At 42.2% G+C, this 280,624-nt stretch overlaps 22 protein-coding genes and 1 long non-coding RNA gene across 34 annotated transcripts; 12 read left to right on the forward strand and 11 right to left on the reverse strand.

The window, feature by feature from the left end:
• Positions 1-204: 204 nt before the first annotated feature.
• Positions 205-43,967, forward strand: ptpn13 (protein tyrosine phosphatase non-receptor type 13). Of its 4 annotated transcripts, XM_058052261.2 has the most exons (51): positions 206-269; positions 369-527; positions 603-824; positions 5,714-5,833; positions 9,676-9,842; positions 11,536-11,601; positions 11,682-11,867; positions 12,089-12,176; positions 13,494-14,114; positions 20,866-20,958; positions 21,407-21,506; positions 23,399-23,615; positions 24,124-24,198; positions 24,275-24,443; positions 24,524-24,659; positions 24,739-24,877; positions 24,961-25,113; positions 26,154-26,336; positions 26,426-26,588; positions 27,142-27,532; positions 27,943-28,022; positions 28,149-28,202; positions 28,343-28,432; positions 28,511-28,618; positions 28,705-28,836; positions 29,133-29,602; positions 31,327-31,458; positions 34,179-34,272; positions 34,422-34,507; positions 34,581-34,734; positions 35,716-35,930; positions 36,016-36,114; positions 37,094-37,533; positions 37,598-37,718; positions 38,262-38,417; positions 38,497-38,668; positions 38,746-38,956; positions 39,043-39,128; positions 39,297-39,358; positions 39,437-39,592; positions 39,685-39,850; positions 40,803-40,892; positions 40,970-41,070; positions 41,160-41,215; positions 41,307-41,401; positions 41,823-41,971; positions 42,046-42,136; positions 42,439-42,773; positions 42,846-43,061; positions 43,265-43,327; positions 43,400-43,967. In XM_058052261.2, exons 4-51 carry the CDS (start codon positions 5,719-5,721, stop codon positions 43,475-43,477), a joined length of 7,620 nt encoding a protein of 2,539 aa, XP_057908244.2. In that variant the 5' UTR covers positions 206-269; positions 369-527; positions 603-824; positions 5,714-5,718; the 3' UTR covers positions 43,478-43,967. The 4 variants fall into 4 exon arrangements, with proteins under 4 accessions (XP_057908252.2, XP_057908244.2, XP_057908260.2 ...); XM_058052269.2 differs by having other exon boundaries at positions 205-269; positions 369-824; positions 24,278-24,443; XM_058052277.2 differs by having other exon boundaries at positions 369-824; positions 31,327-31,443.
• A 1,011-nt stretch (positions 43,968-44,978) lies between these two features.
• sdad1 (SDA1 domain containing 1) lies at positions 44,979-50,904 on the forward strand. The gene is made up of 22 exons (XM_058052298.2): positions 44,979-45,195; positions 45,302-45,406; positions 45,474-45,572; positions 45,804-45,914; positions 45,985-46,056; positions 46,133-46,233; positions 46,304-46,361; positions 46,459-46,533; positions 47,429-47,530; positions 47,608-47,677; positions 47,939-48,042; positions 48,129-48,186; positions 48,431-48,489; positions 48,585-48,661; positions 48,732-48,829; positions 48,910-48,986; positions 49,375-49,504; positions 49,580-49,671; positions 49,749-49,936; positions 50,302-50,386; positions 50,473-50,634; positions 50,718-50,904. Exons 1-22 carry the CDS (start codon positions 45,106-45,108, stop codon positions 50,763-50,765), a joined length of 2,061 nt encoding a protein of 686 aa, XP_057908281.2. The 5' UTR covers positions 44,979-45,105; the 3' UTR covers positions 50,766-50,904.
• Positions 50,905-51,119: 215 nt separating this feature from the next.
• klhl8 (kelch-like family member 8) lies at positions 51,120-59,456 on the forward strand. The gene is made up of 12 exons (XM_058052312.2): positions 51,120-51,245; positions 53,703-53,922; positions 54,014-54,075; positions 54,152-54,317; positions 54,383-54,703; positions 55,241-55,427; positions 55,507-55,650; positions 55,824-55,935; positions 56,980-57,148; positions 57,221-57,380; positions 57,523-57,724; positions 57,797-59,456. Exons 2-12 carry the CDS (start codon positions 53,725-53,727, stop codon positions 57,918-57,920), a joined length of 1,845 nt encoding a protein of 614 aa, XP_057908295.1. The 5' UTR covers positions 51,120-51,245; positions 53,703-53,724; the 3' UTR covers positions 57,921-59,456.
• Positions 59,457-60,382: 926 nt separating this feature from the next.
• On the forward strand, positions 60,383-80,151 carry LOC131104421 (uncharacterized). Its single transcript, XM_078794331.1, has 49 exons — positions 60,383-60,449; positions 63,257-63,402; positions 63,468-63,580; positions 63,676-63,815; positions 64,212-64,435; positions 64,505-64,611; positions 64,679-64,797; positions 64,873-65,008; positions 66,236-66,318; positions 67,111-67,230; positions 67,304-67,405; positions 67,473-67,631; positions 68,980-69,062; positions 69,176-69,320; positions 69,408-69,452; positions 69,530-69,697; positions 71,039-71,158; positions 71,237-71,347; positions 71,424-71,456; positions 71,512-71,643; positions 71,718-71,870; positions 71,940-72,074; positions 72,171-72,328; positions 72,418-72,562; positions 72,641-72,695; positions 72,774-72,840; positions 72,912-73,045; positions 73,115-73,158; positions 73,222-73,395; positions 73,477-73,745; positions 73,808-73,923; positions 74,050-74,204; positions 74,269-74,474; positions 74,540-74,717; positions 75,152-75,376; positions 75,441-75,610; positions 75,679-75,749; positions 75,824-75,924; positions 75,990-76,109; positions 76,370-76,507; positions 76,575-76,729; positions 76,802-76,901; positions 77,109-77,344; positions 77,413-77,596; positions 77,680-77,928; positions 78,000-78,182; positions 78,259-78,318; positions 79,752-79,897; positions 79,969-80,151. The coding sequence occupies exons 1-49, from the start codon at positions 60,383-60,385 to the stop codon at positions 80,011-80,013; spliced, it is 6,525 nt and encodes a 2,174-aa protein (XP_078650457.1). The 3' UTR covers positions 80,014-80,151.
• aff1 (AF4/FMR2 family, member 1) lies at positions 79,897-95,984 on the reverse strand. The gene is made up of 19 exons (XM_058064234.2): positions 95,939-95,984; positions 92,915-93,035; positions 91,938-92,777; positions 88,814-88,855; positions 88,657-88,728; positions 88,035-88,068; positions 86,610-86,667; positions 86,218-86,344; positions 84,465-85,394; positions 84,290-84,381; positions 83,331-83,538; positions 83,194-83,255; positions 83,073-83,136; positions 82,863-82,999; positions 82,713-82,784; positions 81,976-82,069; positions 81,685-81,719; positions 81,407-81,615; positions 79,897-81,317 (listed from the first exon to the last, which is right to left on the reverse strand). The coding sequence occupies exons 1-19, from the start codon at positions 95,953-95,955 to the stop codon at positions 81,196-81,198; spliced, it is 3,336 nt and encodes a 1,111-aa protein (XP_057920217.2). The 5' UTR covers positions 95,956-95,984; the 3' UTR covers positions 79,897-81,195.
• A 1,914-nt stretch (positions 95,985-97,898) lies between these two features.
• On the reverse strand, positions 97,899-100,121 carry LOC144901068 (uncharacterized). The gene is made up of 2 exons (XM_078793997.1): positions 99,690-100,121; positions 97,899-98,594 (listed from the first exon to the last, which is right to left on the reverse strand). The coding sequence occupies exons 1-2, from the start codon at positions 99,913-99,915 to the stop codon at positions 98,266-98,268; spliced, it is 555 nt and encodes a 184-aa protein (XP_078650123.1). The 5' UTR covers positions 99,916-100,121; the 3' UTR covers positions 97,899-98,265.
• A 151-nt stretch (positions 100,122-100,272) lies between these two features.
• LOC131111757 (uncharacterized) lies at positions 100,273-104,004 on the reverse strand. Its single transcript, XM_058064125.2, has 5 exons — positions 103,669-104,004; positions 102,922-103,055; positions 102,750-102,830; positions 102,555-102,676; positions 100,273-101,171 (listed from the first exon to the last, which is right to left on the reverse strand). Exons 1-5 carry the CDS (start codon positions 103,779-103,781, stop codon positions 101,013-101,015), a joined length of 609 nt encoding a protein of 202 aa, XP_057920108.2. The 5' UTR covers positions 103,782-104,004; the 3' UTR covers positions 100,273-101,012.
• A 3,846-nt stretch (positions 104,005-107,850) lies between these two features.
• ppef2b (protein phosphatase with EF-hand domain 2b) lies at positions 107,851-117,225 on the forward strand. Of its 2 annotated transcripts, XM_078793998.1 has the most exons (18): positions 107,851-107,982; positions 108,450-108,513; positions 108,586-108,603; positions 108,711-108,910; positions 109,740-109,794; positions 109,888-110,063; positions 110,147-110,261; positions 110,971-111,017; positions 111,086-111,252; positions 111,331-111,367; positions 111,833-111,982; positions 112,056-112,379; positions 112,447-112,632; positions 112,698-112,840; positions 113,780-113,886; positions 113,980-114,143; positions 114,207-114,294; positions 114,372-117,225. In XM_078793998.1, the coding sequence occupies exons 2-18, from the start codon at positions 108,468-108,470 to the stop codon at positions 114,554-114,556; spliced, it is 2,208 nt and encodes a 735-aa protein (XP_078650124.1). In that variant the 5' UTR covers positions 107,851-107,982; positions 108,450-108,467; the 3' UTR covers positions 114,557-117,225. The 2 variants fall into 2 exon arrangements, with proteins under 2 accessions (XP_078650124.1, XP_078650125.1); XM_078793999.1 differs by having other exon boundaries at positions 107,878-107,982; positions 108,450-108,719; positions 108,783-108,910.
• nup54 (nucleoporin 54) lies at positions 116,746-122,292 on the reverse strand. 2 transcript variants are annotated; one of them, XM_058064124.2, is made up of 15 exons: positions 122,141-122,292; positions 121,619-121,726; positions 121,254-121,337; positions 120,957-121,121; positions 120,534-120,617; positions 120,289-120,447; positions 119,618-119,838; positions 119,353-119,540; positions 118,767-118,963; positions 118,640-118,694; positions 118,292-118,385; positions 117,793-117,900; positions 117,576-117,695; positions 117,311-117,421; positions 116,746-117,224 (listed from the first exon to the last, which is right to left on the reverse strand). In XM_058064124.2, exons 1-15 carry the CDS (start codon positions 122,184-122,186, stop codon positions 117,096-117,098), a joined length of 1,869 nt encoding a protein of 622 aa, XP_057920107.2. In that variant the 5' UTR covers positions 122,187-122,292; the 3' UTR covers positions 116,746-117,095. The 2 variants fall into 2 exon arrangements, with proteins under 2 accessions (XP_057920107.2, XP_057920105.2); XM_058064122.2 differs by lacking the exon at positions 120,957-121,121.
• A 961-nt stretch (positions 122,293-123,253) lies between these two features.
• Positions 123,254-124,804, reverse strand: nxnl2 (nucleoredoxin like 2). The gene is made up of 2 exons (XM_058064161.2): positions 124,367-124,804; positions 123,254-123,755 (listed from the first exon to the last, which is right to left on the reverse strand). The coding sequence occupies exons 1-2, from the start codon at positions 124,666-124,668 to the stop codon at positions 123,587-123,589; spliced, it is 471 nt and encodes a 156-aa protein (XP_057920144.2). The 5' UTR covers positions 124,669-124,804; the 3' UTR covers positions 123,254-123,586.
• Positions 124,805-125,501: 697 nt separating this feature from the next.
• gng10 (guanine nucleotide binding protein (G protein), gamma 10) lies at positions 125,502-126,350 on the forward strand. Its single transcript, XM_058064164.2, has 2 exons — positions 125,502-125,864; positions 126,008-126,350. Exons 1-2 carry the CDS (start codon positions 125,784-125,786, stop codon positions 126,131-126,133), a joined length of 207 nt encoding a protein of 68 aa, XP_057920147.1. The 5' UTR covers positions 125,502-125,783; the 3' UTR covers positions 126,134-126,350.
• A 2,948-nt stretch (positions 126,351-129,298) lies between these two features.
• On the forward strand, positions 129,299-136,795 carry btc (betacellulin, epidermal growth factor family member). Its single transcript, XM_058064160.2, has 5 exons — positions 129,299-129,533; positions 130,669-130,776; positions 134,239-134,359; positions 134,423-134,569; positions 134,825-136,795. The coding sequence occupies exons 1-5, from the start codon at positions 129,494-129,496 to the stop codon at positions 134,964-134,966; spliced, it is 558 nt and encodes a 185-aa protein (XP_057920143.2). The 5' UTR covers positions 129,299-129,493; the 3' UTR covers positions 134,967-136,795.
• A 3,044-nt stretch (positions 136,796-139,839) lies between these two features.
• rxfp3 (relaxin family peptide receptor 3) lies at positions 139,840-141,291 on the forward strand. The gene has a single exon (XM_058064158.2). It carries the CDS (start codon positions 140,046-140,048, stop codon positions 141,210-141,212), a length of 1,167 nt encoding a protein of 388 aa, XP_057920141.2. The 5' UTR covers positions 139,840-140,045; the 3' UTR covers positions 141,213-141,291.
• Positions 141,292-144,923: 3,632 nt separating this feature from the next.
• slc45a2 (solute carrier family 45 member 2) lies at positions 144,924-160,505 on the reverse strand. The gene is made up of 7 exons (XM_058064157.2): positions 159,825-160,505; positions 157,998-158,174; positions 151,153-151,505; positions 150,321-150,464; positions 148,172-148,295; positions 146,741-146,946; positions 144,924-145,205 (listed from the first exon to the last, which is right to left on the reverse strand). Exons 1-7 carry the CDS (start codon positions 160,294-160,296, stop codon positions 144,984-144,986), a joined length of 1,698 nt encoding a protein of 565 aa, XP_057920140.2. The 5' UTR covers positions 160,297-160,505; the 3' UTR covers positions 144,924-144,983.
• Positions 160,506-171,175: 10,670 nt separating this feature from the next.
• On the reverse strand, positions 171,176-177,434 carry amacr (alpha-methylacyl-CoA racemase). 2 transcript variants are annotated; one of them, XM_058064990.2, is made up of 6 exons: positions 177,118-177,305; positions 176,477-176,733; positions 176,246-176,389; positions 174,145-174,305; positions 172,339-172,525; positions 171,176-172,228 (listed from the first exon to the last, which is right to left on the reverse strand). In XM_058064990.2, exons 2-6 carry the CDS (start codon positions 176,721-176,723, stop codon positions 171,819-171,821), a joined length of 1,149 nt encoding a protein of 382 aa, XP_057920973.2. In that variant the 5' UTR covers positions 176,724-176,733; positions 177,118-177,305; the 3' UTR covers positions 171,176-171,818. The 2 variants fall into 2 exon arrangements, with proteins under 2 accessions (XP_057920973.2, XP_078650126.1); XM_078794000.1 differs by lacking the exon at positions 177,118-177,305 and adding an exon at positions 177,383-177,434 and having other exon boundaries at positions 171,177-172,228.
• Positions 177,435-184,442: 7,008 nt separating this feature from the next.
• On the forward strand, positions 184,443-201,355 carry LOC131120018 (lysosome membrane protein 2-like). Of its 2 annotated transcripts, XM_058064987.2 has the most exons (13): positions 184,443-184,852; positions 189,714-189,871; positions 190,542-190,689; positions 190,765-190,956; positions 191,051-191,142; positions 191,345-191,464; positions 194,055-194,233; positions 197,553-197,671; positions 198,072-198,145; positions 198,224-198,275; positions 198,351-198,503; positions 198,626-198,667; positions 199,658-201,355. In XM_058064987.2, exons 1-13 carry the CDS (start codon positions 184,730-184,732, stop codon positions 199,766-199,768), a joined length of 1,563 nt encoding a protein of 520 aa, XP_057920970.2. In that variant the 5' UTR covers positions 184,443-184,729; the 3' UTR covers positions 199,769-201,355. The 2 variants fall into 2 exon arrangements, with proteins under 2 accessions (XP_057920970.2, XP_057920971.2); XM_058064988.2 differs by lacking the exon at positions 198,626-198,667.
• Positions 201,356-201,422: 67 nt separating this feature from the next.
• Positions 201,423-203,349, reverse strand: LOC144901050 (uncharacterized). Its single transcript, XR_013629230.1, has 2 exons — positions 203,123-203,349; positions 201,423-201,509 (listed from the first exon to the last, which is right to left on the reverse strand). It is a non-coding gene; the product is annotated as an uncharacterized LOC144901050 (long non-coding RNA).
• Positions 203,350-212,380: 9,031 nt separating this feature from the next.
• csgalnact1a (chondroitin sulfate N-acetylgalactosaminyltransferase 1a) lies at positions 212,381-225,684 on the forward strand. Its single transcript, XM_058064985.2, has 7 exons — positions 212,381-213,482; positions 214,975-215,191; positions 218,113-218,214; positions 222,280-222,458; positions 222,539-222,633; positions 222,754-222,835; positions 223,740-225,684. Exons 1-7 carry the CDS (start codon positions 212,717-212,719, stop codon positions 224,024-224,026), a joined length of 1,728 nt encoding a protein of 575 aa, XP_057920968.2. The 5' UTR covers positions 212,381-212,716; the 3' UTR covers positions 224,027-225,684.
• Positions 225,685-226,602: 918 nt separating this feature from the next.
• plpp1a (phospholipid phosphatase 1a) lies at positions 226,603-239,992 on the forward strand. Of its 2 annotated transcripts, none has more exons than XM_058064997.2 (6): positions 226,603-227,130; positions 231,044-231,195; positions 234,308-234,588; positions 237,371-237,428; positions 238,749-238,925; positions 239,207-239,992. In XM_058064997.2, exons 1-6 carry the CDS (start codon positions 227,073-227,075, stop codon positions 239,324-239,326), a joined length of 846 nt encoding a protein of 281 aa, XP_057920980.1. In that variant the 5' UTR covers positions 226,603-227,072; the 3' UTR covers positions 239,327-239,992. The 2 variants fall into 2 exon arrangements, with proteins under 2 accessions (XP_057920980.1, XP_057920979.1); XM_058064996.2 differs by lacking the exon at positions 231,044-231,195 and adding an exon at positions 229,711-229,865 and having other exon boundaries at positions 226,605-227,130.
• mtrex (Mtr4 exosome RNA helicase) lies at positions 239,859-248,832 on the reverse strand. Its single transcript, XM_078794001.1, has 27 exons — positions 248,680-248,832; positions 248,293-248,430; positions 248,125-248,191; positions 247,990-248,052; positions 247,489-247,601; positions 247,242-247,416; positions 247,006-247,096; positions 246,803-246,927; positions 246,596-246,694; positions 246,062-246,179; positions 245,867-245,998; positions 245,315-245,394; positions 245,110-245,220; positions 244,940-245,041; positions 243,342-243,467; positions 243,105-243,255; positions 242,867-243,039; positions 242,727-242,795; positions 242,536-242,661; positions 242,334-242,447; positions 242,070-242,255; positions 241,460-241,623; positions 241,276-241,381; positions 241,053-241,109; positions 240,759-240,921; positions 240,574-240,678; positions 239,859-240,246 (listed from the first exon to the last, which is right to left on the reverse strand). Exons 1-27 carry the CDS (start codon positions 248,778-248,780, stop codon positions 240,194-240,196), a joined length of 3,108 nt encoding a protein of 1,035 aa, XP_078650127.1. The 5' UTR covers positions 248,781-248,832; the 3' UTR covers positions 239,859-240,193.
• On the forward strand, positions 248,816-258,427 carry dhx29 (DEAH (Asp-Glu-Ala-His) box polypeptide 29). Its single transcript, XM_058064983.2, has 28 exons — positions 248,816-249,131; positions 249,416-249,489; positions 249,562-249,675; positions 249,743-249,872; positions 249,956-250,098; positions 250,174-250,317; positions 250,995-251,121; positions 251,189-251,350; positions 251,421-251,589; positions 251,661-251,781; positions 251,983-252,366; positions 252,436-252,705; positions 252,833-252,976; positions 253,049-253,225; positions 253,300-253,440; positions 253,512-253,656; positions 254,641-254,761; positions 254,840-254,924; positions 255,006-255,094; positions 255,708-255,836; positions 255,924-255,999; positions 256,531-256,755; positions 256,825-256,961; positions 257,034-257,124; positions 257,197-257,493; positions 257,569-257,700; positions 257,796-257,892; positions 257,973-258,427. The coding sequence occupies exons 1-28, from the start codon at positions 248,954-248,956 to the stop codon at positions 258,026-258,028; spliced, it is 4,158 nt and encodes a 1,385-aa protein (XP_057920966.2). The 5' UTR covers positions 248,816-248,953; the 3' UTR covers positions 258,029-258,427.
• Positions 257,765-263,485, reverse strand: pstpip2 (proline-serine-threonine phosphatase interacting protein 2). 4 transcript variants are annotated; one of them, XM_058064993.2, is made up of 14 exons: positions 263,395-263,485; positions 262,775-262,875; positions 262,355-262,429; positions 261,577-261,611; positions 261,398-261,504; positions 261,266-261,328; positions 259,527-259,622; positions 259,421-259,466; positions 259,276-259,355; positions 259,099-259,197; positions 258,927-259,023; positions 258,728-258,785; positions 258,621-258,655; positions 257,771-258,553 (listed from the first exon to the last, which is right to left on the reverse strand). In XM_058064993.2, exons 1-14 carry the CDS (start codon positions 263,425-263,427, stop codon positions 258,498-258,500), a joined length of 981 nt encoding a protein of 326 aa, XP_057920976.2. In that variant the 5' UTR covers positions 263,428-263,485; the 3' UTR covers positions 257,771-258,497. The 4 variants fall into 4 exon arrangements, with proteins under 4 accessions (XP_078650129.1, XP_078650130.1, XP_078650128.1 ...); XM_078794002.1 differs by having other exon boundaries at positions 257,770-258,655; XM_078794003.1 differs by lacking the exon at positions 261,577-261,611 and having other exon boundaries at positions 257,765-258,655; positions 261,398-261,472; positions 262,378-262,429.
• Positions 263,486-267,121: 3,636 nt separating this feature from the next.
• On the reverse strand, positions 267,122-272,456 carry LOC131119946 (Golgi phosphoprotein 3-like). The gene is made up of 5 exons (XM_058064841.2): positions 272,015-272,456; positions 271,524-271,655; positions 270,651-270,765; positions 270,395-270,555; positions 267,122-268,845 (listed from the first exon to the last, which is right to left on the reverse strand). Exons 1-5 carry the CDS (start codon positions 272,222-272,224, stop codon positions 268,582-268,584), a joined length of 882 nt encoding a protein of 293 aa, XP_057920824.1. The 5' UTR covers positions 272,225-272,456; the 3' UTR covers positions 267,122-268,581.
• Between the last annotated feature and the right edge of the window lie 8,168 nt (positions 272,457-280,624).

The following is a 280,624-nucleotide window of genomic DNA, read 5'->3' on the forward strand; positions in this document are numbered from 1 at the left end:
CTCAAATATCTTAATTTTTATTTACTACACAAAATAAGATGAAAAAATAAATTAATAAAAATAAATAAAATCAATCAATCAGTAATAAATAATAAACTAGTCATTTCTGGGTACATGATACCATATGGAGGCAGCATGTAATGTGGTCTACCGGCCGCAAGATGGCGATAGACGGCATCACTGCGTGTGAGGTGGCAAAATGGCACAAGCGAGGAAGGAAGTATTCAGCATTGTATTGCTTCCTGATTGCCAAGGTTGGCGACTTTGATGTGGGTTGTCAGTCCGTGGGAATTGGTCAAATTAATGAAATAAAAATTTAAATATAATCCAAATTCTGATGCCATGGTTAATTGTGTTTGTCGTTTTAGATGGAAAACCCGCAGTTACGGCTATGTTGCGTCGTCATGGAGACGCTTAAACAAGCGGGGAGCCAATGGAGGGCCGCGGTGAGGTGTCTGGTTACTGGCGTTCAACCCACGCTAGCTGGGAGGGGTTAGTTCGTCCGCTCTCGTCCCCCAGCAGTTATGGTAACTTGGCCGGGTGGAAGCGAGTAAGTAAACGTGAGTTGTTGAAAGTGGTGGAAAAAGAATATTTGTCGACAGGAGCACCACTCGGAGCGGATCAGTCTCACCGCGGAGAGAGCGACCTGTTGCCCGCCTGCTTTTGCCTGCCTCGCCGCCACTCACCAAGCCAAGCACCCCTGCTCAAGATGTTGCTTTGTGGATGGGATGGCGTCTCGTCCCGTTCTTCTGCTCACTCGTAGCCTCGCCGGAGAAGCAACTTTTGCCACCCGAGTGACTCAATTGTAGCCCTTCTCTGCATCGGTAAGCTTGATTTCGATCTTCCTTTTAACTTAGCCGGAGCGTCTGCTAGTTCCTTCGACGCGAATGACGCTACGGCGTGTTTACACTTTAATGGCATACACGGTGGACATACAGTAACTACATCTCGATGTGACAGCGATGTGACTTTACTTTCACGGCCATCATTTTGTCCTCTACAAGAAAAGCAACGTGAAGAGATTAAGACAGATTTTAACTTATTGGACTGAAAATGTGGTTAAAAGTATGTTTACCCTCCCAAAACAGTTTTCCTTAGGCGTGTTTTCAATCTCTGCAATTACAGTCTGGCTCATTTAACGGCTATATTTGGAAGGAAGCTTTCAAATATCCCCCTCCCCCCTCATTAACCATTCAGCAATTCATTGCCATTCAACAAATACAATTACCTGGGTCAAAGGTCACAAGTGTTTGGAGTTGTTGTCAGCCAAGCCAAGGGATGAGACTGATGATGTCCCCATCTTGAGTGTCACCATAAAGCAGGAGGAAATAAGGCCGACAGGGTTGTGGGGGTGTTTTTTTTTTTTTTTGAAAGGTGGATGGGGATGCACTGCATGTCATTGTATTTGTGGCAACCCCATGATCACCACAACTGAAATGGGTCAGATGCGGCCCCGGACTGGAAAGGAAGTTCTCAGTATGTGGAAAAACAAATCTCAAAAGTCACCGGAGATGATCCAGAACTAGAAGGAAACCAGTAGAAAATCAGACAATAGAGCTGCAATGAATAAAAACAGAAAAACCGCTAACTGATGACAACAATGATGTTACTTCTTGACACATGGCTGCCGATAAGAAGTCAAATTTGATCTGAGTGGAGATTGGAAGCAGCATTCCCAAACAAAATAACTAACCAACCTACAAACCGATCAAGTGACCAACTACAAATGGGCAAACTGGTTAACTAACTTATTAACCAACGTACTAATTATCAATGAAGTAAGTTGCTGAAACTAACTGATCATCAAGAAAGTGACTGACCAAGTGGACAACTGACTGATTGGCTAACGCACAAGCTAACTAATTAATCAACTACGAACTGATTGCTCCACCAACCAACCAAAATTCAAGACAAATAAGTGACAGACAGACAAATTACCGGTAAACAACTCACCAAATAACAAATGACTGATTATCTGACCGCTGAACAAGCTAGACCAAGTGCAAATTCCGTTTTTTTCAGATCAGCGAGAAATTGGAACACTGCAGTGGTTCATGTATTTTGATTCGCTTGGATTTCGAACAAGAAAAGAATGAAACCAGGCTAGAAATGGAGTCAATGTTCTATTGTGTCTATTGATTTGGACCCGAGAAAGAGAAGTGCAGGTTTTGAAAGGAGTGTCTTAGCAAAGCATGTCCAAGCAGGTGGGCTATGATTAGTGTGAGCCAGCTAGAGGGCTTTCCTTTTTTATTTCTGTGAGTCAGTATCTTTTTTTCATTCATTCCCGCTACTGTTTGCTCCGAAAGAGCTGACCTCATAAGACGCAGCTGTGGACGCTCTTAACAAAAAAAAAAAAAAGGACTTTTGTCAAAGTTTTGGAAGAAAGGACAGTTTATTCACAAAGAGGGCATTCTAAATCTGTGTGTCTTCATTCAGTGCTTTGGTGTGTACTATTAAAACGGTCCTTGCATCATCGGACATATTTAGAAGACGGCGGGTGCGTTGTGGGCCTCCGTCGTCATCGAAGTCTGCTACGTCTCGTCCGGTGTCATTCTTGGAAGAAGAGGTTCACTCACAGTTTTCCCTTGAATTATCCTCACCGCCTCCCTGTCCAAATGTCTTTGCCAGCTGAGACCACACTTCTAATGTTTGGAGGATGTGAACACATTTCCCTTCTGAGGAAGTTGTGTTTTGGGACGTGCAGTATGAGTGGAATTTCGTTTTGTTTGAGAATTCTACCGAATATACAGGAATAAACGCAGAATAATGAAATGACATCCCAAAACTGCTTCTAGTGATGCCTTTCAGATCCGACTGTGGGTTGTAGCTGTCACTGGCAGGAAGGTGGGAGGAAAGGAAAAGCTTCAGCAAAGTACTGAGTAAAAGGCGCTATCACTTTTCCAGGATTAGTTTCTTTTAAGTCCTTGTGACTGTGGCCAAGCATTTTGAAAGGCGGAGACTAAGGGGCCTTTTACGCAAGACACCTTTTTAACAACAACAATGTCACAAAATGTTTGCTTGCGTGACAGCAACATTTCTGGAGGCTGAAAACGCTCATCGCTGAAACCATTTCCATCTTGCATACTGTATGCAAACACCAATAAGGCAAATGCATATCAAAAAAGTTTGTCCTGTGTCGCTGTTCTGCAGGAATGGTACAACCCGGGAAAGGGGAGTGGGTCATTTTCCACCTGCGGAGAAGCTGTAACAGGTGCTGGGGATGCTGCCTGTGTGAAGGGTACTACCTTATCCTGCCCTGTTGTGTTGAAAGCAATTGCCGCTGTCCGACAAATATTTAGGCAAGACTTGCGAGACTTTGAGGCGGCTGCAAGCTAGTTAGCCTCTAAAATATTTCTAAACTTAAAAAGCCAAAAACGTACCACTTCCACTTGTGTTAAAAGCAATTGCTGCTGTCTGACAAATATTTACGCAAGACTTGTGGGATTGTAGATTCTGTGTAAAAGGCACCGGCACATAAATTAAGTAATTAGAATTTCCGTGTTAAATTATGCAATGTTGGAATATTTTTGTAGTTGGAGCATAGAAAACCTGTTTATGACTTTTTCTAAATATGGTTAACATTATTAGAGCCCTGTATACATGAAATAACACCCCTATAGTCCTTACTCCTAGACCGCTACACGTCCTATTATTGGTTGTTTACTCCACATAGCGCAACTCTTATGCTGCAGTAATTTGAGGCGGCTGCAAGCTAGTTAGCCTCTAATTAATATTTTTCTAAACTTAAAAAGCCAAAAACGTACCACTTCCACAAAGAATGTGAGTGGATCTTTTTCTTTTATAGCGAGGGAGCGATAATTGAACTGGTATGGGATGATATGTAAACAACACCCAACCCTAATGGTGGCCCCGCAGCCAAACTAGATGAGAGCATCAACTTGGACAAGATTGTCTTCTGTAGGCTTTTCTTTGTAGCTTCAGTGAGTGAAGGCACTAAAGAAAATTAAGCCTAGACGTGGTGGTGGTTGTCTGTTCAAGCTATTTAGGGCCACTGCCCCCGAACCCCCCCCCTTCAATAATGAGCAGGGCCGTAGTCCAATGAGAGAGGGACCGGCCTCCACCGCAGCCTCAGCACGGATAAAAACATTCCACTGTAGGTCTCTGTTGAAATAACAAGAGCCCGCAAAACAATCAGTCTTCACAGCGCTCTGCTCGCACCATTCTCACGGCTAATGAGCGAGATGGCGAGGAACCCCCTTTAGCCTCTCACTCGCGTCTCTTGCCTCCCGCGGAACTGAAGGGATAACCTGCATTCCTGCATAAACATGTCAGACCTCTTACATGCGTACTCATTAACTCTCTTCTGCAAACGGGGATTCGTAGAAAGAAGCTTGTTTCACATGTTGCCTGCAAGGATAAAGGCCACCTCTAATGAGGCGGCTGACCCAGTTTAAGGATTCCTGGGACGCTCAAAATTTTCTCATAATGCCAAACACCACTCAAAGATACAGTACATTAGTGCTTTGCAAATGTTTGCCTCATACTAGTCTCTTCAATAGCAGCAGAACATTTAAATCAGGTTTGAACTTTGTTAGCATGAGCAATGAGGGCCCGTGTTCAAAGACGTACTTTAGCTTGAATTGACATGTTTTGGGTATATTAATAGGTGATCCTGTGGGGATGCTAAGCTATGACTCTTGTCTGACGTCATAACAGAGAGGTATGCTTTTCACAAAAATCTTTTTTTTTCCCCTTTTTTGGTTGAGAATTGATATTTTGCTAAAACTCACCTACTGTATGTGTTCTAAAGCTGATTTTTTTTTCAAGTTGTGCTTGAACCAACAGCGCCAAACCCGCATTAAGGTTCTGAAGTAAAATTAGCGTCTGTGACGATGGACGTCATTCTTCTGCCTGTTGAGAAGCCCACGTTGTACCCATCTGTGCAATCGTGGGTGTGTGTTGCTCTTAAAAATTGGTGTGGTCAGGTGCCTTTCTATTTCGAGGCAGCAAAACGTGGTTTAAAGGAGGAAAAACCAAGTCTAAATTTAAACAGTGCAGTTCTTTAGATCTGCGTACTTTTTGGAGAGACGCTGTCTCACTTCAGCTGCTTAAAACCGAGTTTTTCCCCCCTGCGGATTTACTGTAAGGTTCTTTAAAATGGCAAATACAGTTGTGTACAGTAGATGTGGATTACCGAGAGCAGTATTACAAAATGACATTGGCATGTCTTCAGACCTGTTCTGGAGGATTTAAAACACGCACTGGCAGAGAAGTCGAAGAACAGAACAGGTCAGGTCAGTCTGACTACAATAGACTTAAACACATAAAAATACTTTATGTACAGTAAAACGGTAAAAAATGTGTTTGTTTTTTTTGCCAGACCCCCCTTCTCTTCCCCTCCCTCCCTGAGGTTATTTCCACTTCTTTGATATCGTTCAAGATTTTATGATAGGAGTCAAAGCGTGTTGTGGCATGTGCATTTGGACGGATCGTTTTAAGGTAGTGGTTAAACGTTTTCCAAGACGTCTCCACTATGAGCTGCCCTTATAGCGTGGAAGCCAGTAAGATACATAAAAGTGAGTATTTGTCTTAGATTGTTGCTCTTTTGCATATTTTGATATTTAATGATCCAACATCTGCATTTGGATATTCTATTTCCTGTACTGGAGGTGTGATTTCACCCCATGCTAGAGATTTCCTTCTTCCCCACTTACCGCACAGGAGACTAATCTGTGCATCTCTCCTTGCACAGGTAAGATGCATGTGTCTCTGGCAGAGGCCTTGGAGGTCCGAGGAGGTCCTCTCCAGGAGGAGGAGGTCTGGGCGGTGCTGAGCCAGAGCGCAGAGGGCCTCCAGGAGCTCTTTCACAAAGGTACGAATCATAACTTCTGACATCCGCGCTTCAGGATTCCTTATTATGATACAATATACTGGCATACTAGCTTAGTGTTCTGAAGTATATCAGTGAAGATACTGTGTGTAGTATGCACACTCCAATAAGCGTTGCTGTCTGGAGGGAAAGACCTGACTCAAGGGAAGTTTTCATTCTGGAGACGATACAAGATCTGAGTCAGCAGGCACCACCGGGCTCTCGTCTCGTCTTCTCTGGTCTCTCTCTGTGTTGTTAAACGTTTAGGTGGTGCCCTGTCTGCTATGAAAATCGCACTGCACCTGATTATGTTTGGCACACCAGCAGGCTTGATTTTGAAGCGGCGGCATAGATTCAGTTTCACTTACGTTTCTCTTGCCTGAAGATGCTGCGTATGTGGCCTGCTGGTTTTGACTGAGTATAGTGGAGTTTTTGCACTTCTTATCAGCATGGCCTCTTTTCTGCTGTGGTGGCATGTATGTCAACAGGAGTGTGCATAAGCACGCTCACATTTAGCTACTTTCATGAACAAACATTTTTTTGGGACAACATTGTTTGAAAGGCTGCACGGCGGTCGAGTGGTTAGCGCACAGACCTCACAGCTGGGAGACCCGAGTTCAATCCCACCATCTCTATGTGGAGTTTGCATGTTCTCCCCATGCATGTGTGGGTTTTCTCCGGGTACTCCGGTTTCCTCCCACATTCCAAAAACATGCTAGGTTAATTGGCCACTCCAAATTGTCCATAGGTATGAATGTGAGTGTGAATGGTTGTTTGTCTATATGTGCCCTGTGTTTGGCTGGCCACCAGTCCAGGGTGTACCCCGCCTCTCGCTCGAAGACAGCTGGCATAGGCTCCAGCACCCCCACAGCCCTCATGAGGATAAGCGGTAGAAAATAAATGAATGAATGAACATTGTTTGACGCAATCACACTTACTTTACTTACAATGTCCAATTTTCCCATGGAAAATGGAATGGATTTGAAATTAATCTGTTAATATAATTATATTTAATCCGCTAATCCAAGATCAAGATGTTGTCATTGTAATACCTTGTAAAAACTGCACAAGCATTTTTTTAATGCACAGTTAACAGCCACACAAGTGTTATAAAAATGTTAACATTTGAAACACTTTGTAAACACTTTCTTAACACCAAAGTTCTAACTATTTTTTTTTAAATCTACGAGGAGCATGGGTTTAGTCCAGTGGTTGGCAACCTTTACTATCAAAAGATCAATGTTTCCCATTAAACGAAAGAAAAATAGTTTCCAAACATAACACAATGTTAAATGTTATTGTTCTCATCTGTTAATGTGACTCTAACATGACCCGTGGGTACGGCACCCCTGGTCTCGCCCTAATGTTTGTGTATTGGTGACATGACTAAAATGTGAGGCCTTTTCAAAGGTCTTTTTATATTACTGAGTGCCATTGCAGGTATCACTGTAGGTGTACCTAACCTTGACGTGGTTGCCGAGTGATTGTGAACGCACCTTGTTTAGGTTACCATCACTGAGAGTCAACAGAAACTGATACTCACTCAACCATGGATGGATGTTTACATAGATGGAGTAGCAATAACAGCTTTTGCTCCTCTTCAGACGTCATACTTATGAAGAATACTTTATCGTCCTGATTGTAACACTCTTGGTGATAGAGCGGGAGTTTTAGGACAAAGGGAAGATAGCGTCCTGTATTTAAATAAGTGAAATGCCTCAATGGGCGGAGTTAATGCCAGGTTGTTTCCTTCCTGGTTGACTCAGTCAAGCGTTGCGCGACGTGACATGACATTTGCTCCAAACACCTTTCCAAGCCTTGTGAGCAGACTCGTCAAACAATGGGTGCTTTATTCCCTCCAAGTATATGAACAGCAGCCGTTAGTTACAATGTTTACTTAACAAGGACTTGTTTGGAGAATAAATCTGATTGCTTCTTGTGCTCCTGATTTTGCAGTTTCTTTGCTCGACTGTGTGTATAATTCACAAATGTGTGCCCCCCCTTTGTGTATATCAGGGGTCTCAAACTCAATTTACCTGGGGGCCACTGGAGCTAGGGTCTGGGCAAGGCTGGGCCGCATCAGGTTTTCCAAAAAAAACCAAAACGCATTTATTAAAAACAGAAAAATATACAAACAAATATACAAAGCTCTGATAAAACATTCCACTGTTCTCAAATATCTTAATTTTTATTTTTCTGCACAAAATAAGATGAAAATAAATAAACAAATCAAGAATAAAGAAAATCAATCAATCAGTAATAAATAATTATAATAATAATAAAAAGGCAAATAATAAAAACTTAAAAAACCACATATAGTTGGTGGGTAGACAAATTATTTTTTTCAGATTAAAATGAACAAAGCATCATTAGAGCCCTGTAGACATGACAAAACACGACTATAGTCACATTTATACTCTTTTTATTTACAACATATTGCGCAACTGCAGGGTCTTGAGACACATGCTAACTCGCAAACTAGAGAGCTAGCGACCTAAACGGTAGCCTTCAAGTTATTTCCTTTAAACTTAAATATCCAAAAACTTACCACTTCCACACGGATAGGGAGGATAACTATTAACAGTTATTTAACCTTAACAAACATTAATCAAACGTAATCATTTTTTCTGGGTACATTATACCATACAGCACATATGTCAGAGTCAAGGCCCGCGGCCACATCAGGCCCGCGAGAGGGTTTTACCTGGCCCGCGTGATGATATTAATCTATTATTAGATTCGGCCCGCAGATAAACTGTACTACATTTCCCACAATGCAACAGGGACGCGAAGCCCAGTCCAAAAAAAAACTCATAACATAAATTTTATGTTATGAGGTTTTTATATAAAGGACATTTGTATTTTGTGCTTGCTGAAATTAAAAATGACTGACAGAGTCATAAGAAAATATTGCTTTATTTATCCAATCATATTGTAATATATTTGTTATGTTTTCAGTAGGTTAAATCTTGGTTTTAATGAAGATTGGACAGTCCGGCCCTCGGCTTGTGGCCAAATGTTTTATTTGGCCCTCCGTCCATTTGACTTTGACACCCCTGCCATACAGCATCCATATCAAACTTGCGCGGGCCGCACTAACATTAAACTTTCATATCAAGGCGGGGGCCTCAAACTAGTGTCCTGCGGGCCACATTTGGCCCGCGAGCCGTGTGTTTGAGACCCTTGGTGTATATAGTGTAAATGTACTTGTTGTACGTATTAACAAATTGTAAATATGCACATCTTGTATTTATTCTATTTTATTTTATTGTGCAACCAAGCAATCTCCCTTGTGGATGAATAACGTAAGTGTAAGTATGCAGGGCAGGGAACAAGGCCCCCTGCCTTTATCAAATGTTGGCTATCATGTGCTTCCCGTGGCATTGGATATACTGTATGAGACAAGTGTCTGCTGGCCCTCACATTCTATCGCAATGATAGCGTATTGTTGGATGCCTTTTTGTGTGAAGAATGATCAGACATTTTAAACAGGAAACTCCCGTTTATTTACATAGCAAATTCCAGCTTTTGGGGAGTTTTTACGCACAAAGTCAAAGTCATCTGTGTGCTTGGGATTCTGTAGCACTCAAAGAAAAGAATTTTTCTGCACGGCTCAAACATTCCATTGTATATTTTTAAAGCGCTCCCTAACCATCTTGCTGGCTGTGGCTGGGTAGGAAAAAGGGGCATATCTCCCATAGGCCATTCCTTTCTGCCTCTTTGCTTTTATTCTCTGTGTTTTTGTTTACATCCACCATCTTGAGTGTGATTTACTTCAACGCTGTGTCTGTTTGGCTTCCTGATCTTATCTCCCATGTGTCAATTGTCCGTCTCTCCCTCCCCAGACCCCTCAGCAATGGGCTTCATCATCTCCCCTTGGTCCCTGCTGCTCATGCCCTCCGGCAACATCTCCTTCACAGACGAGTATGTCACCCAGCAGGACCTAAGAGCCTTCACTGCTCCCGAAGTCCTGGAAGGGAACACCCTGACGTCTGTCTCAGACATAGAGAAGGTAGAATATGTTGTTCATGTTTCATGTTAAAAGTATTTCTCCGGCCGCACAAAGAAACGGAATGATTGTTGGTATGTGTTGCCACTCAGCCCCAAAGTACGTAAAACTGTGTTTTGATTTTGGTGACAGTGGGATACTTTCTTGGTTAATGACTCATAACACCAGAATACATTATAAACCTTCTCATTGAGATCGGGAAATTCAATGTCTAAACCTTCGAAAATTTCATTGGGGCCTCCAAAGAGGGGCTGGTCCTGAAGAGGTACTGTGCCAGGCACATGACTCACCCTCTCTGGGCATAGTTTTAGACTTATGGCCGACCTCCAGCCGGTGATGGTCGGCCATGGGTCACCTTGCCTGGACACGGTGTTGACCTCTACCCAGGGACCTCCCCGGGTGTCATATTTGCCATTTATCCATGGACCTGACTAGGGGGTCGCATAATTTGAAGGGTCTCCAGCGAGCCATTGCCTGAGCTGTGGTCACCTTTCCTGGGCACTATATCAGGTTTTGGGGACTGCAGCCTGCATACCTTCTCCTTTCTTGGGCACAGGTTCAAATACTTTCAAGTGGCCAGGCATTTTTTGCGGGACGTGGCCATGACTCCCCTTGCCAAGGCAAAGTAGCGCCAGCTGGGTAGATCTGAAGGTCCATCAAAGGATACTATGCCTTGCAAGGGGCTGTTGCCATGGGACACCAAGCATAGTGTCAGACCTGTACCCGGGGACCTCCAGGCAGGACGTCCAAGGGGTGTCGGGTGTTTGTATTCTTAAAGCACTGCAGCTGGCCATTGCACACCTTGTCTGGACACAGTGTCAGACCTCCGGCCGGGGACCACCCAGGCAGGACCTCAAAGCTGCCTGTGGCTCACAATTCCGAGGCAGAATTTTAAATCTCTACCTGGCGAACTCCAAGGGGGGGGCCTGGCCTTGGGGCGGGACTATGGCTTACCTTTCCTGTGCGTCATTCTTGACACTGAGTACGTACAAATCCTTTTTTATACTAAATTTTATTACAATGGAGTAATTTATTTCTATTTTCTTATACTTCATGATATTTTTTTTCACTCTTCAAGGGGCGAATGATAGCTCATCACTGATCTTCAAAGCTTTTCCTTCTTTTTAAACCACACCCCCTCTATCAGAGTGTTTGCCTCGGGTAGAGAAGCTAAAAGCTTGTATGACTGCATTCCCGTCTCCAGCACAGTCCCACAGACCTCAACACACTTTTGTGCTGAGTCAGTTTTCCACCACCGGTCCCGTCTCTGCTGCCCCAGGAGGGTTTATTTCATGGCTTGCAAATCTAATCTTTTCCCCTCATTATCACATTCTGTGGGCAAGAGATCCAAGTTTACCTTTCATGTTTTCAACACGCTGTTTCATTTTGCGTTTGTTTTTTATCAAATGTTCTCTGAAAGTGTGCGTGCGTATTTGACATTTGTTGCCTGACCTCCTGCTTCTCGCAAGCCTTGAAAGTTATGTTGCATTTCTTGGCCATGCCAGAGTTATTCTTTCCTCCACCAAGACCAACATTTGGGGGAAGTAAATTTGCTTCCCAGCACTGAGTTACAAGGGGAAAACAAGTGGAAAAATGTCCTCCATTTCCGTTTTCAGGAAACCATAACACGGATTCAACATCTTATGACTTTATTTAGACTGATGGCTTTTTTGTTGTTACTGCTATTCTCCTGCAGATGCACATGTACTCTTTGGGAATGACCCTCTTCTGGGGTGCGGACTACGAGATCCCCCAAAGCCAGGTACCTTCTAGCAGTATTCCAATAACATGCGGTCTTTCATCTTGTCATTGGACATTGACCTTAACTGTGTTTGCATGAAGCCCATGAAGTTGGGGGAACACCTAAACAGCCTGCTCCTGAACATGTGCGACGATGTTACGTTGAGCCGAATGTCGATGCGCACGGTGCTGGACATCTGCAGCAAGCACATTCGAAACTCAAGTTGTGACCCCCCCTTCTCGTATGTCAGAAAGCTGGTCCGGTTGGTGCTGGGCAGCCTTTCCCAGGTACGTAGTGCAGTTTAGTTATTTTAAATAGCGGTCCCTCAATAGTGTATTGGAAATCTAGACAATTTAAAAGTGATTTTAAATTGAGAATGATGCCCAGTAGGGTAGGTTGTAGTCGTGAACGTTTGCAGTTCCCTTGTTTCTTGAAGGCCTCTTCAATTTCTCAGTCAAGCATAATTTTAGGATGGATTAAAAGAGTCTTTTCTCTCCCTCCACCTCAGCTGGACGGTCTGCTGACTGACAGGGAATCCCTTCCTGAGCGAAGTAAGGAAATTCGGGAGAGACTGAGAGGGAAAGGCTTACCTTCAGGTAAAAACGGCACACTCCACACTGATTCACATTAATCACGATAAACCACAGTAAATAGTAGCCTAAATATAACCAGGGCCAATCACTTTGGCTCTTCTTTGTGCCCGTCTAAGAAGGTTAGTAGTTAGAGTAATTGTGGATAGACACTTGGCTGCAATTCATCTAATTAAGTTGATTTTTTTCACCTCTGGTTTTCAGTCATGAAATTGCATGCTCTTTTTTTTTTTTCCTGAGCGCGTGTGAAAGCAGTGAAAGTCCTCGAGGAACGCTCACCCTCTGCAAACCCGAATCGCCTTAATTTCGGAAAATATGACCAAATCCTCCCAGTGGTTTTCTGAGAACACTCACTCATGTTTCCAGGCCCGCGGAGGAGCGCGCAAACACGGCCCAGTCGTCACGATTATGTAAGCGTGGCATGGTATTGATTAGAGATGCATATTTTGGAGCCTTGGAAGCTGCTGGTCTGCTGTCTCTGTCAGTGTTTTATTTCTGTGAATGAGCGGCCAGCAGCACATACAGTTCTCAAGTTCCGACCCCCACCACCCCCCCACCCCGACCCTGCCCGGTGAAATTAGTGAAGGCCTCTGTTTCTTCATTCTGTGTTTTGTAAGCTTCCTGTTGTTCCTAAAAAGACAAAATGTAAGCTTTCGAGACATCTGATATTTTCTTCCTTTATGCATTATTGGCTCATCGACACAGCAAGTACTAATTTTAATTCCATTGCAGTGGAGAAAAGCAGTTCCAAAACTATAATCAACTTTTCCAGACCATTTCCTCTTGCTTTCATTGATTTCAAACGTATTCACATGTTTAGATATTTGGTAAATACATGTCTTTACAACCATTTTCCCATAGGGAATAACTAATAATAGAATAATAAATACAGTAGTCTGCTGTCAGCCATTTAGTCACCCAAGATTATGGCTGGACCGCCATGTTTGTAAATCTACAAAACAAAGGGGTATGTAACTTTTATTAGCCAACATAATAAATGCTTTCGGGCTGCACGGTGGAAGAGTGGTTAGCACGCAGACCTCACAGCTTGGAGACCCGAGTTCAATCCCACCCTCGGCCTTCTCTGTGTGGAGTTTGCATGTTCTTCCCGTGCTAGGTTAATTGGCGACTCCAAATTGTCCATAGGTATGAATGTGAGTGTGAATGGTTGTTTGTCTATATGTGCCCTGTGATTGGCTGGCAACCAGTCCAGGGTGTACCCCGCCTCTCGCCCGAAGACAGCTGGGATAGGCTCCAGCACCCCCGTGATCCTTGTGAGGATAAGCGGTAGAAAATGAATGAATAAATGTTTTCTCCCCTCAGGGAGGAGTGCTGCCCCCAGGGTGCTGGAGCGCTACCGGGCCAGGACTCAAGAGCAGGCTTCTCTCAACCGGGGCCTCAGTCGTTCCATGGGATCCCTGTCAACGCACGACATCATGAGGGGGGACGAAGGAGCCGCCATGCACTATTCTCACTGTGACTCGGAATGCTCCGGCGAACACTGCCCCAAACCTGTCTCACTCCAGCACCAGCACTCATACCCCCACTTGCACCCGTTTCACCCCCAGCAAAAAGGCCGACCTGTGGAGCTGGATCGGAGATCTTTACAATTCCACGGTGCTGACCTACGGCCAGCTCAGACAAGGAACTCCTGGGCCTCCTCTGTGGACTTGGCCTGTATTGACCCAGAGGCTCTTCGCTTTGGCGCTTTGGAGGACGCACGCCGAGGCAGCAGCGCGCTAAGCACACAAACCATTGGCAGGATCAAATCACCTTTTAGTGTGTCCAGGGAGAGGGACTCTCGCTACTTTGAATTTGGCGGGATGAAGAACAAGAATGCCCATTACTTCTCTAGCCTATCTGTGGGCTCGGGCCTCCCTGGGGCCTACGACAGGATCAAAGAACGGCAGAGGAAACTCCAACTGTTACGACAAACGGTGGACGGTGAGTTGAACAAATGTAGCACCGTATTTATTGTCGTTGAGTTTTACCACAATAAAACTACAAAAATGGATAGCCAACAAGTGAGAAGTCACATCAACTAGTTCTACTTCTGTATCTATACTATAAAATATGACTTCATCCAGCTTGGAACACAGTGTCCAAGAATGTGTCCAAGTTCCATAGCTCCCCATTTCTGACAGCACTCATGTAGCCTCAGATCACGACCATACTGCTAAGATGGTTGACGGTAGGCAAGATACATTTATCATGGTCCTGAGTTGCGTTTGCAGAATGGGTTGTCACACAGTTCACAAGGTCAGACACTTTTTTATGTGACATACTTGATCATATACCGAAAAGCGAGTTCAAGGCCAGTCAGATTTTTTCAGTGTAAAATATTTTAGTTTTTTTCCCTCTCAGTAAGCAAAAAAAAAATGTGCTTGAAAAATGTGATTTGAATCCTCAGTTGTGACTGCAAGGCACATGAGAGGGTGTCGGAATTTGTGAAATGCATAACGTACATATGCTGTCAATCACACTTTGTAGATTACTTTAAGTAGAAGTACATGACTTTTTTCTGAAGCCTGTAGCAACACGCTTCCACTTCCACTCCTGTGCGTCTCACACATGTACACGTACAAAGGCGGAGATGTTGCTCACTTGGCAAAAACGCCCGTTGAGTGAAATCATCCATAATGTGGCACATTCAAGACTGATCATGCAATAATGGGTTTTACTGAAGGATGACGGAACATAGTATATTGTCACTTAGAGTACTCTGTGTTAATCTTAAGCCACCATTGGATTTCTTGTTGCAATGTCATGATGACTGTGTGAAACTACTGAAGACTCATTAAAGCACCGAACAAGATGCCATTGGAATTCTGGCAACAACTAGAAATGCACAGTTGTAGGAATAGTTTTTTAAAACTGTATTTACATACAGTAAAAATTATTTTTTGACAATTTAGCAATTTGTTGTCTCAAATGGAGTTCTAAAGCACTACAGACAGCGAGATCAAAATATGACAGACACCATAATAGCAGGCGACTATCCAGTATATCATACAGCAATACAGTAAACTCAATTAGTACCGTTTTATCCAGATCCTCACAAAATTTAAATTTGTCTAATCTCGTAACTTTTTTACTATGTTGAAGTGACGCAATTGAAAAAGGGCATTAAAACACAAAGCTATTGGCAGCCTTATATTTTGACACCGTACCTTTTTTTTTTATACTACCTACGTTTTTATATCTAGACATATCACATATAACAGAGGGGCAAACTATTTGGGTTGCACGAGTCCGCCCTCTCTGTGTGCACTCCCCGTCACAGAGCTGATGAAGAGCCCTCAATAAAAGAGAGCCATCCAGACAAATAGGAACGTCAGTGCGGGTCGTATATCACGTTGATCAGGCCATAAAAGTGCAGCCATTGCTGAAGAGACTGCGTGGCAGCACCGGGCCTTCGAGGTGAAAATTATACCAGAGGGAAGATGGCGCGTCCATCTTTAACTCCCACGTGTGCTTCAGGCTGGGCGCTGGCCCGAATTGAAGTATGATTGGTAGATGCGGCGTTGAGATGGAGTTTGTGTGAGTCACTCGCGTAGAGGTTTCCAAGTGGCTCGTTGTAATTACAGGCCAGCTTAATTCTAGCTTACTGCGCTCCGTCACGCATGTAGCGCGTCCTCGGCCTTCTCTACTTATGTTTCTTACATCAAGGCTGCATATTGTTGGGCTGTAAACACACCGGACACCATCTTTGTTACCAAGAATGAGGACACAAACAGCACGATTGATGAAGAGCTTTAGCGTCTTAGGGTCTTAAGGGCCTTTCTAAGGCTTCTGTGGGCCAGCTGGGCTGAGTCACATGTGGACAAAGAGGTCTGCTGCCCACTTGGAGTTGCAAGAGGGAGGTTTTTTTTTCTTTCATAAAACAAACGGCCTTCTTACTCCTCTTCCTTCTCCTCCTCTCTCCAAACATCAGCAGCCTCCCTGTTCTCTGGCAGCTATTTTAAGTGCGCTACAGCCACAAAGCTACGCAGTTCTTTTCTTCCCCGGCTGTGGCTTTTCATTCACCACAGGTCACACCTCCCACTTTCTCCTTCTATTTGTTTTTTAGGTCCCATATTATACTCATTTTTAACTATTTTAAATAAGTCCCAAATACTTTTTGGAGGGGTGTTGCCTCTTGCCTCAATTCTGTAATTTAAACAGTTGAAAAATGATTTTCGAAAGCCCTACAGGGAACATACTGTGTTGTGTGTCCGTACCTTTAATGGTTTGTCCACGCAGTGTGTGACTCCCACGGTCCTATTCGCTTTTATGTACACACGCTACATTACCCTGCACTTGTCCAATGTAATAGGTGCCATAGGTGCCATACATCACACACAACATTAAGAAGCTGGGGAGCACACAAACGCAACACGAGCATTGCTATGTGAACTGGCAGATAATTGACAGAGCGCTGGTGTTTATTTTAAGATGTGTAGCGAAGCCTTTGAACGCCGTGACTGGCAGGTAGTTGGCAGAGCATTAGTGTTTATTTTAAGATGTGTAGCGAAGCCTTGTTGGAGTCACTACAAAGTAGTCTATATGTTGCCATGCGTTCAATTAGTCAGATTACCGAAATAATCTGATTTCTTCATTCTCACAGCTCAGCATGACGCCCCAGCGAGATGGCGCTTACGGTTCTTTAGCGCGGATAAAGTTTGGCTTTTCCTCTTGTCTTGTTACGTCACATATACTACAGTATATTAATTTCTACATAATCGTGACTCACTTGGCCATAATTACATCCATTCCAGTACCACAAACATGCAAAATGGAGAACTAGTTTCCAATCACATTATGTATGTACAGACTGTTCAAAAGCCAAACACAAGTTAAGGTGTTTACATGCATGTTTAAGAGCTAGTTTTAAGCCAATTCAATTATTAGTTTTTTTGGGGGGGGTTATATACACACACTGATTGCAATTCCTTAATTGGCTGAGAGCGATTTCCTTGTTTCCATTGCATATTATTGGCTTGGCTCAACATGGCTTCACTCGTCCAGTTGTAAAAGCTGGTACTAGGAAGTACTGTTTTTTAATACCTGGTCAACCATGGTCCAAGTGTGCAGTAAATTCCAATCAATTGCTGTTCAGTGCTGATGTGTTAAACTTGCAAAAATAAATATGTTAACATTATTACTCTGCTATTCTACCTTGGCTCTGGACACGGCAGTATTATACTCCACACACTTTGATGCCCAAAGGAGAGCAATACAATTGGTAGGAGTAAATACAGGGGACCTTTGTTGTCTGACATTTCCATCCTTTGAAGGCTGCAATTGAAGGTCTGCTATGTCATAATGCTGACTGAAAGCAGTCCCCTTCAAATGTGGCCTTCATGGTTTTGCAGAATGCATAGCGACTATCCTTTGCGACCTCACACATCCCAATTCTTGGACAATGTGGCTTTCTGTGTCTTTGGCCCATGAAATGAAAGTTGAATGCCAAACATGTGGATTGACAGTGAAGGCCGTCGTGAAAAAATGTCATATTCCATCTCGAGTGTGGCGTTAATCGGGCTTAATTGGGCGCAGACCTTTTGCAGGGGATGTGTTCCTTGGCAGAGACGCTCTATTATTTTTTTTTCTCTTCTCCTCCTCTGACTCCTCTTATTCTTTCCTGCAGGAAAGTGATGGCGCAGCAGTGGTCAGTGCTCTCAGGTTTCACCCACATGCATGTCGTCTCTCTGTGAATGTGTGTGACTTTGCAAAGCATTCTCCACTCAATTTAACTGCAAAGTTATTTTGTGTGTGTGTGTGTGTGTGTGTGTGCGCGCGCATGTTTATACCCGGTCACTTTCATCTTACACCACGCCCCTCCTCCCTTCTGTCAACCTAAGGTGCTTCAATCAGTAGATATTTTCCTAGCAAATCTGCAGGCTGTAATTGGAGTCATGTGTTGCGGATGAGGGAATTCCAAACGTTATTGGACTTTTCCGGCACTTGGCAGTCGGTCATGTGGCTCAGAGCAGTGGCAGGCCCGGTTAGGACAGCAATACGGAACAGCGGTTGCTGGAATTTAACATTTGGCTGAAGGTACAAGCGCCAAATTGTCCTAAGTATCTTGGCGCTTTGGCTTATTGACTCCCAAGGTCTGCACCAGGAAAGATGAGAAAGTCTGGCCTTCATTTTCACTGTACTCGTGTTTTTTAAACCGATGCGACAAAGACCCATTGTATGTGTAACTGTTTGTGTTGGAAACCTTTTTTTTAATTTGTTCAGGGTGTAGGCTATAGAGGGCGGTGAAGTGATGCTTGCTGGGTTAGAGATATCTTTTAGCTTTTAACTGTTTGTGCTTTGTTTTGAGTGCCCTGTGTCAATTTCAATGAAATGCTGACTAATTAACAGCCCTCTTGACATAGTGTGAATTATATTACAGTGATGAGAAGTAGGAACTCTCCCAATGCTAAAATGTGAGTCTTCTATATGTTATTTATATATATTATGTTGATCTATATTGGGTAATATGAGTGTAAAGGTGACTATAGGGGTGTTATTTAGAGTCCAGAGGACTCTAATATGTTAAAAACGTATTTAGAAGGTTGTAAACTTCCACCGGGACCAGTTGATGCCAGGGCTTGCACCAGGGGGGCTACTATGTTTGCTTCATTTCAGTAATATCACTGTGGCTGTTGATAATACGTTGTCCTCTCCAATATGATCTTTTATAACCAGCATAGACATTTGCTGATGTAGTCCTGTTTACTTTTGTTGTTCTGTTATTGTTATTGCAATTGTTGGTATTCTTGTCTCTCTTAGTATTGTCCCTGCACTGCCCTCTTTGTTTTCTTTTTTTCTTTTCTATCCCCTCCTGCTCCAGTCTGGCCGCCACCTTTATACATAACAACAAAGCATTAAAAGGCCAAAAAAAACTCCATATAACAGGGATGGTGTAACTCACACTTTTCCCTGGCAGAGCAAATCTGTTTAGCATGTGAGGACATTTTGATCAATAATACTATCTGCCCCAATGGATTGACAGGACAAAAAAAAAGAAAGTATACCTCATCTGTTTTTCTGTCACGCATGTGACTCCTCTAATAAATCAAGAGGGAAGCTTCCTCGAATGCTACATTCAATTATTCGTGGAAGACAAAGTGCTGCAGAGCGATTAATCGGCAATTAATGCAAGACGTGAAGTAGTTTCAACAAGAACCAGCACAAGCTGAGCCTTTCAGTGCATGTCCTGTTTATCACTTCACGCTCACTCACTAGGAAAAATCAACATAATCAGCAAGATCTCACCCTTAAGTTGACTTTTTTTTCCTGTCACGCATTTAACTGGGACGCATTGGCTGTGTTCGGGCTGAGAGTTTGTTGGTTTTGCAAGTACAACTGTGATGGTTTAGCGCCATATGTCAACGTACATACGCCAACTAACTCGCAATCACATTCAAGGATTATTTCACTGAAAACTGACAGAAACAAAGTTGCTATTTTGGCCATTCATTCGCATGACTACAGTGTTTTTGAGCGTGAAAAAGTTATTTTTTAACTTTTGGAATTCACCAGAAACCACTATTTACTGCATTGCTAACAGAGTTGCATTAATTACATGCATAGGTCCTAACCCACACCATTATTATGTAGCATTTCAGTAGGTTTTGCATGCTAACGTGAACATGCATCCTTGTGACTCAGTGTTGGCGCCTGTATGTGAAACTTTCCAGTTTTTACTTGGTCAGTGTCCTGTAAACATAACTAAAGGTACATCCAAAATACCTTTACCATGTGCTAACTCCACGTGCGGCACCTCTTCATATAGCCCTCTGTGCACACGTGTCGACGTCCGTGCATGCGTGTGAATGTTTTGTGTTAAAGCCAAGCTAGTAAATCACAAGGCGAGGCGATTCCATGTCAATGTTCTGCAGCAATGACAGCGATGACCTTATCCAAAGCAGATAGAGAATGGTTGTTCTATGTGACAGTTTGACCAGGCCTCCTCTATTGCAAGATTAAAGATGCACCCAGTAAAGTTTAAAAAAGGCTGTGTAATGTCTTGGGAATGCTATCCATTTAAGCTATGCGGCCGAGAGTGATACTGAGGAGCAGGACTTTCAAGTTTTTGTCTCCGAAGCTGAGAAATGCATCACCCAGCAGGTTAAAAGTTCACTGTGTTTCAGGTGTATTTACATGATGCTATATCTATTCATGAAGCGCTAAAAAAAACCTGATAGGATACATTTATGCTTGTTTCACCCTCTCAGGAGCTGCATGTCAGCATGGTGACGCCTGTCCTACCATTTGTAATGTTTACCAACAGTATGACTAACAAACTGCTTTGTGTGTCTCGTGTTGACTGGTGGGAAGCTGCTGTCATTCGCCCAAGCGGCAGGAAGTCTTCCTTTGGCTTGTTTATAGTTTACTTGTTCAATTGGATATTTTCAATGTACTGCAGGTCAATAAAAAAAAATAGCTGTGGGCTGCAAATGACCCCCCTGGGCTGCACTTTGGACACCCCTAACTTAATGTGTTTACGTAATTTAACCCTGCTCCTCCTTTAGGTAGGAAGCAAAAAAAAGTTAATCCTTTGATGCTTGTTGAACTAAGGTCCTGGAGATGTACCACTATAAAAAGCCATGACACGTTATTATGTCACATGCGTGAAGGTTATGCTGAATTTCAGGCATTTGTTGTTGTGTGTTTATGACCTCAAAAGATGAGCTGATCTTGGGTTGTTCGTCTCCCTCAGAACCATCTCTCACTCACCACCGACACCACAGCGATTACAGTTCCTCCAGTGAAAGCCCCTCGGTCTCCTCCTCTGATCCCGACTACAGGCAAGGTAAAGAACCCGTTCCTGGGACTGATTCTGATTCTCAAAAGATAACACCATTATCTCACATTGCCTCAAAGCTCTTGGGCATGGAATTCACCAGAGCTGCACGTGTTGTTACTGGAAACCTCTTCCACTCCAGGATGAGTGGCAATTCATGTTTCCTTTAATGAACCGCAGCTCCCTCATGTCAGCAGCACTCATGCAGCCCCATACCACCACACGACCACCACCTTTCTTGTCATTTTGAGTCGTTTTCAGTGGATAGTAAATCGTATACTGCCACTTTAACTATGCACTGACGACTTTAAAGTATATCCAAGTTTCAGTAAGTCCTTGCTGTTTATAAGCTGACCTGCATCAACAGGGCAGCTTCACACCTCAGTGCGGGTGCCTGGAGAGCCATGCTTGATTATGGACATGTGACAACTAAAATGTGTGTGTGTGTGATTTGCAGCTAAGAAAACAGCCGAGGTGAGACGATTCGGCTCCCAGCTGGCACTTTCCTCGGAACACGACTCCCTGTCCCTGACCAGTCACAACACACAAAGGCACAGGTAAGACAAGCCCATACAGGACCACTTGACATACAGCCTCCTAAAGTCATCCTCAGAGTCCAAGTTGTGTGACGAATTGGTCCCCAACTGGTGGGTCGCAGGACTAAAATAAATGTAATGACTCAATGTCTGTGAATGCACCTCATGTGGTGTAGCAAGCAAAACCGTGGTGAGGTCCATGCCATCTTTCTGTGCAACTGTCAATCTTGAGTGGAGACTTAATGCGCCGCCCGTTCTACACACAGCTGCAGATAGCTGCCAGAGAAGAGCACGCCATAAAGAGACAGCATCTCAGCACTGTAGCTCATCCTGTGTTGAAAACATTCATTCATTTTCTACCGCTTATCCGCACGAGGGTCGCGGGGGTGCCGGAGCCTATCCCAGCTGTCTTTGGGCGAGAGGCGGGGTACACCCTGGACTGGTGGCCAGCCAATCACAGGGCACATATAGACAAACAACCATTCACACTCATGTTCATACCTATGGATAATTTGAAGTCGGCAATTAACCTAGCATGTTTTTGGAATGTGGGAGGAAACCGGAGTACACAGGGAAAACCCACGCATGCACGGGGAGAACATGCAAACTCTACACAGAGATGGCCGAGGGTGGAATTTAACTCAGTTCTCCTAGCTGTGAGGTCTGCGCGCTAACCACTCGCCCGCTGTGCAGCCCGTGTTGAAAACAGTCCCTTTTAAAATATATATAATATGTAAGACGTTTGAGTTGAAATATTGCAGCCATTTTTAGTAAACAATTGTAGCTCTGTACCACTTGTTGCCACTTTTGTTGCCAGTGGGGTCTTTTTTATGACTTTAACTGTAGAGACAAATTTTCTTGAATTGTGATTTATTTTCAACCGAAAGGGGTTGAACTTTGGAACTTCTACTGTTGTCCATAACACCCCCCCTACCCACTGTGTCACGATATCTACATTGTGTACATGTTAAAACAACACGTCTGCTCCCTTGTATGAGGATTTTACCACCTGCAGTCTCCCTGCGGGGAAGGGAACTTGGCAGATAAGAGGAAAAAGCTTTGGTCCCGTCAGCCACAAACAGGCACACATAGCTGGTGTCACACAGCAGGGTCGGCCCCCATGCTTGGCTAGTGAGGTCATCGGATGTACCAGCTACTTTCAGCAGCCTCTATCGCACTAATCTATGCTATTATAGAGCAGAGCTGCCAACCGATGTTGAAAGACGGATGTTTTCAATTTGTGCTCCACAGCACAGACCCCTTAAAAGTCTAGTGTATTATTTTACTGATTATTTATATGTAGCTAATGGTAATAATTTGTTTGTATACAAATTAGAAATATTAGTATTAGGCATTTTTATTGTAATTTTAATTGTATACATTATTAAGTGTTATTATATATTAATATTTTATTATTATATTAAAACTGAGATCACATTTAAAACAAAATTGCCACTTTTATTGAAGTACTATAAATGCTCATCTTTTTATTCAAATTGTATTCAATGAACTGCCAAACCTCCTATAGCTGTTGGGTGTGTCGTGTACTAAAGCAAATAAGCACTTGGGTCTCTAATTAGCAGAGGTGTGGACCTGAGTCATGCGACTTGGACTTGTCAGAGTCAGAATTCCAGTAAGTCATGGTTTTGATGACTTCGAAATTGACTTGACAGTATCAGGAAAAACTTGGACAATGCCTCGGGATTGGACTCGGACTGAAATGTGTACCCATTCCAAGTATTCAGCTAACATAGCCGTTCTTGTGACTCAAGACACAACGTTTTCCCGCAGAATCTGCCTCATTGAATGCATCTATTAATGTCCAATTAGGTTTAAGCACAAACGTTGTGAGTGTGGCTTATATTTTGTATCTGTCCTCCTATCCTCCTTCCACTCCCCTCCACTCCATGCAGGCAGTATGAGGGGGTGTCGGATGAAGGCCTGGCAGGAGCGGAGCTGCTCCTGCAGAAGCAGGAGGAGGAGGTACAGCGGCTGCAGGCTCACCTGGCTAACAGGTTGTCCCGGGCCAACGTCTACGCTTTGGATGACCCCCTAGCACCCACTCGCACATCCATGCTCGACCTTCAGGACCCGATGTACACTTCCTCCTTGCCGCTCCGTAAACCCAAGGTACGTCTTCATCTCTGTTTCTATTTTGTTCCTGGTGTTTCCCTGTGTTTCCCTGGAGTTGGTTTATTGCGCATGATTTAAGGAAGGATTGGCTCCCCAAAGTACAGCCAGTTGGGACCAGGGCTTTGTAGCCGCTGTTGTCTCTAAACAAACAGGAAGAGGGTTCGCTCTGTGCGTTGGCTTCAGCACCTTGGCGTGTTTATTCCATACGGAATAAACGGCATGAAGGGAGTGAGCCGTTTTGTCCTTCAGTTCGCCCCTTCCTTGTCTTGTTGGGTGGAGGCAGGGCCGGTAGCATACACACAGAAGATGCAGAAGAGTGTAACATAGTAGAAATTCAATTAGTAGATATGTGGGATTTAAAAAATAAGTAGAATAAAACTAAATATAGTTAATATTGGAATATATTATGATTATATTATATTAATTATAATTATATTTATTTGAGGAGAAAATAATTCAAAACTACATATTTGTAATAACTCTTTTTATTTTGTACCAATGGCAGCTGTTCCACGGGCCAGAGTTTGTGAAGATGGCTAGCGAGCCCCGCGTCATCCTCAATGTTCCCTCTTCCATAATGGTGAGAAAATACGCACGTCATAGGTAAAAAAGGATCCAATGTTCATGACTTTTTTCCCCTCCAATCGGCTCACAAGAAGCGTAAGGGAGAAGAAGTGCAGAGAAGGATCGGTATTGTGTTGCTGAACGGCCAAAAGCTCGAGCTCAACTGTGACATCAAGGCCTTGTGTAAAGACGCTCTCGACATGGTGATTGCACACGTCGGCCTGGTGGAGCGCCATCTCTTCGGTCTAGCTTACCTCCAAGGTAGCGTGTGCCCACTGTCGGCAAAGTGCCTTCCCTTCTCGACTTGAAGCTGAATCCTCCTTCCCCTCTCTCACACACAGATAATGAGTTTTTCTTCGTTAATCCTGACACCAAGCTGTCCAAAGTGGCCCCCGACGGCTGGAAGAAGAAATGTGACATGTCTTTTAACCTTTTTCTACGCATAAAATTTTTCCTTGATGATGTTAACCTTATTCAGTGAGTACACCTACAATAAAACTCTTTTTGGAGAACTCGAAGACCTGTAGAAGAATATTCAATGATACATTTCTTTCAGACATGCCATGACCAAACATCAGTACTATCTACAACTGAGGAAGGATATTGTGGAGGAGAGGATGCGCTGCGACATGGAAAACGCCATCTTGTTGGCCTCCATCGCTCTGCAGGCAGAGTTTGGCGACTACCAACCTGAGGTAGAGGATTGTGATGTACATGCATCTACGCCAAAGGAGAGACTACAGAATGAGGAATTAATTTGCTAATGTCCGGTCTGCAGCTTCACGGGAAGACGTACTTCCGTGTGGAGCACTACTTGCCCGTGGCCGTTTTGGATAAGATAGACCAGACGACCATCAAGGAGCAGTTGCCGAAACTTCACAGCAACTACTACGGCGCATCTGAGTCGGAGGCCGAATTTGAGTTCCTCAAGGTAAATAATACTACGAGTGCCCACTGGGTTTACATGTTTGGGTGGGTAGGTGGGTAGGCTGTCATTTTAAGGTTCTGCTGTACAGTAATCCCTCGTTTATTGCGGTTAATTGGTTCCAGACCCAACCATGATAGTTGAATTTCGACGGAGTAGGATTCCTTCATTCATTCATTTTCTACCGCTTATCCTCACGAGGGTCGCGGGGGTGCTGGAGCCTATCCCAGCTGTCTTTGGGCGAGAGGCGGGGTACACCCTGGACTGGTGGGCAGCCAATCACAGGGCACATATAGACAAACAACCATTCACTCACGGATTCCTTCATTATAAATAAAATATATATAATACTTAATATAATATATATATATATATATATATAATGCTTAATATAGTAATGTAATATATATATAAAATAATACTCTTTTTACCATTATTAGAGCCCTCAATATGTAAAATAACACCCCTATAGTCCCTTTTACACTGTTATTATCAATTACAGTGGACACACTAATAGAAGATATGACTTAAAGAAGATATAATACATACATGAGCATTGACTGGCTATTGTCTCATGTAAAGTTATTGACGCCTGGTGACCATTGTACAATACCATTTGTGGTTAAGGAGCAATTTACAACGCACTTTAATGGCTTTATTGATGAGCAGAGAACACACATGCAATGAAGATTCACACAGGCGCTGCTGTCAGCCACAAGTCACGCCAGTATCTGCTCTTTCCACACTGCTAACCAAAGACGTCGCTGCTAGCAATCAGCTGAACACAGCTGGCAACTGTGCAGGTCAATGCCCTTGCCTCGTTCCTTAAAGGCACAGACACATCACAGATATTACACTACATAGCTCGTCTTCTGAATGCTTGATATTTGTTTGTATTTTTGTTCCTTTAGCCTTTTTATGCTTCAAGATGCTTCATTTAGGCTGAGAATACAGGAAGTGGGTTCCCGTGGGTCAGAGTCAAGTTTTCGCTTTTGCTTTTATTTTAACAATTGTCATGTTGAGCTTTGGCTGATGTTATTCCAAAGGTGAGCCAGAGACTGACCGAGTACGGGGTCCATTTCCACCGGGTACACCCCGAGAAGAGGTCCCAGACAGGCATCATGCTTGGCGTCTACTCCAAAGGGGTCCTCATCTTTGAAGTCCTCAATGGAAACCGTTCACCGGTGCTGAGGTTCCCCTGGAGGGAGACCAAGAAGATTTCTTTCACAGTAAAGTCATTTTGTCAAATCACTTGAAACAAAACCATCATAGCGCAGCGGATTATCGACCTAATCTGATCCTTTCACTCCCGTTGCAGAAAAAGAAGGTTTTCCTTCAGAACACCTCAGATGGGATCAAGCATGTGTTTCAGACAGACAGCAGCAACACATGTCAGTATCTGCTGCAGCTCTGCTCTGACCATCACAAGTTCCACCAGCAGACCAGAGCCCACCAAAACAGCCAGGAGCTCCAAGATATTGGTAGGAAGATTATGTCATCCTATTTGACCAGAAATGCTCCAGTTGTAAACAATTCACCGCAGTCGCCTATTGTCTCCGGGTGCATGGTCTGCAAACCTGCCGGGTTCTCTAATTAGCTCTGCGTTAGAAAACACTAGCACTAATTAGCACTAATTAGTTGGGGCTGTAGGCTAAAAAATGCAGTTTTCTTCATTCATTCATTTTCTACCGCTTATCTTAACGAGGGTCGCGGGGGTGCTGGAGCCTATCCCAGCTGTCTTCGGGCGAGAGGCGGGGTACACCCTGGACTGGTCGCCAGCCAATCACAGGGCACATATAGACAAACAACCATTCACACTCACATTCATACCTATGGACAATTTGGAGTGGCCAATTAACCTAGCATGTTTTTGGAATGTGGGAGGAAACCGGAGTACCCTGAGAAAACCCACACATGCACGGGGAGAACATGCAAACTCCACACAGAGATGGCCGAGGGTGGGATTGAGCAGTTTTCGTTAAACATCTAAATTTTTTCAGGAAATGTAATCGGCAATTTTTCCTTGATTTATAGGGAACAGTCCGCTGAGCAATTTGCAGTATTCCACAGACCTTCAGGGCGTGGGTGCAGTGGGAAGGAGGTTGGGCACAGGCAACATGGCCCCCGCCCTGTCAACACAGTCCAACCCAGAGCCCCTGAAGAGGATCTCCTACTCCGAGGCGGCCCTTAACAAGGCTCCATCCAGCACCATTTTAGTCCAGGATGAGCTTCACTTTCCGGGTTTCCATCCGGCGAAAGTCAACCCCAATCCTCGGGCCATGAGTCGCTCCTTGCACAACCTCAGACAGATGCTGGAGACGTCAGAGCAGAGTGTTGTGGACCCGTATCATGTTGGAGCGGGTCGGGTGCAACCCGGCCAGCGGGCCAGTTCCGACACAGACTCACTGTCACAGCAGATAAGCAAGTGAGTGTACTTGGAAGGTCATCTGTGCATTTTCTGCACGCCACTTATCCTGTTCAGGGTTGATTGTGAATAGTTAGCTGTGTGACTGAGCTCAGTTTTTGAGCCATCTTATACTTAATAGAATGTGTGATAATGGTGTCAAACCACTAAGGTCACTATGCTCATAGTTAGTTCCAGCTTGGATAGTATAACAAAACCATGTTATTTATTGCAGGACTTAGTTTGTAAGATCCCATTTGCTTCAGCCTGATGGTTATTAGTCTCGTTAAAGTTACAGCTATTTTGCAACAATGTAGTATAACACAGTATAATATTTCATACAAGAATACCGTCCACATCATCGAGTCTATTGACCCCTAGTGGCAGAAAAGACACAGTGCATTTCATTGTCATGTGGTTTCTCATAACAGCCCAGCCTGGAGCCATTTGGAGTCCAAAAGAGAATCAGACTCTTCTTCCATAGAAGAAACGGGCCAGGCGTATGTGATGGGTAAATCTGTATACCTGTGTATATTTATGTATACCTGACATAATGGCACAGTATCGAAGTATAACTTTTGACTGGTACTGTACATATACTGCTAAGTTGTTGCTCATTATTCTGCTTTTTCTTTAGGAGTTAGTATGCACGGCTCCTCTGGACCGCCCTCCACCCCAACCTCTACTAATGGTAGATTTTTACATTCCACATATCAACAAAATTGGCTGTATCATGCATATCCTATACAAAACATAACACAAACTGTGTTTTTGTGTGTATCATGCATATCCTATACAAAACATAACACAAACTGTGTTTTTGTGTGATAGATTCCCTGAAGAAAAAAGTCAATGCTTTGCCATCCCCAGAGAGACAAATCACATCTGTAAGCTTGAAGAAAGATGTGAAATACGGCCTGGGTAAAGACATTTTTCTGGTTTTATTCTCCCCTCTGCTGCTGCTTCCCTTCTAATGTGTCGGGTTGCGTATATCTGTAGGGTTCCAGGTGGTGGGAGGAGAGAACTCGGGTCGTACAAACATGGGGACCATCATCAGCTCCATCACGCCAGGGGGTCCCGCTGACGCCAATGGCACTCTCACGCCCGGTAGATAGACCCCACGCACACTCCCTCTCTCTTTGTCCCTAAATGCTGAAAACTACATTGATCCTTTTCTCACACTTGTGTGGCAGGGGATCGCCTGATTGCAGTGAACGACCTTAACCTCGAAGGGCTCTCTCACGCCGCCACTATCGACGCGCTTCAGAACACGCCTGATGATGTCACTCTTGTGGTGTCACAGCCCCTAGAGAGGCTCTACAAAGGTAATGTTGCCATTTAGACAAGTAAATACCGTAGTCACCCGAATATCCGTCCATGCATTATCCTCCGTTTATCCGGGTCCGGGTTTTGGGGGCGCTTGTCTCAGTCTAGTCCGGCTGGGCATGCCTGGAACACCTCACCAGGGAGGCGTCCGGACTAGATGCCCGACTAATTTATGTCCAATGAGTCTGCTTTTCACCTCCAATTACAGGTTCTATTAGGTTGCAGGATTAAACAATCTTTATATGGACAAGGAAAAAAAAGATTGACATGCTTATTTATTTATTTATTTATCCAGAGTCTCCATCAGGTTATAGTCCAGCCACTACGCCTACACTAGCGGCATTAAAGCGACGAGACCTGGATGTTCCTACAGAGACGCACACGTCACCAGCAAGATCCAGTGCTACATCCCTCAGCACTCGCTCGCCATCACCCACCTTTCCCGCCACCGCTCATCAGCCTAACGACGGCCCCAGTTCTCAGCTCTCATCCCTAGACATCACAAGCCCTACCCCAACCATGATGCAACCCCCTACAAGTCAAGTCCAGCTCTACCTCAAAAGAACCAATAACACATTTGAGATCATCGCCCAAGATCCTAGACCGGAACTCTCCTTGGATCCTCCGCCGCCGGCATTGCCACCCAAAACCAGGAAGAGTAAACTCTTTGAGGCTCCTAAAATTTTGGAGCCTTCCGATGGTGGGGATTCAGACATGGATGAGGAGAGTCTTTCCAAAAGTCAGGAGACGCTAAAGGTCAAAAAGGTACTTTGCCTTCCATTGTTTGGTTTTTGGATGAACATAATAAATGATGGCTTCATCGTTAAGAATTAAGTGGAGTTGATTGTTGATGAATTACATTTTGAATCAACTGAGGCTAAATAGTGTGCACTACTTGACTGGGGTGCTGATGCAGTGGTTAGAACAGGGGTGTCAATACATTGTCCACCAAGGGCCACATACTGAGGAAGGCCATGTCAGTGTAGATATTCTAAGTAGTTACTGGAAATTTCGGACTACATGAATATAAGCTCCACCTGCCAAATGTAAAGGGAACATATTTTTTGTACATACTTTATATATGATGCAGGTGTCCACATTGTAACATGAGATATATATACATAGACATACATAGACATACATAAACCTTGCAATCCGACCCTCAATGTTCCCAGCGTCATCTGTTAGCTCCGGTGATGACGTTTTTTGTTGTTGTTTTTTACACAGGAGTCCAACAGCTTCCAGCAGAAGCTGTAGTAATTCAACACTTCATCAAAATTACCGTAAAACGGGGTTATAAGGGACAGCGGGGTGATAAGGGACAATTTTCGGGAAAATGTTTTTTGAACGATTTGTTCAAGAATACCGTATTTTCTGCACTATAAGTCGCACCAAAGGCCAAAAATGCATAATTAGGTAGAAAAAAACATACATAAGTCGCACTGGAGTATAAGGCGCATTTTTTGCGGGTAATTTATTTTACAAACTACTCGACCAAAACAGACATTACGTCATCTTGGAAGGCAAGTTCTAACAATAAAAGAATAGAGAACAGGCTGAATAGGTGTAAGATATGCTAACACAATGCTTATTCAGCTACACAAAAAATAAACATGAACAGAAAAGGTGTCCAGTGTTTATGGAACATAAACAGTTTTTTCATTTATAAGTCGCTCTGGAGGCCCAGGAACAGCCAACCTATGAAAAAACGTGCGACTTATAGTCCGGAAATTTATTTACGGTATATGCGTTTTTGAAAAAAACAACACAAAGCAGCTTCCTGTTTAACATGAAAAGGCACAATTACATTCAAAATATTTTCCCGAAAGTTGTCCCTTATTACCCCGCTGTCCCTTACAACCTCATTTTACGGTACTTAAGATTTGTCAAATGAAATCACGATCATTGCATAAGACTTCAAAACGTGTTATCAGAAAGTCACTACTTCCTGAAAAGAAAAAAAAACAACTTGTCGCCTGTGTGTTTTTTTTTTTTCACTTGCATAAGTTTATTTTTAGAAGGTGCCGTAGTCAAGTGTAGACACAAATGTCCCCCGGTCCACATTTTGGAGACCCCTCAGTTAGAACTGCATAAAATGAATTATGGCAATTTCCAGAACTATTCCTCTAAAAATGACAACTAATTTATTGAAAAACTGATTATGTTCATTCAAACTACTTCAGGCTGAATCAGCATCCCTCAGCCAAGTAGTGAACTCTATTTTGCCTCAGTTGCATCACAAGGCTATTAATCAACAATCACGAATAAGATGCCCATCGCTCATCCACATTCTTGTGCCACCTGCCTGCCACAACTAATTACCTGTTGTTTACAATCTGCGCCTCTCATTGCATTTCAAATGTCAATGCGAGGCTGTTTTATTATACACAACACTGCATGTCGGCCTCCTCCGCTACCACCACCCCCTCCACACTCTCTCTCTCTCTCTTTCTGCATGTCCCAGCTCATACCCTCTTCTCTCTTTGCAGGACCACAGCATGGAAATGTTAAATGGTAATGCCCCAGGGGTCAATAGTCTCCGCCCCGGAGAACTATTTGACATTGTGCTGTCGAAAAAAGACAGCAACCTGGGCATAAGTGTCACGGTACTGTTCGGCAAGGTTTTCACGCTCTCTTTCTTTACCCCGTTCCCCCTCACCTCCCTTATCTCCTGGCACTGACAGTGATTGGGATGATTGTGTTGTCTGTCTGCTGGGTCTGGCTTGCTTCCCGTACGGGTTAAATCAGGAAGGGCTTGTTGGTGACTTTCTTTTACTCACCTTTGCATGCTTTGTCTGCCTCTTATTATAGTATACTAATTTGAATTATTCAGTGTAATATCATAGGGAGAAGTACAACGAATTTAGCTCCAATCATATTAAGCTTTAACACCTTAATGACTAACATGGGCTCATTTATTTATATAACACCTAAAATTTAATATTTACATTTTAATTCTTAAATCATGAAATATTATCATAAAATATGCCATATTCTAATTAGTAAGAGTAGTACCATCACACTAGTATGCCATGTAATTCATATTTTTTTTTGTGTCCTGTCCAGCCATTGGGGCAGATAGTATTGTTGATCTAAATGCCCTTAATACTAAACAGATTTGCTCTGCCAGGAAAGGTGTGAGCTATACCTTCCCTGTACTATGAAATTTTATTTGTCATTCATCTTTACACTAAACTTGATATTTTTTAGACATAGTTTTAGACCAGGGGTCTGCAACCTGCGCTCTTTTATCCATCAGCAGGTTTATGCTAATGTGTAGCCACTGTAGACACCGTCACAAGCCTTTCTGTGTCTACTATTTAGCTTGTTGTAGCGTCCTTTGCCGCTAAGGAACAATGGCAACCGAAGAGAGTGGTACTGGGACACTTTCCAGCACTTTTATTGCAAATGTTGATCCAAAAAAAGGTGGAAACGACTGCACGGCCTCTGTGAATGCATCATATCAACACAGGAAATAATGTAGATTGCAACCATCACGGTACACATCAGTGAGGCAAGGGTAGAATTTCCTGGAGGTGTACGTCAAGCATAAACCAGCTGTGGACAGCATAGTGGAAAACCACTGAACTGTTGAAATTCTTGGTGAACAATGGCAGAGGAAGAGATGTGTTGCAACACAGCGGCTCAGGAGAGACTAAACTGGTGAAACGGGTGATCTTAGGAAACATGACTAATTGCTCGGTGGCGACATACGCAGCTGGTCATTTTGCATGAGGAACAGGAAGACAGAAAAGGAAAGTGACATCATGTTTAAGGCAGGGGTCTCAAACTCAATTTATCTGGGGGCCACTGGAGCTAAGGTCTGGGCAAGGCTGGGCCGCATCAGGTTTTCCAAAAAAAAACCAACGCATTTATTAAAAACAGAAAAATATACATACTTTTTCAGTGCTTTGGTTCCGATTTTCTACAATAAAAGCTCTGATAAAACATTCCACTGTTCTCAAATATCTTAATTTTTATTTTTCGACACAAAATAAGATGAAAAATAAATAAACAAATCAAGAATAAAGAAAATCAATCAATTAGTAATAAATAAATATAATAATAATAAAAAGGCAAATAATAAAAACTTACGAAACCACATATAGTTGGTGGGTAGACAAATTATTTTTTTCAGATTAAAATGAACAAAGCATTATTAGAGCCTTGTAGACATGACAAAACACGACTATAGTCACTTTTTTTATTTACAACATATTGCGCAACTGCAGGGTCTTGAGACACATGCTAACTCGCAAACTAGAGAGCTAGCGACCTAAACGGTAGCCTTCAAGTTATTTCCTTTAAACTTAAATAGCCAAAAACGTACCACTTCCACACGGATAGGGAGGATAACTATTAACAGTTATTTAACCTTTAACATGAACATTAATCAAACGTAATAATTTTTTCTGGGTATATGATACCATACAGCATCCATATCAAACTTGCGCGGGCCACACTAACATTAAACTTTCATATCAAGGCGGGGGCCTCAAACTAGGGCCGCGTGTTTGAGACCCCTGGTTCAAGAACCACATATGTAGCGTTAGCTTCAATTTAGCCGTCTATGGTCTGGTCTGGTCTTGCCGACCCCTGGTTTAGCAAATCACAAACATCGATGAAATGAATAGAAATGCATTAAAAGGCTATTCTAGTCTTCTAAAGTCGCATAGCGTCCAGTGTATCCTCAAATAGTGGCCTCTGCTCTTCCACTTCCACCAACAAAAACACCTCGGAGCTGTAATTACTTTTACGAGACGATGATGACTAGCTTTAAATAGCATGACTTTATAGCAGCACGACTGTATGTAACTCACAAGATTTTTTGAGTATCCGTCGTGTTTGAAGGGGGAAGAGCGAACCAGGCTGGCTTACCTGGACGTCTTTTTGTTGTTCTTTTCGGACATGTTGAATTGTAACCATGTGATGTTCCTTCTCCTTAAGCATAGAAAAAGCTGCACCCATTAACAAGCGTAAGTACAAATGTACATACTGTATGTACAGATGCCGAGTACCCTCTGTACTGAGAAACAGCACTGGCCACTATTTGAGGAAATAAAGACTTTTATTTTTTCATCATAGCGTGACAAATGATTTCACTCTTTGATTAAATATTGCATGCCATGAATCTCATTTGATGTTGAATCCAAGCATATACTATTGTAGTACTCAGAAAGCATCTAAAGCATATACTACTGTAGTACTCAGAAAGGATCTATTAGTTCTAGATTACATAAAATCCATACGCCCACCCATCCCCGTGCACATATATAACCACATTTGTCTTTGACTCGTTGCTATGTAAACTATGGCATATCTTTTGTGTTATTCCCAAAAGGGGGGGGCGAATACAGCTGTTCAGCACGGAGGCATCTACGTGAAGGCCATCATTCCGGAAGGTGCTGCAGAGCTTGATGGAAGGATACAGAAAGGTAAACACTGTTGCTAATAATAGCTTAGCAGTAAACGTGAGTTTACTTTATTTTTCTCAAGCTGCTGTGCCACATACCTAGACTGTTTGGATCTTTGGCCCAGTTAAGACGCAGTATCTAACCCTTCTGATTTTTCGTTCCCTTCTTAGGGGATCGCGTGGTGGCCGTCAATGGAAAGTCACTAGAGGGCGCCTCCCACCAACAGGCAGTCGACGTTCTCAGAGACACGGGCCAGGTCAGGTTTGAAGCTTGCAGGCGGAGAACTAGCATCTGGATGTGCTGAATCCCCCCCCCCTTCCACTTATCAGACAGTGCATTTGTTGTTGGAGAAGGGTCACCCGCCTACAGAACGAGTCCACGCTCCCGTCACGCCTCAGTGCACGCCGTTGAATGCGAGGACTGTCCGAGAACAGAGGATGGGCACAACTCTTGACAAGCCAGAGTACAGTTTTTTAACACCAGGTATGATTTCAACATCTTCCAAAAATACACTAGAATGCAGTAAAACCTGAAAGTTCACACAAGAGTTGAGCTGAGATGTTTTGGAGAATCTTCCTGCTCGAAAATAATATAAATAGTCATAAATAGCCATCATGAAACCTTTATTAATGGGCACCTATTATGCAAATTTTCAGCCCTTTGGATTGAGTTGTGGACTCCTATAGAGCAGCTACACACAATAACCCGCACAGAAAGCTTTCTTGATCTTCCAGAATCTGCACCTACATAGTCTGTATTTTAAAATTATCCATCTTTTTTTTAGTGCAACTATACATATCAATATATAGAGTCACATTTGCAGTCACTGGCTACAACGCATGCAGCATTTAACGGTGTGTAAACGTCTCCAGTCCAAAAGGACATGACTGAAAGTAATCAGGATGACGATAGTTTTTTTTTTTTCTCAGTAGCGTTCACAAAATGCCTTTTGTTTTCATAATTTCCTTTTGGTAATCTTATTTAGGAGGGAAAGAAGTGTGTGTGTGTGTGTTTGTGCAGCCTCCATTCGCTGCACATTGGTGCCTTTTATGTTTTATGTCGACATTGTGGTATCACAAGAGTTCCTTGCAATGCGGTTTTACACATATTGGAACAATCTAGCACTTCTGTAGTACATTGGAATTCTCAGTAGTCATAAATATAAGCCTTAAAAAAGCACACATTGACAAGGTTACTGTATCTTTAAGGCACAATAAACAAAACTATCAGTATGATTTTCACAGTAAAACATCACATTGCTCTTCCTTAAGGCATAACTCATTCTATACATCATACAGATACATCTAGTTATTTATTATTTCTACAAATGTTGGCATTTGTTGATAATTTTATTGTAATTCCAGCTCTGTTTGTAGTACAGAATGTCCGAATGTTCCTGAGTTGTGGAGTTCTGACAGAGTTTGCACCAAATGTAATCTGCATCACTCTCCATCCCACGAGCAGATAACGTATTTGAGGTGCTCCTCATGAAGAACGCATCAGGGCTGGGTTTCAGCTTCAGTCGAGAGGAGAACATCCCAGACGAGCCCGCAGGCTCCAGCATGGTGCGGGTTAAGAAGCTGTTTCCCGGCCAACCGGCTGCTGAGAGCGGGCGCATTAACGTGGGGGATGTGATCATGCGGGTCAATCAAACTCCCCTCAAAGGACTGTCACAGCATGTATGATTTTTTTTTCCTCCTTTCTTGGGCCATTGTTTGATGAGAGAAATCCAAATGAAGCCGTGTCACACGTCCATGTTTGCAGGAGGTGATATCAGCCTTGCGAGGAACAGGACAGGAAGTGACGTTGCTTCTCTGTCGGCCTGAACGTGGCGTTCTCCCCGAGTTGGACACCGCCACTTTGGTGAGAATGACCTACCTTCTACTGTGTTAGCAAAAATGATAAATGAGATGTCCTGATTGATAGTCATTAACACTAAAACCCTAGCTATTAAAAGTGCATTAGAAGCAAGTTGAAAAAAAAAACGACATACTAACCCCTTATGATTTTTGTCAAAAATCACCACCCTCAAACTCTTTTTTGGATTTTTGGATGCTTCTCAGGCCTCTGTTGAGTGTGAGGTTTCCCTGTTTTTTTTTTTTTTTTTACCAGAAAAATGCATTAGAAGCAAGTTGAAAAAAAAAAACAAAAAACGACATACTAACCCCTTACGTTTTTTGTAAAAAATCATCACCCTCAAACTCTGGCATTTGATGCTGTTTTTGGATGCTTCTGGGGCCCCTGTTGAGTGTGTGCCAGGTTTCCCTGTTTTTTTTGGACCAGAAAAGTGTATTAGGAGCAAGTTGAAAAAAAAAAAAAAAAAATGACATACCTCTAAGGAAGATTTTTTTGTGCTTCTGAGGCCCTGTTGAGTATGTGTGAATTTTCCCCGGTTTTGTGGACCAGAAAAGTGCATTAGAAGCAACCTGAAAAAACAAACGACATTCCCTTTTTTTTTTTTTTTTACCAGAAAAGTGCATTAAAAGGAAGTTGATAAAAACCCCAAAAATGACATACGATGATTTTATGCTGAGTGTGTGTGAGGTTTTCCTGTTTTGTTTTGTTTTGGCTTTTTTTTACCAAAAAAATGCATTAGAAGCAAGTTGAAAAACCCCCCAAAAATGACATACTAACCCCTTACGTTTTTTGTCAAAAATGACCGCCCTCAAAGTCTGGCATTTTATGCCGTTTTTGGGTGTTTTTGGGGGCCCCTGTTGAGTGTGTGTGAGGTTTCCCTGGTTTTGTGGACCCGAAAAGTGCATTAGTTAGTTGCATTAGTTGAAAAAAACACACAAAAAAAGACAAACAAGCTATTAAAAAGACAGTTTGAACTTCTTCCCAGACGCCATCACCTCGTAAAGAGCCATCAACCCCACCCAAGCCCCAGTTGAATCGGGGAAGGGCCGCATCTTTGGCTGAGGACAGAAGGAGTCAGGGCAGCGTGGAAGGTGCTCTGGAAAGGTTGCGGCTCAAATCCAACAACAGCGCGGAGGACCCCAATGAGAGGCCGCCTCTTAAAAACACCAGCAGTGTGGAGGACATCCTCGAAAGGCTGCAGGCCAAGACTCCGGGCCGGCGCAACAGCTACAGCGACAGCACGGATGGCGACGAGGAGGTGGAGGAGGCCTTCAGCCCGAGCGCCCTGGAGCACAGCAGACAGGCGTGGGAGCGGAGCGTCTACCAGACCCCCAGCAGCAGCCTGGGCGGTCATCTGGATGACAGCAGCCACTCTTCTTTCTACTCACCACATCAGGCGATGACCAGGCTGGAGGCTACCAAGAGGTAAGCAGGTTAAAGTGGTCTGTTTGGCTGTATATTTGCTGACCTGTTGCGGGTGTTTGGACAGGAGTCAAGAGTCTTGTCTCTTGGCTGGCCCGAGCCCTGACCCCCTGCCGCCTCCTCTCCCGCTGCCCTTAAACCTCTCAACGACTATACTAAATGGACCAGAGATGGACGAACTCGTCCCAGTAAGGACACCATGACGTTATTCTAAGGCTTGTCTTTTTTAACTAAACCTCAGTTTGTTGCTTTGAAGACACTCTAGAACAGTCAAACTGCGTCCCCTCATTTTAAAGGTTCCACATTATATCCTATTCCTCAGTAATGTTAAAGGAGTTGACCGAAATCGATGACAATCGGGTTATTGTTTCCCAGACGTGTGACCAGGAAGTGATGTCGGGGGTTCATATTAAATTTTTACCACAACAATAGCCCTTGTTTTTATTATTATGATCATTATGTTATTATTAATGGGCCTGTTGTGAGGTAATTAAACCTGCAATAAAAGCCTGTTGTTCCGGTGACAAGTCTGGTGCTTCTCACGCTGAATTATTACTGACATCTAGTGACCGATGTAGAATACTACATTTACAATGAGTAGTTTATAAATATGTAACATATTCTTCAATATGCATGTGTTTTGACCAATTAATTAATTATGTATGAAAAATTCGACTGCATGCTGTAAACTTTCATTTGTGGATACAGCACCAATCCTTCTCTGCTGACAGGAAGCGGAGCTGATGGTCTCTTTGATGAAGTCTGAAAAGGGCAGCCTCGGCTTCACGCTGACCAAAGGCAACGATCACGGTTGTTACATTCACGACATCGTCCAGGATCCAGCCAAAAGTGACGGAAGGCTCAGGCCTGGGGACCGAATGATCAAGGTGCGGGTTCATCACTGTTCTCCTCTCATCCTGTGAGCTTGATATACGGTATTCACCTCATGTGGCTCTTTATTTACAGGTGAACCAAACAGATGTGACCAATATGGGCCACACCGAGGTGGTGGACCTTGTGCGTGCCGCCCCTCGGGTGGTAGACTTGGTCGTAGGGAGGGCCCTGGATGCCCCCAGACCCTCTATCGACGCTCACCTGCTGCCAGATATCTGCTTCAAAGACACTCAGAAGCCACTTGGTAAGAAATCAAGAAGAATTCAAGAAGAAAACCATCCTCAAAGGTGACTTTGACGTTCCTCCTGCTTCTTCCTGCAGGCCTGGTGCTGGATGGCGGTAGGGATAGTATGTACGGGGTCTTATTCGTAAAAGACGTTTTAGTAGGATCAGCAGCCTTTGAAGAAGGCAGTCTGAGACCACTGGACCTCATCCACTATATCAATGGGGCTCCCACTCAGGACCTCACCCTCAGTGAGAGTAGCAGACTGCTGGATCTCTCCCGTGCCGACCTGACTCTTAAAGCAACGAGGTACCGTGACGTATCCTTGAAAGAATAACGCTGCTATTTCCCTCCTCTCATTGGCTGACCTGAGGTGTTCTTTCTGTCACTCAAAGGGATGGCAGGCCTGTTTACCCCGGGAAGAAAATCGTGTCTTCTCCCAACAACAACACGAGCACCAATGTGTCATCTGGCATCAATGGTATGGGCTGTAGGTTCTCTCCTATCCGCCTCAGATTGGTTTACTCTCTTTATGGGATCTTTGGGACCCCATCCCTCATCGTTTCTGCGGTTTAAATGAACCCCATGGCTATAATTATAGACGTAATGACTTGTCTAACAGTGTAAACATACTGTCCAATCATTCAAGGGTTCCTCACAGCAGAAGACCCAAGAGAGACAGAGTTTTTCACTGCACTGTCTTCTTTAGAGGTAAGATCAGTTTACTAATTTATTAGACTGTTTGAATGCAAAGCTAGATCAAGCAAGGTGATGTTTGTGATGTTGCAGGAGGAGCTCATCAAGCTGGAGCTGGACAAGCCACAGTCAGGAGGTCTGGGTTTCTCTGTGATTGGCGGTGAAAGAGGCATCTTCGTCAAGTCCATCACAGCAGGAGGTGTCGCCGACGCCTCTGGAAAGCTTCAAGTGGGAGACAGGCTGCTTAAAGTGAGACTACTTTTAAGCCATTCTTTTGGCTGATTGGGCTGCAGGGTCTTTATCTGAGGCGGCTTTTGTGTCTGTTCCGTCTTTTCCTGTAGGTAAATGATGAGCTGATGACAGGCGTATCGCACACCAAAGCCGTCACCACCATCCGCAAGGCTAAAGGCCTGGTGCGACTGATGGTGTCCAGGCCGCCGGACCAGAGCCCCAACACCTATCTGGCGTATCTGCCCATTAATGCTGATAAATGCAATGGAAACACAGGTACAAAGGCACATTTTCATTCCATTTCTTTACCTTTATACACCACCGCTATTGATTTTGAACAGACGTGAGACTTTTAGCTTTAATTTAAGAGCTAATTATGAGGGAGATAGTTCATACCTGCAATAAAAGCCTGTATCTGCGATCACGTCAGCCCTTTGTGTGTCTCACCAAACAGTACTGAGTTTACGTCACACATCTTCCGGAGCCCAACGCATCCCCGCATACAACAAAAGTTCCTCCTGCACTAAAAGTGCTGAATCAGAATCAACTTTATTGTCATTGTAAATTCGAAATCGAAATTTGAGTGCAACTTCACGGTGCATTTTGTAGAAAGTAAAAATAATATAAGGATAAAATATAAATAAGGATAAAAATAAAACAAGGAATAACAATATAAATATAAAAGTGGCAGGTGCTGTTCAAAATAAGTGTAAATATAGGTACATCAAAAACAATAACCTATACAGTAACAAAATGTAGAATTACAGTAACAAGATGTAGAATTGCAGTAATCAAAATGTGGAATTTCAGTAAACAAAATGTAGTATTGCACATATTGTACCTGAGTTTCACTTCAAACCATGTGATGACCTTTAATTAGCCGCTGCCTGACGGATGATCACATCGCCAGCCTCAAACTCACCACACCCTGCCAAAGTGCTCGCCCCCCAAATGTGGCACCAATCTAAAGCGCCACCCCAGTGAGACATTTTTGAGAGTGCTTATCAATCTCACAAAGACAGGAAGTCCCACACTCGGCAAATATGCTTGTTGTGGGGCTGCAGCAGGGGCGGAGCTGATCGGCAGTTGGTATCGGCGTTTTAAAGCAAGTATCGGCCAATATCGATACCATGCTTTTTCACTGATATCGGCCAATACCGATCTGTGGCCTAGTTTTTACTGACAAAGTCTATCAGTGGTTTGTTAAAATAGTCCACATTGTTTTCAGATCTTAGCGAGGACAGCGGTGTCAAGACAAAGTTGGGTAGTCTCCACGAAAGGCTAAAGTCTGGCAGCTTCCCAACGTTACCGCCAACAGGTGAATGAAAATGCTTGTCACCTGAAATCAGGTGAGTGTGGTGATCAGCTGTGTTTGACTATGTACACGTCTGACAGACTACGACGAAGAGCCGCCCCAACAGAGAAGGGTGCACAGCGCCGAGCTCTCCGAGGACACCGACTACGACGGCTCCTCCTTACCTGAAGACTCGCCCGAGGTGCGACTCAAAGCCAGAAGTGAAACAGTTGATTGACATTTCTTCCTGTTTTTCATTGCGTTTTTTTTTTAACTCCTTTCTTGATGCAGAGTTCTCGCAAAGCTGAATGGCTGGAGGAGAGCGTGGACGGCCCCAGCAATGAAAAGTAGGGTTTTATTTTTCATAAGTGGACACAACTGGGATTGGAAATAGAGTTGTTTTATCTCCTTTCTCTGTTATCTTTCCTCAATGGTCAGTTATCTGCAAATGAGCCAGCCAGAAGACGATGACGTCATCACATGGGGGAGCGACGAGCTGCCCATTGAAAACCTCAACTCCAAATTCAGACACGGTGAATTTCTCATTTGATCCAAAAACTAATGTTTAGTCATTTAGTTCTAGTTCTAGTTCTTCCTATTCAGCATGCCATTTAGGAACGCTAAATCATGGGGTGTTTTTTTTTTTATTATCAGTATAGCAACTCATTCAATCCCTGCCATTTTTCAAAAGACAACCCCTTCAGTAGCGGCCATTTTAGATGATTTTGACTGATCTTTCAAGGCACACAGAATATTGTGTTCTATGGCTATATAAACCTTTTTCCACTCACATGATCCCTGCCAAGATCTGCACTTCTGCCACGGAAAAAAAACTAAAAGACTCATAAATACGTAGTTGGGATCGGGCGTTCAGGATTATAAAACCGTATAAATACATCTTTGGTATTGAATGATTTAATCATATTGACTATGTGTAATTATGTCTTGATCCAGATGGACCAATCATCACAGAGGAGGAGCTGACCTCCTTACCCTTGGTCAAGGTGGTCCCCGACGGCCAGTATAGGGGTCCAAAGCTCAACTCTGTGGTCCGTATGATCAGGGGGCTTCTGGACCAGAATGTCCCTCAGCAGGAGTTTGAGGTTCGAATCTCTGATCGCAAGCCACCACGTTGACACCGTTCCACCGTTCCGCTCATCTTTACGCTTATTTGTAGAATCTTCAAAATCTCCAACCACTGGACGACTGTTTGATTGGCCAGACCAAGGAGAACAAGAAGAAGAACCGCTACAAGAATATTGTCCCTTGTGAGTACATTGAAAATTGCAGTGGTGTCTCGGAGTCCATGTTTAGTACTCCTACGGCTGGAGCTACTGTATTTATGAAGTTTAGAGATGCGGATTGTACCACAGAATTGTTTGGCAAACATGAAAAATGGTGACTCTAAAGGGGCAAAAATGCTAGATACTGGTCTAACAGAAGAGCCCCATGCTTCACAAATCGAGTGGCGCCTTTAAGTTTAAACACAACCCCTATTAGGCCTGCTGGAAGGCATAGGATACATACTGTATGTTCCTGTATCATATATCTACTTCCCGTTCCCTCCTAGTCGACGCCACTCGAGTGGTCCTGGGCAAAAACGGCTACATCAACGCCAACTTCATCAAGATGCCTGTGAAGGATGAGAACTTCCTCTACATCGCCTGCCAGGGACCCTTGCCCACCACCATGGGGGACTTCTGGCAGATGGTATGGGAGCAGAAGTCAAACGTGGTCGCCATGATGACGCAGGAAATTGAGGGGGGTAAAGTGAAGTGTCAGCGCTACTGGCCCGACTCGCCGGGCTCCACAGAGATGGTGGACGAACGCTTTCAGATCACCCTGATGAAAGACCAGTATCTGGACCACTTTGTCATACGACTCATCGAAGTCAAAGACATCCAGGTGAGGTTTTCCTCTTTAGTGATGAAGTCAGAATAAGCAGTGTGATCACGCCTGGCGTCTTGTCATGTCCAGACCAATGAAACCCAACACGTGACTCACCTGAACTACACGGGTTGGCCCGATCACGGGACGCCTTCGCAACCGGAGCAGCTGCTCACCTTCATCTCCTACATGAGGCACGCCCATCGCACGGGACCCATAGTCACTCACTGTAGTGCCGGGATCGGACGTTCCGGGACCCTCATTTGTATCGATGTGGTTCTGGGCCTCATCAGTAAAGACACTGACGTGAGTGTGCCGCTGGAGTTTATCTCATCTACATAACTTCGAGCACCCAGGTCTTCCAGATCTCCTGACTGTGTGGCCAACATGCTAACCACAGGGTTATTATAATGTGAAATATACCCAGTACAATAGCAGACCATAGAATATTTGCTGATGTATTTATGAAAATGTCATAACTGTGCTTTGATTAGTCCTTTTCTTGTTAGTTTGATATTTCAGATGTTGTCCGAAACATGAGACTTCAGCGAAAGGGAATGGTCCAGACTGAGGTAAGTTGGAATATTTAGTACTTCTTTTAAGAGGCTTTTCACATGACTCGCTAAACTGTTTTCTGTTTGCAGGACCAGTATATCTTCTGCTACCGGGTGATCCACTATGTCCTGGAATGCCTTCAAGATGAGAAGAACATCTCGGGATAGTTACTGGACGCCACATACCGCATCCACGTGGACGACAGCTAGCACCTGTAGAAATGGCCAAATCCTCTTTTTTTTTTTTTTTTTAAATACCGTAAAATATTACCCCACCCATGTGTGTCCATTCTTTTAAAGAAGTATATATTTTTATTTTGTGTTTGCTTTTCCCCCCTGTGTTCTCTTCCCTTGGCTGCTACTTTCCTCGTGCTATGATGAGAACTGATCATGGTGGTTCTTAAATCACCTGTAAGAGAACAGGAATATTTTATTTTCCAGATTTTTGGATGAAGGCTAAAATGATTAGTGGACCAATGACATATTATATGTGGAACAAATTTTTTTACTATTTTGCATCCCATTTTTGATGCTGGAACTTGCCTTGACAGAATACTATGTCAGTATTTGCTTTGCTCGCTGCCTTAAGGTAAATGATGAACTTTAATGTGTACATATTCATCTCCTGAAAATTAAACTGGATACATTTTAATTCTTATGAGAGTGTTTGTTTTTATTTGTGGATATTTGAGTCCATACTTTACCCAAATGTGTTGTATAAAATACTTACACATTAAGGCTCATCTTGTGTTGCTGTTACATAAAAAACTTTTGGCCTACAATGACATACAATTCTAGTAAAAGGTATAGATGTAATTTTTAAATATATATTTATGTATTAGACAGTTTATGTATTGCATACGCATGATCACCTTTACAAACAGCAGAGTACTCATAAACATGTTGGTTGTGTTTTAATGTATGACACATTTAATAAAGTAAAACTGAAAGTATGGCAGTAAATACAATATAGACCAGGGGTCGGCAACCTTTATTATGAAAAGAGCCATTTCACCCCCTTGGTCACTAAAGAAAAATAGCCTGGAGCCGTAAAACATAGTATGTTTAAAACAAAATTGGAGGGAATTTGGGGGTATCAAAATAGTTCAGATAAGAAAAAATGAGTTGGAGTACTCTTGCTAGTATTATATTATATATAAACTTACATAAATATGTGTAAATTACTGTAAACTTACTTGATACCTGAAGTTTTAATGCCGCTGTTTTTAGATGATCTCTAATTTATTTTTTAGAATTGTCAAATAGCTCTGGGAAAGTATGAAAAGTATTTATAAAGTATTTTCCTACATGTTTACCTCTGAGAGAGAGAACTGAATAGCATCCTGTCTGCTCACCCTCGTGAGTCAGAACTCAGTCAGGATGCATTCATGGACTGACACAAAGTTGGAATTTTTAAAACTTATTACAAAGACGTGCATTTTCTTCACTCGGGTGTTAAAAAAATATTCAAGCATTGCAAAGGGAGCCACAAGAAAGAGGCTGAAGAGCCACATGCGGCTCTGGAGCCGCGGGTTGCTGACCCCTGATATAGACAATATACTGTATATGAAACGCGAACAGTATCGCCTCTTAGCGTTATCAAAAGGTATTGTACTATGTCTTTAAATCGACAGCGCCAGTAAGGTCACGTGACTATCTGAGGCGGATGTTGCGTTGATGCCGGAAGTGAGGTGACCGCACTCTAATGGCAGCGTACACACTCGCCACGCTTACCTTGTGAAAACACATTGTGAAGTCATATTTTTTGTTACTTGTTATCAACAACAAGCTTAAAAATGTCCGGCCGACAAAGCAACAAACTTCCGAACAATTTGCCACAACTTCAGAATCTCATCAAGCGAGACCCGCAGTCCTACGTTGACGAGGTATGTGTTTATTAGCGAACAATGCTAACAACACTGCAAAACAGTAAAGCAACATGATGCAGTAATACTGTAAATGAGCAATGGCTGTGTTTGTACCTTTTGGCAGTTTTTACAGCAGTACCGACACTACCAGTCCAATATCCAGATCTTTAAACTCCAGCCGGATAAACCCAACAAGGAGCTGGCAGACCTTATCATGTTCCTGGCTCAGGTGGACAGAAGTTGATTCTTCAGTCTTTTATGTATTTGTCTTAAAATTGCGTTTTTTCCCGCCACAGGTTGGCCACTGTTACTTGCAACATCTGTCGACTTTCCCTCAAGAGCTGACTGAGATACTACTTAGCCATCATACAGTGGTGCAGCCTGACTTGAGAATGGTGAGAGAATATGTGTTAGAAAGATGTATATATTACTAATTAATGTCATTTTATATACATTAAATGTAACACAACAACGCCAAAAGACTTATTCTCGCACACTCTTGCGAGGTGCATTCAAGATTTTCTATGCTTTAACTACGAAAATATTTGATTTCTAAATAAGAATCCTACTTCACTGTAACTCATTTATTGTGGTTGCGTTTCTTGGTGTTGTTCTCCTCTGGTCAGACTTTCTGCAAGGCTTTAATTCTTCTAAGAAACAAGGACCTGATTGACCCCACTGGTCTCCTGGAGCTCTTCTTTGAGCTACTGCGATGTCACGACAAACTGCTCAGAAAGGTGTGAACACCGCAAAGGTAACATTTGCAAAAAATGTTCACTGTGTCATGCTGCTGTTTTGTTGCCGCAGACTTTGTACACGCACATCGTAACCGACATCAAAAACATCAACGCCAAGCACAAAAACAACAAAGTGAACACGGTAAGTGTTGTTTACGTTTTCAAATAAAACAACAAAACCCGCTTACTGATTTCCGGTGTGGTGGTGCATGTTGAAGGCGCTACAGAACTTCATGTACACCATGCTGAGGGACCGCAACCCCATCGCCGCCAAGATATCTCTGGATGTGATGGTGGAACTGTACACGAGAAACATTTGGTGGGTGCTCGTGCAGACCTACACGTGATTATTTTCCAAGTTTGTATTTATTGGTCTAATCTTTTTGCAGGAACAACGCCAAGACGGTGAACGTCATCACAACAGCGTGCTTCTCCAAGGAGACAAAGGTGACTTCTCTCTCTCTCTCCATATCGGATTGTTTTCCATTGTTTCTGTTACTGGGGAAAAAAACCTGCAGCTTCATCTGTCTTTGCGATCGTGCAGATCCTTGTGGCGGCTCTTAAGTTTTTCTTGGGAACAGATGACGATGAGAAGGATGGCAGTGATTCGGAACCAGAGGCAAGTACCAAAAATGCTGGAGACTGTGTTCTAGTTTATTATTAAGCAGTGGTTAACTTCTTTTTCCACTTATACAACACTTATGTTAGATGCATCTGCGACTCCATATTACACTTGTAAGTAAAAATGTCAGACAATGATCGTTACACATATGTCCTCCATAAGAACATGAGCATTACGCCTTTGTTATTTAAAAAATACCATGTTTTACTGTTTTTTGTTTGATTAATAATAGTGGTTGACTTCTTTTTTTGCTTGTATGAAGAGTGAGTAAGAGTGTTGGAAAACAAGCACTTCATTTGTGGTTCATTTGTCAGAAAATGAGCTTTATGCCTTTAGTCATTTGTTTGTCTTAAGACTTATGTGGAATCAGTACTATGTATGTGGAATCAAACTAACGATGAGCCAATTCAAGAAACAATACAAGCAGTTGATGTTTGCTAAATACAAGGATGAAGAGTCTTGAACCAGTCATGATGTGCTATATATATCACTATATTGACACTTACTATGGTACCCATTATGCCATTGTATGGTCATATCACCTCGTACTTCGGTATGTGCCAAAAAATAAAAAAAAATTTAAATAAAAAATATTTTTAAAAATAATATTAGGAAGGCAGGAAGTGAACAAATGTAACAGTTACTGATTGTAAAAATACCAGATGGAGGGGTAGGATTTAATAAGCTTTGCTTCTTCCTACTCCTTTTGGACATGTGGAACTGTGAACTGATTATGTGATGCATTCAATTGTAATCTGATGCATGTTCAAATGACATTAAACCATTACTTAAGTGTTATAGTTATTTCCACTGCATCCTAGGGGTTCCACTGTATGGTGTGTGGGGCGTTTTTTTTTTTTTTTTAATGGCCCCAGTTGTGCTTGTCTTCTAGAACGAGGGACCTACCACGCGTGACCTAAAGGTGAGATACTCCACAGGCAAGAAGACCACCAAAAACAAGAAGAAGCTAGAGAAAGCCATGAAAGTCCTCAAGGTAACCCAAAGTCATTGTTTGTTTGACGTCTAATGAACATCTGGTTAACTCAACTTCTATTTTTGTTCCATGGGCAGAAACACAAGAAGAAGCAGAAAGCAGAAGTGTTCAACTTCTCCGCCATTCACCTCATACATGATCCTCAAGGTGTGCACTTAATCGCTGCCAAACTGCACTTTTTTTGGGGGGGCTGCCTCATGCTTACAGTATTTTGGTCATTTGAAGCATGACAGGAACTTCTATCCATTTATTTCAGATGCATAGCAACTATCGCTAATTTTGTCAACAACAACAGCATAGACAGCGCGTATCCATGAGTCTGATTATACATAGGATTATATAAAAAGGTCTTCTTTTAAATCAACATTAGCAGCCACAATGTCTGCCTTAACTCGGACTGTGTCTCAGACTTCGCAGAGAAACTCCTAAAGCAGTTGGAAGACTCCAAAGAGCGCTTTGAGGTGAAGATGATGATGATGGAGGTCATATCCAGACTGGTGGGAATCCATGAGGTACGAGAAGCTGAGATCTTTGTGGATGGATTCCGACATGCGTCCGGGATGTTCCCGTCACTGACATGTCCTCATTTGTGCCACAGCTGTTCCTCTTCAATTTTTATCCATTCCTCCAGAGGTTTCTACAGCCCCATCAAAGAGGTAAGGCCAGTTTTTAAGTTTGTGGTGGAAATACTCATAGAAATATTTGTATTATGTGTGGATAGGTCTGTTTCATTATTTTTAAATCCTGTTTTATTTTATTATTAACACTCAAATTAGAATGGTGTGTCCATTTATTGAGGATTTAGGGGACCTCCAGCTCCAATCGGGCCCTGTATATGCCCTTACATAGGCAGTCCAATTCACCATAATAATAATGTGTGTGTTTCTGATTTCTCTGCAGAGGTGACAAAAATCCTCCTGTGCGCAGCCCAGGCTTCCCATCAGCTTGTCCCACCTGAGGTACGTTTCTGTTCCTGAAGCTAATGTACGTTTAAGTGGGAGACATATCAATATTCAAGAGATATCAATATAGATATCAATATTCACGTTTGCAGATTACCGAGTCGGTGATCAGGACCATCGCCAACAACTTTGTGACAGACAGAAACTCTGGCGAGGTCATGACTGTTGGGTGAGCCAATAACATTTCACCTCCTGCTTTGTCCTCCCAATACGATCTGTTTCATCACATTTTGTTCTAGGATCAACGCCATCAAAGAAGTGGTCGCCCGCTGTCCGCTCGCCATCAGCGAGGACCTGCTGCAGGATCTGGCCTTGTACAAGACCCACAAAGACAAGAGTGGGACTTCTTCTTCTTCTTGTGGCTTCTCTGCCATTCAGTGCTTGATTTTTGAGATATGGAATTTCATTTGCTTTTAGATGTGATGATGTCTGCCAGGGGTCTCATCCAGCTCTTTAGGAATATCAATCCACAGATGCTGCACAAGAAGGACAGGGTGAGCACATTGCAAGAGGCACACATGTGGTCAAAAGTAATGGGACACGCACTGATTGTATGGTATCGCACTTGAATGTAAAGTGTGCAACACAGTGAAAATAAGGATTCTGAAAGCCACCAAAAATCTGTCACTCATCCGGTCTGTTTTAGTGAACAAATACAGATTTATATGGGATGAAGTTGTGCATCCCATCCATTCAAATCTTTTTGGGAATGTTTACCAGTTTGTGGGTTTTTTTTTTATAGTTTCTCCTGAAGTTTGTTTGATAGGAAAATGAAGCATACAGTTGTACAAAATGTCATAGGAGAGGACTTGTGCGTCTCAATACTGTTTCCTTTCAAATATTTGTGCTTGTTTCTAAATCTGCTGTGTCTTTTTTGTGCAGGGGAAACCCACAGAGGCATCAGCAGATGCTAAAGTGAAGGACTACGGTGAGCTGGGATCTAAAGACTACATACCCGGAGCAGAGGTGCTGGAAGTGGAAGAGGAAGTCAAAGACGGGGAGGCGGAGGAAGGTGAGCAGTATGCGAATCATTAGGATGGATGTCCGTGGATAGATCAGGTTAATAAAAGTAGATATGTTACAACAGATGGCTGGGAGAGCGCCAGTATCAGCGATGATGACGGAGACGGGGAGTGGGTGGACGTTCACCACTCCTCTGATGAAGATACAGGAGAAGTGGTGCGTTTAAAGGCCATGGGAAAAAAAAAGGAATGTCTGGCGTTTGAGATGTTAACGTCTCTCTATGTTCACTTAAGGCGGAGAAGCTGAAGAGTGTGCCGGCTGAGGAACGAGAAGCCAAGGCGGCTGCGGTGAGCGGGAGCAGGCTCCTCACGCAGGACGACTTCAGGAAGATTCGACTGGCCCAGATGGCGAAGGAGATCGACGCCGCGCCAGGCAAAGCGACAAAGAGGAAAGCGGTGGACAGCGATGATGAAGAGTGCAGGTTGGAACTGTTGACTTTTCCTCTGTTCCTCTCCAGTCCTGTTTTGGTTAATGTTCATGTTGCCTTTAGATTCAGTTTTCCACAATATCTAAAAAATATATGTTTTCTCCAGATTCTGACTCAAATTTACTTCCATAATAACACAGACTTCTTGGCAACTTTTTTTATAATTAGGGCAGATTTTGCATTTCATTATTTACATTTATTATTATTTTATGCATTTTTATTATTTCGAATAATTTTTTGTTTTAACAATAGAGTAACTTATTTTATTAGACTTTATTTGCTTTCTTTTGGGTATTTTTATTTGTGTTTATTTTATTTATTTCCAATTTAAATGAATATAATTGTTTGTTATTATCCAGAGGAGAGCTGCTGACCTTGAGAGATATCGAGAAGCTCCATAAGAAACCAAAATCAGACAAGGAGACACGTTTGGCAACAGCAGCGGTAAAAACACATTTTTTTCATAATTTAATGATTTTTTTAAGCCACTTGACAAAATTTGAAGGTGTCTGTTTGAATTTGGATTTAAGGCTGGCCGAACGGACCGTAAGGAGTTTGTGAGGAAAAAGAGCAAATTGAACCCCCATGCCAGCACCAGCAACAAGGAGAAGAAGCGGACAAAGAATTTCATGATGATGAAACACAGTCAGAACGTCCGGACTAAAGGCAAACGCTCCTTTAGAGAGAAACAGGCGAGTGGGCGGACCTGGTCATTTTCTTCTAGAGGTGGTTTAATATTCCTATTGAAATTTTACTCTGTTTTTTGCCCATGCAGATTGCCCTACGGGATGCACTTCTCAAAAGGAGGAGGCAGTACAAGTAGGACTTGAGGATATATCTCAACCAACTCCATTAAATCATGTCTCCATCCCTCATATACTCTTTAATTGTCCCTTTTATTATTGTTATTTCCAACAAGTCAGCTGCATAACAGTTTTTTTCCAAATAAATACGTGATCATTAAAGAATGTATTTGTTATTCAAGTTGAAAGTGGTGATGTTTTAATGTAGCTACCATCCAAAGCTTTTCAAACAAGCCGAACAATACAGAATATGAAAAATATATAGTATTTGAGTTGTTTAATTATGCATCAGGGCCAGGAGTTAGACTTGAGCTCTCGCGAGTTAAAATGCATAAATTGTCGAAAGTGCCCGAGTGGTAACTCGAGACCTCTGTTGAGAGCGCTACGCCGAGTGATTGACTACAGTTCCCAAGATGCACCGCGAATCACAACAAACGTGCCAATGCCAACAAACATCACTTCAAAGAAGCCGGGCATTTTAATACTTCCTGCGTTATGAGGTACGGAAAATCGATTTTAACGAACAGATACTCACGCCTTTCTGTTCGCGTGTGGCGTTCTTCGTGTGGCTTTGTCGTCAAATGTAACATTGAGTCCTCTGCTTCACCTCCTGTCAAGACCAGCTTAGCTCTCGTGCCGATGCTAGTTGGTGTTAGCCAAAAGCGGCTAACGGTTCATGTTGCTAACAAGATGGTTTAATTGCTGTCTGTCGAATTTTCATATTTTCCCCCATATTGAGGCTTGCGTTTGTATAAAATACGGCGCGAGTATTTATGTGGTAACTGAGGGACGGTTTTGGGGGGGACGCGTTTTGACGTGCTCTATATGCCTCATTTAAAATATCCAATGAGATTTTAGTGGAGCATGTTTTTGTACTTATGTGTCAAATACATGTGGTTAATATGGCGGTATTTACATTGTTGGTCTGGTAAAACATACCAGTGTCTGGTTGGTTGGTTTGGTCAAGTGAAAACACAGTCCAGGACCAAAAGGACCGGACAACCTGAGATGGATCTCTGATTGCCACTGGACTCTAGTCCTCTATCCATCCATTGTCTATGCCGCTTATTCTCACCAGGGTCGTGGAGCCTATTGATAATCTTAAAATAAATCAGCATTCATTTTTAGATTAGGTTTAGATTAGTTTTAGGTCCAGAAAACCACCTCTCTGAATGACTGAATTTTTAAAATAATATCCCACAAAAATATGCTTTACATGTTGTGTTTTGATTCTGTGCCCTTGACTTTTAAGTGTGACTGATGATTTCAACAAAGGTTTTTTTAATGCAAATTCTTATTCAGTGCCATCGAATGCTGCTGCTATTCAATTATTCACCAGCAGCCTTATTCTTAGTAAATAATACAACACAGGCTGAGAGTGTTTTAATCTTTAAGGCTATGATAGAATCCCAACTGGTCTATTTTCTAGTGAAGTCAAGCCAGAGTAATATTTCTTTTCTTGTGTCTGGGCTTTGATGTTAAGTAAATCTGAGAGGACTGGTGATGAGGCTGCAGTAATACTCAAGTCTATTCAGCTCAGAGGGGAAGACAGTGCATCATCTATGTGGAAGGTGTGGGGGCAGAGCTTTGCCTCTAAGCTTCTCTTCGCTCACTTTATTAGTACTACTCACCCCTTGAGCCGACTGGTCAGATATGTGTTTCCCCCCCAACCCTGCAGGTAGGATTTGCTGGATTGTTGTGTTCTGATGTACTCCAGCGTGAGAAAATCTGCTTTTGTTTAGGTCTAGTCACTGTAGAGTTAGTAAAAGGGAAGTGGGGAAAAAAGACAGCAAAAGTGGGTGGGGGTGACACTGACCAAAACTTGACCAAACTTGCTCAGCTGGGAGGGAAGATCCCCAACCAAATATTCTACTTTTGTTTCCTCTGTTGACTCTCATGGGAGGATATATGCAGCAAGTGTCTGCTTTACATGCAGTACATGAAGTCTAACACAAGACATTGTGCCGATACAAGGATAATTGTGACAGAGTGGTATTATTTTAGCGATGGTACATTTTTGAAGCGTAGTTTTACTTAGACAGGGATTAGGTAAGTACTACATTAAAAAAAATGTATAGTAATGATTCATTGTTTGGAAAGATGTCAGTTTTTATTTGGACAATATTCATCTTTTTGTGTTGATAATATCATAAACATGTTTGACCAATTGAATATGCTATCAAACATCTTTTACAATAGCATGCGTATTGAGTTGGGTTTTGTTTGTTTTTGGGGTTTTTTGCTACCAATCATGAGGGGTAAAATTGATAAGCTAAAACTATTTTTTGCAAAGAATAAGACCATTCTAATGTCAGTAATCATGCAGGCATCGTGGTGCTATTTGTCTGGAAACCGGAGTAAAACTACAGTTAAGTAGGTTTCTTCTTCCTGAATATGCACAGCATAGCAGCATATCATGCGCTGTCCTGTTTTTTTTTTTGGTTTCAGTGACCCCGACATGGAGATCCAACTTTAATCCACTCCTTTCATTGTTTCCAGCTAATTTTCTTTGTCCTGAGTTAGTGGGGCAAGGCAGGTAGCGCTATCTTGAATATGGAGGCTGGCAGCTATCCACGCGTCAAGAATGCGATGTGAGCTAGCTTGACGTTTATTTACTATTTTAGTTTATGTGACACTAGCATAGTGCCAAAAGCAGTGAGCGACATACCATGTATTGTCTTAAATGGGGAAGCCGTGGGGAGCCAAGTTCATTTTTATCTACGACTATTGTACGATCATGTGACGCCGGCAGTGAGCAGCTTATCATGGGCTGTCTTGGATGATGAGACTTTCTACATGAAACTGTAATTTTCGCATTTATTTTTTTAAATACATTTTTCTCTTGGAATGGATGAAAAAAAAATCCAAAGATGTCTGATGGCATACATGTGTGATCTCCTTTCAAGAAGCATCCTATTCTTCTATGTGATGCCTAAAGCCTCCTCTCTTCTACCAAGGTGTTGGATCCTGTAGCCAGTCATGGCGCCTGGGGATGTGGTGCCGGACCATGCCAAGCAGCCCAAGCCCAAGGAGAAGCGGCTCACCAACAAGTCGTCGAAAGTAGACTGTGAGTCGGACGGCTCCTTCCTCTTCGAGGCCCACGAGGCTTGGAAGGACTTCCATAACTCGCTAAGACACTTCTACGAAGTCGGAGAGCTCTGTGACGTGACGCTGAAGGTGAGTTTAATAAGCGGGAAAGAACCTAGTGGTTTTGTCTGCGTGGGCAACTGTAGCGGTTTACGCTACCCTTGTGTGTCTGTGTGTGTAGGTGGGCAACAGGCTGATACCATGTCACAAGCTGGTGTTGGCCTGCGTAATCCCATACTTCAGGTGGGAACACTTCAACTCAATTTGGGCTTTTCTAGACAATTCTCCAGCCAATGTCAATGGTCTGCTTTTCTATCAGGGCCATGTTTCTGTCTGAAATGACCGAAGCCAAGCAGAAGCTCATTGAGATCAAGGACTTTGATGGAGATGCAATCCAGGATCTAGTCCATTTTGCATACTCCTCCAAGCTAACGCTGACCGTAGACAACGTCCAGCCTCTGCTTTACGCCGCCTGCATCCTCCAGGTAAGTGATGCAGGTATGTAGTCCTCACATGGAGTCACCGCGTCACCGCCTTTGGATCTCTCCAGGTGGAGCTGGTAGCCAGAGCGTGCTGCGAGTACATGAAGGCCCACTTCCATCCCACCAACTGCTTGGCCGTGCGCACCTTTGCAGAGAGCCACAACCGTGTGGACCTGATGGACATGGCCGACCGCTACGCCTGTGAGCACTTCACGGAGGTCGTGGAGTGTGAGGACTTCACCTGCGTGTCTCCACAGCACCTGCGAACACTGCTGTCATCCAGCGAGCTTAATATCCACTCTGAAACACAAGTGTACAAAGCAGCGGTGAAATGGCTCAAAGCAAATCCACAGCACCACCAGGTCTGGCTGGACCAGATCTTTTCTCAGGTTAGCCCACTCGGTGTGCCTCACTGTACCTTGTAGCTGCTTCTCAATTGATGTACAGTGAAAGTACTTGTTTAGGCATTTCATGTGATGTGTTGTATTTATGGGCACCATCGAAAAATTAAAAATGTTATCATAAAATAATAACAAGTTGTTTTACAAGTTGTAATAGATTTTAAGTAGTTAATATTATTTCCATTATTTTTACTTGGCAGATGCAGGAACATACAGTAGTTCAACATAAGTTGTTATTTTTTTGCCATACTTTCCTGTTGCTAGGTAGATTTGATTGCACTCAATAACTGCCCATAAACCAATGAAAGCATTTGAGCTATTGTAATATATTCCTGACGTATTACCTATTTTGTATTAAATAACCCACCCCAAGCGATATTTTTGACCTTTCACATAGCATTAAAACGTTATGTGTGAGCTACTGTCAGGGCTTTGCTTGGCTAAGGGCATGTGAAATGAGTGTTGTATAGGTGCTTTTACTACAATGACTCTCGTCACCACCGTTTTATTGCGTCTGCTCTCCAGGTGCGCCTCCCCCTGCTCCCTGTAGACTTCCTGACCGGAACAGTGGCCAAGGACGAGATGATCAAAGGTAACCTGAGCTGCCGTGACCTGATGGACGAGGCCAGGAACTACCACTTGCACCTCAGCAACAAAGCCGTGCCGGACTTTGAATACTCCGCCCGCACCGTACCACGAAAGCACACCGCAGGTTGTACACGGACTGCTTTGACTTTGCTTAAGCAGTATCGACTCTTCTAACTTCTCTTTTTTCACAACCGTTTCTTCAGGGGTTCTGTTCTGCGTGGGTGGCCGTGGGGGTTCTGGCGACCCGTTTCGCAGCATTGAGTGCTATTCCATCAGTAAGAATAGCTGGTTCCTGGGCCCTGAGATGAACAGCAGACGGCGGCACGTTGGCGTCATTTCTGTAGGAGGTAAGGGCGTGACATCCAATTCAGGAAAATATGATTTTTATTGTGGGAAAATAGTACTTGAATTTTGCATAAAGTATTTCAAGTGTGTATAACACATATTTCATACATACGTACATACGTATAAATATACATATATACATTGTTGTTAAACATCTTTTTTTTGAATTGTTTAGGAAAAGTTTATGCGGTGGGGGGCCATGACGGTAACGAGCACCTTGGCAACATGGAGGTGTTTGACCCGCTCACCAACAAGTGGATGATGAAAGCCTCCATGAACACCAAGCGGTATTATATGTTTATACTGTATATGCACACACATAGTGTATATATCATACAGCAGACCCTCGCATAGTTGCAGTTCAGCATATACGGCCCCACAAATCTGCTGATTTTTTATAATTTTTTAAATTTATGGTTAAAAAAAGGTGGCACGGCTGTCTAGTGGTTAGCGCGCAGACCTCACAGCTAGGAGACGAGGGTTCAGTTCCACCCTCGGCCATCTCTGTGTGGAGTTTGCATGTTCTCCTCGTGCATGCGTGGGTTTTCTCCGAGTATTCCGGTTTCCTCCCACATTCCAAAAACATGCTAGGTTAATTGACGACTCCAAATTGTCCATAGGTATGAATGTGAGTGTGAATGGTTGTTTGTCTATATGTGCCCTGTGATTGGCTGGCCACCAGTCCAGGGTGTACCCCGCCTCTCGCCCGAAGACAGCTGGGATAGGCTCCAGCACCCCCCGTGACCCTTGTGAGGAAAAAGCAGTAGAAAATGAATGAATGGTTAAAAATGTTTTTTTATTTATGGTTTAAAAAAAAACAGCGTGCCATTTATGTATCTAAACTCCATAATTAGTTTATTGGTGAAAAACAAACGCTATTTGCCCTGCACTGGTAAAGCTTGACTTGCACAGAAGGTAGTCTAAGGTAAATGTCAATTTCCTTGACATGACAAACTAACAGGTTAGTCATCCACATGCCTTCCTCACTCACGGTGCAACCAGAAATAGCACATGCAGAACCCACAATGTACTTGTTCCACACCGACTGTGCAGGTGTGGAAATAGAAACACTACACACTATCACACATGCAAAACAACACTGTTTTATGGGTATACAAATGTGTATAATATAACATTGGTTTGTGTGTACCATATATTAATGTGTAAGGTTTATTTTGATACCTAAATAGTCCATGTAGTTGAGTTACATTGTGTTGCACTTGTGCTTCCTGCTAGTTTGCCTTTGGCCCACCTATTATGAATAATAATAGCTTATTTTGTCATTTGCTGCCCTCTGGTGGTTTGTAGTTCAACATAACTGTTGCATCTAGGAGGGGTATCGCTCTGGCAGCGCTCGGTGGGCCCATTTACGCCATTGGCGGTCTGGACGACAACTCGTGCTTCAACGACGTGGAGCGATACGACATCGAGAGCGACTGCTGGAGCGCTGTGGCCCCGATGAACACGCCCAGAGGAGGGGTGGGCTCTGTGGCGCTGGGGGTAAGAAACGGCATTCGCCGCACACCCACACGCCACATCCATGACCGTTGTGCACCGTCCTCCTCCTGTCAGAGCTATGTCTACGCGGTGGGAGGCAACGACGGAATGGCGTCACTATCAAGTGTGGAGCGCTTTGACCCGCACCTCAACAAGTGGACAGAGGTCAACGAGATGGGTCAGCGGCGGGCCGGGAACGGAGTCAGCAAACTGAACGGCTGCCTCTACGTTGTCGGTAAATTACTTTTTTTTTGACGGTTTGATGAAGGTGTCATTCACCCACTTATCCACTAAGAGGCGCAACACTGCACTCTTTTGACCGTACTATAATCTATTCCAGGGTCAAACTGTGGTCATATCCCATTTCCTCCCTCCAGGTGGTTTTGACGACAACTCGCCACTGAGCTCCGTGGAGCGCTTTGACCCTCGAGTGCACCGCTGGGAGTACGTGTCGGAGCTGACCACCCCGCGGGGAGGTGTGGGCGTCGCCACGGTGATGGGCAGAGTGTTCGCGGTGGGCGGACACAACGGCAACATCTACCTGAACACGGTGGAGGCCTTTGAGCCTCGAATGAACAGGTGAGCACTGCTGCCCTTTTTCACGAGTTAGGTTTGTTTGCTTTGGTCTCACCTGCACGCCTACTCCGCCAGGTGGGAGCTGGTGGGATCCGTGTACCACTGCCGAGCCGGAGCGGGCGTGGCCGTGTGCTCGTCGCACGTGAGCCAGATCAGGGATGTAGGTCAAGGCTCTAGCAACGTGGTCAACTGTATGTGATTACTCACTATTTACTATCTTCAGCTGCACACCAGGTCAGGCTCACATGACTCCCTTGTGACTGAGGGCAGCGAACGCCACGACATTTTATTTAGTCTAATGTATACTGTATACACACAGATATACATGTTTGTACTTCCCGGTGTATAGTGTGTGTGTGCTGTGAAAGGATACACAGGTGCATCTTAATAAATTCAGTCATTTAAAAAGTGAAACTACAGATTTAGCGCACAGGGTGAAATAGTTCAAAATGTTATATTTTTTAAATCATTTTGATAATAAGAATAAAGACAGAATAAAGAAAAATAAGTGGAATATATTGTCAACTACTGGTTTGCACTTTAATCAGCAAATATACTGCAAAAGTATTTAATCGGTGTCTCTGTATGACTCGGACTTGTGAGATGCACCTGATGTAGGTTTAAGAAAGAAGTTGAGGAAGAAAAGCTAAATGCATGTCAACCTGCTGTATGTAACGTCATCACGCTTGAACAATCACTCACGCTTGACAAACGGCTCATCTTGTCGGGACCGCCTGTGCCAAAAAAGCCAACAAGAACTTTGGGACAGATAAGGCAAGGCCTGCTACTTTGATTTTGTTGATGTTGTTGTACATAAAAACCACGTCAGGGAACGCTTTATGTTTGATAGCTGGACTGTCAGGGAAGCTCATCATGTTAGTTTGCAGACGCTCCCTTATATTTTAATATATTATGGAGGTTTTGTATGTCAACAAATAGTTGTATCTTTGCTAGTAGTCTTCTACGCCATACTTTGCTGTGGGCACAAATGTATAGAATTTAGCTTGAAGTATATTTCATACAAAGCATTTCTGCTTGTTGTTTTTGTGTTTTGTAAAAGTGAGCACTGGTACAATATTTGTAGGTCAATTTTTTCATGTTTTTCCTCACCTAATGTACTTTTCAGTGTGCTTTTGTCGTAATTGATTGAATAAAAGTAGGAAATGTACCACTTTCTATTGTATTGGCTGGAGAATGCCAGCCAAAACGCTTTACACCGCCGCCTGGTGGTCACTAGAGAGAATGCACGTAATAAATTTTTTCATCCAAATATAAAACAGTTTAGAATTGCAGCTGTGTATTCATTGCTAGTTAACATCTCGTTACGTTAAAAAGTAACAAAGTTTATTGATGCTGACATGCTAAAACCAAGCCAATGTAGGTCATTACATATATGCTAAGCTAGCATAACAAAACATCCTGACTTTTTGTTATCTACCGCCAGGTTAATAGTGATTTTAGAATAGAATAGAATAGAATGCAATGTTTTTTTTATATGAAAACAATTTCTTGTACCTTGACTTGGTGGTACACACAGGTTGGTGACACATATATAAATATGCATTTTTTGTTTTAAACAACCCACTTGTGTAATGTACTGATGTATGGGTATATGTTGTATATGCACAGTATATTTGTGTGTGTATGCATTTTGTAGAAGGTTGTTGGTGTTTTGTACATTTTGACATTTTATTTGGTTTTTCACTTACCTAATATTGTAAAATTGCTACTTTTTCCACGTGTTAGTTTTTGACGAAAATGGTAAGGGGTTACCTGTACGTTTTTTTATTTTCTCACATTTTTTCAAGCTCAGTTTTGTGCTGAAGGAGGATGGAGAAATGTCGTTTTTTTTCCATTTTTTCAACTTGCTGAAAATGCACTTTTCTGGTCAAAAAAACAGCGGAAACCTCACACACACTCAACAGGGGCCCCAGAAGCACCCAAAAAGTGGATAAAATGCCAGTTTTAAATTATGTGATTTTTGAAAAAAACGTAAAAAAAACATTATTTTTGTTTTTTTTCATCTTGCTTCTAATGCACTTTTCTGGTAAAAAACAAAACAAAACAAAAGGGGGGAAACCTCACACACGCTCAACAGTGGCCTAAGAAGCATCCAAAAATGGCATAAAATGCCAGAGTCTGGGGGCGATGATTTTTGACAAAAAACGTAAGGCGTTGTTTTTTTTTTTTCAACTTGCTTCTAATGCACTTTTCTGGTAAAAAAAAAAACAACAAAACAAAACCAAAAAAACGGGTCTCTTTGCTGTCCTCAGTGGAAATATTGTGTTTCTGTGGCCATCTTGGTTGACACGGTGCATTAATTGAGCTTTTATTCAGGGGGCTCTAACACACTTCCCCAGATGGAATGTTTAATGGCACCCACGTAGTACTACACCTTATAGTATAGTCATTTTTGTATTTTCTGCTGCTGTTTATATCGTTATACAAGTTTAATTAGCTACCTGGAAGTTGGTGTGTGTATGTGTTTTACAACTTCCACTCTTTGGACCGTGGCTGGATGCTGAAAAGAGGTGAGTCAATGTCAAAAGATTTTACAAAGTCCACAGACGTCCCTGGAAGGAAGGAAAGAAGGAAGGAAGAATCGATGGGTAGAAGCCCGAATGTGTAGAAAGACGAGAGTGAAAATTGAAAACTAAAAGTATGAAGAGAAGACAAAGAAGAACACTGCTTGTGCAGCTGCTCAGCTTTGCCGCGCTCGTTGCTTGTGGTGAGTCTGCTTTCAGAACCAAAGAACCCAGATTATTAACCACAGATTAACAGTTCGGGGGCAGCACCAGTGTGCAAATTGGATCCAAATACAACACATTCAGTTTTGGACTCATTTGAATTTAGAACAAATATGTGAGAGCCCTGTCTTGATGACTCCATTGTCGTTAAAAATGGAATACAATTGGAGGTTGTCGGCATAAAAATGAAAGAAAAGGTTGTGCTTGTCAAGAATTTAACTGAGGGGCAACAAAACAGTACTGTTCCAAGAATGGATCATTGTGGCACACCATTGTGAACTTCCAGTGACAGCAAAATAAAACGTGAACCACTGAAAAACGGTCTGAGTCAAATGTCAATTTACAACTTTTTTTTTCCCTGAATTTACGACTTTTTCACTTAAATTTATTTTAATCCTAAATTGTACATGTACGTTTTTTTTTCTCATAAATGTACAACTTTTTTTCTTCTGAATTATGACTTTTATCTCAAATTTAGAATTTTTTCCTCATGCATTTACTACTTTTTGCTTATAAATGTATGGCTTTTTTTCTTTTTTTTTATTTTTATTCACATTAATTTATTTTAATACTAACTTGCACATGTAACATTTTTCCTCATAAAGCTATGACCTTTTCTTGTGAATGATCATGTTTTTCTCTTAAATTTATAACTTTTTTTCTCATACATTTACTAATTTTTTTTGTAAATTTGCAATTTTTTTGTCTGGTGTTTTAAGATTTTTTTTCTCATAAATGTACAACTTTTTTTCTTCTGAAATATGACACTTTTCTCTTAAATTTTGATTTTTTTTTTCTCATGCATTTACTACTTTTTGCTTATAAATGTATGGCTTTTTTTCTTTTATTTTTATTCACATTAATTTATTTTAATACTAACTTGCACATGTAACATTTTTTCTCATAAAGCTATGACCTTTTCTTGTGAATGATCATGTTTTTCTCTTAAATTTATAACTTTTTTTCTCATACATTTACTAATTTTTTTTTGTAAATTTGCAATTTTTGTCTGATGTTTTAAGATTTTTTTTCTCATAAATGTACAACTTTTTTTCTTCTGAAATATGACACTTTTCTCTTAAATTTAGAATTTTTTTTTCTCATGCATTTACTACTTTTTGCTTATAAATGTATGGCTTTTTTTCTTTTTTTATTTTTATTCACATTAATTTATTTTAATACTAACTTGCACATGTAACATTTTTTTCTCATAAAGTTATGACCTTTTCTTGTGAATGATGACGTTTTTTCTCTTAAATGTATAACTTTTTTTCTCATACATTTACTACATTTTTGTAAATTTGCGATTTTTCTCTGACGTTTTAAGATTTTTTTTCTCATAAATCAATTTTAATACGAAATAGTACATCTATGATTTTTTTTCACATAAATGTATTACTTTTTTTCTCATGTCTTTATTACTTTTTTCTTATAAACTTACATCTTTTTCCTCTTCTGAACATTTTAATGCACCAAGAAGAGAGATATACGGATGCGGGGACTTGTTTTCCAGACGGATGCACTTCAGGTCGATTTTAGCAAGTTATTGAACGATGGACATGTGATTCTAAAGTGTTTGGGTCAAACATTAACTAATATGTAAGGCCATTCAGTCCTTCCTCCAAGTTTTTGCTGGACTGAGGAAATGTCATGAGACTTTTATGGTTGGAAGATGCTTTTTTTTCTGTTGCGCAACTATTTTACCAACAAAAACTATGAAACTTTCACACATAGGATAACGCTTACAAAAGTGGGAGAAAGCTGTATTGCATGGGAAAGTGAGATACACGGTATTGTGTCTAGCAGGTAGGGGTGTCCAAAGGGTGTCAAAATATTAAGATATTTTTGTAACGTAATTTTACAACAATAATGACACAATATCACGAAGAAAAAAAGATGCATAGGGTTGAACTATTAAAGATTTTTTTTCCCCGGAATGTTATATTATTAAAAACAATCAAAGTTGTCATTTTTGGAAATTTAGTGTGCGGTAGTTATGTTAAAAGCATACAAAAAGTCCAAATGTTAAATAGTTAAATAGCACTGACCAAAGTTCATAGTCATAATACTTTTAAAAAGAATAGAATCCCTCTATTGCCATTACACCAGGCACAACAAGATTAAAAAAGGCTTTCCCAGTTTTAGTGCAAACACAGTAATAAAAAGTTCAAAGCTCAATGAGCCATAGCATTTCAGTATGTGGAATCAAACTATGGAATGGATTGAGTAAGACCCTCAAACAATGCACAACGATGAGCCAATTCAAGAAACAATACAAGCAGTTGATGTTTGCTAAATACAAGGATGAAGAGTCTTGAACCAGTCATGATGTGCTATATATATCACTATATTGACACTTACTATGGTACCCATTATGTCATTGGATGCTCATATCACCTCGTGCTTCGGTATGTGACAAAAAATAAAAAAAATAATAATAATAAAAATTAATTAAAAAAATTATTATATGAGGAAGACAATAAAATAAAATAAAATATACAAAAAAAATTAAAACTATATTAGGAAAGCAGGAAGTGAACAAATGTAACAGTTACTAATTGTAAAAGAACCAGATGGAGGGGTAGGATTTAATAAGCTTTGCTTCTTCCTACTCCTTTTGGACATGTGGAACTGTGAACTGATTATGTGATGCATTCAATTGTAATCTGATGCATGTTCAAATGAAATTAAACCATTACCATTACAAAAGTTTGTATGCAGTTCCTACAAACAACCACTAGGGTGATTTCTTTAAGCCTAACTGTGAATGATCGTGTTGTGCTCTCAGGACAGAGTCAGTGTCAGGCGGGCTGGAGGGAGAACGACCACAACTGTTATTTTTTTTCCGAGGACACAAAGTCGTGGTGGGATGCAAACGCGTATTGTTTGTCGCAGAACAGCAACCTGATGAGCATTCAGGACATCCACGAGAGGGTGAGGATAAGAAAGTGTTTTTATTCTCGAAATGTCATTTCAACATCACAGGACATTTCTTCTAGGTGTGGGTGAGGACGCAAATCGGCATGGAGATCTTCTGGATCGGCCTGACTGATGACATCACGGAGGGCGTGTGGGAGTGGACGGACGGGAGTCCTTTCATACAATACTTATCGTATGTTTGTTTGTTTTTGTAGTACTACTTCTAAGTTTGGCAGAAAAACATTCCAAGAATGAAAGAACGGAAAGACATAGACTGGATTGTTGCAGATACTGGATGCCAGGCCAGCCAGATAACTGGGGTGATGACCCAGGCGAGGACTGCGGTCAGGTGGTTGGATCCAGCTCAGGTCACTGGAACGACGAGAACTGTGACGTCCACAGGAAGTACATCTGCAAGCATCCTAATCGTAAGTCCGTATGACATTGTTTCTATCCGGCAGCTCTGATCCTAAGTGGAGTTACTCCTCGTCTCCGCTTATCGGAGGTTGGGTCACTTGGGAAACAGCCTGAGAAGAACCTCCCTATGCAAGGCTGGTTCGTCCGGCTCCTCCCAGCGGTTTTCTGGTCATTCCCAGGCCACTTGAGAGAGACTTAGGTCTTCCCTGAGGCCCCTTACTGGTTGGATTTACCCTGAACTCCTCCCCCAAGGAGGCGTCCAGGAGGCATCTGGACCAGCAGCAGCTCTCCAATGCTTCCTTATCTGAGTCCAAACAACGATCATTTCTGAAGTCTATCATTTGACACATGAGCCCCCAAGGTCACGTTAGATCCCGACGCTAGAAATTGTGTGCCCTCCTCTTCAGTCAATCCAGCCCCGCAGTGCGACTTGAGCAACGGGTGGAGGCAGTACGGTTCCAGCTGCTACAAACTGAAGGCCCAAACCACAAAAAGCTGGACGGCGGCCCGTCACGACTGCATCCAAGAAGGGGCGGACCTGGTCTCCATCACTTCAGAAGCGGAGGAGCAGTACATCACAGGGACACTGGATGCATCCCGGTTTGACCTCTGGATCGGACTCTCTAATTTGGTGCGATTACAGAAGAGCTCTGCTATTGCAAGGAACATTTGACTATTTTTACTATGTTTGTCTCCTCAGAAATGCAACAAGATCTCATGTCATGTTGAAGTGGGGAGCAGCCACATGAACTGGTCGGATGCTCTCCCAGTGGCTTACACAAACTGGGCGCCAAACCAACCCACAATGTAAGTAAGCCCAAAGTGGCGTCGCCGTGTGGCTGAAATAACGTTCAAATGTGCCTTCCCCCAACAGCGACACCCAGGTCGGCTCTTGTGCAGCCATCATCAAAGATCCATCTGACCAATTTGGCAAATGGAGGTCTCACATATGCCGATACGAGCGTCCCTACATGTGTAAACGGCCCGTGAACAGTAAGCTGGGCGGAATCGGGATGATCTTATGGGAAAACAGCAATGACGTGATTCCTTTGTGGTTCTCTTCGCAAGCCCTCTGCCCCCCCGGCTGGCTGACCTTCGCCGGCAGCTGCTACTGGCTGGTTAGCAACGCCAACCTTCTGACCACTTGGCACGAGGCCTTCATCCAGTGCTCCAATGTGGCGGCACACCTACTCATCATAAACAGGTAGGCCAGGGGTCGGCAACCTTTACTGTGAAAAGAGCCATTTTAGAAGAATTTTTTTTGAAGAAAAATAGTCTGAATCTGCAAAACATGTATGTATGTTTAAAACAACATTGGAGGGAATTTGGGGGTATCAAAGTAGTTCAGATAAGAAAAGACAAGTTGGAGTACTCTTGCTAGTATTGGAGATAAACTTACATAAATGGATGTGTAAACTACTGTAAACTTACCTGATTTGTTTACTCTGGCGCAAACAAGTTCCCATGCTGCTGTTTTTAAATGATCTCTAATTTATTTTTTAGAATTGTCAAATAGCTCTGGGAAAGTATTACTTATTTTCCTTCATGTTTACCATGAATAGCAACCAACTCAGTCAGGATGCATTCATGGTCTCACACAAAGTTGTATTTTTTAAAACTCATTACAAAAGACGTGCATTTTCCCCACTTGGGTGTAAGAAAATATTCAAGCATTGCAAAGGGAGCCACAACAAAAGAAGCTGAAGAGCCACATGCGGCTCTGGAGCCACGGGTTGCTGACCCCTGAGGTAGGCCGATTCCAAGCTATCCATATCAAGTTCTTATAACGATACCGCTATTTCGACACATTTAGGGAGCATGTGCTGAGTTTGCAGTTATAGCGTATGTTTATGTCAACATCGCAATCAAAACATGGAATGACACCCAAATAAAATCAATAATCGAGTCATCTTGTATTGCTCATACAGATTTATACATGCAAACCAACAGGTCGCAGTAAACTTCTCCCTAAGCAAGTCTGAGCTTTTCTTCCTGTCACTCACACACACACACACACACACACACACACACACACCTGGTGACACAGTCTTAGTGGATAAAAAATGTCTGGTACAACAACAGGTACATCAGGAAAACTGTTGAGCAGCTAAGAAATCTATTTTATTGCAATACCACTTATACCAATATACCACTTATACCAATATACCAATTATACCAATATACCACTTATACCAATATACCACTTATACCACTTATACCAATATACCACTTATACCAATATACCAATATACCACTTATACCAATTTACCACTTATACCAATATACCACTTATACCAATATACCACTTATACCACTTATACCAATATACCAATATAGCACTTATACCAATATACCACCACCATATTTTATGCGCTATAAGACACTGTTTTTCCACACAGTTGAACTAATGCTGATGTTCTGTTCACGGCAGCAAAGAGGAACAATTCTTCATCAATGGAAGACTTCCAGACTTTCACCAAGTGGACATTCCCGACATCTGGATCGGCTTATCGGGTAGGCTGTTGGCTTCGACCAAAATGAGGATCAGGAAACAGAGTTTGGGAGAAAAAAAAAAGTCGACTTTTTTGTGGCTGAAAAACAGAATAGTGGGCACGTCTGCCCTGTTGTGTTGAAACAATGGCTGGCGTCCAACAAGTACACGTGACATCGTCATACATTTCATTATCTGATTGCGGGATTGTGTTATTGTGCTATTTCAGGTTGAAATAGTAGGATATGACAAAAACAGATGTAATTTTATGACAATAAAGTCAAAATATTAGCAAAAAAAACCTAAAACCTAAAAAAATAATGTAATCGTTTCTGGAGCACGGAGTTCAAATATTACAGAACAATACAAAATTAAAAAAATATAAAAAAAAAAATATTTTTAGAAAAGTTTTAAAAAATCCGGTTGTGTAAAAAGTTATGGAATATGAGAACCAAGTAGAAATATATAAAAAATACATAAGTCACACTGGAGTATAAGTTGCATTTTTTGCGGGTAATTTATTTTCCAAACTACTTGACCAAAACAGACATTACGTCCTCTTGGAAGGCAAGTTCTAACAATAAAAGAATAGAGAACAGGCTGAATAGGTGTAAGATATGCTAACACAATGCTTATTCAGCTACACAAAAAATAAACATGAACAGAAAAGGTGTCCAGTGTTTATGTAACATAAACACTTTTTTCATTTATAAGTCGCTCTGGAGTATAAGTCGCAGGAACAGCCAACCTATGAAAAAAAGTGTGACTTATAGTCCAGAAAATACGGTAATATTTCAACACTATTGCCTTTCCAGATAAGGACCAGGATGGTACATTCCGATGGGTGGATAAAACGGAACTTAACTTTACAAACTATGGACCCGGCTGGCCCAGAAACACTGCAAACATGTGGGACTGTGGACAAATCTTCACAGGTAAGAAACTTAAAAAGCCAATCATGACACGTCATTGCATGATAACACAATGTATGTTTGATTTCCATATAAGGAAACTATGAGGGCAAATGGGAAACAAGCACCTGCTTCAAGAAGCTAGGTTATATTTGTGAGATGACAGGAGGACAAAACCCTAAACCCACTCCAGCGCCAAGTGAGTAGGCTAACGGAGGCTTAGTATCGTATGACAGAATAATAAAAAGGAGTCTTTCCTGTTTTAGCGTCCCACTGCGACCCTGGCTATTTGTTGTATGGGGATTTCTGCTATCATTTCGAGGGTGATCTGGTGAAAACGTGGCATGACGCTGAGGCTCACTGTGTTGCCGGGCAAGGTCACCTGGTCAGCTTCCACTCTGAGGACGAACTCAGCTTCTTAATTGGTGAGAGAAGACAAATTATTATTATTTTTTTAAAGCTTTTTACGTTTAACTAGTACAACAAGAAGTAACCTTCAAATGTATGTCAATATAAAGTACCGTATTTTCACGACTACAAGTCGCACTTTTTTTTCCATAGGTTGGCTGTTCCTGCGACTTATACTCCAGAGCGACTTATAAATGAAAAAAACTGTTTATGTTACATAAACACTGGACACCTTTTCTGTTCATGTTTATTTTTTGTGTAGCTGAATAAGCATTGTGTTAGCATATCTTACATCTATTCAGCCTGTTCTCTATTCTTTTATTAAAATAAATTACCTGCAAAAATTGCGACTTATACTCCAGTGCGACCTATGTATGTTTTTTTTCTACCGAATTATGCGTTTTTGACCTTGTGCGACAAATATACAACATAAGGTGGCCAGAAATATTTCAGTATTGAACAAAGCAAAATTTGTTCTCAATCAGAACTCACTCCACACTCTTTATTGCTCTCTGGTTCTACCATATCTTACTTATTGTGTGGAAATATGGGGTAATAACTATAAAAGTAATCTTCACTCGCTAATATGTACTGCAAAAAAGGTCAGTAAGGATAATTCATAATGCCGCCTACAGAGAACATACTAACCCCTTATTTCTAAAATCACAAATACTTCAACTTGCTGATATCGTTAATCTTCAAACAGCTAAAATAATGCATAAGGCTTAAAAATAACCAATTAGCTAAAAAAGTCATCCAATACTTCTTTACAAGAGAGGAGAAATATGATCTCAGGGAAGAACTACATTTGAAACACTTATATGCTAGGACTATGTTAAAAAGCCATAGCATTTCAGTATGTGGAATCAAACTATGGAATGGATTGAGTAAGACCCTCAAACAATGCACAACGATGAGCCAATTCAAGAAACAATACATTTACAATGACAAATGACAGTTATGGTACCCATTATGTACTCAGGTAACAGGTGCATTATTAAAAAAACAAAACCAAACAAAAAAAACCTTAAACTGTATTATGGAAAGCAGGAAGTGAACAAATGTAACAGTTACTGATTGTAAAAGTACCAGATGGAGGGGTAGGATTTAATAAGCTTTGCTTCTTCCTACTCCTTTTGGACATGTGGAACTGTGAACTGATTATGTGATGCATTCAATTGTAATATGATGCATGTTCAAATGAAATTAAACCATTACCATTACTCCGGAGTGACTTACAGTCCAGAAAATACGATATATATATATAAATAAAAACAAGGAGCTAGCTTTGCCATAATTAGCAATGTAACTCCAGCTATGTTCGATAACATTAATCAGCTAACACTTTTGTCCTTTTTCCTGAAGCTCACATGCCGGGACACGCTTGGGTGGGACTCAACGACATTAAAGTGGAAAGCCAGTTTGTTTACACCGACGGGACACCTCCAGTAAGTGAAGCAAAGGGTACATTTGGAGCAAGAAATCCAGCAATGCTGTTAAGCTATTATACACAAAGACAAAGGCTAGATAGGAACTAAAAACATTTCAATCCGACACCCAGGATCTCCTCCCATGGGCCCCAAATCAGCCGGACAACTGGCAGAACAACGAGGACTGCGCTCAACTGCGAGGGCCGACCCACTCAGAAGCTGGAAAACTCAATGATGACTTCTGCACTTCCACCAAGGAGTTCATCTGCAAGAAAGGTCCGAGGTCTTCATGATTGTATTTTATGTTGAATATTAAGGCATGCCTCTTCCAGTGTGCATTTCCGCCCTCCTGTATCCCTACAGCCAAGGGACAAGGACCTCCTCCACAGCCACCCACATCAGGACCAGGTGGACCTCACACTCTAGTAAACATCTCCTCGTATAGAATACCTGCAGCATACAGTAAACTGGTGTGTTCGCTGCAGGGTGGAATGAGAAATGTGGCTCGTGGATGGCCGACCCCTTTAACGACTTCTGCTACCTATTCAACTACCTGTCCATGAGGACCTGGGCCGAGGCGCGAGCCGACTGCGTCAACCAGGGTGGAGACCTCGTCAGCATCACCGATCCCTTTGAGCAAGCCTTCATCCAAGGTGCAGCTTTTGGTCCGAGTCTTGAAGAATTCTCACAAAGATCTTATTAGAAGAGAGTTCTTCAATTGTGCCAGATTGTTCACACACGCTCAACTCAACAGTACCAGCAACTAAAAAAATAATAAATAGACACATGCATGCATTTATGCATGAATTTCTATAAGAAGTTAATGGCAGGAACCAAGGTTCCATTGTAGTTCCATTAATTTTTTTTTTCAAATTTTTCATGCAAAACAATTATAAGTGATTGAATTAACATTATTTGTTATGAGAAAATGCATTCAATTTTCATCTGACGTTATGAATGGATGACCAAGGTTCATTCATTCATTCATTTTCTACCGCTTTGTCTGGAGCCTATCCCAGCTGTTAAGGGCGAGAGGCGGGGTACACCCTGGACTGTTGGCCAGCCAATCACAGGGCACATATGTATAGACAAACAACCATTCACACTCACATTCATACCTATGGACAATTTGGAGTCGCCAATTAACCTAGCATGTTTTTGGAATGTGGGAGGAAACCGGAGTACCCGGAGAAAACCCACCGCCGTGCAACCCCACACATAGGATAACGGTTACAAAAGTGGGAGAAAGCTGTATTGCATGGGAAAGTGTGATACACGGTATTGTGTCCAGCAGGTAAGGGTGTCCAAAGGGCGGCCTAGGGGCCATTTCTGGCAACAAATAAGACCCGTCCCTCCAAAACAACAGAAAAAAAGCAGTAATCTTCCAAGAATTAAGTCAAAATATTAATATATTTTTGTGATGTCATTTTACAACAATGACAAAATTATGAAGACAAAATATGCATAGGATTGAAATATTAAAAAAAATTAAAAATGTTATATTATTAAAAACAATCAAAGTTGTCATTTTTGGAAATTTAGTGTACGGAAAAAGTTATGATAAAAGTATACAAGAAGCCCAAATGTTAAATAGTTAAATAGCAACGACCAAAGTTCATAGTCATAATAATATTTTTCTCTTTTTTGGGAGGGCAAAATAAACAAATTTCACCTTGGAAAAAAAACCCAAAAACAAAAAAAAACAGTACCAGTAACATCTAATTTGCATAGGTTCCATGTAAGGAATTTTGCTGGTGTTTTACTGATATTGATACAAAATACTAAAGATACTAAAACATAACACTAGGTAGCACCAACGATGAATCAAGCACCAACCACCACAGCCCTAAGGAGCGCTAAGTGCTAACCAAATGCTAACCCTGTTGCCTGCCTTTTGCCTCAATCATCTCACTTTGAATGACGCCATTATAGTTTTTTTCCAATGCAGAATAGGAATCAGTTGACCTTAGTAACTCCTTTTAACTCCTTTCCAGGTGTGGTGCAGCTGACCCCGACTGGGATCTCCCTGTGGATGGGCGCCCATGACTCCATCACTGAAGGCGGCTGGGAGTGGACTGACGGATCCCCGTTCAGATACATACACTGGAATGCAGGTTCATCTCAAGCTTCTGTCGTGTTCTGAGGTTACATTGAAGAAACATTGAGATGTTTACGTTCTTATCGGCGCTTAGGTAACCCTGACGACTACTTTGGGGAAGACTGTCTGTCCATACTCGTTAACAACGGATACTGGAATGACGACAACTGCGAGCACAAAAGAGGGTATATCTGTGAGAGGAGAGGTGAGCTGTGGTCGTCTACTTCATTTGCCATATTTGCTCATAGCGCTTTGACGTCTGGTTCGATTCTGGGTTGCAGGAAAGACACCAGAACCTCCTCCACCTCATGATGGTGAGTCACCTTTAGATGGAGCTTGGACAAAATGAAAAGATACATTTTCTTGCAGGTTTCATGACGGCGATCGTGTGCCAGGAGTCGTCCGCTGTCCTTCACTGTCCGCAGGAAAGCGTCATCAACATCCAGTCAGCTTTCTTTGGACGCAAGAGTGGTGACATCTGTCCACATTTAGAAGGATCAGATGGTGTGGTCTTCTACTACCGATGGTTTGCTTATTTCATTGGCCCTTTGCTCATGGGACTCTTATTTACCGACCATCAGGGAGCTGCACGGTGGAAGGCATACTTCCTTATTTCAGGAAAGCATGTGACAACCGACCCTTCTGCTTTGCATATGCTCACATAGAGGAGGACCCATGTCCCTCCATCTCTAAGTACCTTGAGATAGTCTACAGCTGCGAACAGAAAGGTGTCTCCACAAGTTCCTTAGGAATAAATGTGGATGGACGGCCTTCACACGTCTTTTGTCTGTCATCAGTGTGTCTTCACGGATTGGGCGTTGAGGACAAGAACATCACAGACTCCCAGCTTTCAGCTTCTTCTTCTATGGGCAGTTACACCCCCGACAAAGCTCGACTGAATGGGAACTCCTGCTGGAGGCCTTTGGGAAATCGTATGAACAAGCTTGACTATCACTATCAGGCATCGTCTTCGATACGCCGTGACAGTTGATTGGTTCTTGACTGATGGAAATGTCTGCACTCTCCAGCCACCGGCAGCTGGATCCAGGTGAACCTCGGCCAGACAAAAAAAGTGACAGGGATCGTGATACAAGGGTGCCCCTTCAGTGACTATTGGGTCACCAAATTTAAGATGCAGCACAGTTTGGACGGGAGAACCTGGACCGACTACACCGCCGACGGGGAGGTAAGGAGACAAATGATCAGTGTTCTGGATTCCAACCTGAGAGAGGTCTACCTCACATACTCATATATCAGATTGTTGTTTATTTCTAGTTTTTGCCCGGGTCGACCGACAGCAACACCGCCGACACACAGCTGCTGGGTACGCCTGTATCCGCTCAGTACGTCCGCATCCTGCCGCTGGAGTTCAGCGGTCAGGCTGGTCTTCGTTTTGACGTCTTAGGATGCAAGCCTGACTGTAAGCAGAACTGACTTTTAGTTGGTCTAAATGCTAATATAAAAGGATTTGTTATTATTTGAAACTAATGTCCAACAGATGCGGTGACCTGTGCCAACAAGCCTAACTTCAACTTTGCCAATGATCAAATGACGTAAGTGAGACGAGACACAATGTTTCTAGTGACAATGTTTCTAGTACCGTCCACACTGACGCCACTCGTGATCTTTAGGGTCCACTGTCCGGCTGGTTGTGCAAAATCCAGCTACAGGGTCTACGGGACATCAGTGTATCGTGCGGTATGCAAATTTATCACCTGCCTCAGCACAGTTAAGTTCTTATAGGTGACTTTTCATTTGTCCTCGAACAGGACTCTAACATCTGTGCAGCTGCCATCCATGCCGGCGTCATTCTGAATGAGGTTGGAGGAGATTGTACTTTGCTGAAAGCTCCAGGACAGAACTTCTACGCTGGATCTACCAGGAATGGCATCACCTCAAGGCAGTGAGTGGCTGACTTTTCACTGCCAATTCATTTGAGAGGCTGGGATTCTAACCATTTTAATACGTGCAGATTTGATGGCGACTACGCTGTGTCTTACACATTTTCAGATGGAGGTGAGTATGTCTAAGAATCGTAACTATGGCAACGTTATCGCTGACATGGGATCTCTTCGACAGAGCTCAGATGCTCAGGACCTGACTGGTATGAGTTTGGGGAGTTCTGCTACAAACCTTTCGAAGACAAAAAGACATGGTTTGATGCTCAAGACACCTGCAGGAGCCTTGGTGCTGAACTTGTGTCCATTCGTTCTATGACAGAGCAGAGTTGGCTGGAAAGTTACCTGTACTACGGTATGACTCCCAACTATTACTACTATTACCACCATTAGTATCATCACATGTATTAACCGAGCCAGAGCTTTGTTCCCGCAGCTACCAATGACATGTGGACTGGATTAAATGATCTGGTCGTATCCGGCATGTTTGTATGGTCAGACCACCACATGGTCACCTTCACATACTGGGCTCCAGGAGAACCCAACAACCATGACGGTTTCAACGAGGACTGTGTGGAGATGTTACACCAGACTGGCAGATGGAACGACGTGTCCTGCACAGAACTCAATAGCTTCACATGTAAAACGCCCAAAGCGCATTACCCACTTCCGTCTGTGAAGCCCACCGTGTATGGATGTCCTCAGGTAGGACGGGAAAACCTGTCAATTCTGAGGAGGTTATGGCTCACCTGTTTGACGTGCGTTAGGGCTGGGATGCTTACGGCTACGCCTGCTACTGGATGGAGGAGACGGGCAGGAGCTGGTCGGACGCCAAGGCTTTCTGTACCGAGCAGGATGGCTTTTTGCTGCACATCGGAGACATGTGATTGGTTCAGTTTGAACAGGCATTTTTACTGCATGCTAAAAATGTCATAAAAAACAGACGGCCAGGTCTGATCTAGCGCCGTATATGTGTTATTGAAATAGAGTTTGCTGTGTATCATCGCAGATACGAACAAGCACATTTCACAGTGGTGCTGTCTGGGAAGACAGGTTTGTGGTGGATTGGCCTACGAGCAAAAGCAGGAACGGGTGGAGGGGTGAATTATATCTGGGACAACGGCTCCCCACTCACGTTCACTCACTGGGACAGAAACCAGCCAGGTAGAGTATCAATCCTTGTAGCATAAACACAGCCACATATCAGTTGACACTCAAATGTCTCCAGATAACAGGGACGGTACCTGCGTCGCTATGACAACGGGACAAGTTGGCGGCTTCTGGGATGACAAGGAGTGCTCAGAGAAATTTGCATTCATCTGCGAGAAACCCAGGCCTGACATCACGCCGCCCACCAAGCCTCCCACCCCTCCTCCTGCACAGGGCTGCGCTGAAAGCTGGACCTCCCTGCCTCAGCTGAGGAGCTGCTACAAGGTAGGATCTAGTTCCAGTTTGTTCACGGGCGTGAACCCTCAACTCCTGCGGCTGATATCTTGCAGCTCTTTCACAATGTGGAATGGCATCACAAGAAGAGCTGGGGGGCCGCACATGAAGACTGCGTGTCCAGAGGTGCCAACCTGGTCAGCATCCACAGTCAGGAGGAGGAGGAGTTCCTGTCCCTTTACAGCAAAGCTAGCAGCAAGTGGATTGGCCTCAGGCACAACCCCACACAAGGAGGTGAGCTGGGCACTCAGTGGGTGCACTCAGGGGCTAGGGGGGTCGGGGCCAGGTGGGTTGACTGGCGGGGTTTGTGGTGTGCTTCAGCAATGTCCTGGGGTTTTGCTGGGGTGTCCGATGTTCCCACTCTTCTTTTGTTGTTTTGTCTTATGTAAGATTCTGTGATTATATGTGTGGAAAAAAAATCACATATTGAAATGGTAACTGCTATGGCGTGGAGAAAGGGTAGGATTTAATAAGCTTTGCTTCTTCCTGCTCCTTTTCAGACATGTGTAGTAATGAGGTGTTGTGTGTGTGCATGTATATATATATATAGTAAGTGTATATGTGAGAAAGAATAATGTAACATAGTATGCATGTCAGAAATAAATTAAGAAAAGAAAGAAGGAGATCCTGTCTTTGGTTTGAATCCAGTTAACATCTCACACTGTTAGGCTATTCCTGGAGTGATGGTTCAGCGCTCTCGCACACCAACTGGGGTCCCGGCGAGCCCAACAACCACGAGGGCCGTGAGGAGTGCGTGGAGATGGTGAGCTCCACCAATGGGACTTACTCCTGGTGGAATGATCTCAACTGCGATGCTCACCAAGATTGGATATGCATGATTACCAAAGGAAAAAACCCCATTCTGCCTCCGGTGCCCCCACCGCCACTACCAGGTAAACGAATCCCGCACTTCCTGTTGAGAAACTTGGCTGTGGTCACTATTTCCTGTTTCTACAGCACCAGATTGTGGCAGTAACCCCGGCTGGAGGAAGAACAACAACATGTGCTACTACTACAATGACACAGACATTGTGGATGTCCACACAGCCATGCACCGCTGCTGGGCCGAGAAGGCCACGCTTGTCTCCATCCACAGCAAGGATGAGCAGGCTTATGTCAACAGCATGGTAGGACTTGTACTGGGTAGATATTCACCTAAATGTTCAGAGGGCCATAATGTGTTTGACTCCCCCAGGTGGGGACAGGTGAGGTTGCGGCAGCTTGGATTGGATTGATGATGTTGGGAATCACGGAAGGACAATATGCGTATGTAATCTCAAAATGTCAACTAATAACGCAAACTAAATAATGAGTGTAACGCTTGTGTCTTATCCACGCAGGTGGCAGGACCTCTCTCCTGTCTCGTATACTCACTGGAGTCCGGGTGAGCCCAACGATGCCAACGGGGAGGAACAGTGTGTCCAGATGAACAGACATCAAGGTGCTGTAGTGTTGTTGGCAGATTCATTCCAGGAGGAGATGTTTGCAAACTGTGCCATGTTCAAGGCGGATGGAACGACGTCAACTGCGGTCGAGCCGGAGCGGGTTATGTCTGCAAAAAGTTCCCCGGAGACGTCCACACTCCTCCGCCACCCACGCAACCCTGGGAGGGCAACTGCCCCGCAGGTAATGCAGAGCTTTTTGAAGAAACAAAAACATGCTAGGTTAATTGGCGACTCCAAATTGTCCATAGGTATGAATGTGAGTGTGAATGGTTGTTTGTCTATATGTGCCCTGTGATTGGCTGGCGACCAGTCCAGGGTGTACCCCGCCTCTCGCCCAAAGACAGCTGGGATAGGCTCCAGCAACCCCCGCGACCCTCGTGAGGAAAAAGCGGTAGAAAATGAATGAATGAATTTTGTCTGATGAATCTCCTGCCTGTCTAGGATGGCTACGCTTCAAAGACAAGTGTTTCCTGTTGAAAGGAAAGAAGAATGACATGAAGGCCAACTGGACATATGCACGTAGCTGGTGCAAAGACCAAGGAGGCGAACTGGCCGTTATCAACAACCAATACGAAAACGGTCAGCAGAGGAAAAGATCTTAGTGAGAATGAAATGTTCCATTCTTTCATAGAATCTTTCCATCTAGACTTTGTGTCCAGTTACCTGAGAGACCTGGAGCTTCCCACATGGATCGGCTTGTCCGATCTCCTGGTGGAGAACCAGTATGCTTGGAGTGACGGCGTTAGCCCAGTGCTATACACAAACTGGAACCACAAGGAGCCCAACAATGCGGGAGGGGCGGTGAGGATTGGCTGCCTGTCACTCATGTCACCGTGATGCTTCCCACTCATGAGATCCCGCTTCTCTCACCAGGAACACTGTGTGGCCATGACTCACAACGCCCTCGTGAGCGGCAAGTGGAACGACGACGCCTGTCATAAGGAGCACAGCTTCATCTGCTTCAGGAAGAAATGTCAGTAACCCGCCGACATAGACTTTTGATTTGTTACATATTTTCATACAAGAACTTAACCAAAACATCCACAGTAAGAACATTTACAAAAATCATTTAAATATGGGGTAGGGGTTCTCTACCCATTCTCTACCCAATACCAAATCATAATATTATTGGCAGCATGCAAAGACTTCTCTTTTGACTATTCTTCGGCTTCCACCACAGCGAGCAGTATTGCGCCCCCTCCCCCGACAAGCAGCCCCTGTCCCGCTGGCTACATATCCTGGTACCTGAACTGCTACAAGCTAGTGGAAGAGCCCAAGACCTGGGCTGCGGCCCAGACAGCCTGCCAGCAGCAAGGTGGAAACCTGGCCAGCATAGACATGAGCTACGACCAGGCTTTTGTGGCCGGGGTTGTCCTGCAGGGCCGAGGGGATGCCTGGATCGGACTTAGGCTAAAGGTGTCGGTTTGCTGGCAGTTTTTGGATGTAGGACAGACGGGTTACCTTCATGCAATCTGGTCTTGCAGGATGATGGCGCCTTTGCATGGATAGACGACTGGCCAGTATTCTTTACTCATTGGGGGCCCGGAGAACCCGATAACCTGAAGGATGAGGGTTGCGTCAGCATGCGAGGCTCACCGGTGTTTCACGGCACATGGAACGACACAAAGTGCGATGAAGCCAAACCCTACATCTGTAAAATCTCCTTCGGTATCAAAGCAGTTCTTCACCCATCAGGATTATTTCTTTACGTTGAGACAAAATCACAAATCTTCATAAAATTCTTCTTCCAGAGAAACCACCACCAACTCCCGCTCCTGGGGATGGGAAGTGTTTTCCATTCTGGATACCGTATGGACGCTACTGTTACTACGTGTACAACGAGCATCAGGGCTTCTCCTGGCTGGATTCGCGCCATTACTGCGAGACGTCCAAGACAGAGATGGTGTCTATCCACAGCAGGGCGGAGGTAGAGTTCATCAGGAGCCTCAATCATACCAAATATCACAACCTCTGGATCGGCCTCAGCAGGGACAGCAACTGTAAGCAAACTAACTTAACGAGTGGTCGGAGGTTGAACGTGCGCACTTACCTTTTCTGTGTGGTTGCACAGTCGGCTGGGCCTGGACGGACCAGACATCTGTGGGCTTCCTCAACTGGGCTGCCGGTGAGCCCAACGCAGCGTTGCACCCGGGGGAAGTGGCCGAGGAGAACTGCGTGGAGATGTACCCTGACGGCCGTTGGAACGACAACGACTGCCTGCAGAAGAGAGGCTTTGTGTGCCGCCATCGGCAGTGTAAGCGTTCTTTTCTAAAGCCCTTTGTGGCGTTACGTACATTCTGTCAAACACAAACTCTTTCTTTTTTTGACAGACTATACAACAGATGATGGCGGAAACCCCATTTTCCCCACCGACGGACCAGGTGCCGACAGTGAGTGGACATTTCACTCATTATTTACACCACCCTTGTTTCTTCACTTTGTTATTAATAATATTAAAGCGCTAGTAATGGTACACAAAATGGTATACTGTACATGATGACCTCAGCCTTTACCAGCAGGTTGACAAGCACATTGTGAGTGCACTGACAGCTTGTGATGTCTCCTGCCAAACAAAGAGCGACCCTTTTCTCACTGTTTTTGACACTGTGGCACAGTATTAAAACAATTAGTAGTAGTTGTGAAGTAAAGGAGACGTCACACGATTAGACTTAGTCATAAATTAGCTGCACCGTTGTCTAAGCCGCAGGGTTCAAAGTATAAGAAAAAAAAGCATCAGAATTTATGGTATCCAAAATCAAGGACAAAAATAATAGACCAGAAAAGTGCATTTGAAGCAAGTTGAAAAAAACAAACTGACATACTAACCCCTTACGTTTTTTTTCAAAAATCACTGCCCTCAAACTCTGGCATTTTATGCCATTTTTGGATGCTTCTTAGGCCCCTGTTGAGTGTGTGTGAGGATTCTCTGTTTTTTTGTTTTGTTTTTTTTTTACCAAAAAAAAAAACCCAGAAAAGTTAAAATCAAGGACAAAAATAATGGACCAGAAAAGCGCATTAGAAGCAAGATGAAAAAAAACCCCAAAAAACCCCAACATACTAACCCCTTACGATTTTTTCAAAAAATCACCGCCCTCAAACTCTGGCATTTTATGCCATTTTTGGATGCTTCTGGGGCCCCTGTTGAGTGTGTGTGAGGTTTACCCAATTTTTCTGGAACAGAAAAGTGCATTAGAAGCAAGTTGAAAAAAACAACAACACAAAAACCTACATACAATTTTTGTCAAAAATCACTGCCCTCAAACTCTGGCATTTTATGCCATTTTTGGATGCTTAAGTAAGTAGTACTTAAAGTAAGCAAGCAAATTAATGACTTTAACCAAGGTTTTGCTGTATTTTTTTACCTTGATTTTAGGCTTTACATCTTGCTCAAAAGCGGTATTCATTTAGCTCAGGGGAGGGCAAACTACGGCCCGGGGGCCAAATGCGGCCCACCAAGCATTTGAATCCGGGCCGCCAGTTGCTTTCTAAGTATTTCATCTTTTAACATACAAACTGGCAACATGACTTGCAAGTCGGATGCCTTATTTATTTAAAAAAACAAAGTTGGATGTGGTCTGATGTTTAAAGTATTACTGAAAAAAGGGACATGAGAACATACAGCTCATAGTAACACTTTTACAGATACAATTAGACAAATAATTCAAAATATGATGAGCATAAAATAATGTGTGTGTGTTAAATATATGTTCTGGCCCCAATTTTGTTAACTCAATGCGGCCCACGCGTCAATATTTGCCCACCCCTGATTTAGCTATACGTAGTACTATGGTTCCAATCTTCAATTTGTCATCTATTTGATCAGATGGAGGCGTGATTGCAGGCGCCATCATCGGAGCAGTTCTGATCGTCAGCCTGCTAGGCGGGCTGCTTTTCTACGTGTTCAGCGTGCGAGGGTACAAGTTGAGCCGTCTCAGCCTGCCGACGCGAACGACCAATAACGTCAATGTGGTAAGGAGCAGTTGTATGGAAAGATGACTTTCTACCAGCGGAGGTACTAATAGTTGACTCTCCTCCAGCAGCCTGCGTTTGTCAACCCAAACTTCGGCGGAGAGTCTGACACGTAACTGGAGTTTGAATGAGGTTTATTGTAAATATGTTTGATTTCCCTACAGTATATGTTTCTTGTTGATACTTTCCAGGTAATATTTGATCTAATCAGCTGCACAAAACCCTAATCCGATGCCTTTGATTAAAAGAAAAACGTAGAAACTGTTATTTCCAGTGTTTATTTCTCTGAACACTACAACAAAAAAATCCCATCACAGAGTCGTTCATTTCTGAATTCGTAGTTTAGACGAAGAAAAACAAGTTGTAGTGAAGATGATGACAGTTTAATACTATAAAAAAAAACTTTTTCCAATTAATCACTCTTTGCACTTTGATCCTTTAATTAATTACACACATCAACTTAAATTAGCAAACATCAAAAACAAGTGGGTCGTTTTTTTTCTTTAACGATATTGCTCATTTCATGTGCAACTGTTTAAAGAAATGTTTCTTTTCACATTGATCATTTCTACCCATTTGTGTGATAAGCCAACAAAAGTCATGCTTCATAATCTGGAATTACAAGTTCAAATGAACGTTAGCTCAGTTTTGCCGCAAAAGTGCGCACCAACATCCAGTAAGTACTATTCCGCATTTATTACACTCCCACATCTTGCCAATCAAAAATGTGACTAGAGTTTGCTACAGTATTCCTATGACCGATGCAACTTATCTCATCCACAACCTAAAAATACGGCGTGGAAAATAAATCCCACCACAGCTAGAATAGGTTCCTGCAAACTCAGCAAAAGGAAAAGTGCACATTTTGTAAAAAAAACAAACAAACAAAAGAAAACCGCAATAAATAAAAAGAAAAAAGTCCTGACAAACATGATTGGCACCCAGATGAGCAAAACTCTCCTATCCGTGAAGAAGAGGAGAACTTTGGAAAGAAGGAAAAAACCGTGCATGATTCTGCTTTAAAAATGAAACATGTGCTTGACTGAAATGTTAGTTGCAGTGTTCCTCACTATTTGTGATAAAACAATCTGGTGCTAAAGTTCCTGATAAACGTGTGTCCGAGCAGTACAAACCAACGATGATCATTCTAGCCTGATTGTAAAAGCTTTCTATGACTTCAGCCCTGCTTTAGTGCAATTAGGGGATATAATCAAGTTTATGACCTCTACATTTCATCATCAGCAGGTGACCCACTGGGGGGGGGGGGGGCGGTGTTTTTGTACCTTAGCAGCCATTGGTTAGTTCTTTTGGCTGTCCGTCCGCAGCCACAACACACCCTGTCTGGTGTAACGCACCATGGCACTGACACAGGAAGTAAGACTCACGGGGCCCACGAGGGCGTCCAGCTCTGCGAGAACCCCTAAAAATGAAGTGGCGACGGTAAAAATATAAAATACAAAACATCAAACGTATTGCCTCAAGTTCAATGACACAATTGGCGCAACATACCGCTTCCTTTGCTCGCCATCTCTTCCGCCTGCTCCCAGAGGTCGTGAGCGCTCAGGACTAACGTCGTGATGTTGACATAGGACAGCGCCACCTGCTGGACTGCGAGAGGGACCGCAACGGCGGGCCCCGTTGCCGACCCACCGTGTTTGTTGCCGCCACAGGCTGGGGAAGGGATGCTGGCCATGGGGGACGACGGGGTGTCTGGACCTCTACGGGATAAGTTAGGAGAGGAGGTGAACCGGCTTGTATAGCTGGGCTGATGTGATATGCTAGCTTACTTTGTGGTGCAGACGGAGACGTCAAGTGTGGAGTTCTGGAAAATAATTACAATTTGATTGTCTCTTAGGGCACAGTCACACTGAAATTCTAACTTCTTCCCATGTCGGCCCGCAGTCACACTTTACATAACATCATGATGCAACACGGTATCAACCCTCATCAGTCATCCCATTTATTTCTATTATGCAAGGGGGTGATTATCATTAATAACGCAGTGTGAGGCTTGATCAGAGCACTCTCGCTAGTCTTTAGGCGTCAAGTGTGATAAGCCACAAGATGACAATACTCACGTTGAAGTGGTCAGTCAGCGTCTTGGAGTACTTGAGCGCAGTTTTGTGCTTGTGGCGAAACATCGCCATCTGCAGGAGAGCCTGGCACTTCAAACTGGAAGAAGGCACAGGAAGAGGTTCATCGTTTTTGGCAAACATCACAGAAAAAGGCAGAAGGATTTGAAGATAAGATTCCATTCCAGCAAGTGCTGACCTGCCAACATGTAAGAATTTGTTGTTGTTATTATTATTAGTAGTAGTAGTAGTAGTAGTAGTAGTATCAACATTTCAGCTTGTTGTTGTATCCCCCGCCCCACTTGTAGAGCCTTTACTTGTAGAGCTCTTGGCTGGGGGTGAGTGGATGATGTGACATCCAGTCAAGAGAAAGCAATTAGCGGAACTGGAACTAATTACTGTGTTATAGCAGTTATTTTTATTGCAAATGTTGAAAACAAAACAAAAAAAAACACAAGAAAAACCTTGGTGGTCTGCAGTCGTACGGAGGCAATCTAACAACAAACAAAGGAGGAGTCTCCTGTATCAACATCTCAGGAAGCAGACACTTTTTACTCAAGAGGTGACTGAGGGCAGCAAGAAAATGTAGTGAATAGTGTAGTATAATACTGAGGTATCCGGGGCTAACACGGTAAGCTAATGCAGTGGTTTATGCTACTGTTGCGGTACAAGTAGTACCTAAATGGAAAAGCGCCAATATAGTGAAGCGTGCGGTGGAAAAGGTGCTGAAGGGTGTGTCCTACCATAATGCCACAAAGTCCTTCTCTGAGGGTGGGGCACATGGGTCCGATGAGTTTTTAAGTTTCAGCACGAACCTGTGGAAGAGCAACCAGAGGATCACAAGAGCAGCAGTATTTTAATGCTAACGGCCGTGTACCGAGAGGAGAGCTCACTTGAGGAGCTCCACGGTCTCGGCAAACATGGTGTAGGAAGACGTCGATATCCGGGGGTCCTTTTCCATGGCAATGCCGCTCTCCACAAAAAACATGGCGGCGTCAAGGTAGTTGAAGGCTTTGCTGAGCTTATCCGACTGAAAGAAAACAAAACACCGTCTTTTTGGTTAACCGAGCGTAGAGATGTAAGAGGATGGATTTAGGACAAACCTCTGAATCCGCTTTGTGCTTCAGCCTTTTGGCCTCCTTGATGTAGTGCTTCACTGGATACTTCCTGCAAGGAAGTCACTCTGTTACTAAATGAAGCTGCTGCTGCCGTGGTGCATCATACCTGTCCTCAGACTGGAGCAGTGGCCTGGGGGGTCGTTGCTTGGGGGCCTGTGTAGATGGCTTCTAAGGGTTTTACAAAAAGAACATTAGGAACATCTGGCAACCTGCCGCGTTCTCTCAGTTGCACTGGCTAGTTACCTTCTGCTGCGGCATGTGCTTTGTTCGGCTGCTCTTGTACTTGCATGAGTCTTTGCTCTTCGGGGCGTCCTTGCGAGTCTCTACGCCAGACACTTTGAGTACTTTGGAGTCTTTACGGGCGTCTTTGGCTTTTGGGGGCGGCCGCAAATGCAAACTGTTTTTCTTAGCCTTCTTTTCCTTCTGCTCCACGGATTGGGTGCTGCAACCTCTGAAGGGGAAAAGATAGGAACGCTGAGTACACCGACACATGAACACTAGAGCGGGTACTTGGTTTACACCAAACCGTACAATTAGATTCAGAATTTATGTCACATTTATATCAAAATATGGGATGGGTGTACTTCCAGGCAACCTTTAAAAAAGCATAGTGATGAACACAGTGGCGTCATTACTAAAATGTTCTTAAGCCCCCCCAAATAATTTTTTTTACAAAAAAATCTGACAAATTTCATACAATAGGGCAAAAGCAGGCTAATAAGAAAGCCAATAAGCAGGCTAATACTAGCCTACTACTACTAGTAGTAGTAATAATCAGAAGAAGAATAATTATGATAGTAATAATAATAGGCTAATTAATAATATAATAATGATTATTATTCTTAGATATAATATTATTATGGATCTACTACATTCATTCATATTTTCTGCATCTCCAGGGGGCTAAGCCCCCCCACCCCCGTCCTCAGAACTTACTGACGCCCCTGGATAATCACACAATGTCCAGTGCATTCCATTTAACATGTAAATAAAACTCCTGCTGGAGCAGTGTCACAGTAAATGTCTTCCCCACCGAACAATTACTGCCACCTCGTAAATTGGCCAATATCCAATACAGTACTACCTTCACAATGTTTTGTCCTTATTAGTATTTTAGTTAATTCAGCCATTTTTATTCCTGTAACCGACACTGCCTACACTTAGGTAAAAAAGCAAGCCAGTGTTGTTATTCCATAACCTACTCCACTTTGACCGAGGACTCCTTGTTGGATGAGGTCATCTTTTTTTCCAGCTTCCGCTTCTTCCTGGGAAGAGTTTTGTCATCCAACTCCACCTGGAAGTTGTCAAGAAGAAGGTTATATGCAAAGAGGCCACACTAGAACGCTAGCATGAGTGCTGTAAGCTTAAAGTTCCCACATTGTGAGGTAAACTTTTCTTGCTGGCTTTAGGGTGTTTGCGGGCCTCCGTCTTGCGTTCGGATGTGTGCAAAGTTCTCTCGGCATTCTTGGGTGTCACCTGGGGAACTCTAGAAAGCAGACTTAGGTCGATCTTTACCAGCAGGGATGTAACAGGTCTGTTGTGGACGTTCAAAGAAGGCTTGGGAACGTGTCCAGACTTCTTGCAGGACTTGTGGGTTATGGAGGGCGGAGCTTTGGGAATCATTTTGGCCTCTTTATCACAGATGGATTCTACGCTGGCTTTGCTACTACTAGTTCTCACTGCTGGGGCAGGAGAAGGTTGGAAGGGAGGGGCCGGACTTTGGGGGCGGCAAGAGCAGGGGTCGGGGTGTCTGGTTCCACAAGATGGACAATGGCCATCACGTTGGACCTGGACCACCTCAGGCCTGTGATTGGGTCCGGTCGTCTGTGTGTCTGATGCTTTAAAAGTCCTCTCAGTGCTGCTTTTAGAGTCACTGCTTTTTTTGTAACGTCCCATTTTCGTTTTGACCTTGGGTTTGTCTGAGATAGGGAGTACCACGACGTCCTCACATTTTACGTTGCGATCCTTTGCTGGTTTGTGTGCAGCGCCTGAATGTTTCTTGGAGCTGGTACATCCATTCACATCGGTTGCAGAGTTTTGGCATAAACTCTCCTGAGAACTCTGGACGCACGGCTGTACTTTGGGAAGGTTTCCATCAAAATCCTTTGGAGGTTTCGGCTCACAGACGGGGTCGGTCGTCTCCACAGTTGAGTGTGTGGAACTTTGAAGGGAGTGCGGCGGTTTGTGAGCGGGACTCTCGCAGACATTTGCGCAACTTTGGCTTTCATTGCCCGAGTTCTGTTGACTGGAGCGGATCCAGTTCCCCAACTGCCAGTCGCCATGGGATGCCGCCGCTGCCGCATCAGGCTGCAAAAAAATAAAAATTAAAAAGTGCAAAAGAAGAAAAGCAACACACCACATACATTCACACATACACCTATCAACAATGTAATTACATGAGATGCAGTTTTTTTTTTACACTGGAGAGGGGGCTGTACAGCGGACGAGTGGTTAGCACGTAGGTCCCACAGCTAGCAGACCAGGGTTCAATCCCACCCTCGGCCATCTCTGTGTGGAGTTTGCATGTTATCCCCGTGCATGCGTGGGCTTTCTCCGGGTACTCCGGTTTCCTCCCACATTCCAAAAACATGCTCAGTTAATTGAATGGTTGTTTGTCTATATGTGCCCTGTGATTGGCTGGCCACCACTCCAGGGTGTACCCTGAAGACAGCTAGGATAGGCTCCAGCACCCCCCGACCCTCGTGAGGATAAGCGGTAAAAAATGAATGAATGAATGAATGAACGAACAACTGCAGAGGGGACCAGGCTTCTACAAAAGATGAAGTGGGTTTGTTTCTTTCACATTTTTGTTGAACGAAAGGCACAAAGACGTGATGATGCAACTGCACAATAGAAGACATAAAAAGTTTTGTGCAGTTTTAAGTCGAAAAAATAGCCACAAGGTGGCAGAAGTGCATTTTATAAGAGCTTGGCATGCTTTTCCCATTGAAATACATACACTTCCTGCAACAACCAGGAAGTGAAAAGGCATCTCGCCGTGTAGCACATATGCAGTAGGATACGCAAGAGTGCAGATTTAGTACATATACTGTACATACAGTACCGGAAGACACTTTCTCATTCAAAAGCATGAGAGAGTCCTGTATGTTGTGGAAGTATATCAATCTACCTCGGTTTTGGCGCTGCTCAGAGGCAGTCTGCAAGGTTCCTCACTGTCCGACTCGGATCTGGAGCTGCTGTCCGAGTCGCTGGAACTTGCAGATTCCACGCCGCAGGATTGAGCCTCTTTGCGCGGACTGCAGCAAAACAAAAAAAACATACAGGATCACAAACCCTTTTTTTGGAAAGGAAAACGGCAGCTGATTTTTGTGGTGAATTCCAGAAGCATTCCACATCTAATAGGCAAATGATGGCCAATTTAATTGAATCACAACAGAACATTGTTGTGGAAATGGTGGATTAGTCAGCGGGGTCATGTGAGTTCAATAACTGTCTGCTGCTCATAGTTCCCATCTTTGGTATTATTGTGAGATAAGGATTAGAAGCGGGAAAAGGACTCACAGTGAGGAGCTTTGCTCGTTGAGATGGGAGGGATCTCCAGAAGACAGGGAATGGCTTTCTGGAAGAAAAGTAAACAAACAAAGCAAACATTAATCAAAGCATGAAAGCAACAGAACATAGTTTAAGGTATAAATAAATCAACCTGCAGCCAAAAATGAGCACCCAAAGGCCCTTTGGTTCATTTTTCATTAGAGCATACAAGGTCAGATTCCTCACTACGAGCTAGCAGCTTTGCAGTCTTTGAGCATTCACATTAACACAGAAACGTGCGCCCGGAATGTTTGTTTGGATCTCACCAACCTCAGAAATTCCACACCTGTTGCACAAACAAATTTGAGCCTTTTTTTGGCACGGTGTCATTTCAAATACAATGGAATTTGTGATGTACAGGGAGGAACCTGTGAAAGTACACAAACACTTAGGAGATAAACAAGGCTTGAATCAAGACTATTTTTAAACACACGTCTCACATGTGGAATATTGTCTTTTTAAATGATTGTATTTGAAGTAAACTGATAGCGCGCCCAAGAAGAGGAAGAGGCACTAGAGTATAAAACTAAAGATTTGATCTTATTTAAGTACTTTACAAATACAGTTTACATCTATTTTTCATTTCTTATATTAACATTTTTTTATTAAAATTATATTTTATAATCATATACTGTATTTTTTTCATATTATATTGTATAACATACTATCGTATGGAGATGTTGGAATTTTTTCTAGAAAAAATAAAAAAATATATATTACACATACCATATAATTTATACATAATTACAAATAATTAATAAAAAAAATGTAAAAAAATAAAACAAATAATAATACACAAATAAGTAAGTAATAAAAGTATGAGTCAATAAGATGATAAAAGAGAAAGAAAATTAAAATTCATCGTCTGACATTTTTTAAAAACTATACAATTTTATTTTATATTCCATATACTGTATTTTTTATAATATATTGTATTACATACTATAGTATGGAGATGTTGTAATTTCTTTCTAGAAAAAAAATATATATAATTACATATAACATAATTTATAAAGAATTACAAATAATAAATTAATAAAAAAAACTTCTAAAAAACTAAAACAAATAATACATAAATAAGTAAGTAATAAAAGTATGAGTCAATAAGATAATAAAAGAGAAAGAAAGTAAGAATTCATCCTCTGACATTTTTAAAAAAACTATATATGTTGTATTTTTAAAGCGAATGCTACAGCATATCGCAGAAATTAATTTATCGGGGTCGGGTCTGCAACCAATTACCTGCTAAAAAAGGAGGGACGCCTGTATATAATTTGGTTTATGTGTGTCAGCTGCAAATGACCGTTTCTCATTTGCATGTTCCACACTGAAGTAACATGAACTCTCTGTATCGTGCACGCCCACTGTGTTTTATAGTGTAGCTTCATGACTCACTCTGCCCCGGACATGAAGAGACTTGCTCTGCTTCCTGTCAGGACACACAAAAAGCAACAAGAGAGGAGCGTTACACTGCATGATTTATTTGGATGTTGGCATTTTAAATATTGTATGTAAAAAATATGTCTACAGTATAAGAAAACACGTGTGTGTGATTGCCAAGACCTGTGTGTGTGTGTGTGGTATGTGACAGTCTGACCGGAGTGTGACACCGGTGCATGGCTCATTAAAAGCTTAAAGGGAAACGGGGCTCCTCCTCTGGGAGTGAACGTGCCCGGTAAATGATCCGACAACAACGCACAGCTGCAGCATTTCTGCTTCTTCCCTGCTCCGTGTGCTTTGCATGCCGCAAAAAAGGAGCCAGTAGCAGAACTTGGCAACAATTGAGTAGAACCTCTTCATCTGTAGACCTCTAAGGTCTCACGGTTTGTAGACGGACCTCAATGTTAGTCACACAAGTCACAACAACTGTCATGTGTAACATCAAGCGAAATGTCAGCGTGTCTGCCAGACCTTCGTTTAGAGAGCTCCAAAATGATAATTGGCGACTTTTCTGCCATACTTAGTCAAAAACACAAACCAACAAGGAGTCAGTAGAGCAGGAGAGAGCGGCTGTTACCTTGGCGGGGGGTGCGTCTGTGTTCGGGATGTGTATGGCTGTCAAAAGGGGAGGCCAGGAGTGAGTCATCTCCTACAAAACACAAAAAATATATGAAAACATTGCGTACAATAGTAATGGCAATAGTAAACCGTCATCAATGAAGATGCAATTTTACCTTCAAGATGTCTTCAACACGCAGTGCTTCATTTGCCCTCGTCTACAAACAATGGTACAGGTTTACTTCAAAGTACATCACGTTCATACTTTGCACAGTTCAACATGAAAAGATGTACGGCTTATTTAGTAACAAATAATAATTTGTTATTGTTATCAACTTAAAGTACCTTAAGGTCAAATGGTCAGACTGGGAGGTATGATGGTAGTTAGTGGGGGAGCTTATCATCAGACATGCAGCGAACAAAGGTTACACACTTTGTTGGCAGTCTTACTTGGCGACACATTTAACAGGAAAAAGGTCACCGGGTTATATGGAAGTAGCCAAAGTAGCCTGTCGAAGAAGCACTTGCTCTTTCTGCTACAAGCCACGCAAAAAACTGATACCTTCTGTTACAAACGCGAGCAGATCCAGCCCAGATTTTGCTACTACAAAAACTCACGAGGACGTAAAAATATATAAATATGACACAACAGGCGGTATCAGGGCAGCAGCAGTGTGGCTCACACAAGATAAACGATGTCGACACACTGCATTCCTCATTGTTGTAAAGGGACCCCCCCCCCACGTCTGTTTTCCCTGCACAGCCTTTGAGATATGCTCCACGGGCCACTTATGTCTATTGGTGACAAACATTGTTTATTGTTCCGCAATCCGCGTGTGACATCATAGTAGACGACAGAGGTCAAAACATCCCACCCTCTCCCCAGTAAACGCACATTTTCAAGCAATTTCAAGTGCCATTACTTCATAACACAACTCTGTAACACGACAACTTTGCATCTTATTTTTGGAGTTATTGTGTTTAATTAATAGGCTGTCCGTGTCCCACTGCAATAGCAGCAAAAAAAATAAAAATTAAAAATATCGGATTCTATCGGACTGCATCTCCAAGCTCCGATGTTGGTACTCCGATACAAGCAGTCGATTCCAGACTGTGCCTGACCGGGTCTATCCAGCACCTACGGTTATTACTTATTTACTTTACATACGATTTAGTCTATTTATTTCTGTTATGAAAGGTGGTGGTTATTATTAAGAACTGGTGAGGAGTGATCGCATTCTTTTTTTTTAACACATTAGAAGTTTTATTTTCATACAAATCAGTACATTGGGAAAAATGGGTGTCATCAGGATGTCATTGAAAAACAATTATTTGTTGTTGAAAGAAATGTAAGGCATGATCACCACTTGATGGTGTCATACAGTGAAGAAAATAAGTATTTGAACACCCTGCTATTTTGCTATTTCTCCCACTTAGAAATCATGGAGGGGTCTGAAATTTTCATCGTAGGTGCATGTCCACTGTGAGAGAGATAAACTAAAAAGAAAAATCCAGAAATCACAATGCATGATTTTTTAACAATTTATTTGTGTGATACAGCTGCTAATAAGTATTTGAACACCTGAGAAAATGAATGTTAATATTTGGTACAGTAGCCTTTGTTTGCTATTACAGAGGTCAAACGTTTCCTGTAGTTTTTCACCAGGTTTGCACACACTGCAGGAGGGATCTTGGCCCACTCCTCCACACAGATCTTCTCTAGATCAGTCAGGTTTCTGGGCTGTCGCTGAGAAACACGGAGTTTGAGCTCCCTCCAAAGATTTTCGATTGGGTTCAGGTCTGGAGACTGGCTGGGCCATGCTAGAACCTTGATATGCTTCTTACGGAGCCACTCCTTGGTTTTCCTGGCTGTGTGCTTCGGGTCGTTGTCGTGTTGGAAGACCCAGCCACGACCCATCTTCAATGCTCTGACAGAGGGAAGGAGGTTGTTCCCCAAAATCTCACAATACACGGCCCCAGTCATCCTCTCTTTAATGCAGTGCACTCGTCCTGTCCCATGTGCAGAAAAACACCCCCAAAGCATGATGCTACCACCCCCATGCTTCACAGTAGGGATGGTGTTCTTCGGATTGTACTCTTCATTCTTCTTCCTCCAAACACGCTTATTGGAATTATGACCAAAAAGTTCTATTTTGGTCTCATCTGACCATAAAACTTTCTCCCATGACTCCTCTGTATCATCCAAATGGTCATATGCAAACTTAAGACGGGCCTTGACATGTGCTGGTTTAAGCAGGGGAACCTTTCGTGCCATGCATGATTTCACATCATGACGTCTTAGTGTATTACCTACAGTAACCTTGGAAACGGTGGTCCCAGCTCTTTTCAGGTCATTGACCAAGTCCTGTCGTGTAGTTCTGGGCTGATTCCTCACCTTTCTTAGAATCATTGAGACCCCACGAGGTGATATCTTGCATGGGGCTCCACTCCGATTGAGATTGACCGTCATGTTTAGCTTCTTCCATTTTCTAATGATAGCTCCAACAGTGGACCTTTTTTCACCAAGCTGCTTGGTAATTGCTCCGTAGCCCTTTCCAGCCTTGTGGAGGTGTACAATTTTGTCTCTGGTGTCTTTGGACAGCTCTTTGGTCTTCGCCATGTTACAAGTTAAAGTCTTACTGATTGTATGGGGTGGACAGGTGTCTTTATGCAGCTAACGACCTCAAACAGGTGCATCTGATTCAGGATGATACATGGAGTGCAGGTGGACTTCTAATGGGCAGACTAACAGGTCTTTCAGGGTCAGAATTCTAGATGATCCACAGGTGTTCAAATACTTATTTGCAGCTGTATCACACAAATAAATTGTTAAAAAATCATGCATTGTGATTTCTGGATTTTTCTTTTTAGTTTATCTCTCTCACAGTGGACATGCACCTACGATGAAAATTTCAGACCCCTCCATGATTTCTAAGTGGGAGAAATAGCAAAATAGCAGGGTGTTCAAATACTTATTTTCTTCACTGTATGTGACCATCGGTTGTTGAATACATGTTCTGATTTGTACGCCTGTACGTGATGTGGGATCATTGGCGGGCTTAACAATACCCAACAGTAACAGTACCCAACTTGGACGCTGACACAAGCCAAACATGGCAGGCTTTTGATGTCGACTTAGCCTGAGGGCTCTCATGCAATATTGCCAACCACGTCGGTCTGTGTTTGAGCCCGAATTGGAGCACCCACACTGGCAAAACAACCAGACTTTAAGTGTCAACCACGCACACAAAGTCTCCAAATAAATCCTGCTTTTAAAGTTTTCGATATTGTAGTTCTCACCTGCAAATATTGGGGCAGCGCTTTGGTCTTGCCATGGTCGGCCTTATGGATCTCCTGCAGTGGAACGTACGGCTCAGGTGAAGGCTTCAACTTGGGCGACCCACTGAGCACCTGGTCCTGACCGTCCATGGGCCGCACATACGCCGTCGGCTTCTGGGTCATGGCTACGCTGGGCTGCTTGGATGAGGAAAGCGGAGGGAAGTTCTGTGAGAGGAGGGAGTTACCGCTTTTGCCGGGCTGATGCATCTGGGAAGCATCTGCCGGCGACTGCTTGAGGTTAAATGTGGAAACATCCACGGTGGTGGTAGCAGCCGGGGCTTCTGTGGATGCTTGATGCGAATCAAAGGTGTCTTTAGCGAGGGCGCCGTTGGGATCATTGGAATGTAGGAAAGGTAATGGCTTGACATCCGGAAACTGAGCGGACCTTTCCTGAAGAGTGCTAGGGTGCTCCCTGAGATCTGAAAAAGCCTCATCTTTCTTCTTTTGGCCGATTGGATGGTCCAGTGAAGCCTTCGGCAACGTCACTGAGTCTCTATGGTGGTTTGGAGAGGGAGGGGCAGGAGGGGCGGGAGGGGCGGGAGGGGCGGGAGGGGCGGTAGTGGCGGTAGTGGCGGTAGTGGCGTCGGTTACGACCTGTAAGGGGTAACTGTTACTTGAGGGGATCCTATTGGTTTGGCTGGATATGTGATGGGTCTGATCTTGGACGGGAGGTTTGCCGGGCTTTTCGGAGCTGGGCTGCGTGAAGATTACGTAAACTGAAGGATCAGAGGGATTGTTGACGTCTTCATAGCTGCCCAGCATCCTCTGGATCCTGTCAGAAAGCTCATCACCTTTGTTTGTCTAAAATGGAAAGAGGAGCAAAGGTTTAATTTTCGAGGAAAATCAACTCCCAGTGTAGCAAAGCTCCATGCAAGAATAATTCTTCATATTTGTATGGACCAGACTTTGCAATATGAACAAGTCAAATGACTCCGTACTTTGTATGGCACCCCAAAAAGTGGGACACTCTCAGCGCTGAGTTCTTTGACTTGGCTCGTTTCTTGGTTCCTCTGTTCCCAAGCTTGGAGACGGAGACGATTCCTCTCTTCATCATATAAGCTGCAGAGGATTAACCAAGAAAGACATTATAAATAGCACATTTAAACATACACAGCAATCAATATCAATATGCAAATCAATCAAAAGTAAAAAAAAAAGAAAGCTAGTGTGGGGTTTCATGCCAGGGCTAGATAAGCAGGGAGCTCACTGGTCTTTCGTTTTGAGGCGTGCCATTAGTGGCACTTCGTGACAGCCAAACAAGTTTTCAAACTGGGGGGCCTGACGTTATGACGGGGGGGCACACAACCACTGTTGTCATGAGCACAACAGAATGTCAGTGAAGGTTACCTTTGTGTAAATGCTGTGAATGTCAATTTCTTGGCTTTGCTGCAAGTTCATGGCTACGTTTGTTTGAATCTGGTTCCAGGAACATGTACTGGTTGTGACGACATCACAGCCAAGATGGCGGTGGTTCAGAAAATTTGTTATGAGGGGTGTCAAAATTACAACTTAATGTCACTCATATTGTTTCACAGGTTTATTTACCTATGACAGAAGTATGACAAAAATGTTTTAAGTGAGTACTTCATACTATTATTGTTTTTTGTTATCATCAGCACTTTAAATCTCGGTTTTGGAAAGAGACAGCAAAAGATTTAGACACTACTGTTATACAGCATGCAGTCACAGACCAACCCAACCAAGGGGCATTCAGAGGCGTCTCTCGAGGGGGCGAGTACGGTACCCATCATTTGTATGGATGCGCGTAATTAGACTGGCAGACACCACTGAGGGTTTACCGCAATCTGTTCTTACTGGTCCCTAGTGACTCCCAACAGACTTCAAATGGACATATGTGCAAATCCTATTAAAGTAGTAGTAAAATGAAGTTGCTTACTGCAGTAAATTAAAAAGTAACACTACATCTAGACTATTCCTTGAAGTTAACATACTTTATGTCTACATTTTAATGGGGTTTGACCTCAACATGAGTGTTGATGGTCTTCAACCCCAACGGAGCTGCTCCCATGGTAACAACAGCACAGATTTGGGAGGAAGCCAAATAAATGATGGAGCATGCTGCAAGGATCCAACACCACCATCACCCCCGCGGGGAGAAGTGAAAACCCAAAGTGAGTAGTAAACCCCCAAACTTAAAAAAAAGAACTTTAAAACCATGTAACTCAAGCAACTGCAGCAGAGAACATCACCCAACAACATCTTGATTAACTGACATGCTCAAGTTTCCTACAACCCAAAATGCAACACAAGATCCCCAATCAGCAATATTGATTTTCTCGCTAGTGAAAGTGTTCTACGACCTTTTTCTGTATAAAGAAGAAGAAGGATGATACAGTCAAGGCAGGTGATCGCTCTCTACTTGTGAAGAACAACAAACAGGTTTCATCATCCATCAAACAGAGGAGGACGCGCCCTCTTAGTACATCTGTTTTGAATCATAAGGGAAATGGTGCATGAGTTAAAAGCTGCCTGCGAGGATGGGGAGAGCTGACACTGCCGAAAAGGGCGGTTTAGATGCAAGTACCTACATGGGGTGCAGTTGGAAGCCCCCCGCCCCTTGGCCGAATGTGTAACAGTGTACGCTGGAATAGTGTGCAACTGAGTTTAAAGACCCCATACTGTGGTACAGTTAGTGACAGACGTAAAGGAAAACGGGATCGTGGTGGCACTCAAGGAGACTTCAAAACAACGTGTACAGTTACTGCCTCGTGTTTCAAAATAATACTGCAGAAGTAGTCAAAGCACATTACGCTACATAGAACCCAACAATCAAAACCAGACACACTAACCAACACTACCATTCATTCTCACTAAAGAAACTTTTATTTAAGAGGAGACCAAGGACAGAAAAGCCCACATCTGGTAGCTGGGAGAGCTCTGTAGTCTTTACTTTAAGATGTGTAGCAAAGCTACAAAGCTGTCCTCCATGTTCGTCAAGTGGTGGGCATAATGTATGGGGTGATGTAGACATAAGTTTGTCATTCATCATGTCATGAAAACCCGGAACCAACAGCGGTCGTTTGAGCCCCTCTTCTCTCAAAAGTAGAGCAAAAACTTTCAAGATTAGCCTATTTGCTGGAAACTCAAAATGATCAAAGCTACAGATCCTACATCTGAAGCTGACTGATGGATAGTTGGCAGGCTTTATTTTAAGATATGTAGCAAATAGAAATTTTAGCTAACAGTCAAGATGACCATAAGCAGTTTTTAAATTATATATATAGTTAAATACAAAATATATGTAAGCAGTTTAGGCTCTGTTTATATTTTATTGCGTCTTACTGGACAGACTGTACCAACTGAGGAAGGGTGGGGGGTAATGGGTTATGACACCTGGTTCAACGAATCTGCACCCATGTCTATTTAAACTTCACGGATTTTGGGTTTTATATTACACGTCCCAGCACTAAACTTATTAAGAGTGCTTTCCGAAACGTGTTGAGAATTCTGTTGACGTTGTTAGTGTACATTAAACACCCCTCTCACTTAAAAGTTTGCCAGGTGGCGTCAATAAATGTTACCACAAAAGTTAGCGTCGTTACAAATAAGATGACTTAAAAGGGGGATTTACGACCAGTCGATGGAACGTTCAGCAATGTCCGAGTTATGGGCCAAAATAGCCACAATTGTTATGTTCGCTAACTTATTTGAGGTAAAATAGCGTCAACAAACGCAGCCCAGCTGGTTAAAATCAAAACCAGCTGATTTCCCCTCCTCCTCCTACTCGAACTTTTTTTTTGTTATAAATGAACATTAAAAATACCAGAACATGTCAATCTGTCTCGATTACACAACCAACGCCAACATTAACAGCTTGTCTTGACACTTTGACAACAGTTGACAGGTTGACAGCAGACTAGCCCGAGCAAGCTCATTTACACCGCACACAACCCACTTACCCGCACTACTGCTAGCAGCTAGCCGAGCCCGAGTGTACCTACCTCGGCTGGGATGCCATGGCGCAGCCGCTCTCTCTCTCCGGCGCTCGGTTGTCATGTGTTCCTGACAGTGGCAGCACAACTCTCAGTCGGCTCGGTCACATCGTTTACCGGCGAGAACAAAATGTCCAACAAATGGACTGTCACGCCGGTGATGTTGTTCGGTAGTCGTTGCTTTGCTTCCAGTGTTTGGGTCGTCCACTCGCTGCCCACTGGGCTGTTCCACTCCATACCGCCATTAGGGGAATGCCTCTGATTTATACACTCAAAAAAATTAAAGTAGCTGATATATAAATATAAACCTGTTGTGTTTTTGTTTAGAGACGACACAACAAACAAAAGTGATCAATAAATCCACCGAGGATCTTTTTATTCCTTGATCTTTTCACATAATCTAACTTTCACTCGGTTACCCCCGTGTGACTGACATGGTACAGTCAAGTGTCATATTCATAGGTGAACGCTGAGAGTTTAGTGCTGTATATACAATTGTTCAGCTATGTGTGTCAAACGTGTTTATTGTGTCAATGCTGAGTGCGTTGAGCATTGAATTGTACCAAAATATCAATTCTGCACCAAAACTATTATTGCGTCTGAATAATTAGTAATCTGTGAATGCTGAGAGATCACTTTAAAGTTATTGTGTGTGATTTTTGTTGTTGTTCACATGAATGCTTGACATATGATAAGTAATTGCCCATTTTTTTATCATTTGGGACTTTCTTTCATGTCAGTTATGGATAGAAAAGGAAAAGCATCAGATTGCTCTGATATCATGGCCTTCAATGGCCTCTAGGGGGCGTATGACCACAGTATTTTACGTCATTAAGGGGTGACATAATGAAAACGTGACATATTTGTTCAGAAAAAAAACTGTCTGGTGATAACAAACAAATAAACGAATCACACAATAAATGAAAATGAACTTGATAATTTACCTCGTCTCTTGCCTCCAAATCGGCAGAAGGAGCGTTCAGCATCTATAGACGCTTCATAGAACAATGGCGCTTCATAGAACATTGGAGTGAGACCTCTTGTCAGTTATACAGTCGCTTTGCCTCTGTGAGGGTAGGCGGTGCCGCTTGCATACACACATGGTGCTGCAAGGGAGCCCGGTGGGGAGCAATGAAGAAGGAAATGCTGCAAATGTTTGACAGACAGTAGGAATGGCCTGTGAGAAAATACATACATGCCACAAACGGCAATACCACAGCTTTACAGAATCATAGTCGGGAGTCACAATACTGATGCTACCATTGACTTTATGAATATGATTCCTATTTTAGACTTAAATGAGCAGAAATAGAGTGTCAAGCTATTCAATGAAAACTCCGGCCTCCCTCCCCTCTTGGAGCACGAGCCCAAACACGTGCGGATGAAGCTGTGTCACTGGACACTCGTTCTCGGCGGTTCTGTTCTGCTGCTGCAGGCCCACTGCCAACAGACCGAACACACACACACACACACACACACACACACACCACCTGGCTTCACTTATAATAGCTGGAGGCTCAGAGACGCTTCATGGATCAGCAAAACTGCAAGATTGTTGGTTTGTGTCAATATCACTTTTTATTGTGTTTTTTTTGTGTTGTTTGTGAGGTCATTTGCCATCCACTCATTTTAAACTTTTAAACTTAAATTTGATTAATTTTAGTAATTTCAAATAATGTAAAAAATATTAATAATAAATAAATACTACATTAATAATTAATAAATAATATTAAATTAGTTAATTCTTATTAATTAATAATAATTATTAAAAATTAATTTTAAATAATTATAATTGTAAAATATATTGAATTAGTTTTAATTAAAGCTATTAAAGTTATGTGGCCCATTGTCTCCTAAATGGCTAGTGACCTAAAATAAAGAAATAACCATCTTAACCATAAGATGGCAGTCTTCAGGCACTGACTCGCCTCTCTAAAAGTATGTATTGGGTTTCCACACAGTGCAGAGACCAAATAATTGATCCATATTTGTTTAACAGGCTTTATTGTAAGTGGCAATTATCCATATGAATGAAATACTGTACTTGTGTGTTGTAGTTCCACAGAGTAGTGATTGGTTAATGATGTTGGATTAGTATTGCAGAAAACACACTCACCTTCAACTGACCAGCGTTATTTCAGTCTATCACCAAAAATAAAATAAAATAAAATAAAAAATATAGGTATGGTGCAATAAACTGACTCTTGCATTTGAACTCATTCCTCCTCCCTTTAAATGCTCTTTAGTGCAACATGTTGTGATACAAGTGATACACAATCGCAATCCTAGCAGCACGATAGGCCCTCAAAACAACCCAATTGTGAGTGTCCCTCGTTTCATATCGGGATGGGACTTCTCTGCCAGAATGTGACGAGATAAGGCGGACATTCAAGAACGACGTTCTGCTGTGTGATCACCTCCACGCAAAACGAGGCAGCCGTCCTCCTGGGGCCGAAGTGCTCCGTGACGTCGTAGCGGAGGCCGCATCCGCTCGGGATGGTGACATGGGCGGTGTGGGCGAGCAGCGTTGAGGCTGTCGACCTGACCTGCAGTTGATCTGATGTGACCGCCGAAGTGTTGATGGGCATCACCACGTAGGCGCGTTGGAAGCTCTCGTCCATGTTGCACTTAATTTTGGTAGACCAGCAGTATTCCCCGTGGTCTCCTATGAAAGAGAAATAACGTCAGAAGGTGACTTCGCTTGCAGCTATCAGCTACATGCTGTCTGTGCCTGACCTTCAACCCACGAACCCACAACCTTCAGGTTGGGAGACGACCCCTCTACCATCTGAGCCATGCCGCCCCCATTTCCTCCCATTTGATGCCAAATGGAAGAGGAATGTTTAACAAAGCCGATAGACCAGTCTTCAAAGTAAAACTCTTAATACACAAACTAATCATCACAAACTAGGTGCCCTCGTAATTGTTAGAGTTAGGCGCTAATTTTTTTACTCATATACAAATTGCCGTACCCCACTTTAGGAACCTACATTTGACATAATTGTAATCCTAACCTCAAACCTGAGCCTAACAGTAAGCCAATAACCTTAAACCATCCATCCATTGTCCAACCATCACAGGTATGCTGGAGCCTATCCCAGCTGTCTTTGGGTGAGAGGCGGGGTACACCCTGGACTGGTGGCCAGCCAATCACAACATTAACTTTAACCTTAACCCTAAAACCCAACCCTCCCCTCTATCCCTAACGTTTACTTTTATTCCCAGTCTCTAACCCCAAACTCAACCCTACCCTCACCCCGGTCTTTAGCGCCAGCCCTAATTTATACAATTTATACCCTATCCTTATTTTAATCCTAATGTCAGTCCCAAATATCGAACCCCTAACCCAAGATTTGATCATAACAAATCTGGACAAGACTCAGACTTGACTTAGACCTTATCTTTATCCCAAAACCATGAACCTACTCTAATGCTGAACCACACCCACAAACCTAAACCTTAATTCCATCCCTAAACCTAATCTGTAATCCTAACCTCTCACTTTTAACATACTATAATCTTTACCTTAACTGAAGGCATAAATCTGGATCCTTGACCCAGCCCTAACCTTACCCTGGACACAACCATATCCTCTATCATTGATCTCTGACCCTAACCTTAACCCTCTAGCCCCAAATAAAGAACCCTTAGCCTTATCTTTTAACCCTCAACCTAAGACCTACCTCTAACCCAGATCCTCTATACTGTTCATCCCCTAAACCCATTATTGCCACAATAAGCAGTCGGTCTGCCTGCTCACCTTCATTAGAATCTTGCAGCCGAATATTCCGCTTGTCCTGCAGTAGCAGCTTCATAGCGAATGTCATACTCGTGCACTCCATCAAGCAGTCCGTCAACTGCGGCAGAGGACTGGGGAGCGGCCTCAGGTGCTTCTGCTTTCCCGAGCACTCAGTCGCCCCTGCGGCCAAAAGACGTGAGGACAGCAGCAGGCCAAAAGGCAGCCACACCGTGAAATACGTTGTCATTATTCCCTCCGGTATCAGTCAGACGGCCGGGCCCAGGTCTCACTGTCCTCTTGCAACGTTTGTTGGCTCGCTTCAGGATCAATATCTGGCTCGCACGACTTTAGACCAGAAAAAAAAAAACACAGGAATCCAGCGGCGATCGGAAAGGATAGAGGAAACAAGCACAGACAGCAAAAAAACGCCCAAGTTCCTCAAGTGCGCAACATGTTGCTCTTCTCCCAAAATGTGCGTGTTTCCTGGAGTAGGGAGCCAACATGCATTCCACAGCTATTTTAAGGGAGGAAAAATAGCTTAGAGGTTCTTACACTTCACATCACACTCTTTCTGTCGGGCATGAGAGAAGAACTATCCAGGCGGTTGATATTCTCAGCTTTTATTTTCAAAAAAGTAGAGAGAGCAGCGAGCAGTCATTAACTCAGTAACAATAAAATACCAGATTAAGTCGAGGTGCCATGGGTATATAATCGTTAAAAGGTGGTGTTAAAATGATAAATACAACAACTGGTAAATACTACTACTACTGTATAATGTATGGCCAGAGTGGAATGGAATATGTCAATAAAAACAATGATTAGGTTTTGCATTGGTTTTGTTGAGATCAAACTTTTCCATAAGAGGAAATACTACAAGAGGGGGCAAACAGGCCTGGAAGAGAGCTCTGGACATTTTTGGAGGGAACACTCAGTACCCATCAGCAACTTCAAATAGATTTTTACAGGGACAAAACAACTCGTTAATAACTCGTGTCACTTTACATATTCATTCCCGGCAAAAGTATTTAAAAAATATGTGTGTGTGTGCTCACTGCTACTTGAACTGAACAAAAAAGGTGGTGATAGTATGTAACCCCCCCCTGCTGTTGCTGTTATGGTGCTTGGTATCATCGTGTGTGACTAGAGCTCCCAAACAGGAATGCAAACTTTGAGGAAAGCCGGCAGAGGTTCCCACGCTCCGTGCTGAAGGCTCCCAGTAGGCTAAGATAACTACATTCAAACTAAAAAAGGAGCAGCATGTTATGTGGAGAGAGCAGGCCTGCACATACGCTGATGTTAGTCTGTGTGTGTACGTGTGTGTTCCGTGTAAGTTTAAAAGGAACGCTACACCTCATGAAGCTGCGGGGGGGCGGCGGCGGCGGCGGATGAGCAGCCACAGCGGCGGGGCAGATGCATGGAGGTGATGACCACGGTGTCCAACTCGTCCCTGTAGCAGACTGGGACATCTTCGTAGGAGGTGGGCTGACAACATGACGGCTGGATCTGCAGGGAGCGCAAGATAGAATCGTCAATCATTATGATGCATGCACTTTTTCGATACATTGTACACGCTACAAGCAAAAGTCAGAATTGAACAATATTTGAATAGTTTTCAATATTTAATTAAAAACGTATTGGCTGGCGACCAGTCCAGGGTGGACCCCGCCTCTCGCCCGAAGACAGCTGGGATAGGCTCCGGCACCCCCCGCGACCCTCGTGAGGAAAAGCGGCAGAAAATGAATGAATGAATGAATGAATGAATTAAAAACATAAAAAAATTAATTAAAAAAATTACAAATTAAACTGCATAATATAGTAAAATTTGATTCTACAACAAACACGTTTTTCTAAAATATTTTAACAGTTTTAACAATATGAATTATTGTTTATATTTAACATTTTTAAAGCATTAGTAGCATTTTCTTTGTTAGTTACTCTTAAACATTTTTACTTTTTTAGAAACATTAAAAACATGTTTCTGATAAATTTTTGACATTTTTGAATAAAAAATATTTAATATTTATTCCAAAATATATTTGAAATATATGTATATATTATTGATTATAATAACAATATCTTATTTTTTTAAGTGTTTTAAAATATATCTTTTAAAATGTTGTAATGTTTATTATATAATGCAATGTAATGCTTAAATAAAATTGTTCTAATTATTATAACATTATAAAAGTATTTTTCAAATATGTTCTAATGTTGTTTTCCTGAAACACACATTATTATTGGTATATTTTACTCACCAAAAAGGTGAAAATTATGTTATCATAAATGATTGTATGGTTTTTTGTAGGGTTTTTGTCATTTTGGTTTCATACTATGTATTTTTTATGTATTAAACTGTATTGAGTATTAAGTGTAGTGTCAAGTAGTTGTTGTGTTACAAATGTGTTTTTTTTAACACATTGTGCAAAGTCTTGTTGATGGTTGGAGCACTGGTACTACAACTGCGATTGTGAAAAAGGGATGACATAAGTAGAGCTGGGGTAAAGAGCCATATATGGAAGTGGGCATGGGGGAAAAGGATGGGGGACGCCCTCGATGCGGCCGTACAAGAACAGTGACAAATAAGATAATGATGAAAATCTTATGAAATATGAAAATATCACAATGAAAGTTGCTTTTAAGGTGTTATTTGTGCTGCTACATTGCATGTATTTCAGGTTGGGAAGCCTGAAACAAAACCTGAACATTTATGTTGGCAGCACACACAAGAACGCTGAGGCTTATCTATTGGCAGATGCCTCCAGTTTCAAAACACAGCGAGGTGATCTCGCCGCTGCTGGAGCCAAAAAAAAAAAAAGTCAGAGGCCATTAATCAAATGCATCTGTGGCCTTAACAGAACCGTGTATGTTAGGCAGAAACAAACAAACCTGCAAGTCAGCACCCTGGGCATCGGGCTGGGGTGGGTGACAGGGCGTGTGGGGACTGCAGGGTGCACACTGCACCACCGTGACACGGTCAGGGAAGATCATCCACGTGTCCCAGCCCAGATCTGAAAGAAAAAACATTTATTTTTTCTTTTCAACCAACAATTGAATAATATGTCTCGGAGAGGACATGCATACCTCTCATCAGAACCTCAGAGGTCACGGTGCAGCACCCAGAGATGCTCCCATCATCAGCAGACACAGAGTCGCTGGAGGAAACTGTAGAGGGAGTTTATCGTCAGCTTTCCAAGGATGTGACAGTAAAAATGTCAGAATATGTGATCACGATACATTTTCAGAAAACTCTGACCTGGCCAGGCCTTCATTCTTTCAGCAATGCTGCTCCACTGCTCAATGGCGCCCTCTGGCAGCCTGGGCTCCACCTGCAGGTTGAGGGCAGCGAGGAGTTCCTTCCTAATGGACAGCAGGGACTCTCCATGGCACCTGGACACAAAAAAAGGATAAATTATTGATTTATTTGGGTTAATTAATTTTTTTAAATAATAGGTAATGAAAATAAAAATAGAATTAAATAATCCAGCATTATTAATTAAATAAACCATATTAACTGCCATATTAAATACAAATAAACAAAGTCATAACACAGTTTGTATGTAAACTATTCACTTACTAACAAAATTGGGTTTGAGTCGGAATGAATTGTGAGCTTAAAAATGCTAATTTCATCCTAAAAGTATTCCACCATGAAACAGAACCAAAACCACATGACCAATTGAAGTCCACATCTCCAAATGATGAAAAAAAGAAGTGGAGAAACATGGTTATCTTTCTGCAATTTCATGGCCGTGCAGGAATAAAGAGAGGCTGTGTTCTATCACTCTGGCGTGCCAGATGTGCTTGCTATATCCCCCAGCAGCCCACCCTGCGTGGTGCACACTTGGAAAGACGCGCAAAGGTTAAAATGTGAAATATTACAGTAACAGGGACATGAAAAAACAGTAAAATTCCAAATACAATCCTCTTGTAGTCCACACATGAGTGTTACATCAGTAAGAAAGAAACAAGAAAAGTCCAAATCAAAGTGTGTGCTACTCACCTGCTGTTGGAGTCTCGTGGCGCTGCATCGTCTTCTTTGGGCGGCTGTAAGATGAACGCAATCGCCACAGAGGAGCACAGGAGTGCCATCATGACAACGAAGGCAAACGACATGGCAGACGTCGCTCGTGGATCTATGGATGGATGTAGGATGGATGTGAGGCTCGGCGGTGACGGCGGACAAAGTGCGCTCTGGCTGGAGGAGGAGGAGGAGACAGGCGAGACCAGACAGGGATGCTGCACAAGGTGTTGTTCGCCAGGGCCTGGGAAAGCTGGCTTTTTATCTTCCTGTACCTCTGCTTGGCCTTGAGATACTTCACATTGTTGTCCTGTCCCCTGTTCTGTGTGAAAAAGAACATGGAGGATGTGCCAGCACAGAAAGTGAGACGGAAGGAGAGAGGATTAGACAAACAAGCAGGAAATGGAGGTAGAAAACCACCCACGTGCTCTGGCCACAGAATCACCTCATAAAACATTTCATGCTGCATACTAGCCACTGAATAAAACACACGCTGGTTGGACAAATGGTGCAACTCTTAATCCATCAAAGCCTTCAGTCTTAATTCTTCATGTGAATGACACATGTACCATACCATACTCTACCATACCACACCCTAACATTCCATACCCTACTCTACCATACCATACCATACCATACCCTACAATACCATACTCTACCATACCATACCATACCCTTCAATACCATACCGTACCCTACCCTACCATACCATACCATTCTCTACCATACCCTACCCTACCATACCATACTCTACCATACCACACCCTAACATTCCATACCCTACTCTACCATACCATACTCTACCATACCATACCATACCATACCCTTCAATACCATACCATACCCTACCCTACCATACCATACCATTCTCTACCATACCCTACCCTACCATACCATACTCTACCAAACATACCCTACCATACTATACCCTACAATACCATACCATACCCTACAATACCATACCATACCATCATACCCTACCATACCCTACAATACCATACTCTACCATACCATACTCTACCCAACCATACCATACCATACTCTACCATACTCTACCATACCATACTCTACCCAACCATACCATACCATACTCTACCATACTCTACCATACCATACTCTACCATACCCTACAATACCATACTCTACCATACCATTCTCTATTATACCCTACCCTACTATACCATACTCTACCATATTCTATCATACCCTACCATACCATACCTTACCATACCCTACCATACTCTACATACCCTACCATACCATATTCTACCATTCTACCATACCCTACCATACCATACTCTACCATACCTTACCATACCCTACCATACCATATTCTACCATACCATACCCTACCCTACCATACCATACCATACCCTACCATACCATACCATACCATACCATCTGTATGCTTCTAACTTGGTAGGAACACTTGAGGGAAGGCCCTCCAAACGGATGGGTTGCCAGTCAATGACAATGAGATGATTTCATAAGACTTCCTATCTGCTCCCTGTAAAACATTCAAGCCATCTTAGAGAGTGCTGGAGACATAGTAGGTAGGGATGAGAGATGAGAGATACACGTTTGGGACACACCCCAAAAGAAGGTACCGCTAGCATCCTCAATGTAAAAAATTTTCAACTAAGATCCTACATCATTGACTTGATTCATATCTGCATAGTTGAGTATCCATTTTTGGAAAGATAAAAAAAAAAGGTGAAACCAGCACCGATAAACATTCTAAAAATATTTTCCCGTGCAGGTGACATTCAAGGACGGGATACAGAGGGAAGAAGTATAACAGGGGGGATATAAGATTCTATGCAAATATTTGGCAGCAAGAAACCAATGAGAATGATAATCACAATACTCAGCTGCTCGGACTTTCCCATGTCGCCCAAAATACATTTGTTTATTTCGGAGATAAGGAGGCCAAAATTCATCAGCAGTATTTGTGATGAGATATTGTAGCATGCGATCGCACCTGCAGTGTGGGAAGACGTCTTTCTTTGGCTGAAAAGTTGAAATGAGTGAATAAAAAAAAAAAACCTGAGTCCATTACAGCTGCATGGCACATCTTCACTTCCACTTTTGTAAACAACCTACACCTTCTTTCCGTGATTTTCTTATGCACCATTTATTGAATATGAATTACTATATCAATACAACAGGCCACTGTATATTAATTTATAAATCGTGCTGTTGTGTGGCTGAATAAGGCCTATTAATAGTCCAAAAAATGCATATTAAAAGCACAAAAACAGCTATGTGATGATATATAGTATTCTACACTGGTCACTAGGTGTCAGTAATGTTACTGTAATGTTGAGTAGACACACAAGCGTGTGATCACCGGAACAACAGGCTTTTATTACAGGGGCTCCTGTTGTGGCCGTAACCCACGCCAAACTCAAACTCAACTTAACTCCTCCAACACTGGAACACATTTACGGGGAACACACAAGTCTTATTTATGTCTTAAAAGACTCATATCCTCATATTATGGTTACTATATTTGGTAATATGAGTGACAATGTGACTATAGGGGTGTTATTTCACATCTAGAGGACTCTAATAACCTTTAAAAACATATTTAGAAGGTCGTAAACAGGTTTTCTAAGCTCCAACTACAAAAATATTTCAGTCATAAAAAAAGATTTCTACTAAATTCACCTATCATGGTTGGGTCTGGAACCAATTTATCTCAATAAATGAGGGAGTGAGCAAATAGTGTATTCTTCCAAGGTGTACCGCACTGTAACTCGTTCTTAGACCTTGTGTTCTCTTGACAAGCAAAGCTCATTAACATTAAAGCTGCAGACACATAAAGTAGCATTGTTGAAAAATAGTAAAACACGGGACCTTTAGTGACTATCAATGAACGTAAATTACATGCATGGTCAGAATGCAGGAAAGATAGAAATATCGTAGCGGTAGCCTAAAAAAACGTGACTCAATTTAACAATGCACTAGCAATACACACTAGAATTAACAACAATTGTACTCCAATGGGGACAATCCACAATTAACAAAAGGTCTCACTCTCTCACACACACACATTTGAGGGATGTGCCTCATATCAAGAGACAATGGCGTCCTTGAGCGGCAGACATCTCCCACTACTTCCTCGTCTGGTTCTGGCATCACAAAGTGCTCTTAATGTCATCACTTCACAATATAGAGCACATTCTTTTTCTTGATGCGTTATTTCAATTCCATGAAAACGGGAGTGAAACACACAATGTAATAACCGGACCTCGCTGATGATGTAGCCACTCCGCAAACGATACATTTCACACATGCCTGAGAAAGCAGTGATATGTAAGTTAGGGTGACATAAGAAACCCTTGAACAAGCGTTTACAATACTACCTTTGTTAAGTCGTTCTCTTGGTTTATGTCTGTCAGCAGGTGCTTTGATAGTACTGAATATACACCAGTATTAGGTACAGCTGCATAATCTGTATTATAGAAATGAACACAAAATAAATAAATAGACCATTATCATACACCCAGTGGTGTATGAATGCGAATGAACGCTTGGTGGTGGTCGGAGAGGCCGTGGCCGCGGCCGCGTTTCCATCAGACCACTGAGGAGCGAAGCTTCATTGTTTTGCGTACCTTAAAACCGCTCAATTGTTTGTGACAGTGTCAGTACGCAGATTAATGTAATACTGTGGTTTTTTAAATGACACTTGCAATGCGATGGCTAAATATGGCCACACATGCATCATTGTCAACTACAATGACAATAATATAAACATATTGTTAATTCATATCAAAAGTGATAATCATCTTTCAGTGTGGCCTCTCTTCAGTCATTTCAAGACATATCAATTTTGGGATTAATTGAACCCGCACTGACGATTTTTGGGATTCAATTACGGAAATTTGTGACCAGTGGCGGAGAAGGGACCAGTCACATAGAAGGGACAATAGGTTCATATTAGACCACCCTATTTTTGTTGCCATGGTTATATTTGTACAAACAACTGTACCTTTAGAAACAAGTTGTCTAATCATTTCCATGGCTTGGCCAGCGGGGTGGCCGATGGCTCCGCCACTGATTGAGTCTCAATGTTAAGGCGTTATAATGACGACTGCAAAAGTGTCGAGCAGAGACCCGCACAAGCTGCTGCCCTTTATGAGAGGCTAACTGTAGTGAGCTTTAAGCCTAATCCACTTGTTTTGTTTAAGCGATCACGGGGCGCCGACCACAGTGAGACAACACAGCCGGGCCAAGAAGATGGGAGATTTTACAGAGAGATTTTCGCCCCTGTGAGGACGTGAGAAGGATCAGGTAAAATCTAGTTGGGCTATTGATGATGATTATGTTTCTTTTAAAAACTTGCTCAAATATTGGTAACTGGACTTGGATGGGCTGCACGGCGGACGAGTGGTTAGTGCGCAGACCTCACAGCTGGGAGACCAGAGTTTAATCCCACCCTCGGCTATCTCTGTGTGAAGTTTGCATGTTCTCCCCGTGCATGTGTGGGTTTTCTTCCACATTCCAAAAACATGCTAGGTTAATTGGCGACTCCAAATTGTCCATAGGTATGAATGTGAGTGTGAATGGTTGTTTGTCTATATGTGCCCTGTGATTGGCTGGCAACCAGTCCAGGGTGTACCCGCCTCTCGCCTGAAGACAGCTGGGATAGGCTCCAGCGACCCTCGTGAGGATAAGCGGTATAAAATGAATGAATGAATGAATGAATGGACTTAGATCGTATCAGTGTGAGAAAGATTGAGTATGTCTGTCTTGGACAGGGAAAACAGCAAAGGATCATGGGATGTGGCATGAGGAAAGAGCACCCCAAGCAATGTGACAGAGGTGACACCATTGTTGGTCTTTAGAAAGTTCTTATTTCTCACATGAACGTAACGTTGTTCCCACCTTTCCTAGTGAGCCTTTCGGTTCCAGGTAAATGACTTCATTCCATCATAATGAATTTCATGGTAAATAGAAATATATATATATATATATGTGTGTGTTTAACACAAGTATATGACTTTATGCGCTCCTTCAAGCTGCCACCGGTGAGTGTGATCTCAGCAGTTTAGAGATAAATGTTTGTTTTTTAAATACCTCTTTCCTCTTAGCAATTAGAGCAGCTCTGCTGATCCAACGCTGGTATCGTCAGTATGTCGCTCGGCTGGAGATGAGACGCAGATGCACATGGAACATCTTTCAGTCTATTGAATACGCAGGAGAGCAAGACCAAATCAAGGTTTGTCACCAGCAAATACTAAACAACAAACACTTTTACACCCACTAATGTGATGTAGATTTAAAAAATCAGCTCAAACAAAGACAACAATAGCCGTGGTTCTCAACTGGTTTGGGTTGCAGGACCCACCATCACCGCTCAATGGTATCGGCGACGCAAATGACAATTTTTTCAACTCAAACTTCTCAAAAATCTTCTATTTAGAGGAAGTATTTGCAACACAAAGTGAGCAGCAGTGGTGAGACCCTGTCCTTCAGATTTAGACGCTTGATGGGTCCACAGCGAACATTCTCAGTTTCCATCCATGCATATTTTTTTTCTGAGTGGTCGAGATCCAACCTACTTTCTTTCTGAACCATCACAGATAATACACTAAACTAGGGGTCGTGGGCCGCATTGAGTTAACAAAATTGTCTGGGGGGACCAGAAGACATATTTAATAATAATAAATTTTTATTTATTTATTTATTTTTATTTTACACAAACACTATTTTATGCTTATAAAATAAATTTTCCTTGAATTAGTGTGTACCTAAAAAAAAGTGTTCTACTATCAGCTGCATGTTCTCATGTCTCTTTTTTCAGGAGCACTTTAAACATCAGCCCACATCAAACTATGTAATTTAATTTCACAGTTTTGTTGTTGTTTTTTTTACTAAATAAGACATGCGACTTGCAAGTCATGTTGCTAGTTTGTATGTTAAAAGTTGAAATACTTAGAAAGCAACTGGCGGGCCGGATTCAAACGCTTGGTGGGCCGCATGTGGCCCCCGGGCCATAGTTTGCCCACCCATGCACTAAATCTTCCCATTGTCTGTTGTCCTTGCAGCTGTACAATTTCTTTAGTTTCTTGATGGAGCACTTCACCCCAGCCAGCAGTGAGCGTAAGACCTCTGATGGCTGTGATAAGCTTATCTCCACTCAAATGTAACTAAACATCTGACAATAATGCTCCTGTTGTCTGACTTTTCATTCAGGAAAGCTAATTTCACACATTTTCCGTGAGAACCAAGTCTGCCGTGACATGGAGTGGGAGCATTATTTTTGCTACAAGAGCATCGAGGTGCCAGATGGTTACACGGGCCCACGGCTGACCTTCCCCATGACCTTCTGTGGAGTGTCCAAGCTGGTGGAGGCCTTCAAGCACAAACAAGTAGGCACATGAGCCAAGACATTAAGCGGAGGAATGGAGTCCTTACTATTGAGTGGTTTTGACCAACTATTCCCCACCAGTAGCAGCTCCATGCTCGCTATGTTCTGCAACTTCTTGGGGAGACTTGGCAACTGTTGCGGATCCTTCCAAATATCAACCACGTCTCCATATGCCATACCAGGGAGCTAACTATATGCGGTACGTCGCACCAAGCATCACATTTGCAACTAGATTGACTTTTGCCAAGGCCATAAAGAATAAAAAAGTGACTTTAGCAAGGCTACTTCCTGGTTCATGGGAAATGTACATAAGCTCACTGTATTATAGTCATAGCCTGTTCTAGTTTTTTTTACATAGATCTGTCCATTTTTTTTCTACATTTACTTACTGGTACTTATAAAATTGCACTTCTGGTTGGATGATAACTGCATTTTGTTGCCCTGTACCAGTGACATGAGCAATAACAATAAAGTAGAATCTAATCTAACCTAATCTAATCTAATCTAATCTAATCTAAACTGTTACACATGAATGGATGTTGCTATTAACCCTTAAAAGATCTGATTACATTTGGCATTGAAACTATTAGATATATTGGAGCTATGTAAACACACTGGCCTATAAGGGTTCAATTTCCCCAAATATAATTATCATTTTATATGTGCTATGTGGTTAAAGAAGCAAAATTATGAGTATATAATACAGGGTTAATCAAAAGGAATGAAGTGATTGCATCAACTAATCAATACAAATGTTTTTGCCTCTTCCCCTTCCATAACTTCTTGTAAAATGTGTAATTTCCAGATTTGTGCTAAAGTACACATAATACAACCCAACCATTTGGTAACATGTTACGAGTGTTGCCATCCAATAAAAGCTGAATGCATTATTATGGATGCATTTACAGGCGATTTACACGGACACCTTGAAGATCTACTGCTGATATTCTACAAGGTACTCATATTTGCACAAGAACCATCCTGTCGAATTGTTCCGTTTTCTAACATCGCCAGTATGTCCAGAATGGGTTGCCTTCATCAGAGAAACCATACGTGTTCAACGGCGACTTTGTAGACCGGGGCAAAAACTCGTTAGAGATCCTGCTCATTCTCTTTGGGTTCCTGCTGGTTTATCCTAACAACGTCCATCTGAACCGGGGGAACCACGAGGATCACATTGTTAACCTCAGGTACATCATCATATTAAATTCTTAAATGCTTTGAAACCGAAGGCCGTAAACTTGTGGTCTTGTCGTGTGGTCTTACAGATATGGGTTCACCAAAGAAGTTCTAGGAAAATACAGGGTAGGTGTTCATGTTTTGTGGCTTTAATGTACATTCAAATATTCACTCACAAGTCAATGTTAGGTGTTGTACTACTGCTGGGTGGGAGGCCTTAATTGCATAACTTGCTACTTGTATGTATTTTGTCTTCAAATGTTACTGGCTACTACGTGTGTGTGGGCGTGAAGGGCTGATTTATTGTACATAAGCCAGACTGACCAAGGAAGGAGCAGGCAGCAAGGTCAAAGATAACATAATAAAGCTAAAAATAGGGCATTCTTGCTGCAAAATGTAACAGAGTCATCCTTGGCCCTTGGTCTATTAGTCCTTGAGGAAGTGAAAATCACCCCGGTAGGTTTGGCTGAGTCCTGATCCACACCGGAAAGACAGAGTATCACCATGCTGTCACTGGATTTTGACAAAACACAAAATCTTCTCTTGCATCAAAAGCCTTTGTTTGAAAAAGCATTCTAAATTGTTTTATAGGTGCATGGTAAAAAGATCTTAAAGCTCCTCCAGAAGATCTTCAGCCGGCTGCCCCTGGCCACAGTAGTGGATCACAGGGTTCTCATTGTGCATGGAGGGATCTCTGACTGCACAGACCTGAATGTAATAGCCAGACTGGACAGACACAAAGTAAGAAAGCCCAACGGCATCAACAAACAATATGTACTGATCTATTAAACATTTATTTTGGGAATTTTGACAGTACGTGTCCACTCTGAGGCCTCCTAAGCAAAGCCTTCAAAGTGCTAGCAGTAGAAAAACAGACGACAACTGGGATGAGAAACCAGCAGAAAGTCGACGTCGGGTATATTCCCTGACTCAGGTGAGATCCACTCCAACTCATAAGCATGACCTTCCACGCCGCTCGCTTCAAAACCTGCCTCAACGGGACCAACTGCACTGGTCAGTGGAGATGGAGTTGAAGAAGAGGCGGAGACAAGCTGGTTTTGACCAGTCGTATGGAGACCTAAATAAATCTGACTTTGACTCTGGTGACACCGAGAACGACGACCCTGAGTGGAAGCAAGTAAGAAGAAATTCCACTATGTGTCAGTTATTTGCAGTTTGGTGGCTTACTAGTGGATTTAACCCAGGTAGTGGACCTGCTGTGGAGTGACCCAATGCCTCAGAACGGCTGTATTCCCAATGAGGTGCGAGGCGGAGGCTGCTACTGGGGCCCGGATGTCACGGAGGATGTTTTGGGACGACACAACCTGCAGCTTCTCATCCGCTCACACGAGTGCAAACAAGACGGCTATGAATTCTGTCACAATCGGAAGGTGAGTACACCACGAGAAGCAAGACAACCAACATTTAAACCACAGGCGCATTCTACCCCTTGCAGGTGCTTACTATATTCTCAGCTTCCAACTACTACGAAGTAGGCAGTAACAGAGGAGCCTACATCAGGATGGGCCCTGACCTCAACCCTCACCTTGTTCAGTATCAAGCCAGCAGGACATGCAGGGAGCGAACCCTGCGACAAAGGTTTGATGGAACTACTAAAACCGTATTGACCCGAATATAAGACGATCAGTCTTCTAGTCTAGGTTTGTAGTCTAGTCTACATACTGTAGTTCGGCTGCATCTTTCCAAGTCAAAGATGTGTGTGACAGGAAGAAAAGATGAGACCGGATTGAGGTGTGGAGAAAGAATTTGGTGCCACCTGCTGGCTTACATTTATAACGCTCTCGACCCTGCATATAAAAAGGCTAGTCTTTTTTCGATGTGAGAATTATATATATTATTCATTCATTCATTTTCTACCGCTTTTTCCTCACAAGGGTCGCGGGGGTGCTGGAGCCTATCCCAGCTGTCTTTGGGCGAGAGTCGGGGTACACCCTGGACTGGTGGCCAGCCAATCACAGGGCGCATATAGACAAACAACCATTCACACTCACATTCATACCTATGGACAATTTGGAGTGGCCAATTAACCTAGCATGTTTTTGGAATGTGGGAGGAAACCGGAGTACCCGGAGAAAACCCACGCATGCACGAGAGGGAGAACATGCAAACTCCACACAGAGATGGCCGAGGACCCTTGTCTCCTAGCTGTGAGGTCTGCGCGCTAACCACTAGACTGCCGTGCCGCCCCTATATATATGTATATATATATATATATATATCATATTCGGGTCAATATAGTACTTTAATAGTACTCTTCCCCTTGGGTTGGGGGTTCTGGGTAGGAGGGGGCTCATGTCACCTGAGCGGTTGTGAGGAATCAGTGCTTTGCTCAAGGACACACAGTACTTGAGAAGCAACCTGGCATCTCCCAAAAGTGCATCCAAAGTCAGTTTCTCCAATTTCCACAAACACAACACTAGATCCAAACCAGATTTATGCAGCACTTCTCCATTAAGGGTTTATTCATAGATACTTCAGAGGATTAATACACTAATGAATGTCTGTCTTTCCTGTTAGTGTCGGGTGGACAGAGAGGTCGGCCCTGCGAGCACTGAGGGAACAATTGTTCGTCCATAAATCGGATCTCAGCAGTGCCTTCCAAGAGTTTGATCCAAACAACACGGGTATACGTAACCATGCAGGACACAACAGTAGCGTACTAGTTCAACAGCACTTCGCAGCAGCATCATTCTGCAATAGCTGCTCTCTGTTGCCAGGGTTGATCACTGCGCGCGACTGGGCCAGTGCCACACAGAGCGTCCTGAAACTGGGTCTACCCTGGAGGGTTCTGCGTCCTCAGCTTGTGAGCAGCACCAAGCAGGGAATGGTGGACTACCAGCAGTGGATAAGGGAGCTCTCATACACGGAGCCTCATTTAGAGGTATCTATGATTGTTATTAGAACATCTACAAGGAAAACATTTCCTTTTCAATCTTCCGAACAGATCTCAGACACTAGCATCCTCGAGACCATGTACAAGAACCACTCCAACCTTGAAACCATCTTCCGGATCATAGACACAGACCACTCGGGTGTGTATGATTCTTTGTAACCATCCCTACGTGTTGTTACTGCATTGAACAAATTCGTCTTTGCTCTCCCATTCCAGGTCTGATCTCCCTGGAGGAATTTCATCAAACCTGGAAACTGTTAAGCTCACACCTTAAGATGGACATCAGCGACAAGGCCGTGGAGGACTTGGCTCACAGCATCGACTTCAACAAGGATGGGGTCATCGATATCAATGAGTTCATGGAGGCGTTCCGCCTGGTGGGGGTCTCTACACAAGAGTAGGCAAAGCTGAGAAGTTTGGATTGGCACGTTTTCAAGGATAAAAATGGGAACATTATAGGGACTCTAATGCAAAGTTTTCCATATTGTTGATGCCGTTTGTTGAACAGCATGCTCTCAGGGTCGTGTACATTTGGAAACGTTACCTTTTAGAATGTTGACGTCCACCATGATGCTATTTCTGTTGTCTACGCTGGTGTTTCAAGAAAAAACAGATTGGAGTATGTCAATAACAGATCTTGTTGATTAGGCACAGCTGCATAATGTATTACGATCCAGTGTTTTTACAATTTTAGTTACCTTATTTTGCATCAGAAACAGCTCATTATGAAGTGAAGGTCTACACCTGTCTAAAATTACAATATGAAATGGATTTAAATTGTAAATATGTATTAATGAAATTACTTATTTGGATATTTAATGATCAATTTTAAAACCTATGACTAATATTGTTAAATACACATTTGCACGTGTATCTAGAGAGATTCACTTGAGTCACCAGTCACAGTGCATGGGCCCAAACTAGCACATTCTCTATAAATTGTGAATCGGGTTTTTGCACCACAAACTACAGACCCAACGTTATTTTTTTTTTTACATTTTTCAATAGTTATTATTTTATTATTACAATGACTTAAATATTTAATTATGGTAACATATGTTGTGGATGTGTATAAGCAAATACAGCAGATAGCTGACCAATCACCTGCACATTAGCAAAGGACTTGATTGACTACAGAGCATTGAATATAAAGTTTAAGAAAACAATAGAGACCTTCAGAAATAATCTCTGTGGAAGCAGCTTAATCCACTCTTCTGCCTGCCATCTGTGGTTCATCAGGGCGGGGGTGTGAATCCGCAAAGCGAATCCTATCAAGTGAAGCCGTACTTTGATGAGATGTTGGAAAAAGCTCGCCTGAGGAGGTAAACATGGCGGACGTGAGGTGACTGTAAGCATTGTAACATTTAAGTTCACATTCCCTGGCAGAAGCATCAAAATGTCTGCAACAAATTGGAGTGTTTTGCTCACAAACATAAAAGTTCCATTTGGAGAGGAGTCAACAAGGCCGACATCATTTCTACTGTGAAACACAGAAGTGGTTCGCTGATGTTTTGGGGATACGTGAGCGATACGTGATGGCAAGATGAAAGAAGCATGTTATCGGATAAAATTTGCACTTATCAGACTGGACACCTACGTGTGGGATACACACTTGGCTGTTGTAACATAACAATGATCCAAAACACAAAACCAAGCCAACCCGTCCTTGGCTACGGCGGAAAAAAGTGAAGGTTCTGAAGTAGCCTTCTCAGTGTCCTGACCTCAATATATTTTAGCCACTTGTGGGAGAGCTCAACAGTGCAGTTCATGCAAGGCGGTCCAAGAATTTACAGAACTGAAGGCTTTTTGTCGAGGATAAAGTGTCTCGTCTACAATGACCACAAAAGACGTCCAACGCTGTCATTGATGTTAAAGGGGACCTATTATGCTTTTGCCACTTTTCTGACCAATAAAAGTAGTGAGAATGTAATATTCTTGTGTTAAACGATGTCCAAGTTTCAGATAATGAGGTTTGCACATTTGGAAGTGAGCCCTGAAAGAAATTTGAGATGGCTCAAAATGCTTGGTTTCAAAAGGCGTGGTAAAACCGCCCGTTTGTGATGTCAGAGGGGCGGACTTCCTTGCATATAAACTCGCCGCTCTCCACTCATTTTTTTCATCTATTATGATCCCCAGAAATGTATTTTCCCTCACCCTTTCAATGTCTGCACCGTCTATTTATATTTGCTCATACGTGTCCTTTCTATTAAAACAGACAAGCACAAATCCAAGGAAATACAGCTGGAATAGGTGCAGATTCTGGAAAATCTAATACATTTTCTGTGCAGATTATTGTGTGTAGCTGCTCTATTGGAGTCCACAACTCAATACAAATGGCCGAAAAACGAGCATAACAGGTCCCCTTTAAACAGGGCAACAAATGCTATTAAGTACTAGAGTATGCAAATATTTGATCAGGGTAATTATGGTTTGATAATAAAAGGCTTCAACAACCTTACCATGAGTGAATTAAAAACTTTCATATTTTCACTAATATTCTCTGAAAAATGACCAAGAACCCAAATTCTGCCAGGGTATGTCAATTTATGAGCCTATCAAAAGGGAAAAGATGCAGCAGAGAGGTAAAAGGTTTCAACCGAAATGACATTTTAATAACATTCTAATATAAAAGCAATACAAAGATGTATATACAAATGTCTTTCAATCAACACATCCTTTCACTCCAGGTCAAAGTCTCATATCCATAATTTGATTTGACATGAAGGCTATTAATAGGCACTGTAAGCTTTCTTTAGCAGTCCAGAAACCACAGATTAGTCAGTAATTGAACCTGCAAACAAATCTAGTCCCACACCGTCTCCCAGTTGAAGCAGCGTGATTGATACGTACATCTGTGGGTGACACATCTGTGAATGGATATTGACTGTTTGTGTGCGTGAGTGTGTGTGTGTGTGTGTGTGTGTGTGTGTCTTGCTCGGCTCAACTCAGGATGCCACCTCGTACATGTCCACCGTCACTCAGTCCGTGCTCGATGAGTTTGATGTCTTCCAAGTCGTCTTTGATGACACTGATCAAGTGACTTAAGCCATCCTGCTGCTGTTTCAAGTGCTGAATAAAGAAACGCACACAAACATGTCAATACGGACCCTTACAGGGAGACGGACAATGTCAAGATGTGGCAGTAAAACACTCACTTGTTTGATTTCTCGGAGCAGGTCGGCATCAACGCTGTAGCGTTCCTCCGATCGCACAGCGCCAAAGTGATTCTGCATTCGGATTTGGGACATCAGCTCATTCAAGCGACCCTGAAGAGGATTAAAAACGATATCTATATTTGAAATACTTGTCAAACTTCATGCTTCTGTCAAAACTCCAGTCCATCTGCCAATGACCTGAATACATGCTAACAAAAAGAGTCCAAACATTAGTATTAAAACCTAGTTGTACACGAAAACCCACCTTGAACTGTGTGGGGGCGTTGAGTTCCGACTGAATGGTGTCCAGCTGCACCCTGAGGTGCTCCTCGTCCACCTGGATGGCGTAACCGCTTTTCCTCTGAATCTCCTGTTTGATCAACACCTTTGCAGGGAAAAGGGGGTGACGTGGAGCAATTAAAAGCAGGGAAAACAATGGTGGAACCAACGGGAAAGGATAGTGTGCTGGTGCTAGAAGGTACCTGCAACACCCTGTGAGAGAGATCCATCAGCTTCCGCTTGTATTGGGCGATCTTGGCCACTGTGGTGGCCTGGTTCTTCTGAAGCTCGCTGATGTCATTGGAGACAATCTATAAAAAGTATGTTTAGAAGTTGAACCACATTTTAGATATTAAAAGCAGATAACTCATAACCTCAATCTAAATATATCATGTTTATCGCTGTAGTTTGCGTTTCTGTACCCGTTCATTTTGGGTCATCCATGTAGCTAAATACAAGTAAGAGTTGGTGGCGGCTCATCGATAAGCACCCGCCTTAGTGACTTAAAAAGTCTACATGCTTATAGACTATGGATTTAGAGCACAGACAGGACCTAGACGCTCTACCGAGATCATCAGATGTTTGCTACAAATGTATGGCTGTGTGGGCAACCTATACACGCTGTAGCTGCAAATATGTCATGTTGGTTGAAACCGTCTTGGTTTGTTATCACATTTTGGTAAAGAGGGCAAATAGACGTACGTCAACTCTGGTCTGGTGCTGCTTGGTCATCTGCTCCTGGATCTGCAATCGACGAAGCAGTTCTTTAAAGCCCACCATCGGCACTGGGATCAACCTGGAGACAAATATGGGAAGTGTCCATTAGTGGGGGTAGTGAAGTATCACAGATACGTAAATGAATAGCCATTGTTTCCCAATATGGCAGAGTCATTTTAACATGTGAGATTCACAAGACCACATGGAAATCTTGTGATAGAAGTGGCTTAAATATTCAACCGGCGAGAACATAAACAAACCAACTGGCAACATTTTACACACACGTCTGAAATGCTGGTAGTGTAAGACAGGGCCCCTTTAAAAAGAACTTACTTCTCTGGGTCAGGATTGTCCACCTTAGCCTGCTCCCAAATGATGGGGTCTACCCCTGTTGTAGACAAATGGCACTCAGTAAAAACAGACAGACAGAAGGAAATGGGTCCAGCATAGATGTGTTCACCTGCGGGGGCGCTCTGGAGTAGCTGTTTGAGCTGAGCAGGTGAGAGCTCGGTGCGTGTGACCGACATGGCTACGCCCAGCTGTGTGAGCTGCACCTTGATGTTGGCCTGCTCCAGGTAAGCGAAGAGTGTTGAGGCGGGAATGCGCTTCGAAGTGCCATTGGGGGAGCGCTCCACCACATAAATGATCACCTCCGTCCTGGGCAAGAGAGGAAGATGATGGTTTCATATGAAACATGAAGGGCACACTACGGCCTGCAAAATCAGTGTGAACTGTGGCCTTCATAGTTTGCTTTGTCTGAAAAACAGGCTGTTTTTCCCTAGTCTATTCTCACTGCATGTATTTACATACAATTATGCGATAAAATGCAAAAAATTTATGAATATTTCCCATGTTCAGCCAATATATAAAAATTATTTTACAAAAAACAATAGGCTTTCTTCATGTAATCAAGTAATAAGGTGATATTTTGTATACACCGGTACCTCCCTGTTATAATGTGACATATAAAATATACAAAAACTGCAGTCAGGTCAGGAATTTCCACACACATGAACCTATGCAAAAGAAAACAGATGGAAACATACTGGTCGTTGGGCAGGGACCTGACGCCATCAACGTTGACGCTCAGCGTCTGGTTGCTTCCCAGTACCTTGTGCAGCGACTCCACCAGCTGCTGCTGCTGCACTCGCACATCAGCTTCCTTTTTGTTGAGGACCAAGGCCACTAAACCATCCTCATCCTTACTGACCGGCACACAGCTGTATCCCACAGCCTGAGTGGGATGTGCACAATAAAAACAGCTCAGGGATATAATCAATCAAGCCAACGGCAGTTCTCCGAACGCCCTACCTTGAACCTGCAGAAGGGGTTCTCTTGGTTGAAATCCACTGCTGGGTTGTTGTTGCTGAAGTAGCCCTTCCCTGTGCCCCAGTAGGCCTGCAGCTGGTTCCATTTGGCCAGAATGGAGTCACGCTCGTCTCCCAACAAGGTGGGTGCTGACAGCGCTGTCACCTGCTGGTACAAGTGGTTGGGCTGAGCCTGCTGCTGGGCTGGCTGTCCGAACAAGCCTCCTGGCAAGCAGAAAGTAGTCTACCTCTTTACCAAATAAAGGACAGTTATCATAGTCAATATCTATTAATACGCATCTGAGATAAGCACTTATGATCTGTTTGCCGTATGAATGTACGGATCAAAGAATTCCCAGTCACTTTTTGCCATTATAGTCCACTGTCCGCTGGGAAAAACATTTGCTGTGTGTGGCAGTTGGCACACTGCTGACACCTACAGGATCTGAGTTTTTACATTAGCGTTATACTGTATTGTGGTGGTTTTTCATGTCATCAGTAACTATCAATTTGGCATTATTAGGTTTGACTACATTTCACTGAGGTGTCAGCATACATAGGTTAGTAACTATGTTGACATAAGTCAAATGTAATGGAGGAATAATGCAATAAGCAACGTATGATTGACAGACATGACATTACGCAATCTGTCGTCTGCAGATTGTGAGCACTCACCTTGCTGCTGCTGAGTGGGTTGGAGACTAAAGCCACCAAACCCACCCAGAGTTGTTGTTCCTAGTCCAGTTCCAAATCCGGTTGTCCCGGTTGCCGTTCCAGCACCGAGGCCCGACGAGAAACCAAAACCTTTGTTCTGAGCGTTACCAAACAAACCTCCTAAAAGCAAACATAGGATATAAAGCACAGAAACCAATGTTTCCATACATTTATTTGTTTGAGGTGGCGCCACCATGATGCATTACCTGTTGCGTTGCTAGAGGGGGCGAAGCTAAACGTGGAACCCGGTGCAGCGGCAGTCGTCGTTGTCCCAAAGCCACCAAAAGTACCTGTGTAGCAGATGAATCACGACAAATAAGTAATAGTAAAGGGTAGTAAAGACACTGATAGTAGAACTCAAGACATGTTCAATGACTAATTCAAACAAAAACTATGAATTTGAATCATTCATAAGGTGCAATCAATGTCAAAGTGCAACATTGGTCTTGTGTCTTACAAAGGTGAGTCAAAGTATGAGTGTACTGACACATCTCCTCATGCAAACAGCAATGCATGACGTTCAATGAGATAAAAATCACATGAGATGAAGATGCACTACATCACACAGAGGTCAAAAACATGGATGACAACTGTACCGATTAAAATAAAATCACAAGGGGGTCATCTACCTGTGCTAGCAAGGCTATTACCAAAATTGAAAACAGTCGCAGTGGTGGACGCTGTACCGAAGCAGCCTGCATTAAAACCGACCGCTGCTGGGTTGGCATTTAAACCGAACCCCCCAAAACTAAACCCACCAGCCGTGGTGCTTCCAGCTCCCAGCCCCCCAAATCCTGCAACCGAGCAGAGGTGGGCAGCGAGAGGGAGAGAGTGACACAATTTGGCGTTAAATGACAACAGCTAAGACGAAAATATGAAAAAGAATTATCATAAAAAGCAACACTTTAGAGTAACGGGTTACGTACCTGTGCTGCTGGAGCCAAAAGAAAACCCTGTAGCTGGTGCGGTTGCAGTGGTAGTTGCAGTGCCAAAACTGGGAGCTGTGAGAGCTGCAATCAACATAATATGAAGAACGGGATTACAAGAAACCTTGGTGATGCTAATTCATATGGAGGAGGAGGACAAGTGGTGAAAAAATGGATGGATGTAGAATAAGGGGCCAGGGAAAACAACAATACTACATGAATCAATACATTGAATTTGGAGACTAGGCTGAGATATTAATATAATAAATTTACAGATAAAAATCTGGTAATTTTGCAAGTATAATGTAAATGTTGGTGAATGAAGTCCCAGCTGCGCATGCGCCAATCGATAAAGGCTCACTTACTGCCGAATCCTGAGGAAGCGGTGGTGGTGGTAGCCGGCGTGCCAAAGCCAAAAGCTGTTGATGCTGTGGTCTTTGCACCGAACGAACCGAACGAAAATCCGGACGAGTCTACAAATGAAAATAGAGCGTTGTTAATGTGAGGTGTCATTGTTAAATCTCGCCATTCCATCGTAAAACAAACGCACAAGAGTGACTACCCTTCATGCCATTAGCTTAGTCAACGTGAGCATTAGCTGGCCAGTGAACGCTATTTCAGTAAAAAAAATAAAATAGAAAAATGTGTAGGAATAAAGCAGACAGTTCTCAATGCTATATACTTATGCAGGACTTTAATTTTCAGTTTATGGTTGGCCGGCTGTGAAAACAGCACATTCTCGGTTGATCCCTCTCGCTTAAACCCACCGTTAGCTTTTATTCACGAGCATTCGAAGTCTTATCAAGAACGAGCTATCATTACAAATCCTGGTGTGAGTTTTCCAACAAGTCATAAACCAATTCCCGTACAAACAATGAAAGTCTTACTTGCTGCTGGGTTAGTGGCGGCAGCGCCGCCAAAACTGAACGCCATGTTGGCCAAAGATATGAGAGCGTCGCTATGATGTTGACGACTGTCACTGTTGTGCTTCTTCTCATTCTTTTACTCGCTGGTGCTTCTCTCACACAACACGGGGACTCAGTACCGCCCCCTACAGCCCGTGCTTGGTATGACTGCAATAGCTTTATTTACACCTTCATACAGACAAAACAAAAAGCGAGCTAGGATTATTTTAACCACCAAAAACGTATATTTCCCCATATTTGCACACAGCAAACAACATAAAAGCAATGGTGAGTGATGACGTCATACCACGGACAAGATTATGAAAGTTTTAATTACTATAGGTGGCCCATCAGAAATCACGTAGGACGTCATTAAAATATAACTGTAATTTCTATTTTGCCGGATACCATAATGAAATTTTAAACATCAATGCTATATTTTGTGTAATTAATGGAAACACGATTTTTGGCCATTTTTTTTTTGTATTTTGTTATGCTTTTTGTTATGCATTCTGGTACAAAAATATAATTATTAGGTCATTACCGATTAAATTTATGTTAATGTTTAGGAATTCAATGAGCATAAAGCACTCGTTTCGAAGTGAAATGCAAAGACTGTACCTTTCGCCAATTCTCATCACTGCTTTAGCGACCCCAAATGGTAGATTAGAAAACTGCATCTTTTACAAACGGAAATTGTGAAAATTACCGTAATTCCTCAAATAATACAAATTGTTCTTAGAGAGAAGGGCTTTATTCATATTGGTTAGCTCTTAAATGTCATATTTCCTCGTGCTTTATTGCTTCTTTCAGTAGTGCACTGTCAGATCCAGGAAGGTTTACAAAGGTCCTCCAGGACATCTGCAGCATTTAATAAGTGAACCACTGAGGTTTGCATGTGAAGATCAGCGTGTACAGACTTGTCATGCATGTTGCATGTAATCGGCGTGACAACAGCAATATCTGCACCAAGGAGAATGTGTCACGATGTGTGTACGTTTTAATGAGGCGACAGGGAATTGTTGTTTTGTTTGCATGTTAGACATAGTCAGAGGGGTCCTTAAATAATGAAAACATAAATGGGCATCCAAAAGCTTAGAATATAAGATTTATTAACACATAGAAAAATTATAAAAATATACCTCCCACTACATTGCAAGATGGCTCCTTATTAAAATTGCACACATTTTCTCTAGCACACAGCACAGAGGTCATGCCTGAGATGAATCTTTAAATGCATAGGCAAGCAACTAAAGCAACCTTCTCAGCATCTGAAACAAAGTTGTTCATTTATAAGACTGTATTTCTGTTTTTCTTAATTCATGCATAGCAACTGTTCGTCAAGGCTAAAGCTGTAGAAAAAAAGGTAGTATAAATAGATGTTGTGCGACGTAAATGTAGTAAACGTTAAGTCCAGAATATTTTTCTTTAGCCTTTAAAGTTCTGAAAGATCTCAGCAGCGTCCAACCAGGATCTGAAGCAGGCCAGACCCCGGTCTCGGATTTGTTTGCGTCCCTTGTCTGTGATCATGTCACCGTTCTCCTTTACGATCACCAGCTTGGGCACGGCTGTGATGTTGTAGCGCTTCTTCAACTCGCTGCAGGAACAAAACCAAAACAATATGTCAAAAATGGAAGTCATCAACGGTGTCAAATCTTTTAGCATGTTGAGCAGTAAAAGCATGTTTTCTTCTAAGACTGGGTATTAAAAGAAAAAGGTGATGATAACCATAGAACAGAGAGTGGAACTTTCCATGCAAAACTGTGGATGTGTTTCTGAAAAAGTGAATCGACACACTAGCAGGAGTTTTATTTACATCTTAAATGGCTTATTCCCTCTTATTATATCTACTATATTTGACAGTAAAAGCTAATTAAAGCTGTCATTACATCACACTGATGAGACAACAGCCACCACAGGAAGTACACTCGCCACAAAACACAAGAAACTGCTAACATGTTACTCTGTTATCTTCGTAATGACTAAAATATCTCATTTTCCTTGATTATATACACGATATTGGGTAATACCAATGCCAATCTACATAATAGCTCCACATGAGGGATTTCCACAGGCAGCAACATTCAGCTCAGAGATTCGGATTAACAAGGTGACCTCCATGTACACTCCAGATAAACCTAAGAGATTCGAAGCAATGGTGTGACATGTGTACTTTGGTGCATTACAAAGCGTGGTTGTGATACTGACTGCCTGTAGTCGTCCGTCCAGGGCAGAGCCAGCCAGTCTCCGTGCATGTCGTGGTAGTACTCCACCATATCCTCGGTGGACTTGTCTGACGACACGAAGACCACCTCAAACTGCGCAGGGGGGTCGCTCTCCTCCACCAGCTCCGTGTAGAAGTCGCACAAGACGGGCGTGAAGTCCCTACAAGGTGGACACCATCCGGCAGAGAAGTAGATGCCCACTACTTTGTTCTTCAGAGCCTCTTCCGGGTCCACGTAGTCCCCATCTTTGTTGACGAGTGTCCGGCCGGCAAACACTTCCACCATGGCTACTTCCCCTCGCTTAGCACAGCCTTTCTTTATTTATGCACTTTCAAACATGGTGCCCTCGCAGTCATGTTTATCTTTCCGTATAAAGCGCATTACAAGCCTATCGTCATACTGTAATCGGCAGCGGACCAATGACAACGCAGGAAATGTGTGACGTTAACCCACGTGGTTTCAAAGCCAAAGAGGTATTCAAATACAAGCTGAAAGTGTCGGATATTTACCCGGTAGCGACACGTGTTAAGATGTTCGATACTTTTTTTTTTTTAATTTTTCATCTTAATAATCATGATTTAATTCTGCTCAAGAATAACAATCATTAGGCTGTAAGGCTGGTCTATGTTCATCCGTAAATGAATGAGTATTTCGTTGTGGACATATGTTAGTAAACTTCACTTGACAACTGTGAATCTACCACATTCAAAAAACAATCAACCCATCTATTAAACTGTCTGTAGGATTTTTGTATATCCTACTGGGAAACATTCATCTTTCAATTCATTTTTTTGTGATTTCCTGCCTTTTTTGTGCTAAAACAACAAGTTCATGTAAGGTATGGTAATGCTCTCACTTCATGATATTCATGCAACCGTACATGTTTTCCTGTAACCAACGTATTGCAGTAACGCAATTTATTCACTAGAGGGGAGTATACTTTCAATACTTTTGAATACACAGGGCTTTTGTTTTCAATTATCTAGCCTTTAAAACAGCATGAAAACATGCAGTGACCTAAAGTTCTACAGATTGCTCATGTGTTGTTGATCCAACTACAACAATGCTACTAAATTTTGTATTATTTTGAAAGAATGTTTGGCTTGAAGTGTTATGATTTATGGATAAGTAAACAGTGAATTTGATTCTGTTTGTATTTCAAATGAATACCAGCGTAGAGACAACACATACAGTACTACATTTGCACGTCGTTTTTGTTTCTCCTTCCCCTTGCAGCCGAGGGGACTGAGGTCACTTGGAAAGAAGGCCAGCCCGCTCTTCCTTCCTTGGCGGGTGTTCGCTTCCCATTTGTGGAGTCAAATGCCTGCGCTCACACACTGCTGAGACTTTTTCACAAGGGTTTAGTTGCTCTGGCAAAGCAATTTTCTGCCTTCACCACCATGACCTCCAATTCCAATTTAGCCAGCATGCGGCGGATGGTGGAGCAACTGAAACTGGAGGCCAGTGTGGAGAGAATGAAGGTAAGGAGAAGAAATGTAGGAAATCTTGCTTACATTACATTGAAAAGTCATTTTTTAAAAACTTATTCCACTGACCATTCTAACTATGTGAATGCATCAAATGAGTATGGATACATAGAATTATTATTACGTATTAATGGCAGGTGTCCCAGGCGGCTGCAGAGCTCCAGCAGTACTGTCTCCAGAACGCAGGCAGGGATGCTCTGCTGGTCGGGGTCCCCACTGGGAGCAACCCCTTCAGGGAACCACGATCCTGCACTGTGGTGTGACATTGGGGACCCCATTGGGACTTTGAGGATCAACATCACAATGGGAATAATATTTTTTGAAGCCAAGCAGAAGGAAAACACACCAGAAGCACCGTGACATTCCATAATACAGTACAATAAAAGATAGGTAATGGATGAGCTGTTACTTTTCATGGTTGAAGAACACACCAAAAGACGACCATGTTGACCAACATCGACGATGAACCTGTTTTTTTTTCAAGACAAAATCGAAAACGATACAATAAAAAAATGTCACATTACTCGGCTGATTGTTTGCTGAATCGAATTCATTGATCATTATCTTAAAGGGGATCTGCACTCTTTTGGGGGAATTTTGCCCATCATTCACAATCAGAATTTCCCTTTTCTCTGCATCATAACACGGAAAAAGAGTTAATTTGAGCTAGCTAACAATGCCCCTCATTGGGATACTTCGCAAAAGCCAGTTGAGAGATTTCAGCATCGTTTTGAATCTGGTAATATTGTTTACGTAGCTGTGATGTCAGAATGATCTATTCCACTCACAGCCATTAGAGGACGGATTTGTATGATATCTGATGCATTGTGATAGAATATCTGGCAACGATCTCTCTCTGTTGATGGACCTGCAAGGTTTAAGCTCAGGATGTCATCTGTCACTGTTCTTTGTTTTATCGAATAGCTTTTAATAAGTATCAATGAAACTGTGTGACACCGTATTCAGGCTGTTAATTACCTTTTGGAATCTGACGGAATCATGGCTTCCTGCCACGGCCAAAAAAAAAAAAGAGAGGAAACTGGCTCTTCCTGTTCAAAGCTGCAAAGACGCTCGGCAAATTTGACTCCATGGACCCTTTCAGTTCACCATTACAGGAATGTATTGTACGGAGTAGTGGTGTAACCCAAAACAACTCATCAGGAAACCATGCTAAGCATGTATGGGTGTATTATAGATTTAATGTATGCATCTGTGTACTGTCACATCCATATTCTATAACTGTATGCCTGAGCCTACCTGCCAGGGTACACTGAACTGGTCTCCAGCCAATAGCAGGCCACATACGTATAGACAAACAACTGTAATGGTATTTCTGTCATAATAATGTGAAAAAAGGAAATAACGCCATCTGCTGGCTAAGTTGCTCCCAAACGCCTTGTGGATTTATCATAATGCCATTTTATTAGCATATTTTTTTGTAACATTATGAAAACAAACCAAACAAAAAAAGCATTTCTTTTTGAATTGGTTTGGGGGAAATCTAAGTTATAATATTATGGGAATAAAGTCCAAATATTACAGGAAAGACTTTTACTGAGGTACTAATGAAGAACTAACGAGGAATTAATGACTAAGGCACATACATTTAGAGTAGTTACTGATGAACTAATGAGGAATTAACTAAAGCACATACATTTAGAGTAGTTAATGAGGAACTAATGAGGAACTAATGACTAAGGCACATAAATTTAGAGTAGTTACAGAGGAACCAATATAGAACTAATGAGTAGAGTAGTTACAGAGGAACTAAGGAACATACATTTAGAGTTGTTACTGAGGAACTAATGACTAGGGTGCATTCATTTAGAGTAGTTACTGATGAACTAATGACTAAAGCACATACATTTAGAGTAGTTACCGAGGAACTAATAAAGAACTAATGAGTAGAGTAGTTACAGAGGAACCAAGGCACATGCATTTAGAGTAGTTACTGATGAACTCATGATTAACTAATGACTACAGCACATACATTTAGAGTAGTTACTGATGAACTAATGAGGAATTAACTAAAGCACATACATTTAGAGTAGTTACTAATGAACTAATGAGGAACTAACTAAAGCACATACATTTAGAGTAGTTACTGATGAACTAATGAGGAACTAATGACTAAGGCACATACATTTTGAGTAGTTACTGATGAACTAATGATTAACTAATGATGAACTAATGACTAAAGCACATACATTTAGAGTAGTTACAGAGGAACCAATATAGAACTAATGAGTAGAGTAGTTACAGAGGAACTAAGGAACATACATTTAGAGTTGTTACTGAGGAACTAATGACTAGGGCGCATCCATTTAGAGTAGTTACTGATGAACTAATGACTAAAGCACATACATTTAGAGTAGTTACCGAGGAACTAATAAAGAACTAATGAGTAGAGTAGTTACAGAGGAACCAAGGCACATGCATTTAGAGTAGTTACTGATGAACTCATGATTAACTAATGACTAAAGCACATACATTTAGAGTAGTTACCGATGAACTTATAAAGAACTAGAGTAGAGTAGTTACAGAGGAACTAAGGCACATGCATTTAGAGTAGTTACTGATGAGCTAATGATGAACTAATGACTAAGGCACATGCATTTAGAGTAGTTACTGATGAGCTAATAAGGAACTAATGACTAAGGCACATGCATTTAGAGTAGTTACTGATGAACTAACAAGGAACTAATGACTAAGGCACATACATTTAGAGTAGTTACTGGTGAACAAACAATGAACTAATGACTAAGGCACATACATTTAGAGTAGTTACTGCGGAACTAATAAAGAACTAATGGGTGGAGTAGTTACTGGGGAACTAAGGCACATGCATTTAGAATAGTTACTGGTGAACTAATGATGAACTAATGACTAAGCCGCATACATTTAGAGTAGTTACTGAGCAACTAATGAAGAACTAATGTGAAACTAATGGGTAGAGTAGTTACTGGGGAACTAATGGGTAGTGGTTAGGTAGGTTCATTCCTCATGAATGAGTGTAATTGTGTGTACTTGTGTGTAATTGTGTGTACTTTATTGTAAAGCGTTGCATCTTTTCATATTTCAGTATGTGGCCCTTGCTGGAAAATGAACTATTATTGCGACGCAGTGCAGTTGTACACTTAGCATATTCTTCAACCAATACCTTTCTGACTGTGTCAATCACAAGCGACCACTACTAGCATTCACGACTAGCATTCATCTCATGACATAATTCAGTGTATTCAACTCTTCTGTCTTATTTGTGCTTTAGTTATCACGTGATTCTCCAGCCAGATGATAGAAAAGGTGCACTTGCTCTTCCTGAATAGCTAGAATGCACTCACATTCTCCTTTAAAGGTTGTGGGCGGGGAGCTGCATTGGGTTTCAGTCACCACCCCTCTTTCTATTCTGACACACAAACACACACTCACACACACACACACACACACGTATGGAATTACTCTCACCATGGAGGACTCACTCAGGCCTGCGTTGTGCTCAGCTTTGGCCTCCAGGAATTTCATTCCTCAATGAAGGATACCAGTGAGCACAGAGGGGGATCTTCAACACCTTTGTCCTCCTCACAGTTCCACACGCCGAATGTGGCCTTGGTGTAAGCGAGGACATGGCCAAGGTGTACAGACTGAGTATAGGGATAATAACAGGTAGGTTACTTCTTTATTGTCCTTTACATACGACATATGTAACGTATAATCCTTTCCTATATACATTCATGTTTGTGAATTTGCATAATGATCATGTTTGGAAATGTCCTTCCCGTCCCGTGTTGGTCCACTTGGTAAATGTTTGAATGGAGCCAGCCGCCATAAAGCAGCTGCGATTGTTGCTCATCGTGAACACACGCTTTCCTCATGAGCATTTGTGTCACGCCAGATGACTTTCAACACTTAGCAGGAGGGGGAATAATTGGGATTCACCGTGTAGGGGTGTCATGACTCAGCAAGCGGCGCATTGTGACACAATGTCCAACAGGTGCAATGTGATTGGCGATAACGTCTGACAGTGTTCCAAAATCATTGTCAGCATTTGGAATGCTCATGAAAAAATATGGAAGTTTTAATAAAAAAGACCATGTATTAAGTCATCAATCAGCAAAATATATTTCTATTATTTCATATTAAAATAGAATTTCATTAATTGTAAAATAAAAATCATGTGCGGTTATAAAATAAACAAATGTATACATGTAATAAAAACATCTATATTTAAGTGATCAACAGTAAGATTATTTAAGTTTAAAAAATACATAGATGATAAAATATCAGAAGATATTATGATTTTTTTTACATTTTTAACATATACCGGACCTACATTAAAATGTGCCAAAATATTATTTTTAAATTTTAATAAAACAACAACCACATGTAAAATTTCTTCATTAAAAATATAACTTAATAATTCATAAAATAAAACTAATATACCACTATAAAATACATTTAAATATTATTATATAATATATAATTATATTATTATAATAAAAACACATCTACATGAAAATGATCAACAAAAATATTATTTAAGTTGAAAAAAATACAAATGATAAAATATCATATGTTATTATTATGATTATTTCTTTTCTCTTTTTTCACACAAAAAAATGACCCCCATGAAAATGAGCAAAAATACTATTTAGATGATCATTATATGACAGATGATTATTATTTAAAAAAAATTCCTTTTGAAAATACACTTATGATAAATGGTCGCCATTGTTTTGAATTTGAAGTGTAAATAAATTCCCCGACGTTGACAGGAAATAACATCTTTGTGTACCTGCAGCTCTGGCCTTATGCAACTACTCCACGGCTGATTGGAACGTCACCATCGAGTCTGCCAATCAAACGGAGGCCCCGTGTCATCACCATGGAAACGGAAACAAATGCACAGGTAGGTCAGGAATAGGACTTTAAAGGGACGGCTGCAGATCCTTCCTTTACTTACCCTCACTCGTGACAATGACAAAAACTGCAGTAAAAATCCACTTTAATGCATCATTTCAAGGAGTATTCGCTTGTCATTCTGGTTAGGGTCGGTCATTGGCAGCCAAAAATGACAAAAAACATCAGCTCCCAAACTCTTCAAAGGCCAGTACTTCTGTGAAAAAAACGCAACTGCATAAATAGACTTACAAGTAAACTAAGCTAAGCTAAACAAACAAAGCCACAACAACGACATGGCTGCAAATTTGCCATCTTTTTCTTTGTATCCAAGATTAAAGTGAAAAAGAGTTGACATGTTGCGCACTAAAAGCAATAAAACATAAAAACTAAGATGAGCTAACCAGGTTCGATTCAAACATAATGAAAAGACTCCTCCAGTTCTGCCCCCACAGTGAATGCTACAGGACTTCAATCATTCAACACACCATCCAGCTCTACAGCAAAATACCTCACCTCTAAAATAAATCTTATTCATATTATGGAAAACTACATGGCGTTCACACAATTGTTAAGTCTTTTCAACTTTGTAAGTGGATCTTTTCCATCGCTGCCAGTCTGGTCTCCCATGAAGCGCTCTCATTGATGTTCACCAGAGCAGGCAGTATTCTTTTACAAGTGAACATGCAAAGGTAATCTAATGGAAAGTCTAATAAAGATAGCGGCGGCTTGTAGGCTCAGAATGACACTGTGTGTCGTGTCCACCGTTACAACCTTTAATGGCCGCTTTAGGGTCTGACTGAATGTGTTTTATGGGGGATGTTTCGCTAAGGAAATGACATGCGTGCTTGATGACGACGCCAAGCGATACAGCAGACTTCCCCCTCCGGACTAGATCATATTACAGTCTATTTTTATACCGCTTCATAACACAAGGTGAGCTACTAAATCAAAGGAGGCCATGCTGACAGCGATTGACCCACATTTCAATCAATTGATAGACAAAAAGGGTGTCGAATATGTCAAATAAGACAGACAGTTAGTTAATTGGACGAAGTAGTTAGCATGAATTGATTACCGTGAAACAAGGTTATAAGGCACGGCGGGGTAATAAGGGACAATTTTCGGGGTAATAAGGGACATTTTTCAGGGGTAATAAGGGACAATTTTCGGGGGTAATAGGGGACAATTTTTGGGGGTAATAAGGGACAATTTTCGGGGCAATAATGGACAATTTTTGGGGTAGTAACGGACAATTTTTGAGATAATAAGGGACAATTTTCAGGGGTAATAAGGGACAATTTTTGGGGCAATAAGGGACAATTTTGCGGGTAATAACGGACATTTTTTGAGGTAATAAGGGACAATTTTCAGGGGTAATAAGGGACAATTTTCAAGAGTAATAAGGGACAATTTTCAGTGCAATAAGGGGCAATTTTGGGGGTAATAAGGGACAATTTTCAGGGTAATAAGGGACAATTTTGGGGGTAATAAGGGACAATTTTCAGGGTAATAAGGGACAATTTTGGGGGTAATAAGGGACAATTTTCAGGGGTAATAAGGGACAATTTTCAGGGGTAATAAGGGACAATTTTCAGGGGTAATAAGGGACAATTTTCAGGGGTAATAAGGGACAATTTTCAAGGGTAATAAGGGACAATTTTCAAGGGTAATGGGAGACAATTTTCAAGGGTAATGAGGGACAATTTTCAGGGCAATAAGGGGCAATTTTCAGGGTAATAAGGGACAATTTTTGGGGCAATAAGGGACAATTTTCGGGGCAATAAGGGACAATTTTCAAGGGTAATAAGGGACAATTTTCAAGGGTAAAAAGGGACAATTTTCGGGGTAATAAGGGACAATTTTCAGTTTAATAAGGGACAATATTTGGGGTAGTGAGGGACAATTTTCAGGGGTAATAAGGGACAATTTTCAGGGTAATAAGGGACAATTTTTGGGGTAGTGAGGGACAATTTTTGGGGTAATAAGGAACAATTTTCAGGGGTAATAAGGGACAATTTTCAGGGTAATAAGGGACAATTTTTGGGGTAGTGAGGGACAATTTTTGGGGTAATAAGGAACAATTTTCAGGGGTAATAAGGGACAATTCTCGGGGCAATAAGTGACAATTTTTGGGAAAATGTTTTAAATGTAATTCTGCCTTGTCATGTTAAACAGGAAGCTGCTTTGTGTTGTTGTTTTTTTCAAAGAAGCATATATTCTTGAACAAATTGTTCAAAAAACATTTTCTCAAAAATTGTCTCTTATTACCCACTGTCCCTTATAACCTCGTTTTACGATACTTAATTCGTGACGTTTTTAAGCAACTGAGGCAATGGAGTGCATTATTTGGCTGCAACCAGCAGAGGCGCTGTTGAGTCAATGTCAACTAGTTTGCCATCTAAATAAGGGACAATTTTCAAGGGTACTAAGGGACAATTTTCAAGGGTAATGAGGGACAATTTTCAGGGCAATAAGGGGCAATTTTCAGGGTAATAAGGGACAATTTTTGGGGCAATAAGGGACAATTTCCGGGGCAATAAGGGACAATTTTCAAGGGTAATAAGGGACAATTTTCAAGGGTAAAAAGGGACAATTTTCGGGGTAATAAGGGACAATTTTCAGTTTAATAAGGGACAATATCTGGGGTAGTGAGGGACAATTTTCAGGGGTAATAAGGGACAATTTTCAGGGTAATAAGGGACAATTTTTGGGGTAGTGAGGGACAATTTTTGGGGTAATAAGGAACAATTTTCAGGGGTAATAAGGGACAATTCTCGGGGCAATAAGTGACAATTTTTGGGAAAATGTTTTAAATGTAATTCTGCCTTTTCATGTTAAACAGGAAGCTGCTTTGTGTTGTTGTTTTTTTCAAAGAAGCATAAATTCTTGAACAAATTGTTCAAAAAACATTTTCTCAAAAATTGTCCCTTATTACCCACCGTCCCTTATAACCTCGTTTTACGATACTTAATTCGTGACGTTTTTAAGCAACTGAGGCAATGGAGTGCATTATTTGGCTGCAACCAGCAGAGGCGCTGTTGAGTCAATGTCAACTAGTTTGCCATCTAAACAAAAAAACAGGCCATCGAAGTCGAACTATCGTAACTCCACACAGACCTCCGAAATGTTCTTCGCCACAGGACAGAAGTATGGAAGTAGTAGTAGTATGATATTTAGCTGAAACTTACCTATGTTCTACTACAGATTACAAAAGAACGGAATAAGGTAGAAACAAACTTTGTACCATGCCTATATAGCGCAATAACACAATATTCTGTGTGCCTTGAAAAATCAGTCACATCATCAAAAATGGATGATACTGAGAGGAACAACTTTTGAAAAATGGCTTGACTTAAGGATCTTTCCTTTAACCCACTCACAAATTATCACAGTGAGCGGAATATAAGACAGTGCTTTGTCCTTAGAACTCAAAGCTGATCAGTTTTAAACCAATATGTCGTGTCTCCAGCACCCACCTCAGAAACAGAAGAGTGGAACGGCCATTTTTCCAAATGCCCGGAAGAACTCCACCACTACTGCATCCACGGGGAATGTCGCTATATCAAAGACCAGAAGACGCCATCTTGCAGGTGAGCGGTTTCTAATAAAACACAGTTCGTTAGAGGTGGTTTCAATTGATGTTCCTCCCTCAGGTGTCAGCATGGTTACGTTGGTTCCAGGTGTGAGTACATAGACCTGGACTGGCAGATAGGAGAAAGGCGACAGTTAATCATCATCTGCATCATTGCGGCACTCGTGCTCCTCGTTCTTCTCATCTTGTTCGTCTTCATCTGTTCACAGTGAGTGTAAAAATTCTTCGCTGATCTGTAAAGTTGATCCTGTACTCAAGTTAAAGTCTTTTGTTGTCACTTTCTTGCTTTACGGGCCACACTTTACAAGACTCAAAACTACCACTCCCTATTCTACCTTTTTATGAGCTCTTCCTTTTGTGTTTCTACACCCAAAGTTCCGGGAATGTTTCTGTAAAATAATAGCACCATTAATTTCTTCTTGGAAGAATCCAAGAGTTACTGTAATGATTGTTTCTCTATCAGTCGCAGGTGCAGATTGTGTCGGAAGAAAGGACGACAGAGGGAGGAACCGAGGAATGGGACGGAGAAGCTCCATATGATGGACACCAGTGGACATACCTTAACACCAGACCCAATGGAAGCTCTACACAACAACGATGTATGAGATGAGAGTGTCTGGGAACAGTTCGGGATGTTGTCGTTCGGATACGCAGGGACGACCAAAGTTCAAGGCCTGCAGGCCGGTCAGGGATGAGTCCTCCTGAGTCTGTCCAAGATGGTTATCATGAGGAATACAAAGAAACCAGAAACAAGCTGGAGATACCCTGTTGGATTCTCCATAAAGACAAGCTGGATATCATTCAGGACGTGTTGTCAGCGAAATCCTTTTATTCCACTGCAGAGGAGCAACGGGCACCCGCAGTCTTTCAAGAACGGCCAACTGCTGTGGGCTAAACAAATAAAATGTTGCTGCAGAACAGATGGTTGCTTGGGTTACACCCAGTAGAGGAGGGCAGAAGATAGTTAACCACTGACTTTCTAATGTCGACAAATATATTCACGTTTTCCAAAGTGCTTAAATGAACAGTTACCAATCAGTTCCTGCACGTGTTCATCACAAAGACATCTTGGCAACCCATAAGATTGAATTCCAGACAGCAAACCAAACCTAAACCTTAACGCTAACTGCAATTCAAACCCTAAACCAACCAACTTTGTGTACCATTTTTTTAATTGTCTACCTTACCCTTTGGCATGTTTTGGTTGTTTTTGCTAAGAAATAAGAATTTTTTTCCTCTCACTAACTTTAGTGATAACCCTAACCTTAATCCCTTAGCGTTAAAGCTAACCCAAATGACTCAACACTTCAGTCTAACCTTAACCCTACTGGTCTATCAGTTACTAACTATCTGCAGTCTGATTTCTATTATTTTGGTTGTTTCTGACAAACAAGAGGATGATTCCTCCTCAGTCTGACTCTAAACCTCAGGGCGAACCCTAACCTTTGTTTGTTTACTGTTTGGATCCTCCATTATCCTATCTTGGCTTCATCCCGGATCACATGTTCACTGCCAAAGGAAAACTGCACTTTTTGTGGAATTTTGCCCATCATTCATAATCCTTATGTGAAACATGAGCAAACATGTCTTTCCGTTTTCTGTGCTTTCTAAACAGAGAAGAACAGCTAGCATGAGGCAGCTAACAATAACAGCTGAATTTGAAATAATGTATCTTAAAGTCATCACACCTTTATTTAAAGCAATATCATTTAGACAAGGTCTCAATTATTTAGTTACTTTGTTGACTGATACAGCAAAGTGTCGATAGAGCATAAAGATCGACATTTAAGCATCACTACCGAGCGGTAATGTAAGCTAGCTAGCTAGCTACTCCATTAGCTAATGGAGTTGAATTGAATTTATCAGCTCAATGGGGAACACAAGTCAGGACACAACATTGTAAGTGACAAGTGACATTTACCCCTGAAAATTGTCCCTTATTACCCGGAAAATTGTCCCTTATTGCCCCGAAAATTGTCCCTTATTACCCTTGAAAATTGTCCCTTATTACCCCTGAAAATTGTCCCTTATTACCCCAAAAATTGTCCCTTATTACCCCTGAAAATTGTCCCTTATTACCCCCAAAATTATCCCTTATTGCCACTGAAAATGGTCCCTTATTACCCTTGAAAATTGTCCCTTATTACCCTGAAAATTGTCCCTTATTACCCCGAAAATTGTCGCTTATTACCCCTGAAAATTGTCCCTTATTACCGCGAAAATTGTCCCTTCTTACCCCTGAAAATTGTCCCTTATTACCCCAAAAATTGTCCCTTCTTACCCCTGAAAATTGTCCCTTATTACCTCGAAAATTGGCCCTTATTACCCTGAAAATTGTCCCTTATTACCCTGGAAAATTGTCCCTTATTACCCTGGAAAATTGTCCCTTATTACCCTGAAAATTGTCCCTTATTACCCCGAAAATTGTCCCTTATTGCCCCAAAAATTGTTCCTTATTAGACCAAAAATTGTCCTTTATTACCCCGAAAATTGTCCCTTATTACCCCGAAAATTGTCCCTTATTACCCCGAAAATTGTCCCTTATTACCCCAGAAAATTGTCCCTTATTACCCTGAAAATGGTCCCTTATTACCCTTGAAAATTGTCCCTTATTACCCCGAAAATTGTCCCTTATTACCCTTGAAAATTGTCCCTTATTACCCTTGAAAATTGTCCCTTATTACCCTTGAAAATTGTCCCTTATTACCCCTGAAAATTGTCCCTTATTACCCCTGAAAATTGTCCCTTATTACCCCGGAAATTGTCCCTTATAACCCTGAAAATTGTCCTTTATTACCCCTGAAAATTGTCCCTTATTACTCTGAAAATTGTCCCTTATAACCCTGAAAATTGTCCTTTATTACCCCTGAAAATTGTCCCTTATTACCCCGAAAATTGTCCCTTATTGCCCCAAAAATTGCCCTTTATTCTCCCTTGAAAATTGTCTCTTATTACCCCTGAAAATTGTACCTTATTACCCTGAAAAGTGTTCCTTATTACCCTGGAAAATTGTCCCTTATTACCCCTGAAAATTGTCCCTTATTACCCCCAAAATTGTCCCTTATTGCCCCGTAAATTGTCCCTTATTACCCTGAAAATTGTCCCTTATTACCCCGAAAATTGTCCCTTACTACCCCTGAAAATTGTCCCTTATTGCCCCAAAAATTGGCCGTTATTACCCTTGAAAATTGTCCCTTATTACCCTTGAAAATTGTCCCTTATTACCCCTGAAAATTGCCCCTTATTACCACTGAAAATTGTCCCTTATTACCCCTGAAAATTGTCCCTTATTACCCTTGAAAATTGTCCCTTATTACCCCTGCAAATTGTCCATTATTACCCCGAAAATTGTCCCTTATTACCCCTGAAAATTGTCCCTTATTACCCCGAAAATTGTCCCTTATTACTCCTGAAAATTGTCCCTTATTACTCCGAAAATTGTCCCTTATTACCCCGAAAATTGTCCCTTATTACTCCTGAAAATTGTCCCTTATTACACCCCAAATTGTCCCTTATTACCTCGACAATTGTCCCTAGCATGAGCGCTATATGCTAACGCTATGAGAATGGCGTAGTGTAGGTGAATCCCATTAAGTGCATTGTTAGCCACTGCATGCTAGCAGTTTTTCCTCTGTTTAGAACACACAGAAAAGGCAATTAAAAAAAAGGGTGTGTTTTCCTTTGAGGTAAGCCAACCAACCCTCTACTTCACAGTTTTCACTTCGATCTCATCCAATCATATCGCTACGCGGTTTACCGCCAGAATGTTCCAAAAGCAAGTCTTGTTTCTATTTACGTTTAACACCACAAGCTATATTTTTGTTGGAGTGCTACATATAAAAGGATGCAGTTTCAGACTCCAAACGTGAAGAAGTACATACAAGGAGGACTTGTATCTAAGTGTACATTTGGAGCCAAGCGGCGTCCCGGTGGAACAGTGGAGCCAGTGTAGCGTGGGAATACCCGCCCACTGTTAGCATGCTTCACTGAATATTTAATAGCAAGGTTAGTGAAGTCGGCTCTCTTATTTAAGTTTTCATTGGTCTGCTGTTTGTATTTATATGAAGTCTCACCGTATCCATCATAAAACAAACCCACCATCGTCTGGTGTCCTTGTATTATTATTATTATTATTATTATTATTATTATTATTATTATTATTATTATTATTATTATTATTATTATTATTATTATTATTATTATTATTATTGTTATTATTTTGAAAGCACATCAGCAAGGGACTGGTTGGTTGCAGCATGGTGTTGGAATGTTGTAATATCACCAAGGCAGTTAGCAGGGTAACGTCTGGTAACGTCTCACGAGTCCACACATTCCCCAGTCACCCTCCCACCCAACGGAAGCCTCCTGCTAGCTTGACGTTGGCATTCTCCTACCTAAAATTTAAATAAAATCCACAAATCCACAGGGTCGAGAATGCTGACTCAGGAACGGGAGGGGATCCCAGGCAGGAGGACCACCTGCAGCGTCACATGACTTTTCTTTTCTATGACTTTTGACCTAATTTCAGGTGACCATTGTGTCTCTCTCCACACGAGGCTGTGGAATGTGTGGAAGTTTCTATATGAGGGGTGTGGCTGCAGCTTTGATAAGGATGACAGATAGCAGCCGGACTGCTCTCAGACATTTATTGACACAGACACACTGAGCACAGGGCCTCTCGCTAACATGTGCTGTGGTGTGTGTGTGTGTGTGTGTGTGTGTAACAGCTGAGATGGCAGCAACTTTGATGGGGACATGCTCCTAAACACAATGAAAACATCAAAGCGTCTATTGCATAAGTTACATCAAGCATTCTGCCTTTATGAGCTAAATAACGCTCAGAAACATATTGATTTAACATGTTGACTGAACCGTGGTGCGTTCATGGTCTCCCCACTGGAAGACTTTGGGAAACACACCTTGATGAGTGTAAAAATTATCTTGCCAGGTTAAAAAAAAAAACAGAAAAGAGGCGACTCAGCTTCCATTTGAAGAAAAAGTGCGACCTCTACTGGATGTACAAGGAAACACACTACCAAGGTGTACAAAGTTTAGTTTAGATAGAATCGATTTTTGAGTGGGAAAAAGTAGCTATTTTCAAGGGAAAAAGTTGATAATTCAGTTGAACAACTCAAAACTACAGAAAAAAATGTTGTATATTCCAATACAATATTGATATATTTTCTAGAAAAATTATTTCTGTATTTAAGTTAGTGTTTTTTGTTTATTAAACACTACTTATTAACTTTAATGTTAGTTTAACTAACAAAGAAAAGTCGGTAACTTAAATACATGCAACTTTAGCTCACTTCTGGTGTATAAAACTAACAAGTTTTTTTTTTTTTAGATTTTAGATACCAAAAGTTGCCAAAAGTGTATAAGTGTAAAAACACTTAGCTTCGTTTAGCTATATATGGGCTTATTATTCATATTTGAGTGTCTTTAAGGCCAAATCTATAGGAAGGGGCTGTTTGATTGCGTCACACGTCAATCATGTTTTCCGCCCAAGTGATGCTGAGAGACTACTTGAGGTGCGTCAGCAACCAGAAGGAGAAGGAAAGGTCAGTTGGAGCTGAGCTCTGCGTCAAGACGCACGTTGGAGAGGAAATCGGAATCCTGTTTTTTGTGAGGGTAAGTTCGGATGAACAATGTCTTTGGCGGATTAGAAGAAGAAGAAAAAAAGGATGTCAGGAGAATGGAGCGAGCAGGGTTCCTCGGGCTCATCCTTCAACATGAGCTCCACCAACGCCACCAACTGCGATCCTCTCCACACGGCAGATCAGGCCAATCTGGGTGCGGATGGCGCGGCTGCCGTGCGCATCGTCATTTCGGTGGTGTACTCGCTGGTGTGCGCGCTGGGTCTGGTGGGCAACGTGCTGGTGCTCTACCTGATGAAGTACAAACAAGCGTGGAAGAAGTCCTCCATCAACCTCTTCGTGACCAGTTTGGCTGTGACGGACTTCCAGTTCGTGCTGACGCTGCCCTTCTGGGCGGTGGAGAACGCGCTGGACTTCACCTGGCTGTTCGGGCGCGCCATGTGCAAGACGGTGTCCTTCGTGACGGCGATGAATATGTACGCAAGCGTCTTCTTCCTCACCGCCATGAGCGTGGCGCGCTACAGCTCGCTCGCCTCGGCGCTGAAGGGCAGGCGGAGACGCCCCCTGCGGTGCACGGCGCGCTGGGTGGCCGCCTCAATTTGGGTAGCCGCCGCCTGCGCCGCGTTGCCCCACGCCGTCTTCTCCACCACCGTCACCGTCTCCGGTGAAGAGGACCTGTGCTTGGTGAAGTTCCCAGACAGTGACGGCAGCGCGCAGCTGTGGTTGGGGCTCTACCACTCCCAAAAAGTGCTCCTGGGCTTCGTGGCACCGCTGGCCATCATCTCGGCCAGCTACCTTCTCCTGCTGCGCTTCATCACCTCCAAGAACATCAACACGTCCAGCGCCAAGCGCCGCGCCAAGGTGACCAAGTCCGTCACCATCGTGGTGCTCTCCTTCTTCCTCTGTTGGCTGCCCAACCAGGCGCTCACAGCGTGGGGGATCCTCATCAAACTCAACGTGGTGCACTTCACCTACGAGTACTACACCACCCAGGTGTACGTCTTCCCCGTGTCCGTGTGCCTGGCGCACTCCAACAGCTGCCTCAACCCGGTGCTCTACTGCCTGATGAGGCGGGAGTTCCGTAAGGCGCTCAGGAAGCTCTTCTGGAGGATGACTTCGCCCGCACTCACCACCATCAGGCCCATCACGGGCACCACCAAGCCCGAGGCGGAGGACCACGGACGCGGCTTGGTGCCACTTAACTGCCCCGAGGAACCGGCAGTGGTCTTCTATCCTCCTGGGGCGGCCATGTAGATCCACGGGGGCCAGATTCTTGTGAACTAAGGTCTTTGTTTTTCATGCATTTGCCATTTTTACCTCCCCAAATGATGACTCAGACACAATCCATGAGATCACACGACTTATGTATCTGTTGTTTTTAAGGATCTACTGTCAAAACGGTAATCTGCCATCCCCTATGCGATGGGAGTGATCTGCTGTTTTTAAGGATTTAGTGCAAAAACTTTCATTAGATGTGACGGGAGTGATCTGCTGTTTTTAACGATCTGGTACAAAAACGCTGTGATTGGCTGGCAACCAGTCCAGGGTGTATCCCGCCTCTCGCCCGAAGACAGCTGGGATAGGCTCCAGCACCCCCGCGACCCTTGTGAGGAAAAAGCGGTAGAAAATGAATGAATGAATGGTACAAAAACGTTATTCAAAGATCCTCTATGTGATAGGAGTGATCTGCTGTTTTTTACGATCTGGTACAAAAACGCTATTCAAAGATCCCCTATGTGATGGGAGTGATCTGCTGTTTTTAAGGATTTAGTGCAAAAACTTTCATCAGATGTGACGGGAGTGATCTGCTGTTTTTAATGATCTGGTACAAAAACGTTATTCAAAGATCCTCTATGTGATGGGAGTGATCTGCTGTCTTTAACGATCTGGTACAAAAACGTTATTTAAAGATCCTCTATGTGATGGGAGTGATTTGCTGTTTTTATTGATCTGGTACAAAAACGTTATTCAAAGATCCTCTGTGATGGGAGTGATCTGTTGTTTTTAATGATCTGGTAAAAAAAAACATTAATCAAAGATCCTCTATGTGATGGGAGGCATCTGCTGTTTTTAACGATCTGGTACAAAAACGCTATTCAAAGATCCCCTATGCAATGGGAGTGATCTGCTGTTTTTAAGGATTTAGTGCAAAAACTTTCATCAGATGTGACGGGAGTGATCTGCTGTTTTTAATGATCTGGTAGAAAAACGTTATTCAAAGATCCTCTATGTGATGGGAGTGATCTGCTGTTTTTAACGATCTGGTACAAAAACGTTATTTAAAGATCCTCTATGTGATGGGAGTGATTTGCTGTTTTTATTGATCTGGTACAAAAATGTTATTCAAAGATCCTCTGTGATGGGAGTGATCTGTTGTTTTTAATGATCTGGTAAAAAAAAAAACATTCATCAAAGATCATCTATGTGATGGGAGGCATCTGCTGTTTTTAACGATCTGGTACAAAAACGCTATTCAAAGATCCCCTATGCAATGGGAGTGATCTGCTGTTTTTAAGGATTTAGTGCAAAAACTTTCATCAGATGTGACGGGAGTGATCTGCTGTTTTTAATGATCTGGTACAAAAACGTTATTCAAAGATCCTCTATGTGATGGGAGTGATCTGCTGTTTTTAACGATCTGGTACAAAAACGTTATTTAAAGATCCTCTATGTGATGGGAGTGATTTGCTGTTTTTATTGATCTGGTACAAAAATGTTATTCAAAGATCCTCTGTGATGGGAGTGATCTGTTGTTTTTAATGATCTGGTAAAAAAAACATTAATCAAAGATCCTCTATGTGATGGGAGGCATCTGCTGTTTTTAACGATCTGGTACAAAAACACTATTCAAAGATCCCCTATGCAATGGGAGTGATCTGCTGTTTTTAAGGATTTAGTGCAAAAACTTTCATCAGATGTGACGGGAGTGATCTGCTGTTTTTAATGATCTGGTACAAAAACGTTATTCAAAGATCCTCTATGTGATGGGAGTGATCTGCTGTTTTTAACGATCTGGTACAAAAACGTTATTTAAAGATCCTCTATGTGATGGGAGTGATTTGCTGTTTTTATTGATCTGGTACAAAAATGTTATTCAAAGATCCTCTGTGATGGGAGTGATCTGTTGTTTTTAATGATCTGGTAAAAAAAAACATTAATCAAAGATCCTCTATGTGATGGGAGGCATCTGCTGTTTTTAACGATCTGGTACAAAAACGCTATTCAAAGATCCCCTATGCAATGGGAGTGATCTGCTGTTTTTAAGGATTTAGTGCAAAAACTTTCATCAGATGTGACGGGAGTGATCTGCTGTTTTTAATGATCTGGTACAAAAACGTTATTCAAAGATCCTCTATGTGATGGGAGTGATCTGCTGTTTTTAACGATCTGGTACAAAAACGTTATTTAAAGATCCTCTATGTGATGGGAGTGATTTGCTGTTTTTATTGATCTGGTACAAAAATGTTATTCAAAGATCCTCTGTGATGGGAGTGATCTGTTGTTTTTAATGATCTGGTTAAAAAAAAACATTATTCAAAGATCCTCTATGTGATGGGAGGCATCTGCTGTTTTTAACGATCTGGTACAAAAACGCTATTCAAAGATCCCCTATGCGATGGGAGTGATCTGCTGTTTTTTTAACGATCTGGTACAAAAAGCGTTATTCAAAGATCCCCTATACGATGGGAGTGATATTCTGTTTTTTATATATTGCAAAAATATTACTCAAAGATTCTCTATCTAATAGGAGTGTATTGCTATTTTTAAGGACTTTACTGCAAAAACACTGGCCTAAGATCCTCTCTATGACAGAATACTTGTGTTGTTTTCAGGATCTTCTGCAAAAGTGCTAGTCAAAGATCTTATATGTGACGGGAGCGATTTGCTGTTGTTAAGGATCTCCTGCAGAAATGCTAGTCAAAGATCCTGGACGTGACAGGAGTGGTCTGTTGTTTTTAAGGATCTACTGCAAAAGCAAGATTCAAAGATCCTCTATGTTACAGGAGTGCTCTGCTGTTTTTAAGGATCTACTGCAAAAGCAAGATTCAAAGATCCTCTCTGTTACAGGAGTGCTCTGCTGTTTTTAAGGATCTACTGCAAAAGCAAGATTCAAAGATCCGCTATGTTACAGGAGTGCTCTGCTGTTTTTAAGGATCTACTGCAAAAGCAAGATTCAAAGATCCGCTATGTTACAGGAGTGCTCTGCTTTTTTTAAGCATCTACTGCAAAAGCAAGATTCAAAGATCCTCTGTGTTACAGGAGTGCTCTGCTTTTTTAAGGATCTACTGCAAAAGCAAGATTCAAAGATCCTCTATGTTACAGGAGTGCTCTGCTTTTTTTAAGGACCTACTGCAAAACTACTATTCAAAGATCTACATCCATGACACAAGAGTGTGCTGCTGTTTTTATAAACTACCGCCAAACCACTAGCCCAAGATCCTCACTATGACAGGAGTGCTTTGCTGTTTTTAAGGACCGACGGGAAAACCACTACTCCAAGATCTTCTATGACAGGAGTGCTTTGGTATGTGGTTAGTCTGTCCCAAGATTTCAACCCAACTCAGCCAGTCGGATGTCACTGACGGACCTGATTTGGCCCGTGGGCCACCTGTTAAATAGCCATGCTTTTCAGCTTTTTATTCTCAAACTGTGTTACAAGAACCACTGATGGTACGCGGGATCATTCTAGGAGTTAGCAGGAGCAACAGAGATTTAAAAAAAAAAAAAAGACTTCAAGCCAACCCTCGGTTGTTGAACGCCCCAGTTTTTGGTTCTGGCACTATTATTATTGTGAGTAACAAACTTGTATTTTAATTGTGGTATTAATAAAGATGTGGAACAGCACTTCTTGTTTTGATTTGATGTCAATGGTGTTCATTGAGTGCATGTTTACATTATGCATACGGACACACCCAATGCTGTGATGTGTGTTTATATGACAGGCACCTAAAAGGATAGTCCTGTATAAAGACTCTTTATTTCCGAACATCATTACAATATTACAAAGACCTGGACGAGGAGCGTTCATTCCACATATCTTATAAAGAGTGCGATGAAGGTGCAGCCCAGCAGGGACACGGTGGAGGCGGAGAGCACCACGACCACCACGCTTCCCGCCGCGTTGACCAGGGCGCCCAGCCCCGCGCCCACTAAAATCTGGGCCAGCTGCACCATGCAGGTGAGCGCCGCGCAGTCCACGCCTGTCCCTCGCGGGGTTTCGTCGCCCCCTCTTCGCTTAATTTCCTCCTGGGATGGGGGTTTGGGAAAAGAATGGGGTGGGGGGGATCAAATGTAAGCTGTTTGAAAATGGCTCTGGGAAATATGGACGGTTGACCAAGGTCTCCTATGGCCAACTCAGAAGATTGAACTTAATGAAATATTGAATATTAAATTCTGAAATCAATATAATAAGTTAATAATTCTATTTATTGAGTTCATTATTTCACGGCCCATCACTTATTTCATCACCCCAAGAGGAGCAAAAAATAGTATTTGGTATATTTTTACAAAAAATTGCAACAAAAACATCTTTAAAATGCTGCAAATATTAACCAATTAAATAGAAAATAATTAAAATATGAAGGAATTAAATTATCCCATAATTCGAGAAATTGTGCTATTTATTGATTGAATTTTTTTCATCATCATTTAATAAATATTAACCAATGACTGAACAATTTATATATTTTACAACCTTTTTATTTATTTTAAATGGCCTTTTACTGAAATCTGAAATTTAAAAAAACATGAATTACATGAAAAGATAATGATAATGAAATAAATAATGGATGAAAATTGTATTTGTGTTTGAACAATGACATGTTTTTCCATCATGTAAAGTCAGTGTCTTTTCTAAATGCTTCTTTTTGTTAAAGTCAATAAATTAAATTCATTATTTAACATATACATTTTTACAACAATTCAGTTAATTGGGAAAAATCAAAAAAAAGTGCCAAAATAAATAAAAAATAAATATAAAACCACGAATATAAAAAAATTATTAATTAATTAATTTTAATTACTTAAAAGAAATTAATTAAAATATCCAATAACTAATTAAATTATATGGAACCTATGTATGGATTATTTATTTTTAGACCAATGTATTTATTTTATCATTTTTTTAAGAAATATATTTAATTGCCTTAATTAAATTAAAAATTCCAATAAACTCACTATGGATGCTATGCAGTGTAATGAATACAATGAAATAAAAGAATTGAAGAAAAGGTCAGCGGGAAGTCCTCCTGAAATGATGGACCGAGCAGCGACTTAATATGAGTCACTGTAAGTGGCTTTAAAGCCTTGAACGGCGCTTTAATGGAACTAAGCTATTAAAGCACACTTAGAGGGCGGACTTGAGCAAAATGTAGCGAAAAAAGCTCAAATGTTCAGCACACGGTTATTGTCATCATTGTGAAAATGAATCCACGCTACGGTGGTCCTCTGCTGACAAACAATGGTCCGTTCCGAGGCTGTGATTGGTGCCCCAACTGGGCCGACTGAGGGACCCACTATTGCCCCTCAATGACAAGTGGGGATCTAAATTGTGAGAATTGGGATGCTGTGCTTTTCTCCAGCAGGTATCTGCAGCTGTGTGTCGGGGCGGATGGCATGTTAAGACTTAACTCAAGTTTGCCCAGAAACATGGGATGCACCTCATGGCATTGAGGTGCATTCACAGACACTGGGTCGTTACATTGTTATTCTTATTTTTCCCAAGGGAAGACGTGTTAACCGCTGCCTGCATGGATGCGACACATACAAGGAATCAAACGTACCTCCTCCTCCCGCTGATACTCGGCGATGAGGTTGAAGGGGATGGTGTAGAGCGTGCTGGACATGACCCCAAAGACGCTGCACAGGATGAGCGTGGCGATGACGTTGGGGAAGAGGCCGATCAGGCTGGTGCCCATGCCGAACACGAAATAGCCCAGGAAGTACAATCCCTTCAGGCCGATGTGCGGCAGCAGGAAACGCTGCACGTCTGAAAAATCAATCACAGCCTTATACTCCTGCTTGGTTATGTCATTCATGTGTTTGGTAAACAAACATGTTGTGCCCCCCCCCCAACCCCCTCGGTTGAAGTTGAACAAACAAGAGGACGCAGGACCTCTGCCAAGGCTTAATGACGTGATGTGATTGCAAGAATTGCTCAAAGGTGTGAAGTCAGGGGTGCAGAATGTCAGGGACCACCACTTGGGGGCCCCCTTGTGGTCCCGGGTACGCTTATGACTTGGGCTGGTGTTATTTCATGTTATTTCTGTAATAATATTAAAAAAACGTATTAACGTAATAACGCACGGCGGACGAGTGGTTAGCGCACAGGCCTCACAGCTAGGAGACCAGGGTTCAATTCCACCCTCGGCCATCTCCGTGTGGAGTTTGCATGTTCTCCCCGTGCATGCGTGGGTTTTCTCCGGGTACTCCGGTTTCCTCCCACATTCCAAAAACATGCTAGGTTAATTGGCCACTCCAAATTGTCCATAGGTATGAATGTGAGTGTGAATGGTTGTTTGTCTATATGTGCCCTGGGATTGGCTGGCCACCAGTCCAGGGTGTACCCCGCCTCTCGCCCGAAGACAGCTGGGATAGGCTCCAGCACACCCGTGACCCTCGTTAGGAAAAGCGGTAGAAAATGAATGAATGAACGTATTCAGGAAGCCATAAACAGGATTCCATTTATTAAGACTGAATCTGGAAATTCATTCACCCCAGTGGGGTCGGGAACCAATTAACCGCTTTAACGAGGGACAGCGGCGATTGAAGATGCTTTATTTTCTTCCCTTTGTTAGGTATGGTGGCATATGAGCCTACACATCCTTCACTCATCAGTATCCACTGCTGTAGCTGTGGGGTGAGCGATGCGGCGATCATTAGCTCGTGTCTAATCCCTAACTGGTGGAAGAAGTCCCAGTAACAATTCTCCTCCTCACATGTTCTCATCATTCACCTTGCTTGGAAGTGCATCCAGCCCATTCCCCCACATTCCTGGGGTTGCTATAATAAGCATGCGTAAGCTCACCTGTGGGAGCATGTATCGGCTTCATCGTATCGGCCTTGACGTTCACCAATGAAAAGTGTGGATGTGTTGGTTTATGCAGCTACCCACGGAATAAGCTGCTCTTAATGAATGTGCCAATTATGTCACAATAACAACACAAACGTTGTATTTTTGTGTTGTGTCATCGCTGCAAGGAATGTGTACTTACAGGAGAAAAGAGACGAGGACACTGCATTGATGCACAAACCCCAGCAGCCCACTTCCACTCCTCTCTCGTATGTGGCATAGGCTGTGGAATTGTGCTCGGCATATGGATTCCCCATGTAGACAATCTAGGAAAAAGACGACAATGACATTTTATTGGACACCGGCTTTTATCTTTGATTTTTCCATGAAAAGAGTTGCATTAACTTTGCAGGGAGCCTTTCCAACAAGCGTTATCCCTTTTATCCCAGATAATACGGGAGCAAAGTGGGGGGGTGCATCACACTGTGACGTACATCTCCTCCTTTGGTTTGCATCTTCCTTGATGACATTTAGAATGAAATGCATTGGAGCTGCTAAACAAACAGATTATATACACAACCCAGCAAAGGTGTATGGTGCTTTTCGACTGCGCGGTACCCGCTGTGTGAGGGCAACCACTGGGTATGACGCTTCTCAAAGCATCATGTGGAAAGAGCTGCTACTACCGATATCGGTATCAGTATCGGTATCAGTTCTTGTTTTTTAATGCACAAGATTAGACACATGCAATCCAGAAAATGATATGTAAATGTCACAAAAAAAGTGAGCTAATAAATTGACAATAAAAACACAAATACTGTGGATTTCAGAAAATAACAGATGGAATGAAGTCTGTAAAATTCATTCATTGATTCATTTTCTGTCGCTTTTCCTCACAAGGGTCGCGGGGGGTGCTGGAGCCTATCCCAGCTGTCTTCGGGCGAGAGGCGGGGTACACCCTGGACTGGTCGCCAGCCAATCACAGGGCACATATAGACAAACAACCATTCACACTCACATTCATACCTATGGACAATTTGGAGTGGCCAATTAACCTAGCATGTTTTTGGAATGTGGGAGGAAACCGGAGTACCCGGAGAAAACCCACGCATGCACGAGGAGAACATGCAAACTCCACACAGAGATGGCCGAGGGCAAAGGGTGGAATTGAACCCTGGTCTCCTAGCTATGAGGTCTGCGCGCTAACCTCTCGACCACCGTGCCGCCCGTCTGTAAAATTAAATAATTTAAAAAAAATCCAAAAATGGTTAACTATAATGATGAATATGGTAATATTAATGATGATTATAATGATGGTAATAATGATAAAGATTATAACAATAATAGTAATAACAATAATAATATTACAATGATAATAATAACAGGGGAAAACAAGACAGTGTCATGAACATGATTATATTTTGCAAAAAGGGGTAGGCATTTATAAGCTTTTGCTTCAGCCTACTCCTTTTGGGCTTGTGATCAGATAGCTGAATACAGATGTAAATAATGCAGAGGTGTATTTTGATTGGTGTGGGAGATGCACTGTGGTGTTTCGTGTATTTGCACAAATAAAAAAAAAAGAAAAAAGTATCGTGGTATCGATTGGAAAGCCGATATTGAGCATCTCTAGTTTGAACCTATGCTGAGCTCAACGGGTTGCTATCATGTCAAATAACGGTCACATAGTACAATTAATAATAAAATTACAGCATACCCCGACACACAAGCATCAGAAGCTGGAAAACAGCCGTGTCGATTCAGCTGGCTTTGACAGGAAGCGTGAATGGGAGAAAAATAATTTCCTGCTTTTTCCACTGTGATTTTTTTTTTCATTTTTCGCCTCTGGCTCCTTTTACACGGTACATTGTATATGGCGTGACATTCTACTATTTTTGTAATTAAAAAAAAAAGACACAGCTTGATTGCTCATCATGAGCGTGAAAAGGACGCCTCAATTCCGGGAATTCCAGGAAACCATGCTGAACCCCCCCTGACACTCCTCACACCCCACTTCTGCCTCATCTTGCCACTTTGACACTCTCTATATGCGTTACATTAACGCTCAGTTTGGAAAAACAATCAGACTGCACTTCCGGAATCATACACAAAAAAACACTGTGACTGTGAACATACTATATTTATACTGTTTATTCTGTATAGTTTGTATTTTCATTCTTTTTTTTTTAATAGATCTGTCTTCACCTACTTCACCAAAACAAATTCCTAGTATGTGTTTGATCATACCTGGCAATAAACCTTTTTCTGATTCTGAATCTGATTCTGTGTGACAATAGAGCGGCTTCATGATTGCCAATTTATGTCGTTTTGACTGACATGCAAATCCTCACCTGTCCCATGAAGTCGGTGAAGAAGAGCATATTGCAGAGGAACGCCGTCCAACCCAGCAGGTGACTGATGCACAGGTAGCGGTAATGATTCGGCATGTTGATGATGGTTGTTGTCAGAGATTTAAGTGTCATCCTCTCACGAGCCTAAAGGTACACACAAAACACACACACACAGTGACCGCGGATAAATGTTCAAGATTTTTATAATAGTACAGTAGTAGAAAACATTATTAGAGCCCTCCAGACATAAAATAACACCCCTATAGTCAACTTGACACTCATATAACAGAAAATAATACAAAACATAGACTCACACATGTTCTCGTTGGAAGTCACATGATCACTCCCTGCGACGGCTTGTATCATCAACGTAACATTACCATTTTATTAAGCCATTAATTGAAAATGCTTCATTTAGTCCAGAAAAATGGGGTTAGCAAGGTACAAAGCTCCCATGATATCTAGAACATAACTGAAGTAAAACAAATTAACTATTTAATTCATTTATTATTAATTAATTAATTTGAGTCAAATAAATGGATCACTTGATGGCGAAAGAATACAAAAATGAAGTAAAGCGATGAAGCAAGGAAGCATGACATAATGTATTTTCACGTTGAGTGCTGAGGCCTTGCAGGCGAGGAGAACAAAACGACTTGAAGGCTTGGCGAGGCAGATGAATGGTTGCCATGAAGGGAAAATACATAGAATAAAGTTTGAGATAACCTCGTTGAACATTTTCTTGGCTACATTTAAGATCGGGATTAAACTTGGCTTAACATTTTCAGTTTCAAATTCATAAAAGCGCATTTAACCATAACTACGATTTTACCTCCTTGTTTGGCTGTTTGGCACTGGAGGTCACAGCGTTGGCCTCCCCGAGAGCAGAGAAGGACCTCTGCCGGACGTCTGCGACCACAGGGTCCATAGAGTCCTTGGACAGCGTTCCGTAGCCGTTATGTTGAGACCCGAGCTGACGAAGGGCGCTGAGAGCCGAGGGGCCGTGGGCATCAGTTGCAGCCAGCGGTTGCTCGGGAATGCTGAAGAGGTGCACGATGAGGAAGACACTCCAGGTCAGTGCAGAGAAGAAGTAGATGACCTGGTACTCGGATCCCAGCAGCTGACCCAGTAAGGAATGACCCCAGTCCATCGCTCCCACTAGGTAGCCGAAGGCTCCGCCAAGACCTGGAAGGCACAGCAGGATAGCTTCAAATCAATGGAGACCAGTGCATTCATTTTGCACTCTCTATATGGGAGAATCGATTCATCAGTCAAGGGTTGGACGAGTCACAGTTTCATTGTTTATGTATGACGCAACCCTTTTATTGGTATGTGGACCTTCTTTCTCGATACAACTTCTTTTTTCCTTCTTCCTTCTTTTATTTCTTTGCAAAATTTTCTTTGCCCTTTACAAGCGGAACAGAGAACAGAATGAAAAAATATTCTTTTCTGTTCAATTCAACAAGCTTTCAGGCAATCAATTGCAGCGGAACGTAACAAGAGGCGACCGCAATCAGTGTGTGTGGAAACCTAAGAAAAAACAAGATTTGTGGAAGAGGTAGAACATAATAATCAGGTCCCATATCAGCATAAAAATATGATAGCAGTACTCGTCCGTATCTGATTTTTTCCCCGAAAATTAAAAATCGATATAAAAAAAAATGCTGAATAGATGGACGTTAATGTTGATAATTCTACACGCCGCTTTAACTGTACTGAAGTCACGTTAGCGTCTAGGACGCTAGCTTTTAGCTATTCATCCATTTTCTATACCGTTTATCCTCACTAGGGTATGCTGGAGCCTATCCCAGCTGTCTTTGGGCAAGAGGCGAGGTACACTCTGGACTGGTGGCCAGCCAATCACAGGGCACATATAGACAAACAACCATTCACACTCACATTCATACCTATGGACAATTAACCTAGCATGTTTTTGGAATGTGGGAGGAAACCGGAGTACCCGGAAAAAACCCACGCACACACGGGGAGAACATGCAAACTCCACACAGAGATGGCCGAGGGTGGAATTGCACACTAACCACTCGGACACCGTGCAGCCCCCTGTGAGAATATTCATTCATTCATTCATTTTCTACCGCTTATCCTCACAACCGCTTATCCCTACAAGAGGGTGCTGGAGTCTATCCCAGCCCTCCTCGGGCGAGAGGTGGGGTACACCCTGGACTGGTGGCCAGCCAATCACAGGGCACATATAGACAAACAACCATTCACACTCACATTCATAACTATGGACAATTTGGAGTCGCCAATTAACCTAGCATGTTTTTGGAATGTGGGAGGAAACCGGAGTACCCGGAGAAAACCCATGCACGCACGGGGAGAACATGAAAACTCCACACAGAGATGCCCGAGCAGAGAATCAAACCCACCCCCGCTAACCACTCAACCACCATGCAGCCCAGTCTTCACCATTCAGTAAAGCACAATTTGATGTTGTCCTTGCCAGCTGGGTAGTGAGTCCACGTTTCTCGTGATAATAGAAGGCCCTGAATGCTTGAATCTCCACTTCCTTGCTAGCTGCTTGACTTTCATCTTGTGGTTTATTCAACCACGTGTTTGAACAAACAAACAGAGATGCTTGAAATGCAGCCACTCTTGGCAGAGGTAATTCCACTACATAGTACATACATACGCACATACATAGCTACTGTACATACATAGATTCCTCAGTAGTGTGTGTGTGTGTAGATAGGAATGTAACATTCATTCATTACATTTTCTACTGCTTATCCTCACGAGGGTCGTGGGGGGTGCTGAAGCCTATCCCAGCTGTCTTCAGGCGAGAGGCGGCGTACACCCTGGACTGGTCACCAGCCAATCACAAGGCACATATAGACAAACAACCATTCACACTCACATTCATACCTATGGACAATTTGGAGTCGCTAATTAACCTAGCATGTTTTTGGAATGTGGGAGGAAACCGGAGTACCCGGAGAAAACCCACGCATGCACGGGGAGAACATGCAAACTCCACACAGAGATGTCCGAGGGTGGAATTGAACCATGGTCTCCTAGCTGTGAGGTCTGCGTGCTAAGCACTCGACCGCAGTGCCGCTGTGGCTTTTTTATTATGGAATTCAAATTGGACATCCATTTGTGAGGAGTTGCATCATCACCTCTTTAACCAAAAAATGTAAAAGATGTATAAAAATGCTGTCTGAGCAGGCGTTGGGGTTTTATAAAAAGACATCTACATCTTTGGTTGAGTTAAAAGTATGAATAACTATAGCAGGACCTGATGGGTCTTCATTAGTTATGGATGTGATGGGATTCATTATATGGCGCATAAGAGTGGCCGTGCATGACTGAAGAGGCTGTGACTTGGTGGAATGGCTTTCGGCCTTTTTCTTTATTTTGATTATGGAACTGGTGGAAGAAGCAATAAGATTAATTATATGACACATGTGGTCATACTTAACCTCCACTGCATTACTTTTCACATAGAATCCTATTAACTCTCCTCTAGAATTTATTTTCCCTCCACACAAGTGCTCATAATTACCATCTCCATTCAAAAAGCTTTTTATTCTGGGGGGGAAAAAAGTCACTCCGAGGCGGGCACACATCAATTCCTTCTCCTTGCCTTTTGCCCCCCTCCTTGGCGTCACCCCCGCATTCCACGCAAGGAAAGAAGAAAGAGTCATGTGCTGGCCAGCCTCCGAGGCTCGTTCAGCCCAGACCCATGACTGCAACACATGACTCACTCAGTGCTGCTCCATTACTCTCTGCCGGCCTCTCAGCCGTTTTGTTCACCCGACCGGGTTCAACTGACAGCTGACGCGGACCTGGTCAGGACCACACCAGCAAACATTAGCCTCATTTATGACATTTAGTGTTTTGTGACATGTTAGAGCAAGGTAAAGTTCATTCAGTTAATTCATTCAGCACATTTGCGCAACCCTTCCCATTTATCAATACTGGAGTTTGTGTGGTTGGGCTCGTTATCATGGGATTCATGTTGGCCCTGACTGAACCGTAGCTCCCAACCACTCATGCAGCCCCAGGTACCCTTGCTTGACTCTCGGCAGGACACAGTTATGGTGGTAGTGGTATGGTTTTTCTAAACTGGTGACTTGGGACACAAACGTGTGTCGCAGACAGCCCGTCGCAAATGATTTAAAAATGTATCATGTGTGATATTGGCTTTTTTTTGTTGTTGCCAAAAAACGATTTGCAGATATTGCAAACAACTTTCAAATTCCAATACCGGTATCAGCCGATACCGATATGTGATGGAATGTAATATCGGTTTTCATGATATGGAAAAAATTCAATACCGATATCAGCCGATACCGTTATGTGACGGAATGTAAAATTGGTTGTCATGATCTGGGAAAAAATCCAATACCGATATCAACCGATATTGCATTTTTATGCTGATATCAGGCCAGTAATTATGAGTATCAATAATTATCAATAATTATCGGACATCTAGAACCATATATATAAAAAATAAAAAATAAAAAATAAAAAATAAAAAATAAAAAATAAAAAATAAAAAATAAAAAATAAAAAATAAAAAATAAAAAATAAAAAATAAAAAATAAAAAATAAAAAATAAAAAATAAAAAATAAAAAATAAAAAATAAAAAAACTACTTAACCTATATTAGGAAAGCAGGAAAAAAAGTAACAGTTACTGACTGTAAAAGTACCAGATGGAGGGGTAGGATTTAATAAGCTTTGCTTCTTCCTACTCCTTTTGGACATGTGGAACTGTGAACTGATTATGTGATGCACTCAATTGTAATCTGATGCATGGTCAAATGAAATAAAACCATTACCATTACCATATATATAGAACCGTAGCACCTGTCTAAATATGTTTCTCAACATCATTATAGCCCTCTAGACATAAGACAACACCCCATTCATCACATTTATGCTCAGAGTAGACATAAAAAAGGAAATAAGCCATTTAAGGTCACAACAGTAGCCCGTGTTAGGAATTATTGTGCCTGTTGTGAGACAATTCAAACCTGAAATAAAATTCTGATGCGTGTGTAGAATCTGGATATTTGTATTATTTTTAGCTATTAAATGAAATGAAACTCTTATGAGATATTACGGTTGTCATCATTATATATATATATATATATATATATATATATATATATGCACAAGCAAATGTACCTTTAGTTGTAAAAAAAAAACTAAAGAAACAAGGGTGGTCTAGTCATTTTTTTTGTGTGACTGACTTCCTGTTATGATTCAGAAAAGGACAAAAAAATACTTTCATCAACCTATGAGAGATTTATAATTGAGCCCTATGCAGGCTGCCTAGCAACAAGCAACACTGGACAATGGAGCTCTGTTTTCCTCTACGTCAGGGGTGTCAAACTCAGCATTGGATGGCCAAGACACTACAGGTTTTCTTTCCACCCAGTCACTAAAGCGGGTGATTTTAATGATTAACCCTCCTTTGGTTTGAGGGAAGGAGCTTGTCAATTAAATCACCTGCTGGAAAAACCGCTTGGAAAGGAAACCTGCAGTGCTTCGCTCCTCTGTCCACACATGTGATCCACGATACAAATTTGACTCGTCTCTGAGCCATGTACTAAATACATATGATTAGGTAGCCAGTAGGAGTCTTGGAAATTGGAAATTCAATCCTATAAGATGCTGATCGCCCCATGACAAGATTTACGGAAAAAAGGATAATGCAGTTCAAATGAGAGGCAATAAAAGCAGATATGATCATATTAATAAGGCTGTGAAACATTGCCCATGTTTTTAATCTGTTGTTGTTTGGGGGGGGGCATAAACACCACGTGACAACCACTTCCAAGCGCACTCCCTTTGGCAAACTTCCACCGTGTAAATCCAATCAATACATTTTTAAGCCGGCCGGTTGTTGAAAGATCCAGTAATGGCACGCAGAATATTGTGCTCTTGGGCGATATACACGTGGTATAAACCAAAAGAAAGATTAGACTCTCATCTTTCATGTGTGTGACTGAAGAGAGAATGAATAACGAGTTCATTTCGTTGTGAAGTATTTTGGGTGCCTTGAAAAGTGCAGTAAAATGGAATCTATTATTATTGCTGATAATTATCGGTATCAGCAAAAAGATATCAGCAAAAAGATGGAATATCGGTTGATATCGTATCTGATTTTTTTTCCTGAGCATGAAAAAACGCTAAAAAATGCTGTATACAGCACATATGTGTTCATTCCACCACAGGAGATATATCATGTTACACATATCAGAATCGGCTGATATCGGTATAAAAAATTGAAAGTTGGACAATGTGGGCATATCGGTTTTTGGCAAAAAGTCTACGTCATGATATAAACTACAGCTCAAAAGTTTAGGATCACTTGGAAATGTTTTTAGCCAATCTGAGATATGGCTTTTTCTTGGCAGTCCTGCCATGAAGTCCAGCATCCTGAAGTCGCCGCTTCACTGTTGATACTGACCCTGGTGTTTGACGGGTACTATTTAGTACAGCTGCCAGGTGACGACCTGTGAGGTGTCTTTGTCTTAAACTACACACTCTCAGATATTTGTCTTCTTGCACAGTTGTGCATCGTTTTTCTGTCCTTGTTAGACCCAGTTTGTGCTGCTCTCTGAAGGGAGTAGTTAACAGCATGGTAAGAGATTTTAGTTTTTGTTTAGATTTTTTAGATGGGTTTTCTAATAATCTATTAGCCTTATAAAATGATGAACTTGGACTAGCAGCCATACCAGGAGATTGATGCAGAGGACTGACAGTTGTTGATAGTAGGCCTCTATGAAAAATGTTGATCGTTCTCTGAAAATCATCTGATTCATTTTAATTGTTTGTGAATGATAAAAAATGTTTGTGAAAATTTGTTTTTCTTTGGAAAACAAAGAAATTTGCAAGTGATCCTTTTGAGAGGTAGTGTAGCTTTTATCAAAGGTGTGGACTCGTGTCACAATTTTATTAATCATATTGACTCAGGACTTGAAATCAAGGAATGGGGGGCGGCGGGGGACGGGGGGGTAAGGACTAAGGGTCGTATAGCTCTAAAAACACCATCTGGTTAAAGGATACAGTACAGGGCCAATGGATAAGGTTGTCACTTCCAATATCATATGAAACCTGAGACAGGTTACAAAAACAGAGAAAATTCAGGGTTCTCTAATCCAACAAAAAGGCATAATGTAACATAAAAAGATGAAATGTTGGTGCTAATAATAACACAAATCTATGATAAAATCCTCTTTGCTAATTGCTAAATATCAAAGTAGCCCCCACCATTGTATTTTTTCAGTATGCAGCCCTCGGTGAAACAAGTGTGGATACCTCTACTACTATTTTTTGCCAAAGCACCACCCCACAATGCCACTGTTGTTATATTTGATTCTATTCTCTTGGAAGTCATCACATCTCACCACTCGCTCAGAGCAAAGCACAAAAAAAAAAAAAACCAACAAAAACATGGAGCGCCTTGCACACAATCATTATCGTGTCTTGTTCCGCCTGCCAGCATGAGTTCGCTTCATCAAACAGAAGAAGTAGAGAAGTTGCTTTGGGTGCAATGGGATGTTTGTGTGTGTTTAGTTGTAAAGTTGCAGAAAGACTCAACACCACTATAAAAAAGTGTGACAATCAATACTTAAAAACTTAATACTGAAAGAACAAACAATGAAAGAAATAAATGGATGATGAATGTCTTCTGTGTTACCTGTGAGCAGAGCATGGTAGTGGAGCCCTCGTTCCTTGTCTTGATACGAGCACACGTCAAACAGATAGGCCTTGATGGGCCCGTCGATGAAGTCGGCGGCAAAGTCGAACAGAACCACGCCGAGCATCACCACGATGATGGCCCAGGTGGTCCTCAGAGACCTGTCGCTGACCAGTGCTGCAAAACAAAAAAACAAAACACTTTTCTGAAATGTTTGTCATATACTGTGTATTAAATATGTCAATAAACACGTTAGCTATCTGAGGAAGCTCTGTGAATTGGAAACAATTCAAAGTCAACAGAATACAGGAACCATTCCAGGAAATGTGAGGGCAATTGGACATCAAAGTATAAGGCAAGGGTATGGTTACTAATTACAAATTTGACTATGAGTAACGATGCTCGTTCAACATCAACATGGTTGTTGCTTTGATTGTGAGAAATCATTTCCGACGGTTTGAAGGGGCTTGTAGCGGTAGATCGAGACTAAATGTTTTAAATAAGAAAATGATAAATAGACCACTAGACCACTAGACCACCGTGCCGCTCATTTCTTATTATTTGTAATATAAATCATCCAGCTACCACCTAAGGCAGTTCAGCCTTCATTTAACATAATTTACATATCATTTAAATTTTTATGAGCACTTTTAAAAAAATAAACACTGAAGATTGACTTCAATGAGAATTCCAAAAACAATTGTATCACTGATGGACACCACTCACTATTATTGAGAAGAGTTGCAACGATTAATTGTCAAATTAATTAATAACAATTTTGATAATCAACTATTTCTCCAGGTACTCCGGTTTCCTCCCCCATTCCAAAAACATGCTAGGTTAATTGGCGACTCCAAATTGTCCATAGGTATGAATGTGAGTGTGAATGGTTGTTTGTCTATATGTGCCCTGTGATTGGCTGGCCACCAGTCCAGGGTGTACCCCACCTCTCGCCCGAAGACAGCTGGGATAAGCACCCCTGCTTATCCTCGTGAAGATAGTAAAAAATGTATGAATGAATGAATAATCAACTAATTGCTTCTTAAATTAAAAAATACAAATAGTCTGGTTTCAGCCTCTCAGATGTGAATATTTTTTAAATACCTTAGCCATCCATGTGAGCAGACTTACTAACTTTGTGTTTAAGGCAAAACAAGTTAATGACACACATCAGCTTAGCCTTTGGAAAACAGTCATTGACATGTTTGCCTCTTTTCTGATATGCTTGGGACCAAAGCACTAATGGTTTGTGTTTGCTTCATATTGATTTGCCGCATCTAGGGACGTTTTCTACGAAAGGCGCATATGGAAAAGTGAAAAGATGCGTGCAGGTTTTATATGTATTTGTGTGGCCCCCGGAACTAGCTTGGCTACATACGATTGACTAAGAAAATAGTGGTTAGTTGCAACCCTACATTGAATACACTCAACAAAGTACATTGAAGACAATGTAGAGACTTCAATGAGCTTATGTATGTTCATTCATTTTCTATCGCTTTTCCTCATGAGGGGTGCTGGAGCCTATCCCAGCTGTCTTCGGGCGAGAGGTCAGCAGACAATCAATGACAAACCAATATATATATATATAACTATAACAATATAGACAAACAACCATTCCCACTTACATTCATACCTATGGACAATTTGCTAATTAACTAGCATGTTTTAGAATGTTAGGAGTACCCGGAAAAAACCCACACATGCACAGGGAGAACATGCAAACTCCACACAGAGATGACCAAGAGTGGAATCGAACTAGGGTGAGGCAAGAGTGCTAACACTTGTCCATGGTTTTGCCTTGTTCTGCTTATCATTCGGTTCTCTAACCTGAGATGGCAAGATCTCCGTTGAGGAACAGGGTGATCCCCACCAACATAAGAAGGCCCAGCGCGAGGATGTATGGTCTCCGTCGTCCCCACGGGGACCGGCAGTAGTCGCTGGCCGATCCGATGATAGGCTGGAGCAGGAAGCCCAGAATGGGGCTTATCAGCCACACCAGGCTATACATACTGCGGGGCAGGCCAACGCTCAGCAGCACCGGCGTGACGAAGGCCGCCTCCACGGCGTAGCAGAATTCCCTTCCGAACATGACCAAGCTGTGGAGGATCAGGCGTCCCAGGGAGCGCCTGGGGGGCTCCACCGACCCGAAGACGGCGCTTTCGACGCTGTCCATATAGTCCTCTTTGGAGCCGGTGAAGTCTGTCGAGTCCTGGTGTACAGTAGTGCCGACATGCTTGGTGGGCGCTGGGACCCGGCAAGGCTGGGGCCTCGCAGACTGGTCCTCTGACAGTACAGTCATGTTTGGAGGGGGAAGGGGGTAGAAAGTGGAAAACAGAAACAATCTCTCTTTTAGGCAGCCAGAGGGTGGATGACTGGTCCTTGCATTGGTGCTAAATCCTCACTTTACTGCAAAGCTGGGGCAAAAATCCCCACGGCTTTACCGTCCATGTAAGTCCTTGCCGGCTGGTCTGAGATGAGCCGAGTCCGGCTCCAAGAAGGGAATGAGAGGGGAGGTAAGGGGGGGGGAAGGAGGTTGTATTTATGAGATTACCAAATGTCTCTTCCCCTTGGTGTTCAAAGTGAGACCTGAGGGCTGCTCATGGGAACGTCTGTGGCTGTACAGGCATGTGAGTGTGTGTGTGTGTGTGTGTGTCTGAGGCCTTCATTGATTATTTTCCTTACACTCACATGACTGTATGACAAGTGTGTTATCACATAGATGGACAAAAGCATTGGGACAACTTCATGTATTCGTGGGCGGATCAACCAAAACATCAATAATATCAATACTGCTATGAGTATCTGTATCCTCAATACTGGCAGTGAACTGCATTTACTGGGTATGAGATAGAAACCCCCGAAGCGGACTTACCATGAGGCAAACACAGGCCTAGCGCCCCTTGACCCCCCCCCAAACATCTCATAAAACAGAGTTCATTCATTCATTCATTGTCTACCGCTTTTCCTCACGAGGGTCGCGGGGGTGCTGGAGCCTATCTCAGCTGTCTTCGGGCGAGAGGCGGGGTACACCCTGGACTGGTGGCCAGCCAATCACAGGGCACATATAGACAAACAACCATTCACACTCACATTCATACCTATGGACAATTTTGAGTGGCCAATTAACCTAGCATGTTTTTGGAATGTGGGAGGAAACCGGAGTACCCAGAGAAAAACCCACGCATGCACGGGGAGAACATGCAAACTCCACACAGAGATGTCCGAGGGTGGAATTGAACCCTGGTCTCCTAGCTGTGAGATCTGCGAGCTGACCACTCGATTTAAAGTACATTTTACCGTTTTAGCTTTAATTCATGTGCTTAAAATTACATGAAACAGTTTAGTTCAAAGTACAAAGGCTTTGTGCAATATTAAGGGCTCTAAATGCAATATACAAAGTTCTATGTGAAGTATTTTTATAATACCTCATATTAACTCACTAGCACAATCTCAGTGTATAGACTGGTCATATATCTCATCTCGTTTCATATTATCTACATACTGTATTGTATATAACTCTGGGAAAAACTGTTGATTTTGTTAATACTTGGGTTGTTTATAATGTTTATTTTTTCTATATTGTGTATTTTTGTACTGCTTAACTGATTCTGTACTCATGCTGCTGTGCAATGCAAATTTCCCCACTGAGGGACGAATAAAGGCATATCTTATCTCTAACCCTGACCGTGTGCAGGTGATGTTCCCCAATGTGACTTTTCCAAAACAAATAAACCATACCATTGCCGTTCATTTGTCCTTCTGCAGCCTCACTTCGTCTTAAAAATGTCCGACATTATGAATCAGTCAGGGACTGTGCGCACTCCTGCGTACATTTAGCTCGGTCAAAATGCGTTCTGCCGTCATCAGGGGACAATAAAACCGGTAAAAAGGGTCGCGTCTAAAAGCATGCATCAGGCAAAGCATCATGAGTTTGCTTGTAGACGCTTCATACTTCTCAGCCTGTGCTCCTGGAACATGTCACATCTTAAAAGCCACAACCTTCTATGAAAAAAAAAACCACACAAAAATTGTACTTTTGTTGTGCTCCTTGAGGCCATCAGCAGCCGTTTCTGGCCGTCATCATTCACTGTCGGCATTGAATATCTTCTTACTCATTGTAGGAGTATAATGGCATTTTTTTTCATTAGAATAAAAAATGTTTTGTTCCAAAAATGCTAAGCTGCCAGAATGCTTTTACTTCAGGATCACTGTGATACTTCACAACGAAATGAGGGAGGCAGGATAAAGAGGGGATAAACAACCCAGCCCTCTTAAGATATAGGGCACACATTATTGCTGGCACATAATCGGCCTGTTAAGAGTCATTTGTGCTGTTTTGTCAAAGTGGATGATCTGATCTGTGACAGTAAACAATATTTTAGAGCAATCCAAGACGTTTTTCATCAGCAATTGTAACCTCATGAGGTCAAACTTGAACAATTTGGTGTCAGGGTGAGATTTTTCACACTGAGAGACAGGAAGTAGAACCTCAATTTAAAAAGATATATATTTCAGTTGTTTACACAAAAGGCTAACATGTTATGTTTTTATTTTACCCAAAAATGAACCGAACAATATATGATTATGTGGTACTGTCACACCTCTGTTGTAATTTATCATATATCAGGGTGTCTAAAGTGTTGCCTGGGGGGCCATTTGTGGCACATTCAAAAAAATTTATTAATCCAAAAAATGAAAAAAATGATCAAAAAGGTTTAAAAAGTATGGGTAACTTTGAAATATTACGAGTATAAAGTAAAAAAAAATGATGTGGAAAATTTAAATTCTACAAGATAAAGTGTTAATATTACAAGGAAATAAATACATTCAATTAAGAAAAAATTGAATGAAAATTAAAGTTGAAAAATTTTTATTTCTCTTTATTTGTCACACTCTGTGAAATGAAAAAAACACAAAATTAAATTATCAGAATAAAGTCTGGGAATAAAGTCAGAGCATCAAAAAAGTAAATGTTGAAATATTTGGGGAAAAAATATTAGAAATGGAAAAAAATGGGTAATGATTTATACTAATAGGAATTATTTTTCCTTTCGGCTTTTTCCTGATTACAGAATCACCACATCGCGGGAATCGTGGGTCTTTTTTTTTATCTACATACTGATTTAGGCGTCATAAATTTACAACTTTATTCTCATAATATTTTTATAATAATATAATAATAATAATATATTATACATATATATGTATAATTTTTATATACAGTGAAGAAAATAAGTATTTGAACACCCTGCTATTTTGCTATTTCTCCCACTTAGAAATCATGGAGGGGTCTGAAATTTTCATCGTAGGTGCATGTCCACTGTGAGAGAGATAAACTAAAAAGAAAAATCCAGAAATCACAATGCATGATTTTTTAACAATTTATTTGTGTGATACAGCTGCTAATAAGTATTTGAACACCTGAGAAAATGAATGTTAATATTTGGTACAGTAGCCTTTGTTTGCTATTACAGAGGTCAAACGTTTCCTGTAGTTTTTCACCAGGTTTGCACACACTGCAGGAGGGATCTTGGCCCACTCCTCCACACAGATCTTCTCTAGATCAGTCAGGTTTCTGGGCTGTCGCTGAGAAACACGGAGTTTGAGCTCCCTCCAAAGATTTTCGATTGGGTTCAGGTCTGGAGACTGGCTGGGCCATGCTAGAACCTTGATATGCTTCTTACGGAGCCACTCCTTGGTTTTCCTGGCTGTGTGCTTCGGGTCGTTGTCGTGTTGGAAGACCCAGCCACGACCCATCTTCAATGCTCTGACAGAGGGAAGGAGGTTGTTCCCCAAAATCTCACAATACACGGCCCCAGTCATCCTCTCTTTAATGCAGTGCACTCGTCCTGTCCCATGTGCAGAAAAACACCCCCAAAGCATGATGCTACCACCCCCATGCTTCACAGTAGGGATGGTGTTCTTCGGATTGTACTCTTCATTCTTCTTCCTCCAAACACGCTTATTGGAATTATGACCAAAAAGTTCTATTTTGGTCTCATCTGACCATAAAACTTTCTCCCATGACTCCTCTGTATCATCCAAATGGTCATATGCAAACTTAAGACGGGCCTTGACATGTGCTGGTTTAAGCAGGGGAACCTTTCGTGCCATGCATGATTTCACATCATGACGTCTTAGTGTATTACCTACAGTAACCTTGGAAACGGTGGTCCCAGCTCTTTTCAGGTCATTGACCAAGTCCTGTCGTGTAGTTCTGGGCTGATTCCTCACCTTTCTTAGAATCATTGAGACCCCACGAGGTGATATCTTGCATGGGGCTCCACTCCGATTGAGATTGACCGTCATGTTTAGCTTCTTCCATTTTCTAATGATAGCTCCAACAGTGGACCTTTTTTCACCAAGCTGCTTGGTAATTGCTCCGTAGCCCTTTCCAGCCTTGTGGAGGTGTACAATTTTGTCTCTGGTGTCTTTGGACAGCTCTTTGGTCTTGGCCATGTTACAAGTTAAAGTCTTACTGATTGTATGGGGTGGACAGGTGTCTTTATGCAGCTAACGACCTCAAACAGGTGCATCTGATTCAGGATGATACATGGAGTGCAGGTGGACTTCTAATGGGCAGACTAACAGGTCTTTCAGGGTCAGAATTCTAGATGATACACAGGTGTTCAAATACTTATTTGCAGCTGTATCACACAAATAAATTGTTAAAAAATCATGCATTGTGATTTCTGGATTTTTCTTTTTAGTTTATCTCTCTCACAGTGGACATGCACCTACGATGAAAATTTCAGACCCCTCCATGATTTCTAAGTGGGAGAAATAGCAAAATAGCAGGGTGTTCAAATACTTATTTTCTTCACTGTATATAACATATATATTATATACATATATATGTAATTATATATATTATATATATATAATAATCAAAATATAATATATATATTTTTATAAGATTTTTTTTCCCTAAACATGGCACTAATCCTCTGTTTTACCTCTTCAGCGCAATTGAGGGCAAACAAATTGATGAAAAAGAGTACGTTTCTTCAAAGCCTTTGAAGAAACCACCTCCCGTGTCACATTGTAAAAGGCGTGCGGTTAAAAGCCACCCTCAGCATGACCATGTAGGTTCAAGGCTGAGCTGACATGAAGCCCAGCATCTCAAAATCAGCATGTCATATCCAATCTTTTGTGATTTATACTTTCCGGAAAATAATCTGGTGGCTTTCTTTGCCTAAGATTCGCCCACGCTGTGTTTTGTGGGCAATTTCACACATAGTCCCACTGCGCTGAAAATGTCTTCTCCTCCCGCGTTGCTGAAATGGTAAAATGATAGCGTCAGAAGCAGTAATGAGTAGCGCGGCAGTTCACTCTTGATTAGTCCAGGCTGCAACATCTGATTAGGTGGAAAACTGTCCACAGTTTATGGATTTCCAAGTGCCACATTTTTATCCGTGGTTAAAGGATAACTGCGTTGTTTTTGGGTTTTGTTTTGTTTGTTTTTTTACTTGAAGCATGTATGTTTCTCCGGGGACTCCGGTTTGCTCCCACATTCCAAAAACATGCTAGGTTAATTGGCTACCCCAAATTGTCCATAGGTATGAATGTGAGTGTGGATGGTTTGTCTATATGTGCCCTGTGATTGGCTGGCCACCAGTCCAGGGTGTACCCCGCCTCTCGCCCGAAGACAGCTGGGATAGGCTCCAGCACCCCCCGCGACCCTCGTGAGGATAGGCGGTAGAAAATGAATGAATGAATGAATGAAGCACGTATGGATTTAAATGATAACATCTAATATGGGGAATTTATTTACATCAAGCTACCCTCAGTAATCACATTACTGCCATATGATAATAATGTCATGTTTCAAATATGTTTGTGTGTTCTAGAGAGAGAAAACACAGCTAGCATGAGCGCCTATGAAGCCCTCTACAAAACAAAAATGTCTCAAAAAACATAACTTTTTGGTGGGAAGCACAAATCCAAGAAAATACAGCTAGAATAGGTCCAGATTCTGCACACAGATGCCAGCATTTTCAATTTCAACCTCTCCTATAGTCTATGGGTACATTTTTTTTAGTATTACCGGGTGTGGCTGTAGACAACCTCCGAATTTTACTTTTTTTTTAAACTTTCTTTTCAACACAAGATGGCATTAGTCATGATTGAAGTACAATGAAACCCTGGTTGGCCATTTTGTTTTTGTCAGAAATGTAGCCTCGGCTCACGTCCATTTCCTGTTTCACGTACAATATGGCGCGCATCTCGTGTGTCCAACTGTGTCACCTCTCTGCGGTTGTTTTTACATCACACGTTTAACCCGAATCCCATCGCAAATCTTTCTCTTACTTACTAATCTCATCGCAGCATGTTTTGTTTTGGCCGCCAGCTATGAAATCTTCCTTAGAGCATACAAATTAGTATCTTGGTTTCTCTTTCAAAGTGTGTCCATTATAGCTGCGTCCACAGCTCCTTTATGTGCAACCACTCACAACAAGACCTTTGCCTTAGAGTGTTCCATTCCCGTTTCCTTCAGTACCTCCAATCTCACTCAAGCGGCGAGCTACTGTGGGTTAACATGACAGGAAAATATTGTGCAACTGAAAGTAATAAATCCAAAACAAGAGGCGAGAAATAGTGGAGAGAAATACAGGAGAAATGCGGTGCCTGGAGAACATCTGGAGGGTGCAGTGAAATGGGGTTGAAATGTGAAAAATCTATCATCTTTATTTTGATGTGAAATAAAACTATAATACTATTTCATTTGACAAAAAATAATGCCAATCAGTCTGAGGATAGCAATTACAAAAAGGAGGACTGAGCTATCGCGGATTTTGTCAATGAAAGACAGTGAAAGAGAGACTTGGCAATCGGAGCTCCCAAGGCCGCCATTCCATTCTGTCTAATTTATTGTCAATACAATTCTACTCTGTGTCATATATTTTTAATACATTTTGTAAATGCCAGTTTGCAAGTCTCCTTTCCTTCTCATAATCAGAGTTTAAAGAACATGAAAAATGGCAGTGAAATTGCCTTAACTTAAATGACACTCAAATGCGCACAGACCTCACAGCTAGGAGACCAGGGTTCAATTCCACCCTCGGCCATCTCTGTGTGGAGTTTGCATGTTGGGTTTTCTCCGGGTACTCCGGTTTCCTCCCACATTCCAAAAACATGCTAGGTTAATTGGCGACTCCAAATTGTCCATAGGTATGAATGTGAGTGTGAATGGTTGTTTGTCCATCATCACACGTTCAACCCGAATCCCATCGCAAATCTTTCTCTTACTTACTAATCACATCGCAGCATGTTTTGTTTTGGCCGCCAGCTATGAAATCTTCCTTAGAACATGCTAGGTTAATTGGCGACTCCAAATTGTCCATAGGTATGAATGTGAGTGTGAATGGTTGTTTGTCTATATGTGCCCTGTGATTGGCTGGCGACCAGTCCAGGGTGTACCCCGCCTCTTGCCCGAAGACAGCTGGGATAGGCTCCATCACCCCCCCCGACCCTCATGAGGAAAAGTGGCAGAAAATGAATGAATGAATGAATAAATGACACTTACTAAAGTGGCCGTTTTGACCTGATTAGGATTCCCAAAAGCATCAAATTGCATTGCTACTGCACACACAAATCAATCATAAGCACAAGCACTTCCAAAACCTCACGTCTTGCCTCTCTTATGAAGAAACGCAATGAATAACATTTTAGCTTCAGTGTGTCAGCAGGAAAGGGTACAATGCAGATGATCAATTTTTGTATCAATAGGCTGTCAGCTCAGTGTGACAGCTGACAGCTAAGACGCCGTGCCCCGACATACAAAAGCGACAACGTTGATGTTCACATTGTTGGAAGGCAAGCAATCTGAAAGCTGTTTGTTTACCCCTCAAATGATCTCTCAATGTTAGGTCATCTGTTAAATGCAATGGCTCAACCTCTCTGTGATGCATACGTCACATCACTTCTTGTTCCAATGATGTCCATCACTGACGGGATTTGTCCTTTAGGGCTGTAGAGACCCAGCTTTATGTTGCTAAGGAAACACAAAACATCTTAGCTAGGACATGGCTCTCATTCATAATATGGTTAAATTTAGTCTACCATTATTTCATATGGGGAAAATGCGTTGCTTGTTTTGTTCATAGATAGTAAACAGAAGTAGCTACAAAATTGCATGTTATGTCGCCTATCAGCTTCCTCCTCCCGCCAGTTATTAATGCTAACTACCACCTTCATTCATTTTCTACCGCTTATCCTCACGAGGGTCACGGGCCGCGCTGGAGCCTATCCCAGCTGTCTTCGGGCAAGAGGCTGGGTACACCGTGACCGGACTGCTAGCCAGCCAATCACAGGGCACATATAGACAAACAACAACACAACCAAACAATCACACTCACATTCATACCTATAGTCACCAATTAACCTAGCATGTTTTTGGAATGTGGGAGGAAACTGAGTACCCGGAGACCCTTGAATAATATAAATAACAATTAGAAACAACACACGATACAAAAAATAACCCATAGATATGTTGTTGTGTGGTTGGTCGATTTAAATAGATACAACAAAATAATCCAAAAAGTCAAGAAAAGTGCTATAATGACATGGTATGCATGTGTTATTTAAAATACAATTCAGTAATACTAAGAGGGCGGAGGTCTGCTCTCTGCTGAGTGCCTTTCTAGATACAATGATCCCTTGTTTATAACGGTTAATTGGTTACAGACTGACTGTGATAAGCAAAATTCCGTAAAGTGTGATTCCTTATTTATAAATGGAATATTTTCCCATTGGTTTCTTGCAGTTGAAAACCCTTTCAGGCACCACGAGAAACCTTCTACCATGTGGCGGTGTTCAATTATTCATGAATATTCATGAACGTCTTCACATGCACAATATGAGATTGACCATTTAATAAGAAATACGTTTACAACCAATACTTTGACGCTAACATCAGCTCCACTTTGCAAATTATAGCAAAAGGGTTGCCGTGTCTTTGACATTAGCAGTTAACCCACTCGCTTTGGCTTCTGTGGTCCTTGCCGAAACAGTGGCAGTTATAAGGTTTGCAGGCTTTTTCCAGGGTTCACTGAGCACCGTGATAATTGGCTAGGAGGAGACAGGTAGGGACAGAGGACATTTTGCTACAATAAGACATCTGTAGAATGTAGAATGAGTTGACAAATATAACATAATGGAGGTGGGCTGGGGGTTGCGACACCAAGGAAAGAAATGTCACCTCTTTTCAAACAGACACACATGTTCCATACCATCACGCAATAAAAAGTCATTGAACTGTTGAAAGGTTAGGCAATGTAGAAACACTGCGGGTGTCTCTCTTTTGGACCTTCAGAACTCTTACAGTCTGTCAATGCCCCCCCAGGGGCATAAAGCTCCCAAGGAAGTGAGCCCTGGAAAAGGTCTGGAATGGCTCAAAAATGCATCGTAAAACTGTCCATTGTTATGTCACAGAGGGGCGGACTTCCTTATATGGGCGTGTATGTAAGCCGGATAGGCGCTCCGCCCTCCACCAAGCTCTGCTCCTCTATTTACTTGCTCGGAAAGCCACATTTGTTTACAATTTCTAAAGATGCCACCATCAGGCGCAAGTGGTTGGAGCTACGCAGCTGGACTAGCTTTTCCAATGTTACTTGGTCATGTGGACTGAGCGAGCAGAAAGTAACAATCCATCAGTGTCCTAATTGTGTTTATTTTCTATAAGTCCTGGAGCAAAAGCGCTTGCATACACGGGTTGCTAATAGCCGTTTCCCACATTCGGTTACAGATGCTGTGGAAAACCTAACGCTAAAATGCTAAAGCTATTTACCATTGAGAGACGTTTTGTAGTAACCTCTTTCCTTGAGAAACTTTAGACAGTCTCTACTTCCGGATCGGATTCTGTATCCAACAGCTGTATGTTAAAAGCCCACATTTTAAAAAGATATATCATCATTTATTCTCAACTCCTGTACCGTTTATCAAAGCTAGCGGCACAAACCGGAAATGTTTCTATGCACACAGGAGTGTGAACAACCGCAGTGGAGTGGGCCTGCCTGGAGGTGGAATACATTAAACAGACAGTTTTCACAGTAAACACGAAATCCAAAGAAATACAGCTAAATAGGTGCAGATTCTGGAAGAACTATAAAGCTTTGTGTGCTGGTTATTGCGTGTAGCTGCTCTATAGGAGTCCACAACTCAATACGAATGGCATGAATGGCAAAAATGAGCATAATAGGCCCCCTTTAAACTGTACCATTAAATGTTATCTTTTATATTGAGTGTATGATAGCGCACGTGTCACACTAATGACAGTGTGTGCCTTCTTCTACAGTTATTTGCCTGGAGCGCGGTGATGTGGAAGTCAGATGTTTGAAGTCATGCTGTGGACATTCCTCACATTATGTGCATGTGCAAAAGACTTAGGGCGCTTATCTGTCGAGTAGTAGTATGTACTGAATGTATTAGCGCACACAGCTAGGAGCGTGTAAGCATGGAATAATACGTTAAATAAGCTTATGAATTATTATGTCACTTTGCAGACCACAGGGGCAGCCATGTGACCAAACAGGCCATTCCGGTTAAGATTTTCTATTGAGATTTTTCATAGAGCTACTTTTTAACGTTATGTTTATCTGATTTCTAAATACAGTTATTAAAAATGAGTTGTTGGGGGTTAAAAACAATGGTTAGTCACACCCTGAAATAGACATTGTGTTTCTACTTGTTTAGCACAAGCTGATAGGCTCCCATTGTAGTTGGGAGGGCAAGGTGAGGAGCGGTAAGATGCAGAGAGGAAACGTGAAAATGGAGGAGCATGCGAGAGTTGTTGTGGGAAGTATTACTTTTGGTTTAATGTTGACAATGATATTGTTTGAACTTCGTTCTTTCACTGGTGTGTGTGAGTGACAGGGACAAATGCTCAGACTGACTCAAGGAAAAGTTGTTTGGTAGGATAGTATAAATGTAGAAATTCATACATAACAATTTTAAGACAACTCGTATTTGTTGTCTTATGGTCGTCTCAACGGTATCTTACTGGGCTTGGATGCAGGTGTGAAACCCTACCGTATCATTTTTATGTATTTAACAGTAAATGCCAATATTATCAATATGATGCATTCAAAGCTTTAAAGAAGAAAGCTAGCACAGTTATCGTGAAACAATCCCTAAGTAGCACATCTACAGCTTGAGAATGATTTTGATTCATCTTTAACCACTATAGCTTTCTTTCATTTCTTCTTTTGTTAAATAAAAAACCTGACAAGCGACTTCTGCACACTGGTTCTCCCGTTAGGACATGCTTTTAATGTATTATTCAAATGCATTCATTATCCTTAACATATGCTACACACAAAAAAAAGAAGTTCCACCAATATAAAAATCCCTCAAGACGCTCAGGGAAACCTAATCCCTACATTTTTTTGTCTTTCATGTCTACATTCAATAAATTCAAATCACAGAAGTGAAATAAATGTGGACAACAAAGCAAGCCCTTTAATCCCCCTCTCCAGTTTAATTAAATATTCCTAATTACATTCAACGGTGAAATGACAACATTTGCTATGTTCAGAGTTGAATTCCCATTTAACAACACAAACCATTTTTATATATTATATTCTAGTATTAATATGACCATTGCTGCTGGTGTGTTGTTAACGCTCCATTTTACATGCCAAGAAACCAGCCATTATTTACATTTCCATATTGATGGTGTCAAGTTTGCATACATTAAACTGTATTTCCATGGCAACCACTGCACTAAATGCCAGCTGACGTGGAGTCAACAATTTGTTTCATACTGCTTGTAAAAAGATTCAAGAATAAAAGCTTAATGATCCAATGAATATTTCTTTTCCACTACAATTTTGCCATGACAGCATTACCCTCCACAACTCCTACAGCGAGCATCTTCTCTATCTCTGATTTTGGAAACCCATATTCCTCCAGAACCTCCACTGTGTGCTCTCCGATCATCAAGCCAGAGGCGACAGAAGGCTCCGCGGGAGTGCGTGAAAGGATCGGAGCCGGCCGAGGGCTTTCCTGCCCAGTGGAGTCTTTCATGAAAGAACCCCTCTCCTGGTTGTGTGGGTGCAAGCTCACCTGATCAAATGACAACACAGGTGTCACACACGCATCTGTCCCATCAAAAATTCTGGACCAGTCCGCCTGCGTCTTTGAGGCGAAACGCTCAGAGAAGATCCGTCGGAGCTCCGGCCAGTGGTCGAAGTTCATCTGCGGAGGTAGCTGGTCTGCGTCCAATTCCAAACCTTGACAGAAAACAAAATATGCTACATGTACATACGGTTCCTCCAGCCCTGAAAGTGGCAGTAATGAGGTAATAAAAAGTCAAGCACGGCGTCTATTTGTGTACACACACCTTGAAGGAGTTGTTTGTAGAATTGCGGCTCGATGGCGCCCACGGCCACGTACTTGCCGTCAGATGTCAGGTAGGTGTCATAGAAGGGTGCGCCGCTGTCCAGCATGTTCTCCCCACGTGGACGATCCCACATACCAATGCTGTGGGATTTCCAAATGAAGGAGCCCACATAAGCCGCTCCTTCCACCTGTTAACAGTCGGTGTTGCCGGGATGATGCATTGTGTCAACTTATGTGTTATTTGGGTGTATGTAACCATCCATCCATGCTCCATGCCGCTTATCCTCATTAGGGTCATGGGGGGGGGTGGGGGTGCTGGAGCCCATCCTGACTGTGTGGTCAACATGCTAACAACATGCATATGAGCTATTTTTGCTGTCATCATTATATTTGTAAAAACAAACCAGGTATTAATGTGAACAAATAAACTCAAGAAACAAGGCTGGTGTCAGGGTATGATTTTTCACACTGAGGGAGGGACAGGAAGTAGAACTTTCTTTTTTTTTTTTAAATCATTTAAGTTGTTTACACAAAAGGCTAACACATGTTATGTTTTTAACTTTACCCATAAATGAACCGAACAATATATGATTATGTGGTACTGTCATCATCATATATCAGGGCGTCTAAAGTGTTGCCTGAGGGCCATTTGTGGCACATTCTAAAAATGTAATTAATCCAAAAAAATGAAAAAAATGACCAAAAAGGTTCAAAAAGTATGGGTAAATTTGAAATATTACGTGTATAAAGTAAAAAAAATTATGTGAAAAATTTAAATTCTAAAAGTTAAAGTGTTAAGTGTTAATATTACAAGGGAAAAAATACATTCAATTAAAAATAAATGAAAATTAAAGTTGAAAAATGTTGCTTTCTAAAGTCATCACAGTATGTGAAATGAAAAAAACAAAAACTACAAATGTAATTAAATTATCAGAATAAAGTCAGGGAATAAAGTCAGAGCATCAAAAAAGTAAATGTTGAAATATTTGAGGAACAAAATATTTGAAATGGAAAAAAATGGGTAACCATTTATACTAATAATACACTTGAGAATTGTCTGATATTTTTCCCATGAGTGTAGACTGTGTCAATTACTGGACCACCACAACACCAAGGAAGGAGGAGGGGTGGCTATCAACATGGCCCCCTGCTGATGCTTTTTCTCGGGAAAATGAGACGTCATGTCAAACCACTCCATCTCGGCGCTCATCAAAAGGTGATGGCCAACCGATGGATGAAAATGGCAGCAATTACACGGTTCCTGAGTGATAACTTTGACTTATCTGGTAAAGCCAAGGTCACACCCCGCATGTTTTTTGGGGGTGGCAAGAGCAGGGAGAGAGTACGTCAACCCATGTCATTCGCATGGTTACGCAAGATGTAAGTACATATGTGACCCTTGCAAAATCGAGCATGAAACATTTTTCAACTGGTCTTTTTATTTACCTGAGAATCAGCTCACTACTTAATTAATAACTCATTACATTCAATTAAAAAGTCAACATTGAAGTGAATGACTGCTGCCGAGCAAGATAGGACATTCTACTAATTGTATAGCCACTCTTTAAATCTCTGTACTAACACTGTGTGTGGGCAATGAGATTTTTTTTAATCCCAACTGAGAAAAGAAAGAAGTATAATGATATGCAAGAAGGCAGCTGTCACTCAAGGTGCCCATCAAATTTTTCTTACAGTCGGTCCTGTATTTCTCCCACTATGACACTGAACAAATATCAAATGTGTCCTCCTGTATATTGATGTGTGAGGGAAATTCATAACTGTGACACACTTCAGCGTGCGTACTCACCATACTCGCATCAATGATCTGTCCTTTCCCTGACTTTGTCCGCTCCAGCAGCGCCAAGACGATACCAAGGGCACACGTCAGCCCGCCGCCCGCAAAGTCCGCTAAGATATTCAGCGGAGCATACGGCTTCTCTCCACTGCGACCCAAACGGGATAAAAGGCCTGCGGTGGCAAGGACAAGTCAAAAACATGATGACAACACTAACCGCTCATCATACTTCAAATAGCTACAGGCCATCTTGAGGAGTTCATTTGAAAAAAAAAAACACATCAAGAGGTTGCCTACAGCCATAGCTGTTAGCAGCAATGTTTTTTAACTCAACACAAATACGAGGCCTGTCGTGTTACATACCGTATTTTCTGAACTATAAGTCGCTCCGGAGTATAAGTCACACAAGGCCAAAAATGCATAATTAGGTAGAAAAAAAACATACATAAGTCGCACTGGAGTATAAGTCGCATTTTTTGCGGTTAATTTATTTTCCTACTTGACCAAAAACAGACATTACGTCCTCTTGGAAGGCAAGTTCTAACAATAAAAGAATAGAGAACAGGCTGAATAGGTGTAAGATATGCTAACACAATGCTTATTCAGCTACACAAAAAATAAACATGAACAGAAAAGGTGTCCAGTCTTTATGTAACATAAACACTTTTTTCATTTATAAGTCGCTCTGGAGTATATAAGTCGCAGGAACAGCCAACTTATGAAAAAAAAGTGCGACTTATAGTCCGAAAAATACAGTATATAGGTATCGGCTGATAGCGGTATTGGAAATTCTGAGTTGGACAATATCGGCATTTTGGTTGTTGGCAAACAAGCCCATATTTGACATCCCTCATTTTTAACACCATCCCTTTTTCCCAATTGAGTACAATAATGTAAATATTGCCATAATAATGATAATAATAATAGCATCTCTATAAAGTACAGTGATTGTACCATAATGGTTGGAGTTCAGGAGAACCAGCTAACAAATATATTGGGATTATTTATAGATTGTTATTTATGAATGACTGCAGATGCTACTTTCTCTTTGCTAGCACAAAAAAATCGACCGATACCCAGCACAATGAGAAAGTCCAAGGAACACACTGAAGATGTAAAAAAGAGGCATGTACTGATTCACACAAGTCGAGACATCCTTTGGACAATTGCCAGGTCATCAGTTCAAACAATTGCACAAAAGTACACGTTGTTTGGATATGTCACTGGAACACATTAATCATTCATCACGTATGGCATTGCCAAAATAATATTTAATCCCACTCCAATGTAGCGTACCCCTAAGGTGCAACATTTGTCACCTATTAAATGACTGAAGGAACAGGAAGTAGGTAAAGTTTAATCCAGACACAGACAGGATTTGTCCAACACAGCATAAACTTCATTAGCATAGTACATTTTAGAATCACAAGTGGTAATTACAGTATATTTATATTTATTGATGTTGTTTTCATATGTTACATTGGAATAGTTATATAATAGGAATTACAGCCGTCCCTTGTTTGTAGCTGTTAATTGGTTCCAGACCAATTCATGGTGTCCTGCTGGTGTTTTTTTTATCGTAACTTGTTACGAAAAAATAGACATTTTGCGTGCAGCATGCAGTACTTTGCTGCAACCAGCAGCGATACTCCTGGTTCAGTCTCAACCACTCGGTGAAGAAGAACATCATGATGGCAGCTCTAATCTTTAGTTGTAAAACAATTATTCTCAAAACAAGTTTCTTACTGTTCTGCTATATAAAATTTTATTTCAACATTACTGTCATTTGTTTATTGGAAAACCAACAAGCTCACAATGAGTCTCCTTCAAGGCAACCCACAATGCTGTTTTTTTAGCAGATCTGATAAGAATAATAGAGCTTTGTACAGTATCTATCTGACCTTCTACATAGCAATCTCACCAGATATTAATGTGGGGCCTTGAAACGCGCTTATCACATGTTCTCACAAGATCCAGCTACCCTTTCCCCAAACCGAGCAGCCTGTTTCTTGGTCAATTTGGGCTTTGTGCTACGTTTTGATAAGTCACACTGTTCACTTATATTATCATATTATAATATGAGCCGTTGGTGTGCGAGTGAGCGTGTTAGTACCTGACATGGCCAGGTAGTTGATGTCATGGCCGGCTGCAGAGGCGTACATTCCACTTTGTCCATATCCGGTCAGCCGAGCGTAAACCAAACCAGGATTTTCTTTCAGTAGCTCCTGTGGACCAAGACCAAGCTTCTCCATCACACCTATAAGCGCCAGAAAACATACAAACTGCACTTTTAATGTGCATTTTCTGTAAACATTCACAGTATCGAGTCAGTGGTCTGACCAACCTTTACGGTAAGGCTCCAGGACGACATCCGACTGGACACAGAGCTTCCGGAGCAGGGCAACGCCCTCTGAAGTTTTCAGGTTGATGGCCACCGATCTTTTTCCTCGGGCCTGCGTGTCCAACGAGGTGCCGACCTTAGTCCGGTCCACACGGATCACCTTGGCTCCGAAGTCTGCCAGGATCATTCCACAGAAAGGTGCTGGAGCCAGGCCCGCCAGTTCAATGACTCGTATCCCGGCTAGCGCCATGTTGAAAGAACTACAAAATAGAGGGTAAATATTAATTAAATACAAAATTTGGGTTATGAATTAGCATATTTTTCAATTATTTGTTTTTTTGTTAGGAATTTTTATTAGAGATTAATTATGCCTCAAAGGAATTGATTGATTTCAAAAAGCAAGTAAAAAAAATAGTTATTCAACAATTGTACTGATTTCGTAGAACAACCCAGGATGTCACCCGTGACGGTTCAGCTATCTGATTTAGCATTTGAAAATACAATCCCTGTAAAATCCGCATTATACGTTACAAACATTATATCGAATATCAGACAACATTCATGAAAACTTCCGTGCCCTGAACGCACCACGGCTAAAAACAAAGCTAGCTTCTTGCTGCATGTAGCACCGCGAGTTAGCTTACTGTGTTGACTCTTGAAGCGCGAAACGAAGAACACAAGAGCCCGCAAAAGCCCAAACAAGTATGTACAGGACTTTGGAAAATGGTCAACTTTGTGACACTGATATGATAACTTCTAAGTACGAGTAGCTACAAAGTCCAAAGTGACACGCAGACGTCATCCGACGAAGAACTACCGGTGACATTCGGGTCCACACACACACACACACGCTAACAACTATTCCACCATTCCAAAAAAATACCTTATGGTAAATTATAAACGTCTTACCCAAAGTGCAGCCTAGCGTGTAGTGGACATTGATCACGTGACAATGAAACTACGGAAGTAGTTGAGTTACCCGGATGTTTGTACCACGCTTTATATCAAAATAAATGTAGAGTTTTGTAAATTGTCTCGTGATGGAGAACAATAGATGCCAAGTGTTATAATTACTTACATTTACACGAATAAAATTGTACATTTATGAGAAAAATTATTACTTGTAAAAATAATTACTCTAGAGTACAGTATACAACATTTCTACAGTATTGTCCCTTGAGAAGATATAATCAAATACTTCTTTTATGGGAGATTGCATATGAATGTGACACTCAAGATGTTGCGTGTACATTATTTTACTAATTACTAATTATATTGATCAACATTTAACATGGGTGTGAAACAACAGCAGATATGGAGTCTGAGACTGCATATTTCCAATCTGGAAATGTTCCAATGTGCCTTCATGATGTCTAAAAGGATTTAATTAAGTAGAAGTGCAAGTTTTTATCACCCTCAGGCTGGAAAGGCCATGGTAAGAGCTCAAGTAATAACTACACAGTCAGGTAATGGACAGAGAGGAGTGTTTGCGGAGTGAAAAAAACCTCTGCTGCCCTCTGTTGGCTTGTCTACTGGTACTACAATTATGGGGTGCTACTGTGGGTGTAAATGTGAAAGACAAGCATGAATCTGCAAAGGAACGTGCCTAAAAGATGAGTACTATGGCTGTGTGTGCCATCTCTCCATAATACAGTACAGTTTTACTGCAACTTTGTGGCTTATTTCGAGGCTACACCGTTCATATTACATGCAATTTTTTCACTTATTTTGTTTTACTTTTATTTCTTGCTCTTTGGACACACCTGCTTTTCTTTTAAGCTTCCTTCATTGTGACCAAACAATGGTAATTGAAGAGAAAAGGGGAGTGTTATTACATCTGGTACGAATAGATGCACGACAAGAGTCATTTTTATGCTAAATATTGATCTGAAATTGGAGGCATTGGAAGCAAAGAGTAAAAGCATATTTCAGAGTCAAAGTGCATGCTGAGGAAGAAAAATACAACGAGCCAACTGCCTACTACCTGTTCAATACACTGCAGCGCCGCAGGCTGCTGTGTGATTTACGGGAAACAAAATGACAGGGAGCTGGGAAAGATGGACGAAATATGATAGTTTCCCAGGAAACGGGAGAGTTGACAGGTGTGAGCCTAAATGGAATCTTATTTAAAATTATGCATAGCATGTCTTGGGTTGACACACGATGCATGAAAGCAACAACACAGCGGAGGTCAGTGTTTGGACGCTTATTACTGTGCAAACACACAAATTCAATTACTGCTGCTTCATGACAGCGTGGACTTTGGACAATAGGGGAAAAGCAAATTATAACACACACACACACGTACAGACAGTAAAGCCACTGTTAGTTCATTTTCATGAAAGGGGAATCAAATCTATCTGATTGTGCTTGGAATCCAATTGCATGCTGCCCTAGTCCATGTATGATGGTATGCTGGCATAACAGCTGTGTAAAAGAAAGGGAGTATCAGGGTGTGGGATTATCCTAACAGTATCCCGACAAAAAAGCTTTGGCAAAGAGTGAGAACACGTTTTGTTCGGAAATTAGGAATGACTCCCACAGGAGGAGATTCTAACAATGTGAGGGAACTCTCTCGCATGACCTTTCCTGTCAATGCCTTGCAAACACGACCCACAACACACAAGGTCTTCCAAACCTGACAGACAGGTTGGATAATATGAAATTCTATCCTTTATGTTGGCTTTATACCAGTCAGACTCATTATTTGCCCAGAATACACTCATTACAACGCCAAAGGGGGAGGGAAGCCATTGCAGAAAAAGTATTGCAGACAAGGACGTCACTGCCTCTTTTCACTGGATGTGCAAAAGAAGGCAAAACCCTGGGAAGGTTTGTGAATGAATCATTAAAATTAAGCTTTAAAACAAAGAACTAGTAGCGCCTCACTGAAAAAATATTATGAGGAAAAAAATTATAATATAAGCCCAAGGAGAAAGCAATAGGGGAAAAAAAGATTTATGAATTTGCATTACAGAATAACAAATAACAAAATGAACACTTGACAAAAATGTGTCATACTCAGTGGCGTCATTAGGCCTATTTTAGGGGGGCTTAAATGTTCTTAAGCGCCCCTAAATAATTTGATATTTTTTTATTGATTTTTTTCTTTTTTTAAATAGATTTTTTTTTTTTTGTACAAAAAAAATCTCTGACAAATTTCATATAACAGCGCAAAAGTAAGCTAATAAGCAAGCCAATAAGCAGGCTAATACTAGCCTTAGGTTAATACTAGTAATAATCAGAAGAAGAATAATGATGATAGTAATAATAATAGGCTAATTAATAATATAATAATGATTTTTTTAATTGATTTTTTTTTTAATCTTTGACAAATTTTATATAATAGGGCAAAACAGGCTAATAAGAAAGCCAATAAGCAGGCTAATACTAGCCTACTACTACTAATACTAGTAGTAGTAGTAATAATTAGAAGGAGAAGAATGATGATAGTAATAACAATAGCCTAATTAAAAATATAATAATGATTATTATATCATTGATCACTGTCCACTGGACAGAATGGTTGCAGAGCTTGAGCAGCGGTTTTGCAGTGTAGATTGTGTGTACTTGTGTACATTTAATGGTGGCCTAAAACAATTGAGTATCTCTACTAAATCTGTCCAAAAGTGGGAAAGTTATATCCCGGTTCTTGTTTGTTTTTTTGAACTTTTGTTAAAAATGTCTACTACATTCATTCATATCCTGTGCATCTCCAGGGGGCTAAGCCCCCCCTGTCCGAAAAACCTAGTGACGCCCCTGGTCATACTGCCTTAATCCACAAGAGACATTTCCTTCACACTACTTACTCACACTTGAGCAATTGCAGTCCCACTGGAGGGGGGGGGGGGTCTTTTTTCCACAAGAAAGACCAGTTGCATATTCTATATATTTATAGATTTCAACAGTATCTATTTATTCTCCACATTATTATTATTATTATTATTTATTATTACTTATCTTCTTTTGTGTCTGTTATTATATGGGAGCCAGGCAACGACATTTCGTTGGCAATTTCACTACTGTGTTTTTGTGCAATGACAATAAAGGGAGTCTATGTCTATGTCTATGTCTAGCTATTTTTTTGTCTTTGCTATTTTTTGCCACTCTTATCAGCAGTAACGTTACGACATTACCAGACACCGACTTGACTTCTGTTATTGTTTGGATCTGATGCGGAACAATCGGTCATACATGAACTGAGCGTGCTTAATTGGAAATGCAGACAGCTTTTGAACAATGGGACCAGCTGTGATGTTGTCATGGTGGCACTAGGCCAAAGATCTGCTAAGTAAAAGTATCGGCAAGTATGATGCTGGTGCGTTAGCTTCAGTCTTGCAGTGGGTGTGGAATGTTGTGTTGCACCAATGCTTCCTATCCAACATCCTCAAACTGTGTGGTACTAAAAAACACTGGGAAGTGCGATAAACATAAAGCGTGTAGCCAAGGACATGATACATCCTGTGCAGCCACAGGGATCCCAGACAAAGGAGACGTACGGAAAACACCCCAAAAGACCGGGACAACACAGATTGTCCAGTTTACATCTAAAATATTGAGGTTCTTGCACAACTACTTTGCAAAAAAAACACTTCACAAAAAACCACGATAAACCATTTCTGAGTGGAATACACGGCGTCTCGTTTCACATCCTCGGCCTTGGGAAGAGTTTCCATACACTGCTACGGATTGATAAGAAGGAAAAGTTGGAAGCGAAGGTTTACTAAAAAGAGATAAAGAAACATTTTAGAGGATGTTTTGGCTGGCAGCCTCGTCGGCTATGGCACGATTGTCAAGAGGATCTTGAAAGAGACAACAATACGGACTCTTAAGAAGCAAGCTTTGATGTCATTGTACATTACACAAACATCAGTTGGCGGGTCAGTAGCATCACAGCATTTGATATCCCCTGGAGATTAAAGAATCCCATGGTCCCAAACGTTACAGACTTTAGCATTTAGCTCGAAACACAGCTGCATCTAAATATAGCATTTTTTTTTGTTGATGCAAGACCTTTTTTCCCATGACACAATGTTATTATTGTGGTTGTACTTTGATATACAATGTTTTTTTTCACCCTGCGATTGGCTGGCGACCAGTTCAGTCCAGGGCGTACCACCCCGCCTCTCTCCCAAAGACAGCTGGGATAGGCTCCATCAAACCCAAGACCCTAGTGAGGAATAGCTGCATTGAAAATGAACGTTTGGATGGAGGTTGTTCATTCATGTTCATTCAAAATAGCTCAGCGTGGTTTTTAATCAGCGGACGTCTAAAGACAACAACTGAGCGAGAACAAAGGTCAACATATTTCTCCTAAATTAGATTTTGGAGAAGTGATAAAGCGGATACAGTACATCAGTTCCCTGCCCATACATGCAAAAAAATGAGATGAATGACATCCCTAATGAGAAGCATGCAGAGAGTCATATATAAAACGACGTGTCGACTCGTTCATTGTCCCACGCTATAAAATATTCAACTTGAAAACCAAAAATGTGTGGGACTCTCCTCGTGCCTCCTACGCCATTATTTGTGCAAAAGAAACATGACATGACTGACTCTGCTTTGACAAATGTACTCGGAGTGGAAACACGTGGTGGTGTTTGTGTGAGATTGGCTGTAGTGGGTCCATCTGTGGATGTCATCTTGCCATGAATATGCTGACACTGCTTTTTATACTGTTTACCATGGTGAAAAAAAAAATAGCAGGGGCACCAACTGCTTCCCTCGGCCACATAAAGTTCGACTTGTATGTTTTTCTTTGTTGTACCGCAATTATTGATAGCTTGTCAACCCATTGGAAGTCGCAGGAGGTCATTACTCAGTGGAATAGTCTACGTCATGGCATTATCTTACAAAGAATGCTAAACTAATCACACACAAAATAGCTAGGAAATACACAACAAATATAATATACTAGAAATATAAGTTTAAAATAACCCTTTTCCCATTTTGTCCAAGCAAGGCATTTCATTGGTTATTGCTGTCGGGGAGCTGCAATGACATCAGCCTCCATCTTGACTCTTCTGGTGGACTGCAGCACCTCGGCAACCATCCATCCATTATGTGTGTCGTTTTTCCTCCAATGAAATGCTTTGCTTGGACAAAATACATAATGGGAAAACGTTAAAATGTAGTTTGTTTGTTTTTTAAGTCATATTATTCATTCATTCATTTTCTGCCACTTATCCTCAGCAGGGTGTTGGAGCCTATTCCAGCTGTCTTCGAGCTAGAGGCGGGGTACATCCTGGACTGGTGGCCAGCCAATCACAGGGCACATATAGACAAACAACCATTCACACTCACATTCATACCTATGGACAATTTGGAGTCGCCAATTAACCTAGTATGTTTTTGGTATGTGGGAGGAACCGGAGAAAAACCACGCATGCACGGGGAGAACATGCAAAAACCACACAGAGATGTGCCAAGGGTGGAACTGAACTCTGGTTTCCTAGCTGTGAGGCCTATGTGCTAACCACTCGTCCGCCGTGCAGCCCTTAACTCGTATTAGTACTTCTACATTTGTTAGCTATAACTTTGGCTTTAGAGGTCTTGTCAGACTGTTATATTGAGTAATGGCTTCCCGTTTAAACTGCTTTATATTTTTGTCATGTTATTAGATCCTTGTAATGTTCAGAACTTATTCTCGTAAGAGTTCTCGGAAGTCAATAATGAGGTTAACAGGCCGGCTCCCATACATTTTGTTTATGTACGTCACCCGCTTGTGGTCTCCAGTTCGCTCTTTCGTGGACTATCGCCGCCGATACAATGCAAACAACAGGGAGCTAGGGGGGACAAAGTAAAACAATGGATAGATTTCCTCTAGACTATTTTTAAAAAATGAGAACATCAGAAGAAAAAGCGCCGTGGGGCTGTTTGCATTTGGGCTCAGTCATTAGCAGCGTTATTTGCATTGTTAAAACCAACAGCACCGTAAGTCGTACAATGACGAGAAAAAGTCGTAATGTAACAAGAATAAGGTGGGAAAATCACAATAATGAAGTCGTAATGTGACAAGAATAACGTCGTAATGTGCCGACAATTAATTGTAATACGGTACGATAAGAATAAAGTCTTAAAAAGTACACACGTGTTGTATACAGCATTTATTTAAATATCGGTTTCCATGATTAGGAAAAAATCTGATACCAATATCACCCGATATTGCATTAATATCAGGCCAATAATTGTCGGACATCCCTAGTCCTAACCATATGACTTTATTTTCCTAGTATTATCATTTTTGTTGTTGTCAATGAGGCCCTAATCCTACTTTTTTATTTTGCAAATGTTCTTTTTATACCTTAATTGTGCAATGTTGTACTGAAACAAACCCGGCACGGCGGTCTAGTGGTTAGACCTCAAAGCTAGGAGACCAGGGTTCAATCTGTGTGTGGAGTTTGCATGTTCTCCCCATGCATGTGTGGGTTTTCTCTGGGTACTCCGGTTTCCTCCCACATTCCAAAAACATGCTAGGTTAATTGGCCACTCCAAATTGTCCATCGGTATGAATGTGAGTGTGAATGGTTGTTTGTCTATATGTGCCCTGTGATTGGCTGGCGACCAGTGCAGGGTGTATCCTGCCTCTCGCCCGAAGACAACTGGGATAGGCTCCAGCACCCCCGTGAGGAAAAAGCGGTAGAAAATGAATGAATGAATAATTTTTGTTGTTACTTTTTTATTTTGCAAATGTTCTTTTTATACCTTAATTGTGCAATGTTGCATAGGAGGACACTGCTGGAGTTTTCAAAGTGAACTTAAAGTATCTTCCTGTTGTAGTATTGGTCAACACAAGCCTCTCTTACCCCTGTTTGGGTTGGGGAGTTGTGCTGGGAAAGGAATGGAGGGGGTTCCTTGGAATCAACGCTGTGTGAAGCCGCGGCGCGCCCACAGGCCGTGCGCGATCCCGCCTCTTAACCGGGCCAATGAGAGCTCGCCTCAGGCGCGCACGCTAGCTTCGAACCGCCATAAATACCCGTCCGCTGACTTTTATTGTACCCGCTTTTAAGGTCCCGCTTTAGGACGTTTAGTCAAAGCTTGATGTCCCCTGCGTGGTGATTTATTAACTACGAGTAAACAGTAGCTCGTTAGTTACTTTCTTTTGGGAGTTGCTGTGCAAACTTTTTCAACTACTTTAAAAAAAACGGCGGGGGGAGGAGGAGAAGAACAACTCAAGAGGAACACTTTGGCAAACTTCTGACGCCTTCAAGCCGGTGGCGGTTTCTCGCTTGTCCCCTCCAGCACCTGCTAAGCATGACGCGGAGGTCGTGTGCTATTTACACAGTGGGGGTCATCTGCGCCACCCTCCTCATCGTGGGCATCGGTCTGATTGTGTCCCAGGCTTTCCGCACTCTGATGCACAACCGTCTCAAAAAGGTAAAATGGGCGGGGGTGGGGATGACACTTCGCATGAATTGCATTGCACTGCCTCGTCTTTGCGCCACTTCCGCTGTGAATACGGAGCTTTGTGCAAAGTGGATGACAGCGGTCGCTGACAATGGTGGTATTGTGTGTGAAACACTTGAAGAATAATAAACAGAAACACGGAATACTGGAGTCAATGAGCTACAAATCTCTTGTAACTGCCTGCAAACTTCAATATGTATCATACACTTCCTGCTAAAATGCATGCATTATCATTATTCACAGGGAAATCATATGAATTTACTGAAATATGAACAAAAAATAAGAAAAAAATCAATGGAATTGACCCATCAAAGTTGTTTTTCAGCTAACATATTTTGATAGCAAATTTTGGAGTTCCCCACAGCCCTGATGAACAAGCATCAGCACTTTCTTTTCCTCTCAGAATATTTTTTTAGTAAACAATGGAGTTCAGTATCTTGACTTAAAAAAAAAGATCCAGATGCAGCTGATTATTCCTAGTGCCTTATCATTATGCCCTTGAGGTGGTTCAAAGCCATTCCATGTCCAGGAATAAGTGAGGGGGGGCCGGGCCACCACTGCTCGTTTGTGGTATTGGTTGGTATTTTTAACACGTCACATAAAAACAAAACACACAGTTAGCACTCTTCGTATCGGCACCTTGCAAACTACTGAGTCTTACGTTACGTTTTGTTGAGAGACACTCAAAAACAGATGTACGGATGTCAATCTTTAAAAATCCACTTTAAAATGTTGAAACTATTTAGTTATTTCCTCGTATGCTGGCAGCAAAGTGTACATCACTTTTTAATTCATTTATATTTGTAACTACTGTCGTGGTCCCATGAAAACCCTATCGTAACGTGGCCAGAACACATTCGTAGTGTGACAGGTATAGTCGTAATAAAGTCATAATGTGTCAAAAGTCGTAAAAAGGCAAGATTAATTTTAACATATGAAAACTGGGGTTCAGAATCTGAGGTTTCATTGGACTTCCGTTGTTTATTACGCTTAAAAATCGGGAATGTGACATTTTTCATTATTAGTGTGTTGCTGTTAAGTCGGAGCAAAACTGTTATAGAAGTTGACTAAGTAAACTGTTGGTTCCTTTACCAAAGGTGTGGACTGGAGTCATGTGACTTGGACTTTGATCAGACTTCACAGTCACAATTTTGACATTATCATCAAAGACAATTTTGATGACTTTGGAATGGACTTGACAAAATCATCAAAGACCCAGGTCACGATTTTGATGACTTTGGACTGGACGTGACAATATCATCAAAGATCCGAGTCACAATTTTGATGACTTTGGACTGGACGTGACAATATCATCAAAGATCCGAGTCACAATTTTGATGACTATGGACTGAACTTGACAATATCATCGAAGATTTGAGTTACAATTTTAATGACTTTGGACTGGACGTGACGATATCATCAAAGATTTGAGTTACAATTTTAATGACTTTGGACTGAACTTGACAATATCATCAAAGATTTGAGTTACAATTTTAATAACTTTGGACTGAACTTGACAATACCATCAAAAACTTGCAAAGCGACTTGGACTTTGACTTTGACATCAATGACTTGAGACTTGACTTGGACTTGGATTGAATGCATATATTAACATCCAATTGGGTTACGAAGAAATAACAAAGGTGTGGGTCTTATTTTAAAAATGAAACAATTGATTGTATTTGTCACATTTAATAGAATGTTACATTATTAAAATCATATTTTATTTGGTAAACCTTAAACAGTGCTGATGACTTGTAAGGACTTAAAGCCTGTGACTTCAGATTTGACTCGACCTGTCTTGACTTGAGACTAGATGTGGACTTGCACATCTTTACTTGAGACATGAGATTAAATACTTCAGACTTGCAAAACACACTCCCACACCTCTGCCCTTTACACATTTGCACTTTTCTGTTCAGTAGAAAGACGTAGGATGATGTAGACTGGTCTGTGGGAAACTTTTTCATGTTCCATTATCAGGGTTTGTTGTATAGCCCAGACAGATTTCCTTTAGAATGGCATATTAAACCAAACATTAGAACAAGTACTGATTCTGATCTCTACAGCTCCGGTACGTTTCGCCCTGGAGCTTCAAAGGGTCATAAGGGTGGAAAAGGCCAGTGGGCTGGCACTCAGAAATGCATATGTGTTGCGTTTTAGGTGAGCCACTCGGTTTACCGAAATAGGCTGTGGGTATGATTGTCAAAACTTGTCAAGAATGCGTACACTCCTTTTAATATGTCTGCTGCTACTAAGATCCCAATTGAAATACTAGGAAGGTTCTGACTTCATGGCTTCATGAGTTTTGGCCTTGCGCCTTCCGATTCTTATAAATTTCATGCATGCTAAGACAGTGAAATAGGACACTCACCCAGGATGCTTTGGTGACACACTGCTTTGTCAATGAATCTTGATCACACACGCATGCAGTGTTGAAAAAAATCAGTTTCCATTTCATCGACTAGCGATGATGCATATTGTCTGTTTGGGTATTTGGCGTGGCAGCAAGCCTGGTTGTATGATTTATTTCTGGCGCCTTACGCCACTCGTAGTGTGAAGGCTCTCATTCCAACAGCAACCTTCTTGAGCGCTAAGCCTCTTGCACTTCACTAGTGTTATTGGCTAGCCACTTGATCCTTGATAGGATATTAGAAGTTTCACATAAGAGAGACTTGCAATACAACTGTACCATAATAATGCTTTGAAAAATGTAATAACTGGAGGAACATACTTCAAAGTTATGATGGAATCTGGGCTTGTTCGTATGTTTGTAAAAGCCATCAATCTATTTTATGAAACCAAGTACTGACAACCTTCGATAGTTATGTTGATGGCAATGAAGATTTTTTTGGATGAATTGAGTGTGATCAAAATGAAGTTGGGCTGCAACTAATGATTATTTTCTTAGCCTGTCGTTTTCGATTAATCGGGTAAATGGTTAGGCCCTAGACCAGCGGGCTGCAGTCAGTTAACAAAATTGTCCGGGGGCCAGACTATATATTTGATACATGCAAACTGTTTTATGTTTATGGTCCACCTGGAATTATTTATCCATAAGTGTCATACATTCTGTCTGAGCACTTAAAACATCAGACCCCATCAAATAACAAAATATAATAAAAAATACATTTTTAATTTTATTTTAATTTTTTTTTGTTTTGTTTTTTCATACTTTAGTATGTGAACATCCCTGACTACAACATGACTGACTACTTGAAAGTCATGTTGCCAGGTTGTACATTAAAGGTTTAAATACTTTGGAAGCAACTGGCGGGCCGGATTCAAACACTTAGCGGGCCGCATGTAGTTTGCCCACCCCTGTCCTAGACCTTGGGTGTCAAACTCGGGCCATGCAGGGCCAAGACACTGCAGGTTTTTCCTTCCAGCCAGTCGATTTGAATGATAAACACCTCCTTCAATTTCAGGGAAGGAGGTCATCAGCGAAATCACCTGCTGGAGAAACTGGTTGAGAGAGAAAACCTGCAGTGTCTGAGCCCTCCATTGACACACGTGTCCTAAATGGAACAAATCAATAGAAACCAAACACAAACTTAGCGCTTTGGAATGTATTCGCCATGAGACAAAAGGCCATTCAAGGTCTTAACACTCCAAAGGGTTTACCCCCTGTGACCCTCATACTATGGAATCATTTGTTCGAGGCTTGGAAACATCTAAAAATAACAATTCACTGAACATTAAACAAACATACATTATGTTCTATTGTTTTTCAGCGGATTTAAAGAATATCCTCTGGGTGTGTGTTATTCAAGCCCGTGTTTTTGTCCGTCTCTACATCAAAGTAGTAGTAGTGGCAGCAGCGCGCCTATTTGTGTATTCACCTGCTACATGTGTTTTCAATTGGGGAGTGGCGGAGATGAGAGGCTTGCTCTGTTCCTGTTTTCCATGCAGTATTTCATGTGGCATGCTGGGAGGGCGGCCATATTGAATTGTGCACCAAGCACCAAAAGAACAACAGAAGAAAAGAGCACAGTCTCTCCCCTACTCAATCCAAGGTGACAGCTTTATTGTCCTTGACCACTTTGCAAACGTCTTGTCTGTGGACAAGTAGAACAGAAGCTAGAGGAGGCGGGTGCTCGGGAACGCTGGGACGCTTTGGTTGGTGTGTTCTGCTTTTTGGGGGTTAATTTATGTCGAGGTGATACTTTGAACAAAACTGACACAATTAGGCCAACCTGAGATTTCCTTCTCATGTGTTATTAGAGGACGAACTAATCCCCTCACCCCCTCTGATCTTCCCTCGGTCCCCATGTTTTCCAATTCCTCAAAAGATCCCTGCAGTGAATCGAGGCATCCAAAAGCAGGACGCATTCTGTGGCGGGAACGCCGTGAAAAACTGAGCGAGAGAGCTCAGCTCCGGGGCTGCTTTGCGGTGCCAGGGCCTCATGTAGCTCAGTCCTGTGGAATGTGGCCCAGATCATTAAGGTTGCCGTCCTGCGCAACCATTGGGCGTCCGGCCTTATGGCTCACATGATCTGTCAGTTACTCTCCCCGAGTACCCGTTGTCCGTAGCAACCGTTGACAATGGAACTATGGAAGGGTCTCCCCTAATACCATTCATGTGCACGGTCAATGCTCTTGTCGGACAGCGGCACCCCTCCGCAGCCCCCCTAAGATGTTTTTGTTCTCTGGGCTGTTTTTGTTAGGGACAGACTGGTGAGACTCCGCCATGTGGACACTTCTTCACTAGAAATGGCTCAATCAGTTATATACCGTAATTTCAAGCACTTGTCTACATAGCGTTCACATATTTCTTGAATTAGAACGTTTGTATGATCTACATCCAACTCGTCTCATGGTGTCTCAACAGGAGATTGTTCTGGTGGAGGGCAGCCGCGTGTTTGAGGCATGGAAGAGGCCACCTCCTCCTGTCTACATGGAGTTCTTCTTCTTCAATGTGACCAATGTGGATGAATTCCTTACCGGGGCCAAGCCAGTGGTCAAACAGGTTGGGCCTTACACTTACAGGTGGGGGCCAAGAATCGTTCATTTATTTGTTGTTTCATTATGCTCATTCTGTTAAGAGTCACCAGTGAGCTGGAGCCTACCCCAGCTAACTATTACTAACCACATATTACACTGTTCTGCTCAAGTTCCGAGATTTTGAATGTAATCTTCTGGATTATTGACGCAGACAACATTCAGAATTAATGTCATGTTCATTATTTGAACCAGGCTGCACGGCGGTCGAGTGGTTAGCGCACAGACCTCACAGCTAGGAGACCCGAGTTCAATTCCACCCTCGGCCATCTCTGTGTTTGTATGTTCTCCAGGTGCATGCATGGGTTTTCTCCCCCATTCCAAAAACATGCTCGGTTAATTGGCGACTCCAAATTGTCCGTAGGTATGAATGTGAGTGTGAATGCTTGTTTGTCTATATGTGCCCTGTGATTGGCTGGCCACCAGTCCAGGGTGTACCCTGCCACTCGCCCGAAAACAGCTGGGATAGGCTCCAGCACCCCCTCGACCCTCATGTTGGCCGAGTGTAGCTTATAAAATGGTATCAGTCACAGCAGCACAAAACTGCAGTTTTTCAAACTGTTACCTTTTAACGTCAGTTCAGTGTTAGCACTTCAAAGACTACCGTACATGCTGTTTTTTTTGTGTCATGCAACGATATCTTTGTTTGTCTACGAAGGGAGTACAGGTACAAGGACAACGTAACCATGGTGGACGATGACAAAATGGTGTCTGCGTACAACACAAAAAGCTTTGTTTTCCTAAGAGACAAATCTGTGGGGGACCCATTGTTTGATAACATCACCACCGTCAACATACCCGCTTGGGTGAGTGGAAAAAACGTGCTAGCATGACTTCTGTCTGAAGCGTCCTTTTTCCAACGCTAACTTGTCCTGCGTTAGGCGGTGATGAACAAGGTGAAAGGGAGCTTCTTTAAGGCCTCCATGGTGTCCATCTGGATGAACTCCATCGGGAGCGGCCTTTTCACCACTCGCACCGTGGATGAACTGTTGTGGGGCTACGTGGACCCCCTGCTGACCCGCATTGCTCCGAGCAACCCTGAAGTTGAGACCACCTTTGGCCTGATGTACAAGGCATGGGCAGCTTTAACACCCAAAATGATTTTGGTCCCAAAAAGGAACACAAAGTTACAAATTGAATGTTGTTGTTTTTTTTGTTTAATTTTAGAAAAATGGAAGCAATGACGGGGAATTTGTTTTCCACACCGGGGTGCAGAACTACTTGGATTACGGCCGAGTGGAAACATGGAAAGGTCAAAGGTAGCACAAGCTCCCTTCCTTTTGTCACGGAGGGTGCTGAAACGTCAGAGTACTGTTCGGATGTGCTTTATCGCATCCTCTCACAAGTGCCCTCTCAGATATTTATCATCAAACATTTGGCTGTAATTTTGTGTCATTGAGATGGAAAGGATAATAAGTAGAGTCGGCGGCGTCGTGTTTAATCACCGAAATGTTTTTGCAGGCAAGTCAACTTCTGGAATTCCAACCAAAGCAACAGTATCAACGGATCGGATGGAAGTGCTTTCCATCCCCTGCTGAAAAAAGATGAACGCATTCACATCTTCACCCCAGACCTTTGCAGGTATTCAACGCTCTTGCTGTTTGTAAATGTAGAAGACTTTCGATTTGTGTTAACAAAAGACTCGTCACGATTAAAGCCCCACAAAAAAAATGAGGAAAGTGTCTTGGGCTTGGGTGGAGGTTAGAGATGCGCATGGGATGAAAGAAAACCATTATGACTGTTTGAAGTAATATCTAAAATCTTGGCAAGATCCTTTTAGGAACTGATTCTGGTGAAATGCAACAAGGGTCATAATGAGTACAAAAAATATGTACATGTTGGCAGGGTTGCATTTTGGTTGCCTGTATTACGAATGAGGGCGCACCATAACACACACATCGCGAGCTACTGGCCTGGCATGCACATTACAGCTTGCTTGTTGTGACGAGATTGTGGAGTACCATATTTTCCTGACTATAAGTCGCTCCGGAGTATAAGTCGCACAAGGCCAAAAATGTATAATTAGGTAGAAAAAACATACATAAGTCGCACTGGAGTATAAGTCGCATTTTTTGCGGGTAATTTATTTTCCAAAGTACTTGACCAAAACAGACATTACGTCCACTTGGAAGGCAAGTTCTAACAATAAAATAATAGAGAACAGACTCAATAGGTGTAAGATATGCTAACATAATGGTTATTTAGCTACACAAAAAATAAACATTGGTAAAAAAGTGCGACTTATAGTCCGGAAAATATGGTAATTGTGCCCTGTAGTGTTCTTATGATAATACGCACCTCTAATTTAGGCTATAACCTTGACCTAAAAAGGATTTTCGTTGTGTGTGGAAAGAATCTGTTGGCGTAGCCCCGTTCTACCTTTGACCCAGTCTGGGCGCGTGTCGTAAAGCCCTCGTCCCACATGTTTACAAAACACTTTCACCCACTTACTAAATGCATTGTGGCTTCATGCAGAAGGGATGTGTTATTTGGACTAAAGGGGAAGTCTGCCTCCCTTGTTTCCTGTCTTTTTTAACTTCATGTGAAGAGGAAATGATTAAAGCAGTTTCGCACAAGCGCATCTGTGGCTTTGGGCTGTTGATTATGTCTAAAAACATTTAGCAGAATGTCATCTGGAAGTGATTTAAGGGTGAAAAAATACAGTATATAAATAAAAAAAAAGGAACGGCGGGTCCCTTCCGTGACCCTTTGACCCTCTTATCGACAGCTGAGCCACAAAACCATCAAGATGTTGACGAATTGCACACAGGTGCCACCGACTTGCCGAGTTCATGAATGTTGTTACTCATGTAAATGACTTGATGTGCTTTGCCTTTGTTCGTTAAAGTTTCTACAAAGCCAAATCTGAATCCAAATGCTCTTCCAGCGTACACGCCTTCAGGCTTTTTTACTCTCAAAGGTCAAGGGAAAGGTCAATACAGTATTGTTGCACGATTGGTGGCCAGTTGGCAAACACTGTATGGACTCTTTTGTTCAAACTGAGAAACCATTAGGATTCCCTGGGAGGGACAGGACTTGGATAGAAGAATGGACTGTTCACTGTACAGTAACTCTCTCAGGAGTCATAATAACTTGCATGGGATCCTTCATGTCTCAGATAATAAAGTATACATGCAAAGCTGCTTCATAGGTAGGGGTGTCCAAAGTACGGCCCGGGGCCATTTGCCGCCGCAGCTTTTTTCATGACCCGCGGCACATTATAAAAATATAATGTAACAACCAAAAAAAACAATAAAAAAATCAGAAAATCTAAATATTAGATTGTATGTAGAAAATATTAAAACACCCCCCCAAAAATATAATATGAGGAAAAATTACATTATTATAATTACAATATTTAGTCTGATTACTATGAGAAAAAACAACAACAAATAAAGATACAATTTTTGAAAATGTAGGCTGTGGAAAAAGTTGTACTGTGGCAAGAATAAAGTCAAAATATTATGGGGGTAATGTCATAATTACATGAAGAACAAGAAGAAAGACAAAAAAACAAAGAGAAAAAAATGCATTCTCAATATTATGAGAAAAATAATCAAATTTTAGTAGCATAGAGTTGAATATAAGACACTCCTTCCTCTTCAATACTATATCAATAGTGGAGCCCAAAAAAAGTTTCAAGTGGCAGCATTTGATAAAATTGTGAAAAACACTATTCAAGAAATAACTCATTGCAAAACAGGAAGGTGGTGTCCGCGTCTTTGGGTACAGTCACATGTTCAGTGAAGGTAAAAGTAACCTTAAATGTTCATTTAGCTCCTTCATTTGTCTTTCATATGCATTTAGAATTGTTTATGCACTTTAAGCTATAATTGTAAAACTATAAAAACTTGTTATTTGTTTAATTTTTGAGAGTCTACCGCTGATGACATCATAGATGGGTGACTTCCAGTTCTAGTTGCCATTCTGGAGGGTAGGATGCTAATAGGGATGTTTTGTGAGAAAAATGCATTCAAGATCCAGGCCATATTGTACTCGAACTGGTAAATGTATGCAAAACAAGGCAAAATTTGGACGTTAACCGAAAAACACGGGGGTGAACGCTAACGTTAGCCTGTAGAATCCCACATATTAACTTTCCACCATAAATGTAGACATGAATTTATCAAGCCTATCATTTGTTCAGAAAGGTGTTTCTACTCCTGTGCAGGTCTATCTACATGGACTTTGAGAAAGACGTTGAGGTGAAAGGAATCCCGGCATACCGCTTCACGCCACCTCGCTCCGTCCTGGCGAGCAAAGAGGAGAACCCAGCCAATGAGGGTTTCTGTGTGAGCCCACAGGAGTGCCTGGGAACGGGCCTCCTGAAAGTCAGTCCATGTCGGAAAGGTAAACAACAGTTTCTCACTGTGAACTTCTCAAGGAGCCTCAAATGCTGTTATTCTAGTCTTACGTTTCCAAACAATGCACCGTTTTACAGAATGAATGCCCCAGTTTTCATGTGATTTGGTTGTAGAGGAGAATTTTAGCCAACAACAATTTTTAACAATTTTGCGTGAAAGTACTGTATTATTTCGTGGAATGGAGTTCCCAAACACAGCAAGTCTTCAATATAAAGTAAAAGTGATTTTTAAATGTATTACTTTACATTCTTTTCTGCATTTTTCTGAAATGTTTTCTCTAAAATGTTTCAAAGGGCTGACATTCAAATTTGCTCGGTGTTGGAACATAAGCGCCACTGTAATGGTGAAATTCGGGCGGGTATCTATGAAGGGGCTTATCTAAGTTAGGATTGTTTAGCCTCGACAAAGGAAAGCGCTCTGCCGAGTGTCATGCCGTCCACCCGACTTCCTCCGCCAGCACGATAACTGATAACCTATAAAGGTTTTCCTCTGATACCGGCAAGAAGACTGCTAATACACGGACTGGCAGCCCTACATCACTGACAAACAATTCTTTTAGTCCTGTTAGTAGCTGTAGGATGACTGCTTCTGTTGCCCAACTCTCTTCTTAAGCGGTTGACATAAAACACATTCACCACAAATGCTGCAAGATTGGCAAAGGTCAGTGTAGTTGCGTAATCAGGATTGCTCATACATATTTCCTGAATGCTAAAACACAGATAATGTTATGAGCTCTGAGCTTATGAGCTTATGAGACTATTTAGGAAACATTATAAATATTAGCATATGAAGTTGTGTCCAAAGCCACGTTTACATGAGTTTTTCTCTTTCCAAATGGAATCTTTTCGAAAGCAATGGTATACATGGAAAGGAATATTCCAATCGCATGTCTACATGCGCCACTATAATCAACCAAAATAGTCAATGGGGCATGTGCAGTAAAGCGTAAACACCAACATCACGTGATACCGACTTCTTCGAGTTTTTCTTTCACTATTTTCATTTCCCGGCAAATTTCTAGTCTTTTATGATATAATTAGTTCCGTTAGTACGGTACCCGGTTATTATGATAATCCGGTTACTACGATGCCCTTTTCATCTGCTGCCAGCCAATTTGGTCTGCTTATATCGATACAAAAGCAGCTTAAATCAATCTTTGCTTAAGGATTTCAATACCAAAAAAGAACACGGCGAACGGCTGCTTCCAGTCAACTTTATTTTTCACACTTCCACCACCAGAGCGCAGCACACACACCGATTCCCGCACTTCCTGGTTCACAGGTCATGCTCAACCCACCCCACATAGCTGGCCAAACACATGCCTGCAACAGAAGAACCAACTGACATAGCATACACACCTATTCCAACGAAGACAAAAGCGTACAAATACATGTATTTAATTGTGTTGTATTCAGATATCTTTTTAATCACTGTTTTTCATATGTACATGCTGGCGTTCGTGGTTTCTCTATATAGAATCTATACACACGAGAGAATCCACAAACGCAGTTGGTTCTTCTGTTGCAGGCATGTGTTTGGCCAGCTATGTGGGGCGGGTTGAGCATGACCTGTGAACCAGGAAGTGCGGGAATCGGTGTGTGTGCTGTGCTCTGGTGGTGGAAGTGTGAAAAATAAAGTTGACTGGAAGCAGCCGTTCGCCGTGTTCTTTTTTGGTATTGAAATCCTTAAGCAAAGATTGATTTAAGCTGCTCGACATTGTTCTATACTATAGAACAATTCTATACTATACTATAGAACAATGTCAAGTGCATTATTGCCCACTTTTAATGCAGTTCGGCGCAGGATCGGATATATCGACAGTCCGGTTATATTGATATTTTTTCTGACTCCCGACAATATCGATATAACGAGACTTTACTGTATTTTATATAGATATGTATTTTCTTTTTTAATAAAACTGGACTTGCGAATAAAGTATAGAAGGGTTTAGATTCTGTTCCACAGATGGAATGGACACGAAAGAAAAACACCACGAAGAAGAACGCACCCTGACAACTTTCCGTTTGAGCGGGTACACGATACCTCAATCGGATTGGGGAAAGGAATATTCCACCCCTGTGAATCAGATTATATATTCATTCGAATTGGCACTTTTTTTTTCGGAATGAGGTGTATACAAAGGTTACATTCTTTCCGTTTGAGCAAATAACCCGAATGGAATTGGAATATTTGGATCCATGTATACGTGGCTATTGATACATTTTTTTTGGCCCACGATCATTGGTCACTTCTTATCAGCTTGTGCAGGTGTCTTTGCGTACGTATAAATATTTTCAAAGGGTAATGATTTGGGTCAGGTGTTAGGAAACAGTCATTAAAGTCTACCAGCACACTGTGTGCGCTAAAGTGACCTTGCTGGTTGTTGCCCCAGAGACTGCAGGGGTTGTTTTTGTCTGACGGCTGTTGCCGATCACAGGAGCAGGAAAACGGTCACCCCTGCCCCACTTCATGAACACTTGGCTCTACCGCCGGCCGACACATGTGCTTGTTGTTGTCGTGCACCGTGCACGTTTGAAAGTAGTGCAGAGCAATTTACCGGTGGGACGCTGTGCTGTGTCTCAGCTTGACACAGGTCTTATGGGCTGTATTGTACGGATGCCGTGTCTCCTGTGGACAATAAGTGGAAGGAACAGAGCAGGAGTAGCGAGATTATATGTGTAGATGTCACGTAGGGTCCCTAATCAGCATTAGAGTCCGTTTATCAACCTATTGTTTCTTTTCTTGCCAAGAATGACCCTAGGTAGCTTGTTGCGTGTCCCAGGATGGAGGTCAGATCCAATCATGTCACCTCATCTGGCCAACTGTTCTGCTTTGTTGTGATGAAAACGCTTAACTGTGTCAGAGAGAGCAGGCAGGCCCTTTTGGAAGAACGATATTAACTTTGCAGATTAGATTTATGTGTACGTTTGCAACGTAGGTGAAAATTTAGATTTACACACCTGTCAAATGACCGTTTTTTCTTTAAGCCGTAAAATTGGGGGTCTTGCACCCCTGTCTTGGTCTGGGTCCATCACCTTTCTCTTTCTGTGTGGTCCATGTGTTTGTTACATCGTGTATCTCTCTCGCGCACGCAACAACACCGAAAAACAAAACGCTGTTGCTCTAAAATGCTGCTAAAATGCACAAAACAAACCGAGGCAAGGCAATTTTTTTGCAAAAATTTAGGATGTTAACCAAAAAATGCACTAACCGGAGCGGATGTTAACCAAAAAAATGCACTAACCGGAGCGGATGTTAACCAAGGTATTTTCAAAAGTCGGTTCTCCTCTTGTTTCCTCCCCTAGGTGCCCCGGTGGTGGCTTCCTTTCCTCATTTCTATCTGGCAGACTCCAAATATGTGGCAGCCATTGAGGGAATGTCCCCTGAGAGAACTCACCACCAAACGTACCTCGACCTTAACCCGGTACATCATTTTTAGCATTATTTTATTTCTATATTATGTAATTTTCTGAATATTATTTTTTTTTACTTTTAAAAAATACAATTTTATATTTTTCTTTAATATTGCAACACAACACTAATAACAATTATTTTTCCTCACAACATTAGTTTATTTAAATGCATCCCACGTTTAGAAAATGCATACGCAAATATGTATTTATACTGTACTTTATGTTGTAGGAATTCTGGTTTTGAAAAGTTTTTCGATGCACTGCTAGCCCATCTAGTGGCGTGCAGGTGGAAGTACAGGTTTAATGATGCGGCAATGATGTGCTGTTTGTTGACCTTTGCTGTCGTTTGAATGTATGGATGATAAAAGGGACGGGAGCCCAGCTGACATTTCTTTTTCTTTTCACCCACAGACCACTGGCATCATCGTACGCGCCAACAAGAGAGCCCAGATAAACATCTTGATGAATCGAGTCCCTGGCTTTCCGTACGTGTCTGGATCCAGCATATTACGCATCTTGTGTGCCTCGCAGCTTACATCATTGTCTCTTTTTATTCACAACAGCAAAACCAGAGGTCTGAATGAAACAATCTTCCCCGTCATGTTCCTGAATGAGGTGAGACGCGAGTCATCAATGAAAACCTGATTCTTTTTTGACTGATTCACACGTATTGTCATCTGTTATATACAGAGTGTGGTCATGGATGACGCGTCTGCAGCGAGGGTCCACAAGCTATTGACGATCGTCACGCTTGTGTCCAACTTCCCTCTTATTTTTGTAGCGCTGGGGGGCATCATGCTGCTCATCTTGATCGTCCTACTGGTGCGAGCCCGCAAGCAGAAGGTGCACATGCGTTATTATTATTATTATTATGTCGCCGGCTTTTCATTCTAACAACTAACTGGTTTGCTCCATGTCGCACTAATGGCACTGTGCACGTGTGTGTGTGTGTCTCTTCTATGCAGAGCCAAGCTAAACGCATTGCGTTTTCCAAGCCTATCTATGCTGTAAGTCTTTTTTCCTCCTCATTTATATTAACTGTGCAGCTATTAATTGCGCTTACCTTCTATTTACGTTTTTAATATGCTGTTGAGCACCAATCACCCACAGTCCCAGGACATCTGATCCAGCCACCATGCAATTCTAAAAAAAAAATAAACAAAAAAAAATAAAACCTCCGACTAACCATTCCCTGAAGCATTTAAACCCCAAATTATAATAATTTCCTCAAATACAGAAGTCCTTCTACACTTCCACTTTCATGGCTTCACTCTTATGATGGTTTCTCCAAAATATAATACCGTTAATTAATAAATCATGCAGTTTTGTGCCTGAATATGGCCTATTATTAGTCATAATTAGTCATATCCTACATTAAATTACCTTAAATGTGACTATAGGGATGTTATTTTATATGAAGAGGGCTCTAATGATGTTACAAATCGCATCTGGAAGATCTTAAACAGGTTTTCTATGCTCTAACTACAAAAATATTCAATTTATACCCAATCTGGATGCAATTAAGCGTGATAAACGAGGAATCGCCATAATGGCCTCCGTTCTAATAGATGCCGTGACCCAATTCATAGTCCACTTGAATAAATAAGCAGTGTCTGTACTATGGCAGACGTGGCATCAGTAAAGCTGAATTGCGGGTATGAGTTTAAAGAGAAAGAAGACATCTGTAGCACAGTATACCCATTGTTACTAACTATTACATATTACTAATTATTGCAATTCCTAAAATAATTAGTGATTGGAACAAAATCATGAGTACGGTTGTGACCGAGGTTTTAACCAGGAATTGGGACTAAAATGCTAAAATAACAAACCTAATGTAGACATAGGAGTGCTTCATATTGTTTCATGTTATTATAAAGATACCAGGTACTCTCTGTTGTTTAGTAAACAGCCATTATGTGAGAAAAATACTGCACAGTTAGTCGACTGTATCGCTGTTTGTAAGATATGATCCAAATAACGACTTTATCTTCCAGGCCAGTGCTGATGACAACACGTCTTACTCTCCAGTGTGCGAAAAGGAAAAAGAAGATCCTCAGAATGGAACTTACATCGGTTTGACACCCAAAGTGGACGCGCAAGCATGATGCGGCAGCTGACACAAAGGACGCCTTCGTAACATCATTCATGTTTTTAAGAAGTAGAAAACACCACCAGCAAATTGGTCATGAATAGAAGATATTCCCACCCAAGCCACCAAGTCATGAATTATCTGTAAGATTACAGCGCTCAGGCAAAAACACTGTACATTTGAAATATCTTTTGTAAGATAAGAAGTCCTTCAAATTTGTTTTCATGTGAATGTTGATGTAGAAAATGTCGGAATTCAGACGTTGGGGTCTGGTAGCCGGTGAATTCACCCATAACACCCAATAACACCCATCCACACCAAGACCAAGGATATGTTTCATGCAGTACCACTTATGTCAGCATTTTTACACTGTGTAACGACTCATGCTAATTGTTACTGTAATGTTACCGCTCAGTGTTATATTTGAAAAAGTGCCTCATCATCGAGTCCAAACATTTCTATCAGAATAGAAAATGAATTAGAAGGAACCACAAATCTTGGCTGTGCTTTATATTTGTTTTTATTAGTCATCAAGACCAGAATATTGTATTTTTGTGCGCTGCACTGGAGCCATGACTGTAAAGGCATCATCACGTGTAAAACTCTGCTACCTGTAAATACTCTTGAATGTTATTCCTAATACCCGACACAATCATCAAGTGGTTTGACGTGTAAATTTTTCCGGCTTGTTTTGGGTTCCAGCAGCTGTATTAGGTTCCGTTGTCTTTGTGTCTCGATGCTTTTAATGTCGAATAGCTGCTTGGAATTAGATTTCAACACTGCTGAGCCTATTTCTGCTATTATTATTATGCTGTTTGTAGTCCATGGTGAGCCTGCTATTTGATTCATTGTTAAGAACTGTGTAGAATGGATTGTATATGAAGGCAGTTTATCATGGAACAAGACATGAGAAGCAGGTGATAATCAGAGGCTGTAATTGACCTCTCACGATTCAGCGACGGCGTGAAATTGGCTTTAATTGGAGCATTTACGGTAATAAAGTAGAGTGCGCTACTTGGCTGCAAGCAACAAAGGTGCGGTTGATTCTGGTGATTGAGTTTAAAAAGGCCAACGTGAGCTTTGGGAAGTTGCATCCATGAAAACCTCAGCCAGTGTTCTTAATATAACACTTGCATGGAAACAGGAGTTTAGAACATTCAGATTTTTTCATCAAGGAAATGTAGTTAAATTCCCATCACGAGTATGAGCTGTAACATTTCAAGGACTGCAACATCACATTAGTTGATGTTATATTATTCATTTGGTTTTAGTTGTTTTGTTTTTGTATATTCACCTTTTAGAGAGCTGTATTATAGTGGCGATTCATGGAGAGTGCGTCCTGTAGTCTTAAATAAGCGGTTGAATCAGTCCACGCCTTGTTTTTCTGCAAAAGGGAGACAATACAAAATAGGATACATTTGACCCATCTTCAGAACCAAAAGCACAAAAACACATAGGGCGACTAAGCCATGCTTTGATTGCAGACTGTACTTGATGAAATGATCGTTATTGTTATAACTTCATATTATTGTAATGTCAATTTACTGTCAAATGTGTTTTTACTGTGTACACAAAATAAAACAGTTTAGTTTCCGGACCCTTCCACTTTGAGTGTCTTTAATTTCAGGGAAATGGGTTCAGATGAGGGCGTGCTAACCAACAAGGCTTACCAGATGTCTTGTGTGCTTTTGTGGCTGCTGCACTGAAGCCATTTTGTTCCCTGGTGGTCTTCTGTAGCTTCCTGAATGCTAACAGGTCTAACAGAAAAAAAACAACAACTCAAGTTATTCCAGGGCCGCCACTCTTGCATGACAAAGCTGCAGTGGGTGATATTGTCCACAAGGGTGCAGCATTCACCTTGTTTTGGCTAATTCCTCAGTTTCTGTTGTGTCTATTGGACAGGAAAAAATAAAGTCTAAGAATGGCAAATGTTATAGAGAGTATGAAAGTGGTGCAAAATGAGTGTGAGCAGTGGAGTGTTTGAGGATTTGCCATTGGAGACGTGATGGAGAGGGCTGGCGGAGTCGTCGTCGTTGCTGGCAACTACAGAGGTATAAAACTAATGAGCCATAGTCCATGAACTATGATGTTTGCAGATGACATTGTGATTTGTAGTGAGAGCATGGAACAAGTGGAGGAGATGCTAGAGGAGTGGAGGTTTGTCCTGGAAAGGAGAGGAATGAAGATTAGCCATAGCAAGACGCAGTGTACTATGTGTGTAAATGAGAGGGACCCAAGTGGAAGAGTGAGGTTACAGGGAGAAGAGATACAGTACTTGGGGTCAACAGTTCCGAACAATGTAGATTGTGAAAAGGAGGTGAAGGCAGAATGAAACAGGTGGAGAAAAAGTGTCAGGTGTGATTTCAGTTAAAATGAAAGGAAAAGTATAAAAAACTGTAGTGAGACCTGCCATGTTGTTTGGCCGAGAGACAGTGGCACTGAGGAAAAGACAGGAGATACTGGAGGTAGCAGAGACTCTCATTGGGAGTGACCAGGATGGATAGGATCAGAGGCCAGAGGCCAGACAGAGATGGTTGGGACATGTCCAGGGGAGAGATAGTAAATATATTTGATGGATGCTGCCAGGTAGGAGGTGTAGAGGAAGACCAAAGAGGAGGTTTATGGATGTAGTGAAGACAGATGCAGAAGACAGGGTTGGATGGAGGAGATTGATTTGCTGTGGCGACCCCTGAAGGGAAAAGCCCAAAGAGAAAGAAGAAGTTTGTGTGGAGTTTAAATTTTATAATGAAAGGCTGTAGTGTTTCCTTGCTACTCTTAACGCTGTCTTGAATCCACTAACAAGGATGTCTTTATGTGTGAAAACACATGGCTATGGAAGGAAGAGAAGGAAGAGGAGGGTGGACCACAGCAGCTTGCTTGAACTTGCATGGAGGCTGTCAAGCTCACCATAAACCTGTACAGTTCTTTTTACGCTTTCAAAATAAGACCACCATTACAGTAGATTGCTGCGGCTGTTTAAAAGGATTAGGTCTCTATGTGTTCAATTGAGCATAAGTGTGTTGATTCAAATATCAAATTGATGCCAAAATGTATCATATATAGCTCATCTTAACACTGAGCTATAGGAGTCACAAGAAAACTTTCAGTTAACTATACTTTTTGGTTTTGTTTTCATTATACTGGTTTGCCCTTTCCAATTGTCCATTTTTGTTAGCTCAACTAGCATAACATCGACTAACAGCACCAGTGACTAGCATTAACCTGCTAGGTTATGGTTGTGTGTATTTAATTCAGGCGTTTGGGTTGGCCACCTATACTTTTACCCTAAAGTACTTGGCGTCAGTAAAATAAAAGCCGTAAAAAAACACATTAAATGGAAATAATGTGTTTTTAACACCATGTAACAAACCTGCCGCGAGTCTGGTGTTTAATTTTGAAGGCAGCAGTCACGTTGTTCCGGTGTTTCCATCATTAACTCGACGAGGCGACACCGGCAAGCTACACCTCTTACACACGAGAGACTGGCAAGTGTCGGCGGAGCTCAGAGGACCAGCGGAGGGGCGGCAGGAGTGGTCGGCTGCACTCGGATGAGACGCCACCTCCACCCGGCTCAGAATGGACCAATCACCGTGGGGAGAAGAGGTAAGGCGTTTGGATGAATGAAAGCATACTCCTTTATAGGTACAGGCAGTGTGATTGGGTATTGTTGTAACTCAGTTAAGTACAGCATAGTGTTGTATTTTGACAGAGTTTTCAAGATATGCTAACTTGCTTTCAATTATTGGAGGTTTTTTTAATTAAATTATGCTGATTTTTGTCATTTTTTGTGACATTTGTAGTGTTTAAAAATGAGGTAAATCATGTTTTTCATGATATAGAAGACATAAAAATGTAAAAGTGAATGTTTTTTTTCCTCTATAGATGTTTGTCTTTATCCCTTTCAAGCTACATTGTAATCCTTCTCAGTGTACTCAATCACTAACAAGCAACCAAGAAATATTTGGAGCTGGCTATTCTCATATTGTGCAGAAAGAAAGTGGAGATTATGGGATTGGGAGTTTGCTTGGCAAGCAAAGAAGAGTGGACTCGCTTGACTTTAAACACGAAACAAACAAAGGCTAAACGCATTTTACCCCACATAACCGATTAAGTGTGACAATTGATGTGATACATTATGACATTTATGTGCTCCTTTTGCCCGCCAGATGAAAGAGGCACATTTAACATGTACGCGTGTGTGTCCTACTTGTGCCCTCTCATGTTTCACAGATCGCGTAACACAATGACCTTTGGGCGACGAGCATCTTAACACATTTTGCACTTGTCTCCTCATTGTTCATTTGGTTGATAAGATGGATAAGAGGCAACTGGGCTGTCATGTTGAACTCATGTCATTGTCATCAGTCAGCTCAAGGTTGGGCCGTTCCAGGGGCGACACAAAGACGCCACTCAGAAACAGGCTACTTTTCAGCCTGGCAGGAGCGTATGTGGCAGTTTACTGGCCCGGCAGAAAAGGGAAGTATTGAACCTCCTACAGAGGCACCTGATCGGAGGTGGCTTGCAAGCGCTTGGTAACTAAAGCCTTTCACAAGTCTGTTACAACAGTGGCAGTCCAGTCAGAAAAACGGATCTGGGCTAGTTCGGCGACAACATCTACACCAGGGGTCTCAAACTCAATTTACTTGGGGGCCACTGGAGCTAGGGTCTGGGTGAGACTGGGCCGCATCAGGTTTTCAAAAAAAACCCCCAAAAAACGTATTTTTTAAAAACAGAAAAAAGAATAAACTTTGCTTTGGTTCTGATTTTCTACAAGAAAAGATCTGATAAAACATTCCACTGTTCTCAAATATCTTACTTTTTATTTTTCTACACAAAATAAGATGAAAAATTAATAAACAAATCAAGAACAAAGAAAATCAATCAATCAGTAATAAATAAATAAATATAATAATAATAATAATAATAAAACGGCAAATAATAAAAACATAAGAAACCACATATAGTTGGTGGGTAGACAAATTATTTTTTTCAGATTAAAATTAACAAAGAGCCCTGTAGACATGACAAAACATGACTATAGTCACATTTATACTCTTTTTATTTACAACATATTGCGCAACTGCAGGGTCTTGAGACACATGCTAACTCGCAAACCAGAGAGCTAGCGACCTAAACGGTAGCCTTCAAGTTATTTCCTTTAATAACTTGAATATAACTGGCTATAACTTAAATAGCCAAAAACTTACCACTTCCACACGGATGGGGAGGATAACTATTAACAGTTATTTAACCTTTAACATGAACATTAATCAAATGTAATAATTTTTTCTGGGTACATGATACCATACAGCATCCATATCAAACTTGCGCAGGCCGCACTAACATTAAACTTTCATATCAAGGCGGGGGCCTCAAACTACTGTCCTGCGGGCCACATTTGGCCCGCGGGCCGCGTGTTTGAGACCCCTGATCTACACCAACGTAAGACCAAGGTTGTCCAGGAAGGGGTAGTGATTGCAGTACAGTACATTGTATGTGTCCACTGATTGGCTGCTGGGATAGGCTCCTGCACCAGTTAGGACAAGTGGCATAGAAAATGGAAGTTTGCAGTTTGTATGAAAGGTACAGTTATAGTCTGTTTGTATTTGGGTGAAATGAGGCAGCAGATGGAGCCATGGTGGAAAACAGGGGCAGTAATGACCAATCAACATTACCGCCACCTGTTGGACTGGAGTGGTACTGTACCACCTGACATGATTTACTACATATGAGTCATCGGCTGTGTTCGAACCCGCACACTAACTACTTCATACTATACACACTCCATACTGCATACCCAAATCCTTTAGACAGTATGCAAAGCGTTTACAATACAGCGTATTACATGATACCCCACAATGCATTGCGCTCCTACCCAAGCCGAAATCGACAGGTTTGTCTGATTTCACTTTAGCTCAAAACTCTTTAAATACATCACTTTATTGAGATTTTTTTTAATCAGGTGAGAAAGTAGCTGGTTTGATCCAGAGTGTGCCATTTATTTGTCCAAATACCAACTGTTTACAATTTTGGCAAAATTTAAGCTAGCCAAAATGAGCAACGCACTTCTGGTTATTTTCACAAAATAACCCCCCCCCCCCTTACTTTTCTCATACAAAAAAAAACATTGCGATAAATCACTGCTTTTACTTTGAAAACAATAAGCGGAGCAACTCGCAATATATCCTGCTTGATACCACCGTTTGCTCCATCCTGTTACTGTTTTTTTTCACGGTTATGTCACGTCGCGTTGTATCCTGGGTAATTTGAGTGTGAGTAGTAATCTTCAGCCCCCTAAAAAAAATTTCCCAAGACCCCCTAAATAAAATAATTTTTTTTTTTACAAAAAAAATCTCTGACAATTTTTATATAATAGGGCAAAAGCAGGCTAATAAGCAAGCCAATAAGCAGGCTAATACTAGCCTAGTACTACTAGTAGTAGTAATAATCAGAAGAAGAATAATGATGACAGTAATAATAATAGGCTAATTAATAATATAATAATGATTTTTATTTTAATGGAATTTTTCTACAAAAAAAATCTCTGACAAATAATATATCATAATATATCATCATAATAATATATATAATATTCATATAATATGAATGCAATGTGCATCCGGGAACTTCTCGCATACTCAAAAACCACCATACTGCCAGTGTTGACACACTGCATACTCAAAAAGTATGAGTAGTAGGTAAGTATGCAGTTTTGAACACAGCCATCCTTTAGGAAACCTGACCTTGCATTCTTGTGAGTGGCATTTTAGTCATTTGTCTGGAATCTGTTCAGGTTTTGGAATTGGCTCTCATTGGAAAGTATAACTAATGTTGATAACCAAGACTTGTTAGAAGCCTTGCTCTTTCCCCGACGTGCTTCGCCTTTTGAGTTTGCTCTGTGTCTTGTCTATGAATTCGGATAAATCTCCTTAATGCCAGATCCGCAATATCTGCTGCTGCTGCTGCTGCAACGGCTCAATTCCCGCCCAGAGGGGCCATTCAACTTTCATCTGGTGCAATGTAGCTGTGAAATAATGCAACTCTTTGAGGAAGTAGGACCCACACACAAATGTTGACACGGGACACTTGTGATGAAGTAGAGGATTGTTGTGTGCGTGCGTTTTAAGGGGCTTCCATCCAGATGGCATGTCGACAGGAAGGTTCCAAGCAAACGGGCCCCTAATGAATGGGGAGGTTGAATGACCTGAGGGGACGGGATACATCAAAGAGCGCCTTTCTCTGCTTCCTCTCGTCCCTCAATCATCATCATCGCTTCATACCATTGCTAGCCTCTCTGTTCTTCATCCTCACACCTTGTCTGATATGATTACTTCCCGCGAGGAAGGAAGGAATGAAGAGCTGACGTCTCTCTTGGCTTGATGCGTCTCAAACTGTTCATTTTTTTAACTGGTCTCCATGAACCTCTTCTCATCCTCATCCCCTGCTTATTTCCATCATTTTCTATTCTCCTCCCACCCCACAACCCATCTTCCCTTCATATTATCCTCTCCTCTTCATCTTCTCTCATGCCCCCACCTCTCATCCTTTCCTCCTTTCATTACTTGAAGGTCAATTTCCAATTTGTGAACTAAATGAGCCATTGGAAACAATGGAAATACTGTAGAATAGTCAATTCCAGCATCAAACTGACACCACTGTAAAATGTTCACACTGTTGGTTCTCAACTGGATTGGCTGAGAGACCCATCATCACCCCTCAAGGACAAACGGCGATTCCAAATTACAGATTTTTTTTTTCAACTCAAGTGCACTCTTCTCCAGCAGATATCTGCAGCTGTGTGTCGCCACTCGATGTCCTTGAGCTTGACAAAGTCGCCCAGAGACAGGACATGTCCGTACACATATTATCAACTCTTATACCGGCAAAATTATAAAGTGAGCTTCGGCAGTAGTCCGGAAGTACTCTGGATCGCTTGGGGGTGTGATCAATCACAGCTGAATGGGCATGCCTGGAGGCATAAATTAAATTAAATTAATAAACAGAGCGTTTGGAAATTCAAGGAAGTACAGCTAAAAAGGTGCTGCAAGGCATGCTGGGAGCCGGCTTCCAATACACTTGCTAAAGTATGTAGAGTTAATTAGTTGTTTACTACTCACCACGGCAGTAGTAATTGCCCTGTGTGTGTTTACTCACCTGTTTCACGGCATGTTTTGCATTGTGATTGTAGTTAGTGTTCTGTTGCTCATTTCACTGTGTGACAAGGTTAGTGTTAGCTACTGCTTGCTCAATGAAAGAGCGGCTTTCTTTCATCAAGATGGAGTACTTCTGACCATCTCTTGAGATATTCAAGGTCGATGGGCTGCACTTCCACTAGAGTTTCATGTCAAGTAGGGGGCTACGAGTGTGAGACCCCTTCTTTTTCCCCACAGTTTCCTTGTGCGCTCCTTATGTATCCTCCTCCTCATATGGTCCTTACCTGACTTATAGTTTTATTACATAAAAAATAGAAGTGCTTGTCAGCCGCCTTCTTCTGTTCTCTCGGTTTAAAATAGAAGTTAAATATCTCCACCTCCTACCATATCAGCTCCTTGGCAATGACATACCAATCAAGTATGTAAGGTCAAAGCTCTGCTATCATCTCCTTATCTTCTCATATCCACATCATGTCTGCCAACCCATCTGTTTTCCTCAGAAAATCCTTTTTCACCATTAAATGTTGACAGGTATGATTTTTGTCCTCGTCGACATTCCTCATGTTCACAGTGAGCTTGTGGGAGGACAAGTTTAGACAGTTCACATGCACGCAATCACTCAAGAATCCTCGACCTATGACATGCAAGCGACACAGCGGAGGCGGAACCGGGCGGTTCAAACATGAGGGTCTCAGTGATTGAGATAGTGGGCGCCTGCATCGGTGAGGAGTGTGTGCACCCGTGTATTCCACAGTGATGCATAGTATTTTCACAGGGGTGCAACATCCATACATTTCCCATAACATTAAAAAATAGCTCTGATAACCAGTGTTGGGCACGTTATTTGATGACCCGGACTATTCTGTTGGTGGAAACTGTTGTGGCTGCGTTTGCCATCATAACAAGGAGATGTGGCTTGACGTTAATTAAATTGCGTTAATTATCCTAAAAATGTGCATCTTTTTTGACAGTTCTACTTTCCACAAAGGAAAAATGTGTTTCCGAGTACTAGTTCTTTAGGATTTATGATGGTGACAGTTTGACAGAAGAAGCTGATCTGCTCCGCGACGACACTGATAAAGGAAGGGAGTCAGTCGCAGGGGTGGCTTTCAAAGACATTTAAAAGGTCCAGTGTGGTTGAACTCAGTGGATGCATGTCCAATTCCAATTCCTCAAGTGGTGTGACTTCTTTTGTCTTTTTCGCCATCATACACCTCAGCCAGCTCTTGAACTCACCATGAATGCAATGCAGCATTTTCTTTGAATGTTGTAGCTATATTTAAGCACATTAGAGTCCAGAGGGCAGGAAGCTGCAGCAGTAGTGGGATTTGGGATGCTGCAAAGCCCCTCTTTGTAAAACATCTCTGCTGCCTAATCACTTGCCTTTGCCTCCCTCATTCATGAGTGTCCGACCTGCTCAAAGTCGCCTCAGTTCAGGTTCTGAGAATGAAAAATGTCACCAAAGAAATCAGTTATTTTGTCACCAGGTACAAAAATATGTATAGTCGGTCTTGTTTGTGTGCTTGTAAACAAGCGTCTCACTGTGTTTATGCGGGGATTTATTATATCTCCCTAGGATATTAGAATTTATGGCTGTTTGTCCACTGTTTCCACCACAGAGAATCAGGTCACTATTTGATTTGGTACATGTTTATGTTTTGTCTACATCAGATAAAACCTGCCTCCAAAAATGTATTTATCCCCAACAAATTTGTAAAAAAGTGGATAATACTTCATAGTTTTTGACCTGAACATGATGAATAAACGTACGTGGTGTAGGATTAATTCCTTGGAAAGAAGAACCTGTTTAAGACCTCCTAAATACCGTTTGTGAAATGATTAGAGCCCACTAGACATGGAATAACACCCCTATAGTCACCCTTATACTTGTATAACCCCAATATAGTAGACATAAAAGAATAAGACAAAATAAGCCATTTAAGACATAAATAAGTGTTTTTTTTGCCTGATTTGCTGAAATTATTAGAGCCCACTAGACATGGAATAACACCCCTATAGTCACCCTTATACTTGTATAACCCCAATATAGTAGACAAAATAAGCCATTTAAAAGCCATTTAAATAAATGTTTGTTGCTGAATTTGCTGAAATTATTAGAGCCCACTAGACATGAAATAACACCCCTATAGTCACCCTTATACTTGTATAACCCCAATATAGTAGATATAATAAGACAAAATAAGCCATTTAAGATGTAAATAAGTGTTTGTTGTTGTAAATGTGTTCCGGTGCTCGGGGAGAGCGGCGTGGGGGGGGGGTGGGGGGGGGGGGGGTTGGACAGTAAGTGACGTTGAGGAGCTTGTGTTGGGGAATATTGTGCCTGTTTTGAGTTAATTTAAACCTGTTGTTCCAGTGATCAAGTCTGGTGCTTGTGTGTCTCGCCAAACATTACCGACACCTAGTGACCAGTGTGGAGTACTACGTATCATTGTAACATCTTTAATAAATTTTCAGGTTTGAAAATAATTAAATTAGACAAAAAACATTTGCTAATATCTGAATATTGTTTTGGAATAATCAACCACAAAACGATGATTTATTTATATATTTTTGAAAATCTGAAGCTGTGAAATTCCATGTGTGAATTGGTGAAGGATTACTGCATATGGGAGGGAACGCCAGAGTAATGCAAGAAGCAACACGACGCCGTGTTTTGCACCCCTAATAAAATCAACCATGGTGATTCAGTGTTTTGTGTGCTGTAATTGTGTGACAGCCATGCCTTCGCCCCTCGGGAATCAGGTAATCTAGACTGAATCAACTCAGATTCCCCAGGAACGTGCCAATTTTTTTAATCCGCACGGTGATGAATCCCTCCGTCTTAGCCTTACTACTGCAATGATGCTGTAATGAAGTAAAATGCATAACTCCAGGACTCACTTAAAAGGGTCTTATGCGGCATCCGTGCAAGTTTTGTTGCAGGAAACCATAAAAGCAAAGAGTAACGTCATGATGTAGAGCTCAGACTAATTAGGGCTGCTTGTTAAACAAAAAAGTGGTGACTAAGCACCTTGAGATTATCCACTGATTCTCTAGTTTCTCTAGAAAAGACCAGATACTGTTCCCATGACCGCCATTTCAGGATACATGGCTATAACGGACGAGACAAATTCAAAACACTATCCTGCGATACAAGAGCCTCTCGTTCTAACCATAGCCACTTGTGACCTAAACCCCCGCCTCCTGCTGCTCAAACATCCTCCCAAATTGACAGCGGAGGTCCGACTGGAGAGGCGCCGCATCTCGCCCGCCGACTCAGCCGTCAGTCAGAGCACAGTCCGGTATTCACCGCCACCATAGACTAATCCTTTCATGAGTTCCTCGTCTTCAGGCAGCGCTGTCAAAGAGACGACTGTGTGTGGAGTGTGATACATTTACAGATATGTACAGTAACTCAAATAGTAATAGTAACCCCCAGTATTCCCACTTGTGACTGGCTTTAGCATGTTGCAGTGCACCTCAGTGTTGTCGTTCATGTATGGCTACACTGGGTTTGGAGCATGTGATTCCACATCATTCCTGGTTTTTGCCTTTATTTACAGCTAGGTAAAATGCTATTTTAGTTCCTGTATAAATGATGCAAACAATGCCTTTTTCAAATATGTTAAAAGCACAGATAGGTGGATATTTCTATCCGGGTATCATAAAAGAGTCGTCTCAAAGAGATGAATGAGAGTCCCTGATCTTCCTCTCTTCTCAATCACATGACAGCATTTTTGGTGAAGACTCAGAGGAATGCTTTCTACTCTACTCTATCGAAAATCTCGAAAAAAAAACCTTTCGAAAATCAACATCTATTCTCTATGCCGCTTATCCTCATAAGGGTGGCAGGGGGTGTGATGGAACCTATCCCAGCTGACTTTGGACAAGAGGCAGGGTACACCCCAGCCAATCGCAGGACACATACACAAACAACATCTCACATTCATATCTATGGACAATTTGGAGTCACAGGCATGTTTTAGGTACCATGCAAACTCCACACAGGTTCAAACCCAGTTCTTTCCCGATCTCCGCCTGTGTGGCCAACATTTAAACCACTAGTTCACCGTGCGGCCCCGTAAATCATTCATTCATTCATTCATTTTCTACCGCTTATTCTCATGAGGGTCGCGGGGGTGCTGGAGCCTATCCCAGCTGTCTTTGGGTGAGAAGCGGGGTACACCCTGGACTGGACTGGCCAATCACAGGGCACATATAGACAAACAACCATTCACACTCACATTCATACCTACAATTTGGAGTCGCCAAATAACCTAGCATGTTTTTGGAATGTGGGATTGAACTCGGGTTTCCCAGCTGTGAGGTCTACGCGCTAACCACTCTTCCGCTGTGCAGCCTCTGTAAATCATGTGTTATGCTTTGTAATGACATAACCAACGCTGATGTGTGGCAGTAAAAGAAATGGCTGTGATATAAGGGACATCTCTTCTTCTCCACAGCTTGAAGAGCGTAGCGTTCCAACTCCATGCATCATCCAGGCCAAGGATCTCCAGACGTTTCCTGAATCATCTCCATGCAGGAAGAGGGCGTCATGGAGAGCTAGCTAGAGGAACCACGTGATTCACTTCTGAGTGTTGGATGACGTAACGGCGTCTGAGTTAGACTCTTCTAGCAGACCATAGCGCTAAGTGGACCAACAGAGTGGAAAAAAGCCGCTACCTGACTTTGCCAAAGACCAGAGCCAAGTAAGCAGAGGCTCCATGTGGATTCTAATGACCTCACACTGATAAGTCATATATGGACTCTAGCTGAGGTTACATTAACTTTGTTTCAATCTCTGATTTTTTATGCAAGAGGCGACCATGTTGCGGCGTGCACGACTCGACTGGATATCTGTTCGAAAAATGTGTTATTTTTGCACTCATAAAACGATTCCTGTAGGAGGTGTGCTGGTGCTCCTCTGCTGCTTTCTGTGGCTCCTCTATGTGATGACCTGCCGTCCTCAGCAGTCAGATGACCCTCAGCTGAATCACCATGCCATGCCCCACGCCAACCCAAATCAGCTGGGGGATACAAGGCCGCCGGTTGGAGCAGGCGCCAGTGGAACAGGACAAGTTCTCCTGCAAGAACGTGAGGAGCAGCACCGCTCCCACATCTGCTCCCTGAAGAAGAAGATTGCTCAACTCAAAGAAGCGTTGCAGGAGCATAGTCAGCAGCTTAAAGGTGTGCAGGATAGCATGAAGGGGGCCAGAGGAGCCCCGCAAGAAGGGTACAATGTCCAAGGAGGTGGTCTTGGGGATGCTCCAGGGACCAAAACCCAGCAAATGGACCTCCAGGACTTTCTGAGGAGCCAGCTTTCCAAAGCTGAAGTGACAGCCGGGGAGAGGCTTCCTAATGAGTACGCCGTGGTCCCCTTTGAGAGCTTCACTCTGCAGTGGGTCTACCAGATGGAGATGGGGCTGAGTCGTTACCCTAGGGAGAAGCCCACCAGGAAGGACAAGCGAAACGAGCTGGGAGAGGTGCTGGAGACGGCTCTGCACAGCCTCAACACACCGTCTGCCCAACAGAACGGAAAAAGTAGCAAAGTGTATACGACGTCTGACTTCATCGAAGGTGAGAACATTGAACCTGCTACTGACCCAAATATATGACGCTATATTTTCCTTAAAAAAGTCTAAAAATGGGTTTTAGAGACACTCAGTAAAGCCTAAATCACAAGCGGTCACACAGGCTCTGCAGCCTCCCTCAGTTTGACCCCCAAGAGGGCTGGGTTCCTGAGCTCCTGTTTGCTGCAGCAGCAGATTTTCCCATGACAATAAGGAAAATGACTTCCGACAGGGAATCATAATCAAATATCCGCATTGAATCGGACTTGACCACTTCAAGGTGCAGTGTAAATACACACTACACCTATGTATAAATGTGTTGTAGTTACAGGAATTCTTGGAAGGATTGTGTGCAATGGTTATCAGGATATCCTCCTGATTTGTCCTGCTTTGACCGCCACGGCAGGAAATGGACACAGCTGCTCCTCATTCACAGTGGGAGCTTCTGATCAAATGGCAGCATATCCCTGCACATGTGTGGGAAAAAAATACCAATGTTTGCGATGGAAGCCATAAAGTGACCGAGTGTTTTTATGTTTTTACTAGGGCTGTCAATGGATTAAAATATTTGATCACGATTAATCGCATTTTGTCCACAGTTAATTCACAATTAATTGCATTTAATCGCAAATGGAAATAAGTTTTTATCTATAATAAGGAGGGGAAATCTCCTTGTGGTAAATGATTCAATGTGCAACTACAACGATAATTACATAAAATTTTATGTAAATGATAATCATTTTATAGTTTATAAAATAGTAATTATTATTTTTTAATTTATAATTTGGGAACTTTGGGCCATTATTCAAAAAATACAGTCAGCAGGCATATTTTTGTATTACTCTTTTTCTTTATTATTAGCATATTAGCTCTTAAACTCGCCCACAAATGTTCAGCAAATACAAAATGTGAACATGTTTTTGTTTATTTGTGTCAGCTCAAAATAAGATGAGTTTCCTGGTTTTAAATTGTAAAAGTTTGTAAGTAAAAAAGCCTATTTAGGAACATTCATGAAAATAACTAAAACATAGGGCAATAGTCATAAAACATTTCATCCAAATTGCAAACCTAATGTCATTTAATTTCTCTTTTTAAACACATTGAAATACATAGAAATTAATCATTATTTTACAGTAAATATTATTTTATGACAATACTCTTTCCACAGTTTTTGAATGTTTAATGTGATTTGTTCCAGCTTGTTGCTATAAGGTTACCGTGCTTCAATCAAACTACGGAGGGGGCCGATAGTCAAACACAAGAAAAAAAATTGCCGCCGTTAAAGGGAACTTTGCGTCATTAACGCGTTAACTTTGACAGCCCTCGTTTTTACTCATTTTTATGCTTGAAAATGCTGAATTTAGGCCAAAAATGCATATATTTTGCTTAAACATTCATATTTTTGTCCTTTAATATTAACACTACGCCCTGGTCAGCCTGTAATAATAATCATCATTGACTGGTCATAAGTTTTGCGTGTGTTCGCATCCCTTCCGCAGGCATCACACGCACAGAGAAGGACAAAGGGACCTTGTATGAGCTGACCTTCCAAGGAGAGTACAGTCACGAATTCCGACGGCTGGTGCTCTTCCGACCCTTCGGACCGCTGATGAAGGTGACAAACGAGAGGGTGAACACGGGCCACGTGGTCATCAACATCGTTGTGCCGCTGTATCGCCGCACCGACAATTTCAAGCGCTTTATGCACAATTTCAGGTGGGCACCTCCCTCCTTGTCATGTATTCCGGTTCTGTTTTTCAGACTTAGTTGTACATTTTAATGAGGGATTAAGCACAGTGGGGCAGATTAGAATAGGGATTTGGGATTGCATTTTACTGCTACGATGTTAAAAATCCAATATAAACAAATCTGGGACGGATTGGAAAGATAGGAGTCAATCACTCCTGTCTGTCGTTGCATGCCCACATGAGAGCTTCAGTTCCTCAGCTAATTGTTCCCAATAACTTACATTGGGTGGGCTGTGAATTAAAGAATAAATGTTACATAAGACAACAGTGCCTGTCTTTGGAAAATCAGTGTAAGCAGCGCTGACAGGTGATGTCACTTCCTGCTCTCCAAAATAAAACACTCCTCTCCTGTGACAATATGTTAAAAATAGCCATAAAAGAAACCTAAAAATGAACAACAGGCGCCGGGCAGCAAAGTGGGAGAGTTTGTGTATTTCTTGGAGCCGTAGCACACACAAGGGTGAACATTTGTAAAAAAAAAAAAACAAAAAAAACACACACCCCAACTTTCAGACGAAAGGTTAGATAGACTTGAACATTTTATCACGGCTCAATGCGTGCAGTGTAACTGTAGAGTGTTTCGTCCAAACACCACGAAATTTGGTACACACCTTTATGTGACTGATAAGTACATGTATGGGAATTTTGAGAAAGATTGGTTGAAAAACATGTCCGCTATCAAGCAAAGAGTGTTTGCCAGGGCATGGGCGGGACTTTGCAACTAATTGCTCAAAGGTCATTGACCATTTGTCTAATGATAAGAAGGGGGGGCACCAGAAATGGCATTTAAATGGGACCTATTATTCTTTTTCCATTTTTCTGACCTATCAATGTAGTTAGAATGTTGTATTCTCGTACATTCTGGAAGAACTATAAAGTTTTCTGTGCTGGTTGTTGTGCGTATCTGCTCTATAGGAGTCCACAATTCAAAAGAAAAGGGACAAAACGGTCCCCTTTATGCTGTTTTATGGTGTTTCTGTTTTAAAATATCCACAGTGATTAGTAAAAAAAAGTCCACAGTTCCACCCTGGAACAGATTATTTATATTTCTTCTATTTCCTATGGGGAAAATTGCTCAAAGGTTGCCTAGGAAGCGATTGTGTTCAGACTGGCAAGTCCAGCTCCATCAATCAAAAATCAACAAGCGAGCCAGGAAACATGCCGCCACGATGGACTGTCTGCATCAAATCCCCCCCGCCCCCGTTCCTCTTGTAAAGTCAGTGATTTATGACTGTGCTGCTGCTTATCACATCTCTTTTTGGTTAGTAAATCCTGCTTAGTTGCTTTGTTCAAATGCCCCGGGGGGGCCAGAAAAGTGTGAGTTGATATACAGCAACAGAGCCATAATGTTTACTTGCTTGAAAGCGCTGCTGAGCCAACACTTTACCCTGATCCATATTAAACGTGCGTGTGCGTTTATCATGTGTTTATATGAGCAAATAGGTGCAGACACATACGGAGCCCCTAAGGGGGGCATAGATGTAGAAATGATAGATAAGCTAAGGATTCACATCCACGCGAAGAGGATGTAGAGACATTTGGGTTGCTTTTTCACCATGAGTGATGAAAAAGCTGCCTCCTCTTCAGAGCTCAGCCAAAATCAATTTGCCTCCAATAATGCCAGCGTTTAGACACGAAACAGCATCTGTCACAGCCTGGGAACGTTTCACATGCATTTGGATTTCACATCAATTTGTCCTATTTGCTTGCTTATATAAAAATGGTGTATATGTAGTTTACAGTGGATGCCTGCTTTTGCGGGGGGTTACTTTTCGGGATAACCAGCAAAGGGCGATTGATCAAAAAGTCTTATTGTAATTATTACATTAGATTCTGCTACAATAGTTGCAGCATGCACAATGGCACAGCCGTTGTTGCCTATACTGATAGGTTATCACATGGTTTGTCTGGTAACCATGATGATCTTATTATCACATACTATTTAATCATGAGCTTATTATCACATACTATTTAATCAAAAGACCATTTTGTTTCCAGAAAATTTTCAGTTTATTACATGTATTATATCTAAACAGTGTAAACACAATAATTGCAAAAATATTTCAACAATAATATTTTATCAACAATCTTATCTTATCAATGTCTGACAATTAAAGTTCCATTAATCAAGTTTGGGTTTTTTGGTGACTGGAGAAGCACTAGGAATATTTATAGTGTGTGTTCACGCTTGTGCGCTGTTCTCTGATTGGTTGTTTCACGGGCACGATACCAGAGCAGCGCGCTCTGAGTGGACAGCTACGGGGGCTGATACTGGACATGGTTAAACTCTATATTTTATCAGTATCACTGCCCTGGGCTTTGACACAGTATCATTTTGGCCTTTTCCCGTATCATTCATGGGCGGTTTCTAGGGTACAGGGCCAATTAATACTGTAGTATGTGATAAGTTCCGATATAAACTGTCGCTGAATGGCTTGCTGTTTGTTTTGCTTTTAGCCAGATTGTGCAGGGTGCAGGGTGAACAGAACGGTGCTGGAATGTGGTTCATGTTTCTGTCAAAAAGCTGAACGACGTGCGATTAGGTCACAGAGTTGAGCGTCTTCAGCGTATATGTGATACATTTAACGTGTTTCTATCAAGAGACAGTATTTCCTGCTCTGTGTCTGAGCAGCGAGCTTCCACGCTGTCTTTAAAAAGAGAGCATTTTAGTTAGTTGGTTTGTATTCTTTTTCTCACTTTTATTAAAATTCCAGCTACTTACGGTCATCTTATTTTATGGTATTTTGTCATTGACGCCATTGTAGTAAATCTGATTCTGAATCTGACTGATGTCCAATGGTTCCATATAACATTACTGTTCTCCATTGAGTTGGATTTGTGCTCATATGTTGCTTTCTCTGTTTATGTGTTGTGTGTGTGTACCCGTAGGGATGTCGGTATACGCCAGGATGGCCGCGTCCATCTCACACTGGTGTATTTTGGGAAAGAGCAAATGAACGAAGTCCGCAGCATTCTGGAGAGCACGGCCAGGTGAGTAATAAACACCGCCAACAACTCACCTTTGATTCAAAGCCAAATGGATGGTGTCTCTTTTTGACTGTAATGCTAGTTCATACACGTAAGGACCATACCATTGTCTTGATATCACTGTGTCTCTTGGGGGCTGTGAGACGCATATTAGATAAATGACTTCCGGCCAACTATGGACCTTGACACACAAGAACCTCCGGGGACGAACCATTACCCCAACATTGTGAACCAATTCCCTTAGGAGGGTGGGGTTGCCATGGCAATGCAGGACGACCCGTATCCCCTCTGGGTTGTTGTTCGGCCTTGAGTCGGGCGGACTAACTCCGCCGCCACAAAGCGCCTCTTTGCCCCCTTGATGCAAGCAATATAGGAAGGACTTGTCATTATGAATCAGGTTTGCCGGAGTGAAGGTTCAGGCAGCACAGATTAGATTTGGAGTACATTGTGTAATATTTATGCCTGAGCAGCACTTTTTCCCCCAGCTCTTTTTAGAATCTCTTTTAAATCCCTGAAAAAAGCCATTTGTCAGCATTTTTCAACTGCAGCAGAATATAATTTGGTAAACATGATGACGGCTCCAGATGAATACCATTATTACGAAGGCAAAAAACACAGTTGACCCTTTCTATTTGAATACATCATCTCCAAATTCCAAACATCATCTGATGCAGTTCAGAATCAACTTACTGAATTACGCAACAAAAACATAAAAAATTCAATAACATACGTTCACTCATAAGCACAAACACCCTTAATTTAGGGTACATAGTATATAACGATGAACAACTCCATGTCTCCTTTCTTCATGTTAAGTGCTGCCATCATCATGGGATGACCCATTCAAGCGCACCGGTATCTGTTGGAGTGTTAAGCAATCTGCTTTCAGACATCAACCAATCAGAGGACAGAAAAATTCAGGCCAGCTAGCTGGCCTTGTGAGGTGAATCTTAGACCTGATTGGTTCAAAACAAAATACCCCCATTACAAATAGTATGTATATGACATAGGCCAGCACTATACATTCTGAAGGCCCTGAGCAGTTTACATTTTCATGGTTTCTGGTTCATCAACTGAGTTTGGTATGCTATGCTATGTACCTCATCCAAAATCCCAGATCTTCTGGCCAGAGACTGTAGTGAACATCAACTACTAACTTTGGCCAGAAAAATGATTGCCAAGCCACAGCTGGCATGATGCTAAATCTTAATGGCCACCTGCTCTCCATCGCCAATTGCCATCTCCTCGGGCTTGATTTGCGATAAGACACAGTTACAGGATGAGATAGAAATCACTAAATACAACATCTCAGCCTTAATTATTCTTATGTTTTTAATGCCCATACAAGGCTTTGTCATACCTTGTTATCTCACCAAATGACTAATATGTAAGTCATAGTCGCACATGTAAACACATGCAGTGTTTACTAAAGTACCTACTGCAAAAAACACTCAAAGAACCTCTCTATGACAGTAGAGCTATGCTGTTTTTAAAGACCTACGTTTTGAATTTTTGATCGTCCCTGGTCTAAGTGGTGGGTGCCCCACTATTGTTCTTCCATATTAAAACACCGCTGTGGATGAAAAGTTAGAAAACCTTGAACTAGATAGATTTTCCCAAAAGGGGGAAGAGAGCTCGGAATACGATGTAAATGGAAGAAACAGAAGCTGTCTTTTTATTTTCTGCCTATCATTCTATTCAAGCTGGATTCGGTTCTGACAGGTCTGAGTATCAAACTTGCACAACTGGATCAAATTAACCCGGTTATGTTAACCTGAATGTTGCTTTGAATGACAGCTTATGCTGGATGCGTCTGATTTTTCCTAAAAGCATCTTCCTGTAGATGACAAGCTTACCCGCGAGCTTGCTTTGCTGGTGTCTCAAATATGCATCCCAACTGTCCTGGTCTGTCCCGCTGCAAGTAAGCGCAAGCATGAGTGATATGACACACACACACACACATTCTCACAACAACACAAACAAAGCAGGGAGAACACTGGTCTTCCTCTGCAGAGCAGCACTAACAGGATTGGAACTGACGCAGAGACAAGACAGCGTTTCCTACCATTTGTCCTCCACAGACGTCATCATCATGCTTGCAGCAATGACGCCTCGAATGTGAGGTGGTATTTTTAAAAAGCCATTCAAGAAAACAAGGCTAGGGTATGTTTTAAGATGATTTTCCATCATGATACAAGACCGTTTGTTGACATGAGAACAGCATTTAGGTAGTCAAAACTTTGCTTTTCGCGTGATTCGGTTTTCGTATGATGTCGCCTCATGTTTTTTGTACAATATTGCATGTAACAAACTAGTCCCCGTTTGCCCTGTGTAATGTATCGTAGCGTGAGATTGAGTGCCCGAATAAAGCACACATCACTATGCTGACTCACTGTTCGTGCGTTTACTTATTGCTTATTAACTGTTTAATAACACACCATGAGGCCAGAACATTGCGAGTGCTAGCAATTTGACTTGTCAGGATGTACGGTAAGTCCGCATCCACAATAACCATTTGTCATTTATAATGATATTGTACTGATATATACATGTTGAACGATATTGAGCCTTGATAGAATGTATTTTTTGTCAATTTGTTAATTGGATTGATATTATTTCCTATGGGAAAAATTGCCATTATTCATTCATTTTCTACCGCTTATCCTCAAGAGGGTCGCGGGGGTCCCAGCTATCTTCGGGCGAGAGGCGGGGTACACCCTGGACTGGTCGCCAGCCAATCACAGGGCACAAATAGACAAACAACCATTCACACTCACATTCATACCTATGGACAATTTGGAGTTGCCAATTAACCTAGCATGTTAATTCACAGGGAGAACATGCAACGGGCCGAGGGTGGAATTGAACCCTTGTCTCCTAGTTGTGAGGTCTGCGCGCTAACCACTCAACCGCCGTGCAGCCCCCGCTTATATGAATTGATATTTTTATAACGTGATCCACATTTACCCAGAGCACCGCATGGATGCTTACTGCTATGTCGTACAGCTAAGCTAGCCCATATATTTACATGTCAGTGTGACTTTGTCTGCTAACAAAGACATAACACAAGACAAATATTAGCTCAGTTCTCGTGCGAGGGCTTCGCTATAGGTCAGAGTCAATTAAAAAGCATCTTGCGTTGAAATTGGTCAAGACAAACTGAGCTATTGTGCTGGGTTTTCGCCAGTTTAGTGCCAGCGGGTGGGTCCGCCCCTCCTGGGACTCTTGGAACAAGACGGTGTTTGTGTTCGTGTGGAAGACGTACATGAAGACTTGTTTTGTGCTCATGTTTTAGACTGCAGAAGAACACAAGTCCTTATCTCCTCTGTTGTGTACATGAGAGCTACACCCGGCGGAACATGTTGCCACTGGTTACATGTATACAAAAAAATGTTGAACAAAAGGTGGGCGGCCGAATAGACACTAGAACCGAGGCTGTAAATGTGAGCTAAGCATTAGTCACTAACCGCATCAATTATTACGCCCGGGGGTTAAATCACAGCTGTTGCAGCTGTTTACGCATTCTTCAACAACTTCAGTTGGAGCTACAACAACTTATGACAGTATGTCTGCTGAAACCAGCGGTGGGAACTAATGATGGAGGGTATACTACTAAACCTACCCGAATATAAGACGCCCCTTTACTTTCAAGAAGCTCTGTCCCACTTGCTTGTTTGCATCATTTGACAGTGAAAGACCACCAGGAGAAAAATAGTCTTACAGTGGAGTCGATACAGTAATTGTAGAACTATTAAACATCGGGTGCATACATTGATAAGTGATGGTTGATTAATCATGAAGCAAAAGTTCAAACAACATTATGAGAATATTAGCATTTTGTCACTCATACAAAGCAAAGCTGAGATTGAAGCTGTTTTTTTTCTTCCAATATATTTAACTGTTTAGCGTAGAGGGGGAGTTTGGCGCCCACCGGGCTCAAGTGGAAAGCTGGTTATTAGCCCAGAGTGGCTGCCATGACAGCAGGCATGTGTTTAGGACATTGAATCTGATGGTTCCATCAGAACCTCTCTTATCCACCCACTCGTCTCCCCAATTGTGCCCCTGCAGGGAGGCCAACTTCAAAGACTACACTTTCCTGCAGCTGGACGAGGAGTTTTCTCGAGGTCGGGGTCTGAACGTCGGGGTCCAAGCGTGGAAGGGCGAAAATGTGCTGCTCTTCTTCTGCGACGTGGACGTCTACTTCACTGCAGAGTTCCTGAATTCCTGCAGACTCAACGCCGAGTCCGGTGAGACGCAGTCAAGCGAACGCCTATGCATCCCATAGTTACTTTTCTGCCTGGTTGATATGTTTCTCCTCACAACTCAGGTAAAAAGGTGTTCTACCCGGTGTTGTTCAGCCAGTACAATCCCACGGTGGTCTATGGTGGGGCCGAGCACATTCCGCCAATGGGACAACAGCTGGTAAAAGACACTGCTTTTCTTTGGCAGCATGCTAATCGATTGCGCAGGAAGGCCTGGGAATAAGCCTACAAATACACCAAACTCTTCAAAATGTCTCCCCTCCTTTTCCTCTCCGCTCAGGTGATAAAGGAAAACACAGGCTTCTGGAGGGATTTTGGTTTCGGCATGACCTGCCAGTACCGGTCGGACTTCATCAACATAGGTGACTATACTATACGCTGCGCTAACTTCATCAGGTCTGCTGTTTACAGTTGTAATTGTCTTGACTGTGGGGTTTTATTGCATTAATCTGCTTCAAATGGCTCAGGGCTGGTGCCTGCATATTTTAGCATATCTAGCAGTGAGGCTCTCAAGACCAATTTGCATCAATTCATCCTCCCTCACAAATGAAATCAGGTTACGGTGATGCGGTGTGAGATTTTCTTTGGCTGTCTAAAACATGCGCTTATGAATGCAGCCCAAGCCCTAGTCTCTGGGCAAATATTCCAACATTTGTCATGAACTCATTTGTGTCGACGCCTCTCGGACTGGCTGACTGATGTCGATATGAGCGGTTGTCAACATAACTGAAACTAGCCATTGCTAGTTACCCAAAAGACACAAGGGGAATGTTGTTGAACCAACATCTAACAGAGCTGCTGCAGTCATTTTGGTGTGTCTTGATGAGGTAGTGCCAAATTGATCTGTGGCGGTCAAAATTAATTAGTGGCGGGCCGCCACAAATTGTGTCTCACAAGTTTGTTTTTGCTTTTAGACAGACAGACAAACAGATAGAGATATATAGAAGGCGGTAAAATTCACGTATCACTCATTTATCACTAATCTGGAACCAATTAACAGTGATAAACGAGGGACTACTTAAAGGAGGGATTATATGCAAAAATGCTGAAAAATCTTGTTTCCAAACGGTGATCCGGCTGTAAAATCAGTTCTTCCATATCCCATTTATGAAAATTCCTGAAAATTTCATGCAAATCCATTCAGAACTTTGAAGATCTGAATCTAAAGATAATTTACACGCTGTGGTTGTGCTTTGCGGGACTAATGGTTCCACTGTAGCCCATGTCTGTAGCTTTACCACCATCTCCATGTTTCCTTCCCTTCAGGAGGTTTTGACAAGAACATCAAAGGCTGGGGCGGTGAGGATGTCTACTTATACAGGAAGTACTTGCACAGTAACATTATGGTGGTCAGAGCGCCTTCGCGAGGCCTCTTCCACCTGTGGCACAAAAAGGAATGTGCCGACGAGCTCTCGCCGGACCAGTACCGCATGTGTATGAATTCCAAGGCCATGAACGAGGCCTCGAGGGGTCAGCTGGCGATGCTCCTGTTCAAGAACGAGTGGGACGCTCACCTTCGCATGGAAAAACAAGACAAACTCAAGGAGAACTAAAGACTGTCCAAAATATCACTTTTCTAAAGAAAGAAATCTCAGGAGTATATTACTTATCACACGAGATTCACCGTACAGTTTGTTTTTTCCAGGAGGTATTGAACTACCCATTCAGGGACATGAACACTTCACCTCCCATAAATCAGGAATGTCCTGTCTCTTTAAAACCTGGGTGCCTTCTCACAACCAAAAGCTGGACTTCAACATTGCTTTTATTTGTGAAGAAGCGGCGCCACCTATTGGACTATAAGTGAACAACCAATGAAGGACATACAGTGGTGCCTTGGTTAAAGTCATTCAAGTCGTCTCCAACCAACATGGGCTTTAACCAAAGCAAATTTTCCCTTAGAGAATAATGTAAATCCAATTAAGCTGCTCCAAACACCCAAAAATATGAACACTAAACACATAATAATTATAGTTTTACATGCAGATAACGATGCAAAAGTAATTACAAATAACCATAATTCGCAAAAATTGCACCTTGTCTCGGGACAGTCCATCGCAAGCCAATGCAAAATTTTACTTAAGATTTTTGGGGATGTTAACTGAGGTACCACTGTATTTAAAGCTTACAACAGCCTTATGAAGCTGAGGTTTTTTATGTATAATTTATTCCCTATTATTTATCCATACCACCCTGTTAAATGATTACAATGATTGCATTTCTTATTTCTGAACAACTTATTTTGACAGGACAAAAAATTGCTTATTTTTTGCAATACTACTATTTTTTTGACGCTACGCTAGCAATTATTTCAAATACAACAATTTGTTTGTCACTAAATTGGGAATACACGGTTCTGACATTTGGGCCGATGATTGTATTTACTGACCATCGACTTATAAGAATAATTCTGGTATTTTTTCCACCTCCTTTAAAAGGATAATAATATTTTAATAAAAATTAAGGGATAGATCCATTGGTGATTTATTTCAAAACAATGACCATGTTTAGAAATACCTGAATTATCCTTCTCATGGTCAGAATTTGCTTATTTATAGTAGATTTTGTTTTATTCCAATCAAATGTGACTTGTTTTTACATGTATATATATTTACATTAGAGTATCAAAATCATTTATGGCACTTTTATGGCATTCAGCATAACCTGCAATCTGTTTTTGTTGATCAGGAGCACAAGGGTCAACTGCGAACATGTCATGTGATATTTTGTCTGTTATTACTTAGTGTTTTTTTTTATACATCCCATCAGTCACTGGTCAGATGCTGAACATTTATGTTTTTGTTTTAGATTGTAAACAATCCATTGGTGACTCTAAATTGGCCATAGGTGTGAATGGGAGTGTGAATGGTTGTCTATATGTGCCTGCCTCTTGGCCAAAATCAGCTGGGATAGGCTCCACATTCCTGCGACCCTCATGAGGATAAGTGGCATAGAAGATGGATGGATGGATGTAAACAAATGCAGTAGTCTTGAAATGTGCACACCATGGTGCTTGACCAAAGATGTGAGCTATTTTAAATGATTTTTTTTCACTCATTGTAAATAAAAACATATGCGGTATATTTATTGTGTGCTTTTATCAACACTGTGTTGGTAATTTTATGACAATAAAGTTGCAATATTATGTGAAAAATGTAACACAGTGATACAACAAATAATGTAATTGAACGGTAGGTTGTAATATAAGGAGAGTAATGTCTTCATTTTATTTGAAGAAATTAATCATAGGATAAAGTCTTGTGAAAAGTCTCAATTGTATGCTAGAAAAAAGTAATACTGTACTGTTCGGTGGTGAAGTGCCACGTAATATACAACTAGTGTGAATTAATATTGAGCAATATTTGAAATAATCTGTAGTCATTCATGTAAGATATAAATCAATTACACAGTTATAAGTGAAATATGTGATCTTATTTGTGGGACTAATAAATAGTTACATTTCTCCTTATCTTATCTTGCATGCTATTGCAGTTGACGTCCTATAGAGGGCACTATATCGACGCATTATGAAGATTGAATCAGCGTTGCCAGACGTACAATAGACTGTATTTGTACGATAATTTCACCCCGTATACGATGTACATCAATAATTCAAAAACATCCCACAAAGTACAACAATTCTATCCATTCAATATTTGTATCACATTATGTCTCTTTACAGCGGGGAGTTCTGCTAGTGTGACGTTTTATCCAAGATTGTTTTTGTAAAAGGTAAGACTGCATAATAAGATATACAGTACACGTTCTGTGGAAATGTTTTGTTGTAGCAGGTGGTCAAATTGGGTATGTGCGATACGTTTCCTCAAAATAAGCCCATGTTAAACTTCTGGTATGAAGATTTTGTCGTTTTTCATATGGCAACACCGGGTTGCATTGAAGAGCTACGCGTACTGGTGGAGGTATTCTGTTGCTGCAAGTTGGACAATAAAGCCAACGAAACTGGATATAAGTTTGTCTCTTTTTTTAGTTTGTATGTGAAAATATCACACAATCAAAGTATGTAGTCTGAATTAAACATTACGGTGGCAGAGGTTACATGCTCAACTCACTAGATTTTCAACTTTCCTAGATTTCTGTCAGCTCTTAAACGCAACTTGGGGCCCGCCTTCGGATCTCTTCGACTGAGTCCGTAAACAGCAGCTGGTTAGCAATACGATCACCGGCAGGCAACTTGGGGCAGGTGTCCTCCTCGCTAATGGTCGGTGTTTTTGGTCGAATTTTTTTCATTTTAATATTTTAGAAGCCTGTTTTTTTAAGGGGGGTCAACATGAGAGGAAGGTGGGTGTGTGAAGAACCCCACCGCAGCAGCAGGAGTAGTTCCCCGTATAGGCTACAGACCACTGTCCGTCGCCTTTCGTCTTGCTTATCGTCTCCTAGCTTAACCCGCTGTTAGCTTCACGTTGTGGTAGTATTACTTTTTTGTATTATTATACTCGCGTACCGTCCATTCCCCCCTTATCTGACACTTGAGTCGGAAACAAGCCCCGCAACGAGGAGGAGCATCACGCTGGTGTTTATTACCTACTCGTCGTGAACGAGCAAACGGAGTCGAGACAAGACAGGCGTTCAAGAGACAACATGTTCGAGACAAGAGGAATCCCTTTTGTGGTGCTTGACGTCGTCTGCCTCGTGCTAGGTACGTGGAGCACTTCCACACTTCCCGGCGAGGTAGACTGCCGTGGGTTGCTTGTTGAATTAAGGCTATTTGTGTCATTCGGGAGGGGGTGGGGGGGGGGTTGACATGTAACCTCTCCAAAGTGCCCTTAACAGTTGTTAACAGTTGCTGAATGACAACCTATAAAACAGTATGTATTTCATCTCCATCATAGTCTTTGTTTGCTGATTTGTATGCAAACGTGTTGTGTCACTGCCAAGAATGAACAAAGATGTAAACAGACACTGATTAGCCACCGTTAGCATCATTCATCATAGAATTGTGAGAATGAAGGTGTAATAATGATAATAATAATTTATGCAAAATGGTCGACATTTTATAAGAGAGTCGTAATAGTGGAATAAAATCGTAATATTGTGAGATAGAAGTAAGAGTAACACAATCAGGAAGATGTTAAAGTCGTAATATTATAATATCGTTGATATACTTTTTGGAGGAAAAAGTCTTAATTTCATGCAGAAAAAGTCCAAATATATTAGAATAAAACCTTAATTTTAAGTGATAAAGTTAGTCTTAGTGCAAGTTTTAATAGGATACAAATAAAAGTCACAATATTAGGAGGAGGATAAAGCCGTAATATAACAAATGTCGCTTTTTTCAAGTGAAATTTTTAGAAGAAAAAAGCAGTTATGTGATGAGAGAAAATGTCATCATTATGGAGATGGAAATCTGTAATGTTTATAATACAGTTAAAATACTGCTTCAACAATGTAATATTTTATAGAGAAAATATTCAATAGAAAAAAATTCTATAAGAACAAGATAAGTCGAAATAATAATACAATGAAAACAATTTTGAGAAAAAAGGCATAATGATATTAGAGAAAAGGTGACAATATCAGGAGAATATAGTTGCAATAATATCAGAATACAATTGAATTGCGTCAACAAAGTCATATTTCTTTGCTTAAGAGGTCCTGTTTTTAAGTAATTTAAAAAAAATTTCCTCACAAAGTGACTTATTTCGTGTAAATATTCTATTTTCCTTTCCATACAGACTTTGAATCTTGTATTTCACTCTAAGAAGGAAGACTTTGTTGAAAAAACACAACATTACACAATCCTGCACAGTTCTTACAGCTTTATGCGGTTGTTGTTTCTTAACTGTTATAAGCCATATCACTGTGTACTGTATTTTAGATTACCCAGACTGGCCACTACAAGCTACCAAGAATGAATCGCCAATTTTGCCTGTACAAAGATAACAGTACTGAGTTTGGATGGGTATTCATTGAGCAACATGGTTCTGGTTGATATTGTGGTAGCAGTTTGCAGTGGTGCATCATGCTGAGGATTCTTTGAAATATCTTGCATGGTCATAAATGTCTGCTCGTGTATTGATTATCCATACTTGCTGCGTCATGATGCACCCATGACACCGGTGAAAGTCTAGAAACAGCAGTTGTCCTTGTGACTTTGCTAAGATGAAATAAATCACATCTTGTACAAATCAGATTAGGTGTGTGCATGGTGTGCGTTTGCTGGCCTTAAATGACCTTTTGATTATGATTGCTTGGCTCGGATGGTGACTCACGCAGCCTTTGTGCGTTGCTAAATTTACAAGCAGACTCCCAATTGAATACATAAGGCGACATTGTGCATTGCAACAGAAAAGTTATGCCTCCGCTGTTTGGGTGACTCATGACGTAAACTCTCTCCTGCTCTCCACAATTGAATGACCACCAAACATCTGCTGCAGGCAAATACATGAAGAACCAAAGCATTGTCTCTATGTGAAGAACAGTTCCTGCTCCATCACAGAGAAGCATATCAAAGCTACATTCGGAAAGTGATATGGCGTTCTGTTTCTCTCTTAACATTCTAGCATTTCAGCTGCTGCAGCCAGTCAAGCACCAACAGCTGAAGCCACCTCACACAAACACCCAAGTGCCCTGCGACAATGTGTCACACGCTTCTGTTTTTTTTTTTTTTGGTTTTGTTTTTACCATGGCAAATCCTCCGGAATGCGCTCCACAGTTCAATTATACACCCTCACTTTCCACCCTGACGGATGTCTTCACCACCACGGGACACGTTAAATTGGCCAAACAAGCCGAGAAATCACAGCCTTGTTACACTCGGACTATGACCGGTCAACACCTGCTTACATAATGGGCTTTTCTCGTGGCATTTTATCTACGGGGAGTGCCGAGATTCCATCAACATTAGCTTTTTAAAGGCAGATTTAGCCCGGTTAGGGTACATGCATTAGTCAGATAATTGAACACAGGTGAACAAAGTCGTCGGGTTGTCTTGAAATTTCTCACACACCTGAACTGGCCTATTTTTGAGTCACAAAGATGTGGTCTACCAATTGAGGTCTACTTGCCGTTATAATACACGCTTTTGTTGATAGTTTGGCGACACACTTTTAAGAGAATATGAAGGAAAACATGGAAAAACTCACAAGGTTAAAGCTTATTCAGAGTAACGAGAATGTGCAGGACCCTTTTATTGTACTTTCATCAAGAATATACTGACAAATCATCGGCTGACGATATTGTTTGTCATTTTCTTTCCCCCTTGATCTGTCATCCACAGGAGGCTTGCCTCTGGCGGCCTTCAACCTGGGTAAGATCCGGCCCTACCAAAGGGGTTTTTTCTGTAACGACGACAGCATCAAGTACCCTTTCCACCACAGCACAATCACCTCCACAGTGCTCTACACTGTGGGCTTCTCACTGCCCATTAGCTGCGTAAGTAGTAGGAGTCCTCCAAGGCAGGTGCGACGGTCCCGTAAACTTTTGACGTGCCAATCGCAGATTGCATGCGTGCTAGTATACCTCTTCTCCCCCTCCCACCGCTGTGAATGTGTGATCTGGATCAGGGTGTGTGATGGTGATGCAAACAAATTGTTTGCCTCCTAGAAGGCTGTATTTACATACTCAGTATACCTTAGTCAAATATGCCTCAAGTCACTCACATTTGCAATGAGATTTTAGGCTTCTAAAGTCGCACAAAGCTGAATGCTCTTGTGGGAATACGCAAAGCTTTTTTTACTTTTAAGAGCGTTGGTGACGTGTGACGCTAACCATAGAATTGGAAATGCCTGTAGCGTGGCATCTGTGTCGTGGCTGTACAACATGGCGAAAGTTACCTCAATAACAAAGTGTTAACTATACGATGGGGAAGCATTATCTTAACACTGTCCGATCCAGATCACAAACAGCCTGTTTAATCCGACTATCTGTTATATCGTTAGCTTCCTATCTCCATGGCGACCCATGACGGGGATGTCCACTTAATAACAATGAAAAAAAAAGCTTGTCATGGATTGTTTCTATAGTGAGGGTTTTTTTTTTTATTAATCTGCTGTTGATCATCTGAACAGACGCGCTGGTGCCGAGCGGCGTTGCTCCGCTCCTCGAAATAGACGGGAATGTTCTTTTGGACAGAAGTTGAAAACGCAGCTGCTCCGCTGTCAGTTCGTTTTTTTTATTACGTCTTTGTTGCTGTATTTTCATCCAACGTCTTAACGTGGAGCGAGGATGATACACTGACCTGTCCACACGTTTTGTCTTTTGTTTCTTTGAAATGTGCTCTTCACAAACCCGATGGCGGGTTTTAGAATAGGTGCTGGTCATGGGAAGCGAAACAACGAGGATGCATATCTCTCCGACGGGAGAGAGACAAACAAAATCCTGCACCGACCTGCCATGTCTGTCAATTAACGTTCATTGTCGTTAACAACACACTAACCACTAACATCAACTACTTCCCGAGGCTTTGGCGACGACCGCCTCCTGCAGGATGCAACAGCCACAGTGTTGCATCGTGGGTAGGGGTGATGGGGGGATCACAGGCACTGCTGACCTGAGCTGATAACCTGTAACCTTTTTTTTTTTCTCTCCCTCTTTCTCGTTGCTTCTGCTAGTTGGACTCCCATTCGTAATACTCACTGCGCAACACAAACCTTTCCGCCGAGGCTTTTTCTGTAACGATGATTCAATCAAGTACCCGCTTAAAGAGGACACCATTTCCTATCAGTTGTTAGGAGGTGTCATGATTCCACTCACAGTGCTCACTGTAAGTGCCTACCTCTTTTATTATCATCTCACATTTTCTTTCCTTGTCGGCCATTTTGTACGCTTCTTTTCTTTGCATCTTTGGCTGCTCATGTCCTGAAGCATCACATCCTTGTAATTGCGCGTTTGCTAACAGCATGTTAAAGGAAAACTGCACTTCATTTACAATCTTTATGTGAAACATCAACACATATTTATTTCCCTTTTCTGTGCATTCCAGCGAGAGGAAACAGAGTTCGTTTAAGCTAGCTAACAACAGACGTTATGGGAAATACCTATTTTGACGCTTAAGCCCCCACAAAAAAACAAACAAAAAAACTGGTGTTCCATTTACATAACTGACTTGTATATTAACCAAGCTACAGCGATATTATTATTATTATTATTGTAGCAGCTAACACGAAAAACTATAGAGAGCCACTCTTCCGAGCTCTCAATTTCACTACGAAGACTCAAGACGATGCTCGTTTGATGTCAGTATTTTTTACCTGAGGACTGGAGCGCGCGTCTCGTGCTGGAAGACACAGCCATCCCAATGGGATCGGGCATTGTAAGTGTCAACATTCCTATGCTGCTGTTGTTGACCGGTGTAGCGTAAGCTCTGGGACTCAATCAATGCATCCAAGTATTACACGTTATCATCAATATTAAAGCATGATCACAGCATGTATTTTATAGGGCTTCTCGTCGACATAGTTACAGTGAAGAAAATAAGTATTTGAACACCCTGCTATTTTGCTATTTCTCCCACTTAGAAATCATGGAGGGGTCTGAAATTTTCATCGTAGGTGCATGTCCACTGTGAGAGAGATAAACTAAAAAGAAAAATCCAGAAATCACAATGCATGATTTTTTAACAATTTATTTGTGTGATACAGCTGCAAATAAGTATTTGAACACCTGTGTATCATCTAGAATTCTGACCCTGAAAGACCTGTTAGTCTGCCCATTAGAAGTCCACCTGCACTCCATGTATCATCCTGAATCAGATGCACCTGTTTGAGGTCGTTAGCTGCATAAAGACACCTGTCCACCCCATACAATCAGTAAGACTTTAACTTGTAACATGGCGAAGACCAAAGAGCTGTCCAAAGACACCAGAGACAAAATTGTACACCTCCACAAGGCTGGAAAGGGCTACGGAGCAATTACCAAGCAGCTTGGTGAAAAAAGGTCCACTGTTGGAGCTATCATTAGAAAATGGAAGAAGCTAAACATGACGGTCAATCTCAATCGGAGTGGAGCCCCATGCAAGATATCACCTCGTGGGGTCTCAATGATTCTAAGAAAGGTGAGGAATCAGCCCAGAACTACACGACAGGACTTGGTCAATGACCTGAAAAGAGCTGGGACCACCGTTTCCAAGGTTACTGTAGGTAATACACTAAGACGTCATGATGTGAAATCATGCATGGCACGAAAGGTTCCCCTGCTTAAACCAGCACATGTCAAGGCCCGTCTTAAGTTTGCATATGACCATTTGGATGATACAGAGGAGTCATGGGAGAAAGTTTTATGGTCAGATGAGACCAAAATAGAACTTTTTGGTCATAATTCCAATAAGCGTGTTTGGAGGAAGAAGAATGAAGAGTACAATCCGAAGAACACCATCCCTACTGTGAAGCATGGGGGTGGTAGCATCATGCTTTGGGGGTGTTTTTCTGCACATGGGACAGGACGAGTGCACTGCATTAAAGAGAGGATGACTGGGGCCGTGTATTGTGAGATTTTGGGGAACAACCTCCTTCCCTCTGTCAGAGCATTGAAGATGGGTCGTGGCTGGGTCTTCCAACACGACAACGACCCGAAGCACACAGCCAGGAAAACCAAGGAGTGGCTCCGTAAGAAGCATATCAAGGTTCTAGCATGGCCCAGCCAGTCTCCAGACCTGAACCCAATCGAAAATCTTTGGAGGGAGCTCAAACTCCGTGTTTCTCGGCTACAGCCCAGAAACCTGACTGATCTAGAGAAGATCTGTGTGGAGGAGTGGGCCAAGATCCCTCCTGCAGTGTGTGCAAACCTGGTGAAAAACTACAGGAAACGTTTGACCTCTGTAATAGCAAACAAAGGCTACTGTACCAAATATTAACATTCATTTTCTCAGGTGTTCAAATACTTATTAGCAGCTGTATCACACAAATAAATTGTTAAAAAATCATGCATTGTGATTTCTGGATTTTTCTTTTTAGTTTATCTCTCTCACAGTGGACATGCACCTACGATGAAAATTTCAGACCCCTCCATGATTTCTAAGTGGGAGAAATAGCAAAATAGCAGGGTGTTCAAATACTTATTTTCTTCACTGTAGGTCCCAATGACATGCATTGTTAGCTAGCTCATAATTAACTTATCTCTCGTTAGAATGCAAAGAAAAGGGAAAGAAATATGTGTTCATGTTTCACATAAGGCCTGAATAAGCTGCGGTAGAAATTGAAACAGGAAGTAAAAATGAAATTAGCTAAATTATGTACAAAACAATTTGCTGAATGAATGCTAAATATTGCAATACACATGCAGCACAGACCGGTAGAAAATGAATGGAATGAGGTTCCCCGGGCTTGAGAAGTTAGCAAGTCAGTACCTTGACGTTGATGCTCCCATATCTCCAAATGTTTAGCTCAGAGCTTCAGAATTTAAGACTTCAATGTGCTGTCGGCCTCGGTTGGATACTGCATGCCCTGCATCCCAGCGCCAACATTGCACATTAGTTATGTTTGTCGTCAGCTAATAACAGCAATTTGGCAAAGTTTAGCTCCAATGTGTAGCCTCTCATAAACCCACAAAGACTCTAAATGGCCGGTTTCCTCTCTGAGGCCGCGTTATCCTGATCATGGATTAAAGATTTCTCACTGAATCCCCATCCCGCGATGAAAATGGAGCGATTTTGACCCTCGTTGCTACAGGGTAAGATCAGCTAGCTGTTAGCACTGCTTCAGGTCTTTGTGGTTCCGTGCTGTAAATCCTGTACATACTAATAAAAGCTTTTATTTAAGTGGACATCCTCTCAGATACTAAGAACGAATAACTAAAATCGTCAACATGAGATGAAGCGTATTGTCGGACGTCTCGACCAGATGTTTCATTCTGCACTCCCCCCCATCTCTGTATAACAGATGATCTTCGGCGAGTGCCTCTGCGTTTATCTCAAGCGCCTCAAGTCCAAGTCGTCTTTCGGCACCTACGTGGCCCGCGTGTACAAGGCGGTCGGCACCTTCCTGTTTGGCGCCGCCATGAGCCAGTCTCTGACCGACATCGCCAAGTACTCCATCGGCCGCCTCAGGCCACACTTCCTGGACGTGTGCAAACCTGACTGGAAGCTCATCAGCTGTTCAGCGGGCGTCTATGTCGAAAACTTCACCTGCACCGGAAACCCCACCATGGCCAACGAGGGCAGGTGGGATCACCTTTTCTACTTTTCTACCTTTAGTACAATGTACAAAGGTAGAACATCCGGGGCCCTTTCAATGGTAATGGTAATGGTAATGATAATGGTTTTATTTTATTTGAACATGCATCAGATTACAATTGAATGCATCACATAATCAGTTCACAGTTCCACATGTCCAAAAGGAGTAGGAAGAAGCAAAGCTTATTAAATCCTACCCCTCCATCTGGTACTTTTACAATCAGTAACTGTTGCATTTGTTCACTTCCTGCTTTCCTAATATAGTTTTTTTTTAACTCTATTTTATTAATTTTTTTTGTTGTTGTTTTTTGTATCATTTACAGCACAAGCATGCACTTCAGTTGTAAATGTCAGTATTGTAAATGGTTCATGGTGCTATTTGTTTATGTCATGGCATCGTTGTTTACACATTTTGGCTAAATATTTATGGCAAAATTAGTTTCAAAGTGAAAGTCATGCATGAAAAAGCCCCTTGTTGGTTCATATTTTGCCTATGTCCTACTGCTGACTACTAAACAACGAGAAATGGTCTTTATGTCGGTATATACCACGTCTATATAGTCTATTAGAACACAATATTCTGCGTGCCTTGAAATACCGGTCAAAATTATCAAAAATGGCCGACACCAATAGGAATGGCTTTTGAAAAACTGCTTGGATTGAATGACTTACCGCATTTTCCGGACTATAAGTCACACTTTTTTTTCATAGGTTGGCTGTTCCTGCGACTTATACTCCAGAGCGACTTATAAATGAAAAAAACTGTTACATGTTACATAAACACTGGACACCTTTTCTGTTCATGTTTATTTTTCATGTAGCTGAATAAGCATTGTGTTAGCATATCTTACACCTATTCAGCCTGTTCTCTATTCTTTTATTGTTAGAACTTGCCTTCCAAGAGGACGCAATGTCTGTTTTGGTCAAGTAGTTTGGAAAATAAATTACCTGCAAAAAATGCGCCTTATACTCCAGTGCGACTTATGTATGTTTTTTTTCTACCTAATTATGCATTTTTGGCCTTGTGCAATTTATACTCCGGAGCGACTTATAGTCCAGAAAATACGGTAAATATGCTTCACATCCACGTCTTTGCCTTCATAGCATACAGTCCTATCTCACAGCCCCGATGTAGGGAAGATCATGGAACATCAGAAACCCAAGCTGCATGAAACAGATAATCACGTGGAAGGACTCAAAAAGGTCTTGCTAGCTGCACTTCTCTTTGTTGCGTTCGGGTCAGACTAAAAAAGACTAACTCCTGTTACATTTGTGGCTCCAGGCTGCTACCGACCCCCCTGCACTAGGCTCTTTGAATGACCAACTCAGCACAGAAACAGGAAATGGATTGACAGACACGAAGGAAATGACTAAAAGACTTACAATACAATAGGATTATTAATTACAAATACGTCAGCTGTAAATAGCGCAATGGTTTCCTTGTAAAAGTGCTTGCTATTTGTGGGACCAAAAAAAATAAAAAGGAATTTACCAGGCAAGCGTTGCAAAGGCCTAAATGGATACTGAGAGGGTTTAAATAGGACCTCAGGGAAGTGCGTATGAAACGCGCTATCAGCACCGAGCAGAAGGAAGTGTCCCTGGCGAGAGAGGATGTGCAGCTCGTATTGCTCGACTCGCACCGTTTTGGCTCGTCCCTCCGTTGGCCAAGTTAACTCCAGGGTAGAGCGGTAGCAGCAGTGGGGAGGGGAAAACGGTCCTCTCACGGCACAAATGGCCCTTCGGGCTTATCAACATTTCCAGGGCGTGGCCGCATGACTCTTTCCTGGAGCCAACCCAATTCCCCCCCCTTCCCCCTGTCGCTTCCTCCCTGCTGGACCTGGCAGCAGTCTGCACACGGAAATAAATGTTTGGTCAGTTAAAGCGTTAACTGATTTGAGGCAGGGAGATTGAAAGTTTACGTGTGTTTACGTGCAGCATGGGGGGGGAGATCATGTGATTATTTTACTGCAACACGACTCCTCCCGCGCCTCCTTTTTGCTCCCCGGGAGGGAGGAGGCCCACATTCAAAAGGCAAATTGTACGCAATTCAATTTATCCGGAATGCTCGTCAGCTCCGATTTTGCGTCGGCGTTAATGCAATTCTTGGCACAGGAAGTCGAAGGAATGGAAAGGATCCGTTTCACAAACGTTTTCAGTCACACGGAACCGTCAGACAGGAAGTCAACCACTAACAATTACCAAGCACACTTCCTTCATCAAGAGTCGCAACTGTTTCCTTCATAAACCCTCGATTAATTCATTTGTTATCAAAGACGTATTCATACAAAAGTCTCTTACTTTTTCTTTGCGTGAGAGACACCGAGAAGTCATGATGCAACTGCACAGTCGAAGAGATCATGTTTGGTATGGTTTCAAGCTGTACATTCATTTTATTCATTCATTCATTCGCTGGGTCGCTGGAGCCTATCCCAGCTGTCTTGGGGCGAGAGGCAGGGTACACCCTGGACTGGTGGCCAGCCAATCACAGGGCAAATAAATATAGACAAACAACCATTCACACTCACATTCATACCTATGGACATACATATGGAGTGGCCAATTAACCTAGCATGTTTTTGGAATGTGGGAGGAAACCGGAGTACCTGGAGAAAACCCACGCAAAATTCATTTAATTTTGGCGTAAATTAAAAATGTATCAACAATTAATTAAAAAAATAATGGTTAGTAGTTTTTCAGAAACGTTTTGGGGAACAATGTCGGATCCATGTCCGCAATCTAATCTAACATTTGGACCTTCCCGTCCTTGCAGGCTGTCCTTCTACTCCGGCCATTCGTCCTTCTCCATGTACTGCATGCTGTTCCTGGCGGTACGTAGTCCATTTACACACTCTTCTTCTATTTGTCCCGAGGCCACACCAGCACGGACAAACACATCTCCATGAACAAACACGGGGTGGAAAGGTTTCTGGTTTGTGGTGGATGGGCCAAAAGTAACCAAGAGACACGCCCTGTTGTTGTTGGTGCAAACAATAGCAAATGTGGTCCAGCTGACTGGAGCCTTTTCTTACATAACGCTCGACTGACTCAAAGCAGGATGTAATGCGAGCCGCACGTTTGTACGTTGGCAGCCGGGGGTCATCACCGCTTCCCCTTGCTATTCACTACGTCTGTGTCAGACAATTCAAGCCACAAGAACTCCAAAAGACCTGCATGGCATCCGTCAGAGTCCAAGACTTCCACCGCCAACCTCCCGGAGCTCAACGTTAGCCTCCGCCAACCATGCTAGTGCTAGCCCTCCACCGCTAAAACTCACCGGAAACAAAGCCAAAAATGTCTCACCTTCTTTTTCTGTTGACTTTGTTGACTTTGACTTTGTTTCATGGGAAGGAAGGATGGACGGAAGGAAGGAAGGAAGGAAGCGCCGTTTTTTATGATAGTCCATCGTTTGGGTTCCACTGCAATGCTTTCCCAGGTGTAACTTCCTGTCATGGTCACTTCCTGTCATGGCATCTTCCTGTGACTTCTTCCGGGTCAATTTGTCACCCCGGCCTATTGGACATCTTGAAATTTTGGGCGGGGGCGGGATCCCGTGTCTGATTGGCTGAAAGCATTCACACGGCCTGTCAGATGTTGCATTAGAGACTTGTATGTTATTTTTATGAACGAAAAAGTTGATTCACAACAATAAATTCAGTTTTTGCCAGGGTGTCTAAGAATGAATTGACCTGTAGAGCCGCTACTTAAATCTTGATCAAGTATAAATTATGCATACAAAGAACATGTATGGAGACCTTTAGATGACCTTGAGAAACGTTATGGAAGCCTTGGGGTTAAAATTAGCATCATAACATTTTCAAACCCATTTCAAATTTTGGTTAGAACCATATTCTTCTTTTCTATGTGGTTGTCAAGTCCTTCCCTGCATTTCTAGAATAAGCAGGTCCATAAATAAATAAGCGGTGGGCTGCAAAAGGCCCCCAGGCTGGACTTTGGACACCACTGCTCTCATTGTGCAAATCCAACAGTTAAATGTCAGAGAAAGAGGATGCTTACACACGCCAGGAACTTGATCATCCCGTCTGTGGTTACAAAATGGAAATGTGAATCAACTGACGTTTTTAACCGGACTCCCCCCCCGTCTGGTTTTCCGGAATAATCTAACCTCGCTCGTGTGCTCCCGTTGGCAGCTCTACCTGCAGGCTCGGCTACAGGTGGACTGGGCCCGCCTGCTGAGGCCCACCCTCCAGTTTTTCCTCATCGCCGCCTCCATCTACACGGGCTTGTCCAGGGTGTCCGACTACAAGCACCACTGGAGCGACGTGCTGACGGGCCTTCTGCAGGGGGCGCTCATGGCCATCCTGGTGGTGAGTCCTTGTCAGTTTTTTCATTTCAAACGACATGATCATATGGGATTTCAGCAAATCCCATTATGATACTGTTATGATATGCATGGCATGCTTTGGCATTTGCACAATTCAACTCGTCTGAAAAGGAGCAGATCTTAATCCTAGTCATTGGCCAGTCTTTTAGTAACTGTCTTTCAGTCATTGGCCAGTCTTTAGGTCACGTATAGCCAAGTGGTTCAGCAACTCCACTTGGACAGTTTTCAATACAAAATCTGACTCTTCAAATGTCCCCCCCGCAGGTCTTCTGTGTGTCTGACTTTTTCAAGCAGCCTCTGGTCTCACTCAAGGAGGAGGACATCGCCCACACCAGCCTCCAGGAGACCCCCACGAACGGAAACCACTTTGAGAGTCCCAACTAAAGCCAAAAAGGAGCGAGCAGGAGCGAAAGAACCGGACTCTGCTGGACCTGGGATGGTAGTTCTCCAGCTTTGGCATCGCATGCAGAGCGTGTCTTTTTTTTTTTTTGTATTTAAATGGCCAAGGGCCGCGAGGATGGCAAGCATTTGAGCATGAATCTACTGAGTTGGTGGGGAGATTGTACTGCATGCACCCACTGGAGAGCAGGACTAGACCACTACTTTGGATGGGGGGGTGGGGCAGGGGAGGTTTGAACCTGTGATTGTAAGCCTGCGTTGTGTATTTCTTTACTGGGAGCCAATCTGCTTCAAGCTCCCTCACTGAGGTTCACTTTGAGGTCAACTACTGCGTGTCCATTAAAGGGCTAATGGAAAGAATGTCGCCATGTCCCACGTGATGATGCTCCTCTTCGGTCATCTTGACCGGGACGTGCGATGAAGACAGAATTGACATGTTTGTGTCCTGTGATGCCTTCTTCGTGCGATTGCTATTGCTGCTGCCGCCACATATCCCCGAAGATGTTAATATAAACACACCACTATGTATGTTTGTCTCATCTGTATGTCATCTCTTTAGCATACAGACTTTTATTGAAAAAAGTTAAATATGTACAAATGTCTAAAACAAAAGGAAAAATAAAGCCATTTCACTTATTAACACTAACAAAATGTGTAATTTTTCCTTTAAGCATGATTAAAAAAAACTTGAACGGCTTAATGAAATGACTGATAGTGAAGCTTTCAAATCAAACATTTTAAAACGAGGCTGTGGTCCAAAGGTCATGTGACGAGCTGCATTCAAGGGCTATTGGGTCCATTCAAGCCGTGATCGCACAAATGGATGATGGCGTCTGTTCAACAAGGGTCTCCTTACAAGTAGAGACTAGCAGCGAAGACGATGTCCCTCTTGATCTTGGTTATTCCTGCAGGTACATAAAAAGCACTTCATTAATGTTAGCCACAGGCTACACTTGCTCTACTATCAGTAAACAAACTTTGACGTTTCATAATCACACCGACAGATCGCTGCTTGTATAACCGCTAATAAAAAGGAGCTTATGTAACCACCAGATAACACAGCTTCAATGGAAGCTGGATTGATGAAAGCATGCACAATAGTGACTGCATTTTTGGTTTATTTGCATCGTGTGTGGTGATGGCGATCATAACCGCCAGGAGGCACAAACGCATTATAATAATTACTGATGACATTGAAATTGTCACCAATGAACGTCTGTGTGTGTCCTTACCTTCGGCAAACTTGTTCTCCAGCTCTGTGTTGCCGATAGCTTTGGCAGCTGAGCACATTTGCCTAAGCACCTCCTCCAGGCGGCGCATGCAGCGAATGATACTTCCTGTAGGAGGCGACAAACACGCAATTGTCTTTCATGGTTAGTGTGGTTGTGGGACATTTCTTAAATACACATCGCATCACCTTCAAAGACGTCGGTCATCTTGCAAATCTGGGCGAAGGTGGCACCGTTGGCCCACGCGTACACCACGTCCATGAGGTGAGGCTTGAACTGGCCCAGGTACGAGTCCTCGTCCACTTCCAGCTTGGCGTCCGCGGACACCTTGGCGATGCGCTTGGCACACTCCTGAACAAAAAGTTGAAGCACGTTCAGCCTCTGCTACTGCTGATGGCACTACGTACAGATGTCCGCGTGGTACACCGGAACCTGCTGATAAACGTAATTGGAAAAAGCTTCCAGGCCACACAACGGCTTACCTGCATTTGCCGGAGAGGCGCCGCAAGTTGTTCCGTTAGCTTTGGCAACTCGCTAGCCTATAAAAGGGAGAAAAATATATATATTAAAGCATTCACATTGACCTCAGAATGATAAATTCTATTCATAAGCAGAAAAAGCTTTTTTTCGACTGCTAAGCCATAAAAATGTGCGGCGTCAGCAAGACGCTACATTCAAATACAGTGACTAAAATAAAGTTCGTACGTTCTCCTGGAAGACGAAGCAGGACAGCAGCGCGGTGGATTGTTCCACTGTGAGGTCGTTGAAGAGGCCGTTGAAGACCATCTCTGTCAGCAGGAGCTCATCGGCGCTGGGGATGAAGACAAGATGGTCGTGAGGTTAAGAGGACCTACATAAAAAAAAAAAAAAAAACGATAAAAATCCCCACCTGCTGATTTCACACGCAACCCGCCCCTTCATCTCGATGACGTCGGAGGGGCTGGCAAAGCCGAGGCGTCGCAGGACTCGCTTCCTGCACTTGAGTTTGTCCATCTGCAGGACGGTGCGAGCTTTCTTCAGCTCGCGCTTGGCCGTGCGCACGTCTGCGGCCAGCTGAAGCACAAAGCAGAGTACACGCCTGATTGAACACATCGAGGACATATGAAGAATAATCATGATGACATGGAAAAGTCGTTGTTGCAAGCTTAAAAGTGGACAAATAAGTGACGCTATTCTTCCCCAATGTGGCTGAAGCAGGTACGCACTGTATTCCTCCATCCAGCATGGCGTGTATTCCCTACGTCGGCGTGCATTCTAACTAGTTCTCGAGCCAACTTATGGACCCAGATTCGGTTTTAAATTTATGGGTGGGCACTTGTTACCATGCTCTATTTTAAGTGTAGTATTTTAAGTCTCGGTCTCGCACGCCCTTGAGGCTTCCTGTCTTTGTGAGAAAAGGTGACGAGCAGTCCGGCCCGGAAGAGAAATAAAGGTCGGCCATTATCAGCAGAGATGGGAAGTGAAATAAAATAGGTCACGAATTGGACCCCTGGCCTCACCACGGCTTTCTTCTCACAGAGAGAGTAGACCGCTTCCAGGTCCGGGTCGCTGTGCAGCGGGTGAGAGTACATGCGGTGCTCAAAGGCCTCCACTTTCTGAATGACCTTCTTCAATGCTGGATCTTTGATGCCCATGTCATCGATGGGGTCCAGGAGAGGAACGCCGTCTGGGAAACGCTTCTGGACTTCCTGTGGCGTGTTTGGGACAAACTGTTAAAAAGGTATGCAGCACAAAAATGACAGACTTGGTCCTAAAGTCCTCCATTCCTGTATAGACTTGAGCATCAGCTGGCGGTTGTCGAAAGGTCTCAGGTCTTTGGGGATGTAAAGACGGACAGAACTGATGGACGTGAGCAGGTGCAGCATCACCGGGACCACCTGGCATACGAGCATCAGTCAGCAACCGTCCACGATGGGAGTCTTCCGTGGAATCGGTGGGAAAGACGTGCGTTTCTAGCAACAGTACCTGCATCTCCCCAACCTGGCCTGGAGGGGCGGGTTTGGCCGCCTCGGTGGCCGCCTCCTTGACGCTGTCTTTACTGCAGTGCAGCAACGCCTCCACCACGAAGAGCGGCTCGGAGTCGGTGCTGACCTGCAGGAGAGGAAGACGACGTGACGACGGCGAGTTCGAGTCCAAGTCCACGCCAAACCACTCACCTTTACGTTGGACTTCTTGCAGAAGTTGACCACCACCCCCCAACCAAAGTCGGCGTCTTCACTTTGGACCTTTGCAGGGGGCGGAGAGTAAAGTTAGTGAGTGCGTAGCGGCGTTTCCACGGTGATGAGACGTCCCATACCTTGATGAGCCTCCCTGGCTGCAGGAAGGGCAAACAGTATTTGGGCTTGTGGATGAATTCTTGGATCTCTTTGCCCAGTTTGGCCAGCTGCTGGCGGATTTTAAAGTAGGTGACCACGGTGTCCTCGTTGGGGATCTCGATGCTGTGGTACTCCTTCTCCAGCTTCTTGATCCCTGCACACAACACCCGTCTTTGCAGCTTCCTGCATCGCTATTGAAGAAGAACAACAGGAGCTTACGTTCCACGACGCCCGGCAGCGCTCGGTAGTGTTGGAACTGATAGAAAGACTTCTCCAGCATGTACTCGGGGTTGATCTCCTCCACACGCAGCAGATTGAGCACCATGTTGTAGGTCAGGTGGAAGGCGCTGTTGAGAGGATCTGCTGAGCCCTGCATCAGAAGACGAATGCATTCCATTTTATCATCACTTGAGGTCAAACGCATTTTTCAAAGTCGATGCGACGCCGCCGTGTTACCTTCAGGAGCTGTTTGCCCACAGACGGGCTCATCTTCTCGTCCACCATGAAGATAACAATGCCTCGGTCGTCCATTCCTCTTCTGCCCGCACGCCCTGACATCTGGATGTACTCACCTGACGTAATCTAGAGCAGGTGGACACAAACACACACCAAGTGAAGGAAGTCTCTTCTCTCCAAGCTGGCCACTTATTGAGCGAACACTACAAAGACGGAGCAGTGTTCCGAGGACAAAAGGAATCTGATATTTATTTTACAATCCGCTTGCTTCCACGCCAAACGGCACAGAAACTTTGGCTGTATTTATTTACTTTAAATATTTGATGCAGTAGTTGACGCTCACTTTATGGCACGGTACCGCCACCTACAGGTCTGTGGTGGAACAATTGACCGGTCAATAACCCCAAAAAATGAAAACGTTGTCACACATGTGACACACGCATGTAGACGTGATGTTTAATGGAGCCGTCTCGGTAAAAGAAGCGAGAAGGTAAAAGACTGGTTTTGGTATTACAGTAATCTGTTCCTCTCAGGCATGTCATGTGACGGATACGCTCATGATGAGAAATGGTGTGTGTGTGTGTGTGTGTGTGTGTGTGTGTGTATGAGGAATGAGAGCGCGCGTGTGTTAATTTGAGTGCCTGCGTGGAGCTTTGGCAGTGTTTACAGCACCAGATGTTCCTGATGAGCTTCTTGGAAGATGGATCTAGTCTCTAGTCCATTCTCTTCAAGCGTGTGTGTGTGTGTGAGCGCGTGCAAGAGAGAACTATTACAAACACGTGGCTCTGTATGCGAGGACTGCGAGCATTCCCGACCTTATAAAGGCCTCAGAGCCACACTCTCAAAGAGGCTGCAACATTCAGGTGATCAGGAGTCACAAAAGCGGGCTGCACGGCGCACGAGTGGTTAGCGAGCGGACCCTCAGCCATCTCTATGTGGAGCTTGCATGTTCTCCCCGTGCATGCGTGGGTTTTCGCCGGGTGCTCCGGTATTCCTCCCACATTCCAAAAACATGCTAGGTTAATTGGCGACTCCAAATTGTCCATAGGTATGAATGTGAGTGTGAATGGTTGTTTGTCTGTATGTGCCCTGTGATTGGCTGGCCACCAGTCCAGGGTGTGCCCCGCCTTTCACCTGCACCCCCCGCGACCCTCGTGAGGATAAGCGGTAGAAAATGAATGAATTAGTTAGTTTAATTAGTTAAAGTCAGTACTCCCCTTGCTATTTTTTCTTTTTAAACCATGCTTCCATCTTAAGTAACAATACCATAGAAATGGCGCCTGGATATAACTAAGCACTGCCCAAATCCTCTGTGCCATGGAATTCACCAGCATCCACTCCAGAATAACGACATCACACCTTGAACTCCTCTACCTTCATTCCCACTAGAGGATGCCCCACTGATCAACTGGGTTCACGTCTGGAGGAGACTTGCTTGGCCACTCGTGATCATGTTGGAGGACCGTTTGTCCCTCAATGAACTGCAGCATTCATGCAGCCCACCATCACACCAACGCCCAAATATGTTTCATTTCTATGGTAATGTCCACTGTGTGCAATGTTTTAAATCTCTTTGACTTGTGTGTGTGTGTGCTTACAAAACGGTGATTCTTGCCATCAAACTTGCGGGCGCTGGTGAAGAGCACAGTGCGCGCTGGCATGTTGATGCCCATGGCGAAGGTCTCTGTTGCAAACAGGGCCTGAGAGGGAGGGGGCGTTTGCATTATGAGGAGTTATGCGTAGATGTTCCTGGTGATGATAATGGTACCTTCAGCAGGCCTTCGGAGAAGAGAATTTCAATGGTTTCCTTTAGGATGGGCAGCAGACCTCCATGATGGATTCCAATCCCTCTCTTCAAAAGCGGCAGTACGTGCTCCACCTACAGAACACCATAACGCCATTTTTGTATTTTCGATCATCAACATCTGAGGAACTATTGCGGGACACCGTTATACGATTCTAGAACACTTTACCTGGGGAAGCTTCTTGTCTTCGTCTGATAGACAGTCCACTGCGTTGTTGAACACTTCCTCCACCAGTCGCTTCTCCTCATCTGCAACACGTTTTTAAATGCGTTACTTTGCAATTCATTTCCATTGTGCAGAAGTGAAAATGAACAAGTGCAAACTTATTTAATCCCATCATGTAATGGATATTTGTCCAACCTCCACATGCAAGCATCCCAAGTTTTTGGTTGGAATTGATCCAATGCTAAACCTTGCTTAACGGTTTTTCTTCCCACAGAATTATCAAAGGAAACCGCACCAAAGATAAGAAATCTTTGGGAAAAGGAATCATTATTTTTGTATTATAATACAGTTCAAGACTTTGGCAGAGTTGTCTACGAGGGGCCAGGGACACCGCGGGAAAATATTTCCCATGCATGGAGTTTTACGATCTGCCTCATGAGGCTCTGTAGCACAGTATATTATTAAAATATATATAAATTATTTCAATGTCATCACATTGGATGTAATGTTTGTTTAGTATGGTGTGGTTGTAATACTGCACCCAAGGGATCGTACCCTTGTTGAAGTCCAGTTTGGCCACCTGCAGAGCGTAGGCCTCGCATTCTTTCTTACTGAAGCTGAAGATGATGACGGGCTGGAAGTTCCTCTCCATGATCATTTTAACTATCTTGAAAACACTGGAAGGACCTGTGGACGACACATTTGTTTAAATCACCCGCATGCACCGATGGTTCGACCCCACACACGCACCTTTTGTTCCCCCTTTGCGTCCTTTCGGGTCCCACTTGGCCCCGGTGTTGCTCCCGGAATCCCCAGTGTCTCTTAAAACTTGCATGGCTGTGTTGAAGTTGTCTTCCCGGAAGTCTCCCTGAGGGAAGGCAAACGTGACTGCATGAATCAGGAACAACATCTGAGGTCCAAGTGGATAGGAATGTGGCCTTTCGCACCAAAAGCTATTAATCTAGATTCCTTCAGTAAGCATAAGGGGATTGAATGAACAGTGCCCCCCCCCGCCCTGAAGTATTTCCACATGAGGTCAGAAAGAACAAAAATGGTGTAGATATTAAATAAGGTAGTGTGTAGAAAAAGCAATGTACCAGTAAAATGGGGATGTGTCACATGCGCAGAAAAAATACACATTTTTATTTAAATTATAAAAAAACAAGGCATGCATGAAATAAAAAAAAAATCTTACATATAATTTTATGTAAAGTATATTTATATTAATTTTATGTAAAGTTCAGACCGTGTAAAACTTAATAAAAACAATGTGTTTGTCCTTACGTTCTCATCTACCACAAGGTGGAGTCCATCGCCCCCTGCTGGAAATATATAGTGTTGCAGCGGGGTGGGACGGTAGTCTGTGTAGACCACATGGCATGGCTGCAAGAAATGGGACAGTGGCACATACAGCATGTGTTACGCTGACCCCATTAAATGGCAACAGATAATGGTCTCACACCACACCAAATAAATGCATAAAAGTATAACCTGTTTGTGAAGGTGACATATCCACTCTGCAAACTGTCTGGCGTTGGGGATTGTGGCCGACAGGAAGACGTAATGCACGTTGTCAGGGAGCAGGATGATTGTCTCCTCCCACACGACGCCACGCTCTGAAATGTAAACGGGTCGATGATCGCACAAAGCTTACAAACACAACACGAGATTAATTGTCGAGTTCTTTCACTTACCCGCGTCTCTCATGTAATGGATCTCGTCAAAGACGACCCACGCCACTTCCCTCATGATCTCCGAGCCGCGGTACAGCATGCTCCTCAGGATCTGGGTGTTTAAAACATAAATAAGTCAGCACACAACTAGATATTTTTACAACCGCTTTCTTAATTTTGCGAAAAAGTGGTAAAAGTCTGTCCTGGCCGCTAAGTAAAATCTGGCAAAACAAACAATTTCAAACTCGGTAACACACCTCTGTTGTCATGACGAGACAGGAGGCGGTGGGGTTGATGGTAACGTCACCAGTCATCAATCCCACATCCTGGAACTCTTCGTACATCTCTCTGTACTTCTGATTAGACAGAGCCTTAATGGGGCTGGTGAAGATCACTCGCTGCTTCTCCCTGAGGGCAAGCGCAATGGCGTACCTACAAGAGCAGTGATTAGTCATCCCCCGTTGAAAAAAGTTGTGGCGCTTTAAGATAAGTTGACATCCTCACTCTGCGCAGACAGTCTTTCCAGCTGAGGTGTGGGCAGAGACGAGCACAGACTGGTTGTTGTCGATGCACAAGATGGCCTCGCGCTGGAACGGGTCCAGAATAAAAGGGTACTCCTGCAAGACCAGAAAACATGTGTGTAAGAATGCAGTGGGTGTAATTTGTCATTTCAACAAATTCACTGCATGGAGAGCAAAAAAAGTCCCCCAAAATCTATCTCTCTAAATTTAGTGGGTAAGGCTGAAACATTGGTGCATCTTATACACTGGAAATTACGGTGGATTTGGCGCTACCTTTAACTCCGCTGTGTATTATGTTAAAAGTGAAAGACAGGGAAGTGTTCTTGCGTCATGTATTTACTTGGTAAACAAGACTTTGATCATAACGATGGTTTTACACCATTTAAAAAGGAGCATTTGAAGGAGCTGTGCCTGCCTGCAAAGAGGGCAAATAAATTGTTGTGGACTTTTGATGAATGAAAATGAAACAAGTTCAACAGCATACCTTGGCCGCCTTCCCTACTCGAGGTTTGAGAGGTTTGTATTCATCACTGGAAGGCAACGCAACCTGTGAAAAAAGTATATTTCATGACTTTGCAGAGCTCTGTCAATTAAAACCCATTCCAATTGTTCTGCTCACCTCATGTGAACAACCTTCCACCGTCTCCACTTGCTCCACTTTGACTTGGGGCATAAATTCTGCAAGGCTGATGTAAACAAAGCACTTTCTGAATACTACTAAAATTCCTCATTGGATTATGCATCAATATTTTGATATCATATGGCTTCATGAGTATAATATGCTTACTTTATGTCATTAGCAGAGACGGTGTCAAGGCGAGGCTTCTTCCCCAAGCCCAGCTCCTCTCCTCCGTCACTGTCCTGCTCCCGCTTGGTCTTGGTGGCCTGGCGAACATCGCTGTCGTTATTTTGACCTGCTGCTTTCCTAAACGAGAAAGACAAACAAATAACACACATTTATCTTGTTTGCCACTTTAATATCAACACCCCATCGTTGTGCTAAAGCTGAGTAAAAAATGAACCATGTGTACAAATGACATCTCAATATTAGCTAGCTAGTTTGTTGACGTAACAGCACACGTGAAGCTAGCTTAAAAAAGTCGTTTCACCCATTCGCCTAAAAACAAAAGAAATTACCGAATTGAAATATTCAGGCACGGAATTTGGGATTTACCCTGTTACTAGAGCAGTCGAGGACGGTAGCTTTTTACTCGAAGTAGGTTGCTGTTCGTCGTCAAACACGCTGAAGAGACCGTCTCCGAAGGGATCCGCCATGATTACTCTCGGCAAGTTTCCCACAATGCAACGCGAGCTTGATACCGTCCCCTACGGTGGCCGTGTGGCTCAAAATACGTGCCAAAACTCCACGACGGGAAAGACGAGGTGACGCAAATACACGCGTGGTGTATGTTCACTGACGCTTAAAGTGTCGTTTTAAGGGTGTTTGAATGGGTGGGAAGAAGAAGAAATCGTCGGCGGGTGTTGCTGTGTCAGTGGCTCCCGGAGGAGCTACTGCAGCGGGCCGGGCTGGTGCTCCTGCAGCCGGGAACAGTGCGACGGAGGAGCCGAAGAAGCAACCAACGAGCGGCAAGCAGAGCAAAACAGCCAAAGACAGCAAATCGAAAGGTGATATTAAACACCTTCATACACATTAAAGACAGTATATAATCATTTTATATTTAATGTAAGTTTCAAGTTTGCTTAATACATCTAATGCCAAATACATATACCCATCGATCGGTCACAACATTAGGTACACCGAACCCAGCTGATACCATCCAATATCGTACATTCTTTACAAAAATGTGTTGCACAAAGTGTTTATTACAGCTAACTCCAATATCTATTTACATAAAATAGCTGTACTGTTTCAAAAAGAGCTGATGTGTATCTGTTTGGGATCCTTCCAGCTCCAAAGACCTACAGTCTTGCCAACACTGCCCAGGTGGACACAGGCGGCATCTCGGATAAATCAATCCTAAAAGTCAGTCATAACTAATTTACATTAGTACCAATGCACTCTGATTGAGAAATGGTGGTGATGTTTCTTCCACAGGTTGCCATCCAGGCCGACTTGGAGAAGAAGATCATCAAGCTGATCAATGACTTCCGGCAGGAGAATGGGGACAAAGGGCCTGTCTCGGGCAGGCTTACTAACAAGAAGCTTTTGGTGAGGGTCAACGCAGGAATGAAAATGAATGAAAGGTTTTACACGATTGTCTGTTTTGTGCATACAGGATCTGTACACGGCTCTGCAGAAGTTCAACTTCAAGAGGGAGCACATTGAGGAGGCCATGAAGAGCAGCGTGCTCTACGGCGGCGATCTCCACTCTGCTCTCGATTGGCTCTGCCTTAACCTTAAAGATGGTAACAACAAAAGTTGCATTTGTCATCCCCCGCCTTTGCAAATCGGTCCTTTTTAATATGTTTGATTTATGTTTAATCCACAGACGAGTTGCCTGAAGGTTTCAGCCAGCAGATGCAGGAGGAGAACCAGAGGAGTAGGCCCAGGTTCCAACCTCCTGCCCAGCAGCAGACCCCCGCAGCCCCAAGCCAGGCCACACCCAAAGCGCCCTCCAGAGACACCACCAAGGTTTCCTTGCGAATATGCAGATAGTCACTTCCTGTCACACATCCAGACGTTTACAGAATGTGGTGTGTCTTCCAGGACCCCATCAAGGATGAAGATGCACGCATGAAGGATTGGATCCTTAGGTATGCCGAGCAAAGCAGTGAGGAGGAAGAGGAGGAGGAGGCTGAAGGAGGGACGATCTCACGGCGTAATCCAGAATTGGAAGAAAAATTTGACCCGGTAAGCAAACGTAAGCGTCGTAAGTGTTCTAATGTTTGCAAAATAGCGAAAATATGAATATGTGCTTCTAAAAGCTTCAGGCTTTTCCCCCGATAATTAACATAACATTTTGTCGTTAAATGACTACTTTATTCCGGTAATATTTATTTTTGGTTGTAGTATTATGAGTTTATTCTACCGTATTAATTTTATTTTATAGTATGATTACTTTATTATAGTAAAATATACCCCCCTAACATTACGTTTGTCCTTGAATTATTACTTTAGTCTGGTTAAAAACAAAAAATATATATACACAATACATTTATATACAAATACATTTTAAACCATAATTATCATGTCCTTATTGTCATTAAATTACTACTACTTTTTTGATGTGATTACCATGACCGATTTGTCATTAAATTACTACGTTATTCTGATGCAATAGCTTTTTAATGACAAGTATATTATTTCAGTCAAATTGCATAATTTCCAACATTATGTAATACTAGGACATTAGTTTGTTTCCATTACATTACAACTTTCGTCATTTTTTTTGTAATATTCTGACTTTATTCTCATAGTTTTATGTCTAATATGATTTTTGTTTGTCTCTGGAATTATTTTTAAATAACTTTCCACATTGGAGGACTGATTTAAATTTAATTTGAATAAATGTTGGTATTGTTTTGCAGAATGACAGGTATTTGATCCTGACGGCTCAATTGTATGATGCTAAAGAAATGGCGATGGCCGCCAAGACCAAAGGAGACAAAGCCGGTCAACGGACGGCACAAGACAGAATCCGCATCATACAGCAAGGTTGTTGTTATTTTGCTGCTGTATTTTGAATTCACGTGTTTGAGCCTCCTGTGTTCTCCATGAACAGAAATGAAGCAACTCGAGTCGCACCCCGTGTTCAGTCCAGCCATAAAATTGTCGGAGGTGTCCCAAAAAGACAAGAAGACTCCGCCTGTCAACGAGGACAAAGAAGAAGTCGGCTTCAGCTTGTTTGAACAGGCCGAAAAAGAACCCCCAGCAGAAAAGAAAGGTTCATTTATAAACACAAATGACACATTGTGGTGATAATAGTGACTTTGTACCTTAATTTCTCCTTACAGTCGTGAAGAAAAACGAGCCAAAGGACATTCGGAATTTTGACTACACGGCGCGCAGTTGGACTGGCAAGTCCCCCAAACAGTTTCTCATCGACTGGGTGCGAAAAAATCTCCCCAAAAGCCCCCCGCCAGCTTTCCATAAGGTGGCTGCAGGCAGATACTGGAGGTGTAGGTAAGTGCTGCCTAGTGGTCTCTGCAACATATACACGTTAGTGATGGTCATGCATTTGCTTTTGAATATAGGGTGCGTGTTCAGAGGCCGGATGATGTCCTGGAAGTCTGTCCGACCATCCTAACAGAGGACAGCATGCAGGCTCAGCATCTGGGAGCCACAATGGCACTCTACAACCTGGTGAAAGGACAGGTAGTACTAGCAGGCAACCAGCAGCAGATGGCGCCTCACTCCATCAAGTTTGTGTGAATTTCCTGTTAAAAAATGTCCGCTGTACGGTAATTTAGCCATATATTTTCTTCTAATACCGTCTTGCCAAGTTGTTTGCATTACGTTTAGCTTGTAGTTAAAAGGAGTTCAAATTTGGCTCTAGCATGATCCTCTCATCCCCAGTCAGTGCACCAGCTCCTCCCACCAACCTACAGAGACGTGTGGCTGGAGTGGAGGGACGGCGAGCAGCAGCAACAGGAAGAGAGCCGCACTGCCGCCAACAAGCCCCGGGACCAGTTCATCGCCCGACTCCTGACCCGCCTCAAGCAGCAGCAGAACCGGGAGCAGGGCTCAAATGGATCTGATGGCCACGTTGAGGTTGGCGGAGATGCGGAGGAAGAACCCGAGGAGTCTTGGGAGAACCTGGCTGGTCTTGGCATCACTGAAAAAGAAGGAGGGGGGGATTCTGAGGGTAGAGGAGCCAGGAAGGAAAAGGAAGGAGCGCTGGAGATGGCCAGAGAGCTCCTCATGAAGATGAGGAAGTCCCCACTTGCACGGAAATTACAGGTAGTGGACTCATTGACGTTCTTGGATGGAAGTGTAAAAACATTAAAAACCTGTGCGTGTCCTTTCAAGGCGGATCGAGAGCAGCTTCCCGTCTTCCAGCACCGCCATCGCGTCCTGGAGGCCCTGCGGCGTCACCGTGTGGTGGTGGTGGCTGGCGAGACGGGCAGCGGGAAGAGCACGCAGATCCCTCAGTTCCTCCTGGAGGAGCTGCTGCTCGGGCCGTCGGAGGCGGCAGAGCCCTGCAACATCGTGGTGACGCAACCCCGACGAATATCCGCCATGAGTCTAGCCTGCAGGGTCAGCCAGGAGATGGGATGTGAGGACGGGCCGGGGTCAAAGGTCAAATCTTATTTTGTGAACGAATCGGCTCAAATGTTGGCTTCTTTTTACACTTGTATGGCAGTGAGGAACGTAATAACAAATAGGTAATGTGTACCAAAAATCTCTATATATTTCTTTGTGTCAGTCGTCGCTGTGCGGCTACCAGATTAGGATGGAGAACCAGTCGGGTGAATGGACCCGCTTGTTGTACTGCACCACTGGAGTTCTGCTTCGGAAGCTCCAGCACGACAAACACCTCAATTCCTTAACCCACATCATTGTTGATGAGGTAGTTTTTAACTAGACCACAATTCCGGCCTCCTCCCATTCATCCCTTTCCCACTGTCGCCGCCCCTCACAGGTTCACGAGCGCAGTGTCCAGTCCGACTTCCTGCTGACCATCCTGAAAGACGTCGTTTTGAGGAGATCCGACCTGCGGCTTATCCTGATGAGCGCCACGGTGGACTGCGACAAGTTCTCCAGCTACTTCAACCGATGCCCTGTCGTCAGCATTCCGGGGCGTACCTTCCCAGTGGAGGTGATCCCGGACAGAGTCGCTCATGCTAAAAATGTCAGCTCACTGTGAGATACTCAAGCGTGTGTGGCTTCCAGGTGTTCCATTTGGAGGATATAGTGGAGGAGACCGGATACGTCCTGGAGAAAGACTCGGAATACTGCCAGCGAATCCTGGAAGAAGAAGAGGAAGTTAGCGTCGCCGTCACCCAAAAAGGTGGCAAGACGTTACAGCACCAGGTAATGTTCACCATCAACAACTCCTCTTCTTTTTAATTCCAAGTATTCATCTAACAGGTTGTGATTTTTAGGAGGTGATCATAAGGGACTCGTCTCCAGGATGGGATCTGGGTCCCGACCTGGACCACTTCAGCAGCAGGACTCGCCAGGTGCTTCAGTACATGAACCCGAACAAGATCAACATGGACCTGCTGGTTGAGCTCATTGACTACCTCGGTATGCTAATTGAAGACACAACAGCACTCACTCCTCATAGTATGAAGTACATACGGGCAGTGTTACTCACAGGACTGTAATCTATTTGCGGCTGTGGTTGTTCCTCGACTTTCCATAATTGGCCATCGTGCAAAACCACGAAAAGCAAAACAAATTCGATTAGGACCCCAAATCCACTTTTTTTCGTCACATATTTTTGTTGTTTTTCTACAAACAAAACAGTGTGTGCTTTTAGATGAGGGCGTGGCCCACAGCATCACTTGCAGCGATACGTGCTTTCATCTTAGTCTTCAAAAGTCTCTTCATTAGATATGTCGCTTTTTGGAAAAGAATACAGCGCTGCCTTGGTTAACATCATTAATCCATTCCGGTCTGACTCAAACCAAAACGACCTCTAACTAAAGCACATTTCCCCATAGAAAATAATGTCAATCTAATTAATTTGTTAAAATTTTGTAAAATATTAACAAAAATACATTTTAAAGAGGATAATACATTTTACACGCAGAAAATAATGATAAATAATTATAAATGACAAGTAGAAGGAACTTACTAAGGAACGAATTAAGGCATATCTTATTGATGCAAATGTGACAGTGAGTCGGCAACGGTGCTTTGTTTGGGCACTTGATTCCGTGGAAGAATACAGTCAGTACACTGTTTTACAAAACACAACGAGACACTATATAAAAACCGAGGCGGAATTTCGTAAAAAAAAAAAAACATATGGAAATTTGTTTTGCTTGTATGTGGCGGTCCAAATTAATTTGTGGCAGGCCACCAAAATGAAATGAATGAATGGGAATTAAAGTGTAAAAATCTGGATATTGATGGCATATTTTGATATTCTCTTTAATAATCAATGAACGTCAAGTGTGTCATCTTTTTGGTTTAGTATATTTTTTACATAGCTACATTGCGAAACGTGATGCAACTAAGCAAAGGCAGAATGTGTACAATATTTCGTTTTGTGTGCTCTGCTAGATAAATCTCCACAATTTGCACAACTGGATGGCGCCGTTCTGGTGTTCCTGCCCGGTCTGGCTCACATCCAGCAGAGCTACGACCTGCTTTCATCAGACAAGAGGTTCAGGGACAAAAACAGGTGATTTAAGCACACAAATGTAGCGTACTAGCATCCAAAACAGACACCATGTTTAACTGTCTGGCCTGGTACTTGAAGGTACAGAATTGTTGCTCTCCACTCGACACTGTCATCCAAGGAGCAGGCTGCGGCTTTCACAGTGCCCCCGTCTGGTGTCAGGAAGGTACTGCTCATGGCGGATAAGAAAACAAATTTGATGAAAGTATAAAAGAAATCAAAGCTATGTTTTTTTTCTTTCTTTTAGATCGTGTTGTCGACTAACATTGCGGAGACAGGTGTGACTATTCCTGATGTTGTTTTCGTCATCGACACAGGAAAAACTAAAGAAAACAAGTGAGGGACATATACACTAATACTATATTAGTACTAGAATAATAGAGTTGCAGTACTTGGCTACAACCTGCAGAGGTGCTGTTGATTCAATCTCAGTACGAAGAGACTGACAATACAACACTGGCATGGAAACAGGAGTTTAGGACATTCAGAGAGATTCTCCCAACCCATTATTAATACAAAAAAAATCAAAAAAAATTTCAAAAAAACTCATGTCTTGTGAAAGCATCTTCCTGCTGTAAAATGTTGACTATATTGACTTGTGTGAAAGCACCCTGTGCTACGTTCCATCAAACATTAAAAATGTAATTGTTGTAATGTAATTGAATTGTAAACAATGACATTTTTAATGTTAACTTAAATAAATAGTCGTTTGATGGAACGTAGCACAGGGTGCTTTCACACAAATCATATAGTCAACATTTTACAGCAGGAAGATGCTTTCATAAGACATGAGGTTTTTTTTCACTTCTCTATTGTACTCTACTGACTGCCTGTAATGGATCTACAGTACTACAACAGCTACTACTACTATTAATAATACAATTATTTCAAAAATAATTAAACTAATTACAATAATAAGATTTATTATGATTCATTGGTGATTTTTCAGGTACCATGAAAGCAGCCAGATGAGCTCCCTGGTGGAAACATTTGTGTCCAAAGCCAGCGCCCTCCAGAGGCAGGGAAGAGCAGGACGGGTCCGCAACGGCTTCTGCTTCAGACTCTATCCAAAATACAGGTGAACAAGTACCACGAGACCACACTGGAACCAACGGGTTGCATTAAAATGAAACATTGTGATGGATGTTTGGGTTTTTTGCCTCAGGTTTGCTGCTTTCATGGAATACTCCGTTCCAGAGATACTTCGGGTCCCCCTGGAGGAGCTTTGTCTTCATATCATGGTAATATTACAGAAAGGATTACCTCAAATGAAAACAAAAGTTCACATGCTACTAAGAAGAGAGAGGAAGTGACCATCTCGGAACATTTGTCTGCTACTGATAAGACAAGTGGACAATTCTTCCCTTTTTTTAGCAGCCGTCCACTAACCAGTCACAACCAAAAAAAAAAATTGTGACATTTGCACACTTTATATTTCCATTAACTTGTAGAAAAATGCTGATTAGCAATGAAAAAGGGTAATCTTGAAAAAGTAGCGCCTCCAAAAACGAACTAAATCTAGTTGTTCTAATTTCAAAACTTTTATAGATGTTATTAGACTTCACAAGCCATGTGTTAATTAATTGCTGTGTTGGAGTAAGTTCTATGATTATCATCACACTGTTTTAGATGCTCACTAAACATGATGATGGTGGTTTGACCCCGCGTTTTTCTCTAAATTCTTCAACCTTTCACGCGTTTGGACGTAACATTCTGACCAAAAGTCTGTCAAATGTACGTAATCAGGACCTCCCTGTCTCGCCGCTGCTTAGAAATGCGAGTACGGCTCCCCGGAGGACTTCCTGAGTCGCGCCCTGGATCCTCCCCAGCCTCAGTCGGTCAGCAACGCTGTCAACCTGCTGAGGAAGATTGGCGCCTGTCAGCCCAGCAGTCACCTCCTCACCCCTTTGGGACAACATCTGGCCAACCTGCCCGTCAACGTCAAGATCGGCAAGATGCTCATCTACGGCGCCATCTTTGGCTGCCTGGAGCCGATTGTACGTCGTCTTTCATGAGACGTTGTATCTGGCTGGTCGATGTGTGACGTTCCCGCCGATGTGTTCCAGGCGACCATCGCAGCCGCCATTACAGAGAAGTCTCCCTTCTCCACGCCCATGAACAGGAAGGAGGAAGCCAACCTGGCCAAAGCGGCACTTGCGTTGGCCAACTCTGATCACATGACCATATACAATGCATATCTAGGGTAAGGAACTCAGTTCTGAAAGAACCTTTGATTTTTATCATGATGAACATGACTTTTGTTCCTTGTTTTTAGATGGAAGAACTCCCAGAAGGAAGGACTTAAAGCGGAAATGTCCTTCTGCCGAAAACACTTCCTCAATCGCGCCGCTCTTGCAACTATAGAGGCAAGACAGACATTTACTGCCTATTCTGCCATAAAATGCTACAAAATACATCAAAAAGCTTCTTTTCATTAGGATGTGAAACACGACCTGATGAAGATGATGGAGCAGGCGGGCTTCTGCTCGTCCCGCGGTCCCGCCTCTCCGCGCACACCGCCCCCGGCCGCGTCCAAGCAGCTGGTGTCCGTGCTGGGGTCGGTTCTGACGGCCGGCCTATATGACAGCGTGGCACGGATCCTCTGCACCACCTCCGTGGACGTTCTGGAGCGGGTGGCGTGCTCGGCGGAGACACCGCAAGGCAAGGCCCAGGTGCATCCTTCGTCGGTGAACCGCAACCTGCAGACACATGGATGGCTGCTCTACCAGGAGAAGGTTGGAGCACCTCCTCAAACTTTTTCATTCTCCTTTTCTGGTGAATAACCAGATGTCAATCATATTTATCCTCAGGTGAAGTACACAAAGATCTACCTACGAGATACCACTCTGATATCTCCCTTCCCAATGCTGCTGTTTGGAGGAGACATCGACATCCAGCACAGAGAACGCCTCATTACGCTGGACGGATGGATGCACTTTCAGGTAACAGCCACCTGAGGGTGCTGTGCCAATTTTTTGAGCATGCCACAGGCAATGATGTGATTCATAAGCAACTGCCAAATCCATTTGGTTTCAAGGCTCCTGTGCGGATCGGTGTGATCTTCAAACACCTCAGGAAGCTGCTGGACTCCTTGCTGGAGAAGAAGCTTGAAAACCCTCGCATGAGTTTAGAAGGTACACCCAATCAGGACAAAATGTACCTCTCTTTTCGCTCCCACGCATGACTGAACCCACTTTTTCTTTGCTCCATCAAGGCGAGAGGACCATCCAACTGATTCTGGACTTGATCCGATCAGAGCATTCTTTGTAACATCTCCAGACAAAATATGTGGACTAGTGGAGCATATGAGAGGGTATTTTGGTCTGCTTCTCTTGACAGATACTCTCCAAATTCTGAGGGTTTTGAGGCTGTCGCTTGGAAACTCAAAACTTTAAAACTCATCCGGAGATGGAGGATCTCAATACACTTTGGGACACTCCTTTGATTGGCATACAGAATCTACACCCTGCATCATGAGGAGAGAAGAAATGTCAAATTGTCAACTGCCAAACATGGTTGGAATAAAGCATTTTTTTATTTAAAGGGGAAATATTCATTAAAATTTACTATATGTACAGAAGTTAAATTAAAATGGTCAGATTTATGGAGTGGGTGTGGGATTCCATTTTCCAAATGTCACTGATGTTACCCCTAAGGATCACCTCCATCGCCCTACTTCACCCCAAAGGCAGTCTTCTTCGCCAATTTGCACGCCATTTTGGAGCACCAGTATTTCCCCTCAATAGCGGACAACACTGTAGCCCGCATCTTGCATGTGTGAGTTGACTGCATCTGCTGCAACAAGGCATCCATTTATCTAATAGTAGCATAAGTAAAGCTAACATACACACACAAAACATACCACTTCTATTGTTGGTTCGGGGTGATGGGCATGCCCTGCAAACATTAATGCGTTATTACGCAAAATCCTGCTTATTATCACTGGGGGAGGTGGACTGGTGGACTTACCCGATGAGAGGTGGAGGAACCCTTTGACCACTGTAGAAGTTCTCATACAGGACTGGAGCTGTCATACAGGAAGAAAATGTCATTTTTATTATGAATAATAATCTGTTATTGTATTCCAATGTAATACATATAAAAATGCAAAACTTAATGGCCATAACATTAGGCGCATGTCCTATCCGGAAGAGATACGTGATCTTACCTGGCGGTTTCTCCCCAGTGCGCCGCAGCTTAACAAAGTGTTCGATATCTTCTTGGATATCACACTTTTCCAAAGACTTCCTGACGTCCTCGTTCAGCTGCAGCCCACAAAAGCGCACATGAGCAACGAAATCTACTTCGACGGCGCCACGTTTTTTTTTAACGCCGCTGACCTCGTCTTCACTCACGCATCGCTGCGACAGTAAGTTCAGGTGAGTCCATATTGTGTTTCTTATGAAACTGATGCGGTCGGCGGCCTGCTGCTCAAACACCTATCGAGGAAACACACCTACTTTGAAATGTACATGTTTGGTTGAGGCGCAGATGCCATACCGCCACAGACGCCTCACCTCGCAGGCCTGGATGTGCTCCTTCAGCCAATCTTCTCTGATCTTGGCTAGCGAGATCACACTCTGACGGTATAGCCTGTCTGATGAATATAATCCTATAATCTATAATGCGGCCGATGAACATGTCATTGGCGTTAACATGTACCTGCTTCCTCTGCATTCACTTTGGCCTGCTGTGCTTTAGCGCAGAGCTGCAAGAGGAACACATAAGTACAATATCGGTTCATGGTTGTCGGTGACGTCAGCATTACCTTGTCCATGTGCTTGATGCTGCTGCTGCCGCATCTGTTCACATTCTGTTCCGCTTCTTCTTTATCTTTGCACTTCTGCTCGTACGTCCGCTTTGACTGCAGGACACACGGACACGCAGCTGTACTACTGACCAACAGGGGACCTCAAGTACAAAAAAAAAGCTAGCACTAGACATTTTCATGTGAACACAACATGATGTTCCTCTTTCAGTGTGAGATGATCTGACCATGTGGACAAGTCAGCTTCCCTCCATGACTTCCCCTACAAATGCCACGACGTGTATAGTTTCACTGCTTTTGCAGGCCTATTTTAGGGGGGGCTAAATGATAGTTTTCATTGATTTTTTTTTTTTTTACAAAAAAAATATAATTTTTTTATAATAGGGCAAAAGCAGGCTAATACTAGCCTACTACTACTAGTAGTAGTAGTAGTAGCAGTAGTAATAATCAGAAGAATAATGATGATAGTAATAATGATAGGCATAATTAATAATATAATGATTATTATATGATTGATCACTGTCCACTGGACAGAATGGCTGCAGACCTTGAGCAGCGGTTTTGCAGTGTAGATTGTGTGTACTTGTGTACATTTAATGGTGGCCTAAAACAATTGAGTATCTCTACTAAATCTGTCCAAAAGTGGGAAAGTTATATCCCGGTTCTTGTTCCTTATTTGTTTTGGGGATTTTTTTGAATGTCTACTACATTCATTCATATCCTGTGCATCTCCAGGGGGCTGACCCCCCTTCTGTCCTCAGAACCGAGTGACGCCCCTGGTAATGAGATTGTTTTTAGCGGATTAGACTCCTGTGTTTTTGTTTTATCGCGTCTACACAGTGTCAGATGAGTAAATAGCAGAGGTGTCAACGCCAGTCACAAGGTTCGTCAACGCGACTTGCGAAGAAGTGCAATTTACTTCTACAAGTCACTTAGGACAAAAATATCAGGAGAATGTCAATGTTTTTGATTGGCCCATGGCACGTTATGGAAAAATTATTTCACAAGAAAACAAAAAAAATGCTACAAGAATAAAATGTAAATATTAAGAAAAAAGCTGTAATCTCATTAAAAAAGGCATAATTTCACAAGAATAAAGTAATATGAAGACAAATTAAGTCATTATGGTAGCATAAAGATGAAATATTAAAGATGTAATATGAGAAACAAACAAGAAGAATGAAGTTGAAATTTTGGGTAAATTTGCTTATATCATTAGGTTATATTACTTGTTACTTGAATAGTATATAATATATAGTATATATAGTATATAACATATCACGAGAAGATAGTTGACATATTAAAAAAAAGAGGTTCAGGGACAAAAATAGCTATATATATATATATATATATATATATATATATATATATATATATATATATATATATATATATATAGCTATATATATATATTATAAATATATATATTTCTTTAAAATATATAGCTATTTTTGTCCCTGAACCTCTTTTTTTTAATATGTCAACTATCTGTTATATATACTATATATATATATATATATATATATATATATATATATATATATATTATTTTTTTTAAGCAATAGCAGAAATAGAGGGGGAAAAAGCAGATATTTAACAAAAATAAAGTCAAAATATTGAGAGAAAAAAAGGTGTAATCACATGGAAAAAACTCATAATTTCACGAGAATAAAGTCATTATAATACCAGAAAGATCAAATATTTTCCAGCTGAAAACGTTCCTGCGTGGTCAGGCTCACCTCCATTGTTCTCTTCAGCTGGGAGCACTTGTGCTTGTGGAGAACCTCCATGTGTTGTTCCACCTGAAAGAACAAGTTGGATGACCTGATGGCATCATCATCATCATCATCATCATCACACAGAACGCCAACCTTCTTCTTCGCCTCTTTTTGCTTCTCTCGGAAGATCTCCAGTTTCTTGGCCTCCTCCCTCATGCTGTGTGCCAGCTGTAAGTGTGACAGACTCACATGTTCGGTCTCTGGGGGGGGACAGTAACACAGTCGCTCACACATTGATGACATTCAGATATTTGGGGGGGGGGGGTACTTACGTAATTTGAATATGTCCAGAGATCGTTTTAATGTACTGGAAAATAAAGAGATGATATTAGTTTTCATGCTTTTAGCACACTCTGGGCCAGTAAAGCCTTCTCTGCTGGCCTAAACACTATGAGAAACACTGACCTACATTTCCAAATTTCATTCATTAATTCATTTTCTACTGCTTATCCTCACAAGGGTCGCGGGGGTGCTGGAGCCTATCCCAGCTGTCTTCGGGTACAGTACACCCTGGATTGCCAGCCAATCACAGGGCACATATAGACAAACAACCATTCACACTCACATTCATACCTATGGACAATTTGGAGTCGCCAATTAACCTAGCATGTTTTTGGAATGTAGGGGGGAAACCAGAGAAAACTCACGCATGCATGGGGAGAACATGCAAACTCCACACAGAGATGGCCGAGGGTGGGATTGAGTCTCCTAGCTGTGAGGCCTGCACGCTAACCACTCGACCACTGTGCAGCCGTGCATTTCCAACTTAAATCTCAGTATTTGTTCCATGGAATGCTTCCAGTACATATAAGTGTATGTTCATATTCTTTTGTCCAATCAGATTTCAGCTTCTATGTGTTGCCATGTCAGTGTAACCTATCCAGGACCTTCAGAATTACAAGTGCAGGCCCAGTGTCACTTCAGATGGAGGTGTTTCTTTAATCCAGCAGTGAGTAGACATACAGTAACTTGATCATATGATTCTGCAGCATGAGGGAATAAGAAACAAACGAGTCGTTCAAGCACAAACAAAAGCATAAAAGTGCTTACTTCATCTCGTTGTGTCCACAAACCTTCTTGGATAAACCCAGCAGTTCTTTGGCATATTTCTCCTCAATGGACGCCCTGATAGTAACACACAGCCAGAAGGACAAAGGCGACAAACAACAAATATGAGTTCCTGATTGCAACTCCATCATAGTTACTTCCTGCAGTTTTGTTTTGTCGTCTTTCTGTTATGCAAGTTGGCGGTTATCTTTCATAAGTGGCGGGACAATTAATTAGGTCGAAGTCAGCATAGCTTTGTTTTTGTGGGTTATTTGTACTCTGTCACGTTATGTCTGTTATGCAAGGCTGTGGTTATCATGAATAACTGTCAGGAGGCGTCATTGCAGTAATTATATGACTCATCGGCAGTACATTGTTTGAATAATGGTGCCCGGTCCAGACCTTGGGTAGGGAGCTGGTTACCTGGCCCTGATGAACTCCTCCACCTCTTTGCATGTTCGCCTGCCGTCGTTCAGGTACTGGATGATGATGTCATAACCACCCGCGCACGTCAAGTCAGAGCTCTGTCAATCAAGGCGTCAAGAGTTGGTAAATGCAGTTGATGAGATGGTGTATTGTGCAATTACGCAAAGGCGTCCATCTAGGCAAACAATCGTGAAACACTGAATGGAGGTTTGGACCTTCAACGCCTTAAATTAGGCAAAGAGGAGGGTTGTAATCAACCAAACAAAGTGTTTATCACATTCAGTCGATTTACACCATCACATGCAATACATTGAAATGGAAAATTAGCATAATAGCATAATTGAAAATATATATATATATATATATATATAGTATTTTTACACAGCTCCATCCAAGATATTAAATGAAAGTTATATCATGCAATCCCAGCATCCCTAAATTGCAAAGTAAAGTCATTTTAAACGAATTTAGCATCCTGTTCTGTGTGTACTTGACGTACTTTCCATTCCCATGGCATCCATTTTAGCTATTTTTCATTGCTTAGCACTGATAAAGTGCCTTTAAAGTTAAATAAATGTTAAGAGTTGGGGTTTGTCGTGTAGTTTGGACACACTCACCCAGAAGAAGTCCTTAAAGTGAAGCATTTTCATTCTGAAAAGACAACAACTGACAGAAAAATGTTATGTGTGTGTGTGTGCTCGCACTTTGGCACGGACGCCCACGTGACGTCATCAGACTGACAGGAAGTGTTTAAGAGGATAAAGTGTATAAGGTGCTTCTATCCCAACCGCCACATTTCTAGATATCTGAGGTTCGCGTGTTTGTTACGGTTTGTTTTTAGTGGTTTTATTTTTTGCATTGTTACCACTGTGACATTGAATGACATGTATAATGTCTCCATAACATGTAGGAGTGTAACTACTTGGTGCAACAAGGATATAGACAGATAATGGTTGGGCTGCCACGTAGTGGTCAATGTAGGTAAATGCAGGCCCTAGAAGTGGTAAAACAGCTTAGGGTCATATTGTTCTGAACCATCTATATATTTTTTTCATTTTTTATTTAAATTTTCATGATAAAAAATGCAAATGTTATAAAAACTACGTATACAGTCAATTTAAAATTAATACGTTTCAATTATACATTTTAATTACATTTCCACATTAAAATAAGAGAATAAAAAATACAACCGGAGAAGGCAAATGAAGAAAAAGAAAAATGTGGTGGAATAAAAGAAAAGAAGGATGACTTTTGCATTCACACAGTGACATTTCCACATTTAAATTAATATTATTTTTTTGTATTACAATAAAATGTATGTTGCATTTTCACATTATAATAAAATAGATTTTTTTTACTTTTCACATTTACATTAAATTAGGATTATCTTCATTTCCTTCATTATTTTTTTTTAAAGTTCTGATTTTAAAAAAATGCATTAATTTAGATACATAACATCCCCTGAAATGTTTATAATGATCAAGAACCTGCAAGAAAGGACAGCATTGCAAACATAACATCCTGTTATGTTGAGGATGAATAACATGTCACATGCTTTTTTTTTTCAATGTGAGGCCTTTCCCTCACATTGCATAATTTTTCGATTCCGATTCCAGTGAGGTCACCATAAATGACTGACTTGGTTGCAAAACACGATGCACAATTTATATGACACAGAGTCACCATTTTCAGATCGGTTTCACTTTCAGATTGTTCACTGTAAAGCACTTGGCTGCATACACTGTAATTCCCTTCACACTTCCTTGTTTCCTCTAAAACATGTACAAGCCTCAACTTGCCTTCAGACCCAACAGGCTGACATATTTTGCAGCAAGCATCACTCTCTCTCTGTTTAATGGACTCTCTTCAACCTTCCTGCGTCAAAGCAAGACAACAACTGATTTTGACTGATACAGGATGGTCCAATTAGCCAAGGTCAAAGGTCAAAAACGACCTGTGAGCCCGATAGACAGCGTGTAAACAAGCAAGGTGTTCTTACATCTTATCACTAGCAACAGAAGTCAAACGTCAACTGTCCACTGAACATTTACTGGGGGCGTTAGTAATATTGTATTGTTATAGAATTATGTTTATTGACCATCATAGTACTAGCAATATACAGTATATGTACACAAAACATTCAGTTGCTATATGTTAATATATATATGTTAATATATATGTTAATATTTGTATTTGTTATGTAAGAAAATAAGTATTAAAAATAATATACAGTACATAAAAAATATCATATTTATTCTTTTATACATACAAACGTATTTAATGCCTCCCCTTGTACATTAAACAATAACCTGTATGTTAGCATTATTTGTATTGGCAGTAATTTTATTATATTTTGTTTCAATATTAAATATTTGGAAAATGTTTCCTCATCTGATGATGCTTTCAATGACACCATGTGACTTTCGGAAAACAAACCACCTCGGTCGTAAAATGAAGCCTGTGACGTCAAACTAACGCGCCATGGGTAAACAAACAACTCTCCTGCGTGGAAGATGGGCGGGGCTTGGCACAGGGCGGGCGGAGTTTCCACATACGCGTCATCGTGACTATTAAAGATGGCGGGCTAGGAATAGACCTTTACACTCGTGACACCTGATCGCTGGCTGCTGTTTCTTCGCTAGAAGCACACAAGGGAGATTTAAGAGCCACTTTGTTGTCTTTTGTGGACGCTTTTTGAGACACGGTGAAAATATGACAAAACAAGGTGAGTGCTCGCTGTTACCTTAAAAATAAAAAGACTAGTTATGTGTCGGTCAGTTAAGTGTGTCGTCGGTATGGATAGAAAAAAAAAACAAGTAGGCGTATAATTATTACATGCTGACTTGATATATTGAAAGAATATATTCCATTAATATGCCATCTTTTTAACAATCTTTACTTTAAATTTATCACATAGTACCTCATACAGAATATTGAATGTGTATTACTATATATCAGATATAATGTAGTATAAATTTATCTATACTTAACTTTTCATCTTTTTTTTACATTAATTTATATTTTTTATAATGAAATACAATATTGATAATTGTTGAATTGACTTCAATGTACTAATATATGAAACTTGGTAATGTCCTCCAGCTTTGACATCCAATCCTCCTGCTCCCCCTCTCCCGACCTCTGACCCCACTGACATGGTGGGTCCGCAGCTGCGTCACCTAGGAGACCAGCTCTACTGGACATACTGCCTGCTGAGGGTACTGATGAGGGATGACAAGAGACTCGTCAAGTCCGACGGCACCTGACGGCGTGGTGCCTTCACAGGCTGTACATAGAGGAAAGCCACCTGGAAGAGGCGGAATTTGAAAAGGGATGTGAATATGATTGAACACCCTGATGGAGAAACGGGATGCGGTCACCAAGCAGGATGTGTGCTGGTCGAGCCAAAAAGAGACACCGGATTGGAGGCTTCATGTCAAAGATGGTGACTGTCTTAGCGAGTGGACTGCTGTGAAGACATTTCTTTTCTGAGCGTATCATGTGTCGCTTTTCAACGAATATTTGCATATGGTCCTGTGAACTATTATTAATGGTAGGTGCATTTGCACATTGTAATAAAGACAACACTTATCATTTCTTATTGTTGTGATTGATTATTTTGACCGCCATTAAGGACCACATACTGAACTAGAAAAGCACTCATAACACAGCCAAGCCCTAAACTTCCCCAAATATTGTGATTTACATCAAATACATTAATTCTACATTTATTTTATCTACATATTTAGATTCCTTGACCATGAAAACGTACCATGGAATGGTTTGAATGCTAACATGCAAATATTGGCATGCCTTAGTTTATCCCTTTTCCAACAACTCCTGAAAATGTCATCCAAATCATCCAATGGTGAGGGCTTTTACAGCCTTAAAAATAATACTATAACAATTGTAACATTTTTTAATAAAATTCTAAGTTGGCTATTTTGGGAACCCATCCCCTTAAGATAAACAAGGCCATGATGTACCACAAACAATACGTCATTGTAACAGAGCTGCAAATGATAGCAAACATACTGTATGTTTACATTAGCTTACCCTGAGCTCTGGATTGTGTAGTGGGATACTCCACAGTCTCCACTTTGCTGCAGTGTTCCATTTTCTTGCCTTCCCCAGTCTCTTGGAAAAAAGGCGACTGACTTGCTGAGAAGTCAACACAGGAGACCATCAATCTCCCTTTTTAAGTAGCTTGTCTTGTTCCACCTGACTTGACTGTGCTTTCTTCTATTACTGGAGAAAATCCAGAAGCAGTCCAGTGGGGCACGCTGCGGTCACCTGCACTACAACCATGCACTTTGGGTTAAAAAACAGCACAGCAACATGAGCTAAATTCAGGCACTTAAAGGATCCTTACTTTATTTTCGTGTGGTAATACAAAAGCATACAGATAGAGGACAGGAGAGAAGATCCCTTTTGTAGAATTCCGTTTAGATCGTACACGTAAAACAAGTTAATAATTACATCAGACACCGCCTCATCTGGAGCTAAATCCACTCACTGCATGCAAACAGCCCTTCTTTCACCTTTGGGTGTGGCTCTGCAGGAAAGGAAGGGCGTATTAATGCCATGAAACAGATGTTCAGTCATGTGCAGACGATCGGACTTCCATTATCCACACCTCGAAAAAATTTTCATACCTACAGTGGGAAAAAAAAAATGAGGTCCCTTTTGTTGATAAGGGCGGAGCCACCCGGCCCCAACCTGGGCCAATTATTAATGATGACGATTGATTATGTTATGACATACAGAGAAAAAAAAAACAGTCCACATGAATAAAAACAAAATACTCGCGGAGCTAAAGACATTTCAGCAGAGCGGCTGAACGACTAAAATGTCACAAGTGGGGACTGCGTTGTTAATCGCAGCACAACGTGGCCTCTGCCGCTTCTCCTGCAGCCTCGCACCAAGGAGTCAGAAAAGAAATAACCAACAAAAAACATCTGCAGGATCGGTTTACAAACTCAGAGAGCGTGTGGTGTGTGCGTCTTTTCGATGCACAGACCCTTGCTTTGTGCAGAATGTTAAGAGGAATGATGTAAAGATCGATAGCTAGAGATAAAATGTGTTTTGTTTCCAATCGTCCTCATCGCACTCGACTACCTACAGAGCTATCGACTGTGCAAAATAGATGATAAATGGCAAAACTACTTGTTATCTTACAGAGAATTGGAAGTCCAGTTCTGAAAGCGTAAAGCAGCCCCGCTCGCACAAGCAGGAAACAAATGACAACTAGCGTGGAATAACATCCTACACAGGGGCCAATTAGGGCCAAACGAGCCTGACTCGCTCGCTTAAAAGACGCACCAAGTGGTCCTCTCTTTCCTCCTCAGTGCCGTGAGGGAGAAAGGAGAATCCAAAGTGGACAGGGACATGAAAAACATCAACGGCGTCATGGAAAAGAAGGTCTTCAGCCTTGTGATTGGCTGTCTTTAAGTTTTGCACGTGACAGGAGATGACACTTCCTCCTTGTGAAGTCTTCATATATAGTCACCATGGCAACCGCCGACGCCGCTTTCTCCCTCTGCGTCTTCGGTGAGTCGTGTCCATGATCATGTAGAGAAGGTTCCCAACCACCACCTTAACCCGGGTGAAGCCCACCACCAATTGGGATTGCACTGGGATAAGAATGTGGACCCCCTGACCCAACTAGATTGTCTTATTTTAAGTCAAGTCCTTCAAGCCGATTAAATAATACACACGTCCTTCAGGTTCCGACTGCTCGCTTTAAAAAAAAAGAAAAAAAAAACAGAAGAAGAAGAGGGGGGAAAAAAGAAGGTTCTTCTATCTCATTTAGTGAAGGCGGCCACCACGGCCCACATGAGTTCATTGGTGTTGGGCTTGGCGCTCTCCTTCTCCGGTTCCAGATCCAGCAGGGTGTGCAACCGCTTCATGCCAAGGTCGTACTCTTCATCCTGCAGCGGAGCGAAAGCGTTCTCCAGGACGTCTGAAGAGTGGGCCAGGAAGATCAGCGACAACACTCGCTTGTCCATGCGGTGGGGATCGTTGACCCACTTCTCCAGAACAGAGTCCTGGACTTTCTTGACGAGACGCTGCAGGCAAAAAAAAAACAAAAAATATTTTTATGCATCACATGATGGATAAAACTGAAACAAAACAAACATAACAGTTGAGAAATCCTGTTAATTCGGAACCAGCTGGATCTTCACTTTTCTGCTGTTGTTGGCCTCTGTCACATGACCCTGAAAGGCTTTTTGGTGTGTGATGAGTATGAAACAGCCCATTCATGCTTGAGCTAAATCAGGGGTGTGTAAAGTGTGGCCTGAGGGCCATCTATGGTCTGTGGCCTCACAACATTCGAAAAATACTATTAAAGAAACCGCAAAAATGAGCAGTCATTTTTAGGGGTGTCACATGAGATTTGGTTCATGAGAATGAGACTTTAATATTACTTTTTTAAAAAAAAGGTACAATGAAAAAATATGACAATAGATTCAGCCTCTTGCATTGCTCTTCAAGGGGCTACACTTTTCTGTGCTGTACACTTTGTGCTAAGGTGCTGATAGCAATGCAGAGTCAATCCTCCACCTGCCTCTTTAGAGGCATACATGGATCCACATGGCAATATATTGAGGCCGGCAAAATAATGAGATTAATTAGTTGTGTGCCCACGTTTCTGAACGAGACATCTCATTATGTTTTCATCTCGCAAGATCTAATGACACCTTGTGAACCCCCTTGTCTTCTTTCTCTTTCGGCCAAACCTGTCTTCTGAATTCAAGCGTCCCACCACATCTATCCAGCGGCAGCCGCATGGAGCCCATGCGATCACAACAACAGTGTTGTGCTAGTGTGCAAAGTATCAACATGCAGGAAGGATGTCAGCTGTGTAGCAGTAAAAAGACGTTGCCGCCAATATGAAGCGGCATCACACGGGAAACTCCCACTAAGTAAGCATAGCAAACGCCCATCAGTAAGCATACATACATTAATCTGTCTCTGACCATCAGAAAAGTACACAGTTGTTGGAATACACTGCATCACCGATGTTGGAAGAAGACCGCTTGCGATGGTAACTCGCTCACATCGCAGCGGTCTTCATACAAGCTGGAAAACATACACAACAATGGGAAAGAGGCAGCGGCGAGTGATACGAACGGAGAAAAAAAATAAATTGGGAGCGATTGAGAGGTCTAACTTTTTTGGGTGCAACGGTTTTGTGATGCAAATGTATTACTCTTTTGAACGCATATTGTTTTGTTTTAACAGTCCGCAGCAAATAGCCGGAACTACTTTCCTCCACAACGGGCCGAAGTAAAAAAATAAAAAATAAAACAAAAAACTAAATCCCCATAAGACACAGCTGCATCACAGAGGCCCGTTGAAAAAAATAAAACGTGTTGCAAGGTTGGGCAAGTTAGCAAACAAAGCATGAGTAATACTTTAAAGATAATTGTGCTCAACAAAGCAGAGTCGCCAAACAACTCTTTGCTAATAAAATCTATCTACAAGCTGTCACTGTTATAAAGAATATGATATGAATATAGAAGGGGAGAGTGTTCTCCATTTAGATCAATATGATACATACACTGGAAGCTTTATGGTACACATTAAAAAGAGAACAGGCAGCTGTGTGCTTACCTGTTTGATGGTGCTGTTGGTGAGAGGATGCGTGGTCATGTCAAAAAGCAGGAAGTTCTGTTTCTCTGTAGTGAGGACACCTTTCTCTACCAGGTTTTTGGCCAGACGTTCCCTGACGTTCCTCAGCTGGTAGTGCAGCTTCAAGGGATTCCAGGTCTCTCCTGAAGAACAAGTTCACCATTTTAAACCATTGAAAGAATAACTGAACCAAATAACATGCTTGCGAGACGCAGATAAAGCCATCGGACTAACTCACCGCTCAGCAGCTCTACCCAGCTCTGGACAGTCTCTGGAGGCTGAGTGTCCTTAATGTGCTTCAAGGCCTCATCCAGCAGCACGTCTCCTGTAGGCGCGTCAGACTTGCAGATCACCTTTGGCAACAAAAGCAAACATGGTCGATTCGTCATGGCTGTGTTCACATCCTGAGTGAGAAGGAACAAGCGCCACTATGTGTGCTACGTGCTTCAGAGCAAGAAAAAAAAAAACGGCCTGTGAATTCGTTCTAGCAGAAATACTGATCATAGATAAACCATCACATGCTTTGCATTGGTCCGCCTTGAAATAAACACTTAAGAAGATACAGTAAAAGACACAATATCTTCTTCTAATATCGTAATAGCAATATGGGTAATACCAAACTAATGTTTAGCATGAGCGGAACATATGAAAACTATGGACTGGTAGTGTATAAATAGCAGCGCACCCTCTAACACTATATTAGGGGAGTTTTTGTAAGGTGTAACTCTTGCGGAGTGTTTGCAAAACAGTCCAAAATAAATTGTATGAACTCCAGTGACTCTTCAACCAAGTGTGTGGACAGCAAATAAAGATGCTCATTTAATATCCGCTCTTTTCTAGTTAAGGATAAACTTCACTTTATTAAGATCATAGATACATTTCTCCATGTGTCCACATGCATTTTCCATAAGTTACTTTCTTCTGTCTTCTGATTGGCTAAGACACCTTATTGTTTGGAGGTTATAGCACCACCTGCTGCTGTGGCATGCACATGACAGCCTGCAAGCTTATCCTGTGTGGGCTTTTCCCAACAAGATAGCCAAGAACAGATGCATTTTAATGCAGATGTGACAATTTCACTCCGGCCTTTGTTTTTTTCTCTTCTCCTCACCTTCCGAGAGAGCAGACTTTTTCTCCTCATGCCGCAGGCCTCCAGCTGGAGCCTCCCCCTGAGAGCCAACTCGATCAACATGCACCCTCGGAGGCCAGAGGAAATACAGTCGTTCCAGAAAGATGTGTAGCCCTAAGGGGAAGAAGGGGAAAAGGAGGAGGAGAGAGACATCCACTGAAAAGGTGCGCTTGTTCGCTATGTGACGTGTTGGCAGATCGGCCCACTGAGTTAGCCAACTCTAGTGGACATAAAGAGTCACGTCACTAGTGGCAAGTCGACAAGAAAAGTGTCAAGTAACCTAGTTAGCTGATTGAGTTAAACAGTAAACATAAGTGTCACAAACAATCAAATAATGTAAAGATTTATTGCCATCTTTGTTTTTTCATACGTTTGTTGACAACTAACTGCGGTTGAGATTATGCTAACATTAGCTTTAGCCAGCTAGCAAAGGGAGAAGCTAACCCCATTTAAAAAAAAAGCAATAAGATCACCTCTCGGTCCTTGAGGCCCAAGAGCAACACCTCCTCCATTAGTGTCAATCTAGTCTCCTTCGAGTCCCCCTTGTCGTCTTCTTCCTCGTCGCCGCGACGTGCGTCCTCTTCCTCCCCGTCGGGCTCCCTCTCCTTATCGGCGGCGGCGCTACGGGTGGCCTCGGTCCTCCGCTGGACGAGGCCCGAGGTTCTCTGCGTCAGAGAAGCCATATCTGGCGCTGTGATACGGTACAATCCGAAGAAAAGTGGCTTCCTCGAGTGAGCAGAAAGCCGCCCAGCATGTAAGCTAAATGTTAAAGATGTTGAATTTGTTTGGGGGGAACGGCTGGCAAGGAATAGAAGGCTGTCGTTTAAGCGTTTAAGCCGTCGGACTCGGAACCTTCTTCGACTCAGCCCACTTCCTGAACCAACATGGTGGAAAGGGGGAGTGACATTGTTGAACGCTGGCGTCAAAGTCACCTGAACGCATCTTTGTTACATTCAAAGTTATCGGAATTTGAACAACCGAAATCGACTAACCACATAAACCATAACTATAACCATAACAATAAAAATGTCGACACACTTTCGTCCAAAAACATACTTAATACTAATACTACATATAATATCTACTTAGTTATTTCCTATTTTTTTCTTTTACGACGTTGCAACAAAGCAAATTAATATTACGTCTTTGCTGTATGAGTCCAGTCGTCTTTTGATCCAAGTGAGGGTGCCGCCAGCATGTCTACTTTGGAGCATGGTCAAGTCAACTTTATTTATACAGCCCTTAATCACAAAAGCGCCTCAAAGGCTTGCCAGGTTGTGTTTAAACACAAATTGTCAGCATGAGAAATATTTAATATTTTTTTAAGATGGCTTTCCATAGCCCGTGTAATGTCCTAAATGTATGTGTCAACGTCAATTATTTATGCTAATCGATCAATAAAACACATAGAAATGTCAGGGGTGATACTTGCAGTACCGCTGCTTCCTGAAGAGGTCAGGCGTGCATGAGTTGGAAGGTGTTGGTCCTTGCCTTTCTTCTAAAGAGGAAAAAGTCAGGGTTTTTTTGTTAACAATTACACTAGCTAGTCAAATGCATTCAAAATATGTTTAATTATGATTTGCTGACTCAATCAATGAATTAGACTGCCAAGATGGAGGATAATTATATACCGGAGCTCACTCGTGTCAAGGTTGAGGTTTAGGGTTGTAGGCTGAGTGGTACTCCAAGGTCGGCCGCCAGGTCAGTACCTATGAAATAACCCTCTGCTGACACGGTTTGGGACTGACTACCAAACAGGATTTGGGCGAACAACGTCAAACATGTATTGGGGATTTTCTTTGAAAATTATCATGATCTGGGGTGCCTTTTTCCTTCTGTAGAACAATCAGGTTGTACAGGAGCGTCAAACGGCAGCTGGCTATGTGTGGATGTTGCAGAGGGCATCCCTCACGACTGAAGGCCCTCGTCTGTGTGACATGGGATGTCCTCCGTGAAACCATCTTCACCACCTGGAGCAACATCCCAATTGAACTTGGATATCCATGTAATAACAATTCTTAACATCAGATGGCAGTCAGCTTCTACTGATGATAAGGCCCATCATGCTTTCTTTTCAAGATACATCTTGTCTTTTGGGATTTTTTTTGTGTCTCTACATATTTCATAATTGTATCCTTTCGTGATGCAAGTGTGACATCTGTCTTCTGATCTGTTAGTCAGCTTCCCGAGCACATTGACCTGCTGAATGTCAGGCTAATTCACTAAACCAATTCCTCATTGGCATGGCTCCACCACTATGGATGACGCAGCAGATATCCTCCCCTAAATGTCCTCCAGCTAATGTTGGGCATTTTATTGTTGGTCAAAGCGGAGATGCTTCACTCTAGTTTAATTAAAAGAGTGCATTGCATCTTTAGACCAGCGTATGCATATATTTAAACTTTACTCTAAAGTAACAGTCAATTATTCACTGGAACACTGTGTCATGGTTGTAGCAGACAATATTTGTTAACATGTGACATAAACACCCATTTGGAATGAGATCTGGTGTAGATTGTGATGTAAAAGTGTGATCCTAAGACACAATTGGCCCCGACGGTTGGAAAAATGTCTAAACAACCATCACAGCCAAAGACGGGGGTCTGATGCTTATGACCATCTAGGTCGAATATTTGCAAACAAGCCAAGATGACTACGACCTGAAAAAACAGGACCAAAAAACCCTCTGAAGTCTGCACTGATGTAAACAGATGATAATGTTTTATAGCAATGTTTAGTATTATAGTAGTGTTGCTTTATGAGTGGGTGCACGGTGGGCGTGTGGTTAGCATGCAGACCTCACAGCTAGGAGACCCGAGTTCAATTCCACCCCCGGCCATCTCTGTGTGGAGTTTGCGGTTATCTCCGGGTTCCTCCCACATTCCAAAAACATGCTAGGTTAATTGGCGACTCCATATTGTCCATAGGTATGAATGTGATGGTTGTTTGTCTATATGTGCCTTGTGATTGGCTGGCGACCAGTCCAGGGTGTACCCCGCGTCTCGCCCGAAGACAGCTGGGATAGGCTCCAGCACCCCCGCAACCCTCGCAAGGATAAGTGGTAGAAGGGCCGCACGGTGGTCGCATGGTTAGCACGTTGGCCACACAGTCAGGAGACCTGGAAGACCTGAAGACCTGGATTTGATTCTCCGCTTGGGCATCTGTGTGGAGTTTGCATGTTCTCTCTGTGTGTGTGTTTTTTCTCGGGGTACTCCGGTTTCCTCCCACATTCCCAAAAACATGCATGTTAGGTTAATCGGTGACTCCAAATTGTCCATAGGTATGAATGATTGTTTGTATGTGGCTGTGATTGGCTGGCTACCAGTCCAGAGTGTACCGCGCCTGTCGCCCAAAATCAGCTGGGATAGGCTCCAGCATGCCCGTGGTCCTAGTGAGGATAGAAAATGGTATCATTCTCCAGGAAAAGCTCTGATACTTTATTGTAAAAGTCTGATCATCTTTTTTTTTTAGCTTGGATATCTATGCATTTGCCTTTGGCTCTAGCTGGTGCTACTGTCAAAACAAATCCAAAAGGTTGTCTTTTCCTCTCTATGGATGGAAGGCAGCGACAAGCACCTTCCAGGTCACGCACGCCGCGTGCTCTTCAGGATGAGATGGAATAGTGCAGCGCCTCCGCATATGATATTTGTTTGTATTATATCGTCCGCTCAGCAAGAATAATGAGTCGCACGTAGCAATTTTCACTTAATAGTCAAGATTGGAATCATACATAAAATATTGTATTTTTAAACTATTACCTGCCTCCCTTAACCGCAAGTCACGCATAAAACCTTTATTACGTTTTTGTTTGACAAATTTTTGTCAAATTCTGAATTGTTCAAGCAGCAAAGCGTTCAACCTTAACGCTAACTCATCCTCCCTGTCCTTGCTGACAGTATTAATAAAAGTTGAGATCCCCGTGAAGTCTACCAGGGCCTCTATGGTTTCAAATGGCCCGAGTAAAACATCTGTATTTTTCACTTAGGTCATCTGCGCTCACTGATGGCTGAGATCTGTTTGAACGAGGAGCCTAAAATCACTCCCCGGAGCTTTCACGGAGGCCATGCTCGGCCCCATATTGGAGCCATTTCCTGTCTCAGGAGTGGGCAAAGGGTTGACCCCTTGTGGCCCTTTCCTATATAAGAACACACACACATGTGAACACTCTTTTTGAGACAACACCCCAAGGAGAGAAAGCTTGACTTCCAGTTTCCCTCGCTGTAAGTGAATTAGAGAATCTCTAAATAGCCCAACGCAGTGTGTGACTCAAGAGTCCAGATAGAATTATATTTAATGGCATATGATATTCAAAAAGTCCTGGGAATTCTTCCAAGCCTGAGATAAAGCAGAGTGGCAATGTCAGGATCTTCTGTGGGGGGTATCTCAATACTGCCCCCACAGCTTGTTTCAATAACCAAGAAACGAGATAGGACAAGAAGCCTATCTTCTAGCCGCATAAGGATAATCGCACAATTCTCCTTGGATGATTTGAGGGTGAACTTGAAGGTGAAACAGTAGCTCTGTGTGTAACGTAACAGTAATAGACCGTCTTCAATTTGGTGGTATCCGACACCCAACTCACAAGACGAGATCGCGTCCACCAGAATATTAAGTACAATGAAAAAATATGCCTTAAACCTGTCCCAATACAATGCATCTGCGTTTTGAAACGTTTATTGTCCCACAAATTGATGCTAAATATTTAAGCTCATTTTTGACCCTTTGTATTAATTGGTCGACTCCTGTAGAGCAGCTACACACAATAGAAAGCTTTGTAGACCCTCCAGAATCTGCACCTATTCCAGCTGTATTTCCTTGGTTTTTCAAAACAGCCTGTTTTAATTCAATCCACCCACCGCCCGCCTCCGGGCACACCCTTATAAGGACATCCGTCTCACTGTGACATCACAGTGTTATATAAAAAGAACTCTCTGAAGCCTAGCGTTCAGAGCCATCCCTTACTTCTTTCAGAGTCTATTCGAACCCCGACATCTCGTTCAACTTTTAAATGTGTATTTAAAATATTGGTGTATCTCCAATTTGTGCTATTTTAGGCTGATTCCTCTTCCGAGGTTTGACTGTAGGCCAAAGACAAGACCACAAGGAAGGCTGCCTAAATTGAGGACATTGACATAACAGACAAAATATGGTCCGACCCAACATCTGCTCCGTTTCGGTACAATTAAGGGAAGTGCTTTGCCTTTGCCTCATTGAAGGTGACAGGAATAATAAACATAACAATGAGCCATTGAGGTCTATAGTATTGTAGAACTGAAACGAGCCCCTTTTTGCCTCGCAGCTGAGACAATATGTGTGTTGACCTTTTATCAGTCACAGATCAGTCTTTTCGTTGAAGCGAATCTTATTATCCCGTGTATAAGAAAATCATTTTGGTGTCTAATCTGGACTTTTAAATGATTTCTGTGTGTGTGATCCTCCCTTTTCCTTTGTTCTCCTTCATAGGGCCTGCAGGAAACCTTGAACAATGGGACTCCTCCGGAGGTTCTGCAAGGCGGCTGTAAGGAACCCGACATACACACACACACGTGTCGCTGTGTTTAATGTGTGCAGGTGCACACACACACACACCAACACATACGTATACATATAAACACATAATGGTGTGCACAGGGAAAGTGAAGGCATGAACTCCAGAGTGAAAAAAAAACAGACGGACCTGTTAGCTTATTAGCACGTCAATACGAACTGATGCCGATTTAAAAGTTATTCTCTCAAGAGGATCAAGAGTGAGCTTGAACTAGAATAATTCTGACCAGATGACTTCTCGTCGAAACATGCGATACCAGGGTGGAGGTGAACATGATGAGGGACCATGGAGACCTTTTGATCTGAATCACCATCTGGTTACCAAGGGGGACCTACTTGAGGGGCTGATGCACACGCAGCCAAGCTGGAGGTCATACGACCCCCAGCCAAACTCCAACCTGGTGCCGTTTTGATTTACCATAGACCACTTGAAACCTTGCAAAGTGACCCGAACTAAAGATGTTCAAAATTAGCAGTAAAGGTGAACCAGTTCTCTTGAATTGCTGTCCCATAGAAAATAATGGACTTTTCCCCCTTCAACAGCATTGTATTAAAGGGAAGCTATTATGCTTTTTCCACTTTTCTGACCTATAAATGTAGTTAGAATGTTGTAATCTTGTGTTAAACCATGCCTAAGTTTCAGATAACAAGGTTTGCAAATTGAGAAGCGAGCCCTGAAAGACATTTCGGATGGCTCAAAAAGCTTGGTTTCAGAAGGCGTGGTAAAACTGTCCCTTTGTGATGTCACAGAGGAGCAGACTTCCTTATATGGGTGTGGCTGTAAGATCTATGACCTCCCCCAAGTTCTGCTTCTGTGTTTACATTGCTAGCAATGGCTCGTAAGGGAAAGCTACATTTGTTTACAATTCTTGAAGACGCCACCATCAGGCACCAAGTGGTTGGAGTTCCTGTTTCGCGACCAACAAAATAAAAGCATTTTAATCTGTCAATGGCATTTCACACTGGACTGTTTTGTGGACATTGGCCAGTGTGAAAGTGGACTAGCCTGCAAACTTGCTGTGCCATCTTCATGTGTACCTCAAAACAGTCTAAAATGACCAGTACTAAAGAGGTTGTCTTCTGAAAAACACTGTAGCAATAAATAATTAATAATAGTTAATAACTGGCAGGAGGGGCTGCACGGCGGACATGTGGTTAGCGCGCACATCTCACAGCTAGGAGACCCGAGTTCAATTCCACCCTCGGCCATCTCTGTGTGGAGTTTGCATGTTCTCCCCGTGCATGCGTGGGTTTTCTCCGGGTACTCCGGTTTCCTCCCACATTCCAAAAACATGCTAGGTTAATTGGCGACTCCAAATTTTCCATAGGTATGAATGTGAGTGTGAATGGTTGTTTGTCTATATGTGCCCTGTGATTGGCTGGCCACCAGTCCAGGGTGTACCCCGCCTCTCGCCCGAAGACAGCTGGGATAGGCTCCAGCACCCCCGCGACCCTTGTGAGGATAAGCGGTAGAAAATGAATGAATGAATAAACTGGCAGGAGGAGCAATTGCATAATGTGTTTTTTTCCAAGTCAGTACCATGCAGGAATTTGAATATGTTCCATTATTCTTTTGTGAAACTGATCTCCGACCCGAGTTAATAAATCAAGCTCTGTTTAAAAGTCTGCACCATGTTGTTAATAAAGCCACTGTCTTCGTCTCCAAAGATCTTTGATGGTTCAAAGTTCAGCTGTGAGGCGAACAACTGCATGCATGCATCTCATCGTAAGCCGCTCCCATTCCCGCCCCCGCCGTGTTGTCGTGCCAGATGTCACGCCGAGACATTACGGAATATGATGCCTTCCAGTCTTGATGCTGGTGTGACACGCCAAGAATGTGTCGTCACGCATGGACGAAGACAAGTGTGTTTGTGCGCCCACATGCTTCTCTCCATACATGGGAACGTGTGTGTGTGTGTTTTAGGTCATCATAGCAGCTCCTTCCTGAAGAGTCATCTGTGATGCTTTCAAGGAACATAAATGGTGTAAAACTCACTGCAGGTCCCTTTTGTGACTGACTTGATTCCTGTTAGTCAAGCCCTGACTTTGCTTGTTGGACAATCTTTGACACAAATCACGTTCCGGCCATTGTTAGGCTTGTACTGCAGGACCGTAACCACACAATGGCTTCAACCTTGTTTGGTCTCGTCAGCGGACGAGGGAGTGACCCCGTGTGAAATCACTTCCTTCTTTGCGTATTCACTCCCCTTTTATTATTCCTTGCAGATTTTGGCAAGATGCTGACAATTATAACATTAGAACATGAATTTGACCTTTTATCATGGAGTTTATTAACTTAATATTACCTTGGCTTGGAATTAGTGTTGGGCATGTGACTTACTAAATTCATTTATCACAGTCAATTGCTTCCACACTTGACCCTGATTAGTGAATTTCCATAAATAGGATTTATGAATGGAATTTTTTACGCCCCACACTGCCTCTAATACGGACACTTTCACACACAATTTGGAAGATGATAATATTAGCAGGGCCCGCCCAGACACCTCTCACGCTAAATTAAAAACACATGTCACAGAGTTGTTTGGAGGGTTCAATAAAACAAATATAAAACGTAATCTTTTGAGCTTTGAGAGGAAATGAATTCAGCCCCAAAATGTTGGAAAATGTGTGAGATCATTAGGGGACATTTACAGACTATTTGAAATGCCAACTTTAGGTACCATTTTCCACCCGTCCCCCAAACCCATTTTTAAGCCAGGGGTGTCCAAAGGTTTTTAATGTTTTTATTTTTTCAACTTTCTTCTTAAATTATTGTACTTCTCGTACAATAATATTTTTTTATTACAATAATAATATTTTTAAAAATATTACTTCTCATATTTTAATTTTATTCCCAGAATCTTTAAAGAACCAAGTTTATTTTTTGTTTGTTTCTAATATTATGACTTAAAATATATTTTTTTCCTTTAATGTGTAAAACAATGTTATACTTTATTCTGTTTTTTTGTTTGTTTCTCGGGCTGCACGGCGGACGAGTGGTTAGCGCGCAGACCTCACAGCTACGAGACCAATTCTGAGTTCAATTCCACCCTCTGTGTGGAGTTTGCATGTTCTCCCCGTGCATGCGTGGGTTTTCTCCGGGTACTCCGGTTTCCTTCCACATTCCAAAAACATGCTAGGTTAATTGGCAACTCAAAATGTCCAAAGGTATGAATGTGAGGGTGAATGGTTGTTTGTCTATGCACCATACACTTGGCCACCAGTCCAGCCTCTCGCCTGAAGTCAGCTGGGATAGGCTCCAGCACCCCTGCGACCCTCGTGAGGATAAGCGGTACAAAATGAATGAATGAATGTTTGTTTCTCGTAAAATGACTTTTTTGAATTGTTCCTTTTTCAGTCTGATATTACCACTTTATTCTCATAAAAGTTAAACTTTTTAAAACTTTAAACAAATGATTCACCACTTATCAGGGAGTAGAAATACATGCCCCATACGTCAGTGTCCAGGATGTAACCAAAGCCCTGCGTCAGTGTTGACAGAGTCAAAAGGTCAAGCCCCGTCGCTGGTCGGA

Source organism: Doryrhamphus excisus, linkage group LG10 (assembly GCF_037039965.1).
Source record: "Doryrhamphus excisus strain RoL-2023G ecotype Guam linkage group LG10, RoL_Dexc_Guam_v1.1, whole genome shotgun sequence".
Taxonomy (NCBI): domain Eukaryota; kingdom Metazoa; phylum Chordata; class Actinopteri; order Syngnathiformes; family Syngnathidae; genus Doryrhamphus; species Doryrhamphus excisus.

What these genes read in the sequence shown, in the direction of transcription:
- ptpn13 (XM_058052261.2), top strand. Translation starts at nt 5,719, where the DNA reads ATGCATGTGTCTCTGGCAGAGGCCTTGGAGGTCCGAGGAGGTCCTCTC. An exon ending in CCAGGAGCTCCAAGATATTG is followed by an intron (nt 26,589 to 27,141) that starts GTAGGAAGATTA and finishes CTTGATTTATAG; the next exon opens with GGAACAGTCCGCTGAGCAAT. An exon ending in CTGTCACAGCAGATAAGCAA is followed by an intron (nt 27,533 to 27,942) that starts GTGAGTGTACTT and finishes TTCTCATAACAG; the next exon opens with CCCAGCCTGGAGCCATTTGG.
- sdad1 (XM_058052298.2), top strand. Translation starts at nt 45,106, where the DNA reads ATGTCCGGCCGACAAAGCAACAAACTTCCGAACAATTTGCCACAACTT. An exon ending in AAGCCATGAAAGTCCTCAAG is followed by an intron (nt 47,531 to 47,607) that starts GTAACCCAAAGT and finishes TTCCATGGGCAG; the next exon opens with AAACACAAGAAGAAGCAGAA. An exon ending in CACGTTTGGCAACAGCAGCG is followed by an intron (nt 50,387 to 50,472) that starts GTAAAAACACAT and finishes TTTGGATTTAAG; the next exon opens with GCTGGCCGAACGGACCGTAA.
- klhl8 (XM_058052312.2), top strand. Translation starts at nt 53,725, where the DNA reads ATGGCGCCTGGGGATGTGGTGCCGGACCATGCCAAGCAGCCCAAGCCC. An exon ending in TGCGTAATCCCATACTTCAG is followed by an intron (nt 54,076 to 54,151) that starts GTGGGAACACTT and finishes CTTTTCTATCAG; the next exon opens with GGCCATGTTTCTGTCTGAAA. An exon ending in ACCACGAAAGCACACCGCAG is followed by an intron (nt 55,428 to 55,506) that starts GTTGTACACGGA and finishes CCGTTTCTTCAG; the next exon opens with GGGTTCTGTTCTGCGTGGGT.
- LOC131104421 (XM_078794331.1), top strand. Translation starts at nt 60,383, where the DNA reads ATGAAGAGAAGACAAAGAAGAACACTGCTTGTGCAGCTGCTCAGCTTT. An exon ending in GGATCGGACTCTCTAATTTG is followed by an intron (nt 64,436 to 64,504) that starts GTGCGATTACAG and finishes TTGTCTCCTCAG; the next exon opens with AAATGCAACAAGATCTCATG. An exon ending in ACACCGACGGGACACCTCCA is followed by an intron (nt 69,063 to 69,175) that starts GTAAGTGAAGCA and finishes TCCGACACCCAG; the next exon opens with GATCTCCTCCCATGGGCCCC.
- aff1 (XM_058064234.2), bottom strand. An exon ending in TGAGCAGCGCCAAAACCGAG is followed by an intron (nt 85,395 to 86,217) that starts GTAGATTGATAT and finishes ATTTTTTTGCAG; the next exon opens with CCTGATGCGGCAGCGGCGGC. An exon ending in AGCACATGCCGCAGCAGAAG is followed by an intron (nt 83,256 to 83,330) that starts GTAACTAGCCAG and finishes TAAAACCCTTAG; the next exon opens with AAGCCATCTACACAGGCCCC.
- LOC144901068 (XM_078793997.1), bottom strand. Translation starts at nt 99,915, where the DNA reads ATGACAACGTATTTCACGGTGTGGCTGCCTTTTGGCCTGCTGCTGTCC. An exon ending in GCTGCAAGATTCTAATGAAG is followed by an intron (nt 98,595 to 99,689) that starts GTGAGCAGGCAG and finishes TCTCTTTCATAG; the next exon opens with GAGACCACGGGGAATACTGC.
- LOC131111757 (XM_058064125.2), bottom strand. Translation starts at nt 103,781, where the DNA reads ATGTCGTTTGCCTTCGTTGTCATGATGGCACTCCTGTGCTCCTCTGTG. An exon ending in AAGAATGAAGGCCTGGCCAG is followed by an intron (nt 102,831 to 102,921) that starts GTCAGAGTTTTC and finishes CTCCCTCTACAG; the next exon opens with TTTCCTCCAGCGACTCTGTG. An exon ending in CCCAGGGTGCTGACTTGCAG is followed by an intron (nt 101,172 to 102,554) that starts GTTTGTTTGTTT and finishes CGCTCCCTGCAG; the next exon opens with ATCCAGCCGTCATGTTGTCA.
- ppef2b (XM_078793998.1), top strand. Translation starts at nt 108,468, where the DNA reads ATGGGATGTGGCATGAGGAAAGAGCACCCCAAGCAATGTGACAGAG. An exon ending in CACCCCAGCCAGCAGTGAGC is followed by an intron (nt 109,795 to 109,887) that starts GTAAGACCTCTG and finishes CTTTTCATTCAG; the next exon opens with GAAAGCTAATTTCACACATT. An exon ending in AATTCTGTCACAATCGGAAG is followed by an intron (nt 112,633 to 112,697) that starts GTGAGTACACCA and finishes TACCCCTTGCAG; the next exon opens with GTGCTTACTATATTCTCAGC.
- nup54 (XM_058064124.2), bottom strand. Translation starts at nt 122,186, where the DNA reads ATGGCGTTCAGTTTTGGCGGCGCTGCCGCCACTAACCCAGCAGCAA. An exon ending in CGCCACTAACCCAGCAGCAA is followed by an intron (nt 121,727 to 122,140) that starts GTAAGACTTTCA and finishes TTTCATTTGTAG; the next exon opens with ACTCGTCCGGATTTTCGTTC. An exon ending in AGGTCCCTGCCCAACGACCA is followed by an intron (nt 118,964 to 119,352) that starts GTATGTTTCCAT and finishes TCTCTTGCCCAG; the next exon opens with GACGGAGGTGATCATTTATG.
- nxnl2 (XM_058064161.2), bottom strand. Translation starts at nt 124,668, where the DNA reads ATGGTGGAAGTGTTTGCCGGCCGGACACTCGTCAACAAAGATGGGGAC. An exon ending in TGGACGGACGACTACAGGCA is followed by an intron (nt 123,756 to 124,366) that starts GTCAGTATCACA and finishes TTGTTCCTGCAG; the next exon opens with CGAGTTGAAGAAGCGCTACA.
- gng10 (XM_058064164.2), top strand. Translation starts at nt 125,784, where the DNA reads ATGACCTCCAATTCCAATTTAGCCAGCATGCGGCGGATGGTGGAGCAA. An exon ending in CCAGTGTGGAGAGAATGAAG is followed by an intron (nt 125,865 to 126,007) that starts GTAAGGAGAAGA and finishes TATTAATGGCAG; the next exon opens with GTGTCCCAGGCGGCTGCAGA.
- btc (XM_058064160.2), top strand. Translation starts at nt 129,494, where the DNA reads ATGGCCAAGGTGTACAGACTGAGTATAGGGATAATAACAG. An exon ending in CAGAAGACGCCATCTTGCAG is followed by an intron (nt 134,360 to 134,422) that starts GTGAGCGGTTTC and finishes TTCCTCCCTCAG; the next exon opens with GTGTCAGCATGGTTACGTTG. An exon ending in TTCGTCTTCATCTGTTCACA is followed by an intron (nt 134,570 to 134,824) that starts GTGAGTGTAAAA and finishes TTTCTCTATCAG; the next exon opens with TCGCAGGTGCAGATTGTGTC.
- rxfp3 (XM_058064158.2), top strand. Translation starts at nt 140,046, where the DNA reads ATGTCAGGAGAATGGAGCGAGCAGGGTTCCTCGGGCTCATCCTTCAAC.
- slc45a2 (XM_058064157.2), bottom strand. Translation starts at nt 160,296, where the DNA reads ATGACTGTACTGTCAGAGGACCAGTCTGCGAGGCCCCAGCCTTGCCGG. An exon ending in GTCCTCGTCTCTTTTCTCCT is followed by an intron (nt 146,947 to 148,171) that starts GTAAGTACACAT and finishes TTGATTTTTCAG; the next exon opens with ACGTGCAGCGTTTCCTGCTG. An exon ending in AGTATCAGCGGGAGGAGGAG is followed by an intron (nt 145,206 to 146,740) that starts GTACGTTTGATT and finishes CCCCCATCCCAG; the next exon opens with GAGGAAATTAAGCGAAGAGG.
- amacr (XM_058064990.2), bottom strand. Translation starts at nt 176,723, where the DNA reads ATGGCGCTAGCCGGGATACGAGTCATTGAACTGGCGGGCCTGGCTCCA. An exon ending in CCTGGAGCCTTACCGTAAAG is followed by an intron (nt 176,390 to 176,476) that starts GTTGGTCAGACC and finishes TGGCGCTTATAG; the next exon opens with GTGTGATGGAGAAGCTTGGT. An exon ending in CAACTACCTGGCCATGTCAG is followed by an intron (nt 174,306 to 176,245) that starts GTACTAACACGC and finishes TTGCCACCGCAG; the next exon opens with GCCTTTTATCCCGTTTGGGT.
- LOC131120018 (XM_058064987.2), top strand. Translation starts at nt 184,730, where the DNA reads ATGACGCGGAGGTCGTGTGCTATTTACACAGTGGGGGTCATCTGCGCC. An exon ending in CGTACCTCGACCTTAACCCG is followed by an intron (nt 197,672 to 198,071) that starts GTACATCATTTT and finishes TTTCACCCACAG; the next exon opens with ACCACTGGCATCATCGTACG. An exon ending in CCGTCATGTTCCTGAATGAG is followed by an intron (nt 198,276 to 198,350) that starts GTGAGACGCGAG and finishes TGTTATATACAG; the next exon opens with AGTGTGGTCATGGATGACGC.
- csgalnact1a (XM_058064985.2), top strand. Translation starts at nt 212,717, where the DNA reads ATGCAAGAGGCGACCATGTTGCGGCGTGCACGACTCGACTGGATATCT. An exon ending in ATTCTGGAGAGCACGGCCAG is followed by an intron (nt 218,215 to 222,279) that starts GTGAGTAATAAA and finishes GTGCCCCTGCAG; the next exon opens with GGAGGCCAACTTCAAAGACT. An exon ending in CGCCAATGGGACAACAGCTG is followed by an intron (nt 222,634 to 222,753) that starts GTAAAAGACACT and finishes CTCTCCGCTCAG; the next exon opens with GTGATAAAGGAAAACACAGG.
- plpp1a (XM_058064996.2), top strand. Translation starts at nt 227,073, where the DNA reads ATGTTCGAGACAAGAGGAATCCCTTTTGTGGTGCTTGACGTCGTCTGC. An exon ending in CGTCGTCTGCCTCGTGCTAG is followed by an intron (nt 227,131 to 229,710) that starts GTACGTGGAGCA and finishes TGTCATCCACAG; the next exon opens with GAGGCTTGCCTCTGGCGGCC. An exon ending in TCTCACTGCCCATTAGCTGC is followed by an intron (nt 229,866 to 234,307) that starts GTAAGTAGTAGG and finishes TCTGTATAACAG; the next exon opens with ATGATCTTCGGCGAGTGCCT.
- mtrex (XM_078794001.1), bottom strand. Translation starts at nt 248,780, where the DNA reads ATGGCGGATCCCTTCGGAGACGGTCTCTTCAGCGTGTTTGACGACGAA. An exon ending in GTTGCGTGTGAAATCAGCAG is followed by an intron (nt 241,382 to 241,459) that starts GTGGGGATTTTT and finishes CTTCATCCCCAG; the next exon opens with CGCCGATGAGCTCCTGCTGA. An exon ending in CGCCTCTCCGGCAAATGCAG is followed by an intron (nt 240,922 to 241,052) that starts GTAAGCCGTTGT and finishes CTTTTTGTTCAG; the next exon opens with GAGTGTGCCAAGCGCATCGC.
- dhx29 (XM_058064983.2), top strand. Translation starts at nt 248,954, where the DNA reads ATGGGTGGGAAGAAGAAGAAATCGTCGGCGGGTGTTGCTGTGTCAGTG. An exon ending in ACCCCCAGCAGAAAAGAAAG is followed by an intron (nt 251,351 to 251,420) that starts GTTCATTTATAA and finishes TTCTCCTTACAG; the next exon opens with TCGTGAAGAAAAACGAGCCA. An exon ending in AGACTCTATCCAAAATACAG is followed by an intron (nt 255,837 to 255,923) that starts GTGAACAAGTAC and finishes TTTTTGCCTCAG; the next exon opens with GTTTGCTGCTTTCATGGAAT.
- pstpip2 (XM_078794002.1), bottom strand. Translation starts at nt 263,427, where the DNA reads ATGAAAATGCTTCACTTTAAGGACTTCTTCTGG. An exon ending in TGTGGACACAACGAGATGAA is followed by an intron (nt 261,612 to 262,354) that starts GTAAGCACTTTT and finishes TTTATTTTCCAG; the next exon opens with TACATTAAAACGATCTCTGG. An exon ending in GTTCCTCCACCTCTCATCGG is followed by an intron (nt 258,656 to 258,727) that starts GTAAGTCCACCA and finishes TAATGTTTGCAG; the next exon opens with GGCATGCCCATCACCCCGAA.
- LOC131119946 (XM_058064841.2), bottom strand. Translation starts at nt 272,224, where the DNA reads ATGGCTTCTCTGACGCAGAGAACCTCGGGCCTCGTCCAGCGGAGGACC. An exon ending in TGGGCCTCAAGGACCGAGAG is followed by an intron (nt 271,656 to 272,014) that starts GTGATCTTATTG and finishes TCTTCCCCTTAG; the next exon opens with GGCTACACATCTTTCTGGAA. An exon ending in CCAACAGCACCATCAAACAG is followed by an intron (nt 268,846 to 270,394) that starts GTAAGCACACAG and finishes TTTTGCCTGCAG; the next exon opens with CGTCTCGTCAAGAAAGTCCA.